The sequence below is a fragment of the Phyllobates terribilis genome, unplaced genomic scaffold (assembly GCF_046119375.1).
Source record: "Phyllobates terribilis strain yellow unplaced genomic scaffold, ASM4611937v1 Scaffold_76__1_contigs__length_6945272, whole genome shotgun sequence".
In the NCBI taxonomy this organism is placed as follows: Eukaryota; Metazoa; Chordata; class Amphibia; order Anura; family Dendrobatidae; genus Phyllobates; species Phyllobates terribilis.
In genome coordinates this window covers 3,022,605-3,310,962 of record NW_027362836.1, presented here as the reverse complement: position 1 = coordinate 3,310,962, position 288,358 = coordinate 3,022,605, and the positions used below count along the sequence as shown (strand labels likewise).

The 288,358-nt window shown below is 47.7% G+C and overlaps 1 long non-coding RNA gene and 2 pseudogenes across 1 annotated transcript; all 3 read right to left on the bottom strand.

Annotated features, from left to right (window-relative positions):
- Positions 1–51,101: 51,101 nt before the first annotated feature.
- Positions 51,102–198,257, bottom strand: LOC141196870 (uncharacterized). Its single transcript, XR_012269260.1, has 3 exons — positions 197,937–198,257; positions 194,658–194,744; positions 51,102–51,931 (listed from the first exon to the last, which is right to left on the bottom strand). It is a non-coding gene; the product is annotated as an uncharacterized lncRNA (long non-coding RNA).
- Positions 198,258–271,060: 72,803 nt separating this feature from the next.
- LOC141196934 (U2 spliceosomal RNA) lies at positions 271,061–271,178 on the bottom strand (annotated as a pseudogene).
- An 846-nt stretch (positions 271,179–272,024) lies between these two features.
- Positions 272,025–272,120, bottom strand: LOC141196937 (U2 spliceosomal RNA; annotated as a pseudogene).
- Between the last annotated feature and the right edge of the window lie 16,238 nt (positions 272,121–288,358).

The following is a 288,358-nucleotide window of genomic DNA, read 5'->3' as shown; positions in this document are numbered from 1 at the left end:
TGGAGGTCCCAGTAGCTTAACAAGACGGTTTTCATGCTCCTCAGAAAAGTGGTGGAGGTCCCAGTAGCTTAACAAGATGCTTTTAATGCCCATCGGAAAAGTGGTGGAGGTCCCAGTAGCTTAACAAGACGGTTTTAATGCCCCTTGGAAAACTGGTGGAGGTCGCAGTAGCTTAACAAGACGGTTTGAATGCCCCTTGGAAGAGACGTGGAGGTCCCAGTAGCTTAACAAGACAGTTTGAATGCCCCTCGGAAGAGACGTGGAGGTCCCAGTAGCTTAACAAGACGGTTTGAATGCCCCTTGGAAGAGACGAGGAGGTCCCAGTAGCTTAATAAGACGGTTTTAATGCTCCTCGGAAAAGTGGTGGAGGTCACAGTAGCTTAACAAGACGCTTTTAATGCCCCTCGGAAGAGACGTGGAGGTCCAAGTAGCTTAACAAGACGGTTTGAATGCCCCTTGGAAGAGACGTGGAGGTCCCAGTAGCTTAACAAGACGGTTTGAATGCCCCTCGGAAGAGACGTGGAGGTCCCAGTAGCTTAACAAGACGGTTTGAATGCCCCTCGGAAGAGACGTGGAGGTCCCAGTATCTTAGCAAGATGGTTTTAATGTTCCTCGGAAAAGTGGTGGAGGTCCCAGCAGCTTAACAAGACGGTTTGAATGCCCTTTGGAAGAGAAGTGGAGGTCCCAGTAGCTTAACAAGACGGTTTTCATGCTCCTCAGAAAAGTGGTGGAGGTCCCAGTAGCTTAACAAGATGCTTTTAATGCCCATCGGAAAAGTGGTGGAGGTCCCAGTAGCTTAACAAGACGGTTTTAATGCCCCTTGGAAAACTGTTGGAGGTCGCAGTAGCTTAACAAGACGGTTTGAATGCCCCTTGGAAGAGATGTGGAGGTCCCAGTAGCTTAACAAGACAGTTTGAATGCCCCTCGGAAGAGACGTGGAGGTCCCAGTAGCTTAACAAGATGGTTTTAATGCCCCTCGAAAAAGTGGTGGAGGTCACAGCCGCTTAAGAAGACGCTTCTAATGCCCCTCAGATAAGTGGTGGAGGTCCCAGTAGCTTAAAAAGACGGTTTGAATGCCCCTTGGAAGAGACATTGAGGTCCCAGTAGCTTAACAAGATGGTTTTAATGCCCCTCGGAAAAGTTGTGGAGGTCACAGTAGCTTAACAAGATGCTTTTAATGCCTCTCAGAAGAGACGTGGAGGTCCCAGTAGCTTAACAAGATGGTTTGAATGCCCCTTGGAAGAGACGTGGAGGTCCCAGCAGCTTAGCAAGACGGTTTGAATGCCCCTTGGAAGAGACATGGAGGTCCCAGTAGCTTAACAAGACGGTTTTAATGCTTCTCGGAAAAGTGGTGGAGGTCCCAGTAGCTTAATCAGACGCTTTTACTGCCCCTCGAAAAAGTGGTGGAGGTCGCAGTAGCTTAACAAGACGGTTTGAATGCCCCTTGGTAGAGACGTGGAGGTTGCTATAGATTAACAAGACGGTTTGAATGCCCCTTGGAAGAGACGTGGAGGTCCCAGTAGCTTAACAAGACGGTTTTATTGCCCCTCGAAAAAGTGGTGGAGGTCACAGCAGCTTAACAAGACGCTTTTAGTGCCCCTCAGATAAGTGGTGGAGGTCCCAGTAGCTTAACAAGACGGTTTGAATGCCCCTTGGAAGAGACGTGGAGGTCCCAGTAGCTTAACAAGATGGTTTTAATGCCCCTCGGAAAAGTTGTGGAGGTCACAGTATCTTAACAAGATGCTTTTAATGCCTATCAGAAGAGACGTGGAGGTCCCAGTAGCTTAACAAGATGGTTTGAATGCCCCTCCGAAGAGACGTGGAGGTCCCAGTAGCTTAACAAGACGGTTTGAATGCCCCTTGGAAGAGACGTGGAGGTCCCAGTAGCTTAACAAGACGGTTTTAATGCTTCTCGGAAAAGTGGTGGAGGTCCCAGTAGCTTAATAAGACGCTTTTAGTGCCCCTCGAAAAAGTGGTGGAGGTCGCAGCAGCTTAACAAGACGGTTTGAATGCACCTTGGTAGAGACGTGGAGGTCCCAGAAGCTTAACAAGACGGTTTGAATGCCCCTTGGAAGAGACGTGGAGGTCCCAGTAGCTTAACAATACGGTTTTAATGCCCCTCGGAAAAGTGGTGGAGGTCACAGTAGCTTAACAAGTCGCTTTTAATGCCCCTGAGAAGAGAAGTGGAGGTCCCAGTAGCTTAACAAGACGGTTTGAATGCCCCTTGGAAGAGACGTGGAGGTCCCAGTAGCTTAACAAGATGGTTTTAATGCTTCTCAGAAAAGTGGTGGAGGTCCCAGTAGCTTAATAAGACGCTTTTACTGCCCCTCGAAAAAGTGGTGGAGGTCGCAGTAGCTTAACAAGACGGTTTGAATGCCCCTTGGTAGAGACGTGGAGGTCGCAGTAGCTTAACAAGACGGTTTGAATGCCCCTTGGAAGAGATGTGGAGGTCCCAGTAGCTTAACAAGACAGTTTGAATGCCCCTCGGAAGAGACGTGGAGGTCCCAGTAGCTTAACAAGACAGTTTTATTGCCCCTCGAAAAAGTGGTGGAGGTCACAGCAGCTTAACAAGACACTTTTAATGCCCCTCAGATAAGTGGTGGAGGTCCCAGTAGCTTAACAAGACGGTTTGATTGCCCCTTGGAAGAGACGTGTAGGTCCCAGTAGCTTAACAAGATGGTTTTAATGCCCATCGGAAAAGTTGTGGAGGTCCCAGTAGCTTAACAAGATGCTTTTAATGCCCCTCAAAAGAGATGTGGAGGTCCCAGTAGCTTAACAAGACGGTTTTAATGACCCTCGGAAAAGTGGTGGAGGTCACAGTAGCTTAAGAAGACGATTTTAATGCCCCTCAGAAGAAACGTGGAGATCCTAGTAGCTTAACAAGATGGTTTTAATGCCCCTTGGAAAAGTGGTGGAGGTCGCAGTAGCTTAACAAGACGGTTTGAATGCCCCTTGGAAGAGACGTGGAGGTCCCAGTAGCTTAACAAGATGGTTTTAATGCTTCCCAGAAAAGTGGTGGAGGTCCCAGTAGCTTAATAAGACGCTTTTACTGCCCCTCGAAAAAGTGGTGGAGGTCGCAGAAGCTTAACAAGACGGTTTGAATGCCCCTTGGTAGAGACGTGGAGGTCCTAGTAGCTTAACAAGACGGTTTGAAAGCCCCTTGGAAGAGACGTGGAGGTCCCAGAAGCTTAACAAGACGGTTTTAATGCCCCTCGGAAAAGTAGTGGAGGTCACAGTAGCTTAACAAGTCGCTTTTAATGCCCCTGAGAAGAGAAGTGGAGGTCCCAGTAGCTTAACAAGACGGTTTGAATGCCCCTCGGAAGAGACGTGGAGGTCCCAGTAGCTTAACAAGACGGTTTTAATGCCCCTTGAAAAAGCGGTGGAGGTCACAGCAGCTTAACAAGATGCTTTTAATGCCCCTCAGATAAGTGGTGGAGGTCCCAGTAGCTTAACAAGACGGTTTGAATGCCCCTTGGAAGAGACGTGGAGGTCCCAGTAGCTTAACAATATGGTTTTAATGCCCCTCGGAAAAGTTGTGGAGGTCACAGTAGCTTAACAAGATGCTTTTAATGCCTCTCAGAAGAGACGTGGAGGTCCCAGTAGCTTAACAAGATGGGTTGAATGCCCCTTGGAAGAGACGTGGAGGTCACAGTAGCTTAACAATATGGTTTGAATGCCCCTTGGAAGAGACGTGGAGGTCTCAGTAGCTTAACAAGATGCTATTAACGCCCCTCAGAAGAGACATGGAGGTCCCAGCAGCTTAACAAGACGGTTTTAATGCTCCTCAGAAAAGTGGTGGAGGTCCCAGTAGCTTAACAAGATGATTTTAATGCCCCTCAGAAACGTGGTAGAGGCCCCAGTAGCTTAGCAAGACTGTTTGAATGCTCCTTGGAAGAGACGTGGAGGTCCCAGTAGCTTAACTGGCCGGTTTAAATGCCCCTCGGAAAAGTGGTGGAGGTCACAGTAGCTTAACAAGACGCTATAAATGCCCCTCAGAAGAGACGTGGAGGTCCCAGTAGCTTAACAAGACGGTTTGAATGCCCCTTGGAAGAGACGAGGAGGTCCCAGTAGCTTAACAAGACGGTTTTAATGCTCCGCGGAAAAGTGGTGGAGGTCACAGTAGCTTAACAAGACGCTTTTAATGCCCCTCGGAAGAGACGTGGAGGTCCAAGTAGCTTAACAAGACGGTTTGAATGCCCCTTGGAAGAGACATGGAGGTCCCAGTAGCTTAACAAGACGGTTTGAATGCCCCTCGGAGGAGACGTGGAGGTCCCAGTATCTTAACAAGATGGTTTTAATGTCCCTCGGAAAAGTGGTGGAGGTCCCAGTAGCTTAACAAGACGGTTTGAATGCTCCTTGGAAGAGAAGTGGAGGTCCCAGTAGCTTAACAAGACGGTTTTCATGCTCCTCAGAAAAGTGGTGGAGGTCCGAGTAGCTTAACAAGATGCTTTTAATGCCCATCGGAAAAGTGGTGGAGGTCCCAGTAGCTTAACAAGACGGTTTTAATGCCCCTTGGAAAACTGGTGGAGGTCGCAGTAGCTTAACAAGACGGTTTGAATGCCCCTTGGAAGAGACGTGGAGGTCCCAGTAGCTTAACAAGACAGTTTGAATGCCCCTCGGAAGAGACGTGGAGGTCCCAGTAGCTTAACAAGATGGTTTTAATGCCCCTCGAAAAAGTGGTGGAGGTCACAGCCGCTTAAGAAGACGCTTCTAATGCCCCTCAGATAAGTGGTGGAGGTCCCAGTAGCTTAACAAGACGGTTTGAATGCCCCTTGGAAGAGACGTGAAGGTCCCAGTAGCTTAACAAGATGGTTTTAATGCCCCTCGGAAAAGTTGTGGAGGTCACAGTAGCTTAACAAGATGCTTTTAATGCCTCTCAGAAGAGACGTGGAGGTCCCAGTAGCTTAACAAGATGGTTTGAATGCCCCTTGGAAGAGACGTGGAGGTCCCTGCAGCTTAGCAAGACGGTTTGAATGCCCCTTGGAAGAGACATGGAGGTCCCTGTAGCTTAACAAGACGGTTTTAATGCTTCTCGGAAAAGTGGTGGAGGTCCCAGTAGCTTAATAAGACGCTTTTACTGCCCCTCGAAAAAGTGGTCGTGGTCGCAGTAGCTTAACAAGACGGTTTGAATGCCCCTTGGTAGAGACGTGGAGGTCCCAGTAGCTTAACAAGACGGTTTGAATGCCCCTCGGAAGAGACGTGGAGGTCCCAGTAGCTTAACAAGACGGTTTTATTGCCCCTCGAAAAAGTGGTGGAGGTCACAGCAGCTTAACAAGACGCTTTTAGTGCCCCTCAGATAAGTGGTGGAGGTCCCAGTAGCTTAACAAGACAGTTTGAATGCCCCTTGGAAGAGACGTGGAGGTCCCAGTAGCTTAAAAAGATGGTTTTAATGCCCCTCGGAAAAGTTGTGGAGGTCACAGTAGCTTAACAAGATGCTTTTAATGCCTATCAGAAGAGAAGTGGAGGTCCCAGTAGCTTAACAAGATGGTTTGAATGCCCCTCGGAAGAGACGTGGAGGTCCCAGTAGCTTAACAAGACGGTTTGAATGCCCCTTGGAAAAGACGTGGAGGTCCCAGTAGCTTAACAAGACGGTTTTAATTCTTCTCGGAAAAGTGGTGGAGGTCCCAGTAGCTTAATAAGACGCTTTTACTGCCCCTCGAAAAAGTGGTGGAGGTCGCAGTAGCTTAACAAGACGGTTTGAATGCACCTTGGTAGAGACGTGGAGGTCCCAGTAGCTTAACAAGACGGTTTGAATGCCCCTTGGAAGAGACGTGGAGGTCCCAGTAGCTTAACAATACGGTTTTAATGCCCCTCGGAAAAGTGGTGGAGGTCACAGTAGCTTAACAAGTCGCTTTTAATGCCCCTGAGAAGAGAAGTGGAGGTCCCAGTAGCTTAACAAGACGGTTTGAATGCCCCTTGGAAGAGACGTGGAGGTCCCAGTAGCTTAACAAGACGGTTTTAATGCTTCTCAGAAAAGTGGTGGAGGTCCCAGTAGCTTAATAAGACGCTTTAACTGCCCCTCGAAAAAGTGGTGGAGGTCGCAGTAGCTTAACAAGACGGTTTGAATGCCCCTTGGTAGAGACGTGGAGGTCGCAGTAGCTTAACAAGACGGTTTGAATGCCCCTTGGAAGAGACGTGGAGGTCCCAGTAGCTTAACAAGACGGTTTGAATGCCCCTCGGAAGAGACGTGGAGGTCCCAGTAGCTTAACAAGACAGTTTTATTGCCCCTCGAAAAAGTGGTGGAGGTCACAGCAGCTTAACAAGAAACTTTTAATGCCCCTCAGATAAGTGGTGGAGGTCCCAGTAGCTTAACAAGACGGTTTGATTGCCCCTTGGAAGAGACGTGTAGGTCCCAGTAGCTTAACAAGACGGTTTTAATGCCCATCGGAAAAGTTGTGGAGGTCCCAGTAGCTTAACAAGATGCTTTTAATGCCCCTCAAAAGAGATGTGGAGGTCCCAGTAGCTTAACAAGATGGTTTTAATGCCCCTCGGAAAAGTGGTGGAGGTCACAGTAGCTTAAGAAGACGATTTTAATGCCCCTCAGAAGAAACGTGGAGATCCTAGTAGCTTAACAAGATGGTTTTAATGCCCCTTGGAAAAGTGGTGGAGGTCGCAGTAGCTTAACAAGACGGTTTGAATGCCCCTTGGAAGAGACGTGGAGGTCACAGTAGCTTAACAATATGGTTTGAATGCCCCTTGGAAGAGACGTGGAGGTCGCAGTAGCTTAACAAGACGCTATTAACGCCCCTCAGAAGAGACATGGAGGTCCCAGCAGCTTAACAAGACGGTTTTAATGCTCCTCAGAAAAGTGGTGGAGGTCCCAGTAGCTTAACAAGATGATTTTAATGCCCCTCAGAAACGTGGTAGAGGTCCCAGTAGCTTAGCAAGACTGTTTGAATGCTCCTTGGCAGAGACGTGGAGGTCCCAGTAGCTTAACTGGCCGGTTTAAATGCCCCTCGGAAAAGTGGTGGAGGTCACAGTAGCTTAACAAGACGCTATAAATGCCCCTCAGAAGAGACGTGGAGGTCCCAGTAGCTTAACAAGACGGTTTGAATGCCCCTTGGAAGAGACAAGGAGGTCCCAGTAGCTTAACAAGACGGTTTGAATGCCCCTTGGAAGAGACAAGGAGGTCCCAGTAGCTTAACAAGACGGTTTTAATGCTCCTCGGAAAAGTGGTGGAGGTCACAGTAGCTTAACAAGATGCTTTTAATGCCCCTCGGAAGAGACGTGGAGGTCCAAGTAGCTTAACAAGACGGTTTGAATGCCCCTTGGAAGAGACGTGGAGGTCCCAGTATCTTAGCAAGATGGTTTTAATGTCCCTCGGAAAAGTGGTGGAGGTCCCAGTAGCTTAACAAGACGGTTTGAATGCCCCTTGGAAGAGAAGTGGAGGTCCCAGTAGCTTAACAAGACGGTTTTCATGCTCCTCAGAAAAGTGGTGGAGGTCCCAGTAGCTTAACAAGATGCTTTTAATGCCCATCGGAAAAGTGGTGGAGGTCCCAGTAGCTTAACAAGATGGTTTTAATGCCCCTTGGGAAAAGTGGTGGAGGTCGCAGTAGCTTAACAAGACGGTTTGAATGCCCCTTGGAAGAGACGTGGAGGTCCCAGTAGCTTAACAAGACAGTTTGAATGCCCCTCGGAAGAGACGTGGAGGTCCCAGTAGCTTAACAAGATGGTTTTAATGCCCCTCGAAAAAGTGGTGGAGGTCACAGCCGCTTAAGAAGACGCTTCTAATGCCCCTCAGATAAGTGGTGGAGGTCCCAGTAGCTTAACAAGACGGTTTGAATGCCCCTTGGAAGAGACGTGGAGGTCCCAGTAGCTTAACAAGATGGTTTTAATGCCCCTCGGAAAAGTTGTGGAGGTCACAGTAGCTTAACAAGATGCTTTTAATGCTTCTCAGAAGAGACGTGGAGGTCCCAGTAGCTTTACAAGATGGTTTGAATGCCCCTTGGAAGAGACGTGGAGGTCCCAGCAGCTTAGCAAGACGGTTTGAATGCCCCTTGGAAGAGACGTGGAGGTCCCAGTAGCTTAACAAGACGGTTTTAATGCTTCTCGGAAAAGTGGTGGAGGTCCCAGTAGCTTAATAAGACGCTTTTACTGCCCCTCGAAAAAGTGGTGGAGGTCGCAGTAGCTTAACAAGACGGTTTGAATGCCCCTTGGTAGAGACGTGGAGGTTGCAGTAGATTAACAAGACGGTTTGAATGCCCCTTGGAAGAGACGTGGAGGTCCCAGTAGCTTAACAAGACGGTTTGAATGCCCCTCGGAAGAGACGTGGAGGTCCCAGTAGCTTAACAAGACGGTTTTATTGCCACTCGAAAAAGTGGTGGAGGTCACAGCAGCTTAACAAGACGCTTTTAGTGCCCCTCAGATAAGTGGTGGAGGTCCCAGTAGCTTAACAAGACGGTTTGAATGCCCCTTGGAAGAGACGTGGAGGTCCCAGTAGCTTAACAAGATGGTTTTAATGCCCCTCGGAAAAGTTGTGGAGGTCACAGTAGCTTAAAAAGATGCTTTTAATGCCTATAAGAAGAGACGTGGAGGTCCCAGTAGCTTAACAAGATGGTTTGAATGCATCTCGGAAGAGACGTGGAGGTCCCAGTAGCTTAACAAGACGGTTTGAATGCCCCTTGGAAGAGACGTGGAGGTCCCAGTAGCTTAACAAGACGGTTTTAATGCTTCTCGGAAAAGTGGTGGAGGTCCCAGTAGCTTAATAAGATGCTTTTACTGCCCCTCGAAAAAGTGGTGGAGGTCGCAGTAGCTTAACAAGACGGTTTGAATGCCCCTTGGTAGAGAGGTGGAGGTCCCAGTAGCTTAACAAGACGGTTTGAATGCCCCTTGGAAGAGACGTGGAGGTCCCAGTAGCTTAACAATACGGTTTTAATGCCCCTCGGAAAAGTGGTGGAGGTCACAGTAGCTTAACAAGTCGCTTTTAATGCCCCTGAGAAGAGAAGTGGAGGTCCCAGTAGCTTAACAAGACGGTTTGAATGCCCCTTGGAAGAGACGTGGAGGTCCCAGTAGCTTAACAAGACGGTTTTAATGCTTCTCAGAAAAGTGGTGGAGGTCCCAGTAGCTTAATAAGACGCTTTTACTGCCCCTCGAAAAAGTGGTGGAGGTCGCAGTAGCTTAACAAGACGGTTTGAATGCCCCTTGGTAGAGACGTGAAGGTCGCAGTAGCTTAACAAGACGGTTTGAATGCCCCTTGGAAGAGACGTGGAGGTGCCAGTAGCTTAACAAGACGGTTTGAATGCCCCTCGGAAGAGACGTGGAGGTCCCAGTAGCTTAACAAGACAGTTTTATTGCCCCTCGAAAAAGTGGTGGATGTCACAGCAGCTTAACAATACACTTTTAATGCCCCTCAGATAAGTGGTGGAGGTCCCAGTAGCTTAACAAGACGGTTTGATTGCCCCTTGGAAGAGACGTGTAGGTCCCAGTAGCTTAACAAGATGGTTTTAATGCCCATCGGAAAAGTTGTGGAGGTCCCAGTAGCTTAACAAGATGCTTTTAATGCCTATCAGAAGAGACGTGGAGTTCCCAGTAGCTTAACAAGATGTTTTGAATGCCCCTTGGAAGAGACTTGGAGGTCCCAGTAGCTTAACAAGACGGTTTGAATGCCCCTTGGAAGAGACGTGGAGGTCCCAGTAGCTTAACAAGATGGTTTTAATGCTTCCCAGAAAAGTGGTGGAGGTCCCAGTAGCTTAATAAGACGCTTTTACTGCCCCTCGAAAAAGTGGTGGAGGTCGCAGAAGCTTAACAAGACGGTTTGAATGCCCCTTGGTAGAGACGTGGAGGTCCTAGTAGCTTAACAAGACGGTTTGAAAGCCCCTCGGAAGAGACGTGGAGGTCCCAGAAGCTTAACAAGACGGTTTTAATGCCCCTCGGAAAAGTAGTGGAGGTCACAGTAGCTTAACAAGTCGCTTTTAATGCCCCTGAGAAGAGAAGTGGAGGTCCCAGTAGCTTAACAAGACGGTTTGAATGCCCCTCGGAAGAGACGTGGAGGTCCCAGTAGCTTAACAAGACGGTTTTAATGCCCCTTGAAAAAGTGGTGGAGGTCACAGCAGCTTAACAAGATGCTTTTAATGCCCCTCAGATAAGTGGTGGAGGTCCCAGTAGCTTAACAAGATGGTTTGAATGCCCCTTGGAAGAGACGTGGAGGTCCCAGTAGCTTAACAAGATGGTTTTAATGCCCCTCGGAAAAGTTGTGGAGGTCACAGTAGCTTAACAAGATGCTTTTAATGCCTCTCAGAAGAGACGTGGAGGGCCCAGTAGCTTAACAAGATGGGTTGAATGCCCCTTGGAAGAGACGTGGAGGTCCCAGTAGCTTAACAAGACGGTTTGAATGCCCCTTGGAAGAGACGTGGAGGTCCCAGTAGCTTAACAAGATGGTTTTAATGCCCCTCGGAAAAGTGGTGGAGGTCCCAGTAGCTTAATAAGACGCTTTTACTGCCCCTCGAAAAAGTGGTGGAGGTCGCAGTAGCTCAACAAGACGGTTTGAATGCCCCTTGGTAGAGACGTTGAGGGCGCAGTTGCTTAACAAGACGGTTTGAATGCCCCTTGGAAGAGACGTGGAGGTCCCAGTAGCTTAACAAGATGGCTTGAATGCCCCTCGGAAGAGACGTGGAGGTCCCAGTAGCTTAACAAGACGGTTTTAATGCCCCTCGAAAAAGTGGTGGAGGTCCCAGTAGCTTAACAAGACGCTTTAATGCCCCTCAGATAAGAGGTGGAGGTCCCAGTAGCTTAACAAGACGGTTTGAATGCCCCTTGGAAGAGACGTGGAGGTCCCAGTAGCTTAACAAGATGGTTTTAATGCCCCTCGGAAAAGTTGTGGAGGTCACAGTAGCTTAACAAGATGCTCTTAATGCCTCTCAGTAGAGACATGGAGGTCCCAGTAGCTTAACAAGTTGGTTTGAATGCCCCTTGGAAGAGACGTGGAGGTCCCAGTAGCTTAACAAGACGGTTTGAATGCCCCTTGGAAGAGACGTGGAGGTCCCAGTAGCTTAACAAAACGGTTTTAATGCTTCTCGGAAAAGTGGTGGAGGTCCCAGTAGCTTAATAAGATGCTTTTACTGCCCCTCGAAAAAGTGGTGGTCGCAGTAGCTTAACAAGACGGTTTGAATGCCCCTTGGTAGAGACGTGGAGGTCCCAGTAGCTTAACAAGACGGTTTGAATGCCCCTTGGAAGAGACGTGGAGGTCCTAGTAGCTTAACAAGATGGTTTGAATGCCCCTCGGAAGAGACGTGGAGGTCCCAGTATCTTAGCAAGATGGTTTTAATGTCCCTCGGAAAAGTGGTGGAGGTCCCAGTAGCTTAACAAGACGGTTTGAATGCCCCTTGGAAGAGAAGTGGAGGTCCCAGTAGCTTAACAAGACGGTTTTCATGCTCCTCAGAAAAGTGGTGGAGGTCCCAGTAGCTTAACAAGATGCTTTTAATGCCCATCGGAAAAGTGGTGGAGGTCCCAGTAGCTTAACAAGATGGTTTTAATGCCCCTTGGGAAAAGTGGTGGAGGTCGCAGTAGCTTAACAAGACGGTTTGAATGCCCCTTGGAAGAGACGTGGAGGTCCCAGTAGCTTAACAAGACAGTTTGAATGCCCCTCGGAAGAGACGTGGAGGTCCCAGTAGCTTAACAAGATGGTTTTAATGCCCCTCGAAAAAGTGGTGGAGGTCACAGCCGCTTAAGAAGACGCTTCTAATGCCCCTCAGATAAGTGGTGGAGGTCCCAGTAGCTTAACAAGACGGTTTGAATGCCCCTTGGAAGAGACGTGGAGGTCCCAGTAGCTTAACAAGATGGTTTTAATGCCCCTCGGAAAAGTTGTGGAGGTCACAGTAGCTTAACAAGATGCTTTTAATGCTTCTCAGAAGAGACGTGGAGGTCCCAGTAGCTTTACAAGATGGTTTGAATGCCCCTTGGAAGAGACGTGGAGGTCCCAGCAGCTTAGCAAGACGGTTTGAATGCCCCTTGGAAGAGACGTGGAGGTCCCAGTAGCTTAACAAGACGGTTTTAATGCTTCTCGGAAAAGTGGTGGAGGTCCCAGTAGCTTAATAAGACGCTTTTACTGCCCCTCGAAAAAGTGGTGGAGGTCGCAGTAGCTTAACAAGACGGTTTGAATGCCCCTTGGTAGAGACGTGGAGGTTGCAGTAGATTAACAAGACGGTTTGAATGCCCCTTGGAAGAGACGTGGAGGTCCCAGTAGCTTAACAAGACGGTTTGAATGCCCCTCGGAAGAGACGTGGAGGTCCCAGTAGCTTAACAAGACGGTTTTATTGCCCCTCGAAAAAGTGGTGGAGGTCACAGCAGCTTAACAAGACGCTTTTAGTGCCCCTCAGATAAGTGGTGGAGGTCCCAGTAGCTTAACAAGACGGTTTGAATGCCCCTTGGAAGAGACGTGGAGGTCCCAGTAGCTTAACAAGATGGTTTTAATGCCCCTCGGAAAAGTTGTGGAGGTCACAGTAGCTTAAAAAAATGCTTTTAATGCCTATAAGAAGAGACGTGGAGGTCCCAGTAGCTTAACAAGATGGTTTGAATGCATCTCGGAAGAGACGTGGAGGTCCCAGTAGCTTAACAAGACGGTTTGAATGCCCCTTGGAAGAGACGTGGAGGTCCCAGTAGCTTAACAAGACGGTTTTAATGCTTCTCGGAAAAGTGGTGGAGGTCCCAGTAGCTTAATAAGATGCTTTTACTGCCCCTCGAAAAAGTGGTGGAGGTCGCAGTAGCTTAACAAGACGGTTTGAATGCCCCTTGGTAGAGAGGTGGAGGTCCCAGTAGCTTAACAAGACGGTTTGAATGCCCCTTGGAAGAGACGTGGAGGTCCCAGTAGCTTAACAATACGGTTTTAATGCCCCTCGGAAAAGTGGTGGAGGTCACAGTAGCTTAACAAGTCGCTTTTAATGCCCCTGAGAAGAGAAGTGGAGGTCCCAGTAGCTTAACAAGACGGTTTGAATGCCCCTTGGAAGAGACGTGTAGGTCCCAGTAGCTTAACAAGACGGTTTTAATGCTTCTCAGAAAAGTGGTGGAGATCCCAGTAGCTTAATAAGACGCTTTTACTGCCCCTCGAAAAAGTGGTGGAGGTCGCAGTAGCTTAACAAGACGGTTTGAATGCCCCTTGGTAGAGACGTGAAGGTCGCAGTAGCTTAACAAGACGGTTTGAATGCCCCTTGGAAGAGACGTGGAGGTGCCAGTAGCTTAACAAGACGGTTTGAATGCCCCTCGGAAGAGACGTGGAGGTCCCAGTAGCTTAACAAGACAGTTTTATTGCCCCTCGAAAAAGTGGTGGATGTCACAGCAGCTTAACAATACACTTTTAATGCCCCTCAGATAAGTGGTGGAGGTCCCAGTAGCTTAACAAGACGGTTTGATTGCCCCTTGGAAGAGACGTGTAGGTCCCAGTAGCTTAACAAGATGGTTTTAATGCCCATCGGAAAAGTTGTGGAGGTCCCAGTAGCTTAACAAGATGCTTTTAATGCCTATCAGAAGAGACGTGGAGTTCCCAGTAGCTTAACAAGATGGTTTGAATGCCCCTTGGAAGAGACTTGGAGGTCCCAGTAGCTTAACAAGACGGTTTGAATGCCCCTTGGAAGAGACGTGGAGGTCCCAGTAGCTTAACAAGATGGTTTTAATGCTTCCCAGAAAAGTGGTGGAGGTCCCAGTAGCTTAATAAGACGCTTTTACTGCCCCTCGAAAAAGTGGTGGAGGTCGCAGAAGCTTAACAAGACGGTTTGAATGCCCCTTGGTAGAGACGTGGAGGTCCTAGTAGCTTAACAAGACGGTTTGAAAGCCCCTCGGAAGAGACGTGGAGGTCCCAGAAGCTTAACAAGACGGTTTTAATGCCCCTCGGAAAAGTAGTGGAGGTCACAGTAGCTTAACAAGTCGCTTTTAATGCCCCTGAGAAGAGAAGTGGAGGTCCCAGTAGCTTAACAAGACGGTTTGAATGCCCCTCGGAAGAGACGTGGAGGTCCCAGTAGCTTAACAAGACGGTTTTAATGCCCCTTGAAAAAGTGGTGGAGGTCACAGCAGCTTAACAAGATGCTTTTAATGCCCCTCAGATAAGTGGTGGAGGTCCCAGTAGCTTAACAAGATGGTTTGAATGCCCCTTGGAAGAGACGTGGAGGTCCCAGTAGCTTAACAAGATGGTTTTAATGCCCCTCGGAAAAGTTGTGGAGGTCACAGTAGCTTAACAAGATGCTTTTAATGCCTCTCAGAAGAGACGTGGAGGTCCCAGTAGCTTAACAAGATGGGTTGAATGCCCCTTGGAAGAGACGTGGAGGTCCCAGTAGCTTAACAAGACGGTTTGAATGCCCCTTGGAAGAGACGTGGAGGTCCCAGTAGCTTAACAAGATGGTTTTAATGCCCCTCGGAAAAGTGGTGGAGGTCCCAGTAGCTTAATAAGACGCTTTTACTGCCCCTCGAAAAAGTGGTGGAGGTCGCAGTAGCTCAACAAGACGGTTTGAATGCCCCTTGGTAGAGACGTTGAGGGCGCAGTTGCTTAACAAGACGGTTTGAATGCCCCTTGGAAGAGACGTGGAGGTCCCAGTAGCTTAACAAGATGGCTTGAATGCCCCTCGGAAGAGACGTGGAGGTCCCAGTAGCTTAACAAGACGGTTTTAATGCCCCTCGAAAAAGTGGTGGAGGTCCCAGTAGCTTAACAAGACGCTTTAATGCCCCTCAGATAAGAGGTGGAGGTCCCAGTAGCTTAACAAGACGGTTTGAATGCCCCTTGGAAGAGACGTGGAGGTCCCAGTAGCTTAACAAGATGGTTTTAATGCCCCTCGGAAAAGTTGTGGAGGTCACAGTAGCTTAACAAGATGCTCTTAATGCCTCTCAGTAGAGACATGGAGGTCCCAGTAGCTTAACAAGTTGGTTTGAATGCCCCTTGGAAGAGACGTGGAGGTCCCAGTAGCTTAACAAGACGGTTTGAATGCCCCTTGGAAGAGACGTGGAGGTCCCAGTAGCTTAACAAAACGGTTTTAATGCTTCTCGGAAAAGTGGTGGAGGTCCCAGTAGCTTAATAAGATGCTTTTACTGCCCCTCGAAAAAGTGGTGGTCGCAGTAGCTTAACAAGACGGTTTGAATGCCCCTTGGTAGAGACGTGGAGGTCCCAGTAGCTTAACAAGACGGTTTGAATGCCCCTTGGAAGAGACGTGGAGGTCCCAGTAGCTTAACAAGACGGTTTTAATGCTCCTGGGAAAATTTGTGGAGGTCCCAGTAGCTTAATAAGTCACTTTTAATGCCCCTGAGAAGAGAAGCGGAGGTACCAGTAGCTTAACAAGACGGTTTGAATGCCCCTTGGAAGAGACTTGGAGGTCCCAGTAGCTTAACAAGACTGTTTTAATGCCCCTCGGAAAAGTGGTGGAGGTCCCAGTAGCTTAACAAGTCGGTTTTAATGCCCCTTGCAAAAGTGGTGGAGGTCGCAGTAGCTTAACAAGACGGTTAGAATGCCCCTTGGAAGAGACGTGGAGGTCACAGTAGCTTAACAAGATGGTTTTAATGTTCCTCGGAAAAGTGGTGGAGGTCCCAGTAGCTTAACAAGATGCTTTTAATGCCCCTCGGAAAAGTGGTGGAGGTCCCAGTAGCTTAACAGGACGCTTTGAATGCCCCTTGGAAGAGACGTGGAGGTCCCAGTAGCTTAACTAGACTGTTTGAATGCCCCTTGGAAGAGACGTGGAGGTCCCAGTAGCTTAACAAGACGGTTTTAATGCTCCTCAGAAAAGTGGTGGAGGTCCCAATAGCTTAATAAGACGCTTTTAATGCCCCTCGAAAAAGTGGTGGAGGTCGCAGTAGCTTAACAAGACATTTTGAATGCCCCTTGGAAGAGACGTGGAGGTCCCAGTAGCTTAACAAGACGGTTTTAATGCCCCTCGAAGAAGTGGTGGAGGTCACAGCAGCTTAACAAGACGCTTTTAATGCCCCTCAAATAACTGGTGGAGGTCCCAGTAGCTTAACAAGATGGTTTGAATGCCCCTTGGAAGAGACGTGGAGGTCCCAGTAGCTTAACAAGATGGTTTTAATGCCCCTTGGAAAAGTGGTGGAGGTCGCAGTATCTTAACAAGACGGTTTGAATGCCCCTTGGAAGAGACGTGGAGGTCCCAGTAGCTTAAGAAGACGGTTTGAATGCCCCTTGGAAGAGACGTGGAGGTCCCAGTAGCTTAACAAGACGGTTTTAATGCTTCTCGGAAAAGTGGTGGAGGTCCCAGTAGCTTAATAAGACGCTTTTAATGCCCCTCGAAAAAGTGGTGGAGGTCGAAGTAGCTTAACAAGACAGTTTGAATGCCCCTTGGAAGAGACGTGGAGGTCCCACTAGCTTAACAAGACGTTTTTAATGCCCCTCGGAAAAGTGGTGGAGGTACCAGTAGCTTAATAAGACACTTTTAATGCCCCTCAGAAAAGTGGTGGAGGTCCCAGTAGCTTAACAAGACGGTTTGAATGCCCCTTGGAAGAGACGTGGAGGTCCCAGTAGCTTAACAAGACGGTTTTAATGCCCCTCGGAAAAGTGGTGGAGATCGCAGTAGCTTAACAAGACGGTCTGAATGCCCCTCGGAAAAGTGGTGGAGGTCGCAGTAGCTTAACAAGACACTTTTAATGCCCCTTACAAGAGCCATACAGTACAGCATTTTAAAAATATTATTCCCATTATTGGGGAGTGGGTCTCCCACAGTCTTTGCTTATGCCTTCCAAGCAAAAGCTGACAAAAATAAGGACGGAGGAACTTTCAATAATGGCAACACGGACCACGGTCACCCTGGTGGTATAGTGGTGGTGGAGGCTGAGGATAAGGAGAAGAACATAAAACAGCCGAAATGAGGAAGCGTATACCCATGTGTGCGGCCACCACACTGCTTCTTCCTGCCTGTGTGCTGCTGGCCTCGCTCTGCATGTCCTCCTGCCACGTTGGGTCAGTTACTAGATCATCCAGCACCTCCTCCTCTTCCACTTGCGCACCACAATCCTCCTCCTCACTTCCTGGCAACTGTGTCTCGTCATCGTCCACCTCTTGTGACAAATTGCCAGCATTGACTTCCTGTGGCCGTGGCTGTTCAAATATTTGGGCATCTCTACATGGGATCTCCTCTTCCACCACTTCAAGCGGAGCAGGCGAGGGGCACAAATCTGGAAATGGAGCAGTGAACAGCTCTTCAGAGAGTCCAAGTGTGGGATCAGTTGCTGTCTGACGACACTCGGCATGGTGGGAGGGAGGAGCATCAGGGTGAGGAGGAGTATGCGGTCGAGACTCACGGCTACTAAGAGTTGACCGTGTGGAAGACAGACCGGAAGTGGTGGTGCCCAGGTAACTGGAAGTATTATCTGCTATCCAATTAATAACCTGTTCACACTGATCAGTTCGCAATACTGGTGTTGTTCTGTGCTTCCCTAGTAATTCGGTCAAGAAGTGGGAGCGAGAAGATATGGCTGTTGGTTGTGGCACATTTTCACCTTGGCCACGGCCCCGTCCTCTGCATGCACCATCACCAGAACGTCCACTTCCATGTCCCTTGCCACGCGCCTTGCCCATTGTAAAGTAAGTAAAATAGCTTACACTCGCACTATCAATGGAAAAAGGGTAATAAAGTAGATTAGAACCGTGGAAGAGGAAAACCACAGTTCTATTTCTCTGGCCTACACCCGACTCTTTTAAACAATCTGAACAATCAGGGAGAAACTTTTACTGTTTTTCTTTACGGAAAAAATATCAAAAGGTGAATAATAGAGATTTTTTACCGTGGAATGGCAAAACCACAGTTATTGTTTACTGGGGTATACCAGAAAATTTTAAATAGATATATTTGCGGCTGAAAAATGAGCGACACACTCAAACTATTTATTTTTAGGTAAAAATGGCCCAAAAGTGGATAATACAAAGATTTGACCCGTGGAACTACAAAACCACACTTGTATTTCTTGGGCCCACACCAGACTATTTTCAACAGATATATTTGTGTCTGAAAAATCAGGGAGACACTATTAGTTTTTTTTTTTACGGCAAAAAATGCCAAGATCAGGATAATAGAGATTTTTACCGTGGAACAGCAAAACCACAGTTATAATTTACTGGTGTATACCAGACTATTTTCAACAGATATATTTGTGTCTGAACAATCAGGAGACACTACTACTGTTTTTCTTTGCGGCAAAAAATGCCAAAAGCAGGATAATAGAGATTTTTTACCGTGGAACAGCAAAACCACAGTTATAATTTACTGGTGTATACCAGACTATTTTCAACAGATATATTTGTGTCTGAACAATCAGGAGACACTATTAGTTTTTTTTTTTACGGTGACACATATTACTATAACTTGCACCCATAGTGCAAAAAAAAAAAAAACCCTAAAAAAACACAATGGGTACTCAAATTGTTAACTAGGAGCAATGATTAGTGTGAATAATATAATATTTTGATTGGAGATGATCCACCCTCTGGTTCCACCACTGATCCTGAGAATGAAGGAATGGGGAATCTATCAGTTTTTTTTTTCCTGCACAGCTGTGCTCCCAACCGCCCACAGTGCAAAAAAAAAAACCTAAAAAAACAATAGGTATAACCGTACTCAAATTGATAATTGGGAGCAAGGATTAGTGTGAAGGATATAATATTGTGATTGGCGATGTTCCATCCACTGATTCTGAGAATGAAGAAATGGGGAACCTATTAGCTTTTTTTCCTGCACAGTTGTGCTCCCACCCATTGCGCAAAAATACCCTAAAAAAAATACCCTAAAAAAATGCACGTACTCAAATTGTTAATTGGGAGCAATGATGAGTGTGAAGGGATATAATATCTTGATTGGCGATGGTCCGACCTGTGGTTCCGCCACCGATCCCAAGAATGAAGGAATTGAGAACCTGTAAGCTTTTTTTTTCCTGCACAGCTGTGCTCCCAACCACCCACCCATAGTGCAAAAAATAAAAAAAACAATAGATCCAACTGTACTCAAATTGTTAAATTGGGAGCGTGAAAAAAATAATGCATCCACTTCTTTCTAAATTAGGCTGTCAGACCCCCAAGAATGACATCCTAGTAATATGCCATGACTTATACCTCTTTAAATGTATGCAAAGGATAAACCTGGATATCCAGGTATACGTTCTATTGATTGAATTCTATAAGGGCCTATTTCCACACGTAAATGTGTATCTGCTACGGACATGAATGATCGGCTGCAGCCCTTCCACGTGGCCAGTCAATGGATCCGCAAATCACAACAAGTAATTCAAGGAAATGGAAAAGTAAAAAAAAAATTCTAGTAACATTGCATAGCGTACCGGTGATTGCGCTATTTAACTTGCCATCAGTGATTGATGGCATATAAATGGTTAAACAGCAGTGATTGACGCTTCGCTCTGGCCGCTGCTGTTACAGCAAGATGTCAGCTGTGTAGGATGGGGGCCTCTGCTCCTGAGCCCACCCGAAACAGCAATCCAATGGACGGTTTCACACACCACATTATCCAGTGGTGTTTAATTTGCTTTCCTATTTAGGAAACAAAACCGTTTTAATAACGTTTTCCTTCTCTGGTATCTAGGAGCCATTTCAGCTATTTAATGCCCCTGAGAAGAGAAGCGGAGGTACCAGTAGCTTAACAAGACGGTTTGAATGCCCCTTGGAAGAGACTTGGAGGTCCCAGTAGCTTAACAAGACTGTTTTAATGCCCCTCGGAAAAGTGGTGGAGGTCCCAGTAGCTTAACAAGTCGGTTTTAATGCCCCTTGCAAAAGTGGTGGAGGTCGCAGTAGCTTAACAAGACGGTTAGAATGCCCCTTGGAAGAGACGTGGAGGTCACAGTAGCTTAACAAGATGGTTTTAATGTTCCTCGGAAAAGTGGTGGAGGTCCCAGTAGCTTAACAGGACGCTTTGAATGCCCCTTGGAAGAGACGTGGAGGTCCCAGTAGCTTAACTAGACTGTTTGAATGCCCCTTGGAAGAGACGTGGAGGTCCCAGTAGCTTAACAAGACGGTTTTAATGCTCCTCAGAAAAGTGGTGGAGGTCCCAATAGCTTAATAAGACGCTTTTAATGCCCCTCGAAAAAGTGGTGGAGGTCGCAGTAGCTTAACAAGACATTTTGAATGCCCCTTGGAAGAGACGTGGAGGTCCCAGTAGCTTAACAAGACGGTTTTAATGCCCCTCGAAGAAGTGGTGGAGGTCACAGCAGCTTAACAAGACGCTTTTAATGCCCCTCAAATAACTGGTGGAGGTCCCAGTAGCTTAACAAGATGGTTTGAATGCCCCTTGGAAGAGACGTGGAGGTCCCAGTAGCTTAACAAGATGGTTTTAATGCCCCTTGGAAAAGTGGTGGAGGTCGCAGTATCTTATCAAGACGGTTTGAATGCCCCTTGGAAGAGACGTGGAGGTCCCAGTAGCTTAAGAAGACGGTTTGAATGCCCCTTGGAAGAGACGTGGAGGTCCCAGTAGCTTAACAAGACGGTTTTAATGCTTCTCGGAAAAGTGGTGGAGGTCCCAGTAGCTTAATAAGACGCTTTTAATGCCCCTCGAAAAAGTGGTGGAGGTCGAAGTAGCTTAACAAGACAGTTTGAATGCCCCTTGGAAGAGACGTGGAGGTCCCACTAGCTTAACAAGACGTTTTTAATGCCCCTCGGAAAAGTGGTGGAGGTACCAGTAGCTTAATAAGACACTTTTAATGCCCCTCAGAAAAGTGGTGGAGGTCCCAGTAGCTTAACAAGACGGTTTGAATGCCCCTTGGAAGAGACGTGGAGGTCCCAGTAGCTTAACAAGACGGTTTTAATGCCCCTCGGAAAAGTGGTGGAGATCGCAGTAGCTTAACAAGACGGTCTGAATGCCCCTCGGAAAAGTGGTGGAGGTCGCAGTAGCTTAACAAGACACTTTTAATGCCCCTTACAAGAGCCATACAGTACAGCATTTTAAAAATATTATTCCCATTATTGGGGAGTGGGTCTCCCACAGTCTTTGCTTATGCCTTCCAAGCAAAAGCTGACAAAAATAAGGACGGAGGAACTTTCAATAATGGCAACACGGACCACGGTCACCCTGGTGGTATAGTGGTGGTGGAGGCTGAGGATAAGGAGAAGAACATAAAACAGCCGAAATGAGGAAGCGTATACCCATGTGTGCGGCCACCACACTGCTTCTTCCTGCCTGTGTGCTGCTGGCCTCGCTCTGCATGTCCTCCTGCCACGTTGGGTCAGTTACTAGATCATCCAGCACCTCCTCCTCTTCCACTTGCGCACCACAATCCTCCTCCTCACTTCCTGGCAACTGTGTCTCGTCATCGTCCACCTCTTGTGACAAATTGCCAGCATTGACTTCCTGTGGCCGTGGCTGTTCAAATATTTGGGCATCTCTACATGGGATCTCCTCTTCCACCACTTCAAGCGGAGCAGGCGAGGGGCACAAATCTGGAAATGGAGCAGTGAACAGCTCTTCAGAGAGTCCAAGTGTGGGATCAGTTGCTGTCTGACGACACTCGGCATGGTGGGAGGGAGGAGCATCAGGGTGAGGAGGAGTATGCGGTCGAGACTCACGGCTACTAAGAGTTGACCGTGTGGAAGACAGACCGGAAGTGGTGGTGCCCAGGTAACTGGAAGTATTATCTGCTATCCAATTAATAACCTGTTCACACTGATCAGTTCGCAATACTGGTGTTGTTCTGTGCTTCCCTAGTAATTCGGTCAAGAAGTGGGAGCGAGAAGATATGGCTGTTGGTTGTGGCACATTTTCACCTTGGCCACGGCCCCGTCCTCTGCATGCACCATCACCAGAACGTCCACTTCCATGTCCCTTGCCACGCGCCTTGCCCATTGTAAAGTAAGTAAAATAGCTTACACTCGCACTATCAATGGAAAAAGGGTAATAAAGTAGATTAGAACCGTGGAAGAGGAAAACCACAGTTCTATTTCTCTGGCCTACACCCGACTCTTTTAAACAATCTGAACAATCAGGGAGAAACTTTTACTGTTTTTCTTTACGGAAAAAATATCAAAAGGTGAATAATAGAGATTTTTTACCGTGGAATGGCAAAACCACAGTTATTGTTTACTGGGGTATACCAGAAAATTTTAAATAGATATATTTGCGGCTGAAAAATGAGCGACACACTCAAACTATTTATTTTTAGGTAAAAATGGCCCAAAAGTGGATAATACAAAGATTTGACCCGTGGAACTACAAAACCACACTTGTATTTCTTGGGCCCACACCAGACTATTTTCAACAGATATATTTGTGTCTGAAAAATCAGGGAGACACTATTAGTTTTTTTTTTTACGGCAAAAAATGCCAAGATCAGGATAATAGAGATTTTTACCGTGGAACAGCAAAACCACAGTTATAATTTACTGGTGTATACCAGACTATTTTCAACAGATATATTTGTGTCTGAACAATCAGGAGACACTACTACTGTTTTTCTTTGCGGCAAAAAATGCCAAAAGCAGGATAATAGAGATTTTTTACCGTGGAACAGCAAAACCACAGTTATAATTTACTGGTGTATACCAGACTATTTTCAACAGATATATTTGTGTCTGAACAATCAGGAGACACTATTAGTTTTTTTTTTTACGGTGACACATATTACTATAACTTGCACCCATAGTGCAAAAAAAAAAAAAAACCCTAAAAAAACACAATGGGTACTCAAATTGTTAACTAGGAGCAATGATTAGTGTGAATAATATAATATTTTGATTGGAGATGATCCACCCTCTGGTTCCACCACTGATCCTGAGAATGAAGGAATGGGGAATCTATCAGTTTTTTTTTTCCTGCACAGCTGTGCTCCCAACCGCCCACAGTGCAAAAAAAAAAACCTAAAAAAACAATAGGTATAACCGTACTCAAATTGATAATTGGGAGCAAGGATTAGTGTGAAGGATATAATATTGTGATTGGCGATGTTCCATCCACTGATTCTGAGAATGAAGAAATGGGGAACCTATTAGCTTTTTTTCCTGCACAGTTGTGCTCCCACCCATTGCGCAAAAATACCCTAAAAAAAATACCCTAAAAAAATGCACGTACTCAAATTGTTAATTGGGAGCAATGATGAGTGTGAAGGGATATAATATCTTGATTGGCGATGGTCCGACCTGTGGTTCCGCCACCGATCCCAAGAATGAAGGAATTGAGAACCTGTAAGCTTTTTTTTTCCTGCACAGCTGTGCTCCCAACCACCCACCCATAGTGCAAAAAATAAAAAAAACAATAGATCCAACTGTACTCAAATTGTTAAATTGGGAGCGTGAAAAAAATAATGCATCCACTTCTTTCTAAATTAGGCTGTCAGACCCCCAAGAATGACATCCTAGTAATATGCCATGACTTATACCTCTTTAAATGTATGCAAAGGATAAACCTGGATATCCAGGTATACGTTCTATTGATTGATTTCTATAAGGGCCTATTTACACACGTAAATGTGTATCTGCTACGGACATGAATGATCGGCTGCAGCCCTTCCACGTGGCCAGTCAATGGATCCGCAAATCACAACAAGTAATTCAAGGAAATGGAAAAGTAAAAAAAAAATTCTAGTAACATTGCATAGCGTACCGGTGATTGCGCTATTTAACTTGCCATCAGTGATTGACGGCATATAAATGGTTAAACAGCAGTGATTGACACTCCGCTCTGGCCGCTGCTGTTACAGCAAGATGTCAGCTGTGTAGGATGGGGGCCTCTGCTCCTGAGCCCACCCGAAACAGCAATCCAATGGACGGTTTCACACACCACATTATCCAGTGGTGTTTAATTTGCTTTCCTATTTAGGAAACAAAACCGTTTTAATAACGTTTTCCTTCTCTGGTATCTAGGAGCCATTTCAGCTATTTGTAAAGGGAATCTGTCAGCAGGTTTTTCTTGGCTATTCTGAGAGCAGCATGATGGGGTGAGCGCCACACTAGGAGTAGGACCACCGAGCCCAGAGCTATTGCAAGACGTGCAGACAATATATACCAGGTATGAATGAATCCAATACAACATTATTGTTACTTGGGAATTAACCTACTTGGATATAATACATCCCTTGATATGTATATACCAAAAGGTCATTATCTTGGGAATGCCTATATTGGCTTTTATTATTTGGGATTATATCCTTTTACTATGTGACCTAGGATATACTATCAGTATGCATTAGCACAATTGGAGCTACTACTATTTAGCCCTGGTGTCTCTGCAATTCAAATATTTACATTATACCTCCTCACTATTATATGGTATTACTATATATATGTGTGTGTGCTCTTTTCTTTGCCGCCATGTACCCAAATTATTATAATAAAGGTCTTTTTTAACACATTGACCCCTTGTCGGATGTACTATATATTGGTTGTTGTTGAGAGCAGCATGATGTAGAGACAAAGACCCTGATTCTAGGGACGTCTCACTTACAGGGCTGCTGGTTGTAGTTTTGATAAAAATCACACTTTTATTAGCAGAAGATTATCACTAGAGGACTAGTAAACCTGCAGCCAGGTAGTCCAACCACGCCCCCCACCACTGATTGGCAGTTTATATACAGTGTACACAGAAAGCGGCCAATCAGTGGTGTGGGTGGGGTTATTATACAGAGCTCAGCATTCAGAGATCTGCATGAGAAAAAAAGCCTGCAATTTTATCAAAATAACACCAAGCAGCCCAGTAAGTGATACATCGTTGGAATCAGGGCCTCGGATTATGCTGCTCTCAAATGGGGTAGCAAAAACCTGCTGACATATTCCATTTAAAGGGGCAGCTGCTACTAAATCCAGACATGGTGCAAAATGTAAATTCTGCTGCAGATTTACTGCTGTAGATTTTTAATTCCTAAAAATCCCTGTAGATTCAGAGGATCTCAACCTTTTCAATGCAAATTATTTTCAAGACTTATTCACAGATATTATGAAATATTACAGTAGAAATAAAAAAGAAAAAAAAAAGCACAATACCTAAACCCCCTCCTTGGGAAAAATATATGGCAAGTATAAGAAAGACAAAAATTTATTCTGGAGTCATATTGAAGTGTAAATAGACTTGTAACCATACAATGTAAACAGCAGCGAATGTAAGTAGGATCCACTGGATCTATATAAGGAGATTTTTGTGTACTCACCGTAAAATCTCTTTCTCTTAGCCTCTAATTGGGGGACACAGGACCATGGGTGTTATGCTGCTGTCCACTAGGAGGCGACACTATGCTTAATCTGAAAAAGATTAATGGTGGCTCTTCCTTCGCAGTATACACCCCTGGACGGCGTCAGCCATCTTCAGTTTTGTGCAAAAGCAGTAGGAGGAACGTAACATGGATAACATAACCATGCCTATAAGAAGGCAACTATGAACGAGCTCAAGAAAAACACCAATATGAGAACTCAACGTAACAACGGCCAAAGACGGGCAACAGGGTGGGAGCTGTGTTCCCCAATTAGAGGCTAAGAGAAAGAGATTTTACGGTGAGTTCACAAAAATCTCCTTTACTCTGTCACCTCATTGGGGGACACAGGACCATGGGACGTCCCAAAGCAGTCCCTGGGTGGGAAGCAATGGACGAATTTTGTGTAGACAGGCCCGTATAATTGGGGCACTGCCGCCTGCAGGATAGGTCTACCCAGGCTCGCGTCTGCCGAGGATTGGGTGTGAACCCTGTAGTGCTTGGTAAACGTGTGTAGACTAGTCCAGGTGGCTGCCTTACACACTTGCTGCGCTGAAGCCTGGTGCCGAATGGCCCAGGAGGCCCCTACCGCACGAGTAGAGTGTGCCGTAATACCTGCTGGAAGAGGAGAATTTTTGAGGCGGTACGCCTCTTGTATGGTGGATTTGATCCACTTGGCAAGGGTAGCTTTGGAAGCTGGTAGACCCTTGCAGCCACCTTCCAGAAGAAGGAAAAGAGAATCAGAGCAGTCCTAGACACATAGATACGTAATGCCCTGACAAGGTCAAGTGTATGCAGAGCCTTTTCCACTCTATGAACCGGGGCCAGACAGAGGGATGGCAGTGAAATTTACTCATTGAGGTGGAAGTTGGACACAACCTTCGGAAGGAAGGATGGAACCGTATGGAGAACTACCTTGTCCTGGTAAAAAGCCAGGAAGGGTTGTCTGCAGGAGAGTGCTGTGAGTTCAGACACCCTACGTAGCGAGGTGATTGCCACTAGGAAAACCACTTTCTGGGATAGAAGGCGGAGTGAGACTTCCCTAAGGGGTTCAAAAGGTGTTTCCTGCAATGCTGTCAGCACCAGGTTGAGATCCAAAGTTTATAGTGGCCGTCTGTAGGGAGGAACCAATCGGGAAACCCCCTGAAGAAATGTATTTACTTGCGGCTTGTTAGCAATGCGCGTCTGAAAGAGCACAGAGAGAGCTGACACCTGGCTCTTAAGAGAGCCCAGAGACAGTTTGGCCTCCAGACCCGATTGGAGAAGCCCAAGTATCCTGGGGAGGGAATAAGGGAATGGGGTCTGGTCAAGAGAATCGCACCAGGTAAAGAAAGCTTTCCAGGTACGGTAATAAATCTTTGCAGAGTTTGGCTTTCGTGCTCTGATCATGGTTTTGATGACGTCAGGCGAGAACCCTGACTGGGTTAAAACCCAGGTCTCAATGGCCATGCCGTCAAATTGAGGGCCCCTGAGTTCTGGTGGTAGAACGGGCCTTGTGACAGAAGATCCGGGCAGTTGGGGAGACGCCAGGGGACGTCTGCTGTAAGCTGCACGATGTCAGCGCACCACGTACGTCTGGGCCAGTCTGGTGCGATGAGAATGGTTGGAACTCCTTCTTGCTTGATCTTCCTCACCATTCTGGATATCAGGTGAAGAGGTGGAAAGATGTACAGGAGCTGGAACTGAATCCAGTCCTGAACCAGGGCGTCAGCTCCCAGCGACCGCGGGTCGTGTGTTCTGGTCATGAAGTTGGAGACTTTGGCATTGAAGTGGGATGCCATTAGGTCCACGTCCGGAGTCCCCCAGCGATGGCAGATCTGGTGAAAAACTTCTGGATGGAGAGACCACTCTCCCGAGTCCATTCCTTGCCGGCTGAGGAAGTCTGCTTCCCAGTTGTCCACAACCGGAATGTGGACCGCAGAGAGAACAGAACCTGTGTCTTCCGCCCAGTGGAGAATGTGTACTGGGCACTGGGCCTGGGCACTGCGGGTCCCCCCTTGGTGATTTACATATGCCACAGCTATGGCATTGTCCGACAGTACTCTGATGTGAGAGCTGCCAATAAATGATAGAAGGCTCTCAACTCCAGGAGAATGGCACGAATTTCCAAGATGTTGATGGGCATGGTCGCTTCTGTTGGGGACCACTTGCCCTGTGCTCTGTGGTGTAGGTGTACCGTACCCCAACCCGTCAGGCTCGCGTCGGTGGTCAGAACTTTCCATTGACCCGTGAGAAAGGATTTTCCTTTTGTTAGTGAGGTTGGCTTGAGCCACCAGTGCAGGGATCTCCTGGTTGACGATGTCAACTGAAACTCCCTGTCGAGAGAAAAAGGATTCCTGTCCCATGACTTGAGGATGGCTAGTTGGAGAGGCCTGAGGTGAAGCTGGGCAAATGGGACCGCTTCTATTGCCGCCACCATCCTACAAAAAGGACTCTCATGGCAAACCGGAGAGACCAAGGGGGTTTGCGAAGTAGGGTGCGGACTCCTATACGGAGAGGCAGTGCTTTTTCCTTGGGTAGGAGTACCAGACCCTTGAGGGTGTTGAATAACATTCCCAAGAAGGTCAGAGACTGACTCGGGGTTGGTGATGACTTTTTTAAGTTGACTAACCAGCCCAAACGACTCAGAATGTCGATTGTGATTGAGACGCTGATTTCGCAGTCCTTGAAGGTGGGAGCCTTGATGAGGAGATCGTCCAGAGATGGAACGACTATTATGCCTCTGGAGTGCAGGATGTCCATGGTGACTGCCATGACCTTGGTAAACACTCTGGGAGCCGTGGCGAGTCCGAACTGGAGAGCCACGAACTGCTAGTGTTCCTGGTTGATTGCGAACCTCTGATGAGCGGGCGTAATTGGTATATGTAGGTATGCATCTTGAATGTCTATGGAGGCGAGAAATTCTCCCTTCTCCATGGACGCAATGATGGACCGAAGGGACTCCATGCGAAAATAACGTACCCGTACATATTTGTTGAGCTGTTTTAGGTCCAATATGGGCCGTACGCTGCCTCCTTTTTTGGGGATTACGAATAAATTTGAGTAGAACCCTTGGAAGTGTTTGGCCGTGGGGACCGATACTATGACACCTGCTTGAAGAAGCGAGGAAACCGCATGGTGGAAGGCACGAGCCTTGGCTGGGGGTTTTGGGGGAACAGACAGAAAGAATCTGTTTGGCGGGTTGGAAGTGAACTCTATTTTGTATCCTGAAGACACTAGTTCCTTGACCCACCTGTACTCTGTAATAGGCAGCCAGACTTGGTGAAAGAGCAAAAGACGGCCGCCTACAGGTGGGGTGTCTTCCGGAGTTCATGAGTCATGATGAGGAGGAGATAAGAGATTTTCCTCTTTTAAATTTTGACTGGCTTGCCCTTGATTGCCAGGTCTTGTCCGACTTTTGCGTCGACCTCGAGTTGTCCCTGCGTGGAGCACGGTTGTTATTCTGTGCTGGTCGCGAGACGGACCAGCCGGAAGAGTTCCGAAAGGATCGGTATCGTGCTTGATTGCGCTTTTTGTAAGTGTATGTTTGGGCTTTAGTTGGGGGAGAGAGGTACTCTTACCCCCGGTGGCGTTGGATATCATTGTGTTCAACTGTTCACCGAAAAGCCGACCACTGAGGTATGGGAGGTGTGTGAGGGACTTCTTTGAAGCTGCATCAGCTTTCCATTCCTGCAGCCAGAGGATACGCCGAATCGTGATGGCGTTTGATGCTATCCCGGCTGCACCCCTTGCAGAATCCAGAGCTGCATGGAGCATGCAATCTTCCACAACTGCTATTTGAGCCGCTTGGTCCGACAGTTCAGGGGAAGATGCTTGTAGGCCAGTTTGTACATTTTGGAGGCCCAGGCCAAGATTGCCTTGGCAGCCCAAACTGAGGCGAACGCGGGAGCCAGGGAGGCCCCTGCGGCCTCGAAAATTGAACGAGACATGCGTTCCACCTGCCGGTCGGCTGTGTCCCTGAGGGTTGAGCTATCTGGCAGTGAAAGGAGTGTCTGTGCTGCTAGTCTGGAGACTGGGGGATCCACTTCAGGTGGAGCTGTCCACTGTTTGGTGACCTCCTGTGGAAAGGGGTACCGCGCCTCCAGATATTTGCGATTAATAAACTTTTTCTCAGGTTGTGAGAACTGCTTTTTAAGGATCGCATTAAACTCTGGGTGGTCAAAGAAGACCTTAGGCGGTTTCAGGACTCCTTCAAAGGAAATCTTTTGTCCTGGTGTCTCCAGGGGTGGATCGGAGATGTCCAGCACCCGATGGATGGATGAGATTAAATCATCAACTAGCACTGTATTGCCAGGGGGAATAGGAATTAGGGACCCTTCGGTTTCCTTGTCTGAGTCGGAATCACAGATATCTTCCGAATCCTGAGTATCACTAAGGCGTCTCCTGCTGGGAGAACCGGAGCAGAGGCCTTCTCTGGTCAGGGATGGCTGTTTGGATCTACGTTGCCTGTCCCTGTCAGGGGACAGTCTAGATGAGCTGGGAGTACGGTGTCTCTCACTGGAAGGGGACGACCGTGTGGGTATGGGATGACGCAAATGAACGTAACCTGTGAGTTCGCTTGTGTCCTGATCTAGACGTGGATGTGACCGTGCCATCATTTCCCCGATTGGAACTCTCCCTTTGCTGAGTAATGTTCATAGCCGAGGCATGAGTCTGCAAAGCCTGAAGCAATGTGGATGTGAGGTTATCTATAGACTGCATCATAGATTGCGACATCTGAGTGACCCATTCCGGTGTGGTATTAGGCACCGAAGTATTGGCAAGTGCTTCATGGGGCTCTGGCGCAGCAGTCTGCCTGCAGTCCTGGCAATGTGGATACGTGCTGCCATTAGGGAGAGTATTACTGCAGGCTGTACAGAGTGCATAATAGCAATCCTGCCTGGTTCTCTTGGACTTTGAGCCCGGAATAGTATACAGGGGTGGCTATGCAGAGGGGGCCAGCAATGCAGAGAAGCTTATAGAATTCACAGCCGAGTGAGAGACTCCAGCTGTGATCTTAACCCACCAGTGTGCCTCTTGAAGTCCAGCGCCGCTTACATCCGCGATCCTGTGCCCCCCGGAGACTAGCTGCCGACCGGTAACTGAAGGGTTAACGCTCCTTCAGTAGATAATGGCCACCGGAGTGCGGAGAAGAAGGTGGGTGGAGCGCTGAAAGGGGCGGCAGTATGCTGGAAAGCACACCCTTTCAGTTCATCTCCGCCCCTTCTATGACACTGTGTAGTGTCATATTGGTCCTCCGGCCCGGGGGGCGGCAGCTTCGGCTAGGCCGGGGCCGCGGTCTAAATTTATAATCTATGCCCAAAAGGGCTCCAGGCCGGCGCAGTAGTCTGGGGGGGTGCCGGATCTGAACCGGACCCCCCCGGTTTTAATGGCAGTGAAGGCGGTGGGGGTATTAGCTTAAGGGGGGCCCTTAAAGGGTCCCCCTGAGGCACCAGAGTGCTGGTGCCAGCAGAGAGACAGAGCTAAGAGTAGCCTTTGTCTCTGATGCCTATCTGCCTGCACTGTCCCCCGGCCCCAGCAGGAGTCTGCAGCAGAGCTGTGATTCCTGGAAGTTGGTGCAGAGCATCAGCTACTGGGAGCTGTATATTGCTGCCTGCACAGACCCTACCAGAGGGGGATTAGGGAGGGTGCTGCCGTCACCGTCAGGGGGCTGTCGTCACCGTCAGGGGGCTGTAATTCTCGCCTCGACCTCAACCCAGAGACCAAAAGGAACTGGGGAAGGAGGGGGTTCTCGACTTCGAACCAACACCTGAGGGATTGGGAAGGAGCGACATGGTAGGGAGACGTCTCGACTTCAACTGTGCACCCCTAGAAGGGGGCAGAGGAAGGAGCCATGCCGGGAGTCTCTCCGGAGACCCACTTATCTCCATCTGTAATTCCGTTGAAAAAAGAAAAAAAATCGGAAAAAAATGGAGTAAAAATCTTTAGGTGTGCCTCCTTGCGACACTAAGCAAAAACTGAAGATGACTGATGCTGTCCAGGGGTGTATACTGCAGAGGAGGAGCCACCGTTAATCTTTTTCAGATTAAACCTAGTGTCGCCTCCTAGTGGACAGCAGCATAACACCCATGGTCCTGTGTCCCCCAATGAGGCGACAGAGTAAAGAGGAACATTTTCCAAAGCTGATCTTCTGAGCCCACCGCTATGCTGGCTGCACCGGCATTGTTATCGTCAGCACCTGGAATATACGTCACGTTTTACTGCAGCTCATAGAACCAAATGATAAGACGCAGAGCAGTGCGAGGCTTGTGACTCGCTATACACAAAATATACGACATGTTTGATGAATGGCATAAAGGAAAGCCGATGCATTCAGATGTCTCAGGGCAACTATATGTTGTGATAGGATGCTGCCCCTCACCCTGACAGGAACTTATCTATCGTTGGCCATTATGTCCATACGCAATTATTATCCCCTAATTGTGATGTACAGTACAAATTGATGTAAATACTTTTATGCCCAAAAATGGCAAAAGTATTCTTGGAGTGATACCTCTATTGGCTAACCAGAAAATATATATATATATGCAAACTTACAGAGCACACAGGCTCCTTCTTCAGGCAGGATTACAAATGTTATCAATTCATTTGTAATATTGCCTGAAGAAGGAGCCTCTGTGCTCTGAAAGCTTGCATATACAGTACAGACCAAAAGTTTGGACACAACTTCTCATTTAAAGATTTTTCTGTATTTTCAGGACTATGAAAATTGTACATTCACACTGAAGGCATCAAAACTATGAATTAACACATGTGGAATTATATACTTAACAAAAAAGTGTGAAACCACTGAAAATATGTCTTATATTCTAGGTTCTTCAAAGTAGCCAACTTTTGCTTTGATGACTGCTTGGTTGGAACCAACGATCTCAAATTTGGACTCATCAGACCAAAGCTCAGATTTCCACTGGTCTAATGTCCATTTCTTGTGTTCTTTAGCCCAAATAAGTCTCTTCTGCTTGTTGCCTGTCCTTAGCAGTGGTTTCCCAGCAGCTATTTTACCATGAAGGCCTGCTGCACAAAGTCTTCTCTTAACAGTTGTTGTAGAGATGTGTCAGCTGCTAGAACTCTGTGTGGCATTGACCTGGTCTCTAATCTGAGCTGCTGTTAACCTGCGATTTCTGAGGCTGGTGACTCGGATAAACTTATCCTCAGAAGCAGAGGTGACTCTTGGTCTTCCTTTCCTGGGGCGGTCCTCATGTGAGCCAGTTTCTTTTTAGCACTTGATGGTTTTTGCAACTGCACTTGGGGACACTTTCAAAGTTTGCCCAATTTTTCGGACTGACTGACCTTCATTTCTTAAAGTAATGATGGCCACTCGTTTTTCTTTACTTAGCTGCTTTTTTCTTGCCATAATACAAATTCTAACAGTCTATTCAGTAGGACTATCAGCTGTGTATCCGCCCGACTTCTGCACAACACAACTGATGGTCCCAACCCCATTTATAAGGCAAGAAATCCCACTTATTAAACCTGACAGGGCACACCTGTGAAGTGAAAACCATTTCCGGTGACTACCTCTTGAAGCTCATCAAGAGAATGCCAAGAGTGTGCAAAGCAGTCATCAAAGCAAAAGTTGGCTACATTGAAGAACCTAGAATATAAGACATATTTTCAGTTGTTTCACACTTTTTTGTTAAGTATATAATTCCACATGTGTTAATTCATAGTTTTGATGCCTTCAGTGAGAATGTACAAGTTTCATAGTCATGAAAATACAGAAAAATCATTAAATGAGAAGGTGTGTCCAAACTTTTGGTCTGTACTGTACATCTGACCAACATGCAGGTGGGGGCCTATCAGACTCTAGTTACTCCACTGGGTGGGACCAGATCATTTCCAGGACTCCTTGTTCTTTACATTGAAGATAATTCTTAATGACATTGGCTGTAAGTTTGGGGTTGTTGTTCTGCTGAAGAAAACATTTGGATCCAATCAGACACCTCCTTCATAATATTGCATGATGGATAAGTATCTGCCTCTATATCTCAGCATTGAGGGAACCAATAATTCTGACCCAATTTCCACCTCCATTTGCGGAAATGCAGCCCCTATCTTACAGGACCCTCCACCGTGCTTATGCATCACTATTGCCCACAGACACTCATTATTGTACTGCTCTCCAGCCCTTCAGTGAACAAAATCTCTTCTGTAATAACAACATTTTTCATATTTTGACTCAACCGTCCAGAGCACATCCTGCCAATTTTCTACACCCTGGTTCCTCTGTTTTAATGCATAAGTTGAGTCACTTGGCCTTGTTTTGATGTGGAAGATATGGCTTTTTCGCCACAATTCTGCTATGAAGACCACTTCTGGCCAGTCTTCTCTGAACAGTAGATGAGTGAAGCTGAGTCCCACAGGTTGCTGCCAGTTCTGAGCTGATGGCACTGCTGGACATCTTCTGCTTTTGAAGGAAAGTAACCATAATGTGTCATACATCTGCTGCACTAAGTTTCCTTGGCCGACCACTGCATCTACTAACCTCAACGTTGCACATTTTCTTGTGCTTCTTCATAAGTGCTTGAATGACACATCTTGAACCCTCAATCTGCTTTGAAATTTGTGCCTTAGAGACCTTGCTGATGTAGTATAACTTCCTTGTGTATTCTTGCTCAGTCTTACCATGGTGTATGACCAGACACCTGACTGTATTATTACAAAATCCCTGACTTTGCGCAGGTGCACCTAGAAGACTTGATGCTGTTTTAAAGTGAACAGTTGGTCACACCAAATATTGATTGGATCTAGATTTTTCGTTTGTTCATTCACTTGTATTTTGTTAATTGATTAAATAAATCATTAACATTTCTATTTTTGAAGCGTTCTTACTTTACAGCATTTTTTCTACAGCTTTCTAAAAATTATTTTTATGTTATTGTGTCTTTTATTTGCTCATTAATAATCTGATATATCTTTTGGTATTTTGTGTATAGTTGTTATTTTGCTGTTGGGGTAAATTGTAGGATATTGATTTCAGAGTGGTTTCCTGATCCTTTTATTGTAGGAATGAGTGGTATATATGTGCTAATAAATTAGGACAAAACATAGGAAATTTAGGAAAAAACTGAACATCTCAGCAGTAATAACATGCTGATTGTGATGTCATGAAGATGACTGGAATTTCCACCAATCAGAGATCAGCATGTTTCAGGTCACCCAGATAGAACAGTCCATGAAACATGAGTCACGGCCACTGTGAGGTCATAATGCTGATTAGAATTTCCACCAGTCAGAAAACAGAACCGCCCAGAAGAACCACCCAGGAGGTATGAGTCATCGCCACTGTGAGGTCATAATGCTGAACAATCACAGAGCAGCCACACCCAGATTTTCCACCAATCAGAGAGCAGCCACGCCCAGATTTTCCACCAATAAGAGATCAGCAGTGGGTATAAATAGCCGCTGCCGCCTGCCAGGCTTAGCCTTGCACTTGATGGGTCTCTCTTTTTTTCTCTCTCTTGGTATCTCTCCCTCCCCTCTCTCTTCTCTCTCTCTCTCTTTGACCCAACGGCCCTCTTAAGGGCTACCCCAAATGTGTAAAAGATAGAACCAATATTTGTGTTGTTTGTCCGTTTTATGAGCCTGTGATTAACCCCTTCCCACTCTTTGCCATATATATATATATTATATACATAGTATGTGCAGGTGGGCCTTAAAGGGAATTTCCAGGACAAACATATTGATGGCCTATCCCCTGGTTAGCTCATTAATATCTGATTTGTGGGGGTCCGGCATGTGGCACCTCCACTACTCAGTTGTTTGAAACTCTGGCAGAGGTCAGATGTAAATGTAGCGCCCCGAGGGTTCGGTTGCTACAGGGGTATTGCACCTCAACCAGAGGTGTGATATTCCACTCCCAGGTAAGGATGGAGTATGGACCAGGGCCCAGTATCTGCATACACACACTCACCCCATTTCCGGGGGACAGTTCGACGGTGCTCCCATATAATTGCAGGCACAACTGACCATGTCCCTGGCAGGAGTGGGGAGGGGGGAGAGAACCCAGTGATGTAGGAGCAGAAGGGGACGGTTTCTGGAGCATAGGAAGGAGCTCATTGGGTGCTGGTCACCTGAGCTCATACACAGAAGCAGATAAAAGGTGGGAGCCATGTTAGTTGAGGAGTCGGGTCAGTTCAGTACAGTGGAGAGGTGACAGGGAGCAGAGGCTCTGTAGGAGCTCTGCTCAGAAGGCAGGCCTGGGGTGAAGGCCGGAGCCAGAGAGGAGAAGAGAAGAAGGAGAAGGAAGGAAAGAGGAGAGACAGAGGAGTAGAAAGGCTCCAGAAACAAGGAGGCAGAAGGGACCCTTAGAGAGAGCAGAACGGACAGCAACCGTTGCAAACCCGCGTTATATTGGGTGAAGGGTCAGGTCGTGGAAGGGTACCGGATTCCCAAGTTGGTGGAGGTAAATTATCCCTCAGACAAAAACCGGGGGTCGTGATCATCTATTGGTGCGACCCCCCGCCAAACCTGCTAGGAAGGCACCATATAGGATAGCGGGAAACGGGGGCCAACGTTTGCCCGCAAAGATCCGCGGCAGCTGGACAAAAGTTTGGTCACTGGTGGGGCACGAGAGGCCAGAGAAAGGACAGAAGGGGGTCCTGTGCCATACTCCTGAATTGTCTGGGGGTTGACCGAGCCCCTCACCTGGTGGATACAGAACGGCTTGGGCAGTCACTGCTGACAGAAATGACATGGATAACAACTGCGAGTAAAACCCTGGACTGCATTATTGGACTTTGTGTTATTTATGCTGCGCCTGCACCATCACCCCCAGCATCCTCTTACACTGCCCTGAGGCTATACTCTTCCCGTGGGGAGTTGTCCTATCCCTCTGCTGCACACCAACACCAGCCTCAGTGGTCTGCCTTGCAGCGGCGGTTATCCCTGACCGCAATCCACGGGTGGCGTAGTCGGACATTCAAATCTATAAATAGACTGCCACAGCATTTGGTCTGACCACCCTGAGCCACGGCAACGGGTTGCCACTACTACCCCCATCATCGCACTAAAGCCCGGTTCCGGGTGCCCCACGGCCCAGGGGGCGAGTGAGCTTTTGGCGTAGTCAGCAGGATCGTGACCAACCCGCCACCAGCGGGTATTGCGTGCCTGAAAAGAGACTGTTTCACTGTATTAAAAATGGCGCCCGCCCCAGAAGAACTGACGCCATAATGTGCGCGCCAAAAGACAACAGGAAGTCACCTCCCATCGTGGGCCAGGTCCCAGAATAGCGCCAAAGAAGGAGCCCACCCCCAACAGCCATGAGTGCGGCTGTAGAGATGTCCATCAAAGTGGGGGGGCTGCCCCTGAGAGTGATTGTCAGCAGATTGCCCCAGGACCACCCCCAACAGGGGCAGAAAGAGAAGAAAACCGAGGGGCAGGGTGTGGTTTGGATCAGTCTCGCCAGACCACACCCGGAGATGGAGAGGAGCGTCAACTCCAGAACCCTGGCAAGCGGCCTGCTGCAGGCCGAGGCGTCCCCTTACAGCCTCATGGAGCTGATGGCTCAGCTCCCTGCAGAAGACCCTGAGTTCCTGCGGACTGCACTGGAGGAGCTGGACCGGAGGATGGTCCGAGCGCAGAGGGACGTCGTCGCTGGGTGGAGAGAGGAAGTGGCCTGGCGAGTAGCGGCCCGGCAGCATGAGGCACTGTCAGCACTCGGCAGCGCGCCTGCCCCCGAGGACGGAGAGAGGAGACCGGAGGCCGATGCTGCAGAGGAGGCAAGTAAAGCGGACGCCCCGGGTCCTGACACCGTAGCCTTACCTCTGGATCCCGCCGCGGAGCCAGAAGTCCCGGGAGCTGCTGCAGCTTCCACGCTCCCGCCGCAAACACCTGGACCGCAAGCCGCGAGGACCGCCGCTGAACCACGCCCCCCGTCGTGCCCTCTGACCCCGGACGTGGTAGGAAGCGGCCCGCTCCAGGCCCGGTCGTAAGGCCTGACCACCCTAGGCGCCTCCCAACCGCGTGCGCCCCCGGTCTCGAAACCACCACCCCTGGGCGCGGACCTGTATGCCCAACTGTCCGGTCCGGATGGAGAGCCAGTCCCTCCACCACCTGGGTGGATCCACCCTAGTCTTCGGGAAAGCCTGCCCGCGGAGGCCGGAGCTCCTCTGCTTTCACTCCTGCCTGACCCACGGCCTGTTGAAGTTCCCCAGCTCCCGGTCGAGGAGGTCCAATATGAGTGGGACCCGACAGGAGAAGACCTCATGGGGTTCTCGCAGGAGACGCGGGCGGCCGCAGCCCGCAGACGGGAGTTCTGTCGCCGCCAGGTGGCGCAGTTCGAGCAGGAGAGGCGTACACGACGACAGAGACAGGAACAGCTGCAGGCCCGAAGCGCGGAGCAGAAGATGCGCGTCCGGCAGGACCCCCAGGCTGCGTGAGGTCCCAGAATCATCGGGACCGTAGTAAAGTTCCAGCAGGAGCAGGGATGGGGTTTCATCCGAGACTCAACCACGGACACGGATGTGTTTCTTTACCCGGAGAGATGTGGAGAGCCACCTGCCAGAAGGCCACCTGGAACGGGATCTGTTTCCAGGAGACTTGGTGTCCTACACCTGACACCGAGGCCTAAAGGGATGGTATGCCCTTCATGTCCAGAGGGTAAGAGAGGAGCAGCACCCTGAACCAGAACCCGAATATCAAGAGGACCCGGATGGGTCTGAAGATCAGTACGAGGAAGAAGGAGGAGCATCAGGAGGATACCGTTACTGATGAGCAAATGTGTACAAGGAACTGTTTTTGTTTCCCCCGTTGGGACTGTAGCCCGTTCAAAATGAACCCTCAAGTCACCTGGCTGAGGACTGAGAGCAGCCATCCCTCTTCCCCACCTGGCTGAGGACTGAGAGCAGCCATTCCCCTTCCCCATCCGGCCGAGGACTGGGAGCGGCCAATCCCTGTAAATAGTTGCGCTTCTTAAAGCGCCCCCTATTGGTTTTATAAAAGTACGGCAACGTCTACCTCTGGACAAAGCGTCCCTCATGTTTGAAAGTTGCTGAAGTTTTGCACTTAATAGAAAAATGGACACCTGGTCGCAAGTTGCAAAGTGGCTAGTGAAGAAGAGAGTTTACTTATATGAAAAGTTTTATATGCTGCTAAAAGAGTCACATAGTATTGAAAATGTTTTATATGATATATGACAAAAGAGTTCGGGTAATATTAAAAATGCAGTAAAATGTCTGGTAAAAAGAAAGTGTTTCCCATGAAGGGAAGTTGAATAATGCCGGCCGTTTTCTAATGTAAAAAATTTTTAAAAAGTTTTGCATGTCTTGTAAATAAAATGTTTTTGCTCTTTTCCAGCCCGAGGACGTGCTGTGGTTTACCAGGGGGGAATGTAGCGCCCCGAGGGTTCGGTTGCTACAGGGGTATTGCACCTCAACCAGAGGTCTGATATTCCACTCCCAGGTAAGGATGGAGTGTGGACCAGGGCTCAGTAGCTGCATACAACTGACCATGTCCCTGGCTGGAGTGGGGAGGGGGGAGAGAACCCCGTGATGTAGGAGCAGAAGGGGATGGTTTCTGGAGCATAGGAAGGAGCTCATTGGGTGCTGGTCACCTGAGCTCGTACACAGAGGCAGATAAAAGGTGGGAGCCATCTTAGTTGAGGAGTCGGGTCAGTTCAGTACAGTGGAGAGGTGACAGGGAGCAGAGGCTCTGTAGGAGCTCTGCTCAGAAGGCAGGCCTGGGGTGAAGGCCAGAACCAGAGAGGAGAAGAGAAGAAGGAGAAGGAAGGAAAGAGGAGAGACAGAGGAGTAGAAAGGCTCCAGAAACAAGGAGGCAGAAGGGACCCTAAGAGAGAGCAGAACGGACAGCAACCATTGCAAACCCGCATTATATCGGGTGAAGGGTCAGGTCGTGGAAGGGTACCAGATTCCCAAGTTGGTGGAGGTAAATTATCCCTCAGACAGGGGTCGTGATCATCTATTGGTGCGACCCTCCACCAAACCTGCTAGGAAGGCGCCATATAGGATAGCGGGAAACGGGGGCCAACGTTTGCCCGCAAAGATCCGCGGCAGCTGGACAGAAGTTTGGTCACTGGTGGGGCACGAGAGGCCAGAGAAAAGACAGAAGGGGGTCCTGTGCCGTACTCCTGAATTGTCTGGGGGTTGACCGAGCCCCTCACCTGGTAGACGCAGCACGGCTTGGGCAGTCACTGCTGACAGAAATGGCATGGATAACAACTGTGAGTAAAACCCTGAACTGCATCATTGGACTCTGTGTTATTTATGCTGCGCCTGCACCATCACCCCCAGCATCCTCTTACACTGCCCTGAGGCTATACTCTTCCCGTGGGGAGTTGTCCTATCCCTCTGCTGCACACCAACACCAGCCTCAGCGGTCTGCCTTGCAGCGGCGGTTATCCCTGACCGCAATCCACGGGTGGCGTAGTCGGACATTCAAATCTATAAATAGACTGCCACAGCATTTGGTCTGACCACCCTGAGCCACGGGATCGGGTTGCCACTACTACCCCCATCATCGCACTAAAGCCCGGTTCCGGGTGCCACACGGCCCAGGGGGCGAGTCATAAACATTGTTGAGGAGCTGAACATCACAGCTCTGGTCACTGTGTAGTGGCTGCTACCTGGTGCTGCAGATCAGCTCCTATTACATGAATATTAGCTGACTTGCAGGACACACAGTACAGTGAATGGAGCAGTGATGTTCAGATCTTCAAACTATTTACATCTGAGCGTTGCAAACAACTGATGGGTAGAGCCAGTGCCGCGTGTCGGAGCCCACCGATCTGATATTTATAACCTATCCCCAGGATGGCAGCTCAGTAGATACCATACCAGGATGGGAGACATTATGCCAGAATGGGTACATTATACCAGAATGGGGACATTATATCAGAAGTAGGTCATTATGCCAGAATGTGAGACATGGTAACAGAATGGAGTGCATTGTACCAGGATGGGGGACATTAAACCAGGGCGAGGGACATTAAACCAGTATGATGGTTATTAAACCAGGATGGGGGGCATATACCAGGATGGGGACATTATACCAGAATGGGGACACTATACTAGTATGGGGACATTTTACCAAGATGAAGGACACTATATCAGAATGGGGACAATATATCAGAATGGGGACAATATACCAGAATGGGGACACTATACTAGTATGGGGACATTTTACCAAGATGAAGGACACTATATCAGAATGGGGACAATATATCAGAATGGGGACAATATACCAGGAAGGGGGACATTAAATCAGAATGGGGACATTATATCAGAATAGGGAAATTATACCAGAATTGGGGACATTATACCAGAATAAGGGACACTATACCAGAATGGGGTACACCATACCCGGGATGGGTGACACTATATCAGAATGGGGACATTATATCACAATGATGATGTTATACCAGGATGGGGGACATTATATCACAATGATGATATTATATCAGTATGGGGGATATTATAGCAGCATGGGGGACATTATGCCAGAACTGGAGATACTATACCAGGATGTGGGGCATTATACCAGCTTTGGGGACATTATAGCAGAATTGGGAGCATTACACCAGCATGGGGGATATTATACCAGGTTAGAGACATTATACCAAAATGGGGACATTATATCAGAATGGGGACACTATACCAGGATGGGGACATTAAACAAGAATGAAGGAAATGATGCCAGAATGGGGACATTACAAGACAGGGGCACAGGTGGGGGAAAATGTTATAACATAAGGCCCAGCATGTGGGAGATTATTACAAGAAGGAGCCAGGATGGGGGACATTACTACATAGGGAGAGAACACATATACTGTATCTTTATAGGATCCAGAACGCTACAAGGGCCCATACATCTGACCATCATGCAGGTGGGGGCCTATCAGACTCTAGTTACTCCACTGGGTGGGACCAGATCATTTCCAGGACTCATTGTTCTTTACATTGAAGATACATAGTTACATAGTTTATAAGGCCGAAAAAAGTCAAGCGTCCATCCAGTTCAGCCTATTTCTTGTGCACTGCAGCTATTCCGCAGCGTTAATCAAGGGGAAGGCAAAAAAAACCCATGCGGTATAGGCCAATTTACATCATTGAGGAAAAATTCACTTCCCGACTCCAATCTGGATTAGTTAACTATCACTAAGCATAAGATATAATTTTATTGTTCTCAAGAAAGGCGTCCAGGCCTCTCTTGAACTCATTAAGTGAGTTGGACATCACTACTTCCTCTCCCAGAGAGTTCCAGAGTCTCACGGCTCTGACCGTAAAGAATCCCCTTCTATGCTGGTGCAGGAACCTCCTTTCCTCCAGACGCATAGTGTGCCCCCTCGTCTTTGTCACCATCCTTGGTATAAACAGGTCATGGGAGAGATCTCTGTACTGCCTCCTGATGTATTTATACATGTTTATGAGGTCTCCCCTAAGCCTTCTCTTTTCCAACGTAAATAGGCCTAATTTTGACAACCTCTCTGGGTATTCTAGTCCCTCCATTCCCTTTATTACCTTAGTCGCCCTCCTTTGTACCCTCTCTAGCTCCAATATGTCTTTCCTGAGCACAGAACTGTGCACAATATTCTAAGTGCGGCCTTACCAGCGCTTTATACAGAGGAAGAACAATGTTCTCATCATATGCCCCTATTCCTCTTCTGATGCATGCCATGACTCTATTTGCCTTCGCAGCTGCTGCCTGACACTGGGCACTCCAATTTAATTTGCTGTTAACCAAGACGCCCAGGTCCTTCTCCATGTCAGATTTCCCCAACGGTTTCCCATTTAATATGTATGGGTGACTGCTGTTTTTCTTTCCCATGTGCATGACCTTACATTTATCGTCATTGAACCCCATTTGCCATTTTTTGGCCCAACTCCCCAATTTATCTAAATCCTCCTGTAGCTGTGCCCTATCCTCATCTGTATTAACTACTTTACAAAGTTTAGTATCATCTGCAAATATTGCTATTTTACTATGCAACCCTTCCACTAGATCATTAATAAATATATTAAATAATATAGGGCCCAAGACAGACCCTTGAGGCCCCCCGCTAGTAACCCTGACACACCCTGAGCTTACTCCATTGATAACCACCCTCTGCTTTCTATCACTCAGCCAGCTATTTACCCACTTGCACACATTATCCCCCAGACCAAGCATTCTCATTTTATATACCAACCTTTTGTGTGGCACGGTATCAAACGCTTTGGAGAAGTCAAGGTATACAACATCCACTGACTCTCCCCGGTCCAGCTGCGAGCTCACCTCCTCGTAGAAGGCGATCAGGTTTGTTTGGCAGGAGCGATCCCTCATGAATCCATGTTGATATGGAGTTAGACAGTTATTATCATTAAGATATTCTACAATCGCATCTCTAAGAAATCCTTCAAACAATTTACCCACAACAGACGTTAAGCTGACTGGTCTATAGTTCCCATGGTCACTTTCAGACCCCTTTTTGAATATTGGTGCCACATTTGCTTGGCGCCAGTCTAGTGGGACAGTCCCTGTCCATAAAGAGTGCTTGAATATAACATACAGCGGTCTGTCTATCACATTACTTAATTCTTTTAGTACCCGGGGGTGTATGTCATCTGGGCCTGGTGACTTGTCTATTTTGATATTATTTAGGCGTTTCTGAACTTCCTCCTGGGTTAGGTGGGTGATATTTAGCGGAGGGTTTACTTTATCACTCTGCATTTCCTCCGATAAATTGTTTTCTTTTGTGAAAACAGTGGAGAAGAAGCTATTGAGTAGGTTTGCTTTACCCTCATCGCCCTCTATGATTTTACCCAGGTTATTTTTCAATGGGCCAACTCCATCAGTTTTAATCCTTTTACTGTTTATATAGTTAAAGAACAGTTTGGGATTCGTTTTACTTTCCTTGGCAATTAGTCTCTCTGTCTCCTCTTTTGCTATTCTTATTTGTTTCTTACAGATTTTGTTTTTTTCCCTATAAGATATTAGCGCTTCCTCGCTGCCTTCTTGTTTAAGTTTACCGAAAGCCCTTTTTTTGTTTTTCATTGCCCTCTTGACTTCCTTATTTAGCCACATTGGCTTCCTCCTATTCCTAGCCCTTTTATTCCCATAAGGTATGTACCTTCTACAGTGACTATGTAGGACTGTTTTGAAAATTTCCCATTTTCTATCCGTGCTCCTATTGCTGAAGATACTATCCCAGTCTATAAGGTGAAGGGCATCTCTTAGCTGATCAAACTTTGCCCTCCTGAAGTTCAGTGTTTTTGTGAGTCCCTTGCTGGGCACCCTACTGAAGCACATGTGGAATTGTATAATGTTGTGGTCACTATTTCCCAGGTGCCCCCCGACCTGCACCTCAGTTATTCTGTCTGGCCTGTTAGTTAATATTAAGTCTAAAAGGGCCGTCCCTCTAGTTGGCTCCTGCACAAGTTGTGACAAATAATTGTCTTTGATAATTGACAGAAACCTGTTTCCTTTCTGAGATCTACAGCTTTCGGTTTCCCAGTCTATATCGGGGTAGCTGAAGTCCCCCATAATAATCACCTCATTATTTTTTGCTACTTCGTCTATTTGTCTCATTAATAGACTTTCCGTGGCTTCTGCTATATTTGGTGGTTTATAACAGACTCCTATGATAATTTTATTATTGTTTTTTGCCCCATGTATCTCCACCCATAAGGACTCGACCTCCTCATTTCCCTCCCATACATCCTCCCGTATTGTAGGCTTTAGACACGTCTTTACATATAGACAGACTCCACCCCCTTTCCGATTTCTTCGATCTCTTCTAAACAGACTGTAACCCTGTAAGTTAACTGCCCAGTCATAGCTTTCATCTAACCATGTCTCGGTTATTCCCACTATGTCATAGTTACCTGTAGATATTTCTGCTTCCAGTTCATCCATCTTGTTTGTCAGGCTTCTGGCATTTGCTAGCACGCAGTTGACACGATTTTGTTTTGTTCCAATCTTCTCCCTGTGGATTGTATTAGAAATTTTCTTACCTCCCTTCCAAGTATCTTGTCTTGGAACTTCTTTGTCGCACTTCATATCTTTCATTAGTATGTTCTCTGGCTTCATGTTCGTGTCCGGCGTTTTTCTTCCCATCCCCTCTTCTTCTAGTTTAACGCCCTCCTGATGAGTGTTGAGAGTCTCCTGGCGAATGTGTGTTTCCCGGGTTTGTTGAGGTGTAGTCCGTCTCTGGCAAGGAGTCCGTCATAGAGGTAATTCACACCGTGGTCCAGGAATCCAAATCCTTGTTGTCTGCACCATCGTCTCAGCCAGTTGTTCACATCAAGGATCCTGTTCCATCTCCTGACGCCATGCCCGTCTACTGGAAGGATAGAAGAAAAAACTACCTGCGCATCCAGGTCTTTTACTGGATGCGCAGGTAGTTGTTTTTGCTGCAGAATATGTTGGTGCTATAAAAATAAAAATTATCATTATTATTAAGTGCAGAGTAAGATTTACTTAAGCACAAATAACACTTAAGTATAAAGAGGTCGTAGTGTGGACCTACGGTAAGTAAATAGAGAAGATAAAGAGTAAGGCTGCGTGCCCACTATCCGTTTTTCAATCATTTTTGTCGCTGAATTTCTGCAGCAAAAACACTTAAAAAACACTTGGTTATACGTGCCCCATGGTCCCCAATGACAATCCGCATGTGCTGTGCACATGCGGCGGAAATTTCCGCTGTGGTTATTGACGCGCCCCTGGGCCTGCTGTGTCGTGCGGCATCGCGCGCACGGGGGCTTACCCGGAGCCGGATCAGATGGGGGTAGTAGTCTCGTGGCGGTGACCCGGTCCGTGCCCAGGGAGTCAAGCTGGGGGGCAGTGTTTTGGACAGTAGATGTTGTACGACTACGCCACCCGTTGAATGCAGCTATGGGGCTGCCGCTGCAGGACAGTCCGCTGAGGCCGGTGATATGATTGTGCAGCGTAGATGGTATAACCCCCAACGGGAGGGGTATGGCCTCAGGGCAGCAGACGTGAATGATGGAGGTAGTGATGGTGCAGCAAGGAGACTCAGAAACGTATGATGCAGTTTCAGGGTTTTTACTCACAGATGTTGCTTCAGTCACTTCGGCCGGGAGTGACCACCCGAGCCGTACTGCGTTCACCAGGTGCGGGACTCGGCTAACCCCCAGGCAGTTCCGGAGCGTGGTACTGAGCTCCCTTCTCTCTCTCTCTCTGCTGGCCGTCCCCACCAGGGATCCACCTTTGTCCGGCTCCCTCGGGCCTCTTGGTGGCAAAACCTTTTCTGGCTTTCCTGACCCTATTCGTGGTAAGCCTTCCTGGTGGATATGGTGAGGGTCGTGGCAAAACTTGACCACGACCTCCGGTTCCTGGCTAAGGATCATTAGCCTCTGCCAGTTTGGGTTCCGGTACCCGTTTCCGGAAGCTGGGCCCAGCTGGAGCCACAGCTCCCTGTCAGCCCTCCTGGCTGAGCTCCTCTGCTCTGCTCCTCCTCTGAACTCGACCCTGTCTCTAGATGGTGCCCACCATATATACTCCCTCTATGTGTGAGCCCAGGTGACTAGCACCCAATGGGCTCCTACCTCTATGCCCAGAGTCCCTCCCCTATCTGCCCTTACACTACTGGGATGTTCCTCCCCCCCTCCCACTGCAGCCAGGGACAGACGCTGTCGTACCTGCACATCTAACTGGTGGGAGTACCGTAGTTCTGTCCCCCGGAAATGGGATGAGTGTAGTGCATGCAGCTATCTGAGCTCAGTCCCACACTCCATCCTTACCCGGGAGTGGAATACCACACCTCTGGTTCGAGGTGCAATACCCCTGTAGCAGCCGAGTCCTCGGGGTGCTACATTATCATTGCGGAAAAATCTGCAGCATGTCCATTATTTTTGCGGAAACGTGGCGTTATTGCCGCCATTGACTTGCATTGAATCGCATAATATCCCCATGACTACATGAAGCGATTCAATGTGCAGATGGTACCCAGGTCTGGAGAAGAGGAGACTCTCATCCAGACCCGGGTACCATAGTACCTGTAAAAAAAAAAAGAATTTAAAATAATAAAAAAATTATACTCACCTTCTGATGGCCCGCGGTCTTCTCTCCGGTGCGTCCTGGTTCCCCGGTGGCTCGCGATGATGTAAAAGGACCTTCCATGGCGTCATTTAGTCATGTGACAGGTCACGCGACCGCTGACGTCGGCATGGAAGGTCCTTTTACACCATCGCTAGCCGCCAAGACACTGGACGCACCGGAGAAGGAGACTGGCGGCCATCAGAAGGTGAGTATAATGTTTTTTATTTTTACATTTTTATTCTTTTTTTAACTATTAACTTGGTCACACTGTATAAATCCATGCCAATTTATATATATATATATATATATATATATATATATATATATATAGCGTGACCAAGTTGTCAAGCACTTTTCCAAGTGATGCTAAATCGCTTGGAAAAGCGCTTGATAACCCGCATGCGAAAATGCATGTAAAAACGCTTGACAAACGCTTCTACATGGCAGGAAAAACGCATGTAAAATCCGCATGCGTTTTTGCTGCCAGGGAAATGCAGAAAAAATCAGCAGCATTTCTGCATCGTGGGCACTTAGCCTTACTGAAGCAACAGTGGCAAATGAATGTGAAGAGGCTATGGTATAAGTGGTATAAGTCCTCATTAAATAAATAGGGAAAATTACTAACACGGGTTCATGCTGTCGATGCTGCTGCCGCCGCCTCCCGCTCAGTCACTCAGCTTCCTCAGGGAGTGATCAACCCCTCATATACAGCCTGCACCCCATGTACCCCTCATACAGCCTGCACCCCCCATATACAGCCTGCACACCATGTACCCCCATATACAGCCTGCACCCCCCATATACAGCCTGCACCCCATGTACCCCTCATACAGCCTGCACGCCCCATATATAGCCTGCACACCATGTACCCCCATATACAGCCTGCACCCCCCATATACAGCCTGTACACCATGTACCCCCATATACAGCCTGCACCCCCATATACAGCCTGCACTCCATGTACCCCCCATATACAGCCTGCACCCCCCATATACAGCCTGCACTCCATGTACCCACATATACAGCCTGCACCCCCCCATATACAACCTGCACTCCATGTACCTCCCATATACAGCCTAAACTCCATGTACCCCTCATACAGCCTGCACCCCCCATATACAGCCTGCAACCCATGTACCCCTCATACAGCCTGCACGCCCCATATACAGCCTGCACACCATGTACCCCCATATACAGCCTGCACCCCCCATATACAGCCTGCACACCATGTACCTCCATATACAGCCTGCATCCCCCATATACAGCCTGCACTCCATGTACCCCCCATATACAGCCTGCACGCCATGTACCCACATATACAGCCTGCACCCCCCATATACAACCTGCACTCCATGTACCTCCTCCCATATACAGCCTAAACTCCATGTACCCTTCATACAGCCTGCACCCCCCATATACAGCCTGCACTCCATGTACCCCCCATATACAGCCTGCACGCCATGTACCCACATATACAGCCTGCACCCCCCCATATACAACCTGCACTCCATGTACCTCCCATATACAGCCTAAACTCCATGTACCCCTCATACAGACTGCACCCCCCATATACAGCCTGCACTCCATGTACCCCCCATATACAGCCTGCACGCCATGTACCCACATATACAGCCTGCACCCCCCATATACAACCTGCACTCCATGTACCTCCCATATACAGCCTAAACTCCATGTACCCCTCATACAGACTGCACCCCCCATATACAGCCTGCACTCCATGTACCCCCCATATACAGCCTGCACGCCATGTACCCACATATACAGCCTGCACCCCCCATATACAACCTGCACTCCATGTACCTCCCATATACAGCCTAAACTCCATGTACTCCTCATACAGCCTGCACCCCCCATATACAGCCTGCACTCCATATACCCCCCATATACAGCCTGCACGCCATGTACCCACATATACAGCCTGCACCCCCCATATACAACCTGCACTCCATGTACCTCCCATATACAGCCTAAACTCCATGTACTCCTCATACAGACTGCACCCCCCATATACAGCCTACACACCATGAACCCCCCACTTCACTTCCTGCAAACTTGCATGGGAGGATGGCTCCTCCTATATGAGTCACATGGGCATGACGTCCTCACAGGTCCTTTACCTGTCCTCTAGGATTCATTGTTTCCTGCGGTAGCAGAGAGATACTCAGTGCTCCTCCGCCCATGCAGCACACGGGCAACTCCTGAACCTCCACCATCTTTCCCCTCCCATCCTCTCCAAACAGAAACCATGATACTGATATTTGGTCCAGTGGTGAAGCAGGGGGAAATTAATATTAGTTTTTTAACTCCTTCATGGTGGCGCCGCCCCCTGCCGTCTTATGCACCCGCCCTCCAATGCCTAAATATTCAGCAGGCGCAGGTCAATTTGTCAGGAGGGGCAGGTCAATTTGTCAGGAGGGGCGGGTCAATTTGTCAGCAGGGGCAGGTCAATTTGTCAGGAGGGGCGGGTCAATTTGTCAGCAGGGGCGGGTCAATTTGTCAGCAGGGGCGGGTCAATTTGTCAGCAGGGGCAGGTCAATTTGTCAGGAGGGGCAGGTCAATTTGTCAGCAAGGGCGGGTGAATTTGTCAGCAGGGGCGGGTCATATTGTCTGCACGTTACTTTTGAGTTTTGTTTTTTTTTGTCTCCCTAAGGTAAAAAATTCTCCATTACAGGCCCATAAATAGAGCTGAAGTTCTCCTGTATAATTGTGTGTGGAGCAGAGATTGAGGTCGTCATCCAGGCATTTGCATGGAGAGCACGGGAGTGACGCAGGTATCTGTTTGGGGATTACCGTACTTAGTGATCCAGGTACTTGCCATGTGCACATACGATTACATGGTTTACAATGCAGCCCACCTTACCTGAGAGTTCTCATATGTGGTGATACATAACTGGAACTCGCCTGAGGCTCCGGGAGGTCTATGAATTTCCCCCATTATAATTGGCAATCCCATGTGTTATTTAAGTTACCGCTGCGGGCGCGCGGCAGCAGGCGGCTTGAATGATGCTGAGCCCGCCCTGCCGCATGAAGTCAGGCAGAGCGGACTCAGCATACACAGCGCGGGCGGCCGGGCGCGTCTGTTTTCCCACTCATGTCACGACCCAGCCGCCCGCATATTGTCACCATCGCGCGCAGATGCTGGGCCCGCCCTGCCTCATGACGTCAGGCAGAGCAGGAATGGCCCCGGGTACCATCTGGAGCACAGCGTCTGGGGTACGGGAGCAAGGTGAGTATGTGTTGTGTTTATTTTTTTAACTATATATATATCCATCTATGGGGGCTCATACTAAATATAACCAGCTATGGGCGGCTCATATTGTATATAACCAGCTATGGGGTGCTCATATTGTATATAAGCAGCTGTGGGGGGCTCATACTGTATATAACCAGCTATGGGGGCTCATACTGTATATTACCAGCTATGGGGGGCTCATACTGTATGTAAGAAGCTATAGGGGGGCTCATATTGTATATAACCAGCTATGGGGTGCTCATATTGTATATAAGCAGCTGTGGGGGGCTCATACTGTATATAACCAGCTATGGGGGCTCATACTGTATATAACCAGCTATGGCGGCTCATACTGTATATAACCAGCTGTGGGGGGCTCATACTGTATATAACCAGCTATGGAGGCTCATACTGCATATAACCAGCTATGGGGGCTCATACTGTATATAACCAGCTATGGGGGCTCATACTGTATATAACACGCTATAGGGGGGCTCATACTGTATATAACACGCTATGGGGGCTCATGCTGTATATAACAAGCTATGGGGGGCTCATACTGTATATAACCAGCTATGGGGGCTCATACTGTATATTACCAGCTATGGGGGTCTCATACTGTATGTAAGAAGCCATAGGGGGGCTCATACTGTATATAACCAGCTATGGGGGTCTCATACTGTAAGTAAGAAGCCATAGTGGGGCTCATACTGTATATAACACGGTATGGGGGCTCATACTGTATATAACAAGCTAGAGGGGGCTCATACTGTATATAACCAGCTATGGGGGCTCATACTGTATATAACCAGCTATGGGGGTCTCGTACTGTATGTAAGAAGCCATAGGGGGGCTCATACTGTATATAACCAGCTATGGGGGCTCATACTGTATATAACAAGCTATAGGGGGTTCATACTGTATATAAAAAGCTATAGGTGGGATGTGTCTCCGAGACCAACTGGCTCCCTGCACTACAATCCATTCCAAAGGCCAATCAGAGGCCGGCAGCTGACGTCGGCCAGCCCGTCATGGACGGTGCATGGCAGTGACGCACCGTAAGACAACGACAGTATATAGATAGGTAGGAATAGACAGTAACAGCTGCACCGTGAAATATTGGGTGCAAACCCCTGTACAGCGACCTGAGGTCCACTATATAAGTATAGAAGATGCAGGCCGTCCTCCAAATAAGGTGTACAAAATACAGGGGGTATGTCTACTGACCCACCTGAAATGTTGTGTGACCCATCAAACAACATTTTTTAGAAGCCAAAATATCCGCATCATTTTTGAAGCAGATGACACTTCAGGAAAACAAAGCGGCGTGTTTCCTGAAGCGACTTCTTTGCCGTCTTTCTTGTCATTTCTGTGGCGGCTTTGCTGTCAATGTCCTTTTTCTTTACTTTTATACCTAAGATAGTGGCTCCGTCTGAAGAATGGCCCGGTCACGTCTTTTAGCCTCTTCACTGCTGTTGAAATCTGAAGTGGTTAAAAGAAGTGACAAAAGACGGGACATATTCTCAGCAAGGCGTTTTGACTTTGCTGTGTATATATTCATTCTATTTGCCGTTTATCGAGTTATTTTTCAGGCGGGTTTCAGGCAGAATCTGCCTGTATATGACATTGTGTGCACATACCTTTACAGTCCAACAGAACCCAGCACCGTACCCAATATTCAGATGTGTAACCTAATTCTATGCAGTAAAGAGTAACAGCCGGACATAAAGATGACAAATGATATTTATTTGAATGAATATTTTGCCAGTGGATGTAATGTATGGCGACATCCGTGTCTGTACCATGTGCCATCGCCTTCAGTCCTTGTGCTCACCTTGGCTTAGTGAACCCACCTCACCAGGTAAGCCCTAACAGAACAATCAGGCAATGGAGTCCAGGGGAGCAGCACTGACAACACTGCTGCCATTAGATAGCAGCTGAATGGACTCATGGTCTCTTCCAGTATCACTGCCACAATCTTATCTCATTCCTTGAATCTTTAAGATGTTCTGAAGCTTCAAAGGAAGCAGTGACTACGGCATAGGGGGCAGCGAGGGTTGGAGTGGAGCCATGTAGAGATGCAACCGTGATGGTAGGAATGACTGCATGGCAGAACTACGACTTCCTCTCCAATCTCATAATCCATTATACAGATGGCACAAGATTCGGCCTCCTCCTGAGATTTTATATTCCATGTTGGAAAGTTCCTAGCTCGCAGAGCTTGCCTTCGCTGCAGAATATTAACCAGATTATACTGTGCAGGTGGGGATGGTGGCTGCATCTGTGGCCGAGATGTCACCATTCCCATTCCCTGCAGCTGAATGATAGGGTCAACCAGACGGTTGTCCTGGTGTAGCTGTACAGCAGATCGGCTTGGCGCTGGAAGCTCCCTAGGTCTGGAGGGTTCTGCAGGGACCGGTCTTAGTGGCGAGCGGCTTCTTTCCCTGCTCTCTTGTGCTGTCTGCTGCAGAGGAGCTCTGGCCCATCTCCCACTCGTGGTGACGGCAGTGGGGTCTGCCTGATGTCCATCATTGCTGATTAGCCTTCTCTCATCGCTTTGAGAAGATCTTAATCGATGGTGGAGGATTATGGCCTGACCTATAAAGAAAAAGATTACTATTATTATGCTAAATTTAAAAAAAAACACTTTTTGGCCAAAGGGATAGAACCAGCTGATGCTTCGAGATTCAGGGAGAGAAGCAAAAATTATTTCATCTTTGGACTACATAATCCTGCTCAGTTTCAGTATCCCTTCTCTTAAGACATCACAAAGCAGGGGTGCAAATATGTTAGCATTTGGGGCTCCAGTTTTAACTTTTTCCAATGGTCCCACTTTGTCCAAAACTGGCCCTGATCGGCCCCAAGGAATATGAATGGAGGGTGGAGGACATACTGTGTGTTATAAAACATCTTACCCCAGGGAAAACTCTCAGAAAAGCCCCTATAAAGCGGAATATTCTGTCACTTACCCTGATTTTCAGGTCGGCTCATCCATGTGTAGTTGTCAGCATTTAGCTGATGAAGCTCCCGGGAAGTCATGGCTTGGTTACCCGGGGCTGAGATGGTGAAATGTAATAGAACTAAGTTCTCTGATGGCGCAGATGTTATAGCGCCCAAATAACAGTAAGAAGCTGTGGAAGTAAATACTAGACGTACAGAACAATCTAGCTCGTGCTTCCAAGACCAAAGTGGAGTCTCCGCAAATACATCAACTCTGAAAATGGCGCTGATGTCACCGTGCGCAGAGATTGTATAACCTCACAGCATTCTATGTCACTGTGACATCACATGTGAGACCAACAACGCGCTGTCATAATGGCTGACTGTCCAATCTGTTATATGTCCTCTATATACACACATACAACAAAACAAATGACATGCATACATTGTAAGAATAATAGACACCTAGGAATAAGAATCATTTTATCATTTATATTAATGTGCGCATTATTCCCTATAGAAACCTCAGCCACTGCAGAACCGGTTTCTCACGGTGGTCCTGAAATAAAGCAAAACACAAACCCGCCTACAGACCCCAGCTGCTCCTCGGTACTGCTGCCAGTGTCCCCCGCCAATCTCCTGGCTTCCTCTTCTAGCAAAGGCCATTGGGTGACCACTGCAGCCGATCAGTTACTTTAATACAAATTTCCCATTCATTTGTTTAAAGAAAACAGATAAATATGATTTTCAGAAAATGGCATGTATGAAGATGGATACTTATGGTATGATATGCAGAGAGAAGAATACTGGGAGGACACAGATCTTGTTAGTCCACCTACTTAACCCACAGGAAAATAATCAGGTCATACAGGGGCGTACATAGAGACCCTCAGACCCAATAGCAAAGGTCCGAATTGGAATCTCTCATTGGCCCCCGTCAGCTATTAAGCAACCTGGTGGAGATGACAGAGGCCTCCTGTCTAACTGCTTAGTTGCTGGTCACTTTGGAGTCTAAGGGGTTAAACTGAGCTAGCTTGAATTGTAGCAGGTGTAGAACAGCCGGCACCCAGTGGATATAGAGCGGGCTCAGCTTGTGAGTCTGCTCCTTATAAATCATCTTATACTGTACATATACGGCATGAGCCGGGGATGGGGCCATTCGGCACCAGGCTCCCCCTGTACATAGGCCCCATAGGTGAATGAAAAATATATAAAATAATGTACGGTAGAAAATTAAGATTCATCTCAGAAAAAAAGTCCATTTCTCTTGTGCCCATTCACATTAAAGCTAATTTATCTGAAACTGCTGATTTTGGTTAGAGAGGCTGATTATCCTAAAGAAAGCACATGCACGCTCGGCCGAATCAGTCATACATGTGTATTGGGGGGGCGGTGAGGGAGAGAAGATTGAAGTGCTAACAATACTTTACATAGATATTTAGGATGGATTAGGAAAAATAGCTTGGAGTGCTTCTTTATATCCTGGTGTGCACCATGCATTTAGAAAAATGAATTTTGTAAAATACATGGTGTCTACAGTGAAACATGACGGTCTCAGTGTCTATATGTGGGGCTGCATGAGTGCTGCTGGTGTTGGGAAGCTACATCTCATTGATGGTGTCATGAATTCACAGATGTACTGCTCTATATTGAAAGAGAAGATACTACCATCACTCTGTGCCCTTGGTAGACGTGCACATTTCCAACATGACAATTATCCAAAACACACATCTGTTGTATTTCTGAAGAACAGGGTGAAAGTGATTTAGTGGCCAATTATGTCTTCTGATCTGAACCCAACCGAACACCTAAGAGGAATTCTGAAGAGACAAGTAGTCATCACTCTCCATCCATCATCCAGGCTCTAAAAAGTGAGTTTGTGAAGAATGGAAAAACATGGTGCAACATGTCATCAACTTGTTCATTCCAGGCCTAGAAGATTTGGTGCGATCCTTAAAAATCATGGGGGTCATACAAAATAGTAATAGTATTTAATGTAGGGTGTACTCATTTTTGCAACAACTAATTTGAGTAAAACTGAAGATCTGTAGATTGTGAGCCCTCGGGGGCAGGGTCCTCGCTCCTCCTGTATCAGGCGCTATAATAATAAATAATAATAATTTTGTAATTAAAGTTAAATTATTAACCTTATTTTCATGTTATGGGTCAAAAACATGTTCTAAGAAACTCAGTCTTGTCAACATTTGGAAATTGTTCTTGTATTCAGTGACATAATAATTAATATCTTTCTTTCACGGGGGGGGATACTCATTATTGCTGAGCACTGTAATATAACATATATATGTATACCGTATACAGGACAAGAGAAGTGGTACTGAGCAGTGTGTGTATGAAAAGTGTTTGCCCCCTTCCTGATTTCTTATTCTTTTGCATGTTTGTCACACTTAAATGTTTCAAATCACAAAACTATTTTGAAAGTAAATACAAAATGCAGTTTTTAAATTATGGTCTTTATTATTAAGAGAAAATGAAATCCAAACCTACAAGGCCCTGTGTGTAAAAGTGATTGCCCCCCCCACCCACTTAAAACATAAATTAACTGTGGTTTAACACATCTTTGGGAAGCTGAGTTCAATTTCCCTAGCCACACACAGGCCTGATTACTGCCACAACTGTTCTCAATCAAGAAGCTACTTAAATAGGACCTGCCTGACAAAGTGAAGTAGACCAAAAAATCCTCAAAAGCTAGACATCATGCTGCGATCCAAACAAATTCAGGAACAAATGAGAAACAAAGTAATTTACATGTATCAGTCTGGAAAAGGTTATAAAGTAATTTCTAAAGCTTTGGGACTCCAGCAAACAACAGTGAGAGCCATTATCCACAAATGGTGAAAACATGGAACAGCGGTGAACCTTCCCAGGAGTGGTCGGCCGACCAAAATTATCCCAAGAGCGCAGTGACGACTCATCTAAGAGGTCACAAAAGCCCCCCCAACAGCATCCAAAGAACTGCAGGCCTCACTTGCCTCAGTTAAGGTCAGTGTTCATGACTCCACCATAAGAAAGAGACTTGGCAAAAATGGCATGCATGGTAGAGTTCCAAGACAAAAACCACTGCTGAGCAAAAAGAACATAAAGGTTCGTCTCAGTTTTGGCAGAAAACATCTTGATGATCGCCAAGACTTTTGGGAGAATATTCTTTGGACTGACGAGACAAAAGTTGAACATTTTGGAAGATGTATGTCCCATTACATCTGGAGTAGAAGTAACGCAGCATTTCAGAATTTCTGCTGGTAGTGTGATGGTCTGGGGCTGTTTTGCTTCTTCAGGACCTGGGAGATATGCTGTGGTAAATAGAACCATGAATTCTGCTGTCTACCAAAAAATCCTGAAGGAGAATATCCGGCCATCTGTTCATGACCTCAAGCTGAAGCGCACTTGGGTTATGCAGTAGGACAATGATTCAAAACACACCCACAAGACCAGCTCTGAGTGGCTTAAGAAAAACAAAATTAAGACTTTGGAGTGGCCTAGTCAAAGTCCTGGCCTTAATCCGATTGAGATGCTGTGGCATGATCTTAAAAAGGTGATTCATGCTCAGAAACCCTCCAATGTGGCTGAATTACAACTATGTTGCGATGATGAATGGGCCAAAATTCCTCCAGAGCATTGTAAAAGACTTACTGCCAGTTATCGCAAACACTTTATTGCAGTTGTTGCTGCTAAGGCTGGCCCAACCAGTTATTAGGTTTAGGGGGCAATCACTTTTTTCCCCACAGGGCCCTGTAGGTTTCGATTTCTTTTTCCCTTAATAAAGATCTTCATTTAAAAAATGCATTTTGTGGTTACTTGTGTTATCTTTGTCTAATATTTCAATTAGTTTTTGTGATCTGAAACATTTAAGTTTGACAAACATGAAAAAGAATAAGAAATCAGGAAGGGGGCAAACACTTATTCCACACCACTGTCTACACAGGTGCATCTCACTAAATTAGAATATCATCAAAAAATTAATTTATTTTATTTCTTCAATACAAAAAGTGAAACTCATATATTATATAGAGTCATTACAGACAGAGTGATCTATGTCAAGTGTTTATTTCTGTTAATGTTGATGATTATGGCTTACAGCCAATGGAAACACAAAGTCATTATCTCAGTAAATTAGAATACTTTGTAACAACAGATTGAAAATGTTTTTGAAATCCGAAATGTTGTCCGACTGAAATGTATGTTCAGTAAATGCACTCAATACTTGGTCGGGGCTCCTTTTGCATCAATTACTGCATCAATGCGGCAATGTGGCATGGAGGCGATCAGCCTGTGGCACTGCTGAGGTGTTATGGAAGCCCGGGTTGCTTTGATAGCAGCCTTCAGCTCGTCTGCATTGTTGGGTCTGGTGTCTCTCATCTTCCTCTTGACAATACCCCATAGATTCTCTATAATAGATTCTCTATGGGGTTAAGGTCAGGAGAGTTTGCTGCCAATCAAGCACAGTGATACTGTTGTTTGTAAACCAGGTATTGGTGCTTCTGGCAGTGTGGACAGGGGCCAAGTCCTGCTGGAGAATAAATTTCCATCTCCAAAAAGCTTGTCGGCAGAGGGAAGCATGAAGTGCTCAACAATTTCCTGGTAGACGGCTGCGCTGACTTTGGTCTTGACAAAACACAGTGGACCTACACCAGCAGATGACATGGCTCCCCAAACCATCACCGATTGTGGAAACTTCACACTAGACCTCAAGCAGCTTGGATTGTGTACCTCTCCACTCTTCCTCCAGACTCTGAGACGTGGATTTCCAAATGAAAATTGGAAATCTGGGACCTTGTGGAGTGTGTCACTGACTGCCTTCTGGACATCTGTCAAGTCAGCAGTCTTCCCCATGATTGTGAAGCCTAGTGAAACAGACTAAGGGACTTTTTTAAACACGTAGGAAGCCTTTGCAGGTGTTTTTGTTAATTATTTTAATTTACTGAGATAATGACTTTTGTGTTTTCATTGGCTGTAAGCCATAATCAGCAACATTAACAGAAATAAACACGTGAAATAGATCACTGTTTGTAATAACTCTATATGAGTTTCACTTTTTTTTATTGAAGAACTGAAATAAATTAACTTTTTAATGATATTCTAACTTAGTGAGATGCACCTGTGCATAGACATATATTATACACTAGATGGTGGCCCGATTCTAAAGCATCGGGTATTCTAGCATATGTCTCCCGTTCCTCCTTCATAATGCCCCATGCAGGAAGTCACATCCCCCGTATATAATACCCCATGCAGGATGTCACATCCCCCCTATATGATGCCCCATGCAGGAAGTCACATCCCACTATAGTGCCCCATGCAGAATGTCACATCCCCCCTATATAATATCCCATGTAGGATGTCACTTCTCCCCCATATAATGCCCCATGAAGAATGCCTCTCCCCTATATAATGCCCCATGTAGGATGTCACCTCTCCCCCCATATAATGCCCCATGCAGGATGTCACCTCTCCCCCATATAATGCCCCATGTAGGATGTCACCTCTCTCCCCATGTAATGCCCCATGCAGGATGTCACCCCTCCCCCCATATAATGCCCCATGCAGGCTGTCACATCCCCCTATATAATACCCCATGCAGGATGTCACCTCTCCCCCCATATAATGCCCCATGTAGGATGTCACCTCTCCCCCATATAATGCCCCATGTAGGATGTCACCTCTCCCCCCATATAATGGCCCATGTAGGATGTCACCTCTCGCCCATATAATGCCAAATGTAGGATGTCACCTCTCCCCCCATATAATACCCCATGCAGGATGTCCCATACCCCCATAGTGCCCCATGCAGGTCCCCTATTGCCCCATACAAAAAAAAAAAATCCAATACTCACCTCCCTTCTCAGCTGCTTCTCTGGACTCCAGAGTAGCCGGCATCTTCACTCTGTCCGCTGTGATCGGTCAGGAGAGAGCGCGGTGTAAAGACGTCACTGCGCCCTCTGATCTGAGACATCACAGAGCTGCAGCGGAGGCACGGGGAGGGGTAAGTATGACGCCGGGGTCCTGATCGAGTGGGGGGGGGACGAGAGGAGAGGAGAGTGGAGGGGAGGGGTAAGTATGACGCCGCATCGAGAGGACAGGGGAGGGGAGAGGAGTGGAAAGGAGGGGAGAGGAGGGGAGGGGAGGGGCGTCACACTTGTCCTTGGGAGATAAGCGGCCGTAGCCGCTGATCTTCCGACGATAGCCGCATGTAGGTCAGCAGCGCCTGCGGTCGGGGGACTTATGCTGCGAGCATACGGCTGCATCTCCCGGCTGCATCGCCGCTGACCTCCGTGCCTCACATGAGCCGCTAACGGCCGCCATGTTTTTCTGAAATGCCGCGTCGCTGATTGGCCGCGGCCGGACCAATCAGCGACGCGGGATTTCCAGGACAGATAGACAGACAGAAAGACAGACAGACAGATGGGATAAGACAATTATATAGATAGATATACACTGTTCAACAACATAAAGGGAACACTCAAATAACACATCCTAGATTTGAATGAATGAATGAATGAAATATTCTCATTGAATACTTTGTTCTGTACAAAGTTGAATGTGCTGACAACAAAATCACACAAAAATCATCATTGGAAATCAAATTTATTAACCAATGGAGGCCTGGATTTGGAGTCACCCCCAAAATTATAGTGGAAAAACACACTACAGGCTGATCCAACTTTGATGTAATGTCCTTAAAACAAGTCAAAATGAGGCTCAGTGTTGTGTGCTGCCTCCACGTGCCTGTATGACCTCCCTACAACGCCTGGGCATGCTCCTGATGAGGTTGCGGATGGTCTCCTGTGGCATCTCCTCCCAGACCTGGACTAAAGCATCCGCCAACTCCTGGACAGTCTGTGGTGCAACTTGACGTTGGTGGATGGAGAGAGACATGATGTCCCAGATGTGCTCAATCGGATTCAGGTCTGGGGAATGGACGGGCCAGTCCATAGCTTCAATGCCTTCATCTTGCAGGAACTGCTGACACACTCCAGTCACATGAGGTCTGGCATTGTCCTGCATTAGGAGGAACCCAAGGCCAACCGCACCAGCATATGGTCTCACAAGGGGTCTGAGGATCTCATCTCGATACCTAATGGCAGTCAGGCTACCGCTGGCGACCACATGGAGGGCTGTGATCCAAAGAAATGCCACCCCACACCATTACTGACCCACTGCCCAACCGGTCATGCTGAAGGATGTTGCAGGCTGCAGATCGTTCTCCACGCCTTCTCCAGACTCTGTCACATGTGGTCAGTGTGAACCTGCTTTCATCTGTGAAGAGCACAGGGCGCCAGTGGCGACTTTGCCAATCCTGGTGTTCTGTGGCAAATGCCAAGCGTCCTGCACAGTTTTGAGCTGTGAGCACAAGCCCCATCTGTGGACGTCAGGCCCTCATACCACCCTCATGGAGTTGGTTTCTAACCGTTTGGGCAGACACATGTGACGCGCCCCCTGGGCCAGTGCTGTTTGGGATACCCGGAGCCGGATCTAGATGGGGGTAGTGGTCCTTGTGGCGGTGACCCGGTCCGTGTCCAGGGTGTCAAACTAAGTGGCAGTCTATGGCAGTAGATGTTAACTTGATTGTCGACTACGCCACCCGTTGAGTGCGGCTTTGAAGCCGCCGCTGCAGAGCAGTCCGCTGAGGCCGGTGGTATATGTGCAGCAGTGATGGTATGACCCCCAACGGGAGGGGTATGGCCTCAGGGCAGCAGGTGTAGATGATGAGGGTTGTGACGGTGCAGTATGAAGACTCAGAGTCGGGAGATGCAGTTCAGGGTTTTTACTTACTGGTGTTCTTTTAGTCACTCTGGCCTTGAGTGACCACCCGAGCCGTGCTGCGTCCACCAGGTCCTGGACTCGGCCAACCCCCAGGCAATTCTGGAGCGTGGTCCTGAGCTCCTTTCTGACTCTCCCTTTCTCTGGCCGTTCCCACCAGGGATCCACTTTTGGCCGGCTCCCTCGGGTCTCTTGGTGGTCAAACCTCCTCTGGGTTCCCTGACCCTATACTTGGTGTGCCTTTCTAGTGGATTTGGTGAGGGTCGTGGCAAATCTTGACCACGACCTCCAGTCTCTGGCTGAGGATTAGTGGCCTCCACCAGCTTGGGATCCGGTACCCTTGTCCGCCAACCCTTCACCCTTTTGTCCTTATTCTGGGATCTTGGGGTTCCCTTCTTGTTTCCTCTCTGGGTCCTTCTTACTCCTCTCTCTCTCTCTGCAGGCTCTGCTCTGGAGCTGGGCCCAGCCGGAGCCACAGCTCCCTGTCAGCCCTTCTGGCTGAGCTCTTCTGCTCTGCTCCTCTTGCCTGACTGAACCCTGTTCTAAGATGGTGCCCACCTTATATACTCCCTCTATGTGTGAGCTCAGGTGACCAGCACCCAATGAGCTCCTAGCTTTACCCAGACTACTCCCCCTATCTGCCCCTACACTACTGGGATGTTCCACCCCCCTCCCACTCCAGCCAGGGACAGACGCTGTCGTACCTGCACATATACTGGTGGGAGTACCGTCGTTCTGTCCCCCGGAAATGGGATGTATGTAGTGCATGCAGCCTACTAGCTCAGTTCCACACTCCATCCTTACCCGGGAGTGGAATACCACACCTCTGGCTTGAGGCGTAATACCCCTGTAGCAGCCGAGTCCTCAGGGTGCCACATTCCCCCCCGGTAAACCACAGCACGTCCTCGGGCTGTAAAGGAATAAAAACATCCACAAACATACAAATTTTTTCAAAAACATCATAAACATATAAAACACTATGTATATCATCAGCATAAAACTTTTCATATAAAACTTTTCATAGTAAACATTCTTGTTCCTCCGGCCACGGTGCAACTTGTGACCGGGTAAAGTGCAACAGTCTCTTCAAGAAAAACACAGCTTTCCTATAAAACCAGTAGAGGGCGCCTTAGAAAGCGCAACTATATACAAGGGGAGGTATGGCCGCTCTCAGTCCTCGACCAGTGGGATTAAGGAAAGAATGACCGCTCTCAGTCCTCGGTCAGTGGGAATAAGGGACATACGGGTAACAGTTTACACTTGTCCCAACGGGGAACATATTTAAATCAGCAGCAGTTCTTGTACCCCGACGGGTAACTTTATACAGTTCTCTTTACCGTGCTCTAGTAACGGCGTCCTCCTGATGCTTCCTCCCTGTACTCTTCAGACCCGTCCGGATCCTCTTGCTCCTCCTGACACCTCAGCTCTTCCTCTGTCAGCCGGTGCACATGAGGGGCATAGGGTCCTTTGGCACATTGGTGCCGGGTAAAGGTGACCTCATCACCCAGGTACAGGTCACGACCTCCGTGTCCCTCCGGTAGGTGGGACTCGACATCTCTTCTGGTCACGAAGACGTCGCCGGGGGTGTGATGATCTCTGATGGAGCCCCAACCGTGCTGCAACTGGAATTTAATTACAGTCCCGGTGGCACGGGGACCGTGGGCTGCACAGGGGTTCCTTCGGGTCCGGCTCTTTTGTTCTGCACTTTTTATTTGCAGCCGCTGCTCACGGACCCGCCTCTCTCTCCGTTCTCGGTCAAGGACTTCCAACTGCTGGTGGCAGCGCTCCGCACGCTCAGCTGCGGCCGCCCGGGTCTCCTGAGTGAACCCGATGAGGTCTCCTCCTGCGGGGTCCCACTCAAACTGCGCCTCCTCTAACGAGAGTAGGGTTATCTTGACGGGCGCCGGAGTCGGGATCAGGGGCTCGCACAGGGGTCTTTCTTTCCGGAGTCGGGGCTGGTGGTACTCCGGTGGCCACACAGGGGGCTGCCCATCCGGGCAAGTGTGCTGGGCAAATAGGTCTTCACCCAGGTGTGGCGCTGTGGACGTTGAGGGCGCGGTGGTGGTAGCGGCGCCCGGGCTCACCAGGCCTTGCGACCAGGCTTGGGGCACCCTGAATGTAAAGGGCACCGTGAAGACGGCGGCGCCCGGGGTTACTTGGCCCAGCGACCAGGCCGGTGGCTCAGTGAAGGTAGAGGGCGCTGTTGGCACTGCGGCGCCCGGGGGCACTCGGCCTTGCGACCAGGCCGGTGGCGTCTCCTGCTTGGCCGCGCTCAGGGTTGAGGCGCGTGACGTCACAGGGGGCGTGGCCGCGGCTTCTGTTTGAGGCCTAGTCGGGAGCGGTGACAGTGCAACGACGGGCACGGCAGGGGAAATTTCGGGCTCTGCGACGGGGAGCTGGGGCAGGCTCACGGCTTCTCGGCTCGGGGTAGTGACGTCCCCTTTACCTGCCTCCGTTTCTTTAGCTCCTTCCTCGGCGTCGTCTCCGGCCTTGATTCCTCCTGCACCATCCTCAGAGGTGGTCTGACTCCTCGTCTCGGGTGGCGTGCTCCGCTGGCGGGTTCCAGCCTGCAGGGCCATCTCTCTGCTCCACTCCGTCAGCGTTTCTCGCTGCACCTGGGCCATCCTCCGTGCGAGGCGCTCCAGCGCGGTCTGCGCACACTCCCGGTCTCGGGGAAGCTGTGCCAGGATCTCCACCAGGTCTTGTGGGGTTGTCGCTTGCAACAGGCTCCTGACCACAGGGTCGGTGCTGCCTGCCTCTCCCTCCATCTCCGGGTGCGACTTCTCCAGACTCCTCTCCAGACTCCTCTCCAGACTCCTCCAGGCTGCACCCATCTTCTCTCTTTTGTTCTGTATCCGCCCACATTGAGGGTGGTCCCGGGGCAACTTGGTGATTGTCAGTTCCAGGGGCAGCCCCCCCACGCTGATAGACATCTCTAGCATCACAGTCTCTGCTGGTGGGGGCGGTTTCCGCTTTTGGCGCCATTCCTTGACCTGGCCCACGATGGGAGGTGGCCTCTTGCCACCCTCTGGCACGCCCATAATGGCGTCCGCTCTGCCAGGGCGGGAAATCTTCTGAAATGGCGGGAATCGTCTCCCAGTGGCGGGAAACTCCGTGGATGGCGGGAAAAAGCTGCAGATGGCGGGCAACCGGCGGGAGACGACCCGTGATGGCGTCCGATGGCGGGGACCCTCCGGAACCGGCGGGAGACTTCTTTTTGAGGTAAATGTGAACTTTTCTTCAGGCACGCAGTGCCCGGTGGTTGCGGGCACGTAATCCTGCCGACTGCGCCAGAGTTGACGCGCCCCCTGGGCCAGTGCTGTTTGGGATACCCGGAGCCGGATCTAGATGGGGGTAGTGGTCCTTGTGGCGGTGACCCGGTCCGTGTCCAGGGTGTCAAACTAAGTGGCAGTCTATGGCAGTAGATGTTAACTTGATTGTCGACTACGCCACCCGTTGAGTGCGGCTTTGAAGCCGCCGCTGCAGAGCAGTCCGCTGAGGCCGGTGGTATATGTGCAGCAGTGATGGTATGACCCCCAACGGGAGGGGTATGGCCTCAGGGCAGCAGGTGTAGATGATGGGGGTTGTGACGGTGCAGTATGAAGACTCAGAGTCGGGAGATGCAGTTCAGGGTTTTTACTTACTGGTGTTCTTTTAGTCACTCTGGCCTTGAGTGACCACCCGAGCCGTGCTGCGTCCACCAGGTCCTGGACTCGGCCAACCCCCAGGCAATTCTGGAGCGTGGTCCTGAGCTCCTTTCTGACTCTCCCTTTCTCTGGCCGTTCCCACCAGGGATCCACTTTTGGCCGGCTCCCTCGGGTCTCTTGGTGGTCAAACCTCCTCTAGGTTCCCTGACCCTATACTTGGTGTGCCTTTCTAGTGGATTTGGTGAGGGTCGTGGCAAATCTTGACCACGACCTCCGGTCTCTGGCTGAGGATTAGTGGCCTCCACCAGCTTGGGATCCGGTACCCTTGTCCGCCAACCCTTCACCCTTTTGTCCTTATTCTGGGATCTTGGGGTTCCCTTCTTGTTTCCTCTCTGGGTCCTTCTTACTCCTCTCTCTCTCTCTGCAGGCTCTGCTCTGGAGCTGGGCCCAGCCGGAGCCACAGCTCCCTGTCAGCCCTTCTGGCTGAGCTCTTCTGCTCTGCTCCTCTTGCCTGACTGAACCCTGTTCTAAGATGGTGCCCACCTTATATACTCCCTCTATGTGTGAGCTCAGGTGACCAGCACCCAATGAGCTCCTAGCTTTACCCAGACTACTCCCCCTATCTGCCCCTACACTACTGGGATGTTCCACCCCCCTCCCACTCCAGCCAGGGACAGACGCTGTCGTACCTGCACATATACTGGTGGGAGTACCGTCGTTCTGTCCCCCGGAAATGGGATGTATGTAGTGCATGCAGCCTACTAGCTCAGTTCCACACTCCATCCTTACCCGGGAGTGGAATACCACACCTCTGGCTTGAGGCGTAATACCCCTGTAGCAGCCGAGTCCTCAGTGTGCCACACATGCACATTTATGGCCTGCTGGAGGTCATTTGGCAGCGTTCTGGCAGTGCTCCTCCTGTTCCTCCTTGCACAAAGGTGGAGGTAGCAGTCCTGCTGCTGGGTTGTTGCCCTCCTACAGCCCCCTCCACATCTCCTGGTGTACTGGCCTGTCTCCTGGTAGCGCCTCCAGCCTCTGGACACTACGCTGACAGACACAGCAAACCTTCTTTCCACAGCTCGCATTGATGTGCCATCCTGGATGAGCTGCACTACCTGAGCAACTTCTGTGGGTTGTAGAGTCCGTCTCATGCTACCACGAGTGTGAAAGCACAACCAACATTCAAAAGTGACCAAAACATCAGCCAGAAAGCATTGGTACTGAGATGCGGTCTGTGGTCCCCACCTGCAGAACCACTCCTTTATTGAGGGTGTCTTGATAATTGCCAATAATTTCCATCTATTCTCTATTCCATTTGCACAACAGCATGTGAAATTGATTATCAATCCGTGTTGGTTCCTAAGTGGACAGTTTGATTTCACAGAAGTTTCATTTACTTGGAGTTATATTCTGTTGTTTAAGTGTTTCCTTTATTTTTTTGAGCAGTGTATATATATAATACATATATTCCACGAAACAACTTTTACCATATGTGAGGCAGTGACTGGGATCTTATATGACGGCCGTTATATATCCCCCAGAATGTGTACAGAGACCTATGAAAGCCATTGATGTGCATTGCAGTCACAGACACACCTGCAATGCAGGAATGAAGGTGAGCATTGACCTGGTCAGGCTATCTGGCTAAGGCAGATTAAGTAAAACCCGGCAGGGCCTTCATTTCTTGGAGGAGGCTACAAGAAGGCAGTGGGGGTGGCCTCCTCCCTCCAACCCGGGTTTTCCAGTGGCTCTTGCCACAGGTCCTTTAAAACCCTGCATTAAGGTTAGTGGTGTTCAGTGTTGGGACCTGCTAGGCGCATAGCAGGAAAGCTTGGCGGGCCTGTGTGTAGCTGAACCCACGCCTGGGAAGGCTCTGCACCCGTCAGGCTCTGAGCGGCCCGGACCGGCCGTTGCCCACGGCGACCATTGTTTAAGGACTTATGTTAACCCGGCTGCGAACCGGAGGACTTTCTGTTTACCCGTGAGTTGCTGAATAAAAGCTGCTTATGTTGGACTTGCTTGGGTCACTGCCTCAGTTACTGCACGGTGTGAACACCGCCTCCTTACAGATATATATATATATATATATATATATACATATACTGTACATACAGTAGGGAAAATAAGTAGTTAATACACTGTCGATTTTGCAAGTTTTCCCACCTACAAAGAATGGAGAGGTCCGTAATTTTTTTCGTAGGTACACTTCACCTGTGAGAGACAGAATCTAAAAGTAAAATCCAGAAAATCTCATTGTATGATTTTTAGATAATTAATTTGCATTTTATTGCATTCAATAAGTATTTGATACATAAGAAAAGCAGAACTTAATATTTGGTACAGAAACCTTTGTTTGCAATTACAGAGGTCAGACGATTCCTGTAGTTCTTGACCAGGTTTGCACGCACTGCAGCAGGGATTTTGGCCCACTCCTCCATACAGATCTTCTCCAGATCTTTCAGGTTTCGGGGTTGTAGCTGGGCAACATTGAGTTTCAACTCCCTCCAAAGATTTTCTATTGGATTTAGTTCTGGAGACTGTATAGGCCACTCCAGGACACTGAAATGCTTCTTATGGAGCCACTCCTTAGTTGCCCTGGCTGTGTGCTTCGGGTCATTGTCATGCTGGAAGAACCAACCATGACCCATCTTCAATGCTCTTATTGAGGGAAGGAAGTTGTTAACCAAAATCTCGTGAAACATGACCCCATCCATCCTCCATTCAATGCGGTGCAGTGGAGTTGATACCAAGAGGTTCTATTTGGATCTCATCTGACCACATGACCTTCTCCCATGCCTCCTCTGGATCATGCAGATAATCATTGGCGAACATCAAATGGGCCTGGACATGTGCTGGCGTGAGCAGGGGAGCCGTGCGTGCCCTGCAGGATTTTAATTCATTACGGTGTAGTGGTACTAACGGTAATGCTTGAGACTGTGGTCCCAGCTCTCTTTACATTATTGACCAGGTCCTCCTTTGTAGTTTTGGGCTGATTCCTGACCTTTCTCAGAATCATCCTTACCCCACAAGGCAAGATCTTGCATGGAGCCCCAGACGAAGGAAGATTGACAGTCATCATGTGTTTCTTCCATTTTCTAATAATTGTGCCAACAGTTGTTGACTTCTCACTAAGCTGCTTGCCTATTCTCCTTTAGCACTGGGATGGCCTTGTGCAGGTCTACAATTTAGTCCCCGGTGTCCTTAGATAGCTCTTTGCTCTTGGCCATGGTGGAGAGGTTGGAGTGTGATTGATTGTGTGGACTGGTGTCTTTTATACAGGTAATGAGTTCAAACTGATGCAGTTAATACAGGTAATAAGTGCAGAGTAGGAGGGCTTCTTAAAGAAAAACTAACAGGTTTGGGAGAACCAGAATTCTTGCTGGTTTGTAGGTGATCAAATACTTATTTCATTCAATAAAATAAAATTTAATTATGTAAAAATCATACAATACCCTTTTGGAAGTGCATTGAGCTGTAGGGTGCATTTCTGGAAAAGGGGAAAAAAAAAAGACTCTTTAAATCTCTTAGTTTGCGAATGTGAACGAGCTGAGTGGGACTGGAGCGTAAGTGCGAACGAAAGTAAGTGTGTGACTTGTTTTTCAGTGAAGAGGTATTTGGGAATCCTGCAGAAAATACCTGTGTGAATTGCGGTGAGTTGCTGCATTGTGACCTGCTGAGTGCTTTTCTACCTGTTTAGTTTAATTGGGCTTTTTAAAACCTATTTTCTCACTACAGTTTTACAGCTTCTTAGTTTACTACCTGTGTATTTAAGGGTTAACTACATTGCACTAAAATCCTGAGGTGTAGCTATACTCACAAGCTGTTAATTAAGGGAGAGGGGTCATAATTAAGGGTTTATAAGGGGCAGCTAGTTGGGCATCCAGTCCTTTGGAAGTGCATTGAGCTGTAGGGTGCATTGCTGGAAAAGGGGAAAAAAAAAAAACTCTTTAAATCTCTTAGTTGGCGAGTGTGAACGAGCTGAGTGGGACCGGAGCGTAAGTGCGAACGAAAGTAAGTGTGTGACTTGTTTTTCAGTGACTTTGGATTCAGCGAGTTTGGAAGGGAGGACTTTGGACTGAATTGCTGTCTGTATTTTATTAACTTTTTACTTTTCTTTTTACTTAACATTCTGTCTATTGCAATCCCCATTAGGAAATGAGCTCCATTATTGACAATGCTATCCAGTGTACATCTTGCCACATGTATGCATTCCTTAAACAGCCGGTCGGGGTTGCTTATTGCTGTGTGAGATGTGTGCACGTTGTGCGTTTGGAAGCCCAGATACTGGATCTAAATGAGCAGCTGGCAACACTGAGATCCATTGACAATATGGAAAGGAGTCTGCTGCTCACTGAGCAGTAGCTCACTGGGGTAGATGTGGGGGAGGGTGGTAGTCGGGAGCTGCAGGACAGTGAGGCTGTTAGTTGGGTGACAGTTAGAAGGGGGGGTAGAGGGAAGAGTGCCAGGGAGGCTAGTCCTGATCTGGCACACCCCAATAAGTTTGCAAAGTTGGCAGATGAGGGGAGTGACGGTCCAGGGGTAGCACTGCTGCAGCAAGGCATGTCCCCTGAAAGTCAGAGGAGTGTCAGCTCCAGTAAAGAGGGAAATAGGAGAGCAGGGCAGGCCAGGCAGGTGCTGGTAGTGGCGGACTCAATTATTAGGGGAAAAGATAGGGCAATCTGTCACAAAGACAGGGATCATCGAACAGTGTGCTGCCTACCTGGCGCTCGAGTCCGGCACATCGCTGATCGGGATGACAGATTACTGGGAGGGGCTGGTGAGGACCCAGCAGCCATGGTGCACATTGGCACAAATGACAAAGTTAGAGGTAGGTGGAAGGTCCTTAAAGATGATTTCAGGGAATTAGGCTGCAAGCTGAAAGCAAGGACCTCCAAGGTGGTATTCTCTGAAATACTACCGGTACCACGTGCCACGCCAGAGAGGCAACGGGAGATTAGGGAGATAAATAAGTGGCTCAAGAACTGGTGTAGGAAGGAGGGATTTGGGTTCCTGGAGAACTGGGCCGACTTCTCAGTTGACTACAGACTCTACGCTAGGGACCGGCTGCACCTCAATGGGGAGGGTGCAGCTGTGCTGGAGGAGAAAATGGCTAGAAGGTTGGAGGAGTGTTTAAACTAGGGATTGGGGGGGAGGGTATTCATTTTATAGGTGGGGAAGATAGTGCAGATAGTGACCTGGGCACAAATAAAGAAATTGGGGGTGGGGTTAGAACAGTCAATAAAGTAAGAAGGAATAGAGGTACAGAGAGATACATAAAATGCATGTACACTAATGCCAGAAGCCTCACCAACAAAATGGAGGAATTAGAATTAATTTTGCTGGAAAATAATTATGGCATGGTAGGGATATCTGAGACGTGGCTTGACGAGAGCCATGACTGGGCAGTTAATTTACAGGGCTATAGTCTGTTCAGAAATGACATTACAAACAAGCGAGGGGGGGTGTGTGTTTATTAGAGATGAGCGTTGTTCTACTCGAACTGTTCGCCAATCTCAAATTCGAGCTGTTTTGGGCGGTGTTCGAGCCGTTCGGCGAACACGAACAATTTGAGAAAAATTCGGCTGTTCGAGGTTATGTTCGATAACTGTTCGTGCACCAAAATCATAACTGGATTTTTTCTCAGTAATGATGAAAATTAATGTTAATACGCAGTTTGAGTGTACAGCGGGGTGGGGGGAGGGGCAGGGGATGGATCTCTGCAGGAACAATGAAGATCTCCATTTTTTTTTCTCTTTCCCGCATTTACAGTGGGGAGGTGCAATCTGTCAGCCTATCAGCAGCGCACACACGGAGCGAAGTGCTTTTTTTCACACAAGCAAGGGCATGTGTCATTGGCAGTGTATGTCACATGTCCTTGCCCTATAAGACCAAGCCATTTTCCCCGTCGCCACCATTTTCTCACTGCTGCAGCTGCGTGTTAGAGGGCACCGCTGTTGCTGTGTGCGCTATACCTTGTTAATTTCAAGCCAATTTTCGCACAAATCTACAGATAGCTTGGGAGTAGGGAATAGTTGTGATTGCAGTCCTTTTAAGGACTAGGTTACAGCATTTCCTACGACTTTTATCAGGCAGGTCTGTGCTCTTAAATAGATAGGTTGTGGGAGTAAAGACTAATTGTAATTGGAGTCCTTTTCAGGACTAGGTTACATCAGTTCCTATCAGTTTTTGCCAGGCAGGTCTGTGCCAGTGCTGTGCAAGTTTTTTTCACAGCATTTGGCTGAATCTAGCAAAGCTAATCCTTTTTGGCCTATTGCAGAGTGTGTTAGTCAGTGGAGTAGCCTATCTGTGTTGCAAGATATACCACCTGTGTATAGAATACCAATTTTTTTACTGCACCTAGTGAAGTAAAATCTTTTGGGCATAGCATCATTCTATTAGTCCATCTATACTGACCTCCATCAGGTTGCAAACTGAATATATTTTTTTCTGCATCTACCTCTGAAAAAATATTGGGCTTCTAGCTGTGTGTGGGTCTTGTTCTATTAATCCATCTATACTGACCTCCATCAGGTTGCAAACTGAATATAATTTTTTTCTGCATCTAGCTCTGAAAAAATATTTGGCCTTCTAGTAGTGTGTCGGACTTTCTCTATTAGTCCATCTATACTGACCTCCATCAGGTTGCAAATTAAAAATAATTTTTATCTGCATCTACAGTACCTCTGAAAAAATATTTGGGCTTCTAGCTGTGTGTGGGACTTGTTGTATTAGTCCATCTATACTGACCTCCATCAGGTTGCAAACTGAATATATTTTTTTCTGCATCTACCTCTGAAAAAATATTGGGCTTCTAGCTGTGTGTGGGACTTGTTGTATTAGTCCATCTATACTGACTTCCATCAGGTTGCAAACTGAATATATTTTTTTCTGCATCTACCTCTGAAAAAATATTGGGCTTCTAGCTGTGTGTGGGTCTTGTTCTATTAATCCATCTATACAGACCTCCATCAGGTTGCAAACTGAATATAATTTTTTTCTGCATCTAGCTCTGAAAAAATATTTGGCCTTCTAGCAGTGTGTGGGACTTGTTCTATTAGTCCACCTATACTGACCTCCATCAGGTTGCAAATTCAAAATAATTTTTTGTATGCATCTAGCTCTGAAAAAATATTTGGCCTTCTAGCAGTGTGTGGGACTTTCTCTATTAGCCCATCTATACTGACCTCCATCAGGTTGCAAACTGAATCTAATTTTTTTCTGCATCTAGCTCTGAAAAAATATTTGGCCTTTTAGCAGTGTGTCGGACTTTCTCTATTAGTCCATCTATACTGACCTCCAACAGGTTGCAAATTAAAAATAATTTTTATCTGCATCTACAGTACCTCTGAAAAAATATTTGGGCTTCTAGCTGTGTGTGGGACTTGTTGTATTAGTCCATCTATACTGAACTCCATCAGGTTGCAAACTGAATATATTTTTTTCTGCATCTACCTCTGAAAAAATACTGGGCTTCTAGCTGTGTGTGGGTCTTGTTCTATTAATCCATCTATACAGACCTCCATCAGGTTGCAAACTGAATATAATTTTTTTCTGCATCTAGCTCTGAAAAAATATTTGGCCTTCTAGCAGTGTGTGGGACTTGTTCTATTAGTCCATCTATACTGACCTCCATCAGGTTGCAAATTCAAAATAATTTTTTGTATGCATCTAGCTCTGAAAAAATATTTGGCCTTCTAGCAGTGTGTGGGACTTTCTCTATTAGTCCATCTATACTGACCTCCATCAGGTTGCAAACTGAATCTAATTTTTTTCTGCATCTAGCTCTGAAAAAATATTTGGCCTTCTAGCAGTGTGTCGGACTTTCTCTATTAGTCTATCTATACTGACCTCCATCAGGTTGCAAATTCAAAATAATTTTTATCTGCATCTACAGTACCTCTGAAAAAATATTTGGGCTTCTAGCTGTGTGTGGGACTTGTTGTATTAGTCCATCTATACTGACCTCCATCAGGTTGCAAACTGAATATATTTTTTTCTGCATCTACCTCTGAAAAAATATTGGGCTTCTAGCTGTGTGTGGGTCTTGTTCTATTAATCCATCTATACAGACCTCCATCAGGTTGCAAACTGAATATAATTTTTTTCTGCATCTAGCTCTGAAAAAATATTTGGCCTTCTAGTAGTGTGTGGGACTTTCTCTGTTAGTCCATCTATACTGACCTCCATCAGGTTGCAAACTGAATATATTTTTTTCTGCATCTACCTCTGAAAAAATATTGGGCTTCTAGCTGTGTGTGGGTCTTGTTCTATTAATCCATCTATACAGACCTCCATCAGGTTGCAAACTGAATATAATTTTTTTCTGCATCTAGCTCTGAAAAAATATTTGGCCTTCTAGTAGTGTGTGGGACTTTCTCTGTTAGTCCATCTATACTGACCTCCATCAGGTTGCAAACTGAATATATTTTTTTCTGCATCTACCTCTGAAAAAATATTGGGCTTCTAGCTGTGTGTGGGTCTTGTTCTATTAATCCAACTATACAGACCTCCATCAGGTTGCAAACTGAATATAATTTTTTTCTGCATCTAGCTCTGAAAAAATATTTGGCCTTCTAGCAGTGTGTGGGACTTGTTCTATTAGTCCACCTATACTGACCTCCATCAGGTTGCAAATTCAAAATAATTTTTTGTATGCATCTAGCTCTGAAAAAATATTTGGCCTTCTAGCAGTGTGTGGGACTTTCTCTATTAGTCCATCTATACTGACCTCCATCAGGTTGCAAACTGAATCTAATTTTTTTCTGCATCTAGCTCTGAAAAAATATTTGGCCTTCTAGCAGTGTGTCGGACTTTCTCTATTATTCCATCTATACTGACCTCCATCAGGTTGCAAATTAAAAATAATTTTTATCTGCATCTACAGTACCTCGGAAAAAATATTTGGGCTTCTAGCTGTGTGTGGGACTTGTTGTATTAGTCCATCTATACTGACCTCCATCAGGTTGCAAACTGAATATATTTTTTTCTGCATCTACCTCTGAAAAAATATTGGACTTCTAGCTGTGTGTGGGACTTGTTGTATTAGTCCATCTATACTGACCTCCATCAGGTTGCAAATTGAATATAATTTTTTTCTGCATCTAACCCAGCCAATAGTTTTGGCCTAATACCACAGTTTGGCCACTCAGCTCTGCTCGGTTACCATCCATTGTTTTTTTGTGCAAACAACTCCAGAGTTGTGAATTAGTTAACCACCAAAATGAGTGGAAAAAGGCCTGCTGCTGGTGGAAAGGGGAATAGGCGTGTTGGGAAGGGGAAAAAAGGTTGTGTCCGTGGGGTAGGTGTTAAAGCAACAGTAACATCTGCAGAAGAAAGACCATCTTCCAGCCAAACTAAAATGTCTACTTCTTTTAGCGGACAATGTGATAAGATCCCTTTCTTACGGCCACGCCAATCGCTACAAATTCCAGATGAGGCACAAAAACAGCAGGTGCTTCAACGGATATCAAGTGCTCCTTTAAGTGGGCTCTCCTCCACATCAACTTCAACATCACAAATACTCCAGTCCTCAAAGGTGTCACCCAAATCGCACTTGCTTCCTCACAGCTCCCAAATCTCCAGCTGCCCGTCTGAGTATGAGGTAGAACAGATGGTTGAGTCTGCAGAGCTGTTTACTCATACTATAGCCTGGGAATCAGAGGTCGACTCCAGCGCTTCTGTGAATCCAGACGAGGAAATGATCTGCACTGATGCCCAGAATCTTTATGAGTCGGATCCAGGACCAGACGCAGAAGGTTCTGACCATAATGTAGACCCTCATTCCCAAACTGTAACTCCTGTTGGTGGAGACAATGAGGAAGACGATGATAAGACTCAAATACCTGATTGGAGCGACAACTTTAGTTTTTTGTCAGGGCAGGAACAGGTTGGCTCTGAGGACGACGGGTGTGATAACACACAGGGTGATGATGATGAGGTTGGAAATCCCACTTACTGTCAACCCACAGTCAGCCAAGAGATGAGGTCAGCAGAGGAGGTGGAGGAAGATGCTAGTGACGACGAGGTCAGGTTGCGCCTTCCTGGACAGAGACGTAGTACTGGAAGCACGTCAACAACTGCATCCTCAAACACAACTCTGCCTCTCACCACAAGTCGTGATGGCTCTTCAGGTCGCATGGGTGCTAAGCCTTGCATAGCCTGGGCATTTTTTCAGATCGATAAAGATGACCCAACTCGTGTTATCTGTAACATTTGTCAGCAAAAGCTAAGTAGAGGCCAAAAAATACATAGTTTGAGTACTTCATGCATGAACCGGCACATGGACATGAAGCATAAGTTGCAGTGGGAAGCTCAGTGTGCTACAATGCGGCCTAGCCGGCCGGGCCAACCACCGTCTGCCATATCTTGTGCATCCGCGGCCTCTTCATCCTCTGTGACTGGGGGGACAGCAGTCACACCTGTTTTGGGGCGCAGACCTGCCACCTCTTTACCCGCAACAGCCAGCGTGATTGGCAGGTCATCATTTTCTTTGGAGGTGGTAACACCAGCTGGTGTTGAGCGCTGTCCGACATCGATAGCACCACCTTTGGATCAAGGCAACCTAACATGTCCGCCTGCATCTTCCTCACAGACCGGCAGTTTGCCGGGGACACCCTTATCAACCCCGTCTAAGCACAATAGCCAGCCCTCGGTCCCTCAGATGTGGACAAGTAAAAGACCATTTCCTCCTAGCCATGAGAAAGCTAAGAGGTTGAATTTCACCATCTGCAAGCTCTTGGCTACAGAAATGCTGCCTTTCCGCCTGGTGGACACAGAGGATTTTCGAGACCTTATGTCCGTCGCAGTGCCCCAGTACCAGATGCCCAGTCGGCACTACTTCTCAAAGAAAGGTGTGCCTGCGCTCCACCAGCATGTCGCACACAACATCACCGCTTCTTTGAGAAACTCTGTGTGTGACAGGGTGCATTTCACCACAGACACTTGGACGAGTAGGCATGGACAGGGGCGTTACATGTCGCTGACTGGGCACTGGGTAACTATGGTGACAGCAGGACAAGGGGCTGCTGTCCAAGTCTTGCCGTCCCCACGAGTTGTGCGTCAATCCTCTTTATGTCAAAGTTCCTCCACTGCTTCTGCCTCCTCAACCTCCTCTCGGTCTTCCACCTGCACCCAAAGCCTGTCTGGTCATGCCACAAGCTTTCTAACTGCGCAGAAGGGATCCTGCACACCTCCTTACTATGCTGGCAGTAGGGCTCAACGTCATCAGGCGGTTTTTACATTGAAATGTCTGGGAAATGTGAGTCACACAGCTGAGGAGTTGTGGTCAGCTCTGGAGAACCAATTTCATGAATGGTTGTCTCCACTGGACCTGAAACCAGGGAAGGCCATGTGCGACAATGCTGCAAACCTGGGTGCGGCCCTTCGCCGGGGCAATGTCACACACGTGCCTTGTATGGCTCACGTGTTGAACCTGGTTGTCCAGCAATTTTTAGCCCACTATCCCAGACTAGATGGCCTTCTGCAGAGGGCACGGTCGCTGTGTGCTCACTTCCGCCGTTCGCATCCCGCAGCTCACCGACTTACATCTCTACAGAAGTCGTTGGGCCTGCCACTTCATCGGCTAAAATGCGATGTGCCTACCCGGTGGAATTCAACTCTGCACATGTTGCAGCGACTGTGGCAGCACCGACAAGCCCTGATGCAATATGTTCTGACGTATAGCCTGGGCCAACGAGATTCAGAGGTGGGGCAAATCACGCTGGAGGAGTGGTCTCAGATCAGGGACCTATGCACCCTTCTGCACAGTTTTGAAATGGCGACGAAGATGTTTAGTGCTGACGATGCCATTATCAGCATGACTATTCGGTGATTTACATGCTGGAGCACATGTTAAACAGAATTCGGAGTCAGGTGGTGGCACAAGAGGAGGTGGAGGAAGTAGAGGAGGAGGAGTTGTATGCGGAAGGGCTAACATCTGCAAGGTCCAGACGGTCGGCAGCACCAAGGCGGCAGGCATGTGAGGGTGGGGGAGATGGTTTTACCAGGGCGCATGGTAGCAGCCAAACTAGTGAGGAATGTGCAGGAGCCCAGGAAGAAGTGGAGGACGAACTGATGGAAGACTCATTAGATGAGGGAGACCTTGATCACATTTCTGTTGTGCTAGGTTGGGGGGAGAGGACAGAGGAAGGAAGCATGATTGTTACCTCGCCACCAACACAACAGGGACTTGGTGCTCCTGGATGCGCAACACACATGAGTGCCTTCTTGCTGCACTACCTGCAACATGACCCTCGAATTGTGAGAATTAGAAATAATCCTGACTACTGGGTTGCCACACTGTTAGATCCCCGGTACAAAAGTAAATTTGCAGAAATTATTCCTGCCATAGAAAGGGATGCATGCATGCAGGAATATCAGCAGAGACTGTTGCAGAATCTTACATGTGCTTTTCCACAAAATACCAGTGGTGCACGTACTGAATCTCACAGTTCCAACTTGCCAACCGTGGGACCGTCAAGTGTTCAGCACTCAAACCGTAACAGAACCACAGTATCTGCTGGTAACATCAATTTTGCGGAATCATTTCACCACTTTTTTAGCCCATCCTTTGCAAGGCCACAGGAGACAAGAAGTCTGACACATAGTCAACGCCTAGAGACGATGGTACAGGAGTATCTCCAAGTAAACATTGAAGCCACGACTGTGTCACTGGACCCTTGCTCTTTTTGGGCTTCCAATCTGGATAAATGGCCGGAGCTAGCCACTTACGCCTTGGAGATCTTGTCATGCCCCGCAGCCAGTGTTCTGTCTGAACGTGTGTTCAGCGCTGCTGGTGGTGTGCTGACAGATAAGCGCACGCGGCTCTCCACTGATAATGTAGACAGACTCACGTTCATAAAGATGAACAAATCATGGATCCGAAACGACTTTTCTACCCCTGTGTCATCCTGGGGAGAGTAAAAGCTTGATGATTGGTTAAAATCACCCTACCAACCGTTTTAAGCTTTCAAATTACTAATCATGTTTATCTGTATCTTGACTGGAAAATAATTTGGGCTTTGTAGCAGTGTGCAGCACTGATCCTATTAGGCCATCTATAATAAGCTCCACCAGATTTAAAATTAAAAATAATTTTTAGCTGCATCTAGCCCGGAAAATAATTTTGGGGCTCCGAGATGCGCAAGACACATAAGTGCCTTCTTGCTGCACTACCTGCAGCATGACCCTCATATTGTCAGAATTCGAAGTAATCATGACTACTGGGTTGCCACACTCTTAGATCCCCCAAACTTTTCGATCAACCTTTTCATTTTAATAAAGACCAAAAAAATGGTCATTTTTGAAATTATAAGCATTAGCAGGTTGTTAGAAACTGAAATCAAACAGTTTTCAACTCAAAACTTTATTGTAGGTGATGTTACATTTTCACATAGGACCCCTTGTTCGAAAGGAGCTTCTGAACTCTCTCGTCCATTGAATTTGTCAGGTTTTGGATGGTTTCTGCTTCAATTGTTTTGCATGAGGACAGAATACCCTCCCAGAGCTGTTGCTTAGATGTGAACTGCCTCCCGCCATCATAGACACTCCTTTTAATGATGCTCCAAAGGTTCTGAATGGGGTAGAGGTCAGTGGAGCATGGGGGTCACACCATAAGTTTGTCCCCTTTTATGCCCATATCAGCCAGAGATGCAGATGTTTTATGTGCAGCATGAGATGGTGCATTATCATGCAGAAAAATGATCTTGCTGTGAAATACACGGTTCTTCTTCTTGAACCATGGCAGGAAGTGCTGTTTGAGAAAATCCACATACATTATGGAGTTCATCTTTAGCACCTTCAGGGATCCTAAAGGGGCCGACAATCTCTCTCCCCATGATTCCAGCCCAAAACATTACTCCACCTCCTCCTTGTTGGCGCTGTAGCCGTGTTTGCGTGGGGTGTCCATCAACCAGCCATCCTCCACTCCATCCATCTGGACCATCGAGCGCTGCACGGCACTCATCCGTGAACAAAACAGTTTTGAAATCAGTCTTCATGTAATGTTTGGCCCACTGGAGCCGTTTCTGCTTGTGTGAAGTGGATAGAGGAGGTCGACAGGATGGCGTATGCACAGCTGCAAACCTCTGAAGGACCCTGCATCTTGTTGTTCGGGGGACGTTGGAGGCACCAGCAGCTTCAAAAACTTGTCTGCTGCTATGACAAGGCTTTCTTGCCGCTGCTCTTTTAACCTGACGTAATTGCCTGTAGGAAAGAGTCCTCAATTTGCCCTTATCAGCACGCACACGTGTGTACTGTGAATCAGCTACATACTTCTTGATTGCCAAGACACTTCATCCTGATCATCGCACAATGTTGATTGTAGTCATGCCTTGACCTAAACACTCCACAATTTGTTGCTTCTCAGCAGCCGACACATCCTTTTTCTTTCCCATTTTGGCAGAAAATGTAGGCTGCTTAATAATGTGAGACAGCCTTCTTAAGTAGTCTTGCCTTTCATTGGACACACCTGCCAAACTAATTAGCACAGGTGTCTGCAATTGCTTACAGTGATATAAAGAGCCCTGACACACATCACCATCAATGAGTTTAACTGACAAACAAACAAATTCTTCCCTTATCACTCCTAAACACTTTTTGCATAATAATTTGGAACGCAGTGTACATGTGCTTTTCCACAAAACACCAGTGGTTCACGTAGTGAATCTTACAGTTCTAACTTGCCAACCGTGGTCTGTATGGAATTGTTCAATAAAGGGCCCAAAATTAAGATAACATAGATGGGAGAGGTCTCTATGAATAGGAATTCCTAAGTATTTGATACCCTGTGAGGGCCAGGCAAAGGGAAAGTTGGACTGGATGGAATCCTATATGGATTTGGGGAGGGAGACATCGAGGGCCTCAGACTTCGCTGCATTGATTTTAAAATTTTACCATGTAACAAAGTGATCTATTTCAGCCATAACAGCATGGATGGATATATGTGATTGAGTGATATATACTAGGACATCATCAGCAAATAGAGAGCACTTGTACTCAGTGCCTCCCACCTCAATCCACCTAATATTGGGGTTATGGCGAATTGATGAGAGCAGGTGCTCCGTCACTAGGATGTATAAGAGAGGGGACAGAGGACATCCCTGCCTTGTCCCATTGGTGATTGTGAAAGGTGATGAAAATGTTCTGACGCACCCCCTGGGCCTTGGGACACCCGGAGCCGGACCCTTTTTGGTGGATGCTGGTGGTTGTAGTCTTCGTGGCGGCGACCCGGTTCCGTGGCTCAGGGCGGTCAAACCAGTGGCGGAACTATTTATGTGGTTTTGATGTTTAAATGTCCGACTACGCCACCCGCGGATTGCGGTCAGAGTGAACCGCCGCTACAGGGCAGACCGCTGAGGCTGGTGTTGTGGGTGCAGCAGAGCGTAGCATAACTCCCCACGGGAGGAGTATAGCCTCAGGGCAGTGTATGCGGAGGATGGGGGTGATGGTGCAGGGCAGCAGCAGTAACGACACGGAGTCAGTGATGCAGTCCAGGGCCTTTACTCACAGTTCTTATTATCCAGACCACGTCTGCAGGTAACGGCTGCCCACGTCGTACTGTGCTCACCAGGTGAGGGGCTCAGACAACTCCCAGATAACTTTGGAGCACTTCACAGGACCCCCTTTGTGTGTCCTTTGTCTGGCCTTTCTTACCAACACTTCTGTCCGGCTGCCTCGGGCCTCCTCTTGGTAAACTTGGCGCCAGTTTCCCTGACCCTATGTGGTGCCTTCCTAGCGGGTGTAGCGAGGGGCTGCGCCACATAAAATGTCAGAGCCTCCGGTTTCTAGCTGAGGGTCGTTTCCTGCCTCCACTAGTTCGGGGACCGGTCTCCCCCTTTGGCCTGACCCCTCCACGCAGGTGGATTCGGGCGTGCGGTGGCGACTCGCCCGTCCGCACCCCTGGGATCCCTTCATTCCTCGTTCCTGGAGCCTTCTCCGCTCCTCTTCCTTCCTTCTCCCTCTTCCAGGCCTGGGCCTCTGTTACTAGGCCCGCCTCCGGAGCAGAGCTCATGCAGAGCCCCTGCTCCCTGCCACTTCTGCTCAGACTTCTCTGCACTGAACTAAGATGGTGCCCACCTTTTATACTCCCTTCTCAATGCACCCAGGAACTGCTTCCTCCCTGCTCCTGCACTACAGGGTTCCCCTTCCTCAGTGTTCCCTCCCCCCACTCCAGCCAGGGACAGGGACTGTCGTGCCCATCTCAGGGGCATATTGGTCGCCCTGCCCCACGGCAATGTGGTGTAATGCATGCAGGTGTCGGGTCCTGATCCACACTCCATCCTTACGTGAGAGTGAGATATCACACCTCTGGGTGAGGTGCAATACGTCTGTAGCAACCGAGCCCTCAGGGTGCTACAGTTCCATTTATCTTCAGCCTAGGTGACGTATTGCGATACAGGGCCGTGATTTTGGCTATAAAAGGGTCCCCTAGACCCCTACCCCAAGCTTTTTAAGAGAATCATATATGGCGTGCCAGGAGACTCTATGGAATGCTTTCTCAGCATCCAACGAGAGTATCTAATTACAAATTTTTAACTGCATCTAGCCCAGGAAATACTTTGTGCCTAGTAGCAGTGTCTGCTAGTCAGCGGATTATCCCGGCTGTTAAGCAAGCTACACCACCTGTAGTTTAGACACTTAATTTTTTCAAAGGAAATGCTTCGGGACCATGGGATACTTAGTGAAGAGCATCAGGAGGCACCCCAAGGCATAGGGGCTGGGACTGGCAGTAGGATGCCTTGCGGTGGACAGCCGAGCTCGATCCTTATAAAAGCTTTTTAACTGCAGCAGCTTTAGTGGACGCTACTGGAGCTGGAATTACCGCGGCTGCTGGCATGAGACTTGCCCTCCAATAGATCCTTGTAAATGGATTTAAAGTGTATTCATTCAAATTAGAGAGACAATTTAAATTAAAAAGCTTAGAGCTGCCTCCACCACAGGGGGGCTCGCTCGACCCACCAGCGGACAGGCACCAGTATTGGGAGAGGGGGGCTGGCCGTCAGGGTTCACCGCGGCTCTGGCACAAACCCGGCGACACGGAGGTGGCACGGGCAGGAGCGGACTGGCCGTGTCGGCTTCTCACTTTTTGGATTTTAGAAGGGCATGACATGCCTATATCTGTGTCTCCCCCTCCTTTTACTCCTCCACCTCTTTTATTTTCGCATGACTATATGTACTTGTCACTTTTCCATGTGTTAGTTATGTCTTCTGAGCAGTTTGTCAGCTTTTGGACACCTTTGAAGGTGTTTTCTATGTGTTTCTATGTGTTTTTGTTTGCCTGCCATTGGTTTTAACGGTGTTCGAAGGTGTTCGACGAACAGTTCGACGAACAGTTCGGCGAACACACGGGTGTTCGACGAACCGAACCGAACTCGAACACTACGGGGGTGGCTCAACACTAGTGTTTATATGTAAAATCATCTTTAAAACCCATCTTGCGGGAGGATATAGGTGAATCTAATGAAAATGTAGAGTTCCTGTGGGTGTAGATAAGGGGAGGGGGAAAAAAAAATAAATTACTGATAGGGGTTTGTTATAAGTCTCCAAAAATAATGGAAGTAGCGGAGAATGTCCTCGTAAAGTAAATAGATGAAGCAACGACTCAAGGAGAAGTCATTATTATGGGAGACTTAAACTACCCTGAAATATATTGGGGGACAGAAACATGTAGTTCAAGCAAAGGTAATAGGTTTTTGACAACTATGAGAAACAATTACCTTTCACAACTGGTTCAGGACCCAACAAGAAGGGGGGCACTGCTAGACCTAATATAAACCAATAGGCCAGACCGCATATCAAATATATGAGTTGGGGGTCACTTGGGTAATAGTGATCACAAAATACTACGTTTTCATGTAACCTTTAATAAGATGTGTAGTAGAGGGGTTATAAGGACACTAAACTTCAGGAAGGCAAATTTCCAACGGTTGAGAGATGATCTTAGTGAAATAAACTGGGATGATATCCTGAGACATAAAGCTACACAAAGCAAATGGGAGACATTTATTAACATCCTGAATAGGACCTGTGCACAATATATACCCTTTGGGAATAAACATGCTAGAAATAGGAGGAAACCACTATGGCTAAATAGAGCTGTAAGGGGCGCAATAAGTGACAAAAAGAAAGCATTTAGGGAACTAAAGCAAGTAGGTAGTGATGAGGCATTAAATAAATATAGAAAATTAAATAAATGATGTAAAAAACAAATCAAGGCAGCAAAGATTGAGGCAGAGAGAATCATTGCCAGAGAAAGTAAAAATAACCCCAAAATATTCTTTAACTACATAAATAGTAAAAAACTAAAAAATGATAGTGTTGGCCCCCTTAAAAATAGTCTGGGTGAAATGGTAGATGAGGATGAGGAAAAATCCAATATGCTAAATGATTTTTTTTCAACCGTATTTACACAAGAAAATCGCATAACAGAAAACATGATTACTGATAACAAAAATTCTCCATTAAATGTCACTTGCTTAACCCAGCAGGAAGTACGGCGGCGTCTAAAAATCACTAAAGTTGACAAATCCCCGGGCCTGGATGGGATACACCCGCGAGTACTGCAGGAATTAAGTAAAGTCATAGATAGACCATTATTTTTAATCTTTAAAGATTCCATAATAACAGGGTCTGTACCACAGGACTGGCGTATAGCAAATGTGGTGCCAATATTCAAAAAGGGGACAAAAACTGAACTTGGAAATTGTAGGCCAGTAAGCTTAACCTCTACTGTGGGTAAAATCCTGGAGGGTTTCCTAAGAGATGCTATAATAGAGTATCTGAAGAAGAATAACCTCATGACCCAATATCAACATGGGTTTACGAGGGACCGTTCCTGTCAAACTAATCTGATCAGTTTTTATGAGGAGGCAAGTTCTGGACTGGACCAAGGAAATGCAGTGGATGTTGTGTATATGGACTTTTCAAAAGCTTTTGATACGGTTCCACATAAAAGGTTGATACATAAAATGAGAACAATGGAGATAGGGGAAAATATATGTATGTGGGTTAAGAACTGGCTCAATGATAGGAAACAAAGGGTGGTTATTAATGGAAAACACTCAGACTGGGTCTCAGTTAACAGTGGGGTACCACAGGGGTCAGTATTGGGCCCCCTTCTTTTTAACATATTTATTAATGACCTTGTAGGGGGCATACAGAGTAATATTTCAATATTTGCAGATGACACTAAACTCTGTAGGGTAATCAATACAGAGGAGGACAATTTTATATTAGAGGAGGATCTATGTAAACTAGAAGCTTGGGCTGATAAATGGCAAATGAGCTTTAATGGGGATAAATGTAAGGTAATGCACTTGGGCAGAGGAAATAAAATGTATAATTATATGCTTAATTGTAAAACACTGTGCAAAACTGTAACTGAAAAAGACCTGGGTGTATTGGTGGACGACAAGCTCACGTTTAGTGGCCAGTGTCAGGCTGCTGCTGCGAAGGGAAATAAAATTACGGGATGCATTAAAAGAGGCATAGATGCTCATGAGGAGAACATAATTTTACCTCTATACAAGTCATTAGTGCGACCACACTTAGAATACTGTGTACAGTTCTGGTCTCCGGTGTATAAGAAAGACATAGTTGAACTAGAGAGGGTGCAGAGAAGAGCGACCAAGGCTATTAGAGGACTGGGGGGTCTGCAATACCAAGACAGGCTATTAGAGGACTGGGGGGTCTGCAATACCAAGACAGGCTATTAGAGGACTGGGGGGTCTGCAATACCAAGACAGGTTATTACACTTGGGGTTATTTACTGTGGAAAAGAGAAGGCTTAGGGGTGATCGTATTACTATGTACAAGTATATGAGGGGACAGTACAAAGACCTTTCTACTGATCTTTTTACTCTGAGGCCTGAGACGGGGACAAGGGGGCATCTTCTACGTCTGGAGGAAAGAAGGTTTAATCATAATCACAGACGGGATTCTTTACTGTAAGAGCAGTGAGACTATGGAACTCTCTGCCGCATGATGTTGTAATGAGTGATTCACTGTTAAAATTTAAGAAGGGCGTGGATGCCTTTCTTGAAAAGTATAATATTACAGGTTATAAATACTAGATTCCTTGATAGGGCGTTGATCCAGGGAACTAGTCTGATTGTCGTATGGAGTCGGGAAGGAATTTTTTTCCCCAATGTGGAGCTTAGTGTTTGCCACATGGTTTTTTTTTGCCATCCTCTGGATCAACATGTTAGGCTATGGGTTGAACTAAATGGACTTAGTCTTCCTTCAACCTTAAAAACTATGTTACTATGTAATATACCAGGAAGGGGGACATTAAATCAGAATGGGGACATTATATCAGAATGGGGAAATTATACCAGAATTGGGGACATTATACCAGAATAAGGGACACTATACCAGAATGGGGTACACCATACCCGGATGGGTGACACTATATCAGAATGGGGACAATATATCACAATGATAATGTTATACCAGGATGGGGGACATTATATCACAATGATGAAATTATACCAGTATGGGGAATATTATAGCAGCATGGGGACATTATGCCAGAACTAGAGATACTATACCAGGATGTGGGGCATTATACCAGCTTTGGGGACATTATAGCAGAATTGAGAGCATTACACCAGCATGGGGGATATTATACCAGGTTAGAGACATTATACCAAAATGGGGACATAATGTCAGAATGGGGACACTATACCAGGATGGGGACATTAAATCAGAATGAAGGAAATTATGCCAGAATGGGGACATTACCAGACAGGGGCACAGGTGGGGTAAAATGTTATAGCATAAGGCCCAGCATGTGGGAGATTATTACAAGAAGGAGCCAGGATGGGGGACATTACTATATAGGGAGAGAACACATGTAGCATCGGCGTCCCTGCCCCCTGCTAGGCAGGGACGCCTTTCCCCTCACATCTCCGCTCCGTGCCCGGCGGCTTCCTCCCGCTCTGCTGGCAGCACGCGCTGCTTCCCGGGCTCTGTGCTTAGGGCGCGCGCGCGCGCTCCCCCTCTCTTTAAGGGGCCGCGCGAGCCGTCCTAAGGAGTCCCCGGCCAATGGCCGGAGGACCTCACCATATATAAAGCACCTCCTCCAAACTGGAGGTGCCCGAGCAATGTTGTTGCAAAGCCTTTCAACTCTGCTTCAGCCCTCAGGTCCTGTTACCAGTTACCTGCCAGTTACCTGCCAGTCACCTGCCAGATTCCTGCCTGATACTTATCTATCTGCGGTCCGACAGTCTGCCTACCAGCCCTGCCAGTCTGTCTATGGATCAGTCTGCCCGCTCACCTGGGAGCGCTCACCTACTACCTGTCTGCTAGCCTACCTGGAGGCTCCGCCGTCACGTGCTGTGACCACCTGCCTGTCCAGAGACTCTTGCCCACTCACCTGGGAGCGCTCATCTGCTACCTGCCTGTTAGCCTACCTGGAGGCTCCGCCGTCACGTGCTGCGACCACCTGCCTGTCCAGAGACTCTTGCCCGCTCACCTGGGAGCGCTCACCTGCTACCTGCCTGCTAGCCTACCTGGAGGCTCTGCCGTCACGTGCCGTGACCACCTGCCTGTCCAGAGACTCTTGCCTGTTCTCCTGGGAGCGCTCATCTGCTACCTGCCTGCTAGCCTACCTGGAGCCGTCACTTGCTGTGACCACCGGCCTGTCCAGAGACTCTTGCCCGCTCACCTGGGAGCGTCCACCTGCTACCTGCCTGCTAGCCTACCTGGAGGTTCTGCCGTCACTTGCCGTGACCACCCGCCCTTCTACCCAGAGACTGTCCCCGTCACTTGCCGTGACCTCCTGCCCTTCTACCCAGAGACTGTCCCCGTCACCTGCCGTCACCTCCTGCCCTTCTACCCAGAGACTGTCCCCGTCACTAGCCGTGACTACCTGCCCGCCGTCCCTGGGAGCCACCCGCTTCCTTACAAGGACTGCCCCCTTGTATAGTTGCTCAGAGGTTCCACCTCCTAGACCTGTTACAACACATATATATTTATAGGATCCAGAACGCTACAAGGGCCCATACATCTGACCAACATGCAGGTGGGGGCCTATCAGACTCTAGTTACTCCACTGGATGGGACCAGATCATTTCCAGGACTCCTTGTTCTTTACATTGAAGATAATTCTTAATGACATTGGCTGTACGTTTGGGATTGTTGTTCTGCTGAAGAAAACATTTGGATCCAATCAGACACCTCCCTGATGATATTGCATGGTGGATAAGTATCTGCCTCTATATCTCAGCACTGAGGGAACCAATAATTCTGACCCAATTTCCACCTCCATTTGCTGAAATGCAGCACCAAACTTACAGGACCCTCCACCGTGCTTATGGATCACTATTGCCCACAGACACTCATTATTGTACTGCTCTCCAGCCCTTCAGTGAACAAAATCTCTTCTGTAATAACAACATTTTTCATATTTTGACTCAACCGTCCAGAGCACATCCTGCCAATTTTCTACACCCTGGTTCCTCTGTTTTAATGCATAGTTGAGTCACTTGGCCTTGTTTTGATGTGGAAGATATGGCTTTTTCGCCACAATTCTGCTATGAAGACCATTTCTGGCCAGTCTTCTCTGAACAGTAGATGAGTGAAGCTGAGTCCCACTGGTTGCTCCCAGTTCTGAGCTGATGGCACTGCTGGACATCTTCCGCTTTTGAAGGAAAGTAACCATAATGTGTCATACATCTGCTGCACTAAGTTTCCTTGGCCGACCACTACATCTACTGACCTCAACGTTGCACATTTTCTTGTGCTTCTTCATAAGTGCTTGAATGACACATCTTGAACCCTCAATCTGCTTTGACATTTGTGCCTTAGAGACCTTGCTGATGTAGTATAACTTCCTTGTGTATTCTTGCTCAGTCTTGCCATGGTGTATGACCAGACACCTGACTGTATTATTACAAAATCCCTGACTTTGCGCAGGTGTACCTAGAAGAATTGATGCTGTTTTAAAGTGAAAAGTTGGGTCACACCAAATATTGATTGGATCTAGATTTTTCGTTTGTTCATTCACTTGTATTTTGTTAATTGATTAAATAAATCATTAACATTTCTATTTTTGAAGCGTTCTTACTTTACAGCATTTTTTCTGCACCTTTCTAAAAATTATTTTTATGTGATTGTGTCTTTTATTTGCTCATTAATAATCTGATATATCTTTTGGTATTTTGTGTATAGTTGTTTTTTTGCTGTTGGGGTAAATTGTAGGATATTGATTTCAGAGTGGTTTCCTGATCCTTTGATTGTAGGAATGAGTGGTATATATGTGCTAATAAATTAGGACAAAATGCAGGAAATTTAGGAAAAAGCTGAACATCTCAGCAGTAATAACATGCTGATTGTGATGTCATGAAGATGACTTGAATTTCCACCAATCAGAGATCAGTATGTTTCAGGTCACCAAGATAGAACAGTCCATGAAACATGAGTCACGGCCACTGTGAGGTCATAATGCTGATTAGAATTTCCACCAGTCAGAAAACAGAACCGCCCAGAAGAACCACCCAGGAGGTATGAGTATTCGCCACTGTGAGGTCATAATGCTGACCAATCACAGAGCAGCCACACCCAGATTTCCCACCAATCAGAGAGCAGCCACACCCAGATTTTCCACCAATCAGAGACCAGCAGTGGGTATAAATAGCCACTGCCATCTGCCCGGCTTAGCCTTGCACTGGTTGGGCCTCTCCTTTTTCTCTCTCTTGGTATCTCCCGGTATCTCTCCCTCCCCTCTCTCTTCTCTCTCTCTATCTCTTTGACCCAACGGCCCTCTTAAGGGCTACCCCAAATATGTAAAAGATAGAACCAATATTTGTGTTGTTTGTCCGTTTTATGTGCCTGTGATTAACCCCTTCCCACTCTTTGCCATATATATATATTATATACGTAGTATGTGCAGGTGGGCCTTAAAGGGAATTTCCAGGACAAACATATTGATGGCCTATCCCCTGGTTAGCTGATTAATATCAGATTTGTGGGGGTCCGGCATGTGGCACCTCAACTACTTAGTTGTTTGAAACTCTGGCAGAGGTCAGATGTAAACATTGTTGAGAAGCTGAACATCACAGCTCTGGTCACTGTGTAGTAGCTGCTACCTGGTGCTGCAGATCAGCTCCTATTACATGAATATTAGCTGACTTGCAGGACCCACAGTACAGTGAATGGAGCAGTGATGTTCAGATCTTCAAACTATTTACATCTGAGCGTTGCAAACAACTGATGGGTAGAGCTAGTGCTGCGTGTCGGAGCCCACCGATCTGATATTGAAAACCCATCCCCAGGATGGCAGCTCAGTAGATACCATACCAAGATGGGGGACATCAGTGGCGTACCGCCAATGGCGGCAGGCCATGTGACTGCTATGGGGCCCCTGGGCGCCCCATAGCAGTCCAGGGGCGGACATACCGCTGCCGGTGCAGCTGCGCCGGGGGGGCCGCCAGTGCAGCTGCTCCCTGCCAGCGGCGGGCAGGGAGCGATCCCTGCAGCTCCGCTGCTGACAGGAGGAGAATGGCAGCGGCGCTGAAGGGATTCCTCCTCTGCTTCCTCCCTGACCTAGGAGCGCGCAGCTTGATGATGTCATCATGCTGCGTGCGCCTGGGTTAGGTAGGAAGCTGCCGGCAACCAGGAGAATGCTGCAGGGGAGCGAGATGAGGTAAGTTGTTGTTTTTTTGGTTTTTTTTTACCGCTGGGGAGGGGAGGTGGGGAGAGCAATGATGGGATGGTGGGGCTGAGGAGAGAAATAATGGGTCTGGGGAGAGAAATTATGGGATGGTGGGGCTGGGGAGGGCAATAATGGGTCTGGGGAGAGAAATTATGGGATGGTGGGGCTGGGCAGAGCAATAATGGGGCTTATGGGGTTGGGGAGAGGAATGATGGGGCTGGGGAGAGGAATGATGGGGCTGCGAAGAGCAATAATGGGGCTCATGGGGCTGGGGAGAGCAATGATGGGGTTAAGGAGAGCAAGGATGGGGCTGGGGAGAGCAATGATGGGGCTTGGGAGAGCAATGATGGGGCTGGGGAGAGCAATGATAGGGATGGTGGGGCTGGGGATAGAAATGATGGGGCTGGAGAGAGCAATGATGGGATTGGTGGGGCTGGGGAGAGCAAATATGGTGATGGGGGCTGGGGAGAGCAATGGTGGGGATGGGGGGGCTGGGGAGAGCAATGATGGGGATGGTGGAGATGGGGAGAGCAGTGAACAATGATGGGGATAGTGGGGCTGGGGAAAGCAATGATGGGGATAGTGGGGCTGGGGCGAGCAATGATAGGGATGTGGGGAAGGAGAGAGCAATGACGGGTTGCTGGGAGAGAGCAATGATGGGAGTGCTGGGAGAGAGCAATGATGGGGGTGCTGTGACAGCAATGATGGTGCTGTGAGAGAGCAATGACGGGGTTTGCTGTGAGAGAGCAATGACGGGGTGCTCAGTAAGAGCAATGATGGGGTGCTGGGACAGAGCAATGACGGGGGTGCTAGGAGAGAGCAATGACGGGGGTGCTGGGACAGAGCAATGATGGGGGTGCTGGGAGAGAGTAATGATGGAGGTGCTGGGAGAGATCAATGACGGGGGTGCTGGGAGAGAGCAATGACGGGGGTGCTGGAAGAGAGCAATGATGGGGTGCTGGGAGAGAGCAATGATGGGGGTGCTGGGAGAGAGCAATGATTGGGGTGCTGGGACACAGCAATGATCGGGGTGCTGGGACAGAGCAATGATGGAGGTGCTGGGACAGAGCAATGATGAGGGTGCTGGGAGAGAGCAATGATGAGGGTGCTGGGAAAGAGCAATGATGAGGGTGCTGGGAGAGAGCAATGATGAGGGTGCTGGGAGAGAGCAATGACGGGAGTGCTGGGAGAGAGCAATGACGGGGGTGCTGGGAGAGAGCAATGATCGGGGTGCTGGGAGAGAGCAATGATCGGGGTGCTGGGAGAGAGCAATGATGAGGGTGCTGGGAGAGAGCAATGATGAGGGTGCTGGGAGAGAGCAATAATCGGGGTGCTGGGAGAGAGCAATGATCGGGGTGCTGGTAGCGAGCAATGATGAGGGTGCTGGGAGAGAGCAATGATGAGGGTGCTGGGAGAGAGCAATGATGGGGTGCTGGGAGAGAGCAATGATGGGGGTGCTGGGAGAGAGCAATGACAGGAGGGCTGGGACAGACCAATGATAGAGATGCTGGGACAGAGCAATGATGGAGGTGGTGGGAGAGAGCAATTATGGGGGTTTCACTTTGCTTGTACTGTGAAGCCTTGTATGTTTTCCGTGTGCATATAGCCTTACAGTTAATTGGGGAGAGTCACATAGACTGAATAATTTATATTATTGGCTGGTGGAGATTATAGTTAATGGGGGGCACAGTGCTGCTTATCACTTTATATTTTGAATACTAGGTGGTTAATAGTATATTAATGGGGGGGTTACATATCTGTATTCGAGGACGCAGAGCGGGGGAGACACATGTATACATACAATATGTGACCTTGTTATTTTCTAGGCTGGAGATCATCGTGACAAGACGAGTCGTGGCTGGGAGATGTCGACATGAAGGTCTGACCAGATGAAGAAGAAGAAGCAGAAACCGACTCTGATCAGATGAGACGTCTGCGGTAAGTGCCTGGATGTAAATAGTATTCTGTATCTGCACTGTGTGACTTGGAGTGATAATGTTATCTGTAAAATCCCTTAGGCTGTACTCTCACATTTTTGTGAAATGTCCGTGTGCTGCCAGATTTTTTTATCGGATGGTTCACGGACTCGTAGAGTTTTATAGATCCATTCACACATCCATGAAAATCACGGATCTGAGAATGAGATCTAAGAGGGTCAGAGAATGTCCTGTTCTGATCTGATTTTGAGGATTAGAATAGGACATGCTCAATGCAGGGCAGCACACCGACACTGCACACAGATGCAGGAATGTAGCCTTATTATGTATGGCACAGTCACTTAGTATATAGTGTACTCACTTATTATGTATAGCGCCATCCTTAGTTATATAGTTTCCTATTTTATTATGTATAACACCCTCCCTTATTATGTACCATTCTTTCTAGCTCTAGGAGGTCACAGTTGGGGGATCATACTATGTTGGGGTCAGCATACTTTGCCCTGGGAGTTGAGGTGGGGTACAGTAGGGTCATTATACTGCGCAAGTGGAGGAATTCACCATGGGGGTATCACACTGTGTTTGGGGGCACTTTTGTTGGCATCACACTTTATGGGGCAATGAAAGAGGGATCTAGGACTTCAGCAGGAGGAAAATTACTATGTAAAGGATGAAAAGTTGTGAGATCTGATCTTCTGTGACCCCGACAATTATTTACATTTTTTTGTGGGGGGTAGGGGGCCCATTTAGAGCTTCTGCTATGGGGCCCCATGATTCCTATGTACGCCCCTGGGGGACATTATACCAGAATGGGGACATTATATCAGAACTAGGTCATTATGCCAGAATGTGAGACACTGTAACAGAATGGAGTGCATTGCACCAGGATGGGGACATTAAACCAGGGCGACGGAGATTAAACCAGTATGATGGTCATTAAACCAGGATGGGGGGCATTATACCAGGATGGGGACATTATACCAGAATGCGGACACTATTCTAGTATGGGGAAATTTTACCAAGATGAAGGACACTATATCAGAATGGGGACAATACATCAGAATGGGGACAATATACCAGGAAGGGGGACATTAAATCAGAATGGGGACATTATATCAGAATGGGGAAATTATACCAGAATTGGGGACATTATACCAGAATAAGGGACACTATACCAGAATGGGGTACACCATACCCGGATGGGTGACACTATATCAGAATGGAGACATTATATCACAATGATGATGTTATACCAGGATGGGGGACATTATATCACAATGATAATATTATACCAGTATGGTGGATATCATAGCACCATGGGGGACATTATGCCAGAACTGGAGATACTATACCAGGATGTGGGGCATTATACCAGGTTTGGGGACATTATAGCAGAATTGGGAGCATTACACCAGCATGGGGGATATTATACCAGCTTAGAGACATTATACCAAAATGGGGACATCATATCACAATGGGGACACTATACCAGGATGGGGACATTAAACCAGAATGAAGGAAATGATGCCAGAATGGGGACATTACCAGACAGGGGCATAGGTGGGGGAAAATGTTATAGCATAAGGCCCAGCATGTGGGAGATTATTACAAGAAGGAGCCAGGATGGGGGACATTGCTACATAGGGAGAGAACACATATACTGTATCTTTATAGGATCCAGAACGCTACAAGGGCCCATACATCTGACCAACATGCAGGTGGGGGCCTATCAGACTCTAGTTACTCCACTGGGTGGCACCAGATCATTTCCAGGACTCCTTGTTCTTTACATTGAAGATAATTCTTAATGACATTGGCTGTACGTTTGGGGTTGTTGTTCTGCTAAAGAAACATTTGGATCCAATCAGACACCTCCCTGATGATATTGCATGATGGATAAGTATCTGCCTCTATATCTCAGCATTGAGGGAACCAATAATTCTAACCCAATTGCCACTTCCATTTGCTGAAATGCAGCCCCAAACTTACAGGACCCTCCACCGTGCTTATGGATCACTATTGCCCACAGACACTCATTATTGTACTGCTCTCCAGCCCTTCAGTGAACAAAATCTCTTCTGTAATAACAACATTTTTCATATTTGGACTCAACCGTCCAGAGCACATCCTGCCAATTTTCTACACCCTGGTTCCTCTGTTTTAATGCATAGTTGAGTCACTTGGCCTTGTTTTGATGTGGAAGATATGGCTTTTTCACCACAATTCTGCTATGAAGACCACTTCTGGCCAGTCTTCTCTGAACAGTAGATGAGTGAAGCTGAGTCCCACTGGTTGCTGCCAGTTCTGAGCTGATGGCACTGCTGGACATCTTCCGCTTTTGAAGGAAAGTAACCATAATGTGTCATACATCTGCTGCACTAAGTTTCCTTGGCCGACCACTGCATCTACTGACCTTAACGTTGCACATTTTCTTGTGCTTCTTCATAAGTGCTTGAATGACACATCTTGAACCCTCAATCTGCTTTGAAATTTGTGCCTTAGAGACCTTGCTGATGTAGTATAACTCCCTTGTGTATTCTTGCTCAGTCTTGCCATGGTGTATGACCAGACACCTGACTGTATTATTACAAAATCCCTGACTTTGCGCAGGTGTACCTGGAATAATTGATGCTGTTTTAAAGTGAAAAGTTGGTCACACCAAATATTAATTGGATCTAGATTTTTCGTTTGTTCATTCACTTTGTATTTTGTTAATTGATTAAATAAATCATTAACATTTCTATTTTTGAAGCGTTCTTACTTTACAGCATTTTTTCTACACCTTTCTAAAAATTATTTTTATGTGATAGTGTCTTTTATTTGCTCATTAATAATCTGATATATCTTTTGGTATTTTGCGTATAGTTGTTTTTTTGCTGTTGGGGTAAATTGTAGGATATTGATTTCAGAGTGGTTTCCTGATCCTTTGATTGTAGGAATGAGTGGTATATATGTGCTAATAAATTAGGACAAAACATAGGAAATTTAGGAAAAAACTGAACATCTCAGCAGTAATAACATGCTGATTGTGATGTCATGAAGATGACTTGAATTTCCACCAATCAGAGATCAGCATGTTTCAGGTCACCCAGATAGAACAGTCCATGAAACATGAGTCACGGCCACTGTGAGGTCATAATGCTGATTAGAATTTCCACCAGTCAGAAAACAGAACCGCCCAGAAGAACCACCCAGGAGGTATGAGTCATCGCCACTGTGAGGTCATAATGCTGACCAATCACAGAGCAGCCACACCCAGATTTTCCACCAATCAGAGAGCAGCCACACCCAGATTTTCCACCAATCAGAGATCAGCAGTGGGTATAAATAGCCGCTACCACCTGCCCGCTTAGCTTTGCACTGGTTGGGTCTCTCTTTTTTTCTCTCTCTTGGTATCTCCCGGTATCTCTCCCTCCCCTCTCTCTTCTCTCTCTCTCTCTTTGACCCAACGGCCCTCTTAAGGGCTACCCCAAATGTGTAAAAGATAGAACCAATATTTGTGTTGTTTGTCCGTTTTATGAGCTTGTGATTAACCCCTTCCCACTCTTTGCTATATATATATTATATACGTAGTATGTGCAGGTGGGCCTTAAATGGAATTTCCAGGACAAACATATTGATGGCCTATCCCCTGGTTAGCTCATTAATATCAGATTTGTGGGGGTCCGGCACGTGGTACCTCAACTACTCAGTTGTTCGAAACTCTGGCAGAGGTCAGATGTAAACATTGTTGTGGAGCTGAACATCACAGCTCTGGTCACTGTGTAGTGGCTGCTACCTGGTGCTGCAGATCAGCTCCTATTACATGAATATTAGCTGACTTGCAGGACCCACAGTACAGTGAATGGAGCAGTGATGTTCAGATCTTCAAACTATTTACATCTGAGCGTTGCAAACAAGTGATGGGTAGAGCCAGTGCCGCGTGTCGGAGCCCACCGATCTGATATTGATAACCCATCCCCAGGATGGCAGCTCAGTAGATACCATACCAGGATGGGGGACATTATGCCAGAATGGGTACATTATACCAGAATGGGGACATTGTATCAGAATTAGGTCATTATGCCAGAATGTGAGACACTGTAACAGAATGGAGTGCATTGTACAAGGATGGGGGACATTAAACCAGGGCGAGGGACATTAAACCAGTATGATGGTCATTAAACCAGGATGGGGGGCATTATACCAGGATGGGGACATTATACCAGAATGGGGACACTATTCTAGTATGGGGACATTTTACCAAGATGAAGGACACTATATCAGAATGGGGACAATGTATCGGAAGGGGGACAACATACCAGGAAGGGGGACATTAAATCAGAATGGGGACATTATGTCAGAATGGGGAAATTATACCAGAATTGGGGACATTATACCAGAATAAGGGACACTATACCAGAATGGGGTACACCATACCCGGATGGGTGACACTATATCAGAATGGGGACATTATATCACAATGATGATGTTATACCAGGATGGGGGACATTATATCACAACGATGATATTATACCAGTGTGGGGTATATTATAGCAACATGGGGGACATAATGCCAGAACTGGAGATACTATACCAGGATGTGGGGCATTATACCAGCTTTGGGGACATTATAGCAGAATTGGGAGCATTACACCAGTATGGGGATATTATACCAGGTTAGAGACATTATACCAAAATGGGGACATTATATCAGAATGGGGACACTATACCAGGATGGGGACATTAAACCAGAATGAAGGAAATGATGCCAGAATGGGGACATTACCAGACAGGGGCACAGGTGGGGGAAAATGTTATAGCATAAGGCCCAGCATGTGGGAGATTATTACAAGATAGAGCCAGGATGGGGGACATTGCTACATAGGGAGAGAACACATATACTGTATCTTTATAGGATCCAGAACGCTACAAGGGCCCATACAACTGACCAATATGCAGGTGGGGGCCTATCAGACTCTAGTTACTCCAATGGGTGGGACCATATCATTTCCAGGACTCCTTGTTCTTTTCATTGAAGATAATTCTTAATGACATTGGCTGTACGTTTGGGGTTGTTGTTCTGCTGAAGAAAACATTTGGATCCAATCAGACACCTCCCTGATGATATTGCATGATGGATAAGTATCTGCCTCTATATCTCAGCATTGAGGGAACCAATAATTCTAACCCAATTCCCACTTCCATTGGCTGAAATGCAGCCCCAAACTTACAGGACCCTCCACCGTGCTTATGGATCACTATTGCCTACAGACACTCATTATTGTACTGCTCTCCAGCCCTTTAGTGAACAAAATCTCTTCTGTAATAACAACATTTTTCATATTTGGACTCAACCGTCCAGAGCACATCCTGCCAATGTTCTACACCCTGGTTCCTCTGTTTTAATGCATAGTTGAATCACTTGGCCTTGTTTTGATGTGGAAGATTTGGCTTTTTCACCACAATTCTGCTATGAAGAGAACTTCTGGCCAGTCTTCTCTGAACAGTAGATGAGTGAAGCTGAGTCCCACTGGTTGCTGCCAGTTCTGAGCTGATGGCACTGCTGGACATCTTCCGCTTTTGAAGGAAAGTAACCATAATGTGTCATACATCTGCTGCACTAAGTTTCCTTGGCAGACCACTGCATCTACTGAACTGAACGTTGCACAATTTCTTGTGCTTCTTCATAAGTGCTTGAATGATACATCTTGAACCCTCAATCCGCTTTGAAATTTGTGCCTTAGTGACCTTGCTGATGTAGTATAACTTCCTTGTGTATTCTTGCTCAGTCTTGCCATAGTGTATGACCAGACACCTGACTGTATTATTACAAAATCCCTGACTTTGCGCAGGTGTACCTAGAAGAATTGATGCTGTTTTAAAGTGAAAAGTTGGTCACACCAAATATTAATTGGATCTAGATTTTTCGTTTGTTCATTCACTTGTATTTTGTTAATTGATTAAATAAATCATTAACATTTCTATTTTTGAAGCGTTCTTACTTTACAGCATTTTTTCTACACCTTTCTAAAAATTATTTTTATGTGATAGTGTCTTTTATTTGCTCATTAATAATCTGATATATCTTTTGGTATTTTGCGTATAGTTGTTTTTTTGCTGTTGGGGTAAATTGTAGGATATTGATTCCAGAGTGGGTTCCTGATCCTTTGATTGTAGGAATGAGTGGTATATATGTGGTAATAAATTAGGACAAAACGTAGGAAATTTAGGAAAAAACTGAACATCTCAGCAGTAATAACATGCTGATTGTGATGTCATGAAGATGACTTGAATTTCCACCAATCAGAGATCAGCATGTTTCAGGTCACCCAGATAGAACAGTCCATGAAACATGAGTCACGGCCACTGTGAGGTCATAATGCTGATTAGAATTTCCACCAGTCAGAAAACAGAACCGCCCAGAAGAACCACCCAGGAGGTATGAGTCATCGCCACTGTGAGGTCATAATGCTGACCAATCACAGAGCAGCCACACCCAGATTTTCCACCAATCAGAGAGCAGCCACACCCAGATTTTCCACCAATCAGAGATCAGCAGTGGGTATAAATAGCCGCTACCACCTGCCCGGCTTAGCCTTGCACTGGTTGGGTCTCTCTTTTTTTCTCTCTCTTGGTATCTCCCGGTATCTCTCCCTCCCCTCTCTCTTCTCTCTCTGTCTCTCTTTGACCCAACGGCCCTCTTAAGGGCTACCCCAAATGTGTAAAAGATAGAACCAATATTTGTGTTGTTTGTCCGTTTTATGGGCCTGTGATTAACCCCTTCCCACTCTTTGCCATATATATATATTATATACGTAGTATGTGCAGGTGGGCCTTAAACGGAATTTCCAGGACAAACATATTGTTGGCCTATCCCCTGGTTAGCTCATTAATATCAGATTTGTGGGGGTCCGGCACGTGGCACCTCAACTACTCAGTTGTTTGAAACTCTGGCAGAGGTCAGATGTAAACATTGTTGTGGAGCTGAACATCACAGCTCTGGTCACTGTGTAGTGGCTGCTACCTGGTGCTGCAGATCAGCTCCTATTACATGAATATTAGCTGACTTGCAGGACCCACAGTACAGTGAATGGAGCAGTGATGTTCAGATCTTCAAACTATTTACATCTGAGCGTTGCAAACAAGTGATGGGTAGAGCCAGGGCCGCGTGTCGGAGCCCACCGATCTGATATTGATAACCCATCCCCAGGATGGCAGCTCAGTAGATACCATACCAGGATGGGGGACATTATGCCAGAATGGGTACATTATACCAGAATGGGGACATTGTATCAGAATTAGGTCATTATGCCAGAATGTGAGACACTGTAACAGAATGGAGTGCATTGTACCAGGATGGGGGACATTAAACCAGGGCGAGGGACATTAAACCAGTATGATGGTCATTAAACCAGGATGGGGGGGCATTATACCAGGATGGGGACATTATACCAGAATGGGGACACTATTCTAGTATGGGGACATTTTACCAAGATGAAGGACACTATATCAGAATAGGGACAATATATCGGAAGGGGGACAACATACCAGGAAGGGGGACATTAAATCAGAATGGGGACATTATATCAGAATGGGGAAATTATACCAGAATTGGGGACATTATACCAGAATAAGGGACACTATACCAGAATGGGGTACACCATACCCGGATGGGTGACACTATATCAGAATGGGGACATTATATCACAATGATGATGTTATACCAGGATGGGGGACATTATATCACAACGATGATATTATACCAGTATGGGGTATATTATAGCAACATAGGGGACATAATGCCAGAACTGGAGATACTATACCAGGATGTGGGGCATTATACCAGTTTTGGGGACATTATAGCAGAATTGGGAGCATTACACCAGCATGGGGATATTATACCAGGTTAGAGACATTATACCAAAATGGGGACATTATATCAGAATGGGGACACTATACCAGGATGGGGACATTAAACCAGAATGAAGGAAATGATGCCAGAATGGGGACATTACCAGACAGGGGCACAGGTGGGGGAAAATGTTATAGCATAAGGCCCAGCATGTGGGAGATTATTACAAGAAGGAGCCAGGATGGGGGACATTGCTACATAGGGAAAGAACACATATACTGTATCTTTAGAGGATCCAGAACGCTACAAGGGCCCATACATCTGACCAACATGCAGGTGGGGCCCTATCAGACTCTCGTTACTCCACTGGGTGGGACCATATCATTTCCAGGACTCCTTGTTCTTTACATTGAAGATAATTCTTAATGACATTGGCTGTACGTTTGGGGTTGTTGTTCTGCTGAAGAAAACATTTGGATCCAATCAGACACCTCCCTGATGATATTGCATGATGGATAAGTATCTGCCTCTATATCTCAGCATTGAGGGAACCAATAATTCTAACCCAATTCCCACTTCCATTTGCTGAAATGCAGCCCCAAACTTACAGGACCCTCCACCGTGCTTATGGATCACTATTGCCCACAGACACTCATTATTGTACTGCTCTCCAGCCCTTTAGTGAACAAAATCTCTTCTGTAATAACAACATTTTTCATATTTGGACTCAACCGTCCAGAGCACATCCTGCCAATGTTCTACACCCTGGTTCCTCTGTTTTAATGCATAGTTGAATCACTTGGCCTTGTTTTGATGTGGAAGATTTGGCTTTTTCACCACAATTCTGCTATGAAGAGAACTTCTGGCCAGTCTTCTCTGAACAGTAGATGAGTGAAGCTGAGTCCCACTGGTTGCTGCCAGTTCTGAGCTGATGGCACTGCTGGACATCTTCCGCTTTTGAAGGAAAGTAACCATAATGTGTCATACATCTGCTGCACTAAGTTTCCTTGGCAGACCACTGCATCTACTGACCTCAACGTTGCACAATTTCTTGTGCTTCTTCATAAGTGCTTGAATGACACATCTTGAACCCTCAATCCGCTTTGAAATTTGTGCCTTAGTGACCTTGCTGATGTAGTATAACTTCCTTGTGTATTCTTGCTCAGTCTTGCCATAGTGTATGACCAGACACCTGACTGTATTATTACAAAATCCCTGACTTTGCGCAGGTGTACCTGGAATAATTGATGCTGTTTTAAAGTGAAAAGTTAGTCACACCAAATATTGATTGGATCTAGATTTTTCGTTTGTTCATTCACTTGTATTTTGTTAATTGATTAAATAAATCATTAACATTTCTATTTTTGAAGCGTTCTTACTTTACAGCATTTTTTCTACACCTTTCTAAAAATTATTTTTATGTGATAGTGTCTTTTATTTGCTCATTAATAATCTGATATATCTTTTGGTATTTTGTGTATAGTTGTTTTTTGCTGTTGGGGTAAATTGTAGGATATTGATTTCAGAGTGGTTTCCTGATCCTTTGATTGTAGGAATGAGTGGTATATATGTGGTAATAAATTAGGACAAAACGTAAGAAATTTAGGAAAAAACTGAACATCTCAGCAGTAATAACATGCTGATTGTGATGTCATGAAGATGACTTGAATTTCCACCAATCAGAGATCAGCATGTTTCAGGTCACCCAGATAGAACAGTCCATGAAACATGAGTCACGGCCACTGTGAGGTCATAATGCTGATTAGAATTTCCACCAGTCAGAAAACAGAACCGCCCAGAAGAACCACCCAGGAGGTATGAGTCATCGCCACTGTGAGGTCATAATGCTGACCAATCACAGAGCAGCCACACCCAGATTTTCCACCAATCAGAGAGCAGCCACACCCAGATTTTCCACCAATCAGAGATCAGCAGTGGGTATAAATAGCCGCTACCACCTGCCCGGCTTAGCCTTGCACTGGTTGGGTCTCTCTTTTTTTCTCTCTCTTGGTATCTCCCGGTATCTCTCCCTCCCCTCTCTCTGTCTCTCTTTGACCCAACGGCCCTCTTAAGGGCTACCCCAAATGTGTAAAAGATAGAACCAATATTTGTGTTGTTTGTCCGTTTTATGGGCCTGTGATTAACCCCTTCCCACTCTTTGCCATATATATATATTATATACGTAGTATGTGCAGGTGGGCCTTAAACGCAATTTCCAGGACAAACATATTGTTGGCCTATCCCCTGGTTAGCTCATTAATATCAGATTTGTGGGGGTCCGGCACGTGGCACCTCAACTACTCAGTTGTTTGAAACTCTGGCAGAGGTCAGATGTAAACATTGTTGTGGAGCTGAACATCACAGCTCTGGTCACTGTGTAGTGGCTGCTACCTGGTGCTGCAGATCAGCTCCTATTACATGAATATTAGCTGACTTGCAGGACCCACAGTACAGTGAATGGAGCAGTGATGTTCAGATCTTCAAACTATTTACATCTGAGCGTTGCAAACAAGTGATGGGTAGAGCCAGGGCCGCGTGTCGGAGCCCACCGATCTGATATTGATAACCCATCCCCAGGATGGCAGCTCAGTAGATACCATACCAGGATGGGGGACATTATGCCAGAATGGGTACATTATACCAGAATGGGGACATTGTATCAGAATTAGGTCATTATGCCAGAATGTGAGACACTGTAACAGAATGGAGTGCATTGTACAAGGATGGGGGACATTAAACCAGGGCGAGGGACATTAAACCAGTATGATGGTCATTAAACCAGGATGGGGGGGCATTACACCAGGATGGGGACATTATACGAGAATGGGGACACTATTCTAGTATGGGGACATTTTACCAAGATGAAGGACACTATATCAGAATAGGGACAATATATCGGAAGGGGGACAACATACCAGGAAGGGGGACATTAAATCAGAATGGGGACATTATATCAGAATGGGGAAATTATACCAGAATTGGGGACATTATACCAGAATAAGGGACACTATACCAGAATGGGGTACACCATACCCGGATGGGTGACACTATATCAGAATGGGGACATTATATCACAATGATGATGTTATACCAGGATGGGGGACATTATATCACAACGATGATATTATACCAGTATGGGGTATATTATAGCAACATAGGGGACATAATGCCAGAACTGGAGATACTATACCAGGATGTGGGGCATTATACCAGTTTTGGGGACATTATAGCAGAATTGGGAGCATTACACCAGCATGGGGATATTATACCAGGTTAGAGACATTATACCAAAATGGGGACATTATATCAGAATGGGGACACTATACCAGGATGGGGACATTAAACCAGAATGAAGGAAATGATGCCAGAATGGGGACATTACCAGACAGGGGCACAGGTGGGGGAAAATGTTATAGCATAAGGCCCAGCATGTGGGAGATTATTACAAGAAGGAGCCAGGATGGGGGACATTGCTACATAGGGAAAGAACACATATACTGTATCTTTATAGGATCCAGAACGCTACAAGGGCCCATACATCTGACCAACATGCAGGTGGGGCCCTATCAGACTCTAGTTACTCCACTGGGTGGGACCATATCATTTCCAGGACTCCTTGTTCTTTACATTGAAGATAATTCTTAATGACATTGGCTGTACGTTTGGGGTTGTTGTTCTGCTGAAGAAAACATTTGGATCCAATCAGACACCTCCCTGATGATATTGCATGATGGATAAGTATCTGCCTCTATATCTCAGCATTGAGGGAACCAATAATTCTAACCCAATTCCAACTTCCATTTTCTGAAATGCAGCCCCAAACTTACAGGACCCTCCACCGTGCTTATGTATCACTATTGCCCACAGACACTCATTATTGTACTGCTCTCCAGCCCTTTAGGGAACAAAATCTCTTCTGTAATAACAACATTTTTCATGTTTGGACTCAACCTTCCAGAGCACATCCTGCCAATTTTCTACACCCTGGTTCCTCTGTTTTAATGCATAGTTGAGTCACTTGGCCTTGTTTTGATGTGGAAGATATGGCTTTTTCGCCACAATTCTGCTATAAAGACCACTTCTGGCCAGTCTTCTCTGAACAGTAGATGAGTGAAGCTGAGTCCCACTGGTTGCTGCCAGTTCTGAGCTGATGGCACTGCTGGACATCTTCCGCTTTTGAAGGAAAGTAACCATAATGTGCCATACATCTGCTGCACTAAGTTTCCTTGGCCGACCACTGCATCTACCGACCTCAACGTTGCACAATTTCTTGTGCTTCTTCATAAGTGCTTGAATGACACATCTTGAACCCTCAACCTTCTTTGAAATTTGTGCCTTAGAGACCTTCCTGATATAGTATAACTTCCTTCTGTATTCTTGCTCAGTCTTGCCATGGTGTATGACCAGACACCTGACTGTATTATTACAAAATCCCTGACTTTGCGCAGGTGTACCTGGAATAATTGATGCTGTTTTAAAGTGAAAAGTTGGTCACACCAAATATTAATTGGATCTAGATTTTTCGTTTGTTCATTCACTTTGTATTTTGTTAATTGATTAAATAAATCATTAACATTTCTATTTTTGAAGCGTTCTTACTTTACAGCATTTTTTCTACACCTTTCTAAAAACTATTTTTATGTGATTGTGTCTTTTATTTGCTCATTAATAATCTGATATATCTTTTGGTATTTTGTGTATAGTTGTTTTTTTGCTGTTGGGGTAAATTGTAGGATATTGATTTCAGAGTGGTTTCCTGATCCTTTGATTGTAGGAATGAGTGGTATATATGTGCTAATAAATTAGTACAAAACGTAGGAAATTTAGGAAAAAACTGAACATCTCAGCAGTAGTGTTGAGCGAACATGCTCGACACTGCTCGGTACTCGCCCGAGCATCACGCTACTCGGGATGTTCGGCGAGCACCGAGCATTTCCGGGTTACTCGGGCGGGAGCTCGGGTCTCCGCCCTGCATGTTTGGCGCTCTTTACAGAGCCAATGAACATGCAGGGATTGCCAGCCAGTCACTGTAATGCTGCAGCCATGTTGGTTGTGGGCATTACAGTGATTGGCTGGCCGCACAGCGTCACCTCGAGTATTTAAAACCGGGCGCCGCCATCTGAGACACAGTCGCTCCAGATTAGACAGTGTAGGGACAGCGCTGCTGATTTAGGGAGAGATATAAACTGCGAAATAGTTAGTGTAGGGTCTGTAAAGGCTGCCAGAACAAACAAACAGTCCTTTTCAGGACTAATATCCATCCCAGATACCAGGCAGGCAGGCTGTATAGGAGACACAGTGGTTATACCAGCAAACGCTGCATTACAGTCCTGTGTGCTCCTGTTGCCGAAATTGCTGGACTTAGCACCAGGTGTCGGGGGCCAGGAAAAATCCTTTTTTCATCTAAATCCTCCTTTTTTTTTCCTCCTTCACACTGTACAAATACCCGTCTTATTAACCTTTTGGTGTGTCGTCCCCCCCAAAAAAAAAGCGTGTCTCTGATTTTTCAGACACAAATATAACTGTTGAAAATAGTCTGGTGTAGGCTAGAGAAACAGAAGTGTTGTTTTGCACTTCCACGGTTCAAACCTCTGTATTATCCATTTTGGGCCATTTGTATCTAAAAAAAAAAACAGTTTGAGTGTGTCGCTCACTGTTCAGCTGCAAATCTATATATTTAAAAAAGTCTGGTATAACCCAGTAAACAATAACTGTGGTTTTGCCATCCCACGGTAAAAAATCTCTATTCTTCAGGTTTTGGTATATTTTCCGTAAAGAAAAACAGTAGTGTCTCCTGACTGTTGTGACACAAAAATATATCTGTTGAAAATAGTCTTGTGTAGGCCCGACATCCCAGTGTGGTTTCGCAGTTCCACGGGTCAAATCGCTGTACTATCCAGTTTTGGGCCTTTGGTATCTAAAAAAAAAGCAGTTTGAGTGTGTCGCTCACTGTTCAGCCGCAAATATATCTATTTAAAAAAGTGTGGTATACCCCAGTAAACAATAACTGTGGTTTTGCAATCCCACAGTAAAAAATCTCTATTATTCAGCTTTTGGTAGTTTTTTCCGTAAAGAAAAACAGTAGTGTCTCCTGACTGTTGTGACACAAAAATATATCTGTTGAAAATAGTCTTGTGTAGGCCCGACATCCCAGTGTGGTTTCGCAGTTCCACGGGTCAAATCGCTGTACCATCCAGTTTTGGGCCTTTGGTATCTAAAAAAAAGCAGTTTGAGTGTGTTGCTCACTGTTCAGCCGCAAATATCTCTATTTAAAAAGTGTGGTATACCCCAGTAAACAATAACTGTGGTTTTGCCATCCCACAGTAAAAAATCTCTATTATTCAGCTTTTGGTAGTTTTTTCCGTAAAGAAAAACAGTAGTGTCTCCTGACTGTTGTGACACAAAAATATATCTGTTGAAAATAGTCTTGTGTAGGCCCGACATCCCAGTGTGGTTTCGCAGTTCCACGGGTCAAATCGCTGTACTATCCAGTTTTGGGCCTTTGGTATCTAAAAAAAAAGCAGTTTGAGTGTGTCACTCACTGTTCAGCCGCAAATATCTCTATTTAAAAAAGTGTGGTATACCCCAGTAAACAATAACTGTGGTTTTCCTCTTCCATGGTTCTAATCTACTCTTTATTACCCTTTTTCCATTGATAGTGCAAGTGTAAGCTATTTTACTTCATTTACAATGGGCAAGGCGCGTGGCAAGGGACGTGGAAGTGGACGTTCTGGTGATGGTTCGTGCAGAGGACGGGGACGTGGCCAAGGTGAAAATGTGCCACAACCAACAGCCACATCTTCTCGCTCCCACTTCTTGACCGAATTACTAGGGAAGCACAGAACAACACCAGTATTGAGAACTGATCAGTGTGAACAGGTTATTAATTGGATAGCAGATAATACTTACAGTTACCTGGGCACCACCACCTCCGGTCTGTCTTCCACACGGTCAACTCTTAGTAGCCGTGAGTCTTGACTGCATACTCCTCCTCACCCTGATGCTCCTTCCTCCCACCATGCCGAGTGTCGTCAGACAGCAAGTGATCCCACACTTGGACACTCTGAAGAGCTGTTCACTGGTCCATTTCCATATTTGGGCCCCTCGCTTGATACGCTTGAAGTGGTGGAAGAGGAGATCCCATGTTGCGATGCCCAAATATTTGAAAAGCCACGGCCACAGGTAGTCGACGTTGGCAATCTGTCACAAGAGGTGGACGATGACGAGACACAATTGACAGGAAGTGAGGAGGAGGATCGTGGTGCGCAAGTGGAAGAGGAGGAGGTGGTGGATGATCTAGTAACTGACCCAACGTGGAAGGAGGACATGCAGAGTGAGGCCAGCAGCACACAGGGGGAGGGAGGCAGAGTACCCCAACAGGCAGGAAGAAGCAGTGTGGTGGCCGCAGACAGAAGGCAGGCAACCATTCCCCATAACACCAACACGAGGGACGTTGCCAGTACAAGGGGTAGGTCTTCCAGAGTCTGGAATTTTTTTAAAGACTCTGCTGATAACCCCAAAAAGGCCATATGTTCCACCTGCCATGCCAGCATAAGCAGGGGTGACAAAACTACCAGCCTGACCACCACCAGCATGATCAGGCACATGGCAGCAAAGCGCCTGACTTTGTGGAGCGAAACCCAGGGTCCACGACCAGTGTCAGCGGGTGTCACCACTGCTTCTTCCACTGTTGTGCGTGCAATAGAACCCCCTGTTGTGTGTGCAAGGCAATCCCCTGTCCATACTGCATGTAAAGATGCCCCCTCCTCTCAGTCTTCACTTGTTATGGCAGTTTCTCAAGAAACAGCATCAACGTCCACGTCCACGTCCCACCGCAGTGTTCAATTGTCCATATCCCAGACCTTTGAACGAAAGCGGAAATTCGCAGCTAACGCCCCACAGGCCACAGTCCTAAATTCGCACATTTCACGACTGCTTGCGTTGGAAATGCTGCCTTTTAGGCTGGTGGAGACGGAATCCTTCCGCAATCTTATGGCGGTGGCCGTCCCTCGGTACTCGGTCCCCAGCCGACGCTATTTTGCCCGGTGTGCCATCCCCGCACTACACAAGCACGTGTCCCAAAGCATCTGCCGTGCCCTCAACAACGCAGTTACTGGGAGAGTCCACCTGACAACGGACACGTGGACAAGTGCTTGTGGCCAGGGACGGTACATCTCTCTGACGGCACACTGGGTAAACATAGTGGAAGCCGGGACCCAGTCGGACCTTGGGACGGAACACATCCTCCCCACACCGAGGATTGCGGGCCCTGTGTCAGTCAGAGTTGCCCCCACAGTGTACAGCTCCTGCGCATCCTCCTCCTCCTCATGTTCAGCCTCCCTCTCAGATATCACCACATCAGTTACAAGCTGGAAGCATTGCAGTACTGCCTCCGCCAAGCGGCAACAGGCTGTGCTGAAACTCATAAGCTTAGGTGATAAACCTCACACTGCTTGTGAGTTGTGGACAGCTGTGAAAGAGCAGGCAGATCTGTGGCTGAGACCGCTGAACCTACATCCCGGCATGGTCGTGTGTGACAATGGCTGTAACCTGGTGGCGGCTCTGAGGCGAGGTGAGATCACACACGTACCATGCCTGTCTCATGTGCTTAACCTCGTGGCTCAGCGGTTTCTTAAATCGTACCCCGAGTTGCCAGATCTGCTCGTGAAAGTACGCCGCCTGTCAGCTCATTTTCGCAAGTCGGCTACAGCTTCCGCCGCCCTTGCTGTGTTGCAGCAGCGTTTGCAGCTTCCGGCACACCGACTGGTGTGTGATGTCCCCACACGTTGGAACTCTACCCTCCACATGTTGCAAAGGATTTGTGAGCAGAAGAGAGCAGTTGTGGAGTACAAGCTGCAACAAGGCCGTCGATATTCAGGTCAGACTCCACACATAAGACCTCAGGAGTGGACCTGGATGTTTGACATATGTACCATCCTGACAAACTTTGAGGAGGCCACCAAGATGGTGAGTGGCGACAACGCCATCATTAGTGTCAGCATCCCACTTGTCTGTCTTTTGCAACGCTCTCTGCAGAGAATTAAAGAGGAGGCATTGCAGCCAGAGTATGATGAGATGGATCAAGAAGCCGTAGCGGGCGATTACACACAGCCCAGCCTCATCTCATCCCAACGTGCATTGGGGGACAATGAGGGAGAGTAGGAGGAGGAGGGGGAAGAACAGGAGCTGCTATCATGCGTTGTAGACGGTAGTACCTGTACAAGTGTCATACCGTCGGTTCAGCGTGGGTGGCCTGAGGACAGGGGGGAGGAGGAAGAGGAGGAGGAGGAGGAGAGCATGGTCAGTCGTCATCTTGGTGAGGACACGGAAATCTTGCCCGTTACCAGTCTGGCATTCATGGCTGACTTTATGTTACGCTGCCTTAACCGTGACCCTCGCGTTGTCAAAATGTTGGGTGACAGTCATTACTCGTTGGTGACACTTGTGGACCCCCGCTACAAGGAGAACTTTCAGTCTCTTATTCCTGTGGTGGAGAGGTCTACAAAAATGGGGCAGTACCAGAAGGCCCTTGCTGCAGAACTCTTAAAAAAATTCCCATCTGAACACGCTAGCGGCAGAGGTCACAGTTCGTAGCCCAACCAAGGCGTACAGGCGAGAGAGATGCAACTCCAATCCAGCAGAGGCAGGGGAACACTGTCAATGTTCTGGGACAGTTTTCTGACACCCGCCCAGCTTACAGGCCCTGAGGCGCGGGGTACTCTCACAAGGAGTGGAAAGTTTCAAAAGATGGTGAGGGAGTACCTTGCCGACCGTACCAGCGTCCTCCGTGATTCCTCTGTGCCTTTTAATTATTGGGTTTACAAGCTGGACACTTGGAATGAACTCGCTCTGTACGCCTTGAGGTCCTGGCCTGCCCTGCCGCTAGCGTGTTATCGGAGCGTGTTTTTAGTGCCGCTGGGGGAATTATAACTGATAAGCGCACTCGCCTGTCAATTGACAATGCTGACAAGCTGACCCTTATCAAAATGAAGAAGGGCTGGATTGGGCCAGACTTCTCATCACCACCAAATGACAGCAGAGTAACATAAAGTCAAATCCACTGTGTTATTTCGGGAGGTGTATTCACATGCACCGCTTCACACCCACACATGGGTATACGCTTCCTCGTTTCGGCTGTTTTATCTTCTTCTCCTTATCCTCAGCCTCCACCACCACTATACCACCAGGGTGCCAGCATTGCAAGTTCCTCCGTCCTTATTTTTGGCAGCTTTTGCTTGCAAGGCATAAGCAAATACTATGGGACACCCACTCCCCAATAATGGGACTTATGTTTGTAATATGCTGTACTGCATGGCTCTTGTAAGGGGCATTGCAAGTTGCTCCGTCCTAATTTTTGGCAGCTTTTACTTGGAAAGCATAAGCAAATACTATGGGAGACCCACTCCCCAATAATGAGACTTATGTTTGCAATATGCTGTACTGCATGTGACGCGCCCCCTGGGCCGTGTGTACACGTGTGTGGGATACCCAGTGCCGGGTCTCTGGGGTCTGTAGTCTCCGTGGTGGTGACCCGGTCCCGTGGCTCAGGCTGCTCAAACCAGTGGCAGTCTTTCTTAGGTTTTGAGGTTAATTGTCCGACTGCGCCACCCGTGGATTGCGGTCAGGGAGTACCACCGCTGCGAGGCAGACCGCTGAGGCTGGTGTTGTGTGCGCAGCAGAGAATGGGATAACTCCCCACGGGAGGAGTATAGCCTCAGGGCAGTGAGTGTGGATGATGGGGGTGATGGTGCACGACCGCAGCAGGAATGACTCAGAGTCTTTGCAGTGCAGTTCAGGGTCTTTACTGATGATTATAAGGTAGACCCTCCCGGGAGTACTGGCTAGCATAAGAGGCCTGGTCAGTCTGTGAGCAAGCAGGAGTTCCCCTGGCCAGGTGGAGTTGTAGGCCTCCCCGTCTGTCTGCACTCTTCCTGGCTACCTTGCTGTAAGCGGGTAGAAGTACCCCACGTCCCTGTGTGCACCGTGTAGTGCTCACCCGTATGGCTGGTGACTTGGGGCCTTCTGTTAGCCTCCGCTCCACGACGGCGGTGCTGGTCCCTTGCTTGTGACTGAGCCTCCGGGCTTCTATGGCCAGAGGACCTAAAATCCCCTGCCGGTTGGTTCCTGCTGCTGGATATATAAGTCCTCACAGCCTCGGACTCCTGTGTCCGGTTCCTATTGTCTTCTGCCAGGGCGAGCTCTGCTCAGCTTCCAGCCCCTTGTCTTTAGCTCCTAGCTCCTACAGAACTCCTTGCTGTTACTTTCCCTTGCTCTCACTCTGACTCTGACTGTGCTCTGACTCACTCAACCCCGCCCCAGATCCAGTTTATAAGGGCAGAATTCTCCCCTCCCAGGACTGGGGCAGGAGGATGTTGCATGTTTAAGGGATCCTGACCAGGAAACCTCCCACTTGCTCTCCGACGTAATGTCTCTATTACTGTGGTGACCAGACCCCTGGGGTGCCACACATGGCTCTTGTAAGGGGCATTGCAGCTCCTCATAATTTTTGGAAAGCCTTCCATTCACTGCTTAGGCCAACAGTGCACAGGAGACCCAGTTGCTATAAATGGAAAAAAAGGTTTAGTTAACGCCCTCTGACCTCCATGTCATTTCCAAGGGGCATTGGAGTGCCTCGAAATTTTTGGTAGGTATTGCACACACTGTATGCCCTATAACTGTGTAGCCGAACCGCTCCTTTTGTTACAGAAACATATCCTACAAGACATATCTGGTTGACTGGCCTGATATTGATGTGAATGGTCCCTGTTCCTCCTGCTCTTTCTCCTTTGCCACTACCTCATCCATCATTTATCACCTGAAGCTTTGTTTTAATGGGAGTCATAGAACTTGGAAAGTAGCAGGAAAACATCCAGCAATCTTCGGAGGAGGTAGGATATGCGCCAAAAAGCTGACCACCTCAGGTCTAGCCGCTGCTACATACATGCGCTTGCATTACAACAAAACAAAGCAGATGCTAACTTCTATCATCCTCATCATGCTCCTCACCTTGGCACTCTCAACTCCCCTGATGGAGAAGCCAGGGCCCACCGGAGGAGTCTGATAGTCCGGTGGGCTCGGCCAATGCTGCCCTAAAGCAGGCCAGGCTAAGAAAAGTGTGGGAAAGGTTACCGGGACAAATAGGGGTGGCTGGGGACCGAGTATGGACACCCGGCCACCCCCTGGAGGCTGGGGAGCAAGCAGGGACACCCGGCCACCAGGCGGCTGGGGACTGAGTATGGATACCAGGCCGCCGACACAGCCATGGCGTGGTGGCCAGATTCCGCCTCCACATGCCTAAAAGGCCCAATTTAAAGTGCAAGCAAGCAAGCAGTATGGTATTGCAGCCTGGGGGTGGGTGGGTGGCAGGCTGCATACTTGCGCTTGCATTGCAAGGAATGGGAGAGGTACAATTGAACACTGCCCTGGGACAAGGACTTGAATGGGGATAGTTGCAAGTCTGCAACGACAGGTGCAAGGTGGGAGGCATCTTCGCATGTACCATGAACAGGGGTTTGGCATGCACACACTACAGCAGAATAGGCTCTCCTTCCCACTAAATGCACTGGGGAGGGCACGGGTAATGTTTTGGTATACGCGCTTAATCTTATGTATAAGGCACACCAGGACAAATAGGGGCGGCTGGGGACTGAGTATGGATACCTCGCTGCCGAAGCAGCCATGAGATAGTGGCCAGCTTCGGCCTCCTCCAAACTAAAAGGCCCCATTTTAAGTGCAAGCTAGCAGTATGGAATTGCAGTCTGGGGGTGGTTGGGTGGCAGGCTGCACACTTACACTTGCATTAAAAGAAAACATAGCAGATGCTAACTTCTGTCATCATCATTATGCTCCTCACCTTGGCACTCTCAACTCCACCGATGGAGAAGTCAGGGCCCACCGGAGGAGTCTGGTTCTCTGGTGGGCTCGTCCAATGCTGCCTAAAGCAGGCCGGGCTAAGAAAAGTGTGTGGGGGGATGTTCCAAGGAGAAATAGGGGCGGCTGGGGACCGTTTATGGACACCCGTCTGCCCCCAGGCGGCTGGGGACCGTGTGTGGACACCCGGCCGCGGGGCGGCTGGGGACCGAGTATGGACACCCGGCCGCCGGGCGGCTGGGGACTGAGTATGGATTCCAGGCCGCCAACACAGCCATGACGTGGTGGCCAGATTCCGCCTCCACATGCCTAAAAGGCCCAATTTCAAGTTCAAGCAAGCAAGCAGTATGGTATTGCAGCCTGGGGGTGGGTGGGTGGCAGGCTGCATACTTGCGCTTGCATTGCAAGGAATGGGAGAGGTACAATTGAACACTGCCCTGGGACAAGGACTTGAATGGGGATAGTTGCAAGTCTGCAACGACAGGTGCAAGGTGGGAGGCATCTTCGCATGTACCATGAACAGGGGTTTGGCATGCACACACTACAGCGGAATAGGCTCTCCTTCCCACTAAATGCACTGGGGAGGGCACGGGTAATGTTTTGGTATACGCGCTTAATCTTATGTATAAGGCACACCAGGACAAATAGGGGCGGCTGGGGACTGAGTATGGATACCTCGCTGCCGAAGCAGCCATGAGGTAGTGGCCAGCTTCGGCCTCCTCCAAACTAAAAGGCCCCATTTTAAGTGCAAGCTAGCAGTATGGAATTGCAGTCTGGGGGTGGGTGGGTGGCAGGCTGCACACTTACACTTGCATTAAAAGAAAACATAGCAGATGCTAACTTCTGTCATCATCATCATGCTCCTCACCTTGGCACTCTCAACTCCACCGATGGAGAAGTCAGGGCCCACCGGAGGAGTCTGGTTCTCTGGTGGGCTCGTCCAATGCTGCCTAAAGCAGGCCGTGCTAAGAAAAGTGTGTGGGGGGATGTTCCAAGGAGAAATAGGGGTGGCTGGGGACCGTTTATGGACACCCGGCTGCCCCCAGGCGGCTGGGGACCGTGTGTGGACACCCGGCCGCGGGGCGGCTGGGGACCGAGTATGGACACCCGGCCGCCGGGCGGCTGGGGACTGAGTATGGATTCCAGGCCGCCAACACAGCCATGACGTGGTGGCCAGATTCCGCCTCCACATGCCTAAAAGGCCCAATTTCAAGTTCAAGCAAGCAAGCAGTATGGTATTGCAGCCTGGGGGTGGGTGGGTGGCAGGCTGCATACTTGCGCTTGTATTGCAAGGAATGGGGGAGGTACAATTGAACACTGCCCTGGGACTAGAACTTGCATGGGGATAGTTGCAAGTCTGCATCTTCTGATGCGGCAAGGATCACTTATGATGGGCACACTTCTAGACAGTGACCTGGGAGTCAGAGATGCTTCCAGGGGTCTTCCCCATGCTGTTACCATGTCTTTTCAGCACTTTATGCATGTGTCACACAGCACATGGCCAGATAAGGTTGTAAAATGTTAAAATGACATTTCTCGGTGAATGCATTTGTCATAGTTGAAAGCAATACAAAAGTGCAAAAACGCATAAAAAATGCTACTTGTGAACATAGCCGAAGGTGTGGAGGAGTATTTTTGTTTTTGGTCATTTATTTTAACTTATACACAAGTCTTTTCCCTGGAAAGGATGTTCCTTAACGTTTCACTTTCGTTTTTGAACGTTTTATTGTGAGCCCGTAAAAGTGGCTTAATACCTCTGACCACGTTGTTGACAGCAGTGACCTGGGGGACAGAAATACTTCCTGGGGCGATCCCCATGCTGTTCCCATGTCATTTGAGCACTGTCACTATCGTTTTGGGCACTTGTTAGGCTTTTAAAAGACTGCCGGGGGTGCCACCGCAAAAATGCTCGAGTCTCCCATAGACTAACATTGGGCTCGTTGCTCGGGTCGAGCACCCGAGTATCACGGCGAGCTCGGCCCGAGCTTCGAGCACCCGAGCATTTTAGTGCTCGCTCAACACTACTCAGCAGTAATAACACGCTGATTGTGATGTCATGAAGATGACTTGAATTTCCACCAATCAGAGATCAGCATGTTTCAGGTCACCCAGATAGAACAGTCCATGAAACATGAATCACGGCCACTGTGAGGTCATAATGCTGATTAGAATTTCCACCAGTCAAAAAACAGAACCGCCCAGAAGAACCACCCAGGAGGTATGAGTCATCGCCACTGTGAGGTCATAATGCTGACCAATCACAGAGCAGCCACACCCAGATTTTCCACCAATCAGAGAGCAGCCACACCCAGATTTTCCACCAATCAGAGATCAGCAGTGGGTATAAATAGCCGCTGCCGCCTGCCCGGCTTAGCCTTGCACTGGTTGGGTCTCTCTTTTTTTCTCTCTCTCTTGGTATCTCCCGGTATCTCTCCCTCCCCTCTCTCTTCTCTCTCTCTCTTTGACCCAACGGCCCTCTTAAGGGCTACCCCAAATGTGTAAAAGATAGAACCAATATTTGTGTTGTTTGTCCGTTTTATGAGCCTGTGATTAACCCCTTCCCACTCTTTGCCATATATATATATATATATATATATATATATATATATATATATATATATATATATTATATACATAGTATGTGTAGGTGGGCCTTAAAGGGAATTTCCAGGACAAATGACGCGCCCCCTGGGCCAGTGCTGTTTGGGGATACCCGGAGCCGGATCAGATGGGGGTTGTAGTCTCCGAGTGGCGGCGACCCGGTCCGTGCCCAGGGTGTCAAACTCAGTGTGTGGCAGTCTTTGCAGATGTTGTTAGATGTTCTTAGTGTCGACTACGCCACCCGTTGATTTGCGGTCAAAAGGCCGCCGCTGCAGAAGGGTCCGCTGAGGCTGGTGGTATGTGTGCAGCTGTGGTAGTATAACCCCCAACGGGAGGGGTATAGGCTCAGGGGGTCAGATGTAGAGGATGGTGGTTGTGAAGGTGCAGGAGAGCTAAGCAAGAAGACTCAGAGTCGGGCTGTGCAGTTCAGGGGTTTTTACTTACTGATGTTCTTGTGGTCACTCTGGCCTTGAGTGACCACCCGAGCCGTGCTGCGTCCACCAGGTCCTGGACTCGGCCAACCCCCAAGCAATTCTGGAGCGTGGTCCTGAGCTCCTTTCTGACTTTCCTTTCTACTGGCCGTTCCCACCAGGGATCCACTTATGTCCGGCTCCCTCGGGTCTCTTGTTGGTTGGACCCCTTCTGGGTCCCCTGACCCTATGCTCGGTGTGCCTTCCTAGTGGATTTGGTGAGGGTCGTGGCAGATCCTGCCCACGACCTCCGGTTCCTGGCTAAGGTGTGCTTTGGCCTCTGCCAGCTTGGGATCCGGTACCCTTGCGTGCCAACCCTTCACCCTTCTGTCTGTATTCTGGGATCTTGGGGTTCCTTCTTCTGTCCTCTCTCTGGGTCCTTCCTTTCTCCTCTCTCTCTTCAGGCTCTCCTGGACTTCTCTCTAGACTGACTGACCCTGTTCTAAGATGGTGCCCACCTTATATACTCCCTCTATGTGTGAGCTCAGGTGACCAGCACCCAATGAGCTCCTAGCCTTACCCAGACTACTCCCCCTATCTGCCCCTACACTACTGGGATTTTCCACCCCCCTCCCACTCCAGCCAGGGACAGACACTGTCGTACCTGCACATATACTGGTGGGAGTACCGTCGATCTGTCCCCCGGAAATGGGATGTATGTAGTGCATGCAGCCTACTGAGCTCAGTTCCACACTCCATCCTTACCCGGGAGTGGAATACCACACCTCTGGCTTGAGGTGTAATACCCCTGTAGCAGCCGAGTCCTCAGGGTGCTACATTCCCCCCTGGTAAATCACAGCACGTCCTCGGGCTGTAAAAGAGCAAAAACATACAAAAACATACAAATTTTTTTCATAACAACATAAACATAGAAAACATCATATATATATATATCAGCATAAAAACTTTTTCATAATAAACATTCTTGTAAACTTTCTTGTTCCTCCGGCCACGGTGCAACTTGTGACCGGGTAAAGTGCGACAGTCTCTTGTAGTTTCCTATAAAACCAGTAGGGGGCGCCTTAGAAAGCGCAACTATATACAAGGGGAAATGGCCGCTCTCAGTCCTCGGCCAGGTATCAGGAAAGGATGACCGCTCTCAGTCCTCGGTCAGTGGGAATAGGGACACACGGGTTTCAGTTCACTCTTGTCCCAACGGGGAACATATTTAAATCAGCATGGCATATACCCTTACGGGTAACTATATACAGTTTCACGATACCGTACTTTAATGACGGCGTCCTCCTGCTCCTTCCCTGTATTCTTCAGACCCGTCCGGGTCCTCTTGCTCCTCCTCACACCGCAGCTCCTCCTCCGTCAGCCGGTGTACATGAAGGGCGTAGGGTCCTTTGGCACACTTGTGCCGGGTGAATGTGACCTCATCCCCTACGTATAGGTCACGACCTCTGTGTCCCTCCGGCAGATGGCTTTCTACGTCTCTGCGGGTGACAAAGACGTCGCCGGGGGCGTGATGATCCCTGATGAAACCCCAACCGTGCTGCAGGTGGAATTTAATCACAGTCCCGGTGGCACGGGGACCATGAGCTGCACGGGGGTTCCTCCGGGTCCGGCTCTTCTGCTCTGCGCTCTGTATCTGCAGCCGCTGCTCTCGGACCCGCCTCTCTCTCCGCTCCCGGTCGAAGACCTCTAACTGCTGCCGGCAGCACTCCGCAAGTTCAGCTGCGGCCGCCCGAGTTTCTTGGGTGAACCCCATGAGGTCTCCTCCGGTGGGGTCCCACTCGAACTGCGCCTCCTCCAGCGAGAGCGGGGTCCTCCTGACGGGCTTCGGAACCGGAATCAGGGGCTCGCACAGGGGCCTTTCCTTTTGGAGCTGTAGTTCGTAATACTCCGGTGGCCATATAAAGGGCTGCCCATCCGGGCAAGTGTGCTGGGCGAACAAATCTTCACCCAGGTGCGGCACTCTAGATGTTGAGGGCGCGATGGTGACAGCGGCGCCCGGGTTGACCAGGCCTTGCGACCAGACTTGGGGCACCCTAAAGGAAAAGGGCACCGTAAGGACGGCGGCGCCCGGGGTTACTCGGCCCTGCGACCAGGCCGGTGGCTCCGTGGAGGTAGGGGGCGCTGTTGGACTTGCGGCGCCCGGGGGTACTAGACCTTGCGACCAGGCCGGTGGTGTTTCCTGCTTTGTCGCGCTCAGGGTTGGGGCGCGTGACGTCACAGGGGTCGCGGCCGCGGCTTCTACTTGAGGCCTTGTCTGGAGCGGTGACGGTGCAGCGACGGGCACGGCAGGGGGAATTTCGGGCTCTGCGACGGGGAGCTGGGGCAGGCTCACGGTTTCTCGGCTCGGGGTAGTGACGTCCCCTTTACCTGCCTCCGTCTGTTCAGCTCCCTCCTCAGCGCCGTCTCCGGCCTTCACTCCTCCTGCACCATCCTCAGAGGCGGTCTGTCTCCTCGTCTCGGGTGGCGTGCTTCGCTGGCGGGTTCCAGCCTGCTGGGCCATCTCCCTGCTCCACTCCGTCAGCGTCTCTCGCTGCACCCGGGCCATACTCCGTGCGAGGCCCTCCAGCGCTGTCTGTGCACACTCCCGGTCTCGGGGGAGCTGTGCCAGAATCTCCACCAGGCCTAGTGGGGTGGTTGCTTGCAGCAGGCTCCTGACCACAGGGTCGGTGCTGCCTGACTCTCCCTCCATCTCCGGGTGCGACTTCTCTGGACTCCTCTCCAGACTTCTCATCTCCGGGTGCGCTCTCTCCAGACTCCTCCAGGCTGCACCCATCTTCTTACTTTTGTTCTGTCTCCGCCCCCTTTGGGGATGGTCCCGGGGCAACTTGGTGATTGTCAGTTTCAGGGGCAGTTCCCTCACGCTGATGGACACTTCTATCATCACAATCTCTGTTAGTGGGGGCGGTTTCCGCTTTTGGCGCCATTCTTGGACCTGGCCCACGATGGGAGGTGGCCTCTTGCCACCCTCTGGCACGCCCATAATGGCGTCCACTCTTCCAAGGCGGGAAATCTTCTCAAAATGGCGGGAATCGTCTCCCAGTGGCGGGAAACTCCGTGGATGGCGGGAAAAAGCTGCAGATGGCGGGCAACCGGCGGGAAACGATCCGTGATGGCGTCCGATGGCGGGGACCCTCTGGAATCGGCGGGAGACTTCTTTTTGAGGTAAATGTGAACTTTTCTTCAGGCACGCAGTAACCGGTTGTTGCGGGCATGAAATCCTGCCGACTACGCCAAAGTTGACGCGCCCCCTGGGCCAGTGCTGTTTGGGGATACCCGGAGCCGGATCAGATGGGGGTTGTAGTCTCCGAGTGGCGGCGACCCGGTCCGTGCCCAGGGTGTCAAACTCAGTGTGTGGCAGTCTTTGCAGATGTTGTTAGATGTTCTTAGTGTCGACTACGCCACCCGTTGATTTGCGGTCAAAAGGCCGCCGCTGCAGAAGGGTCCGCTGAGGCTGGTGGTATGTGTGCAGCTGTGGTAATATAACCCCCAACGGGAGGGGTATAGCCTCAGGGGGTCAGATGTAGAGGATGGTGGTTGTGAAGGTGCAGGAGAGCTAAGCAAGAAGACTCAGAGTCGGGCTGTGCAGTTCAGGGGTTTTTACTTACTGATGTTCTTGTGGTCACTCTGGCCTTGAGTGACCACCCGAGCCGTGCTGCGTCCACTAGGTCCTGGACTCGGCCAACCCCCAAGCAATTCTGGAGCGTGGTCCTGAGCTCCTTTCTGACTTTCCTTTCTACTGGCCGTTCCCACCAGGGATCCACTTATGTCCGGCTCCCTCGGGTCTCTTGTTGGTTGGACCCCTTCTGGGTCCCCTGACCCTATGCTCGGTGTGCCTTCCTAGTGGATTTGGTGAGGGTCGTGGCAGATCCTGCCCACGACCTCCGGTTCCTGGCTAAGGTGTGCTTTGGCCTCTGCCAGCTTGGGATCCGGTACCCTTGCGTGCCAACCCTTCACCCTTCTGTCTGTATTCTGGGATCTTGGGGTTCCTTCTTCTGTCCTCTCTCTGGGTCCTTCCTTTCTCCTCTCTCTCTTCTCTCTGCAGGCTCTCCTGGACTTCTCTCTAGACTGACTGACCCTGTTCTAAGATGGTGCCCACCTTATATACTCCCTCTATGTGTGAGCTCAGGTGACCAGCACCCAATGAGCTCCTAGCCTTACCCAGACTACTCCCCCTATCTGCCCCTACACTACTGGGATTTTCCACCCCCCTCCCACTCCAGCCAGGGACAGACACTGTCGTACCTGCACATATACTGGTGGGAGTACCGTCGATCTGTCCCCCGGAAATGGGATGTATGTAGTGCATGCAGCCTACTGAGCTCAGTTCCACACTCCATCCTTACCCGGGAGTGGAATACCACACCTCTGGCTTGAGGTGTAATACCCCTGTAGCAGCCGAGTCCTCAGGGTGCTACACAAACATATTGATGGCCTATCCCCTGATTAGCTCATTAATATCAGATTTGTGGGGGTCCGGCACGTGGGACCTCCACTACTCAGTTGTTTGAAACTCTGGCAGAGGTCAGATGTAAACATTGTTGAGGAGCTGAACATCACAGATCTGGTCACTGTGTAGTGGCTGATACCTGGTGCTGCAGATCAGCTCCTATTACATGAATATTAGCTGACTTGCAGGACCCACAGTACAGTGAATGGAGCAGTGATGTTCAGATCTTCAAACTATTTACATCTGAGCTTTGCAAACAACTGATGGGCAGATCCACTGCCGTGTGTCGGAGCCCACCGATCTGATATTGATAACCCATCCCCAGGATGGCAGCTCAGTAGATACCATATCAGGATGGGGGACATTATGCCAGAATGGGTACATTATACCAGAATGGGGACATTATATCAGAATTAGGTCATTATGTCAGAATGTGAGACACTGTAACAGAATGGAGTGTATTGTACCAGGATTGGGGACTTTAAACCAGGACGAGGGACATTAAACCAGTATGATGGTCTTTAAACCAGGATGGGGGGCATTATACCAGAATGGGGACACTATTCTAGTATGGGGACATTTTACCAAGATGAAGGACACTATATCAGAATGGGGACAATATATCAGAATGGGGACAATATACCAGGAAGGGGGACATTAAATCAGAATGGGGACATTATATCAGAATGGGGAAATTATACCAGAATTGGGGACATTATACCAGAATAAGGGACACTATACCAGAATGGGGTACACCATACCCGGATGGGTAACACTATATCAGAATGGGGACATAATATCACAATGATAATGTTATACCAGGATGGGGGACACTATATCACAATGATGATATTATATCAGTATGAGGGATATTATAGCAGCATGGGGGACATTATGCCACAACTGGACATACTATACCAGGATGTGGGGCATTATACAAGCTTTGGGGACATTATAGCAGAATTGGGAGCATTACACCAGCATGGGGGATATTATACCAGGTTAGAGACATTATACCAAAATGGGGACATTATATCAGAATGCGGACACTATACCAGGATGGGGACATTAAACCAGAATGAAGGAAATGATGCCAGAATGGGGACATTACCAGACAGGGGCACAGGTGGGGGAAAATGTTATAGCATAAGGCCCAGCATGTGGGAGATTATTACAAGAAGGAGCCAGGATGGGGGACATTGCTACATAGGGAGAGAACACATATATCTTTATAGGATCCAGAACGCTACAAGGGCCCATACATCTGACCAACATGCAGGTGGGGGCCTATCAGACTCCAATTACTCCACTGGGTGGGACCAGATCATTTCCAGGACTCCTTGTTCTTTACATTGAAGATAATTCTTAATGACATTGGCTGTACGTTTGGGGTTGTTGTTCTGCTGAAGAAAACATTTGGATCCAATCAGACACCTCCATGATGAATTTGCATGATGGATAAGTATCTGCCTCTATATCTCAGCATTGAGGGAACCAATAATTCTAACCCAATTCCCACTTCCATTTGCTGAAATGCAGCCCCAAACTTACAGGACCCTCCACCGTGCTTATGCATCACTATTGCCCACAGACACTCATTATTGTACTGCTCTCCAGCCCTTTAGTGAACAAAATCTCTTCTGTATTAACAACATTTTCATATTTTGACTCAACCGTCCAGAGCACATCCTGCCAATTTTCTACACCCTGGTTCCTCTGTTTTAATGCATAGTTGAGTCACTTGGCCTTGTTTTGATGTGGAAGATATGGCTTTTTCGCCACAATTCTGCTATGAAGACCACTTCTGGCCAGTCTTCTCTGAACAGTAGATGAGTGAAGGTGAGTCCCACTGGTTGCTGCCAGTTCTGAGCTGATGGCACTGCTGGACATCTTCCGCTTTTGAAGGAAAGTAACCATAATGTGTCATACATCTGCTGCACTAAGTTTCCTTGGCCGACCACTGCATCTACTGACCCCAACGTTGCACATTTTCTTGCTTCTTCATAAGTGCTTGAATGACACATCTTGAACCCTCAATCTGCTTTGAAATTTGTGCCTTAGAGACTTGCTGATGTAGTATAACTTCCTTGTGTATTCGTGCTCAGTCTTGCCATGGTGTATGACCAGACACCTGACTGTATTATTACAAAATCCCTGACTTTGCGCAGGTGTACCTGGAATAATTGATGCTGTTTTAAAGTGAAAAGTTGGTCACACTAAATATTAATTGGATCTAGATTTTTCGTTTGTTCATTCACTTTGTATTTTGTTAATTGATTAAAAAAAATCATTAACATTTCTATTTTTGAAGCGTTCTTACTTTACAGCATTTTTTCTACACCTTTCTAAAAACTATTTTTATGTGATTGTGTCTTTTATTTCCTCATTAATAGTGTTGAGCGATACCTTCCGATATCAAGAAATATCGTATCGGATTGGATCGGACCGATACCCAAAAAGTATCGGATATCGCTGATTCCGATACCGGAAACCAATGCAAGTCAATGGGACACAAATATCGGAATGAAAATAAACCCTTTCTTTCCTTGCAGGTTAATTCTACATGAAGTAAAACAACTAAGAATAATGTTGAATGTATTACGCGAAAAGCCGGCAATTCAGCAGCGGCATACACCGGTACCCGACAATTTACAACAGAAAGAATAGAGCTTCACACATAGATTAGATAGATAGAAACATGTCAGTCAAATATATATGAAGTACTGTGACAGTGTTGCTTACTGTACTTGTCATTTAGTGTAAAGGATTTATTAAAAAAAATAATAGTGTTTTCATGCACTATCTCTTTAAAAAAGCCGGCCGGCAATTCAGCAGCGGTACCGAACAATTTAGAATAGAAGGAATAGAGAATCACACATAGATTAGATAAATAGAAACATGTCAGTCACATATATATGAAGTACAGTGACAGTGTTGATTACTGTAATTGTCATTTAGTGTTAAAATAAAGGATTTATTTAAAAAAAAATTGGCGTGGGGTTCCCCGTAATTTTAGGCTCTAGCGGAGGTTAAGCAGACGGCTGAGGCAGATGTTTAAAGCCTGGGAAGGGGGTAATACCCACGGAGCTTCCCAGGCTACTAATATCAGCCCCCAGCTGAATACCTAGCCTTTACTAGCTATTAAAATGGGGGACCCCCCAAAAAAATGACGTGGGGTCCCCCCTAATTTAATAGCTAGCAAAGGCTAGGCAGACAGCTGGGGGCTGATATTAATAGCCCAGGAAGGGTGCCATGAATATTGGCCCCCTCCCAGGCTAGAAACACCAGCCGTCAGCCACCCCAGAAATGGCGCATCCATAGGATGCGCCATTTCTGGCATTTAGCCTCGCTCTTCCCACTGCCCTGTAGCGGTAGCAGTGGGGTAATAGGGTTGGGGTTGATGTCAGCTTATAATGCCAGCTGACATCAAACCCAGGTTAGTAATGGAGAGGCGTCTATAAGACACCCCCATTACTAACCCCATAGTCAAAGTTAAAAAAAAACACAAACACCCAGAATAAAGTCCTTTAATTGAAATAAACACACAATTCTTTATTGTTCTAAATTAAACTCTACTTACCATCACGTCCATTCCAGCTGAAGCCAACGATCTCCTGCAATAAAAGAAAAATAATAAAGCAACATCATCCTTACCTTTCCATGGTTCCCACGACAGCTTCAGCTCTGCTACATCGAGATGACAGGCTGGACCGCAGCAGAACGCTGCCATCCAGCCTGTCATCCCGCGGACACTGAGAAGTGCAGGCTTGCTTGCGCTCCTCAGTGTCTCACTGTGACGGCATAAAGATGAGCCGAGGTCATGTCCAATGAACTCGGCTCACCTCATGCACGTCACTGACAGCGTGGGAAAATTCTCCTGCACTCAGCACTTAGAATACTCCCACGCTGTCAGTGACGTGTGTGGCACCCCAGGGGTCTGGTCTCCACAATAATAGCAATATTATGTCTGAGAGCAGGTGGGAGGTCTCTTGGTCAGGGATCTTATGCATGCCACACCTCCTGCCCAGTCCTGGGAGGGGAAGAACTTCCCCTATATAAACCTGGGGCTGAGGCAGGGTTAAGACAGAACAAGAGTAGAGAAGAGAAGCAGCATAGGAAGAAACAACAGGAGCTCTGTGGGACCAGTGCTACAAGGAGTCAGGGGCTGGCAGCTGCAGAGCTCGCCCTGATTGAGTAGTATCACCGGACCCGGAGTCCGAGGCTGTGGGGACTAATCTTTACCCAGCAGCAGAAACCGACCGGCAGGGGATTGCAGGTCCTCTGGCCCAGAAACCCGAAGGCACGGTCACACGCGTGGGACCAGCACCGCCATCGTGGAGCGGAAGCCATTAGAAGGCCCCGAGTCACCGGCCATACGGGTGAGCACCACACGGTACACTCAGGGACGTGGGCTACTTTTACCCGCCTCTAGCAAGGTAGCCAGAAGAGTACAGTTAGTTGGGAAGGCCTACAACTCCGCCTGGCCAGGGGAGATCCCATCTGCTCAAGGACTGACCAGGCCCCGATCGCTAGCAAGTACTCCGGGAGGGTCTATCTTTGTCACCAGTAAAGACCCTGAACTACACCGCATCGTCTCTGAGTGGTTCCTGCTTCCCCCATCATCCACGTCGGCTGCCCTGAGGCCATACCCCTCCCGTTGGGGGTTATACCATCCACGCTGCACCATCCTTCCACCGGCCTCAGCGGTCTGCCCTGCAGCGGCAGCTCCATAGCTGCATTCAACGGGTGGCGTAGTCATCCAACATCTACTGCTAATAGACTGCCACTTAGTCTGACTCCCTGGGCACGGACCGGATCACCGCCACGAGACTACTACCCCTATCAGATCCGGCTCCGGGTAGGCTCCCGCGTGCGCAACGCTGCGCGACTCAGGCCCAGGGGCGCGTCAACTTTTGGCGTAGTCGGCAGGATCTCGTGCCCGCAACCACCGGGTACTGCGTGCCTGAAAAAGACTGTTCAAACTTACCAGTGGTGAAGATTCCCGCCATCCGGCGCCATCTTCTACCTTCTTCCCGCCATCCGCGAAGTTTTCCCGCCATCCGGCGCCATCTTCTGCCTTCTTCCCGCCATCCGTGGAGTTTTCCCGCCGTTGGACACCATCTTGAGGACGCCGCGCTGGAAGAAGAGGGGCGTGGACTCCGAAAAGCCCGCGAGAACTGAAGCCCCGCCTCACGTCCGGACGTTGCGTAAGGTCCTGGAAGGAGCCCAGCAGACGCCGACGTCACAGGAGCGCGACGGAAGGTCCTCAACCCTGACGATCCACTGCGGAGCCGCGGCCTACGGAAGAGGATCATCGCAAGGTAGGCCACGGTCCACTAGGGGGGAGGAAGATGTCGGATACGGAGGAGAGCTTCACTGCCTCGACCCCCGCCAGCGCCACCGCTGCTGCAGTCATGCCTTTCACCATGCCCTATATCCCGGGAGCAGCCTGGCTACCCCAATACTCAGGGGAGTCACATACCCTGAATGACTTTAGAGAAAAGCTGGATAGCCTCTTCCAGGTGTACCCCCTCACAGAAGAGCAAAAAGTGAGCATCCTGGTGGCCCAACTAACCGGGGCAGCCCAAAGGGAGGTAAAGTCCTGGCCACCTGGGAGGAGGACTGTCACAGGGATACTAACCCGGCTGAGGGACACCTTTGATACCCGCACCTCAGCCGAGATTAAGCTTAGATTCTATGGGTGCAAGCAGCGAGCACATGAGAGTATAAGGGACTATGCACTAAACCTACAAGAGGCCCTGAGAGCCATTAAGCAAACCGACCCTGACAGCGTGGGAAACGAGGACAGGCTGTTGACCGAACAATTTATAGAGGGACTATATTGCAATGTCCACCGAACCCAGTTGCGGGCCATAGCCTTACAGGATCCTCATCTGGACTTTGCACAGTTCAAGGACAGAGCCATCCGGGTGCTCCGAGAACCGGCACCGGGTGGCGTTGTGACCCACAGGCGCCCAGCTATCACTTACCACCAGGAGGCGGCGCCCTTGTCGGCAGGGCCTGTGGGGGCTGATGCGCAGGCTTTGAACAATGACCCGGCTCCAGACCTGCACCATCAGGTCCAAGAGCTAGCTAAAAGCGTTGCTGCGCTAACCCGAACTGTGCAGTCTTTACAGGTTTCTACTCCAGGGAAGATCCAGCTGGCATCCGGACCGGAGGACATCCCGTGGCGCCGACCAAGGAGGACCCCACCGGCCAGAGGAAGACCCAGCGACCGATACAACGAGGACGGACAACCCATCTGCCGCCGCTGCAATCAACCCGGACATATGGCAAGGTACTGTCCTTTAAACTGGCACAACCTGGGGTAGAGGGCCAACCCCCAGGAAAAAGATCACCAGGCCCATCGAACTGGCGCGACAAATATGTGGGAGGACGTCCAGTCTTGCCTGTGGTACTGGATGGCATTCCTATGAGTGCCCTACTGGACACCGGGTCACAGGTCACCAACATCCCGTACGTGCTCTTCAAGCAGTACTGGAATGACTCGGATATAACCCGCTAGCCTGATGACGACTTGAGTATCATCGCCAGCAATGGTCAACCCGTGCCGCAGATCGGATTTAAAGAGATGACCATTAAAATCGGTAGAGTCGAACTGGCAGCACAGGGACTGATCATTGTAGACATTGACAAGCGCGAGAGTCACCCAAAGATAACTCTAGGAACTAATGTGATTGAAAATTGTCTTGCAGAGGTGATTTTCATTTTACAGCAGGTTGCCAAGAACGCCATCTCCGGCCAGCAGCGAGTGCTCCAGAAAGAGATCCGGGCACTGATGCGACGGCAACAGGTGGAACTCTCCGGCGGTGATATTGGTAGCGTAAGAATGTGTGACCCTTTCCCTATTGCCATGCCCCCGAAAAGTGAAATGATGATTTGGTGCCGGGCAGCTATTGGTCTGAGAGGTAGAGATTACCAGGCAATGGTAGAACCAGTCTATTCAGACAGTAGGCCCACCATTTTGACAGCCCGGGGGGTGGTTGATGTACGCCATGGGAGGGTGCCCGTTCGCATAATAAATATCGGGAAGAGGGAAGTGTACCTACCCCGGTATGCCACGCTAGCCAAATTATATACCATCAACCAAAACTCTATACAGTCTGTGGAACCCTTGCCTCCATCTCACCCGGAGGAAGGTAACGGCTCTAAGAAAATAATGGAGGATTGGTGTCAGCAACTACATTTGGGTACTGACTCCACTCCCTCCCATCAGAAACAGGGAGTCTATCGGGTGGTTCAAGAGTACGAGAGAGTGTTCAGTAAACACCCGTTAGACTTCAGGCGAGTCAAGGGGGTAGAACACCACATCCCCACGGGAGATCATCCTCCCATAAAAGAGAGGTATCGACCCGTACCCCCTGCACACTACCAACACGCCAAGGGGATGCTTAGAGACATGAAGGAGGCTGGGGTAATCAAGGATAGCTGTAGCCCCTGGGCAGCCCCACTAGTCTTAGTCAAAAAGAAAGACAACACCATGAGAATGTGTGTAGATTACCGGAAAATCAACCGTATCACACACAAGGATGCGTACCCCTTACCAAGGATAGAGGAGTCTTTGGCTGCTTTAAAATCTGCTAACTTCTTCTCTACCTTGGATCTCACTAGCGGGTACTGGCAGGTTCCTGTAGCAGAGGCGGACCGGGAGAAGACCGCATTCACCACCCCGATGGGACTTAGCGAGTTTACCTGTATGCCGTTCGGACTCTGCAATGCACCAGGAACCTTCCAACGATTAATGGAGTGCTGTCTGGGACACAGAAACTTCGAGACGGTCCTGTTGTACCTGGACGATGTCATCGTATATTCCAAGACTTATGAGGACCACCTGAAACACCTGGCGGAAGTGTTCGAAGCCCTGGCAAGTTATGGCCTGAAGGTGAAACCCTCTAAGTGTCACCTCCTGAAGCCAAAGGTGCAGTACCTGGGACACGTGGTGAGTGCTGACGGAGTGGCTCCCGACCCTGATAAGATCACCGCAATTAAGGAATGGCCAAGCCCCTCCAGCGTAAAGGAAGTGAGGCAGTTCCTCGGGTTGGTAGGCTACTACCGAAGGTTTATTCCCGGTTTCACCAAAAAGGCAGCTCCTATGCAGGACCTCCTGATAGGCCACTCCAGGAAGGCCAAGAACCAGAAGCCACCCTTCAGATGGGAGAAGCTAGAAGAAGAGTCCTTCCGCCAGCTGAAAATGGCCCTCACGGGGGATGAAATCCTGGCATACCCTGATTATAGCCAGCCCTTTATCCTCTACACCGACGCCAGTAACATCGGGCTAGGAGCCGTACTGTCCCAGATTCAGCAGGGGAAAGAACGGGTAATTGCTTACGCCAGCCGAAAACTGCGACCCACCGAAAGAAACCCTGAAAATTACAGCTCATTTAAGCTAGAGTTCCTGGAAGTGGTGTGGGCAGTCACCGAACGCTTTAAGCACTACCTCGCTTCTTCCCGGTTCACCGTGTACACGGATAACAACCCGTTGACACACCTGGACACAGCAAGACTCGGTGCCCTAGAGCAGAGATGGATGGCCCGCTTGTCCAACTATGAGTTTACAATCAAATACCGGGCAGGACGCTCCAATACCAACGCGGACGCCCTGTCCAGGATGCCAAATCTACCGGACGTAGGGTAGGTTCCATTGGGTAGGCATGAGAGGAACCATCGAGAGGTGGTGCAGAGACTGTGGCCCGTGCAACCTAAGAAGGAAGGACCGTGCCAGCCAGAAGACTCCCCTGCAGTCCATCGTCACCCGGCAGCCGTTGGAACTGGTAGCCTTGGATCATGTAAAACTGACCCCAAGCAGAAGTGGCTACGTCTACGCACTAACCATCGTGGATCACTACTCCCGGTTCTTGGTTGTCGTCCCCGTCAAGGACTTAACAGCTCGAACAGCAGCTAGAGCCTTCCAGCAGCATTTCTGCCGTCCACACGGGTACCCGGACCAAGTGTTGACGGACCAGGGACCTGCCTTTGAAGCGGAGGTCTTCCAAGAATTCTGCACTCTTTATGGCTGCCGGAAGATAAGGACGACACCCTATCACCCGCAAACTAATGGACTTTGTGAGAAAATGAACCAGGTGGTGATAGATCTTCTGAAAACATTGCCCCTGGAAGAACGCAGTCTGTGGCCCGAGAGGCTGCCCGACCTAGTGGACCTATACAACCACATCCCGGTAGGTTCCACCAACTGTACCCCGGCTTACCTGATGAGGGCAAGACCTGGTAAGCTACCTGTTGACCTGGAGATGGGAGTCCTGACACCCGAGGACACTTCACCAGAAGCAGACTGGGATACAGAGAGGCAGCAGCAGTACCGGAAAGTACAGGAGAGCGTGGAGCGTAGTCTCTGTCAAGCTAGGGAAAGACAAGAGAAAACTTACAACCAGTATGCTCCCGCTGTTTCCCTGGTGCCCGGAGAGCAGGTCTTGAAGAGGAAAAGACGGCTCCACAAGTTGGACGACCAGTGGGAGAAGGACCCGTACACCGTACTGCCCTCAAGCCACGACAACCCGAAGGTCTGTACCATCAGCAAAGACGGAGGGGAAACCACAACCATTGTATCCCGGGATCACCTGAAGAAGTGTCCCGAACAGCTACGGAACCCTGAAGAGGAACAAGAAGACCCTCGACCCGTAGAGGAAAGGGAAGATATGGTTAGTACTGTGCTCGGAGACTTCCCTCGGTCCTGGACTCAAGTCAATGGTGCAGTTGTGGTACCCGTCCTCACGTTCCTCCAACCAGCATCCCAAGTACTTACGGAGCAACCGGTAGAACTGGAAGAACAGCCGGTCCAGGAGGCAGAAGACTCCATACAAGCAGATCAGGAGGATCAACCCTCTGCTTATAGTGAGCCTGCCATACCCCTAGTGAGCCAAAGGGTCCGTAGACGGCTGCCCAGTTTACCCTTGACAGCTCCTACACCCTGTAGTTCAGGGCCAGACAGCCAGCTCCGTAGGTCCACTAGGGTCACTAGAGGCCAGTTGCCCGTACGGTGGAGGATCTAAGTGTTTAAGCTGTTTCATTAATGTTTACCTGTTATTGTTGCTTGTGTATAATTTTGTGTTTCTAGTCATTTACAGGAGTCTTTGGTGGATTTACCGGGAATCCTTTGTGTATAGTTGGAGCGTAACCCAGGACGGACTAAAGACTGTTAAGGACTCGGGGCAGGACAGACCCCTACCTGGTTACGTCTCCCTGTTTTGGTGAAATGGACACCTTTGTTTTCTTCAAAGACTGCACCCGGTTGCGGACACACCGTGACCATCTTTATGTGTTTCCTTATTGTATTTTATTGTTGTTGTTATACCCTGTTATGTTTTTGTAAAATATGTTTAGTCCCGGAGTACTAAATTTCACTAGGGGGGAATGTGGCACCCCAGGGGTCTGGTCTCCACAATAATAGCAATATTATGTCTGAGAGCAGGTGGGAGGTCTCTTGGTCAGGGATCTTATGCATGCCACACCTCCTGCCCAGTCCTGGGAGGGGAAGAACTTCCCCTATATAAACCTGGGGCTGAGGCAGGGTTAAGACAGAACAAGAGTAGAGAAGAGAAGCAGCATAGGAAGAAACAACAGGAGCTCTGTGGGAGCAGTGCTACAAGGAGTCAGGGGCTGGCAGCTGCAGAGCTCGCCCTGACTGAGAAGTATCACCGGACCCGGAGTCCGAGGCTGTGGGGACTAATCTTTACCCAGCAGCAGAAACCGACTGGCAGGGGATTGCAGGTCCTCTGGCCCAGAAACCCGAAGGCACGGTCACACGCGTGGGACCAGCACCGCCATCGTGGAGCGGAAGCCATTAGAAGGCCCCGAGTCACCGGCCATACGGGTGAGCACCACACGGTACACTCAGGGACGTGGGCTACTTTTACCCGCCTCTAGCAAGGTAGCCAGAAGAGTACAGTTAGTTGGGAAGGCCTACAACTCCGCCTGGCCAGGGGAGATCCCATCTGCTCAAGGACTGACCAGGCCCCGATCGCTAGCAAGTACTCCGGGAGGGTCTATCTTTGTCACCAGTAAAGACCCTGAACTACACCGCATCGTCTCTGAGTGGTTCCTGCTTCCCCCATCATCCACGTCGGCTGCCCTGAGGCCATACCCCTCCCGTTGGGGGTTATACCATCCACGCTGCACCATCCTTCCACCGGCCTCAGCGGTCTGCCCTGCAGCGGCAGCTCCATAGCTGCATTCAACGGGTGGCGTAGTCATCCAACATCTACTGCTAATAGACTGCCACTTAGTCTGACTCCCTGGGCACGGACCGGATCACCGCCACGAGACTACTACCCCTATCAGATCCGGCTCCGGGTAGGCTCCCGTGTGCGCAACGCTGCGTGACTCAGGCCCAGGGGCGCGTCACGTGCATGAGGTGAGCCGAGTTCATTGGACATGACCTCGGCTCATCTTTATGCCGTCACAGCGAGACACTGAGGAGCGCAAGCAAGCCTGCACTTCTCAGTGTCCGCGGGATGACAGGCTGGATGGCAGCGTTCTGCTGCGGTCCAGCCTGTCATCTCGATGTAGCAGAGCTGAAGCTGTCGTGGGAACCATGGAAAGGTAAGGATGAGGTTGCTTTATTATTTTTCTTTTATTGCAGGAGATCGTTGGCTTCAGCTGGAATGGGCGTAATGGTAAGTATGGTTTAATTTAGAACAATAAAGAATTGTGTGTTTATTTCAATTAAAGGACTTTTTTCTGGGTGTTGTGTTTCTTTTAAATACTTTACTAGAAATTCATGGTGGTCATGTCTAATATTGGCGTGACCCCATGAATTTCGGGCTTAGGGCCAGCTGATAATGCCAAGCTGGCCCTAACCCCTTTATTACCCAGTGAGCCACCGCACCAGGGCCCTGGATGAGTTGGGTACAGCGCCAGAAGATGGCACTTCTATGAACGCGCCATTTTCCGGGGTGGCTGCGGACTGCAATTTGCAGCGGGGGTGGCCCAGAAAGCTTGGGCCTCCCAGCGCTGCGGATTCCAGCCCCCAGCTGCCTAGTTGTACCTGGCTGGATACAAAAACAGGGCGAAGCCCCACGTCAATTTTTTTTAAATTATTTCATGAAATAATTAAAAAAAAAAGGGCTTCCCTATATTGTTGTGTCCGGCCAGGTACAAATAGGCAGCTGGTGGTTGGGGGCAGCCCGTTCCTGCCTGCTGTACCTGGCTGGACACAAATATAGGGCGAAGCCCCACATCAATTTTTTTTTAATTATTTCATGAAATAATTAAAAAAAAAAGGGCTTCCCTATATTGTTGTGTTCGGCCAGGTACAAATAGGCAGCTGGGAGTTGGGGGCAGCCCGTCCCTGGATGCTGTACCTGGCTGGCATACAAAAATATGGCAAAGCCCACGTCAGAATTTTTGGGAAAAACTAATTAAAAAATAAATATTAATTTAGGGACTGCATCTTTATTAACCCCTCAAGTGTCATTTAGTGTTAAAATAAAGGATTTATTAAAAATAAAATTGGCGTGGGATCCCCCATAATTTTAGTCTCTAGCGGAGGTTAAGCAGACGGCTGGGGCAGATGTTTGAAGCCTGGGAAGGGGGTAATACCCACGGAGCTTCCCAGGCTACTAATATCAGCCCCCAGCTGAATACCTAGCCTTTACTAGCTATTAAAATGGGAGACCCCCCAAAAAAGTGATGTAGGGTCCCCCCTATTTTAATAGCTAGCAAAGGCTAGGCAGACAGCTGGGGGCTGATATTAATAACCCAGGAAGGGTGCCATGAATATTGGCCCCCTCCCAGGCTAGAAACACCAGCCGTCAGCCGCCCCAGAAATGGCACATCCATAGGATGCACCAATTCTGGCACTTGGCCTCGCTCTTCCACGCTGCCCTGGTGCGGTGGCAGGGGGTAATAGTGGTGGGGTTCATGTCAGCGCCAGCTGCCATGAAGCCCAGGTTAGTAATGATGGGCGTCTATAAGACACCCCCATTACTAACCTACAAAGTGTTAAAAATCAAACACACACTACACCCAGAAAAAAAATAATTTATTTGAAATAAAACACACCATTTTATTTAATTCTTAGTTTACTAAAAAAAAAAATAGTTACCTGTCCACGTTCCTGCGCTGATCTCCCATGCACAGCTGTCACATCTGGAGATGGTGACAGCTGTGCATGGCTGCTGTAAGCTCACACTGCCGGGAACACGTCCGCTCCCGGCAGCGGGAACCACTGACTGAGGTCACCGGAGTGCATTCAGTCAGCGCAGCTCCGGTGACCTCCTTTACGGCACTGCTGTACCGTGGGAATTTCTCACGGTACAGCGGGGCCGTAAAGCAGCTAACCGGAGCAGCGCTGCCTGAACTTCGGCGAACCCGCTTATGCAATGACGGGGCTGCTTTACGGCCCCGTCATTCTAGCGGCAGCGGCGGTTCAGAGCGGTCACATTCTATGTGGCTGCTCTAAACTGGAGATCTTCGTGGGACACTCGTGGACTACTACGGAGGGGTAAGGATAAGGTTGTGGTTTATTATTTTAAATTTTATTACAGGAGATCGATGGCTTCGGGGAATTAGGTGTCTAGGTGAGTATAGGTGTAGTTTTTTATTTTTTACTTTATTTTAGGTGACGATCGGCGGGGACAGGTAATGTATAAACTAATTTATTTTAGGTAACCACTGGCCACCAATGAAATGTATTTAAAATTTATTGGGGACTAAAAACAAAAAAAAAATAAAACATGTATAGGGCCAAAATAACATATGGGGTAGTTTAAATAGCAGGATCAGGCTGATGGGAAGTACTGCTCCCATCAAGCAGATCCTGCTGGCACAAGTGGACGGGGGACAGACATAGGCCGATGGGAGTAGTAGTGTCACATCGGCCTATGTTTGCCTGCACGCACACACCCGCACACATCGCACAGACACCGCGCACACCCGCACATATCGCACAGACACCCCGCACACACCCGGAGACATCGCACACACACCGCACACACACCACGCACACCCGCACACATCGCACAGACACCCCGCACACACCCGCAGACATCGCACAGACACCCACACACACCAATCATGACCGGTCTGGGAGGTGAGGCTGACCTGTGCGACCGTGGGAAAGTTCATGTGAGTTCATGCAATGCAGTGAAGCATGAACTCACATGAACCCTCTGAGGGCACCGCGGCTACTTCAAATGAACAGCTGATCAGCATCACCTGATACCTCAGCTGTTCATTTGAAATAACTGGCGGGAAAGCGCAGCACAGAACGGGAAAGCCGGCGGTGAAGTCTTTTCACTGCCGGCTTCCCCGCCCGGGTCCTTCGCTCCCCGCTCCTTGGTGCTGCGCTCCCCGCCCGGTCCTAACTTACGATCGGGATGGGAGGTGGCGAGGGGAGCGGAGGATCGGGGTGGGAGGCTGCGGGGAAGCGAGTGTGGGGCTGTGTGATTGTTTAAAAGCCGGCGGCTTTTTACCGCCCGCCGGCTTTTAAACAATCAGGAGAATTCTCTCACGTTAGGATGGCATTCTGATGACAGGCTGGATCGCAGCTGAGCGCTGCCATCCAGCTTGTCATCCTTCAGAGACACTGCAGAGCGCAGGCATTATGGGAACTTCCGATTCCGGTATTCGATATTCTAAAAGTATCGGAATTAAGTATCAGAATTCCGATACCGCGAATATCGGCCGATACCCGATATTTCAGTATCGGAATGCTCAACACTAGTCATTAATAATCTGATATATATTTTGGTATTTTGTTTATAGTTGTTATTTTGCTGTTGGGGTAAATTGTAGGATATCGATTTCAGAGTGGTTTCCTGATCCTTTGATTGTAGGAATGAGTGGTATATATGTGCTAATAAATTAGGACAAAACGTAGGAAATTTAGGAAAAAACTGAACATCTCAGCAGTAATAACATGCTGATTGTGATGTCATGAAGATGACTTGAATTTCCCCCAATCAGAGATCAGCATGTTTCAGGTCACCCAGATAGAACAGTCCATGAAACATGAGTCACGACCACTGTGAGGTCATAATGCTGATTAGAATTTCCACCAGTCAGAAAACAGAACCGCCCAGAAGAACCACCCAGGAGGTATGAGTCATCGCCACTGTGAGGTCATAATGCTGACCAATCACAGAGCAGCCACACCCAGATTTTCCACCAATCAGAGATCAGCAGTGGGTATAAATAGCCGCTGCCGCCTGCCCGGCTTAGCCTTGCACTGGTTGGGTCTCTCTTTTTTTTCTCTCTCTTGGTATCTCCCGGTATCTCTCCCTCCCCTCTCTCTTCTCTCTCTCTCTTTGACCCAACGGCCCTCTTAAGGGCTACCCCAAATGTGTAAAGATAGAACCAATATTCGTGTTGTTTGTCCGTTTTATGAGCCTGTGATTAACCCCTTCCCACTCTTTGCCATATATACATTATATACGCAGTATGTGCAGGTGGGCCTTAAAGGGAATTTCCAGGACAAACATATTGATGGCCTATCCCCTGGTTAGCTCATTAATATCAGATTTGTGGGTGTCCGGAACGTGGCACCTCAACTACTCAGTTGTTTGAAACTCCGGCAGAGGTCAGATGTAAACATTGTTGAGGAGCTGAACATCACAGCTCTGGTCACTGTGTAGTGGCTGCTCCCTGGTGCTGCAGATCAGCTCCTATTACATGAATATTAGCTGACTTGCAGGACCCACAGTACAGTGAATGGAGCAGTGATGTTCAGATCTTCAAACTATTTACATCTGAGCGTTGCAAACAACTGATGGGTAGAGCCAGTGCCGCGTGTCGGAGCCCCCCAATCTGATATTGATAACCCACCCCCAGGATAAATCATCATTATTATACTACTGGAAACTCCATTAATGGATTGTCTGGGATTAATAACTCGAGACCCTTCTTTAAGAAAAAACAGTCCCTAACTGGTCACAGGATGAATGTGGGATTTCAGGTCACCCATTTACTGCAATGTAGCTGGCAATGCCACCCAGCGGATCTAAGCAAGTCCCGGGGCCACAACAATATACAGCCAGTGCCCGAGTATAGGATGGAAGATTAAAAAAAAATCTTCAAAAATGTATTTAGTGTGAGGCATACATCAAAAATACAGGCAATGCTTTTCCTGACAACTCTGAGTTTTATAATGTGAAAAAAACATTTAAAAAAACACTGTGTGAACATAACCCTAACTGCATTGTGACTGTATATACATATATAAGCTGCCCCTCCCCCACCATGTGAGCATTCTCAGCGTGTACTGACCAATTCTGTCCACCAGGTGGCAACAGCAGGAAATTACAGCAATGAGACAAGCACTGCATGACATGATATATGTATACTGTATATGTGTGTATATGTATACTGTATATGTGTGTATATGTATGTATATATATGTATACTGTATATGCATGTATATATATATGTATACTGTATATGTGTATACTGTATATGGGTGTATATATGTATACTGTATATGTGTGTATGTGTATACTGTATATGTGTGTATATATGTATACTGTATATGTGTGTATATGTATACTGTATATGTGTGTATATACAGTACAGACCAAAAGTTTGGACACACCTTCTCATTTAAAGATTTTTCTGTATTTTCATGACTTTGAAAATTGTACATTCACACTGAAGGCATCAAAACTATGAATTAACACATGTGGAATTATATACTTAACAAAAAAGTGTGAAACAACTGAAAATATGTCTTATATTCTAGGGTCTTCACAGTAGCCACCTTTTGCTTTGATGACTGCTTTGCACACTCCTGGCATTCTCTTGATGAGCTTCAAGAAGTAGTCACCAGAAATGGTCTTCCAACAATCTTGAAGGAGTTCCCAGAGTTGCTTAGCGCTTGTTGGCCCTTTTGCCTTCACTCTGCGGTCCAGCTCACCCCAAACCATCTCGATTGGGTTCAGGTCTGGTGACTGTGGAGGCCAGGTCATCTGACGTAGCACCCCATCACTCTCCTTCTTGGTCAAATAGCCCTTACACAGCCTGGAGGTGTGTTTGGGGTCATTGTCCTGTTGAAAAATAAATGATGGTCCAACTAAACGCAAACCGGATGGAATAGCATGCCGCTGCAAGATGCTGTGGTAGCCATGCTGGTTCAGTATGCCTTCCATTTTGAATAAATCCCCAACAGTGTCACCAGCAAAGCACCCCCACACCATCACACCTCCTCCTCCATGCTTCACGGTGGGAACCAGGCATGTAGAGTCCATCCGTTCACCTTTTCTGCGTCGCACAAAGACACGATGGTTGGAACCAAAGATCTCAAATTTGGACTCATCAGACCAAAGCACAGATTTCCACTGGTCTAATGTCCAATCCTTGTGTTCTTTAGCCCAAACAAGTCTCTTCTGCTTGTTGCCTGTCCTTAGCAGTGGTTTCCTAGCAGCTATTTTACCATGAAGGCCTGCTGCACAAAGTCTCCTCTTAACAGTTGTTGAAGAGATGTGTCTGCTGCTAGAACTCTGTGTGGCATTGACCTGGTCTCTAATCTGAGCTGCTGTTAACCTGCGATTTCTGAGGCTGGTGACTCGGATAAACTTATCCTCAGAAGCAGAGGTGACTCTTGGTCTTCCTTTCCTGGGGCAGTCCTTACATGAGCCAGTTTCTTTGTAGCGCTTGATGGTTTTTGCAACTGCACTTGGGGACACTTTCAAAGTTTGCCCAATTTTTCGGACTGACTGACCTTCATTTCTTAAAGTAATGATGGCCACTCATTTTTCTTTACTTAGCTGCTTTTTTCTTGCCATAATACAAATTCTAACAGTCTATTCAGTAGGACTATCAGCTGTGTATCCAACTGACTTCTGCACAACACAACTGATGGTCCCAACCCCATCGATAAGGCAAAAAATTCCACTTATTAAACCTGACAGGGCACACCTGTGAAGTGAAAACCATTTCCGGTGACTACCTCTTGAAGCTCATCAAGAGAATGCCAAGAGTGTGCAAAGCAGTCATCAAAGCAAAAGGTGGCTACTTTGAAGAACCTAGAATATAAGACATATTTTCAGTTGTTTCACACTTTTTTGTTAAGTATATAATTCCACATGTGTTAATTCATAGTTTTGATGCCTTCAGTGTGAATGTACAATTTTCAAAGTCATGAAAATACAGAAAAATCTTTAAATGAGAAGGTGTGTCCAAACTTTTGGTCTGTACTGTATGTATACTGTATATGTGTGTGTATATGTATACTGTACAGTCATGGCCAAAAGTTTTGAGAATGACACCAAAATTATATTTTCACATGATCTGCTGGCCTCTGGTTTTTATTAGTGTTTGTCTGATGTTTATGTCACATACAGAAATATAATTGCAATCATATTATGAGTACCAATAGGTTATATTGACAGTTAGAATGAGTTAATGCAGCAAGTCAATATTTGCAGTGTTGCCCCTTCTTCTTCAAGACCTCTGTAATTCTCCCTGGCATGCTCTCAATCAACTTTTGGACCAAATCCTGACTGATAGCAGTCCATTCTTGCATAATCAATGCTTGCATTTTGCCAGAATTTGTTGGTTTTTGTTTGTCCACCCGTCTCTTGATGATTGACCACAAGTTCTCAATGGGATTAAGATCTGGGGAGTTTCCAGGCCATGGACCCAAAATCTCTATGTTTTGTTCTATGAGCCATTTAGTTATCACCTTTGCTTTATGGCAAGGTGCTCCATCATGCTGGAAAAGGCATTGTTGGGCGCCAAACTGCTCTTGGACGGTTGGAAGAAGTTGCTCTTGGAGGACATTCTGGTACCATTCTTTATTCATGGCTGTGTTTTTAGGCAAGACTGTGAGTGAGCCGATTCCCTTGGCTGAGAAGCAACCCCACACATGAATGGTTTCAGGATGCTTTACAGTTGGCATGAGACAAGACTAGTGGTAGCGCTCACCTCTTCTTCTCCGAATAAGCTGTTTTCCAGATGTCCCAAACAATCGAAAAGGGGATTCATCAGAGAAAATGACTTTGCCCCAGTCCTCAGCAGTCCACTCCCTGTACGTTTTGCAGAATATCAGTCGGTCCCTGATGTTTTTTCTGGAGAGAAGTGGCTTCTTTGCTGCCCTCCTTGAAACCAGCCCTTGCTCAAAGAGTCTCCGCCTCACAGTGCGTGCAGAAGCACTCACACCAGCCTGCTGCCATTCCTGAGCAAGCTCGGCACTGCTGGTAGTCCGATCCCGCAGCTGAAACAGTTTTAAGATACGGTCCTGGCGCTTGCTGGTCTTTCTTGGGCGCCCTGGAGCCTTTTTGACAACAATGGAAGCTCTCTCCTTGAAGTTCTTGATGATGCGATAGATTGTTGACTGAGGTGCAATCTTTGTAGCTGCGATACTCTTCCCTGTTAGGCCATTTTTGTGCAGTGCAATGATGGCTGCACGTGTTTCTTTAGAGATAACCATGGTTAACTGAAGAGAAACAATGATACCAAGAACCAGCCTCCTTTTAAAGTGTCCAGTGATGTCATTCTTACTTAATCATGACTGATTGATCGCCAGCCCTGTCCTCATCAACACCCACACCTGTGTTAATGGATCAATCACTAAAACGATGTTAGCTGCTCCTTTTAAGGCAGGACTGCAATGATGCTGAAATGTGTTTTGGGGGTTAAAGTTCATTTTCTGGGCAAATATTGACTTTGCAAGTACAGTAATTGCTGTTAATCTGATCACTCTTTGACATTCAGGAGTATATGCAAATTGCCATTACAAAAAATGAAGCAGTAAACTTTGGAAAAATTACTATTTGTCTCAGACTGTATATGGGTGTATATATGTACTGTATATATACTGTGTGTATATGTATGTATATATATATGTATACTGTATATGTGTGTGTATATATGTATACTGTATATGTGTGTGTATATGTATACTGTATATGTGTGTATATGTGTATACTGTATATGTGTGTATATGTATACTGTATGTGTGTATATATATATATGTATACTGTATATGTGTGTGTGTATATGTATACTGTATATGGGTGTATATATATGTATACTGTATATGTGTGTGTGTATATGTATACTGTATATGGGTGTATATATGTGTATACTGTATATGTGTGTGTATATGTATACTGTATATGTGTGTGTATATGTATACTGTATATGGGTGTATATATGTATACTGTATATGTGTGTGTATATACATGTATACTGTATGTGTGTGTATATATGTATACTGTATATGGGTGTATATATGTATACTGTATATGTGTGTATATGTGTATACTGTATATGTGTGTGTATATGTATACTGTATATGTGTGAGTATATGTGTATATATGTATACTGTATATGTGTATACTGTATATGGGTGTATATATGTATACTGTATATGTGTGTGTGTATATATATGTATACTGTATATGTGTGTATATATGTATACTGTATATGGGTGTATATATGTATACTGTATATGGATGTATATATATGTATACTGTATATGGGTGTATATATGTATACTGTATATGGGTGTGTGTATATGTATACTGTATATGGGTGTATATATGTATACTGTATATGGGTGTGTATATATGTATACTGTATATGGGTGTGTATATATGTATACTGTATATGTGTGTGTATATATATGTATACTGTATGTGTGTATATATGTATATTGTATATGTGTGTATATATATGTATACTGTATATCTGTGCACGTATATACAGTGCCTACAAGTAGTATTCAACCCCCTGCAGGTTTAGCTGGTTTGATAAGATGCAAATAAGTTAGAGCCTTCAAACTGCAAACGAGATTAGGTTTTATGAACAGAAGCATAAATCTTACAAACCAAAAAGTTATGTTGCTCAGTTGAATTTTATTAAATTTTAAACATAAAAGTGTGGGTCAATTATTATTCAACCCCTATGTTTAATATTTTGTGGAATAACCCTTGTTTGCAATTACAGCTAATAATCGTCTTTTATAAGACCTGATCAGGCCGGCACAGGTCTGTGGAGTTATCTTGGCCCACTGCTCCATGCAGATCTTCTCCAAGTTATCTAGGTTCTTTGGGTGTCTCATGTGGACTTTATTCTTGAGCTCCTTCCACAAGTTTTCAATTGGGTTAAGGTCAGGAGACTGACTAGGCCACTCCAACACCTTGACTTTTTCCCTATTGAACCAGGCCTTGGTTTTCTTGGCTGTGTGCTTTGGGTCGTTGTCTTGTTGGAAGATGAAATTACGACCCATCTTAAGATCCTTGATGGGGGAGCGGAGGTTCTTGGCCAAAATCTCCAGGTAGGCCGTGCTATCCATCTTCCCATGGATGCGGACCAGATGGCCAGGCCCCTTGGCAGAGAAACAGCCCCACAGCATGATGCTGCCACCACCATGCTTGACTGTAGGGATGGTATTCTTGGGTTCGCATGCAGTGCCATCCAGTCTCCAAACGTCACGTGTGTGGTTGGCACCAAAGATCTCGATCTTGGTCTCATCAGACCATAGAACCTTGAACCAGTCTGTCTCAGAGTCCTCCAAGTGATCATGAGCAAACTGTAGACGAGCCTTGACATGACGCTTTGAAAGTAAAGGTACCTTACGGGCTCGTCTGGAACGGAGACCATTGCGGTGGAGTACGTTACTTATGGTATTGACTGAAACCAATGTCCCCACTGCCATGAGATCTTCCCGGAGCTCCTTCCTTGTTGTCCTTGGGTTAGCCTTGACTCTTCGGACAAGCCTGGCCTCGGCACGGGAGGACACTTTCAAAGGCTGTCTTGGCCGTGGAAGGCTAACAGTAGTTCCATAAGCCTTCCACTTACGGATGATGCTCCCAACAGTGGAGACAGGTAGGCCCAACTCCTTGGAAAGGGTTTTGTACCCCTTGCCAGCCTTGTGACCCTCCACGATCTTGTCTCTGATGGCCTTGGAATGCTCCTTTGTCTTTCCCATGTTGACCATGTCTGAGTGCTGTTCACAAGTTTGGGGAGGGTCTTAAATAGTCAGAAAAGGCTGGCAAAAGAGATCTTTAATCCACACATGTGAAGCTCATTATTCTTGGTGCCTGAACTACTTCTTAATACTTTAGGGGGACCAAACAGAATTCTTGTGGTGTATACATATGTGTATGTATAATGTATATGCGTGTATATATATGTATACTGTATATGTATACTGTATATGTGTATACTGTATATGTGTGTGTATATATGTATACTGTATATGTGTGTGTATATGTATACTGTATATGGGTGTATATATATGTATACTGTATGTGTGTATATATGTATACTGTATATGTGTGTGTACATGTATACTGTATATGGGTGTATATATATATGTATACTGTATGTGTGTATATATGTATACTGTATATGTGTGTATATATATGTATACTGTATATGTGTGTGTATATGTATACTGTATATGGGTGTATATATATATGTATACTGTATGTGTGTATATATGTATACTGTATATGTGTGTATATATATGTATACTGTATATGGGTGTATATATATGTATACTGTATGTGTGTATATATGTATACTGTATATGTGTGTGTATATGTATACTGTATATGGGTGTATATATATATGTATACTGTATGTGTGTATATATGTATACTGTATATGTGTGTGTACATGTATACTGTATATGGGTGTATATATATATGTATACTGTATGTGTGTATATATGTATACTGTATATGTGTGTATATATATGTATACTGTATATGTGTGTGTATATGTATACTGTATATGGGTGTATATATATACTGTATATGTGTGTATATATATGTATACTGTATATGTGTGTATATGTATACTGTATATGTGTGTATATATGTATACTGTATGTGTGTATATATGTATACTGTATATGTGTGTATATATATGTATACTGTATATGGGTGTGTATATATATGTATACTGTATATGTGTGTATATATGTATACTGTATATATGTGTATATATGTATACTGTATGTGTGTGTATATGTATACTGTATATGGGTGTATATATATATATGTATACTGTATGTGTGTATATATGTATACTGTATATGTGTGTATATATATGTATACTGTATATGGGTGTGTATATATATGTATACTGTATATGTGTGTATATATATGTATACTGTATATATGTGTATATATGTATACTGTATGTGTGTGTATATGTATACTGTATATGGGTGTATATATATGTATACTGTATGTGTGTATATATGTATACTGTATATGTGTGTATATATATGTATACTGTATATGGGTGTGTATATATATATATGTATACTGTATGTGTGTATATATATGTATACTGTATATGTGTGTGTATATATATGTATACTGTATTTGTGTATATATGTATACTGTATATGTGTGTGTATATGTATACTGTATATGGGTGTATATATATATGTATACTGTATGTGTGTGTATATATGTATACTGTATATGTGTGTGTATATGTATACTGTATATGGGTGTATATATGTATACTGTATATGTGTGTATATATATGTATACTGTATATGTGTGTATATATGTATACTGTATATGTGTGTATATATGTATACTGTATATGTGTGTGTATATATGTATACTGTATATGTGTGTGTACATGTATACTGTATATGGGTGTATATATATATGTATACTGTATGTGTGTATATATGTATACTGTATATGTGTGTGTACATGTATACTGTATATGGGTGTATATATATATGTATACTGTATGTGTGTATATATGTATACTGTATATGTGTGTGTATATATATGTATACTGTATATGTGTGTGTATATATATGTATACTGTATGTGTGTATATATATGTATACTGTATATGTGTGTGTATATATATGTATACTGTATGTGTGTATATATATGTATACTGTATATGTGTGTGTATATATATGTATACTGTATGTGTGTATATATATGTATACTGTATATGTGTGTGTATATATATGTATACTGTATTTGTGTACATATATGTATACTGTATATGTGTGTGTATATGTATACTGTATATGTGTGTGTATATGTACACTGTATATGTGTGTGTATATGTATACTGTATATGTGTGTATATATATGTATACTGTTTATGGGTGTATATATGTATACTGTATATATGTGTATATATATGTATACTGTATGTGTGTATATATATGTATACTGTATATGTGTGTGTATATGTATACTGTATATGTGTGTGTATATGTACACTGTATATGTGTGTGTATATGTATACTGTATATGTGTGTATATATATGTATACTGTTTATGGGTGTATATATGTATACTGTATATATGTGTATATATATGTATACTGTATGTGTGTATATATATATGTATACTGTATATGTGTGTGTATATGTATACTGTATATGTGTGTGTATATGTACACTGTATATGTGTGTATATATGTATACTGTATATGTGTGTATATATATGTATACTGTTTATGGGTGTATATATGTATACTGTATATATGTGTATATATATGTATACTGTATTTGTGTATATATATGTATACTGTATATGTGTGTGTATATGTATACTGTATATGTGTGTGTATATGTATACTGTATATGTGTGTGTATATGTATACTGTTTATGTGTGTATATGTATACTGTTTATGTGTGTGTATATATGTATACTGTATGTGTGTATATATATGTATACTGTATATGGGTGTGTATGTGTATACTGTATATGTGTGTATATATGTATACTGTATATATGTGTATATGTGTATACTGTATATGTGTGTATATATATGTATACTGTATATGTGTGTATATGTATACTGTATATATGTGTGTATATGTATACTGTTTATGTGTGTATATGTATACTGTATATATGTGTGTATATGTATACTGTTTATGTGTGTATATGTATACTGTTTATGTGTGTATATATGTATACTGTATATGTCTGTATATATGTATACTGTATATGTGTGTATATATGTATACTGTATATGTGTGTGTATATGTATACTGTATATGTGTGTGTATATGTGTATACTGTATATGTGTGTATATATGTATACTGGTATATGTCTGTATATATGTATACTGTATATGTGTGTATATATGTATACTGTATATGTGTGTGTATATGTATACTGTTTATGTGTGTATATATGTATACTGTATATGTGTGTATATATGTATACTGTATATGTGGGTGTATATATGTATACTATATGTGTGTGTATATATATGTATACTGTATATGGGTGTGTATATATGTATACTGTATATGTGTGTGTATATGTATACTGTATATGTGTGTGTATATGTATACTGTATATGTGTGTATATGTATACTGTTTATGTGTGTATATATGTATACTGTATATGTGTGTATATATATGTATACTGTTTACAGGTGTATATATGTATACTGTATATGTCTGTATATATGTATACTGTATATGTGTGTATATATGTATACTGTATATGTGTGTATATATATGTATACTGTTTACAGGTGTATATATGTATACTGTATATGTCTGTATATATGTATACTGTATATGTGTGTATATATGTATACTGTATATGTGTGTGTATATGTATACTGTATATGTGTGTGTATATGTATACTGTATATGTGTGTATATGTATACTGTATATGTGTATATATGTATACTGTATGTGTGTATATATATGTATACTGTATATGTGTGTGTATATGTATACTGTATATGTGTGTATATATGTATACTGTATATGTGTATATATGTATACTGTATGTGTGTATATATATGTATACTGTATATGTGTGTGTATATGTATACTGTATATGTGTATATATGTATACTGTATGTGTGTGTATATATGTATACTGTATATGTGTGTATATATGTATACTGTATATGTGTGTGTATATGTATACTGTATATGTGTGTATATGTATACTGTTTATGTGTGTATATATGTATACTGTATATGTGTATATATATATGTATAGTGTATATGTGTGTGTATATGTATACTGTATATGTGTGTGTATATATATGTATACTGTATATGTGTGTGTATATATGTATACTGTATATGTGTGTATATATGTATACTGTATATGTGTGTATATATGTATACTGTATATGTGTGTATATATGTATACTGTATATGTGTGTGTATATGTATACTGTATATGTGTGTATATGTATACTGTTTATGTGTGTATATATGTATACTGTATATGTGTATATATATATGTATAGTGTATATGTGTGTGTATATGTATACTGTATATGTGTGTGTATATATATGTATACTGTATATGTGTGTGTATATATGTATACTGTATATGTGTGTATATATGTATACTGTATATGTGTGTATATATGTATACTGTATATGTGTGTATATATATGTATACTGTTTACAGGTGTATATATGTATACTGTATATGTCTGTATATATGTATACTGTATATGTGTGTATATATGTATACTGTATATGTGTGTATATATATGTATACTGTTTACGGGTGTATATATATATACTGTATATGGGTGTGTGTATATATGTATACTGTATATGTGTGTATATATGTATACTGTATGTGTGTATATATGTATACTGTATATGTGTGTGTATATATGTATACTGTATGTGTATATATATGTATACTGTATATGGGTGTATATATGTATACTGTATATGTGTATATGTATACTGTATATGTGTGTATATATGTATACTGTATATGTGTGTATATATATGTATACTGTATATGGGTGTGTATATATATATATGTATACTGTATGTGTGTATATAGGTATACTGTATATGTGTATATATGTATACTGTATATGTGTGTGTATATATATGTATACTGTATATGTGTATATATGTATACTGTATATGTGTGTGTATATGTATACTGTATGTGTGTATATATGTATACTGTATATGTGTGTGTATATATGTATACTGTATGTGTGTATATATATGTATACTGTATATGTGTGTGTATATATGTATACTGTATGTGTGTATATATGTATACTGTACATGTGTGTATATGTATACTGTATGTGTGTGTATATATATGTATACTGTATATGTGTATATATGTATACTGTATATGTGTGTGTGTATATATATGTATACTGTATATGTGTGTATATATGTATACTGTATATGTGTGTGTATATATGTATACTGTATGTGTGTATATATGTATACTGTATATGTGTGTGTATATGTATACTGTATGTGTGTGTATATATATGTATACTGTATATGTGTATATATGTATACTGTATATGTGTGTGTATATATATGTATACTGTATATGTGTATATATGTATACTGTATATGTGTGTATATATGTATACTGTATGTGTGTATATATGTATACTGTATATGTGTGTGTATATATGTATACTGTATGTGTGTATATATATGTATACTGTATATGTGTGTGTATATATATGTATACTGTATATGTGTGTATATATGTATACTGTATATGTGTGTATATGTGTGTATATATATGTATACTGTATATGTATATATGTATACTGTATATGTGTATATATGTATACTGTATATGTGTATATATGTATACTGTATATGTGTGTGTATATATATGTATACTGTGTATGTGTGTATATATGTATACTGTATGTGTGTATATATATGTATACTGTATATGTGTGTATATATGTATACTGGTATATGTGTGTATATATGTATACTGTATATGTGTGTGTATATGTATACTGTATATGTGTGTATATGTATACTGTATATGTGTGTATATATATGTATACTGTTTATGGGTGTATATATGTATACTGTATATATGTGTATATATATGTATACTGTATGTGTGTATATATGTATACTGTATATGTGTGTGTATATGTATACTGTATATGTGTGTGTATATGTATACTGTATATGTGTATATATATGTATACTGTATATGTGTGTATATATATGTATACTGTTTATGGGTGTATATATGTATACTGTATATATGTGTATATATATGTATACTGTATGTGTGTATATATGTATACTGTATATGTGTGTGTATATGTATACTGTATATGGGTGTGTATATGTATACTGTTTATGTGTGTATATGTATACTGTTTGTGTGTATATATGTATACTGTATATGTCTGTATATATGTATACTGTATATGTGTGTATATATGTATACTGTATATATGTGTGTATATGTATACTGTTTATGTGTGTATATATGTATACTGTATGTGTGTGTATGTATACTGTATGTGTGTGTGTATATATATGTATACTGTATATGTGTGTGTATATGTATACTGTATGTGTGTATATATATGTATACTGTATATGTGTGTGTATATGTATACTGTATATGTGTGTATATGTATACTGTTTATGTGTGTATATATGTATACTGTATATGTCTGTATATATGTATACTGTATATGTGTGTATATATGTATACTGTATGTGTGTGTATGTATACTGTATATGTGTGTGTATATGTATACTGTATGTGTGTATATATATGTATACTGTATATGTGTGTGTATATGTATACTGTATATGTGTGTATATGTATACTGTTTATGTGTGTATATATGTATACTGTATATGTCTGTATATATGTATACTGTATATGTGTGTATATATGTATACTGTATGTGTGTGTATATGTGTACTGTATATGTGTGTGTATATGTGTATACTGTATATGGGTGTATATGTATACTGTTTATGTGTGTATATATGTATACTGTATATGTCTGTATATATGTATACTGTATATGTGTGTGTATATGTATACTGTATATGTGTGTATATGTGTATACTGTATATGGGTGTATATATATGTATACTGTATATGTGTGTATATATGTATACTGTATATGTGTATATATATGTATACTGTATATGGGTGTATATATGTATACTGTATATGTGTGTGTATATGTATACTGTATATGTGTGTGTATATGTATACTGTATGTGTGTATATATATGTATACTGTATATGTGTGTGTATATGTGTATACTGTATATGTGTGTATATATATGTATACTGTATATGTGTGTGTATATGTGTATACTGTATGTGTGTATATATATGTATACTGTATATGGGTGTGTATATGTATACTGTATGTGTGTATATATATGTATACTGTATATGTGTGTATATGTATACTGTTTGTGTGTATATATGTATACTGTATATGTCTGTATATATGTATACTGTATATGTGTGTATATATGTATACTGTATATGTGTGTATATATATGTATACTGTTTACGGGTGTATATATGTATACTGTATATGTGTATATATGTATACTGTATATGTGTGTATATATGTATACTGTATATGTGTGTGTGTATATGTATACTGTATGTGTGTGTATATGTATACTGTATATGTGTGTATATATGTATACTGTATATGTGTGTATATATATGTATAAAGTATATGGGTGTGTATATATATATGTATACTGTATGTGTGTATATATGTATACTGTATATGTGTATATATGTATACTGTATATGTGTGTGTATATATATGTATACTGTATATGTGTGTGTATATATATGTATACTGTATGTGTGTATATATATGTATACTGTATATGTGTGTGTATATATGTATACTGTATGTGTGTATATATGTATACTGTATATGTGTGTGTATATATGTATACTGTATGTGTGTATATATATGTATACTGTATATGTGTGTGTATATATATGTATACTGTATATGTGTGTATATGTATACTGTATATGTGTGTATATGTATACTGTATATGTGTGTGTATATATGTATACTGTATATGTGTATATATGTATACTGTATATGGGTGTGTGTATATGTATACTGTATATGTGTGTATATATATGTATACTGTATATGTGTGTATATATGTATACTGTATATATGTGTGTATATGTATACTGTATATGTGTATATATGTATACTGTATATGTGTATATATGTATACTGTATATGTGTGTGTATATATATATGTATACTGTATGTGTGTATATATATGTATACTGTATATGTGTGTATATATGTATACTGTATATGTGTATATATGTATACTGTATATGTGTGTGTATATGTATACTGTATATGTGTGTATATATATGTATACTGTATATGTGTGTGTATATATGTATACTGTATATGTGTATATATGTATACTGTATATGTGTATATATGTATACTGTATATGTGTGTGTATGTATACTGTATACTGTATGTGTGTATATATATGTATACTGTATATGTGTGTGTATGTATACTGTATACTGTATGTGTGTATATATATGTATACTGTATATGTGTGTATATATGTATACTGTATATGTGTGTATATATATGTATACTGTATATGTGTGTGTATATATGTATACTGTATATGTGTATATATGTATACTGTATATGTGTGTGTATATGTATACTGTATATGTGTGTATATATATGTATACTGTATATGTGTGTGTATATATGTATACTGTATATGTGTATATATGTATACTGTATATGTGTATATATGTATACTGTATATGTGTGTATATATATGTATACTGTATATGGGTGAGTATATATATATGTATACTGTATGTGTCTATATATGTATACTGTATATGTGTGTGTATATGTATACTGTATATGTGTGTGTATATGTATACTGTATATGGGTGTGTATATGTATACTGTAGATGGGTGTATATATATGTATACTGTATATGGGTGTGTATATGTATACTGTATATGGGTGTATATATATGTATACTGTATATGTGTGTATATATATGTATACTGTATATGGGTGTGTATATGTATACTGTATATGGGTGTATATATATGTATACTGTATGTGTGTGTGTATATGTATACTGTATATGGGTGTGTATATGTATACTGTATATGGGTGTATATATATGTATACTGTATGTGTGTGTATATATGTATACTGTATATGTGTGTGTATATATATGTATACTGTATGTGTGTGTATATATGTATACTGTATATATGTGTATATATGTATACTGTATGTGTGTATATATATGTATACTGTATATGTGTGTGTATATGTATACTGTATATGGGTGTGTATATGTATACTGTATATGGGTGTGTATATATATGTATACTGTATATGTGTGTGTATATATATGTATACTGTATATGTGTGTGTATATGTATACTGTATGTGTGTGTATATATGTATACTGTATATGTGTGTGTATATATGTATACTGTATATGTGTATATATGTATACTGTATATGTGTGTGTATATGTATACTGTATATGTGTGTGTATATGTATACTGTATATGGGTGTATATATGTATACTGTATATTTGTGTATATATGTATACTGTATATGTGTGTGTATATATGTATACTGTATATGTGTGTATATGTATACTGTATATGTGTGTATATGTATACTGTATATGGGTGTATATATGTATACTGTATATGTGTGTATATATATGTATACTGTATGTGTGTATATATATGTATACTGTATATGTGTGTGTATATATGTGTATACTGTATATGTGTGTATATATATGTATACTGTATATGTGTGTATATGTATACTGTATATGTGTGTATATATATGTATACTGTTTATGGGTGTATATATGTATACTGTATATGTGTATATATGTATACTGTATATGTGTGTATATATGTATACTGTATGTGTGTATATATATGTATACTGTATATGTGTGTGTATATATATGTATACATGTATACTGTATATGTGTGTGTATATGTATACTGTATATATGTGTGTATATGTATACTGTATATGTGTGAGTATATATATGTATACTGTATATGTGTGTGTATATGTATACTGTATATGTGTGTGTATATGTATACTGTATATGTGTGTATATATATGTATACTGTATATGTGTGTATATATGTATACTGTATGTGTGTATATATGTATACTGTATATGTATAATGTATACTGTATGTGTGTATATATATATGTATACTGTAGATGTGTGCATATATCTATATACTGTATATGTGTGTATATAGGTATACTGTATATGCGTGTATATATGTATACTGTATATGTGTGTCTATATATGTATACTGTATATGGGTGTATATATGTATACTGTATATGTGTGTGTATATGTATACTGTATTTGTGTATATATGTATACTGTATGTGTGTATATATATGTATACTGTATATGTGTGTGTATATATACAGTATATATATGTGTGTGTATATACAGTACAGACCAAAAGTTTGGACACACCTTCTCATTTAAAGGTTTTTCTGTATTTTTTTGACTATGAAAATTGTACATTCACACTGAAGGCATCAAAACTATGAATTAACACATGTGGAATTATATACTTAACAAAAAAGTGTGAAACAACTGAAAATATGTCTTATATTCTAGGGTCTTCACAGTAGCCACCTTTTGCTTTGATGACTGCTTTGCATACTCTTGGCATTCTCTTGATGAGCTTCAAGAGGTAGTCACCGGAAATGGTCTTCCAACAATCTTGAAGGAGTTCCCAGAGATGCTTAGCACTTGTTGGCCCTTTTGCCTTCACTCTGCGGTCCAGCTCACCCCAAACCATCTCAATTGGGTTCAGGTCTGGTGACTGTGGAGGCCAGGTCAACTGGCGTAGCACCCCATCACTCTCCTTCTTGGTCAAATAGCCCTTACACAGCCTGGAGGTGTCTTTGGGGTAAATATCCTGTTGAAAAATAAATTATGGTCCAAATAAACGCAAACTGGATGGAATAGCATGCCGCTGCAAGATGCTGTGGTAGCCATGCTGGTTCAGTATGCCTTCAATTTTGAATAAATCCCCAACAGTGTCACCAGCAAAGCACCCCCACACCATCACACCTCCTCCTCCATGCTTCACGGTGGGAACCAGGCATGTAGAGTCCATCCGTTCACCTTTTCTGCGTCGCACAAAGACACGGATGTTGGAACCAAAGATCTCAAATTTGGACTCATCAGACCAAAACACAGATTTCCACTGGTCTAATGACCATTCCTTGTGTTCTTTAGCCCAAACAAGTCTCTTCTGCTTGTTGCCTGTCCTTAGCAGTGGTTTCCTAGCAGCTATTATACCATGAAGGCCTGCTGCACAAAGTCTCCTCTTAACAGTGGTTGAAGAGATGTGTCTGCTGCTAGAACTCTGTGTGTCATTGACCTGGTCTCTAATATGAGCTGCTGTTAACCTGAGATTTCTGAGGCTGGTGACTCTGATAAACTTATCCTCAGAAGCAGAGGTGACTCTTGGTCTTCCTTTCCTTGGGCGGTCCTCATGTGAGCCAGTTTCTTTTTAGTGCTTGATGGTTTTTGCAACTGCTCTTGGGGACACTTTCAAAGTTTTCCCAATTTTTCGGACTGACTGACCTTCATTTCTTAAAGTAATGATGGCCACTCGTTTTTCTTTACTTAGCTGCTTTTTTCTTGCCATAATACAAATCCTAACAGTCTATTCAGTAGGACTATCAGCTGTGTATCCAACTGACTTCTGCAGAACACAACTGATGGTCCCAACCCCATTTATAAGGCAAGAAATCCCACTTATTAAACCTGACAGGGCACACCTGTGAAGTGAAAACCATTTCCGGTGACTACCTCTTGAAGCTCATCAAGAGAATGCCAAGAGTGTGCAAAGCAGTCATCAAAGCAAAAGGTGGCTACTTTGAAGAACCTAGAATATAAGACATATTTTCAGTTGTTTCACACTTTTTAGTTAAGTATATAATTCCACATGTGTTAATTCATAGTTTTGATGCCTTCAGTGTGAATGTACAATTTTCAAAGCCATGAAAATACAGAAAAATCTTTAAATGAGAAGGTGTGTCCAAACTTTTGGTCTGTACTGTATATGTATACTGTTTATGGGTGTATATATGTATACTGTATATGTGTATATATGTACACTGTATATGCGTATATGTATACTGTATATGTGTGTATATATGTATACTGTATATGTGTGTGTATATGTATACTGTATATGTATGTATATATGTATACTGTATATGTGTGTATATGTATACTGTATATGGGTGTGTATATATATGTATACTGTATATGGGTGTGTATATATATGTATACTGTATGTGTGTATATATATATGTATACTGTATATGGGTGTATATACAGTACAGACCAAAAGTTTGGACGCACTTTCTCTTTTAAAGATTTTTCTGTATCTTCATGACTTTGAAAATTGTACATTCACACTGAAGGCATCAAAACTATGAATTAACACATGTGGAATTATATACTTAACAAAAAAGTGTGAAACAGCTGAAAATATGTCTTATATTCTAGGTTCTTCAAAGTAGCCACCTTTTGCTTTGATGACTACTTTGCACACTCTTGGCATTCTCTTGATGAGCTTCAAGAGGTAGTCACCAGAAATGGTTTTCACTTCACAGGTGTGCCCTGTCAGGTTTAATAAGTGGGATTTCTTGCCTTATAAATGGGGTTTGGACCATCAGTTGTGTTGTGCAGAAGTCTGGTGGATACACAGCTGATAGTCCTACTGAATAGACTGTTAGAATTTGTATTATGGCAAGAAAAAAGCAGCTAAGTAAAGAAAAACGAGTGGCCATCATTACTTTAAGAAATGAAGGTCAGTCAGTCAGAAAAATTGGGCGAACTTTGAAAGTGTCCCCAAGTGCAGTTGCAAAAACCATCAAGTGCTACAAAGAAACTGGCTCACATGAGGACCGCCCCAGGAAAGGAAGTCCAAGAGTCACCTCTGCTTCTGAGAATAAGTTTATCTGAGTCACCAGCCTCAGAAATCTCCGGTTAACAGCAGCTCAGATTAGAGACCAGGTCAATGCCACACAGAGTTCTAGCAGCAGACACATCTCTACAACAACTGTTAAGAGGAGATTTTTTTCAACAGGCCTTCATGGTAAAATAGCTGCTAGGAAACCACTGCTAAGGACAGGCAACAAGCAGAAGAGACTTGTTTGGGCTAAAGAACACAAGGAATGGACATTAGACCATTGGAAATCTGTGCTTTGGTCTGATGGGTCCAAATTTGAGAACTTTGGTTCCAACCACTGTGTCTTTGTGCGACGCAGAAAAGGTGAACGGATGGACTCTACATGCCTGGTTCCCACCGTGAAGCATGGAGGTGTGATGGTCGGGGGGTGCTTTGCTGGTGACACTGTTGGGGATTTATTCAAAATTGAAGGCATACTGAACCAGCATGGCTACCACAGCATCTTGCAGCGGCATGCTATTCCACCCGGTTTGCGTTTAGTTGGACCATCATTTATTTTTCAACAGGACAATGGTTCCAAACACATCTCCAGGCTGTGTAAGGGCTATTTGACCAAGAAGGAGAGTGATGGGGTGCTACGCCAGATGACCTGGCCTCCACAGTCACCCGACCTGAACCCAATCGAGATGGTTTGGGGTGAGCTGGACCGCAGAGTGAAGGCAAAAGGGCCAACAAGTGCTAAGCATCTCTGGGAACTCCTTCAAGATTGTTGGAAGACCATTTCCGGTGACTACCTCTTTAAGCTCATCAAGAGAATGCCAAGAGTGTGCAAAGCAGTCATCAAAGCAAAAGGTGGCTACTTTGAAGAACCTAGAATATAAGACATATTTTCAGTTGTTTCACACTTTTTTGTTAACTATATAATTCCACATGTGTTAATTCATAGTTTTGATGCCTTCAGTGTGAATGTACAATTTTCATAGTCATGAAAATGCAGAAAAATCTTTAAATGAGGTGTGTCCAAACTTTTGGTCTGTACTGTATATATATGTATACTGTATATGTGTGTGTATATATATGTATACTGTATATGTGTGTGTATATGTATACTGTATGTGTGTATATGTATACTGTATATGTGTATATATGTATACTGTATATGTGTGTGTATATATATATGTATACTGTATATGTGTGTGTATATGTATACTGTATATGTGTATATATGTATACTGTATATGTGTGTGTATATATATATGTATACTGTATATGTGTGTATATGTATACTGTATATGTGTGTATATATGTATACTGTATATGTGTGTGTATATATATGACGCACCCCCTGGGCCAGTGCTGTTTGGGATACCCGGAGCCGGATCTAGATGGGGGTAGTAGTCCTTGTGGCGGTGACCCGGTCCGTGCCCAGGGTGTCAAACTAAGTGGCAGTCTATGGCAGTAGATGTTAACTTGATTGTCGACTACGCCACCCGTTGAGTGCGGCTTTGAAGCCGCCGCTGCAGAGCAGTCCGCTGAGGCCGGTGGTATATGTGCAGCAGTGATGGTATAACCCCCAACGGGAGGGGTATGGCCTCAGGGCAGCAGGTGTAGATGATGGGGGGTTGTGACGGTGCAGTAAGAAAACTCAGAGTCGGGAGATGCAGTTCAGGGTTTTTACTTACTGGTGTCCTTTTAGTCACTCTGGCCTTGAGTGACCACCCGAGCCGTGCTGCGTCCACCAGGTCCTGGACTCGGCCAACCCCCAGGCAATTCTGGAGCGTGGTCCTGAGCTCCTTTCTGACTCTCCCTTCCTCTGGCCGTTCCCACCAGGGATCCACTTTTGGCCGGCTCCCTCGGGTCTCTTGGTGGTCAAACCTCCTCTGGGTTCCCTGACCCTATACTTGGTGTGCCTTTCTAGTGGATTTGGTGAGGGTCGTGGCAAATCTTGACCACGACCTCCGGTCTCTGGCTGAGGATTAGTGGCCTCCACCAGCTTGGGATCCGGTACCCTTGTCCGCCAACCCTTCACCCTTTTGTCCTTATTCTGGGATCTTGGGGTTCCCTTCTTGTTTCCTCTCTGGGTCCTTCTTACTCCTCTCTCTCTCTCTGCAGGCTCTGCTCTGGAGCTGGGCCCAGCCGGAGCCACAGCTCCCTGTCAGCCCTTCTGGCTGAGCTCTTCTGCTCTGCTCCTCTTGCCTGACTGAACTGACCCTGATCTAAGATGGTGCCCACCTTATATACTCCCTCTATGTGTGAGCCCAGGTGACCAGCACCCAATGAGCTCCTAGCTTTACCCAGACTACTCCCCCTATCTGCCCCTACACTACTGGGATGTTCCACCCCCCTCCCACTCCAGCCAGGGACAGACGCTGTCGTACCTGCACATATACTGGTGGGAGTACCGTCGTTCTGTCCCCCGGAAATGGGATGTATGTAGTGCATGCAGCCTACTAGCTCAGTTCCACACTCCATCCTTACCCGGGAGTGGAATACCACACCTCTGGCTTGAGGCGTAATACCCCTGTAGCAGCCGAGTCCTCAGGGTGCTACATATATGTATACTGTATATGTGTGTATATATGTATACTGTATATGTGTATATATATGTATACTGTATATGGGTGTGTATATGTATACTGTATATGGGTGTATATATATGTATACTGTATATGTGTGTATATATATGTATACTGTATGTGTATATATATGTATACTGTATATGTGTATATATATGTATACTGTATATGGGTGTGTATATGTATACTGTATATGGGTGTATATATGTATACTGTATATGTGTGTATATATATGTATACTGTATGTGTGTATATATGTATACTGTATATGTGTGTATATGTATACTGTTTATGTGTGTATATATATGTATACTGTATATGGGTGTATATATGTACACTGTATATGGGTATATATATGTATACTGTATGTGTATATATGTATACTGTATATGTGTATATATATGTATACTGTATATGGGTGTGTATATGTATACTGTATATGGGTGTATATATGTATACTGTATATGTGTGTATATATATGTATACTGTATATGTGTATATATATGTATACTGTATATGGGTGTGTATATGTATACTGTATATGGGTGTATATATGTATACTGTATATGTGTGTATATATATGTATACTGTATATGTGTATATATATGTATACTGTATATGGGTGTGTATATGTATACTGTATATGGGTGTATATATGTATACTGTATATGTGTGTATATATATGTATACTGTATATGTGTGTATATGTATACTGTTTATGTGTGTATATATATGTATACTGTATGTGTATGTATATGTATACTGTATATGTGTGTGTATATATATGTATACTGTATATGTGTATATATGTATACTGTATATGTGTGTATATATATGTATACTGTTTATGGGTGTATATATGTATACTGTATATGTGTGTATATATGTATACTGTATATGTGTGTATATATGTATACTGTATATGGGTGTGTATATATGTATACTGTATATGGCTGTATATATGTATACTGTATATGTGTGTATATATGTATACTGTATGTGTGTATATATATATGTATACTGTATATGTGTGTGTATATATGTATACTGTATATGTGTATATATGTATACTGTATATGGGTGTATATATATGTATACTGTATATGTGTGTATATGTATACTGTATATGGGTGTATATATGTATACTGTATGTGTGTATATATATGTATACTGTATATGTGTGTGTATATGTATACTGTATATGTGTATATATATATGTATACTGTATATGTGTATATTTGTATACTGTATGTGTGTATATATGTATACTGTATGTGTGTATATATATATGTATACTGTATATGTGTGTGTATATATATGTATACTGTATATGTGTGTATATATATGTATACTGTTTATGGGTGTATATATGTATACTGTATATGTGTATATATATATATGTATACTGTATATGTGTATATTTGTATACTGTATGTGTGTATATATGTATACTGTATGTGTGTATATATATATATGTATACTGTATATGTGTGTATATGTATACTGTATATGTGTGTATATGTATACTGTATATGTGTATATATGTATACTGTATATGTGTGTATATATATGTATACTGTATATGGGTGTATATATGTATACTGTATATGTGTGTGTATGTGTATACTGTATATGTGTGTGTATATATATGTATACTGTATATGTGTATATATGTATACTGTATGTGTGTATATATATGTATACTGTATATGTGTGTGTATATATGTATACTGTATATGGGTGTATATATATGTATACTGTATATGTGTGTATATATATGTATACTGTATATGGGTGTATATATGTGTATACTGTCTATGTGTGTATATGTATACTGTATATGTGTGTGTATGTGTATACTGTATGTGTGTATATATATGTATACTGTATATGTGTGTATATGTATACTGTATGTGTGTATATATATATGTATACTGTATATGTGTATATATGTATACTGTATATGTGTGTGTATATATGTACACTGTATATGTGTGTGTATATATGTATACTGTATATGGGTGGATATATGTATACTGTATATGTGTGTGTATATATATATGTATACTGTATATGTGTGTGTATATATGTACACTGTATATGTGTGTGTATATATGTATACTGTATATGGGTGGATATATGTATACTGTATATGTGTGTGTATATATATATGTATACTGTATATGGGTGTATATATGTATACTGTATATGTGTGTGTATATATGTATACTGTATATGTGTGTGTATATATATATGTATACTGTATATGTGTGTGTATATATATGTATACTGTTTATGAGTCATAGTCATAGTCATAGTTTGTAAAGCTGAATAAAGACTTGCGTCCATCAAGTTCGACCTGTTAGTTCTGTAATTGCTAAAGTTGATCCAGAGGAGGGCAAAAACCCCAAATGATTTGGCCAATCTTCACCTGAGGAAAAATTCCCTCCCGACTCTGAAACCAGCAGTCAGAATAAATCCCTGTATCAACTTACTATTTTATTTTTAAGTATATGCTGAAATCTGCCTGGTATCTAGAAATGCATCCAGTCCCCGCTTGAACTGGTGTAGTGAATCCGACATTACCGTCTCCTCACTCAGTGAATTCCATATTCTCACTGCTCTTACCGTAAAGAACCCTTTCCTATGCTGGTGCTGAAACCTTTTCTCTTCCAGTCTTAGTGAATGCCCTCTAGTTACCGTAATATCCCTCCTTTTGAACAAATCCCGGGCAAGGTCTCTATACTGTCCCCTAACATATTTGTACACATTTATTATGTCCCCCCTCAACCTTCTCTTTTCCAGGCTGAATAGTCCTAGTTTTGCCAACCTCTCTGGGTATTGCAGTCCCTCCATTCCCTTTATTAGTTTTGTTGCCCTCCTTTGTACCTTTTCAAGCTCATTTATATCCTTTCTATATATTGGGGCCCATAACTGAGCACAGTATTCCAAGTGTGGTCTGACCAGTGCTTTGTACAGTGGAAAAACAATGTTCTCATCCTTTGCAGCTATACCTCTTCTGATACATCCCATTACCCTGTTTGCCCTTACAGCAGCGGCCTGACTTTGGGCACTCCAATTTAGTTTGCCATCAATCAAGATGCCCAAGTCCTTCTCCATCTCTGAATTCCCCAATGATTTCCCATTCAGTGAGTACTGGTGACTTCCATTTTTCCTTCCCATATGTATGACCTTACATTTCTCCTCGTTAAACCTCATTTGCCATTTAATGCTCCACCTACCCAGCTTATCCAAATCCCTCTGTAGGTCTGCACTGTCCTCTTTTGTATTAATTGTTTTACATAACTTTGTGTCATCTGCAAATATTGATATTTTACTATTTATCCCATTGACTATGTCGTTAATAAAGATATTAAATAACATTGGGCCTAGTACAGACCCCTGTGGTACCCCACTAGTGACGCTTACCCAATCTGAGTATATTCCATTTATAACCACCCTCTGTCTTCTATCCTTTAGCCAGTTAGCTACCCACTTGCAGACATTTTCCCCCAGCCCCATCATTCTCATTTTGTATACCAACCTATTATGTGGCACGCTATCGAACGCTTTTGAGAAGTCGAGATACACGACATCTACTGGTTCCCCCTGATCTACTCGAGAGCTCACCTCCTCGTAGAAGTCAATCAGGTTTGTTTGGCAGGAGCGATTCCTCATGAATCCATGTTGGTTCGGGGTTAAAAGATTATTAGCATCAAGATGCTCCGTAATTGCCTCTTTAATGAAGCTTTCAAAAATTTTGCCCACAACGGACGTCAGACTCACCGGCCGATAGTTTCCGGTGTCACTTTTCGCTCCCTTTTTGAATATTGGCACTACATTCGCCTGTCGCCAATCAAGTGGTACAGACCCAGTCTCAACAGAGTCCTTAAATATAAGATATAACGGTCTGTCTATCACATTACTTAGTTCCCTTAGTACCCGTGGGTGTATGCCATCAGGTCCTGGTGATTTGTTTATTTTAATGTTACTGAGGCGTTTCTGTACCCCAGCTTGGGTTAGATTTGTCATACTTAGTGGAGGATTAAGCTTGTCACTTCTCATTTCTCCTGTTAGTTCTATTTCCTTTGTGAAAGTTGTCGAAAAAAAATTATTTAATAGATTAGCTTTATCCTCATCTTTCTCTATGATTTTGCCTTCCTCACTTTTTATTGGTCCAATATTATCCGATTTAATCCTTTTACTATTTATATACGTAAAGAACAGTTTGGGATTTGATCTACTTTCCCTAGCAATACGTCTCTCTGTTTCCTCCTTCGCTATTTTTATTTGTTTTTTACAGGTTCTCGTTTTTTCCTTGTAACACATTAGTGCCTCCTTACTATTTTCCTGTTTTAATCTCTTGAATGCCTCTTTTTTGCTATTTAACGCCCCTTTTACGTTCTTGTTCAACCATATTGGTTTCCTCTTATTTCTGGCCCTTTTATTCCCATACGGTATATATCTCTCGCACTGAGTATTCAGAATTCTTTTGAAGGTTTCCCATTTACTATTCGTATTCCTTTGATTAAGAACTTTGTCCCAGTCAATAAGTTGAAGGTTTTCTATCAGCTGATCAAACTTCGCCCTCCTAAAGTTTAATGTTTTTGTTGTTCCCTTATTGATAACCCTACTGAAGGGCATTTTGAAATCGATAATATTATGATCGCTATTACCTAGGTGCCCCCCTATCTGTACCTCAGTTATTCTATCAGGCCTATTAGTCAATATTAAGTCCAACACGGCCTTCCCTCTCGTTGGTTCCTGCACTAGTTGGGAGAGATAATTATCCTTAATATTTGTCAAGAACCTTTTTCCTTTCTGAGATCTACAGGTTTCTGTTTCCCAGTCAATATCCGGGTAGTTGAAATCCCCCATTACAATCACTTCATTATGTTTTGCTACTTTGTCTATTTGTCCTAATAGCAGATTCTCATTCTCCTCTGTTATATTTGGTGGCTTATAGCAGACCCCCAGTAATATTTTATTATTATTTTTAGTTCCCTCTATCTCTACCCACATGGACTCGACCCCCTCTTCTCCCTCTCCTATATCTTCCCTTAGTCTGGGCTTTAGACGTGACTTTACATATAAGCAGACTCCTCCGCCTTTCCCCTGTTTCCGGTCCCTTCTAAATAAACTATAATCTAATAAATTTACCGCCCAGTCGTAGCTATCGTCTAGCCAAGTCTTCATAGAATCATAGAATGGTAGAGTTGGAGGGGATCTCCTGGGTCATCTGGTCCAACCCCCTGCTCAAAGCAGGATTCACTAAATCATCTCAGACAGATGTCTGTCCAGCCTCTGTTTGAAGACGTCCATTGAAGGGGAACTCACCACCTCTCGTGGCAGCCTGTTCCACTCATTAATCACCCTAACTGTCAAAAAGTTTTTTCTAATATCTAATCTGTGTCTCCTCCCATTTAGTTTCATCCCATTGCTTCTAGTCTTGTTGCAGTGAGCGGGCCCCCGACCTGTGCTGAGCTCAGTGAGCGATGCCCTGTCACTCAGTGAGCTCAGCGTAGGGGCCCGGTCGCTGCAGGGAGTCATTCTCCTCAGCATGTGTGGTCGTCTCAAGCCAGGTGAATATGTTTTTATTTTCTTATATTTACTGGTTTTGGCGACATCGGGAGGTGAGCCTACTACTCTCAACATTGTCCCTTGCTAGTGCTGATGGCAGCGCCGGCAAGGGACAAGGATGAGTGATTGCTTAAGCACCTGGGAACAGCATGAACTGTACCGCTGATTCACAGGCGCCGGTATGTGTCACACGGATAACACACGCATGTCATCTGTGTGTCATCAGTGTGCACGTGTGTGGGACGTTTTTCGGCCAGTGCAGTGTATAAAAAAACTGACATGTCAGCGTGTTTTGCCCACGGACACACGGTCCGTGGAAACACTGACATGTGCACAGACGCATTCATTTGAATGTGTCTACGTGTGTATGTGTCTCTGGTACGTGTGGAAACTGTCACCACATGAACTAGAAACACAGATGTGCTAAAGACCCTTTATAGACTATATATGTCTTATAAGAGGCTGAGAGTGTGATCTATATTTCATATAGGAGGCAGAGAGTGCGATATATAGATCATATAGGCGGTGACCCCATATATGACTTATACTGCACTCTCTGCCTCCTATAGCCTATATTTTACTTTATATAGGAGTCCGAGTGTGTTGTACATCATGTAGGCCTGCACTTTAGGCCTCATATAAAATGTATACCGCACTCTTGGCCTCCTATATGACATATAGACTGTATATGTTATAAAGAGGCCAAGAGTATGATCTACATTTCATATAGGAGGCCGAGAGTGCAAGGCATAATGTATAAAATAAATTACAGTATATTATTGTTGGACAATGCTAGGAACACTCTCCCATAAAATCTTTATTGAATATCTGGCACAGTGCTCTTGACTTGAAAGTGAAGCAGTGAGAGCTGTAGGCCTGCAGCCTTGTTTCCAATTCCAGGCCAGGCCAGGTTGGAGAGTTGAACTGTAGAGTGCTGCAGGTCACCGTCCACATATCCAGCCCCGGAGCAGGTATGAAAAAGCCCAGAGTCAGAGCAGGAGAGAAGAGGGAGGTGCGCCGGTGCCGGTGCCACCACCCGGTCCGGAGTGGAGCCGGAGTTACTACAAGGGGCCAGGGCAGATAAGGAGCCGGGATGGTACCATATAAGAAGCCCGGGAGCAGGGAGAGCAGAGCGAGACGTTGGCTTCGGTGGCGCCGGCGTATCAGAGGCCGGCCCTGGAGCAGAGAGAGAGCACTGCAGAGCGCTGCCGCGGCGTATCAGAGGCCAGAAGAGAGCGGCGTCAGTGTCACCTGACACCACACCACAGTCTGCCAGCCAGCGGGAAAGCAGAGCGCGGTGCGTGTCACCGCCCTGAAAGAACTTCCATCCTCTTAGTGTCACGGACTCACGTGGTAAGTATGCTGCATGCACGTCATTGCAGTCCCGCTGTCACCAATGAATGTGCCATGCGCGCGACGCTACATTTGCTTCAGCCACGCTATTAAAGAGTCCGCACTTTTAAAGGGCCCCCGCCACCAATTTTCTCACTCTCATATCGGGGCCCACCGGAAAATTTCCCAATTTCCCGCCAGGCCAGGCCGACCCTGGTGCAAAGGTCAGAAGGGAAGGAGCACTATATTATAGTGCAGATTTTACTGTTATGGTTTGAGGGTGCCATCACCCACTGGGAGAGCCCCTGAGGTGCCATAACAGCACAATTCCTCGTAAGTGACCCCATTTTACAAACTACACCTCTCAATGAATTCATCTAGGGGTGCAGTGATCATATTGACACCACAGGTGTGTCACAGAATTTTATACCATTGGGCAGTGAAGAAAAAATAATTACATTTTTACCGCAAAAATTTTGTTTTAGCCCCAGATTTCTCATTTTCAAATGGGGATAATGGATAAAACTGGCACCAAAATTTGTCCCACAATTTCTGCTGAATGTGGCAATACCTCATATGTGGCTGTACAGTACTGCTTAGCCACACGGCGACACTCAGGAAGGACGGAGCGCTATTTGCCTCCTGGAGGGCAGATTTTCCTAGAATACTTTGTGGACTCCTTATACAGAGCCCCTAAGTGCTAGAAGAGCAGAATTCCCCCTCAAATGACCCCATTTTGGAAATTATACCCCTGCCAAACATGTGGATGCTATATGTGGTTTAGGCACACTGTGGGGCTCAGAAGGGCGGGGGGGTATTAGAATTTCGGATGCCTTTGTTTTACCAGTAACGTGGAAGCCCCCTATATTTTCATTGACAGATGACGGACCTGAGTGAGGTTTTTTTTGTGGATTGATTTGAAGCTTTTATTGGGAACATTTTACACAGCATTTGGGATCACATTTATCCGGCGCTGTACGCTGAGCAATTGCTTTGGGGTTTCCATCTAAATCTCTGAGTGACGTGATTCAGGTGACATCTCCCAGGGGATCCATTCACTATAATGAGGCAGCAGAGTTACTCTGGGCTCCATCTGTACAAAACTGTGACGACCTAAAAAGACGGACACAGCCGGATCACAGGTCAGACAGCGTCCACAATGCCTCCATCTGCCTCATTATAGGGAATCTTCCTCCAGGACAGTCGTGTAAGGGCTGTTTTTTTGCGGGACGGGCTGACGTTTTTATTTGTACCATTTTCGGGCACATGACATTTTTTGATCGCTTTCTATTCCAATTTTCGGGGAGGGAGAATGAACAAAAACCGGCAATTCAGGAATAGTTTTTTTTTTATGCTGTTCTGCGTGTGGTAAAATTGATAAGGCAGCGTTATGCTTCAGGTCGGTGCGATTACAGTGGTACCACATAGCGTTTTTTTATGCTTTGGCGCTTTTACACAGTAAAAACTTTTATAGAAAAAATATATCTTTTTGCATCGCTTTATTCTGAGAGCTATAACTTTTTTATTTGTCCGCTGATGGGGCTGTATGGCGACTTGTTTTTTGCGGGACAAGATGACGTTTTCACGGTGCCAATTTTATTTATATTTGTTTTTTTTATCACGTTTTATTCCACTTTTTTCCAGAGGTGATAGCTTTTTTCCAGTGATGATAAAGCATTGTTTGCCTCGTTTTTTTGGGGGGGTTACGGCATTCACTGAAGGGGTTAACTAGTGTGGCACTTTTATAGGTTGGGTTGTTCCGGATACGGAAATACCAAATATGTGTACTTTTTTATTTATTTTTTTTACATAAAAATGTGTATTTCTTAGTGAATATTTTTATTATTATTATTTTGTAATATTTTTTTTTACAATTTTTTTAAACTTTTTTACTTAGTCCCTTTATGGGACTTTCACTTTTTTTCTCTTTGATCACAGGCAGGGGTGGATTAAGAGTAGCAAGGGCCCTGGGCAGTTTAGAAGGTGTGGCACCCCCACACACACACACACACACACACACCTGATGTATCATGTGACATGTCACATGATCCCCTGTGATAGATCATGTGATAGTTCACGTGAAATTAATTTGGCACAATATTAATATATTAATTATAATATTTTTTTTACATTAATTGTATGACTTAATATTGAGCACATTTAAGTATGCTGACATCCCCTATGTACAGTATGAGACCCTATACACAATATGAGCTGCCACAATCCTCCTATACACATCAGGAGGCCACACGGTGCCATCTATACACAGCAGGAGGCCGGACTGTGCCATCTATACACAGCGGGAGGCCGCATGGTGTCATCTATACACAGCGGGAGGCCGCACGGTGCCATCTATACACAGCGAGAGGCCGCACGGTGCCATCTATACAGAGCGGGAGGCCACACGGCACCATCTATACACAGCAGGAGGCCGCACTAAGCCATCTATACACAGCGGGAGGCCGCAGGTAGCCATCTATACACAGCGGGAGGCCGCAGGTAGCCATCTATACACAGCAGGAGGCCGCACGTAGCCATCTATACACAGCAGGGGGCCACACGTAGCCATCTATACACAGCGGAAGGCCGCACGGTGCCATCTATACACAGCAGAAGGCCGCACGTAGCCATCTATATACAGCGGGAGGCCGCACATAGCCATCTATACACAGCGGGAGGCCGCACGGTGCCAGCTATACACAGCTGGAGGCCACATGGCGCCATCTATACACAGTGGGAGGCCGCACGGCACCATCTATACACAGCGGGAGGCCGCACGGCGCCCCCCCCAGAGACAGCGGGAGGCCACACGCAGTCACACAAACATATACAGACATACACATACACGCATAAACACATATCTGCACACTCACACACACACACTCACCATCCCCCGGCTCCTGTCGTCCAGCTCCTCTCCGGTGGTAAGTAGCAGTGCAGGGCGCGCACTGCGTGACGTCACACTAGCAGACACGGCCGCACACAGGGCCGTGTCTCCTATCTGTGACGCGGCCGGGAAAACACGGGGAAGTTAACAGGTGCAGTGCTGGCCCGGCCGAAGAAGAAGCAGTGGCCATGCGCCGCTGCTGGGGGAGCGATCCGGGGGCCCCCCGCCTATGACTGCTGGTATGTGCCGCGACACCGCACATATTATAATGAGGGCAATCTGGCCATAGACCCCCCGGGGTCCCGGGCACCCCAGAGCCCCGGGAGGTAGCCCAAATTGCCCTCATTATAATCCGCCTATGATCACAGGTATAATGCATTGCAGTACATTATACCTGTAGTGAAAGCTCCTGAGACCATGCTGTGAACATGGTTTCAGCAGCTTTCTGTAGCTTGGTGACCTGGGTCACCATGGCAACGATTGAGCCCCGCGATTACATCGCAGGGGCGCCGATCTGAAGGCAGAGGGAGCTGCCGTCCCTCTGCCTGCCTCCTGAACACTGCGATCATGCTCAATCGCAGCATTCAGGGGGTTAACAGTCAGGGGCGGTGCTGACACTGCTCCTGGCTGTTTAGTGGCGGAGCTCAGCCACCAGCAGCGCTGAGCTTTGGCACTGAACATGCAGGAGGTGCTGATATTACAGCCTCTCCTGGGCGATCATGCCGAGATCAGTCAGTCAGATTGACTGACCGATCTCAGCGATCTGGGTGCGGGGACCAACAGCATGGATCCCTGCACCCCTTCTCGTGCCACTCAGCTGTCATAGACAGCTGTCGGTACTTAACTACTTAACTGTCACTGCGTGTCTACACACAGTGAGTTTAAAGCCATGACGGACACTGAACGGCAAGGAGCGTTAACATACACCCGCTCATGCCGTGCAGTGTCTGTCATTGGGCGTTAAGGGGTTAATATGGGGATTGGGGAATCTGGCGACAAGCCTCACTCACCTGCCCCTTGTCCTGTGTCCAGTCCAACTATGCAGGGCCACTGGCTTGTCTGATGGCATCACAGGCCCTAGACCATCAGAGGAACCCACTCGCCGTCGGGGCCTGGACTGCTCCCCAAGCATCTCCACAGGGAGAACCTCCGGCGGTGTTTGATTGCCGGCACTTCATCAGGACCCCCCTCTTGCCCCCCCCCCCGCTCTGCCAGCGCTGCTTAATTACCGGCGCTTTATCAGGGCCCCCCTCAGGGCCTCCCTCCATTGGGGCACCCCTCGGGGCCTCCCTTCATCGGGCCCCCCTCGGGGCTTCCCTTCATCAGGGCCCCCCTTCATCAGGGCCCCCCTCGAGGCCTCCCTTCATCGGGGCCCCCCTCGGGGCCTCCCTTCATCGGGGCCCCCCTCGGGGCTTCCCTTCATCAGGTTCCCCTTCCTGCACCCCCGCTCCGCTGCTTGAATGCCGCAGTCGCCCACCAGCTCTGTCTTCAGGCATGGCCGCATGCAGTGCGGCTGGTCTGCTAGTAATGACAGCAGGGGCGACACAAGCACAATTAAAGGTGTAGCGTCGCCTCTGCCGTGTCATTACTACAAGACACAGCCACACAGCGCACAGCTCACAGTCATGCCTGAAGACAGTGCTGGCGGGCGACGGAGGCAATCAAGCAGCGGAGTGGGGGGTGCAGGAGGGGGGCGACTGCTATGGGGCACCCCCGGCTCACGGGCCCCATAGCAGTCACGTGGCCTGCCGCTAAATGTTGGTCAGATGCCCCCACTCGGCCCAGTCCCACGCAGATTGTGTTCTCAATTAGAGCTGAGGATCGCAACAGAAACATTTGTATCACAATGATATCGTAATATGGTCTACTATTTAAAAACATTATGATAGGGAAGCTCACATGCAAAATTACATATATACAGTACAGACCAAAAGTTTGGACACACCTTCTCATTTAAAGATTTTTCTGTATTTTCATAACTATGAAAATTGTACACTCACACTGAAGGTGTCAAACATATGAATTACCACATGTGGAATTATATACTTAACAAAAAAGTGTGAAACAACTGAAAATATGTCTTATATTCTAGGTTCTTCAAAGTGACCACCTTTTGCTTTGATAACTGCTTTGCACACTCTTGGCATTCTCTTGATGAGCTTTAAAAGGTAGTCACCGGAAATGGTCTTCCAACAATCTTGAAGGAGTTCCCAGAGATGCTTAGCACTTGTTGGCCCTTTTACCTTCACTCTGCGGTCCAGCTCACCCCAAACCATCTCGATTGGGTTCAGGTCTGGTGACTGTGGAGGCCAGGTCACCTGGCGTAGCACCCCATCACTCTCCTTCTTGGTCAAATAGCCCTTACACAGCCTGGAGGTGTGTTTGGGGTCATTGTTCTGTTGAAAAATAAATGATGGTCCAACTAAACGCAAACCGGATGGAATAGCATGCCGCTGCAAGATGCTGTGGTAGCCATGCTGGTTCAGTATGCCTTCAACTTTGAATAAATCCCCAACAGTGTCACCAGCAAAGCACCCCCACACCATCACACCTCCGCCTTCATGCTTCACGGTGGGAACTAGGCATGTAGAGTCCATCCGTTCACCTTTTCTGCGTCGCACAAAGACACGGTGGTTGGAACCAAAGATCTCAAATTTGGACTCATCGGACCAAAGCACAGATTTCCACTGGTCTAATGTCCATTCCTTGTGTTCTTTAGCCCAAACAAGTCTCTTCTGCTTGTTGCCTGTCCTCAGCAGTGGTTTCTTAGCAGCTATTTTACCATGAAGGCCTGCTGCACAAAGTCTCCTCTTAACAGTTGTTGAAGAGATGTGTCTGCTGCTAGAACTCTGTGTGGCATTGACCTGGTCTCTAATCTGAGCTGCTGTTAACCTGCGATTTCTGAGGCTGGTGACTCGGATAAACTTATCCTCAGCAGCAGAGGTGACTCTTGGTCTTCCTTTCCTGGGGCGGTCCTCATGTGAGCCAGTTTCTTTGTAGCGCTTGATGGTTTTTGCAGCTGCACTTGGGGACACTTTCAAAGTTTTCCCAATTTTTCGGACTGACTGACCTTCATTTCTTAAAGTAATGATGGCCACTCGTTTTTCTTTACTTAGCTGCTTTTTTCTTGCGATAATACAAATTCTAACAGTCTATTCAGTAGGACTATCAGGTGTGTATCCACCTGACTTCTGCACAACACAACTGATGGTCCCAAACCCATTTATAAGGCAAGAAATCCCACTTATTAAACCTGACAGGGCACACCTGTGAAGTGAAAACCATTTCCGGTGACTACCTCTTGAAGCTCATCAAGAGAATGCCAAGAGTGTGCAAAGCAGTCATCAAAGCAAAAGGTGGCTACTTTGAAGAACCTAGAATATAAGACATATTTTCAGTTGTTTCACACTTTTTTGTTAAGTATATAATTCCACATGTGTTAATTCATAGTTTTGATGCCTTCAGTGTGAATGTACAATTTTCATAGTCAATAAAATACAGAAAAATCTTTAAACGAGAAGGTGTGTCCAAACTTTTGGTCTGTACTGTATATATATATATATATTACATATATACATATATCTATAATATAAGGCGGGATGCGTGTCTCTGTCTGAAGCCTCGATAGACTGCGCATGCGTGACGCGCAGTCTGGCTCCAGAGAGAAGCACGCATCCAGCCGTTACAGGTAAGAGGAGGTGTATGGCGCCGGAGTTCGCGGCATGCGTAGACACTGAACGTATACCGCGATCTCCGGCGCCATACTTAGATACTTACCTGACCGGGAGGAGCGCTGCCGCGGCGCCTCTCTCCGCTGGAGACCAGGGGCGGAGTGAAGGCGTCGGACCGGCGCGTGCGCATTGCGCTATCCGGCGCCATTTTACTGAAGACACATTTACAGCGTGTCTTCAGCAAAATGGCACCGGACGGCGTGGTGCTCCGGCGCCGCACTCCTCCCCCGGCCTCCGGCAGAAGAGGACGCAGCAGCGCTGGAGTACAGAGAAGAAAGGTGAGTATAACTTTTTTTTTTTTGTATGTGTGTACAGTGTGAAAGGGATGAGGGGGCCACACATAACAGGATTGTGGGGTGAGGGGACCATGCATATATCAGGATTGGGGGGTGAGGGGTACCACACATACCAGGATTGGGGATGAGGGGTGCCACGCATGCCGGGATTGGGGATGAGGTGTGCCACGCATACCGGGATTGGGGATGAGGGATGGAATGCCATGCATACCGGGATGAGGGATGGGGTACCATGCATACCAGGATGAGGGATACCATACACACCAGGATAGTGATGAGGGGTGCCATACATACCAGGATAGGGATGAGGGGTGCCACGCATACCGGGATGAGGGGTGCAAAGCATAACGGGATTGGGGGTGAGGGGTGCCACGCATACCGGGATTGGGGGTAAGGGGTGCCACGCATACCGGGATTGGGGATGAGGGGTGCCACGCATACCGGGATTGGGGGTGAGGGGTGCCACGCATACCAGGATTGGGGGAGAGGGGTACCACACATACCAGGATTGGGGGTGAAGGGTACCACGCATACCAGGATTGGGGGGTGAGGGGTACCACGCATACCAGGATTGGGCGGTGAGGGGTGCCACACATACCAGGATTGGGGGGTGAGGGGTGCCACACATACCAGGATTGGGGGGTGAGGGGTGCCATACATACCAGGATTAGGGGGTGAGGGGTACCACGCATAACAGGATTGGGGGGTGAGGGCTACCAAGCATACCAGGATTGGGGTGTGAGGGGTACCACACATACCAGGATTGGAGGGGGTGAGGGGTACCACGCATACCAGGATTGGGGGGTGAGGGGTAACACGCATACCAGGATTGGGGGGTGAGGGGACCATGCATACCAGGATTGAGGGTGAGGGGTGCCATGCATACCGGGATTGGGGGTGAGGGGTGCCACGCATACCGGGATTGGGGGTGAGGGGTGCCACGCATACCGGGATTGGGGATGATGGGTGCCACATATACAAGGATTGGGGATGAAGGGTGCCACGCATGCCGGGATTGGGGATGAGGGGTGCCACGCATGACGGGATTGGGGATGAGGGGTGCCACGCATGCCGGGATTGGGGATGATGGGTGCCACGCATACCGGGATTGGGGATGAGGGGTGCCACGCATGCCGGGATTAGGGATGGAGTGCCATTCATACCGGGATGAGGGATGGGGTACCATGCATACCAGGATGAGGGATACCATACACACCAGGATAGTGATGAGGGGTGCCATAGATACCAGGATAGGGATAAGGGGTGCCACGCATACCGTGATGAGGGGTGCCAAGCATAACGGGATTGGGGATGAGGAGTGCCACGCATACCGGGATTGGGGGTGAGGAGTGCCACGCATACCGGGATTGGGGGTGAGGGGTGCCACGCATACCGGGATGAGGGGTGCAAAGCATAACGGGATTGGGGGTGAGGGGTGCCACGCATACCGGGATTGGGGGTAAGGGGTGCCACGCATACCGGGATTGGGGATGAGGGGTGCCACGCATACCGGGATTGGGGGTGAGGAGTGCCATGCATACCGGGATTGGGGGTGAGGGGTGCCACGCATACCAGGATTGGGGGAGAGGGGTACCACACATACCAGGATTGGGGGTGAAGGGTACCACGCATACCAGGATTGGGGGGTGAGGGGTACCACGCATACCAGGATTGGGCGGTGAGGGGTGCCACACATACCAGGATTGGGGGGTGAGGGGTGCCACACATACCAGGATTGGGGGGTGAGGGGTGCCATACATACCAGGATTAGGGGGTGAGGGGTACCACGCATAACAGGATTGGGGGGTGAGGGCTACCACGCATACCAGGATTGGGGTGTGAGGGGTACCACACATACCAGGATTGGAGGGGGTGAGGGGTACCACGCATACCAGGATTGGGGGGTGAGGGGTAACACGCATACCAGGATTGGGGGGTGAGGGGACCATGCATACCAGGATTGAGGGTGAGGGGTGCCATGCATACCGGGATTGGGGGTGAGGGGTGCCACGCATACCGGGATTGGGGATGAGGGGTGCCACGCATACCGGGATTGGGGATGATGGGTGCCACACATACAAGGATTGGGGATGAAGGGTGCCACGCATGCCGGGATTGGGGATGAGGGGTGCCACGCATGACGGGATTGGGGATGAGGGGTGCCACGCATGCCGGGATTGGGGATGATGGGTGCCACGCATACCGGGATTGGGGATGAGGGGTGCCACGCATGCCGGGATTAGGGATGGAGTGCCATTCATACCGGGATGAGGGATGGGGTACCATGCATACCAGGATGAGGGATACCATACACACCAGGATAGTGATGAGGGGTGCCATAGATACCAGGATAGGGATAAGGGGTGCCACGCATACCGTGATGAGGGGTGCCAAGCATAACGGGATTGGGGATGAGGGGTGCCACGCATACCGGGATTGGGGGTGAGGAGTGCCACGCATACCGGGATTGGGGGTGAGGGGTGCCACGCATACCGGGATGAGGGGTGCAAAGCATAACGGGATTGGGGGTGAGGGGTGCCACGCATACCGGGATTGGGGGTAAGGGGTGCCACGCATACCGGGATTGGGGATGAGGGGTGCCACGCATACCGGGATTGGGGGTGAGGAGTGCCATGCATACCGGGATTGGGGGTGAGGGGTGCCACGCATACCAGGATTGGGGGAGAGGGGTACCACACATACCAGGATTGGGGGTGAAGGGTACCACGCATACCAGGATTGGGGGGTGAGGGGTACCACGCATACCAGGATTGGGCGGTGAGGGGTGCCACACATACCAGGATTGGGGGGTGAGGGGTGCCACACATACCAGGATTGGGGGGTGAGGGGTGCCATACATACCAGGATTAGGGGGTGAGGGGTACCACGCATAACAGGATTGGGGGGTGAGGGCTACCACGCATACCAGGATTGGGGTGTGAGGGGTACCACACATACCAGGATTGGAGGGGGTGAGGGGTACCACGCATACCAGGATTGGGGGGTGAGGGGTAACACGCATACCAGGATTGGGGGGTGAGGGGACCATGCATACCAGGATTGAGGGTGAGGGGTGCCATGCATACCGGGATTGGGGGTGAGGGGTGCCACGCATACCGGGATTGGGGGTGAGGGGTGCCACGCATACCGGGATTGGGGATGAGGGGTGCCACGCATACCGGGATTGGGGATGATGGGTGCCACACATACAAGGATTGGGGATGAAGGGTGCCACGCATGCCGGGATTGGGGATGAGGGGTGCCACGCATGACGGGATTGGGGATGAGGGGTGCCACGCATGCCGGGATTGGGGATGATGGGTGCCACGCATACCGGGATTGGGGATGAGGGGTGCCACGCATGCCGGGATTAGGGATGGAGTGCCATTCATACCGGGATGAGGGATGGGGTACCATGCATACCAGGATGAGGGATACCATACACACCAGGATAGTGATGAGGGGTGCCATAGATACCAGGATAGGGATAAGGGGTGCCACGCATACCGTGATGAGGGGTGCCAAGCATAACGAGATTGGGGATGAGGGGTGCCACGCATACCGGGATTGGGGGTGAGGAGTGCCACGCATACCGGGATTGGGGGTGAGGGGTGCCACGCATACCGGGATTGGGGGTGAGGGGTGCCAGGCATACCGGGATTGGGGATGAGGGGTGCCAGGCATACTGGGATTGGGGATGAGGGGTGCCACGCATACCGGGATTGGGAATGAGGGATGGGGTGCCATGCATACCAGGATGAGGGATACCATACACACCAGGATAGGGATGAGGGATGGGGTGCCATGCATACCAGGATGAGGGATACCATACATACCAGGATAAGGATGAGGGGTGCCACACATACCGGGATTGGGGGTGAGGGTTGCCACGCATACCGGGATTGGGGGTGAGGGGTGCCACGCATGCCGGGATGAGTGGTGCCACGCATACCGGGATTGGGAGTGAGGGATAGGGTGCCATGCATACCAGGATGAGGGATACCATACACACCAGGATAGGGATGAGGGGTGCCACGCATACCAGGATTGGGGGTGAGGGGTGCCACGCATACCAGGATTGGGGGTGAGGGGTGCCATGCATACCAGGATTGGGGGTGAGGGGTGCCACGCATACCAGGATTGGGGATGAGGGGTACCACGCATACCAGGATTGGATGGTGGGTACAGTATGGGGGCAGCACAAATACAAGGAGGGGGGCAGCACATACCAGCATGGGAGACGATATACCAATAAAAATGCTCGCCAATAGCGAGTATATACTGTATATATATATATATATATATATATATATATATATATATATATATATATATATACACACACACACAGAGTTGAAACCAGAAGTTTCCATACACTATATAAATACACACATATGCAGGTTTTTCTCAATATCTGACATGAAATCAGAATAAATCTTTCCCGTTTTAGGTCAATTAGGATTACCATAATTTTTAATATTTGCTAAATGCCAGAATAATGAGAGAGAGAGAATGTTTTAAGGCATCATTTTTATTAGTTACTGCAAAGTCTGTAACATCTGTCCCTGCTGAAAAGACACTATGATTATCATCTTTATATATAAGTACAAAGTCAGTAGGCTATAACATAATTGTGTGACAGGAGGCGTGCAGTAATCATCAGTAACTGTAATAGGAGTTTCTAACCCCCTCGGTGGAGAACTTCAGTGGCCCCATATGGTGACCCACAGCGTAATGGCCCTATATGGTGAGCCACAGCGTAATGGCCCCATATGGTGAGCCACAGCGTAATGGCCACATATGGTGAGCCACAGCGTAATGGCCACATATGGTGAGCCACAGCGTCATGTCCCCATAGAGTGCTCTACAGCGTAATGGTCCCATATATGCCCCACAGTATATGCCCTCCCCATACTTGTATATGACCACATCTTCGTATATGGTATATGGTCCCCATCCTGGTTAGGTGTATATGCCCCTCCATCCATCCATTCTGGGTAGGTATATATGCCCTTCCATCCATCCATCCTAGGTAGGTGTATATGCCCCTCCATCCATCCATCCATGCTGGGTAGGTTTATATGCCCACCCATCCATCCATCCTGGGTAGATGTATATGACCCTCCATCGATCCATCCATTCTGGGTAGGCGTAGATGCCCCTCCATCCATCCATCCTGGGTAGGTGTAAATGCCCCTCCATCCATCCATCCTGGGTAGGTGTAAATGCCCCTCCATCCATCCATGCTGGGAAGGTTTATATGCCCCCCCCATCCATCCATCCTGGGTAGATGTATATGCCCCTCCATCGATCCATCCATCCTGGGTGGGTGTAAATGCCCCTCCATCCATCCATGCTGGGCAGGTGTAGATGCCCCTCCATCAATCCTGGGTAGGTGTATATGCCCCTCCATCCATCCATCCATCCATCCTGGGTAAATGTATATGCCCCTTCATCCATCCATCCTGGGTAGGTGTAAATGCCCCTCCATCCATCCATCCCTCCTGGGTAGGTGTAAATGCCCCTACATCCATCCTGGGTAGGTGTAAATGCCCCCCCCATCCATCCATCCCTCCTGGGTAGGTGTAAATGTCCCTCCATCCATCCATCCATCCTGGGTAGGTGTAAATACCCCTCCATCCATCCATCCTGGGTGGGTGTACATGCCTCTAAATCCATTTATCCATCCATGGTAGGTGTAAATGCCAGTCCATCCAGGGAAGGTGCAAATGCTCCTCCATCCATCCATCCTGGGCAGGTGTAAATGCCCCTCCATCCATCCATCCTGGGTAGGTGTGAATGCCCCTCCATCCATCCATCCTGGGTAGGTGTAAATGCCCCTCCATCCATCCATCCCTCCTGGGTAGGTGTAAATGCCCCTCCATCCATCCCTCCTGGGTAGGTGTACATGCCCCTCCATCCATCCATCTATCCTGGGTAGGTGTACATGCCCCTCCATCCATCCTGGGTAGGTGTAAATGCCCCTCCATCCATACATCCTGGGTAGGTTTAAATGCCCATCCATCCATCCATCCTAGGTAGGTGTACATGCCCCTCCATCCATCCATCCATCCTGGGTAGGTGTATATGCCTCTCCATCCATCCATTCTGAGTAGGTGTATATGTCCCTCCAGCCATCCATCCTGGGTAGGTGTATATGCCCCTCCATCCATCCATCCTGGGTAGGTGTATATGCCCCTCCATCCATCCTGGGTAGGAGTATCTGCCCCTCCATCTTTCCTGGGTAGGTGTATATGCCCCTCCATCCATCCATCCATCCATCCTGGGTAAATGTATATGCCCCTTCATCCATCCATCCTGGCTAGGTGTAAATGCCCATCCATCCATCCTGGGTAGGTGTAAATGCCCCTTCATCCATCCATCCCTCCTGGGTAGGTGTAAATGCCCCTACATCCATCCTGGGTAGGTGTAAATGCGCCTCCATCCATTCATCCATCCATCCATCCTGGGTAGGTGTAAATGCCCCTCCATCCATCCATCCATCCTGGGTAGGTGTAAATGTCCCTCCATCCATCCATCCATCCTGGGTAGGTGTAAATGCCCCTCCATCCATCCATCCTGGGTAGGTGTAAATGCCCCTCCATCCATCCATCCGTCCTGGGTAGGTGTACATGCCTCTAAATCCATCCATCCATCCATGGTAGGAGTAAATGCCCCTCCATCCAGGGAAGGTGTAAATGCTCCTCCATGTATCCATCCTGGGTAGGTGTAAATGCCCCTCCATCCATCCATCCTGGGTAGGTGTGAATGCCCCTCCATCCATCCATCCCTCCTGGGTAGGTGTACATGCCCCTCCATCCATCCATCTATCCTGGGTAGGTGTACATGCTCCTCCATCCATCCTGTGTAGGTGTAAATGCCCCTCCATCCATCCATCCTGGGTAGGTGTAAATGCCCCTCCATCCATCCATCCATCCTGGGTAGGTGTACATGCCCTTCCATCCATCCATTTATCCTGGGTAGGTGTACATGCCCCTCCATGCATCCATCCATCCATGGTAGGTGTAAATGCCCCTCCATCCATCCATCCATCCTGGGAAGGTGTAAATGCCCCTCCATCCATCCATCCTGGGTAGGTGTAAATGCCCCTCCATCCATCCATCCTGGGTAGGTGTAAATGCCCCTCCATCCATCCATCCTGGGTAGGTGTATATGGCCCTCCATCCGTCCTGGGTAGGTGTACATGCCCCTCCATCCATCCATCCATTCTGGGTAGGTGTATATGCCTCTCCATCCATCCATTCTGAGTAGGTGTATATGCCCCTCCATCCATCCTGGGTAGGTGTATATGCCCCTCCATTCATCCTGGGTAGGAGTATCTGCCCTTCCATCTTTCCTGGGTAGGTGTATATGCCCCTCCATCCATCCTGGGTAGGTGTAAATGCCCATCCATCCATCCTGGGTAGGTGTAAATGCCTCTCCATCCATCCTGGGTAGGTGTAAATGCCCCTCCATCCATCCATCCATCCTGAGTAGGTGTATATGCCCCTCCATCCATCCATCCTGGCTATGTGTATATGCCCCTCAATCCATCCTGGTTAGATGTATATGCCTCTCCATCCATCCTTTCTGGGTAGGTGTATATGCCCCTCCATCCATCCATACTGGGTAAGTGTATATGTACCTCCATCCATCCTGGTTAGGTGTATATGCCTCTCCATCCATCCCAGTCAGTACATGCCCCCCTCCATCCATCCATCCTGGTGGGTATATCCCCCCTCCATCCTGGTGGGTATATGCCCTCCTCCATCCATCCTGGTGGGTATGTGCCCCCCCTACATCCATCATGGTGGGTATATGACCCCCCTCCATCCATTCTGGTGGGTATATGTCCCCCCTCCTTCCTGGTGGGTATATGCCCCCTCCATCCTGGTGGGTATATGCCTCCTCCTCCATCCTGGTGGGTTTATGCCTTCTCCATCCTGGTGGGTTTATGCCTCCTCCTCCATCCTGGTGGGTTTATGCCTCCTCCTCCATCCTGGTGGGTTTATGCCCCCATATATTCAATGCAAAGGAAAAAAAACAAAAACAATAAACGCTTCTACTCACCTTCCACGTTCCCACGCAGCGCTGTGTCTGTGTTGCCTGAAGATGTCGGCGGTGATAACAGCAGAGAAGCTGAGATCACCGCACGGCGCCGCCGCAGATACTCACTCGGGACGTCCACTCCTAGGCATTTCCTCCCCGGCAGTTCCTGTCATGGCACGCTCTGACTGAGCAGTGCGTGCGACAACAGGGGGAATGTACAGCTTACACTGCAGGCTCCACAAAGATGGCTGCAATCTCCTCCCACGGCTGCGACCTGGACAGCCAAGGGGGCGTGCCCAGGTCACAGCTAGAGGCAGGAGGAGCGGCCTCTAATGTTAGAGATAGGGTCGGTGACAGACTACTGTCTCTTATGGCCAGGGCTGCCGTAAATGAGGTGTGTAAGAGCGCTTCTTACACACCCCACAAATAAAAATGGCAGCCCCTAGTGGCCAATGTAAAAATAAATACATAAAAAACTAATAAAGTGGTACACTTAATTTTGTATTAAAAATAATTGATTACATAATTATTAATACAAAACATAAAATGGTGGCCCCTTCCCTGTAAGAATAGCACATGGCTCTTTTCACGTCTGGTTATTTCTCTAACAGGTAGAATATGCTCCGTTATAGACCGGGGACAGGTTTACATCTCTATTTTTTGTGGACGATTGATCTGTAAATCAGAACTGAGACCGGTCCGATTTTCATCTGATTTGTAGATAAAGATCATCTATTGAAGTCAATGAGTCTGTCAGAAAAAATGGCCAGAACCAACCATGTTGCCTGTACTGCCTGTTTTCCAGTGTCTATAGGCCGGGCAAGCAAGGCTAGGAAACCTTTAGCTTTTTACTTTACATATAAAAAAATATGCCCCACTGAGGAGAAAAACTGCCACACTGACTGAAATCAGATAAAAATTAGAAAAAAACACTGATTAAAACCTGACATGTGAACGGGGCCTTAGGCCTTAATCAGATGTCAGTGACTTATCGTATATGCAAAAAATGTCTGAAAGTGGTCAGTTTTTATCTTCAGCATTTCATCAGCTTTTCTTGTATGCAAAATAAAGCCATAAATTGAGAAGCTTCTCCTTCCCTTTGGAAGTGCATTGAGGTGAAGGGTACATTGCTGGAAAAGGAAGAAAAAAAAAAAAAAAAAAAACTCTTTAAATCTCTTAGTTTGCGAGTGTGAACGAGCTGCGTGTGTCCGGAGCGTAAGTGCGAACGAAAGTAAGTGTGTGACTTGTTTTTCAGTGACTTTGGATTCAGGGAGTTTGGAAGGGAGGACTTAGGACTGAATTGCTGACTGTATTTCATTCTTTCTTTACTTTACTTTTTACTTAATTAATCCACCTGACCTACTTATCTGATTCCCCCGTCCATACTTGATACTTAATTGATCCCCCGTCCATACTTAACTGATCCCCCGCTGATATCTAATTGATACACTTGCACATCCCTAATTGATCCCCATCCATACACCTATATATAAATAATTGTGTTTTGTGCTTGTATATATATACTGACTGTATCCCCATATTTAGAATGACGTCCATTTTGGCCGCAGCCGTGCAGTGTACATCTTGCGCAATGTATGCATTCCGTGAGCAACCGCTCGAGGATCCATACTGCTGCGAGAGATGTGAGCATATCGTGCACTTGGAAGCCCAAATTCTGGATCTAAGTGCTCAGATAGCGGTACTGAGGAGCATCGACAACATGGAACGGAGTTTGCTGCTCACCGAGCAGACACTCAATGGGTCAATACTGGGGGTGGAGCATAGAGGGGAAGTGCAGGCTGAACAGGCAGGGAGCTGGATAACAGTTAGGAGGGATAGAGGGAAGAAGTATAGGAAGGCTGGTTCAGAACCGGCATTATTGGAGCACGACAGATCCTCTGACCGCCGGGGGAGTGTATGCTCCAGTAATGAGGGGGAGGGGGGAAGTGTAGGGCAGGCAAGACAGGTTCTGGTAGTGGGTGACTCTATTATTAGGGGGACAGACAGGGCAATCTGTCACAAAGACTGGGATCGCCGAACGGTGTGCTGCCTCCCTGGCGCTCGAGTCCGGCACATCGCGGATCGGGTTGACAGGTTACTGGGTGGGGCTGGCGAAGACCCAGCGGTCATGGTCCACATCGGCACCAATGACAAAGTGAGTGGTAGATGGAGGGTCCTTAAAAATGATTTCAGGGACCTAGGTAGGAAGCTTAGGGCAAGGACCTCCAAGGTAGTTTTCTCAGAAATACTACCAATCCCGCAAGCCACACAGGAGCGCCAACGGGAAGTTAGGGAGGTGAATAAGTGGCTAAAGAGTTGGTGCAAGGCAGAAGGGTTTGGGTTCATGGAGAACTGGGCCGACTTCGCGGTCGGCTACAGGCTCTACCGTAGGGACGGGCTGCACCTCAATGGGGAGGGTGCAGCGGTGCTGGGGAAGAAGATGGCTAATAGGTTGGAGGAGTTTTTAAACTAGAGACGGGGGGGGGGAAACCAAGGAAATAGGTGGGATGTGAGGCAAGCAAGGGGGAAGGGGAGAAGTGAATATAATGAGGGTGGAGAGGGGGGTGGGGATAGTACAGTTAGATCGTTAGAGAAGAATAGGATGCTAAATAACCCCAAAGTTTTATCTTGCATGCTGACCAACGCAAGAAGCCTGACCAATAAGGCGGATGAGCTGCAGGCGCTTATATCGGAGGAGAGGTATGACATCGTAGGTATAACAGAGACTTGGCTAGACGATAGCTACGACTGGGTGGTAAATTTATTAGCTTATAGTTTATTTAGAAGGGACCGGAAACAGGGGAAAGGCGGAGGAGTCTGCTTATATGTAAAGTCATGTCTAAAACCCAGACTAAGGGAAGATATAGGAGAGGGAGAAGAGGGGGTCGAGTCCATGTGGGTAGAGATAGAGGGAACTAAAAATAATAATAAAATATTACTGGGGGTCTGCTATAAGCCACCAAATATAACAGAGGAGAATGAGAATCTGCTATTAGGACAAATAGACAAAGTAGCAAAACATAATGAAGTGATTGTAATGGGGGAATTCAACTACCCGGATATTGACTGGGAAACAGAAACCTGTAGATCTCAGAAAGGAAAAAGGTTCTTGACAAATATTAAGGATAATTATCTCTCCCAACTAGTGCAGGAACCAACGAGATGGAAGGCCGTGTTGGACTTAATATTGACTAATAGGCCTGATAGAATAACTGAGGTACAGATAGGGGGGCACCTAGGTAATAGCGACCATAATATTATCGACTTCAAAATGCCCTTCAGTAGGGTTATCAATAAGGGAACAACAAAAACATTAAACTTTAGGAGGGCGAATAGTAAATGGGAAACCTTCAAAAGAATTCTGAATACTCAGTGCGAGAGGTATATACCGTATGGGAACAAAAGGGCCAGAAAATAAGAGGAAACCAATATGGTTGAATAAGAACGTAAAAGGGGCGTTAAATAGCAAAAAAGAGGCATTCAAGAGATTAAAACAGGAAAACAGTAAGGAGGCACTAATGTGTTACAAGGAAAAAACGAGAACCTGCAAAAAACAAATAAAAATAGCAAAGGAGGAAACAGAGAGACGTATTGCTAGGTAAAGTAGATCAAATCCCAAACTGTTCTTTACGTATATAAATAGTAAAAGGATTAAATCGGATAATATTGGACCGATAAAAAGTGAGGAAGGCAAAATCATAGAGAAAGATGAGGATAAAGCTAATCTATTAAATAATTTTTTTTAGACAACTTTCACAAAGGAAATCGAACTAACAGGAGAAATGAGAAGTGACAAGCTTAATCCTCCACTAAGTATGACAAATCTAACCCAAGCTGGGGTACAGAAACGCCTCAGTAACATTAAAATAAACAAATCACCAGAACCTGATGGCATACACCCACGGGTACTAAGGGAACTAAGTAATGTGATAGACAGACCGTTATATCTTATATTTAAGGACTCTGTTGAGACTGGGTCTGTGCCACTTGATTGGCGACAGGCGAATGTAGTGCCAATATTCAAAAAGGGAGCGAAAAGTGACGCCGGAAACTATCGGCCGGTGAGTCTGACGTCCGTTGTGGGCAAAATTTTTGAAAGCTTCATTAAAGAGGCAATTACGGAGCATCTTGATGCTAATAATCTATTAACCCCGAACCAACATGGATTCATGAGGAATCGCTCCTGCCAAACAAACCTGATTGACTTCTACGAGGAGGTTAGCTCTCGAGTAGATCAGGGGGAACCAGTGGATGTCGTGTATCTTGACTTCTCAAAAGCGTTCGATAGCGTGCCACATAATAGGTTAGTATACAAAATGAGAATGATGGGGCTGGGGGAAAATGTCTGCAAGTGGGTAGCTAACTGGCTAAAGGATAGAAGGCAGAGGGTGGTTATAAATGGAATATACTCAGATTGGGTAAGCGTCACTAGTGGGGTACCACAGGGGTCTGTACTAGGCCCAATGTTATTTAATATCTTTATTAACGACATAGTCAACGGGATAAATAGTAAAATATCAATATTTGCAGATGACACAAAGTTATGTAAAACAATTAATACAAAAGAGGACAGTGCAGACCTACAGAGGGATTTGGATAAGCTGGGTAGGTGGAGCATTAAATGGCAAATGAGGTTTAACGAGGAGAAATGTAAGGTCATACATATGGGAAGGAAAAATGGAAGTCACCAGTATTCACTGAATGGGAAATCATTGGGGAATTCAGAGATGGAGAAGGACTTGGGCATCTTGATTGATAGCAAACTAAATTGGAGTGCCCAAAGTCAGGCCGCTGCTGTAAGGGCAAACAGGGTAATGGGATGTATCAGAAGAGGTATAGCTGCAAAGGATGAGAACATTGTTTTTCCACTGTACAAAGCACTGGTCAGACCACACTTGGAATACTGTGCTCAGTTATGGGCCCCAATATATAGAAAGGATATAAAGGAGCTTGAAAAGGTACAAAGGAGGGCAACAAAATTAATAAAGGGAATGGAGGGACTGCAATACCCAGAGAGGTTGGCAAAACTAGGACTATTCAGCCTGGAAAAGAGAAGGTTGAGGGGGGACATAATAAATGTGTACAAATATGTTAGGGGACAGTATAGAGATCTTGCCCGGGAGTTGTTCAAAAGGAGGGATATTACGGTAACAAGAGGGCACTCACTAAGACTGGAAGAGAAAAGGTTTCAGCACCAGCATAGGAAGGGGTTCTTTACGGTAAGAGCAGTGAGAATATGGAATTCACTGAGTGAGGAGACGGTAATGTCGGATTCACTACACCAGTTCAAGCGGGGACTGGATGCATTTCTAGATACCAGGCAGATTTCAGCATATACTTAAAAATAAAATAAAATAGTAGGTTGATACAGGGATTTATTCTGACTGCTGGTTTCAGAGTCGGGAGGGAATTTTTCCTCAGGTGAAGATTGGCTAAATCATTTGGGGTTTTTGCCCTCCTCTGGATCAACTTTAGCAATTACAGAACTAACAGGTCGAACTTGATGGACGCAAGTCTTTATTCGGCTTTACTAACTATGTTACTATGTTACTATGGTAACAGTGTTATCACAGACAGCACATGGATGGCAATGCCAGCTGTCAGCGATGTCATGGACCCATAGATCTGACTGGAGAATTTTCATCAACCACTAGGATAAAAAACGGACACTACGCGGTTTTCAACAAAAAAAAATGACATGTGGACGACTCCACAGATTATATTGTGTATGTGATCTATCCGTAACAAATATGGAGAGGACACAAACATGAAAAACAGACGTCTGAATGAGGCCAAAGATATATGTTTCCACACTGATAAGGGAGCGAGAAATATCTATTTCAGATTTGCCAATGAGTCCGTGGCAGAAAATTCCAGTTAACCCCTTTATCACCTCAGGTTTTTCCGTTTTTGCGCTTTCATTTTTTGCTCCCCTTCTTCCCAGAGCCATAACTTTTTTATTTTTCCGTCAATATGGCCATGTGAGGGCTTGTTTTATTGTGGGATGAGTTATTCTTTTGAACACCACCATTGATTTTACCATATTGTGTACTGGAAAATGGGAAAAATATCCAAGTGCAGTGAAATGGCAAAAAAAGTGCAATTCCACAAAAGGTTTTTTTTTACCATGTTCAGTAAATGCTAACACTGACCGGCCATTATGATTCTCCAGGTCATTACGAGTTCGTAGTTACCAAATATGTGGAGCTTCTACTTTATTTAAGTGGTGAAATCAAAATTCAAAGCTTGTAAAAAAAATAAATAATTTTTCCGAGACCCGTAGCGTCTCCATTTTTGGTGATCTAGAGCCGGGTCAGGGGTTATTTTTTGCGCACTGAGCTGACATTTTTATTGATACCGTTTTGGTGTAGATATGATGCTATCATCGCCTGTTATTACATTTTAATGCAATGCTGCAGCGACCAAAACAACTTAATTCTGGAGTTTTGTTTTTTTCTCGTTATACGGTTTACTGATGGAAGTCATTCTTTTTATATATTGATAGATCGGGCGATTCTAAATGCGGCGATACCAAACGTGTATTTTTGATTGTTTTATTTTGAATGGGGTAAAAGGGGGGTGATTTAAACTTTTAAATATTTTTTTTTTCCTTTTTACATGCTTCAATAGTCTCCTTAGCAGACTAGAAGCTGTGATCTTCCGATCGCTTGTGTTACACAAATGGCCGCCTGAGGCAGCAGATGCGCAATTGAGACCTCAGGAGCCAAGATCTCAGGAGACATTTACTTGGTTTGGCTTTCTACTTCTTTATCTAACTGTATTGCCCTCTATATCATCCATTCTGTATGGACTGCTCTGTACTCATATTGGACATTTATGCATTTAGTAGGGCTTAAGGGGATTATTGTGCTTGTTACCCATCAAATCTGTAGATGCGCTCACTAATTAGACTTTGTTTAGGGCAATTTTAACGTATAATATTGATAACGGTCCTGCATAGTGACAAGATTATGTTACAGGATTCTGGACAAATGTACAGTGCCAGTCATTCAAGGGTTAATTCTTTGGAACACTGAGAGAGACTTTCTAGCCAGTGAAGCACCAGTAATAAACACCTGTGGTAACTACGGCAACTGTGCTGATGTCATAAACACATACATCTATGATATAAAAGATGATTCCGGAACCACAGGTCATTCAGCCGTATGAAGCGCCGTACTTGATGTGTCTGGAGACCTGGAGCTTCATCACTCCACAACCTGTAAGGGAGGAAGGGGATACGGCCTAGCCAGCCAGATCAGCCATACCGCCTAGCCAGCCAGATCAGCCATACCGCCTAGCCAGCCAGATCAGCCATACTGCCTAGCCAGCCAGATCAGCCATATCGCCTAGCCAGCCAGATCAGCCATATCGCCTAGCCAGCCAGATCAAACTAACCCTAGCGATCAATGGGGTGACAGATGTTGCAGCCAGATCTCCCTCACGTCCGGTACTAGTTGCCTTCACCTTTATGTGTACGGCCTGGAGATGTCGCATTAGACTTCTCCATATGGTGCTCGCACAGGGCACCTACTTTGACCTTCTCCATTACTGTCTGTTTTCTGATGATGTAATGTGTAACTTGTGTGACTATGTGATGTCACTGCTATCATATCTATAGTGGATGTATATCATGTCTCACTGTAAATATGATACAATGTACAAATTCTAGTACAATTTGCTGTTACTTGTTGGCACTATCCTTCTAAGCCCGAGGGATGGGCAAGTCCTCCAGCCATGGTTCCCTAGAGGTTTCCTCCACAGGGGGTTTTCCTCTCCTGAGTGCTGACGGATGATTCTTCGTGAGTCGGAGGTTTGCCATTTTCAGTGTCTTTTTCATAGCAATTGGCTGATTCTAAATTTCAGACACTGAATGAAATAATATGATTTGTAATAAAATTTGGTCTATTTAACATTCACTAAAAGTGTTTTGTGCATTTCTTTCACAATCTTGGGTTGGTGGGATTTTCTTGGGAATCAGGATCCAGCATCTATGATCAAGCCATGAAGCCGGATATGAAGTCAGAGCATTGTTAACCCTGTGCTTGAAAACAGAATGGAGCAGAAATGACAAAGTGTTACTGCACAAGTTCACAATCTTCCTTGCATTCAGATAATGGAGGTGGCTGCTGCAGAAAAACATACCCACAGCATGATACTGCAACCACCATGTTTCACTGTGGGGATGGTGTTCTTGGAGTGATGAGCTGTTGGTTTGGTGCCAGACATAGCGTTTACCTTGGTGGCCAAAAAGTTCAATTTTGGTCTCATCTGACAACAGCACATTCCTCCATATATTTTGGGAGTCTCCCACATGTTTTTTGGCAAACTCAAATCGAGACTTACAATTTTTAAGTAAAAGCTTTTTTCTGCCCACTGAACAAGACAACTGTAGACTGGACAAGGGGATCAGAGGATGCCCACAAGCTCGTGACACTGAGTTTTCAGCTCCTGCAGTGTCAGTGTGTGCAGGGATGAGGATTCAATATAGGTTGTGCTGTCAATCATCGTAAGGGGCAGAGGATGGTAATTAAGCGTGGGGTGTAAATGCTGTTTTTGCATAAAAATATCATCTGTACCTAAAGTATATTTTTTTTTATAGGGGCCAAGATTCCTATACAAATCCATAAATGATTTGAGTATTGGGGTGACAGACTCCCTTTAAGAAACTGAGACCACCCCATTAACTGGTTGTACAAAAAAACATGAAAAATGTGAATTAACCAGACAGGTAAATTACAAAAATGAGATAAACACCAATGGAAATTCTTTGAAAATGTTATCAGTTTATTTCTATTAAGCATAAAACACGTTTTCCTGGAATATCCCTGTGTTTCCAAATAAATACCAGTAGCGCAGTGAAGGATGGACATGGTGGAACAGGTTTCTATTAAAGTGCTTGAGCATATATTATGGATGCACCAAAATTCTGTAGTATAATAAAGCCTGCATCTTGGAGGGTTTCGTCCATATCTGGAGTAATATTAATAAAAATGTGGAGTTGGTGCATCCCTAGTATACTGCTATATCACTAGTAACACAATGGGACACACACAAAGCACTGTGTGCTGCCACCTAGACAGGGTAGCTGCTCAGCAGTGAGGGGTGAGGATTCGGCACAGATTGTCTATGATGACAGATATGTTGAGCTGTCCTCCACATTTATCTGATCGAAACTAGAGGGCTCCACAGCAAACAGTCTTAGCATATCCAGTTCTAGGGGATGAATGCAGCCGCTGATCACCAGGGAATGAAGAGGACCTCCAAAGTCAACAGTGCTGAGTTGCTGCAGAGTGCCCGCCGCTATATGTTGGCCAGATGCCCCCCACTCGGCCCAGTCCCACGCAGATTGTGTTCTCAGGTAGAGCTGAGGATCGCAACAGAAACATTTGTATCTCAATGATATCGCAATACGGTCTTCTATTTAAAACCATTATAAGAAAACTCACATGCAAAAATACTTATTTTATATATATATATAAACCTTTAGGCACAATGGATATTGATGCAAATCAAGGTATTTATTCAGACAATAAATTGTTCATGATACAGATGTTTGACCAACATTTCGGCCTCAGCCTTTATCAAGGTTTATCTAAAACAATACAAAAATGGGAAGAACTGTATAAAAAACGAAAATCCATCGTCTCATGATAAATCAAATTACAATCATATCTGAGAAAAAGAGGGGGGGTAACAAATAAGCCGACACTCAGCACATGAAAATATCTCATATAAATGAATACAAAGCGGTGCTTCATTCCAGAGTTAACCACTAAAGAGGAAGAATAAAAAAATATACACGATTTAGTTATGGATTGTAACACATATATGCTTCAAGTGTAAAACAACCTCCTTCAAAAGAGTAAAAAGGGGGGACATACTATGAGGTCAGACGTATCACAGGTATCAAAAGAGCCTAAGCGTAATGACACCATATACGCCCTACAGTATATGCCCCTCATCCTTCTATATGCCCCATCCTGGTATATGGAATATGGTCCCCATCCTGGGTAGGTGTATATGCCCCTCCATCCATCCATCCTGAGTAAGTGTATATGCCCCTCCATCCATCCATCCTGGGTAGGTGTATATGCCCCTCCATCCATCCATCCTGGGTAGGTGAATATGCCTCTCCATCCATCCATCCTGGGTAGGTGAATATGCCTCTCCATCCATCAATCCCTGGGTAGGTGTATATGCCCCTCCATCCATCAATCCTGGGTAGGTGTATATGCCCCTCCATCCATCCATCCTGGGTAGGTGAATATGCCTCTCCATCCATCAATCCTGGGTAGGCGTATATGCCTCTCCATCCATCAATTCTGGGTAGTTGTAGATGCCCCTCCATCCATCAATCCATCCTGGGTAGGTGTTTCGGCCCCTCCATCCATCCTGGGTAGGTGTATTTGCCCGTCCATCCATCCTGGGTAGGTGTATATGCCTCTCCATCCATCCATCCTGGGTAGCAGTATATGTCCCTTCCTCCATCCATCCTGGGTAGGTGTATATGCCCCTCCATCCATCCTGGGTAGGTGTATATGCCTCTCCATTCATCCAACCTGGGTAGGTGTATATGCTTCTCACTCCATCCAACCTGGGTAGGTGTATATGCCTCTCCATCCATCCATCCTGGGTAGGTGTATATGCCTCTCCATCCATCCATCCTGGGTAGGTGTATATGCCTCTCCATCCATCAATTCTGGGTAGTTGTAGATGCCCCTCCATCCATCAATCCATCCTGGGTAGGTGTTTCGGCCCATCCATCCATCATGGGTAGGTGTAGATGACCCTCCATCCATCCATCCATCCATTCATTCTGGGTAGGCGTAGATGACCCTCCATCCATCCATCCTGGGTAGTCTATTCTAGTATGTGTTTATGCCCCTCCATCCATCCATCCATACTGGGTAGGCGTAGATGGCCCTCCATCCATCCATTCTGGGTAGGCGTAGATGACCCTCCATCCATCCATTCTGGGTAGGCGTAGATGACCCTCCATCCATCCATTCTGGGTAGGCGTAGATGACCCTCCATCCATCCATTCTGGGTAGGCGTAGATGACCCTCCATCCATCCATGCTGAGTAGTCTATTCTAGTATGTGTGTATGCCCCTCCATCCATCCTGGGTAGCAGTATATGTCCCTTCCTCCATCCATGCTGGGTAGGAGTATATGCCCCTCCATCCATCCTTGGTAGGAGAATATGCCCCTCCATCCATCCATTCTGGGTAGGTGTATATGCCCCTCCATCCATCCATCCTGGGTAGGTGTATATGCCCCTCCATCCATCCATTCTGGGTAGGTGTATATGCGCCTCCATCCATCCATCCTGGGTAGGTGTATATGCCCCTCCATCCATCCATCCTGGGTAGGTGTATATGCGTCTCCATCCATCCATCCTGGGTAGGTGTATACGCCCCCCCCATCCATACTGGATAGGTGTATATGCCCCTCCATCCATCCTGGGTAGGTGTATATGCCCCTCCATCCATCCATCCTGGGTAGGTGAATATGCCTCTCCATCCATCAATCCTGGGTAGGTGTATATGCCTATCCATCCATCCATCCTGGGTAGGTGAATATGCATCTCCATCCATCAATCCTGGGTAGGTGTATATGCCCCTCCATCCATCCATCCTGGGTAGGTGTATATGCCCCTCCATCCATCCATCCTGGGTAGGTGAATATGCCTCTCCATCCATCAATCCTGGGTAGGTGTATATGCCCCTCCATCCATCCATCCTGGGTAGGTGTATATACCCTTCCATCCTTCCTCAGTAGGTGTAAATGCCCCTCCATCCATCCATCCTGGGTAGCAGTATATGTCCCTCCCTCCATCTATCCATCCTGGGTAGGTGTATATGCCCCTCCATCCATCCATCAATCCTGGGTAGGTGTATATGCCTCTCCATCCATCAATTCTGGGTAGTTGTAGATGCCCCTCCATCCATCAATTCATCCTGGGTAGGTGTTTCGGCCCCTCCATCCATCCTGGGTAGGTGTATTTGCCCGTCCATCCATCCTGGGTAGGTGTATATGGCCCTCCATCCATCCATCCTGGGTAGCAGTATATGTCCCTTCCTCCATCCATCCTGGGTAGGTGTATATGCCCCTCCATCCATCCTGGGTAGGTGTATATGCCTCTCCATCCATCCATCCTGGGTAGGTGTATATGCCTCTCCATCCATCCATCCTGGGTAGGTGTATATGCCTCTCCATCCATCAATTCTGGGTAGTTGTAGATGCCCCTCCATCCATCAATCCATCCTGGGTAGGTGTATCGGCCCATCCATCCATCATGGGTAGGTGTATATGCCCCTCCATCCATCCATTCTGGGTAGGCGTAGATGACCTTCCATCCATCCATTCTGGGTAGGCGTAGATGACCCTCCATCCATCCATCCTGGGTAGTCTATTCTAGTATGTGTTTATGCCCCTCCATCCATCCTGGTTAGGTGTAGATGACCCTCCATCCATCCATGCTGGGTAGGAGCATATGCCCCTCCATGCATCCTTGGTAGGAGAATATGCCCCTCCATCCATCCATCCTGGGTAGGTGTATATACCCCTCCATCTATCCATCCTGGGTAGGTGTATGTGCGCCTCCATCCATCCATCTTGGGTAGGTGTATATGCCCCTCCATCCATCCATCCTGGGTAGGTGTATATACCCTTCCATCCATCCATCCTGGGTAGGTGTATATCCCCCTCCATCCATCCATCCTGGGTAGGTGTATATGCCCCTCCATCCATCCATCCTGGGTAGGTGTATATGCCCCTCCATCCATCCATCCTGGGTAGGTGTATATGCCCCTCCATCCATCCATCCTGGGTAGGTGTATATGCCCCTCCATCCATCCATCCTGGGTAGGTGTATATGCCCCTCCATCCATCCATCCTGGGTAGGTGTATTTGCCCCTCCATCCATCCATCCTGGGTAGCTGTATATGCCCCTTCATCCATCCATCCTGGGTAGCTGTATATGCCCCTCCATCTATCCATCCATCATGGGTAGGTGTATATGCCCCTTCATCCATCCATCCTGGGTAGTCTATTCTGGTAGCTGTATATGCCCCTCCATCCATCTATCCACCCTGGGTAGGTGTAGATGCCCCTCCATCCATCCATCCTGGGTCTGTGTATATTCCCCTCCATCCATCCATCCTGCGTAGGTGTATATTCCCCTCCAACCATCCATCCTGGGTAGGTGTATATGCCCCTCCATCCATCCATCCTGGGTAGGTGTATATGTATCTCCATCCATCCATCCTGGGTAGGTGTATATGCCCCTCCATCCATCCATCCTGGGTAGGTGTAGATGCCCCTCCATCCATAAATCCATCCTGGGTAGATGTATCGGCCCCTCCATCTATCCTGGGTAGGTGTATATGCCCCTCCATCCATCCTGGGTAGGTGTATATGCCCCTCCATCCATCCTAGGTAGGTGTATATGCCCCTCCATCCATCCTGGGTAGGTGTATATGCCCCTCCATCCATCCTGGGTAGGTGTATATGCCCCTCCATCCATCCTGGGTAGGTGTATATGCCCCTCCCTCCATCCTGGGTAAGTATATATGCTCCATCATCTATCCATCCTCGTTAGGTGTAGATGCCCCTTTATCAATCCATCCATCCTGGGTAGGAGTATATGCCCCTCCTTCCATCCTTGGCAGGTGAATATGCCTCTCCATCCATCAATCCTGGGTAGGTGTATATGCCCCTCCATCCATCCATCCTGGGTAGGTGTATATGCCCCCTCCCTCTATTCTGGTGAGTATATGCCTCTCCATCCTGGTGGGTATATGCCACCTCTCCATCCTGGTGGGTATATGCCCCCCTCCATCCTGGTGGGTATATGCCCCCCCTCCATCCATCCTGGTGGGTATATGCCTCCCTCCATCCATCCTGGTGGGTATATGCCCCCCCTACATCCATCCTGGTGGGTATATGCCCCCCCTACATCCATCCTGGTGGGTATATGCCCCCCCTCCATCCATCCTGGTGGGTATATGCCCCCCCTCCATCCATCCTGGTGGGTATATGCCCCCCCTCCATCCATCCTGGTGGGTATATGCCCCCTCCATCCATCCTGATGGGTATATGCCCCCCTCCATCCATCCTGATGGGTATATGCCCCCCTCCATCCATCCTGATGGGTATATGCCCCCCTCCATCCATCCTGATGGGTATATGCCCCCCTCCATCCTTGTCGGCATAAGCCCCACCTTCATCCTTGTGGATATATGCCCCCCCTCCATCCATCCTGGTGGATATATGCCCCCTTCATCCATCCTGGTGGGTAAATGCCCCCCTTCATTGGTGGGTATATGCACACTCCCTACATCCTGGTGGGTATATGCCCCTTCCATCCATCCTGGTGGGTATATGCCCCCCCCTCCACCCTGGTGGGTATATGCCTCCAACTACACCCTTGTGTGTATATGCCCCCATATATTCAATGCAAAGGAAAAAAAACAAACAAAACAATAAACGCTTCTACTCACCTTCCACGTTCCCACGCAGCGCTGTGTCTGTGTTGCCTGAGGATGTCGGCAGTGATAACAGCAGAGAAGCTGAGATCACCGCACGGCGACGCCGCAGATACTCACTCGGGGCCTCCACTCCCAGGCATTTCCTCCCCGGCAGCTCCTGTCATGGCACGCTCTGACTGAGCAGTGCGTGCGACGACAGGGGGAATGTACAGCTTACACTGCAGGCTCCACAAAGATGGCTGCAATCTTCTCCCACGGCTGCGACCTGAACAGCCAAGGGGGCGTGCCCAGGTCACAGCTAGAGGCAGGAGGAGCGGCCTGTAATGTTAGAGATAGAGTCGGTGACAGACTACTGTCTCTTATGGCCAGGGCTGCCGTAAATGAGGTGTGTAAGAGCGCTTCTTACACCCTCCCCCCCCCAAATAAAAATGGCAGCCCCCAGTGGCCAATGTAAAAATAAATACATAAAAAACTAATAAAGTGGGATATTTAATTTTGTATTAAAAATAATTGATTACATAATTATTAATACAAAACATAAAATGGTGGCCCCTTCCCTGTAAGAATAGCACATGGCTCTTTTCACGTCTGGTTATTTCTCTAACAGGTAGAATATGCTCCGTTATAGACCGGGGACAGGTTTACAGCTCTATTTTTTGTGGACGATTGATCTGTAAATCAGAACTGAGACCGGTCCGATTTTCATCCGATTTGTAGATAAAGATCATCTATTGAAGTCAATGAGTCTGTCAGAAAAATGGCCAGAACCAACCATGTTGCCTGTACTGCCTGTTCTCCAGTGTCTATAGGCCGGGCAAGCGAGGCTAGGAAACCTTTAGCTTTTTACTTTACATATAAAAAAAATATGCCCCACTGAGGAGAAAAACTGACACCCTGACCAAAATCAGATGAAAATGAGAAAAAAACACTGATTAAAACCTGACATGTGAACGGGGCCTTAGGCCTTAATCAGATGTCAGCAGGGTCGGACTGGGGTGTCTGGGGCCACAGGGGACATTGACTCTAGGGGCCACCTACAGCAATATGCAGATCTCTTTTCTCTGCTCTCCCTGTTATAGTGGAGCAGTGACCGGCGGCTCCTCACATCTACTGTGCACAGACTAGAACAGGGATGGACAATTTCTGGAGTTTGCATGAAAGAGCTACTTTGGTTAAAACAAGTGATCACAGATTCATGGGCTGCACAGGATAGGTGATCACTTATTGATTGGAAGAATGGGGAAGTTTTATCCCTGACAGGACACTTATCACCATTTTAAAATGCAGCGACAGGTGGGACGTCTGACCACAGCCTCATTCGTTCTCTTGGGGGCTTCCAAAAAAGAGCAGCGCTCGCAGCCTCTGAGGGAATGAATGGATCAGTGGTCGAGTCGCACATGAGCTCCAGTCTAATGGGGAGAAAAGCTCCACATTCTGCCGATCGGTGCAGGTCCCAGTAGTCAGACCCCCACCAATCAATAAGTTATCACTGATCCTGTGGAGAGGTGATGACTTGTTCTCACCGGAGAACCCCTGTAAGTGCATCTCAGACGCTCTGCTCCAAGTATTCCATCTCTAAGGCCACAGCCCCACTATCAGTATTCAGTCAGGATTATTCTCAGGAGTGGGAGCCAAAACCAGGTGAGGAACAATCAGAGAAAAGGTAGAATAGAAACAAGTCACCAATTCTGGATTTATCACCCACTCCTGCTTTTGCCTCTCACTACTGAGAAAAAATACTGACCAAATGCTGATAGTGAAGCCGTGGCCTCATGGAAAAAAATCTTTTCCTAGTTAATCTCAGCGAGAACAAATGACCGCCATACACAACATAATCCACTATAACAACACCAATAATACCACATACAAAAGGGACAAATATCGCCACACCATGACCAGACCACATATTACCACCACATAGTGACCAAATAATACAATACTGATCAGGAATACAAACCACAATACTAACAACACTGTCACTATACATATGAGCTCTGTATATAGTGTCAGTGTACAGGTAATACAGTGATCCCCAGTGACATTATAAACAGGATCTCTGTATATCGTGTCAGTGTACAGGTAATACAGTGATCCCCAGTGACATTATAAACAGGATCTCTGTATATAGTGTCAGTGTACAGGTAATACAGTGATCACCGGTGACATTATACACAGGAGCTCTGCATATAGTGTACAGGTAATACAGTTATCACGAGTGACATTATACACAGGAGCTCTGCATATAGTGTACAGGTAATACAGTTATCACGAGTGACATTATACACAGGAGCTCTGCATATAGTGTACAGGTAATACAGTTATCACGAGTGACATTATACACAGGAGCTCTGCATATAGTGTACAGGTAATACAGTTATCACGAGTGACATTATACACAGGAGCTCTGTATATAGGTAATACACTGGTCAGCAGTGACATACACAGGAGCTCTGAATATACTATATAGTGTAAGTGTACAGTAATACACTGACTTACCAGTGATGTCTCTAGGTGAAGTTCTTCATCTTCGCTTTTCTTCATCTGGCACAGTCCGCCATCACTTCTTCCAGCCAGGAATCATCTCTGCAGAAAATAACACACAGTTATCAATAACTGATCTCTTTTAGAGCACATTCCCACTTTTCCCCAGGCTTCTACACTACACCAGTTGAAGAAATAAAGCGACATAGTGGCGCCCTGCACAGTAACAGGACCCCCCTTTTGTCCCCTCTTATGGAAAACAGTTTCCTAAAAAGTAAGCTATATTACAGAAGTAATAATGTCCCTAATTGGACTCTAAAGTAATAATGTTCCCCACTCGCCATCATAAACTAATAAAGTTCCTCAATCTGGCCCCTAAACAGTAATAAAGTCCCTTGTCCAGCGTGGCCCCCCCATCTATCCATCCTGACCCCCCCCATATATCCATTCTGGTCTCCATGTGTCCAGCCTGCCCCTCCCATATATCCATCCGGGCCTCCATGTGACCAGCCCGCCCCCCTTCAGATATCCATCCTGTCCACCTCATATATGCATCCCACCCCACCCCATATATCTATCCAGGTCCCCATGTGTCCAGCTTGCCGCCCTTCACCTTCATGTGTCCATCCAAGTCCCCATGTGTCCAGCTTGCCGCCCTTCACCTCCATGTGTCCATCCAGGTCCCCATGTGTCCAGCTTGCCGCCCTTTACCTCCATGTGTCCATGAAGGTCCCCATGTGTCCAGCTTGCCGCCCTTCACCTCCATGTGTCCATCCAGGTCCCCATGTGTCCAGCTTGCCCCCCTTCACCTCCATGTGTCCATCCAGGTCCCCAACTTGGCCCCCTTCACCTCCATGGGTCCCCCCCATGCGTCCAGCCAGCCCCCCCCTTCAGCCCCGTGCCTCCATCCATATGTCTCCCCATGCGTCCAGCCAGCCCCCCCTTCAGCCCCGTGCCTCCATCCATATGTCTCCCCATGCGTCCATCCAGTCCCCCCCTTCAGCCCCGTGCCTCCATCCATATGTCTCCCCATGCGTCCAGCCAGCCCCCCCCTTCAGCCCCATGTCCCCATCCATGTCCCCATGGGTCCAGCCAGCCCCCCCTTCAGCCCCATGTCCCCCTCCATGTCCCCATGGGTCCGTCCAGCCCCCCCTTCAGCCCCATGTCCCCCTCCATGTCCCCATGGGTCCGTCCAGCCCCCCCTTCAGCCCCATGTCCCCCTCCATGTCCCCATGGGTCCGTCCAGCCCCCCCTTCAGCCCCATGTCCCCCTCCATGTCCCCATGGGTCCGTCCAGCCCCCCCTTCAGCCCCATGTCCCCCTCCATGTCCCCATGGGTCCGTCCAGCCCCCCCTTCAGCCCCATGTCCCCCTCCATGTCCCCATGGGTCCGTCCAGCCCCCCCTTCAGCCCCATGTCCCCCTCCATGTCCCCATGGGTCCGTCCAGCCCCCCCTTCAGCCCCATGTCCCCCTCCATGTCCCCATGGGTCCGTCCAGCCCCCCCTTCAGCCCCATGTCCCCCTCCATGTCCCCATGGGTCCGTCCAGCCCCCCCTTCAGCCCCATGTCCCCCTCCATGTCCCCATGGGTCCGTCCAGCCCCCCCTTCAGCCCCATGTCCCCCTCCATGTCCCCATGGGTCCGTCCAGCCCCCCCTTCAGCCCCATGTCCCCCTCCATGTCCCCATGGGTCCATCCAGCCCCCCCTTCAGCCCCATGTCCCCCTCCATGTCCCCATGGGTCCATCCAGCCCCCCCTTCAGCCCCATGTCCCCCTCCATGTCCCCATGGGTCCATCCAGCCCCCCCTTCAGCCCCATGTCCCCCTCGGTCCATCCAGCCCCCCCTTCAGCCCCATGTCCCCCTCCATGTCCCCATGGGTCCATCCAGCCCCCCCTTCAGCCCCATGTCCCCCTCCATGTCCCCATGGGTCCATCCAGCCCCCCCTTCAGCCCCATGTCCCCCTCCATGTCCCCATGGGTCCATCCAGCCCCCCCTTCAGCCCCATGTCCCCCTCCATGTCCCCATGGGTCCAGCCAGCCCCCCCTTCAGCCCCATGTCCCCTTCCATGTCCCCATGGGTCCAGCCAGCCCCCCCTTCAGCCCCATGTCCCCCTCCATGTCCCCATGGGTCCAGCCAGCCCCCCCTTCAGCCCCATGTCCCCCTCCATGTCCCCATGGGTCCAGCCAGCCCCCCCTTCAGCCCCATGTCCCCCTCCATGTCCCCATGGGTCCATCCAGCCCCCCCTTCAGCCCCATGTCCCCCTCCATGTCCCCATGGGTCCAGCCAGCCCCCCCTTCAGCCCCATGTCCTCCTCCATGTCCCCATGGATCCAGCCAGCCCCCCCTTCAGCCCCATGTCCCCATCCATGTCCCCATGGGTCCATCCAGCCCCCCCTTCAGCCCCATGTCCCCATCCATGTCCCCATGTGTCCATCCAGCCCCCCCTTCAGCCCCATGTCCCCATCCATGTCCCCATGGGTCCATCCAGCCCCCCCTTCAGCCCCATATCCCCCTCCATGTGCCCATGGGTCCATCCAGCCCCCCCTTCAGCCCCATATCCCCCTCCATGTGCCCATGGGTCCATCCAGCCCCCCCTTCAGCCCCATATCCCCATCCATGTGCCCATGGGTCCATCCAGCCCCCCCTTCAGCCCCATATCCCCCTCCATGTCCCCATGGGTCCATCCAGCCCCCCCTTCAGCCCCATGTCCCCATCCATGTCCCCATGGGTCCAGCCAGCCCCCCCTTCAGCCCCATGTCCCCATCCATGTCCCCATGGGTCCAGCCAGCCCCCCCTTCAGCCCCATGTCCCCATGGGTCCAGCCAGCCCCCCCTTCAGCCCCATGTCCCCATCCATGTCCCCATGGGTCCAGCCAGCCCCCCCTTCAGCCCCATGTCCCCCTCCATGTCCCCATGGGTCCAGCCAGCCCCCCCTTCAGCCCCATGTCCCCATCCATGTCCCCATGGGTCCAGCCAGCCCCCCCTTCAGCCCCATGTCCCCATGGGTCCAGACAGCCCCCCCTTCAGCCCCATATCCCCCTCCATGTCCCCATGGGTCCATCCAGCCCCCCCTTCAGCCCCATGTCTCCATCCATGTCCCCATGGGTCCAGCCAGCCCCCCCCTTCAGCACCATGTCTCCATCCATGTCACCATGGGTCCAGCCAGGCCCCCCTTCAGCCCCATGTCCCCATCCATGTTCCCATGGGTCCAGCCAGTCCCCCCTTCAGCCCCATGTCCCCATGTGACCAGCCTGCGACCCCTCCATATATGGATGATGACCAATGCTGGGAACACTCACCCAGAAAAACGTGGATATTGCACTTGACTTGAAGTTGAAGCAGGGAGAGCTGTAGCCAGGCCTGCAGCCTTGTTTCCAGAGTGATGGTGAGAGAGCAGAGTGCAGGTCACCGCATACTCAGCCCAGGAGCCGGCTTAAAAGGCCAAGAGAGCAGGAGAGAAGAGGGCGGTGCGCGGTGCTGGTGCGGTGTTACATACCCGGACGGGAGCCGGTGTTACAAGGCCAATTCCAAGGGAGCAGGAGCCGGGACTGGAGAGCAGAGCGCGGCGTCGGCGTATCAAAAGCCGGCAGGGGAGCAGGGAGAGGAGAGCGTGACGTCAGCGTGTCACCTGACACCACACAACTGCCAGCCACCAGCGGGAAAGCAAAGCGCGGTGCGTGTCACCGCCCACCAAGATCACGTCCTCCTGTCATGTGACTAAGCGCGTCACCCGCTGTCACCGCTGAATAGTAGGAGCGCCGCGCGCGACGCTACATTTCCTTCGGCTGCGCTTTTAAAGGGCCCGCACTTTTTAAGAGCCTCCGCTACCAATTCTCTCACTCTCTCATCGGGGCCCACCGGGAATTTATCACACCAGGCCAGTCCGACCCTACATGGGCCCATCAGGTAAAGTGATGGAATGAAGTTTTCTCTCCTCATGTTGAAAAATGACATTTTCTGCCACCTATTGATGAGAGAAAAAAAGTGAAGATTTACAAACTTCTAACATTAGTCAGTGAAAAACACACAGAACAAGGATGCAAATGGATCTTTTTTTGGCAATCCAATCATTTGAATGGGCCAGTTTTATCTGCAAATCAGATTACAATCAAACATGTCTCAAATTTCTTTTGTGAACCATCAGCATCAGAAAAGGTCCATAGACTATAATTATTATGTTTTTATAAGCAAAGAAAAGGAACACAATGCAAACTCTAAAATCAGACATTTAAATGGATCAGTTTGGTGGGCAAACAGGGTCTGACTGGAGCACCGGGACACTGGACGATTATCCGGTGGCCCAGGGTCCTTGGCAGGACCCTGAGCAGGACGTAGAGGGGGCCCACTGGTTTCAACTGAATGTGCGTCCGAGGACATTTCATTAATGATCAGTATTGTAATATTCGGTCACTATGTTGTAATATCTGGTCCGGTCATGGTGTGGTATTTATCCCTGTATGTGTTATTATTTGGTCACTATGTGGTGTGGACATGGTGTGGTGGTATTTCTCCCTTGTATGTGCAATTATTTGGTCGCTATATGTTGGTAATATCTGGTCTGGTCATGGTGTGGCGATATTTCTCCCTTTTACAGTCTGAGGTATTGTTCGGTCACTATGTGGTGGTAATATGTGGTCTGGTCACGGTGTGGCTGTATTTCTCTCTTCTACGTGGGATTATTCGGTCGCTTTATGTTGGTAATATCTGGTCTGGTCATGGTGTGGCGATATTTCTCCCTTTTACAGTATAAGGTATTGTTCGGTCACTATGTGGTGGTCATATGTGGTCTGCTCACGGTGTGACGGTAGTTCTCCCTTCTATGTGGAATAATTTGGTCGCTATATGCTGCTAAAATCTGGTCTGGTCATGGTGTGGCGATATTTGTCCCTTTTACAGTATGAGGTATTGTTCGGTCACTATGTGGTGGTCATATGTGGTCTGCTCACGGTGTGACGGTAGTTCTCCCTTCTATGTGGAATAATTTGGTCGCTATATGCTGCTAAAATCTGGTCTGATCATGGTGTGGCGATATTTGTCCCTTATACAATATGTGGTATTATTCGGTCACTATGTGGTGGTAATATGTGGTCTGGTCACGGTGTGGCTGTATTTCTCCCTTCTACGTGGGATTATTCGGTCGCTTTATGCTGGTAATATGTGGTCTGGTCACAGTGTCACGTTAGTTCTCCCTTGAATGTGGTATTATTGGTCTTGAAAAAGTGGATTGTGTTGTGTACAGCAGTCAATTGTTCTCTCTGATATTAATTAGGAGAATAATCTTTATTTAGATTTGTGATTAAATACTTGGAACAAGATGCACTTACAGGAATTCTACTGTGAAAACAAGTAATCACCTTTCCAAAGGATAAGTGATAAGGTATTGATTGGTGGGGGTCTGACTGCTGGGACCCGCACCGATTGGTAGAATGTGGAGCTTTTATCCCCACTAGACTGGAGCAGCATGTGCGACTTCACCACTGATCCATTCATTCCCTCAGAGGCTGCGAGCGCTGCTCTTGTTTTTTTCTGGAAGCCCCAAAGAGAATGAATGGATCTGCGGTCAGACATCCCACCTGCCGCTGCATTTTAAAATGGGGATAAAAGTGTCCTGTCAGGGATAAAACTTCCCAATTCTGATCAGTGCGGTTTCCAATGGTCGGACCCAAACGATCATTAAGTTATCACCAATCCTGAGGAGCCCATGGATCGGTGATAACTTGTTTTCACCAAAGAAGCCCTTTAACACTAGAACTACTGATGGAGTCATTTTGACTCCTTTCGTTTTTTATTTCTCTTCTGTGACTACATTTTTCAGAATTCCGGCTTGAAACTCTGTGACTTTTCCTCAAATATGATGTGAAAAAAGATTTTGTGATAATAAATAATTTTGGTGAAAAATTTGCGCGTTTTTTTCAAAATTTACCAAGAACTACTGAAGGGAGTCATTTTGACTCCCTACTATATTTTGAGGTCCTTTTGTCACTAAATGTTGCTATAAAGTTTTGTGCATAATTTTTTCACTCTGTCTTGTTTACCCTGATGTTCATATAGATGTAGTTCAATTTACATGTCAACTTTTCACATTTTCCTTGTGTTTTACCTGCTTGTATTACTGTGTAATGCGGAACAAACTCTATCTGATGAGGAGCTAGATGCATTCATTGCGATATTCTATGCTCGTGGAATATCTGGCACGAACCGTCACTCGATTAGCAGTATTTGGTGTAATGACTGGGGAATACCGTTTTGCAAAGCGACAATGTCTAGGGACCGCTTTGTTGAAATTATGAGGTTTCTCAGATTTGATGAGAAATCTACTCGATCGGAGAGACTGCAAACGGACAAGTTTGCTCTATTTTCTACTGTGTGGGACAGGTTTATTGAAAATTGTATTGCGTGTTACAAACCTGGCCCATACATAACGGTGGATGAGCAACTTTTCCCAAGCAAAACTAGGTGTCCATTCACGCAGTACATGCCTTCCAAACCAGATAAATATGGCCACAAATATTGGCTAGCTGTTGATAAGAGGAGCAAATATCTGGCAAATGGCTTCCCTTATCTAGGCAAAGATGACACACGCCGTGCTGAGGACCGTTTAGCTGACCATGTGGTAATGAAGTTATTGGACCCGTTTTTGAAAAAAGGTCGCAATGTTACAACCGATAATTATTTTACTTCAGTAAAATTAGCTAAACAGCTAAAAAGCAAAGGAACAACCATCGTGGGAACACTGAACAAGATAAGGCGAGAAGTGCCTAAAGAAATAAAATCCATGAAAGAGGAATTGTACAACACTAAAGTGTTTAGAAATGAAGACAATTTTACACTTACAGTATATCAAGGAAAGCCCAACAAAAATGTTGTCATTTTGAGTTCCGTCCATCCAGATGTTGTTGTTGCGTCTGATTCCGCTAAAAAAACTCCAGAAACGGTAAAGTTTTACAATGAAACAAAATATGGAGTAGATGTAGTGGATCAGATGGCACGAAAATATACCACACGAACATGCACAAGGAGATGGCCTGTTCATGCATTTGAAAATGCCTTAGACTTTGCGGGTATAAATGCATGGATAATATTCAAGGAGATTACCCACCAAAAAATGTCACGCAAGGCATTTTTGCAAACGCTTGTGAGAGAGTTGAGTGGTCCTTATGTCACAGATAGGGAAAAGGGTTCCACGTCCCAAGTTTCTACATGCTCAGAAGTGATGGTTCAAACAAAATTTTGCCAGATCAAAGAAAGGTGCAAGAAAAATAGATCTGTCGGAAATTGTAAGAATTGTGGTAAGTCTTTGTGTGGGCAATGTACTGCCATAAATCAAAGGCAATGCCTAAAATGCGAAACACCAAATGTTTAGAAGGTGAATTCTGTGCCATATTTTCATTTTTATGCTCCTCCACCTACATTTTCTCTGCTTTTTGTTCTTCAGTTGTTGTTTATATGTGTGCACTTGAATAAAAAAAAATGTTTGAAAAACGTCTATTATAATTATTGTTATTTTCTGTAGAAAAATAAGAAAAGCAGAAAAAAAACAATCAAAAGCATTACTGTTGGATCTCACAATAATAATACATTACAAAAAATATAATTATTAATAAATAACCACAAATGAAACTCTAAAAATAAACGAAAACAAGCAAGGAGTCAAAATGACTCCTTTCAGTAGTTCTAGGCGGGGTCACGAGTCCAGTAGTCCTAGTGTTAATGCAAACTACCGTAATTGTCCATCCCAGTTGTGCTGTGCGCACAGTAGATGTGCAGGAGCCGCCTGTGTTTTACAGTCGAGGTCCCACTATAACGGGGATAACGGCTATCAGGTATCTGCATCTAGCTGTAGGGTGGGCCCCAGTCTCCCCAGTCCGACGCTGTGGGCAAATATAACCTGTCTGTGCAATTGTAGCCAATTTTGCTGCAAAAAAAGAAAAGTCTTTTTACCTTTTTAACCATAACTTTCAATGTCTTGGATAAATGTGTAACCCTTTATTAAATTCTGCCTTTATTATGGGGATCTCATGGTAGTAGAGCATACCAGAGGTTGACTATATTTTAGTTTTTATTTATTTTTTACAGAAAGATCCACGTAAAGAAAAAAAAAAAAAAGTAAAACAAAATGGAAACCAAAAGAAAATAAACAGACCACACCTTTTTGGTAAATTTTTATACTTTGAGCAGCCCCATGATATAAGCTGGTGCAGGTCACTAATCAGACAAATCCACATGAATGAGTGTAAGAAGTGAATGCAGCACTCACCGCTATAATAAAACATTGTATTCCATCATTAATAACCATCAGCTTCTCACAGAGGGAGGTCAGCGAGTGGTAGATACAGGGCATTGTGAAAGGATTTGGCCCCCTTGAACTTTTCTACCTTTTGCCACATTTCTGGCTTCAAACATAAAGATATAAAATTGAATTTTTTTTGGGAAGAATCAACAACAAGTGGGAATGAAATTTATTGGATATTTTAAACTTTTAAATAAAAATAAAAACTGAAAAGTGCAATATTATTCGGCCCCTTTACTTTCAGTGCAGCAAACTCACTCCAGAAGTTCAGTGAGGATCTCTGAATGATCCAATGTTGTCCTAAATGACTGGTAATGATAAATAGAATCCACTGATCCAATGTTGTCCTAAATGACTGGTAATGATAACTAGAATCCACTGATCCAATGTTGTCCTAAATGACTGGTAACGATAACTAGAATCCACCTGTGTGTAATCAAGTCTCTGTATAAATGCACCTGCTGTGTGATAGTCTCAGGGTTCTGTTTCAAGTGCAGAGAGCATCATGAAGACCAAGGAACACACCAGGCAGGTCCGAGATACTGTTGTGGCGAAGTTCAAAGCCGGATTTGGATACAAAAAGATTTCCCAAGTTTTAAACATCTCAAGGAGCACTGTGCAAGCGATCATATTGAAATGGAAGGAGTATCAGACTAATGCAAATCTACCAAGACCCGGCCGTACCTCTAAACCAGTGTTTCCCAAACTCCAGTCATCACGGACCCCCACAGGTCGTGTTTTCAGGATTTCCTTAGTATTGCATAGGTGATGGAAGTATCATCAAGGCATCAGGAATTCTCTCACCTGTGCAATACTATGGAAATCCTGAAAACACGACCTGTGGGGTCTGTGAGGACTGGAGTATGGGAAACACTGCTCTAAACTTTCATCTCGAACAAGGAGAAGACTGATCAGAGATGCAGCCAAAAGGCCCATGATCACTCTGGATGAACTGCAGAGATCTAGAGCTGAGGTGGGTTAGGCTGTCCATAGGACAACAATCAGTTGTACACTGCACAAATCTGGGCTTTATGGAAGAATGGCAAGAAGAAAGCCATTTCTCAAAGATATCCATAAAAAGTCTCGTTTGAAGTTTGCCACAAGCCATCTGGGAGACACACCAAACATGTGGAATAAGGTGCTCTGGTCAGATGAAACCAAAATCAAACTTTTTGGCCACAATGCAAAACGATATGTTTGGCGTAAAAGCAACACAGCTCATCACCCTCAAAACACCATCCCCACTGTCGAACATGGTGGTGGCAGCATCTTGGTTTGGGCCTGCTTTTCTTCAGCAGGGACAAAGAAAATGGTTAAAATTGATGGGAAGATGGATGGAGCCAAATACAGGACCATTCTGGAAGAAAACCTGTTGGAGTCTGCAAAAGACCTGAGACTGGGACGGAGATTTATCTTCCAACAAGACAATGATCCCAAACATAAAGCAAAATCTACAATGGAATGGTTCAAAAATAAACATATGCAGGTGTTAGAATGGCCAAGTCAAAGTCCAGACCTGAACCCAATCGAGAATCTGTGGAAAGAGCTGAAAACTGCTGTTCACAAACGCCCTCCATCCAACCTCACTGAGCTCCAGCTGTTTTGCAAGGAAGAATGGGCAAGAATTTCAGCCACTCGATGTGCAAAACTGATAGAGACATACCCCAAGCGACTTGCAGCTGTAATCGCAGCAAAAGGTGGCGCTACAAAGTATTAACTCAAGGGGGCCGAATAATATTGCACGCCCCACTTTTCAGTTTTTAATTTGTTAAAAAAGTTTAAAATAGCAAATAAATTTCCTTCCACGTCACGATTGTGTCCCACTTGTTGTTGATTCTTCCCCCAAAAAATAGAATTTTATATCTTTATGTTTGAAGCCAGAAATGTGGCGAAAGGTAGAAAAGTTCAAGGGGGCCAAATCCTTTCACAATGCAGTGTATAGGTGATGGCAGTGCTGTGTATCTGCAGGATTCCAGGCCAGTATCTGCCACCCGCTGGATTTCCCATGGGAGAAGCTCTGGGATTTTATTACAGGGAAACTGTCATCAGGTTTTTGCTATGTAATCTAAAAGCAACAAGTCGGGGCAGAGGACCTTATCCCAGCGATGTGTCACTTGCTGGTCTGCATGATGGCATTTTGATATAATCCCTCTTTTATCTGCTGCAGATCTAGCAGTTCCCTGAATTCACAGATCATGTAGAGACCAATGCGGGAAAGTTACCCCAAATGTTCTAGAAGTCAGCACTGGATTTTCTGCTTTCAGATCACCTCACAGACCAATGTAAGTTAAGGGACAAGTTCAGATGACGGTTTATCCCACTGTTTTTTGAAAGAAATTCGCCATTAAAACTCATGCATCCAGTACAAAAAGAAATAGATGCCACAACCAGGGCCGGCTCCAGGATTTCATGGGCCCCGGGCAAAAGTCTCAGTGGGCCCCTTTCACACCGACCACGATTCATGATGCACAGAAATATAGGTTTAGTACAATGCTAAAGATTTCACTGACTTCTCACATTACATGAGTGATATCTATTGTAAAGTCTACAACAGCTCAGAAACCGGCGAATCCTCCCAGCGCACAGTTCAGACCAGACAATATAGTCCTCTATACAGTATTATGGGCCCCACGTAGTCCTCCATATACAGTATTATGGGCCCCACGTGGTCCTCCATATACAGTATTATGGGCCCCACGTAGTCCTCCATATACAGTATTATGGGCCCCACGTGGTCCTCCATATACAGTATTATGGGCCCCACGTGGTCCTCCATATACAGTATTATGGGCCCCACGTGGTCCTCCATACAGTATTATGGGCACCATGTGGTCCTCCATATACAGTATTATGGGCACCATGTGGTCCTCCACATAAAGTATTATGGGCACCACGTGGTCCTCCATATACAGTATTATGGGCACCACATGGTCCTCCATATACAGTATTATGGGCACCACGTGGTCCTCCATATACAGTATTATGGGCACCACGTGGTCCTCCATATACAGTATTATGGGCCCCACGTGGTCCTCCATATACAGTATTATGGGCCCCACGTGGTCCTCCATACAGTATTATGGGCACCATGTGGTCCTCCATATACAGTATTATGGGCACCATGTGGTCCTCCACATAAAGTATTATGGGCACCACGTGGTCCTCCATATACAGTATTATGGGCACCACGTGGTCCTCCATATACAGTATTATGGGCACCACGTGGTCCTCCATATACAGTATTATGGGCACCACGTGGTCCTCCATATACAGTATTATGGGCACCACGTGGTCCTCCATATACAGTATTATGGGCACCACGTGGTCCTCCATATACAGTATTATGGGCACCACATGGTCCTCCATACAGTATTATGGACACCACATGGTCCTCCATACAGTATTATGGACACCACATGGTCCTCCATACAGTATTATGGACACCACATGGTCCTTCATACAGTATTATGGGCAGCACATGGTCCTGCGTCCAGTACTATGGGCACCATATATTGCTCCATACAGAATAATGGACCGCATATAATGCTCCATACAGTATGATCCCCATATATTGCTCCATTCAGTATAATGGACCCCATATATTGCTCCATAAAGTAAAATGAGCCCCATATATTGCTCCATACATAATGGGTACCATATAATGCTCCATACAGAATAATGGAGCCCAAATATTGCTCCATACAGTATGGGCCCCATATATTGCTCCATACAGTATGGGCCCTATATATTGCTCCCTAAATAGTGGGCCCAATATATTGCTCCATAAAGAATAGGCCCCATATAATGCTCCATAGATAATGAGCCCCATATAATACTCCATACATAATGAGCCCCATATATTGTTCAATAGATAATGAGCCCCATATAATACTCCATACATAATGAGCCCCATATAATACTCATAACATAAAAAAAAAAAATCAAATACTCACCGCTCCTTGCTGGAAGCAGGCCTGTCTCATCAGCGTCTTCCGACTCTCTGCACTGGGACTGCTCAGCAGAGGGCGCTCTGTAGTGACGTCATTGCGCCCTCTACCCTGAGATGTCACAGAGTAAGAAGACGCAGAAGACAGAGGAGCAGCAGAGGAACAGGGAGAGGTAAGTATTGCAAACAGTTTAAAGCACTGGGGAAGGCCCAATGCAAGTGCCCATTCGCTGGCATCAGGCCCCGCTGACTCATGGGCCCCATAGCGCGCTGGTGTCCCAGAGGGTGAGTGGGCCCCCTGCTCGCTCAGGGCCCAGGCACTTGCCCGGGTGGTGATGCCGGCCCTGGGAACAACACATACGGCACCCGTTTTTAACTGATCCGCTGCAATGATTATGTAGGAAACTGTATTCATTTACAATCATCCACAGCGTGAGAGCAAACAGCTACAACATTACTGAATAAGCAGAAACCCTGCAAGTATAAGAAAATGATTTTATTAAAAATATTTTGCATATCAATCCAGTTTGAAAAAAAAGAACTTATTAAGCATTTTTTGCAACGTAGCAGTCCACATCTGACAGACTCCTGTAACTCTGGACACAGTATAATAGTGTGGCCGCTGTTCTCTAGCAGGACCCTCTAATGATAGAAGCAGGATGGCATACTGGATCTCGCACAACGCTACCTGCATGCCATCTGATTGGCTACTGTAAGTGCTCCAGCCGTATAAAGATCACTATGTATACAATATACTCATAAAAGATGTCAGTGATTACTGTGAAGTCAAAATATTGTGGCCCCCATTGAGCGGGAATGATTAGAGATGGACAAGCTCCAGTTGGCAGACAGTCAGTGATGGCGGAGAGCTGATCATCTTTACTCGCTGCTCATTAGGAAAGTGGTCGCTTTCTGAAACCATTTGACTCTGAACTCGGCGTCAGACGGCATTATGTAAGAGGCCAATGTCTGAGTGGTTTTTGTGTCCATTTGTCCTTCCTCTGTTCTTTCTGCCAAAAGATCCTCACCCATAACCTAAGGATTAAAATAAAGTTGAATTGTTACTAATATTTTTGTAAATTTAGCACATGAATTGAATTTCATAAATTAAAAGAAAACTTTCCCTCCGATGTCCACAAAACTGAGCGCCACTACATAAGCCACAAATAGTCTCCCCTCTCTCTCCCAGTCTGTGCAGCGGACGGGAACCATTTAAATGGGTGCAGGGCCGATTTTAGTTAAAGTGGGGCCCTGGGGAAAAGTTTAAAGTGGGGTCCCAAATGCTGACATACAGCACCACACAAACATTTAGCTTGTATGTACATGCGCTGAGATCAGGCCGCTAAACGAGCGAAATCCACAATACTGAAGCCGTTCGACGCTTGTTTCCCGACCTCTTTACACCAGCTGAGGAAGAATGATGGATACAGAACAATCACTAATAGATCAATCTGTCCCCATACAGCATCATGTTATCAGCAGCACATCTGCAGGTTACACCGGGCAATGTGCTGCTGAGAACAAGGATTTTTGTTCTGGCATAAACAATCCAATTACTCGATGAATAGGCAGCATTTTGCTTGTTTAGTATAATACATGCCATAGTCCTCCATATTTTATAATGTGCCCCACAGCCCCCCCATATTGTATAATGAGGCCCACAGTCCTCCATATAGTATAATACACTCTCGATAGCCCTCCATATAGTATAATGCACTCCCCATAACCCTCTATATAGTATAATATACTCCCCATAGTCCTCCATATTGTATAATGTGCCCCACAACCCTCCATATTGTATAATGCACTCCCCATAGCCCTCCATATTGTATAATGCACTCCCCATAGTCCTCCATATAGTATAATACACTCCCGATAGCCCTCCATATAGTATAATGCACTCCCCATAACCCTCTATATAGTATAATATACTCCCCATAGTCCTCCATATTGTATAATGCACTCCCCATAACCCTCTATATAGTATAATATACTCCCCATAGTCCTCCATATTGTATAATGTGCCCCACAGCCCTCCATATTGTATAATGCACTCCCCATAGTCCTCCATATTGCATAATGCACTCCCCATAGCCCTCCATATTGTATAATGTGGCCCATATTCCTCCAAATAGTATAATACACTCCCCATAGCTCTCTATATAGTTTAATGCACCTCATAGTTCTCCATATAGTATAATGCACCTCATAGCCCTCCATATAGTATAATGCACCTCATAGCCCTCCATATAGTATAATATACTCCCCATAGTCCTTCATATAGCATAATGCACTCCCCATAGTCTTTCATATTGTATAATGTGCCCCACAGCCCTCCATATTGTATAATGTGGCCCATATTCCTCAATATAGTGCATACATTCCCCATAGCCCTCCATATAGTATAATGCACCTCATAGTCCTCCATATAGTATAGTACGCACCTCATAGTCCTCCATATAGTATAGTACACTCCCCATAGCCCTCCATATAGTATAATGCACTCCCCATAGCCCTCCATATAGTATAATGCACCTCATAGTCCTCCATATAGTATAATACACTCCCCATAGCCCTCCATATAGTATAATGCACCTCATAGTCCTCCATATAGTATAATACACTCCCCATAGCCCTCCATATAGTATAATGCACTCCCCATAGCCCTCCATATAGTATAATGCACCTCATAGTCCTCCATATAGTATAATACACTCCCCATAGCCCTCCATATAGTATAATGCACCTCATAGTCCTCCATATAGTATAATACACTCCCCATAGCCCTCCATATAGTATAATATACTCCCCATAGTCCTCCATATAATGGAATGCACCTCATAGTCCTCCATATAGTATAATGCACTCCCTATAGCCCTCCCTATAGTATAATGCACTCCCCATAGCCCTCCCTATAGTATAATGCACTCTCCATAGTCCTTCATAGTGTATAATGCACTCCCCATAGTCCTTCATATAGTATAATGCATTCTCCTCAGTCCTTAATAGAGTATAATGCAGCCTTCCTATAGTATAATGCAGCCAAACATATAGTACATATAATATAACCCAACCCATAGTCCTCGTAAAGTATAATTCGGCCCCAACCATAGAGTATAATTCAGCCACTCCATACAGTATAATGCAGCCCCCCAGTTCTGCAGTATTATGGTCACCACATATAAAAAACAAATACATACAATACTCACCTCTCCTCGTTCTCCAGCTGCTCCATGCTCTGCAGAGCGTCTCAGCAGCTCCACTCTGCAGGCACAGTCATTCCCCCGCTACCTATACAGTTCAATGCGCGATGTGGGGGGACGAACTCACGGACCCTATAGAGGCACGCCACGGGCTGGAGGCCCCAGGCAGATGCCTAGTCTGCTTGCCATTACGCCGGCCCTGAATGGGTGTCTCATGCTGGGGACATGTTTTTCTGCTTTTTTTCTTGCCATAATCCTACTGAATAGAATTTGTACTATCAGCTGTGTATCCACCAGACTTCTGCACAACACAACTGATGGTCCCAACCCCATTTATAAGGCAAGAAATACCACATTTTAAACCTGACAGGGCACACCTGTGAAGTGAAAACCATTTCCGGTGACTACCTCTTGAAGCTCATCAAGAGAATGTCAAGAGTGTGCAAAGCAGTCATCAAAGCAAAAGGTGGCTACTTTGAAGAACATAGAATATAAGACATTTTTTCAGTTGTTTCACACTTTTTTGTTAAGTATATAATTCCCCATGTGTTAATTCATAGTTTTGATGCCTTCAGTGTGAATGTACAATTTTCATAGTCATTGAAAATACAGAAAAATCTTTAAATGAGAAGGTGTGTCCAAACTTTTGGTCTGTTACTGTATATATCCAGGATGTGTGATCACGGGGTGCCATACATACCAGAATGGGAGATCAAGGGGTGTCATGCATACCAGGATGGGTGATCAAGGGATGCCATGTATACCAGGATGGGGGATCAAGGGGTGCCATGAAAACTAGGATGGGGATCAGGGGGTGCCATGCATACCAGGATGGTAGATCAAAGGGGTGCCATGAATACCGGGGGCTCAAGGGGTACCATGCATTCCAGGATGGGGATGAGGGTCACGTATACCAAGATGTGATGGGGGCCACATATACCAGGAAGGAGGGACCATACATACCAGGATGGAGGATAGTAACAGAATTGGGGGACATTACCCCAATACCAATGTCAGCAGCAGACTCCTGTTAGACAAAGATAGCACAAGTATACACAAAATGCAGTTTTTAAAAGGAAGGTTTTTATGATTAAGGGAAAAGGAAATCCAAACCTAAAGGGCCCTGTGTGAAAAAGTGATGCCCCTCCCTCCTTAAAACATAAATTAACTGTGATTTGTCACATCTTTGGGAAGCTGAGTTCAATTTCCGTAGCCCCACACAGCCCTGTTTACTGCCACACGTGTTCTCAATCAAGAAATCACTTAAATAGGACATGCCTGACAAAGTGAAGTAGAACAAAAGATCCTCTAAAGCTAGACATCATGCTGCGATCCAAAGAAATTCAGGACCAAATGAGAAATAAAGTAATTGAGATCTATCAGTCTGGAAAAAGTTCTAAACCCATTTCTAAAGATTTGGGACTCCAGTGAATCACAGTGGAAGTCATTATCCACAATAGGCAAAAATATGGAACAATGGTGAACTTTCCTAGGCATGGCCGGCTGATCAAAATTACCCCAAGAGCGCAACAACGACTCATCCAAGAGGTCACAAAAGACCCCACAACAACATCCAGAGAACTGCAGGTCTCACTTGCCTCAGTTAAGGACAGTGTTCATGACTACACCATAAGAAAGAGACTGGGCAAAAATGACACGCATAGCAGAGTTCCAAGACGAAAACCATTGCTGAGCAATAAAAACAAAGGCTCATCTCAGTTTTGGCAGAAAACATCTTGATGATCGCTAAGACTTTTGGGAGAATACTCTGTGGACTGACAAGACAAAAGTTGAACTTTTTGAAAGGTGTATGTCCCATTACATCTGGTGTAGAAGTAACACTGCATTTTAAAAAAGGAACATCATACCAACAGTAAAATATGGTGGCGGTAGTGTGATGGTCTGGGACTGTTATACTGCTTCAGGACCTGGATGACTTGCTGTGGAAATGGAACCAAGAATTCTGCTGGTTAACCAAAAAATCCTGAAAGAGAAAGTCTGGCCTTCTGTTCATGACCTCAAGTTGAAGTGCACTTGGGTTATGCAGCAGGACAATGATCCAAAACACACCATTAAGTCCACCTCTGAATGGCTTAAGGAAAACAAAATTAAGACTTTGCAGTGGCTTAGTCAAAGTCCTGACCTTAAGAAAGCGGTTCATGCTCGGAAACCCTCCAATGTGGCTAAATTACAACAATTTTGCAAAGATGAGTGGGCAAAAATTCCTCCAGAGTGTTGTAAAAGACTCATTGCCAATTATCCCAAACACTTGATTGTAGTTGTTGTTGCTGAGGGTGCTTCAACCAGTTATTAGGTTTAGAGGGCAATCACTTTTTCACACAGGGCCCTGTAGGTTTGGATTTCTTTTTCCCTTAATAATTAGGATCTTCATTTAAAAACTGTATTTTGTGGTTACTTGTGTTATCTTTGTCTAATATTAAAATTTGTTTTGACATCTGAAATATTTAAGTATGACAAACATGCAAAAGAATGAGAAATCAGGAAGGGGCAAACAACTTTTCACACATACACATATACATATATATATATTCATCCCACAATGTCACATTCATGGTAGAAGAGAGGGATTGGTAAGATGGGACAACCATTACAAACCAGCCACCTGATCAGACGTTATTGAACACCTTTCCAGAAGCTTTAATCAATCTTATCTACTGGTATTTTCTGAAGAGAGGAAACAAATGTCCTAAAAATAAAAAAATATAAAAATGAAAGTTAAGAAAAATAAATAAATAAATAATAATAGTCTCACCTCCACTATGAGCATTTTTTGCTCTTCTAATAATCCAAGCTTTCCTAATTGTTCTTCTATTTGCTCCTGCGTCTTCATATTCCTCTCCAGCACAAATGATGCATGCTGGGGCTGTAAGAGCTGTAATAGAAGCCTAGAAGAACCATCAGAGGTCAGGCCCATCTGGTTACAGAAAGAACACAGATACACGCTGTATAAGACAATGGGATGGAAACAAGATTTTAAAAGGAGTTATCTAACACTTTTATACTCCACTGGATAGGTCATTAATATAAGATAGGTGGGGGTCCAACCATCGGCCCCCCGATGATCAGCTGTCATCACCTCTGGCAAGATGCAGGCAATGTTCAAAGTGGAACAAAACCGCTCCGTACACTGTGGCCGCTGCCGGGTGCAGACCAGCTATTGAGGAGTACCGGAGGTGATCTGCAGCACCAGGCAGTGGCCACTGGGGTGCGCTCTGTTCACAAGTTACATCCGGCCGTTGCCAGAGCTATAAACAACTTATTGGTGGGGAGCCAAGAGTCGGACCTACAACGATCTGATATAGACCACCTATTTTATGCATAAATCATCTGCATTAAAGCATTAGAGAACGTCTTTAAGAGCCCTGCATGTTCAGAGCCAAACTTCAGTGAACATCTAATAACCAATTACAATGTCTTTCTTAGGACTCGTTCACACGAATGTATTTTCAGTAGGAAAGTTGTCTGTGGAACAAATGGACGGCACTCAGACCAATGGGATTCAATGGGAAAGTGCAGAGGAGTCATTTTTCTTTTTTGTCACTGATCGAATCTGTGTGTGAGCAAAAAATAAAGAAAGAAAATGGCAGCATGTCCTCGTTTCATCCGTCAGACAAGATTCACCCATTCAAGTCTATGGGTACAGAAAAAAATCTGCTTTCTACAGATACATTGCAATCCTGTAGCCCTGGAAACTGTAAATGGTTAAAAAGCCAGATTAGATCTGGACTGCACATGGATGACAAGTGAGGAAAGAATTCTCCCACTTTTCTGGATGAAACTCTGAATGATATTTTATCTGCTTGTGTGAACAGGCCCTTAGAGGTCTCGACAAGACGGAGGAGCTGATCCAGAGTGTCCAGGTAAAGCTAGCAGTCCAGGTAATGGCGGATACGGGGGCAACCATCCACATCGTGCTCCATGCCCTTCTAATCTGACGTCCGTGACAGTGATGCTCAGTGTAAAGCCTGAGCTCAGGAGATGTGGGCTCGGACCCTGTTCAGACACACTGGAACTGATCAATCTCCATTCAACATTATGAAGGTAAAACTGGAGCACTGGCCCCACTCAAATATATTGTATTATGGTCAAATCATTCCCTTTAGGAGCTGAGTGCTGTGTAATAGAGGAGGATAAGGCCCCCGTATACAGCAATCTATTCTCTGATAGGCGAGAGGGAAGAGACGTCATCTCCTCCTTTCTGATAATGTCCCCTGTATCCTGCTGACAGTGATTGTGCCATCCCAGCAGGTGACACTAGAGCCGCTCCCCGCTCTTAGGCTATGTGCCCATGTAAAACCGTCTGCCATGCCAAGCAATGTGAATTGGGATGTGCTGTGCACATGATGCGCTAATTAGCGCGCCGAATCCGCATTGCGTTGCAGAACGCAGCATGACCATTTCTACCGCGATTACGCGGCCATTGAAAAGCAGCAAACCCGCAGGTATATGTGGATTTACTGCATTTCAATTAAATTCAATGGCCGAGAATTTGCAGCGTAATTGGGGTGCGTGTGGCACCCAGGATGAAGAAGAGACTACAACTCCTCTTCATCCCGGCTACCAAGCGGTGAAAAAAAGAAATAAATAAGTTAAAAATAAAAAAAACCTGTATACTCCCCTCTCCGGTCTGCTCCCGGCGGCGATCCTCTCTCCTCCGCGTCCAGCGGTGTACTGGCAGGACCTGCGGTGACGTCATCTAGTCAGCTGATGGTCACGCGACCGCTGATGTCAGAGGTCAGGTGATGGTCGCGTGACCATCAGCTGACTAGATGACGTCACCGCAGGTCCTGCCAGTATACCACGGGACACTTAAGAGAGAGAACGCTGCCGGGAGGAGACTGGAGAGGTGAGTATACAGGGTTTATTTTATTTTTAACTTTTTAATTCTTTTTTTTACTATAGATGCAGCATTTAAAGCATCTAAGTTGGTCACACAATATAAATCCATGCCGGTTGCATGGATTTATATTGTGTGACCAACTTGTCAAGCACTTTCCAGGTGATGCTCAAAATCACTTGGAAAAGTGCTTGAAAAAACGCTGAAAAAATGCTGAAAAAACACTTCTCTCTGGCAGAAAAAATGCATGTAAATCTGCTACGTGGGCACATAGCCTTAGCGTGTATGTGCTGTACTTATCATTCAGGACTGTGCAAAGACCTGCCTGTGACCAAAAGAACAACAAGGCTGTGTGCACACGCTGCAGATTTGGTGCGTTTTTCAATGGAACAGGCTGCCACGAGAGGTGGTGAATTCTCCTTCAATGGAAGTCTTCAAACAGAGGCTGGACAGACATTTGTCTGAGATGGTTTAGTGAATCCTGCATTGAGCAGGGGTTGGACACTAGGACCCTGGAGGTTCCTCCAATTCTAATGTTCTAGGATTCTATGTATAAACACCAGCTGCAATCTTCCATGGAGAAGTAACTGTGGTTTCAGGAGAACTTGCAGCAGAAGGTCTGTGCCTTCCGCTAGCTCCTCCCCTTCCTTCTGTAAAGAGTATTAATAGCACTAACTGTCATCTATCTCACTAATAGGAAAGTTTGTCTTCACTGAATACAGATTTTACAGATGTTACCGCGAATTGAGACTGAAAGATCAATCCAGCAGGAAAAAGAAGACTTCTCTGATAAGATTATAAAATTACTTATTTTCATGTGTAATATTAATTTACAAAACAAAAATTAAAACAACGGTTATTCTTTAACTAATAAAGCACTTAGGACAGGGATTCATTAAGACTGGCCATATTCAAGCTGCTCTTGATGAGGGAGCGTGCTGGAGTCAGACGGTCCAGATTCATTAAGTGGCGCATGAATTATGCACTTCTGACAAGTGGTGTGTGCACCTTGCCACAAATCTTACTCCAGTCACGGACTGGAGTAAGATTTCTGGTGTAAGGGAAGCCACAGTTCGCTATGAATTAGACAAGCTGTGGTGCCACACTTCCATCCTGCCCCAACTCTGCCCATTTTGGTGAAGCTGGGCAAAACTGACATGAAAACACCAAACGTCACAACATTTTTGATCAACTCAATAATGTACGAGGTGTATGAAGCGGAGCCGCGCGTGTACGAGGTGTGTGGAGTGGAGCTGCGCGTGTACGAGGTGTGTGGAGCGGAGCTGCGCGTGTACGAGGTGTGCGGAGCGGAGCCGCGCGTGTACTAGGTGTACGGAGCGGAGCCGCGCGTGTACGAGGTGTATGGAGCGGAGCCGCTCGTGTACTAGATGTGCGGAGCGGAGCCGCGGGTGTACGAGGTGTACAGAGCAGAGCCGCGCATGTATGAGGTATGCGGAGCGGAGTCGAGCGTGTACGAGGTGTGCGGAACCACGCGTATATGAGGTGTGCGGAGCAGAGCCACACGTGTACGAGGTGTGCGGAGCGGAGCCGCGCGTGTACGAGGTGTGCAGAGCAGAGCAGCGCATGTACGACGTGTAAGGAGCGGAGACGCGCGTTTACGAGGTGTGCAAAGCAGCGCATGTACGACGTGTAAGGAGCGGAGACACGCGTGTACGAGGTGTGCAGAGCAGAGCCGTGAATGTACGAGGTGTACGGAGCGAAGCCGCACGTGTCCGAGGTGTGCGGAGCGGAGTGGAGCTGCACGTGTACAATGTGTACGGAGCGAGGCCGCGCAAGTACGAGGTGTACGGAGCGAAACTGCGCAAGTACGAGGTGTACGGCGCGGAGCCGCGTGTGTACGACGTGTGCGGAGCAGAGCCGCGCGTGCACGAGGTGTGCGGAGTGGAGCCGCACGTGTACAATGTGTACGGAGCGAGGCCGCGCAAGTACGAGGTGTACGGAGCGAAACTGCGCAAGTACGAGGTGTACGGAGCGGAGCCGCGTGTGTACGACGTGTACGGAGCAGAGCCGCGCGTGCACGAGGTGTGTGGAGAGGGGCCGCACGTGTACGAGTTTTACGGAATGGAGACGCGCATGTACGAGTTGTACGGAGCGGAGCCGAGCGTGTATGATGTGTGCGAAACGGAGCCGCGCGTGTACGAGGTGTATGGAGCAGAGCGGCGCATTTACGAGTGTGCGGAGCGGATCCGCGCTTGTACAAGGTATACTGAGCGGAGCTGTGCGTGTACGAGGTGTGCAGAGCGGAGGCGCGCGTGTATGAGGTGTATAGAGCGGAACTGTGCGTGTACGAGTTGTGCGGAGCGGAGCCGCGCGTGTACAAAGTGTACAGAGAAAAGCCGCGCGTGTACGAGCTGTACAGAGCGGGCCGAACGTGTACGAGGTGTACGGAGCAGAGCAGCGCGTGTACAAGTGTGCGGAGCGGAGCCGCGCGTGTAAGAGTGTGCGGAGCCGAGCATGTATGAGGTGTGCAGAGCGGAGCCGCGCGTGTACTAGGTGTGTGGAGCGGAGACACGCGTGTACAAGGTGTGCAGAGTGGAGCTGCGCGTGTACGAGGTGTGCGGAGCGGAGCCGCGCGTGTACGAGGTGTATGGAGCGGAGACACGCGTGTACAAGGTGTGCAGAGCAGAGCCGTACGTGTACGAGGTGTGTGGAGCAGAGCCGCGCGTGTACGAGGTGTGTGGAGCAGAGCCGCGCGTGTAAGAGGTGTGCGGAGCGGAGCCGTGCGTGTACAAGGTGTGCGGAGCAGAGCCGCACATGTACGAGTGTGCGGAGGGGAGCCAATGGTGTACAAAGTGTGCGGAGTGGAGCGGATCCACACGTGTACAAAGTGTACGGAGCGGAGCCGCGCGTGTATGAGCTGTACAGAGCGGAGCCGTGCATGTACGAGGTGTGCAGAGCGGAGCTGCACGTGTACAAAGTGTATGGAGCGGAACCATGCGTGTACAAGGTGTACGGAGCAGAGCCAATCGTGTATGAGTTGTACGGAGCGGAGCCGCATGTGTACGAGGTGTGTGGAGCGGATCCGCGCGTGTACAAAGTGTACAGAGAAAAGCCGCGCGTGTACGAGCTGTACGGAGCGGGCCGCACGTGTACGAGGTGTACGGAGCAGAGCAGCGCATGTACGAGTGTGCGGAGCGGATCCACGCGTGTACAGGGTGTACGGAGCGGAGCTTAACGTGTACGAGGTGTGCAGAGCGGAGCCGTGCGTGTACGGGGTATGTGGAGCAGAGCCGCGCAAGTACAAGGTGTGGAGAGGAGACACGCGTGTACGAGGTGTGTGGAGTACAGCCGCGCGCGTACGAAGTGTGCGGAGCGGAGTCGCGCGTGTACGAGGTGTGCAGAGCAGAGCCGCACATGTACGAGTGTGCGGAGCGGAGCCAATCGTGTACGAGGTGTGCGGAGCGGATCCGCGCGTGTACAAAGTGTATGGAGGGAGCCGCGCGTGTATGAGCTGTACGGAGCGGAGCCGTGCATGTACGAGTTGTGCAGAGCAGAGCTGCGCGTGTACAAAGTGTATGGAGCGGAGCCGCGCGTGTACGAGGTGTGCGGAGCGGATCCGCGAGTGTACAAAGTGTACGGAGCGGAGCCGCGCGTGGACGAGCTGTACGGAGCGGAGCCGCACGTGTACGAGCTGTACAGAGCGGAGCCGTGCATGTACAAGGTGTGCAGAGCGCAGACATGCGTGTACGAGGTGTGCGGAGCGGACCCACGCGTGTACGAGGTTTGCGGAGCAGAGCCGCAAGTGTACGAGTGTGCGGAGCTTAGCCGCTCGTGTACAAGGTGTACGGAGCAGAGCCGCGCGTGTATGTGGTGTGTGGAGCGGATCCGTGTGTGTACAAGGTGTACGGAGTGGAGCCGCGCGTGTAGGAGCTGTACGGAGCGGAGCCGCGCGTGTTGAGCTGTACGGAGCGGAGCCGCGCGTGTTGAGCTGTACGGAGCGGAGCCGCGCGTGTACGAGCTGTACGGAGCGGAGCCGTGCATGTACGATGTGCAGAACGGAGCTGCGCGTGTACAAAGTGTATGGAGCGGAACCGTGCGTGTACGAGATGTGCGGAGCAGAGCTGCACATGTACGAGTGTGCGGAGTCACGCGTGTACGAGGTGTGCAAAGCGGAGTTGCGCGTGTACAAGGTGTGCGGAGCGGAGCCGCGCATGTACAAGGTGTGCGGAGCGGAGCCGCGAATGTACGAGGTGTGTGGAGCGGAGCCGTGTGTGTATGAGGTGTACACAGCAGAGCAGCGCGTGTACGAGTGTGTGGAGCGGATCCGCGAATGTACGAGCGGAGCTGCGCGTGTACGAAATGTGCAGAGCGGAGCCGCGCATGTACGAGGTGTGTGGAGCGGAGACACGCATGTACGAGGTGTGTGGAGCTGAGCCGCACGTGTACGAGGTGTGCGGAGCGGAGCCGCGCGTGTACGAGTTGTGGAGCGGAGCCGCGCGTGTACGAGTTGTGGAGCACAGCCGTGCGTGTACGAGGTGTGCAGAGTGGAGACAAGCGTGTATGAGGTGTGTGGAGCAGATCCGCACGTGTACAAGGTGTACGGAGCGGAGCCGCGCATGTACGAGCTGTACGGAGCGAGCCACGCGTGTTGAGCTGTACGGAGCGGAGCCGCGCGTGTACGAGCTGTACGGAGCGGAGCCGTGCATGTACGATGTGCAGAACGGAGCTGCGCGTGTACAAAGTGTACGGAGCGGAGCCACGCGTGTACGAGCTGTACGGAGCGGAACCTTGCATGTACGAGGTGTGCGGAGCAGAGCTGCGCTTGTACGAGGTGTGCGGAGCGGAGCCACGCGTGTACGAGGTGTACAGAGCAGAGCAGCGCGTGTACGAGTGTGCGGAGCGGAGTCGCGCGTGTATGAGGTGTACGGAGCAGAGCCACGCGTGTACGCGGTGTACGGAGGGGTATTGCGCGTCTATGAGGTGTACGGAGCAGAGCCGCGCGTGTACGAGGTGTATAGAGCGGAGCCGCGCTTCTACGAGTTGTACGGAGTTGAGCCGCACATGTACAAGGCGTACAGAGCAGCGTCGCGTGTGTACGATGTGTGCGGAGCAGAGCCACCCATGTACGAGGTGTACAGAGCAGAGCAGCATGTGTACGAGTGTGCAGAGCTGGAGAGGAGCCGCGCGTGTACGGAGCGAAGCAACGTGTGTACGAGGTGTACGAAGCGGAGCCACATGTGTACTAGGTGTACGGAGCAGAGACGCGCATGTACAAGGTGTGCGGAGCGGAGCCGCATGTGTACGAGGTGTACAGAGCAGAGCAGTGAGTGTACGAGTGTGCGGAGCAGATCCGCGCTTGTACTAGGTGTACGGCGCGGAGCCGCACGTGTACTAGCTGTACGGAGCATAGCTGTGCATGTACGAGGTGTACGGAGCAGAGCCGCACGTGTACGAGTGTGCAGAGCGGAGCCGCGCGTGTACGAGGTGTACAGAGCAGAGCAGCGTGTGTACGAGTTTGCGGAGCGGATCCGCACGTGTACAAGGTGTACGGAGCGGAGCCGCGCATGTACAAGCTGTACGGAGCGGAGCCGCACGTGTACGAGCTGTACGGATCAGAGCAGTGCGTGTACGAGGTGTACGGATCAGAGCTGCGCGTGTACGAGTGTGCGGAGCGGAGCCGCACGTGTATCAGGTGTACGGAGCGGAGCCGCGAGTTTACGAGGTGTACAGAGCGGAGCCACGCATTTACGAGGTTTACAGAGCGGAGCTGCGTGTGTACGAGGTGTGCGGAGCCGCACGTGTACGACATTTAAGGAGTGGAGCCATGCGTGTACGAGCTGTAGGGAGAGGAGCCGTGCGTGTACGAGGTGTGCAGAGCGGAGCTCAGCGTGTATGAGGTTGTGGAGCAGAAACACACGTGTACGAGGTGTGCGGAGCGGAGCCGCGCGTGGACGAGGTGTGCGGAGCGGAGCCGTGCGTGTGCGAGGTGTACGGAGCGGAGCCACGAGTGTATGAGGTGTACGTAGCGGAGCCGCACGTGTACTACGTGTAAGGAGCATAGTCGCGCGTGTACGAAGTGTGCAGAGCGGAGCCGCGCATGTACGAGGTGTACAGAGCAGATCCGCGCGTGTACGAGCTGCACGGAGCGGAGCCGAGCGTGTACGAGTTGTACGGAGCGGAGTCGCACATGTACGAGTGTTTGAAGCGAAGCTGCGTGTGTAAGAGGTGTACACAGTGGAGCCGAGTGTGTACGAGGTGTACGGAGCTGAGTCGCGCTTGTACGAGTGTGCGGAGCAGAGTCGCGCGTGTACGAAGTGTATGGAGCAGAGTCGCGCGTGTACGAGTGTGCGAAACGGAGCTGCGTGTGTACGAGGTGTACAGAGTGGAGCCGAGTGTGTACGAGGTGTACGGAGCTGAGTCGCGCTTGTATGATGTGTGCAGAGCATAGCCGCGCGTGTGCGAGGTGTACAGAGCAGCGCGTGTACGAGTGTGCAGAGCTGGAGCGGAGCCGCACGTGTACGAGATGTACGGAGCGAAGCCACGCGTTTACGAGGTGTACGGAGAGGAGCCACGCGTGTACGAGGTGTACGGAGAGGAGCCGCGCGTGTATGACCTGCACGGAGCGGAGCCGAGCGTGTACGGAGCTGAGTTGCGCGTGTACGAGTGTACAGAGTGGAGCCGAGTGTGTACAAGGTGTACGGAGCGGAGTCGTGCTTGTATGATGTGTGCGGAGCGGAGCCACGCGTGTACGAGGTGTATGGAGCAGAGCTGTGCAATTACGAGTCTGCGGAGCGGAGCCGCGCGTGTACGAGGTGTGCGGAGCAGAGTCGGACATGTACGAGGTGTACGGAGCGGAGCCACGCGTGTAGGAGGTGTACGGAGCGGAGCCGCGTGTGTACTAGGTGTACAGAGTGGTGCCGCGCATGTACGATTTGTACGAAGCTGAGCCGCGTGTGTACAAGACGTACGGAGCAGCGTCGTGTGTGTACGATGTGTGCGGAGCAGAGACGCGCGTGTACGAGTATGCGGAGCGGAGCCGCCCATGTACGAGAGGTGCAGAGCGGAGCCGCGCGTGTACGAGATGTGCAGAGCGGAGCCGCGCGTGTACGAAGTGTACAGAGCAGAGCAGCGCGTGTACGAGTGTGTGGAGCTGGAGCGGAACCTCGCGTGTACGAGATGTATGGAGCGGAGACACGCGTGTATGAGGTGTGCGGAGTGGATCCACGAGTGTACAAGGAGTATGGAGCGGAGCAGCGAGTGTATGAGCTGTACGAAGCAGAGCCGTGCGTGTACGAGGTGTGCAGAGCGGAGGCGCGCGTGTATGAGGTGTATGGAGCGGAGCTGTGCGTGTACGAGGTGTGCGGAGCCGCACATGTACGAGTGTGTGGAGGCCAGCGTGTATGAGGTGTGCAGAGCGGAGCCGCGCGTGTACGAGTGTGCGGAGTGGAGCTGCGCGTCTACGAGGTGTACGGAGCGGAGCCGCGCGTGTACTAGGTGTGCGGAGCAGAGCCCCGCGTGTATGAGGTGTATGGAGCGGAGCCGCTCGTGTACTAGGTGTGCGGAGCGGAGCCGCGGGTGTACGAGGTGTACAGAGCAGAGCCGCGCATGTATGAGGTATGCGGAGCGGAGTCGAGCGTGTACGAGGTGTGCGGAACCACGCATATACGAGGTGTGCGGAGCAGAGCCACACGTGTACGAGGTGTGCGGAACGGAGGCGCGCGTGTACGAGGTGTGCAGAGCAGAGCAGCGCATGTACGACGTGTAAGGAGCGGAGACGCGCGTGTACGAGGTGTGCGGAGCAGAGTCGTGCGTTTACGAGGTGTACGGAGCGGAGCCGCACGTGTCCGAGGTGTGCGGAGCGGAGTGGAGCCGCACGTGTACAATGTGTACGGAGCGAGGCCGCGCAAGTACGAGGTGTACGGAGCGAAACTGCGCAAGTACGAGGTGTACGGCGCGGAGCCGCGTGTGTACGACGTGTACGGAGCAGAGCCGCGCGTGCACGAGGTGTGCGGAGAGGGGCCGCGCGTGTACGAGTTTTACAGAATGGAGACGCGCATGTACGATTTGTACGGAGCGGAGCCGAGCGTGTATGATGTGTGCGAAACGGAGCCGCGCGTGTACGAGGTGTATGGAGCAGAGCTGCGCATTTACGAGTGTGCGGATCCGCGCTTGTACAAGGTATACTGAGCGGAGCTGTGCGTGTACGAGGTGTGCAGAGCGGAGGCGCGCGTGTATGAGGTGTATAGAGCGGAACTGTGCGTGTACGAGTTGTGCGGAGCAGAGCCGCGCGTGTACAAAGTGTACAGAGAAAAGCCGGGGGTGTACGAGCTGTACGGAGCGGGCCGAACGTGTACGAGGTGTACGGAGCAGAGCAGCGCGTGTACAAGTGTGCGGAGCAGAGCCGCGCGTGTAAGAGTGTGCGGAGCCGAGCATGTATGAGGTGTGCAGAGCGGAGCCGCGCGTGTACTAGGTGTGTGGAGTGGAGACACGCGTGTACAAGGTGTGCAGAGTGGAGCTGCGCGTGTACGAGGTGTGCGGAGCGGAGCCGCGCGTGTACGAGGTGTATGGAGCGGAGACACGCGTGTACAAGGTGTGTGGAGCAGAGCCGCGCGTGTACGAGGTGTGTGGAGCAGAGCCGCGCGTGTAAGAGGTGTGCGGAGCGGAGCCGCGCGTGTACAAGGTGTGCGGAGCAGAGCCGCACATGTACGAGTGTGCGGAGGGGAGCCAATGGTGTACAAAGTGTGCGAAGTGGAGCGGATCCACACGTGTACAAAGTGTACGGAGCGGAGCCGCGCGTGTATGAGCTGTACAGAGCGGAGCCGTGCATGTACGAGGTGTGCAGAGCGGAGCTGCACGTGTACAAAGTGTATGGAGCGGAACCATGCGTGTACAAAGTGTACGGAGCAGAGCCAATCGTGTATGAGTTGTATGGAGCGGAGCCGCATGTGTACGAGGTGTGCGGAGCGGATCCGCGCGTGTACAAAGTGTACAGAGAAAAGCCGCGCGTGTACGAGCTGTACAGAGCGGGCCGCACGTGTACGAGGTGTACGGAGCAGAGCAGCGCATGTACGAGTGTGCGGAGCGGATCCATGCGTGTACAGGGTGTACGGAGCGGAGCTTAGCGTGTACGAGGTGTGCAGAGCGGAGCCGTGCGTGTACGGGGTATGTGGAGCAGAGCCGCGCAAGTACAAGGTGGGGAGAGGAGACACGCGTGTACGAGGTGTGTGGAGTACAGCCGCGCGTGTACGAAGTGTGCGGAGCGGAGTCGCGCGTGTACGAGGTGTGCAGAGCAGAGCCGCACATGTACGAGTGTGCGGAGCGGAGCCAATCGTGTACGAGGTGTGCGGAGCGGATCCGCGCGTGTACAAAGTGTATGGAGCGGAACCGCGCGTGTATAAGCTGTACGGAGCGGAGCCGTGCATGTACGAGGTGTGCAGAGCAGAGCTGCGCGTGTACAAAGTGTATGGAGCGGAGCCGCGCGTGTACGAGGTGTGCGGAGCGGATCCGCGCGTGTACAAAGTGTATGGAGCGGAACCGCGCGTGTATGAGCTGTACGGAGCCGAGCCGTGCATGTACGAGGTGTGCAGAGCAGAGCTGCGCGTGTACAAAGTGTATGGAGCGGAGCCGCGCGTGTACGAGGTGTGCGGAGCGGATCCGCGAGTGTACAAAGTGTACGGAGCGGAGCCGCGCGTGTGCGAGCTGTACGGAGCGGAGCCGCGCGTGGACGAGCTGTACGGAGCGGAGCCGCATGTGTACGAGCTGTACAGAGCGGAGCCGTGCATGTACAAGGTGTGCAGAGCGCAGACATGCGTGTACGAGGTGTGCGGAGCGGAAACACGCGTGTACGAGGTTTGCGGAGCAGAGCCGCAAGTGTACGAGTGTGCGGAGCTTAGCCGCTCGTGTACAAGGTGTACGGAGTGGAGCCGCGCGTGTAGGAGCTGTACGGAGCGGAGCCGCGCGTGTTGAGCTGTACGGAGCGGAGCCGCGCGTGTACGAGCTGTACGGAGCGGAGCCGTGCATGTATGATGTGCAGAACGGAGCTGCGCGTGTACAAAGTGTATGGAGCGGAACCGTGCGTGTACGAGATGTGCGGAGCAGAGCTGCGCATGTACGAGTGTGCGGAGTCACGCGTGTACGAGGTGTGCAAAGCGGAGTTGCGCGTGTACAAGGTGTGCGGAGCGGAGCCGCGCATGTACAAGGTGTGCGGAGCGGAGCCGCGAATGTACGAGGTGTGTGGAGCGGAGCCGTGTGTGTATGAGGTGTACATAGCAGAGCAGCGCGTGTACGAGTGTGTGGAGCGGATCCGCGCATGTACGAGTGTGCGCAGCGGAGCTGCGCGTGTACGAAATGTGCAGAGCGGAGCCGCGCATGTACGAGGTGTGTGGAGCGGAGACACGCATGTACGAGGTGTGTGGAGCTGAGCCGCACGTGTACGAGGTGTGCGGAGCGGAGCCGCGCGTGTACGAGTTGTGGAGCGGAGCCGCGCGTGTACGAGTTGTGGAGCACAGCCGTGCGTGTACGAGGTGTGCAGAGTGGAGACAAGCGTGTATGAGGTGTGTGGAGCAGATCCGCACGTGTACAAGGTGTACGGAGCGGAGCCGCGCATGTACGAGCTGTACGGAGCGAGCCACGCGTGTTGAGCTGTACGGAGCGGAGCCGCGCGTGTACGAGCTGTACGGAGCGGAGCCGTGCATGTACGATGTGCAGAACGGAGCTGCGCGTGTACAAAGTGTACGGAGCGGAGCCACGCGTGTACGAGCTGTACGGAGCGGAACCTTGCATGTACGAGGTGTGCGGAGCAGAGCTGCGCTTGTACGAGGTGTGCGGAGCGGAGCCACGCGTGTACGAGGTGTACAGAGCAGAGCCACGCGTGTACGCGGTGTACGGAGGGGTATTGCGCGTCTATGAGGTGTACGGAGCAGAGCCGCGCGTGTACGAGGTGTATAGAGCGGAACCGCGCTTCTACGAGTTGTACGGAGTTGAGCCGCACATGTACAAGGCGTACAGAGCAGCGTCGCGTGTGTACGATGTGTGCGGAGCAGAGCCACCCATGTACGAGGTGTACAGAGCAGAGCAGCATGTGTACGAGTGTGCAGAGCTGGAGAGGAGCCGCGTGTGTACGAGATGTACGGAGCGAAGCAACGCGTGTACGAGGTGTACGGAGCGGAGCCACATGTGTACTAGGTGTACGGAGCAGAGCCGCGCATGTACAAGGTGTGCGGAGCGGAGCCGCATGTGTACGAGGTGTACAGAGCAGAGCAGTGAGTGTACGAGTGTGCGGAGCAGATCCGCGCTTGTACTAGGTGTACGGCGCGGAGCCGCACGTGTACTAGATGTACGGAGCATAGCTGTGCATGTACGAGGTGTACGGAGCAGAGCCGCACGTGTACGAGTGTGCAGAGCGGAGCCGCGCGTGTACGAGGTGTACAGAACAGAGCAGCGTGTGTACGAGTTTGCGGAGCGGATCTGCACGTGTACAAGGTGCACGGAGCGGAGCCGCGCATGTGCAAGCTGTACGGAGCGGAGCCGCACGTGTACGAGCTGTACGGAGCGGAGCCCCGCGTGTATGAGGTGTACGGAGCGGAGCCGCGCATGTGCAAGCTGTACGGAGCGGAGCCGCACGTGTACGAGCTGTACGGAGCGGAGCCCCGCGTGTATGAGGTGTACGGATCAGAGCAGTGCGTGTACGAGGTGTACGGATCAGAGCTGCGCGTGTACGAGTGTGCGGAGCGGAGCCGCACGTGTATGAGGTGTACGGAGCGGAGCCGCGAGTTTACGAGGTGTATGGAGCGGAGCCACGCATTTACGAGGTTTACAGAGCGGAGCTGCGTGTGTACGAGGTGTGCGGAGCCGCACGTGTACGACATTTAAGGAGTGGAGCCGTGCGTGTACGAGCTGTAGGGAGAGGAGCCGTGCGTGTACGAGGTGTGCAGAGCGGAGCTCAGCGTGTATGAGGTTGTGGAGCAGAAACACACGTGTACGAGGTGTGCGGAGCGGAGCCGCGCGTGGACGAGGTGTGCGGAGCGGAGCCGTGCGTGTGCGAGGTGTACGGAGCGGAGCCACGAGTGTATGAGGTGTACGTAGCGGAGCCGCACGTGTACTACGTGTAAGGAGCATAGTCGCGCGTGTGCAGAGCGGAGCCGCGCATGTACGAGGTGTACAGAGCAGATCCGCGCGTGTACGAGCTGCACGGAGCGGAGCCGAGCGTGTACGAGTTGTACGGAGCGGAGTCGCACATGTACGAGTGTTTGAAGCGGAGCTGCGTGTGTAAGAGGTGTACACAGTGCAGCCGAGTGTGTACGAGGTGTACGGAGCTGAGTCGCGCTTGTACGAGTGTGCGGAGCAGAGTCGCACGTGTACGAAGTGTATGGAGCAGAGTCGCGCGTGTACGAGTGTGCGAAACGGAGCTGCGTGTGTACGAGGTGTACAGAGTGGAGCCGAGTGTGTACGAGGTGTACGGAGCTGAGTCGCGCTTGTATGATGTGTGCAGAGCATAGCCGCGCGTGTGCGAGGTGTACAGAGCAGCACGTGTACGAGTGTGCAGAGCTGGAGCGGAGCCGCACGTGTACGAGATGTACGGAGCGAAGCCACGCGTTTACGAGGTGTACGGAGAGGAGCCACGCGTGTACGAGGTGTACAGAGCGGAGCCGCGCGTGTATGACCTGCACGGAGCGGAGCCGAGCGTGTACGGAGCTGAGTTGCGCGTGTACGAGTGTACAGAGTGGAGCCGAGTGTGTACAAGGTGTACGGAGCGGAGTCGTGCTTGTATGATGTGTGCGGAGCGGAGCCACGCGTGTACGAGGTGTATGGAGCAGAGCTGCGCAATTACGAGTCTGCGGAGCGGAGCCGCGATTGTACGAGGTGTGCGGAGTGGAGCCACGCGTGTACGAGGTGTACAGAGCAGAGCAGCGCGTGTCCGAGTGTGCGGAGCAGAGTCGGACGTGTACGAGGTGTACGGAGCGGAGCCACGCGTGTAGGAGGTGTATGGAGCGGAGCCGCGTGTGTACTAGGTGTACAGAGTGGTGCCGCGCATGTACGATTTGTACGAAGCTGAGCCGCACGTGTACAAGACGTACGGAGCAGCGTCGTGTGTGTACGATGTGTGCGGAGCAGAGACGCGCGTGTACGAGGTGTATGGAGCAGAGCTGCGCAATTACGAGTCTGCGGAGCGGAGCCGCGCGTGTACGAGGTGTGCGGAGCGGAGCCACGAGTGTACGAGGTATACAGAGCAGAGCAGCGCGTGTCCGAGTGTGCAGAGCAGAGTTGGACGTGTACGAGGTGTACGGAGCGGAGCCACGTGTGTAGGAGGTGTACGGAGCGGAGCCGCGTGTGTACTAGGTGTACAGAGTGGTGCCGCGCATGTACGATTTGTACGAAGCTGAGCCGCGTGTGTACAAGACGTACGGAGCAGCGTCGTGTGTGTACGATGTGTGCGGAGCAGAGACGCGCGTGTACGAGTATGCGGAGCGGAGCCGCCCATGTACGAGATGTGCAGAGCGGAGCCGCGCGTGTACGAGATGTGCAGAGCGGAGCCGCGCGTGTACGAAGTGTACAGAGCAGAGCAGCGCGTGTACGAGTGTGCGGAGCTGGAGCGGAACCTCGCGTGTACGAGATGTATGGAGCGGAGACACGCGTGTATGAGGTGTGCGGAGTGGATCCACGCGTGTATAAGGAGTATGGAGCGGAGCAGCGAGTGTATGAGCTGTACGGAGCAGAGCCGTGCGTGTACGAGGTGTGCAGAGCGGAGGCGCGCGTGTATGAGGTGTATGGAGCGGAGCTGTGCGTGTACAAGGTGTGCGGAGCCGCACATGTACGAGTGTGTGGAGGCCAGCGTGTATGAGGTGTGCAGAGCGGAGCCGCGCGTGTACGAGTGTGCGGAGTGGAGCTGCGCGTCTACGAGGTGTGCGGAGTGGAGCCGCACGTGTACGAGGTGTGTGGAGCGGAGACACGCTTGTACGAGGTGTGTGGAGCGGAGACACGCGTGTACGAGGTCTGTGGAGCAGAGCCAATCGTGTACGAGGTGTACGGAGCGGAGCCGCGCGTGTACGAGGTGTGCAGAGTGGAGCGGATCCGCGCGTCTACAAAGTGTACGGAGCGGAGCTGCGCGTGTACGAGCTGTACGGAGCGGAGCCGCGCGTGTACGAGCTGTACGGACCAGAGCCGCACGTGTACAAGCTGTACAGAGCGTAGCCGTGCATGTACGAGGTGTGCAGAGCGGAGCCGCGCGTGTACGAGGTGTGCTGAGCAGAGCCACGCGTGTACGAGGTGTGCGGAGCAGAGCCGCACGTGTACGAGTGTGTGGAGCTTAGCCGCTCGTGTACGAGGTGTACGGAGCGGAGCCGCGCATGTACGAGGTGTATGGAGCGGAGACACGCGTGTATGAGGTGTGCGGAGCGGATCCATGCGTGTACAAGGTGTACGGAGTGGAGCCGCGCGTGTAGGAGCTGTAAGGAGCGGAGCCGCGCGTGTACGAACTGTACGGAGCGGAGCCGTGCGTATACGACGTGTGCAGAGCGGAGCTGCGCGTGTACAAAGTGTATGGAGCGGAACCGTGCGTGTACGAGGTGTGCGGAGCAGAGCTGCGCGTGTACGAGTGTGCGATGCCGCAAGTGTACAAGGTGTGCAAAGCAGAGCCGCACGTGTATGAGGTGTGTGGAGCGGAGCCGTGCATGTACAAGGTGTGCGGAGCGGAGCCGCGCGTGTACGAGGTGTGTGGAGCGGAGCCGTGCGTGTTCGAGGTGTACAGAGCAGAGCACTGCGTGTACGAGTGTGCGCAGCGGAGCCGCACGTGTACGAAATGTGCAGAGCAGAGCAGCGCTTGTACGAGGTGTGTGGAGCGGAGACACGAGTGTACGAGGTGTGTGGAGCTGAGCCGCGCGTGTACGAGTTGTGTGGAGCACAGCCGCGCATGTATGAGGTGCGCGGAGCGGAGCGGATCCGCACGTGTACAAGGTGTACGGAGCAGAGCCGCGCGTGTACGAGCTGTACGGAGCGGAACCGTGCGTGTACGAGGTGTGCAGAGCGGAGCCGCACGTGTACGAGGTGTGTGGAGCAGAGACATGCATGTACGAGGTGTACAGAGCAGATCCGCGCGTGTACGAGCTGCACGGAGCGGAGCCGAGCGTGTACGAGTTGTACGGAGCGGAGTCGCGCATGTACGAGTGTTTGAAGCGGAGCTGCGTGTGTAAGAGGTGTACACAGTGGAGCCGAGTGTGTACGAGGTGTACGGAGCTGAGTTGCGCTTGTACGAGTGTGCGGAGCAGAGTCGCGCGTGTACGAAGTGTATGGAGCAGAGTCGCGCGTGTACGAGTGTGCGAAACGGAGCTGCGTGTGTACGAGGTGTACAGAGTGGAGCCGAGTGTGTACGAGGTGTACGGAGCTGAGTCGCGCTTGTATGATTTGTGCAGAGCATAGCCGCGCGTGTGCGAGGTGTACAGAGCAGCGCGTGTACGAGTGTGCAGAGCTGGAGCGGAGCCGCACGTGTACGAGATGTACGGAGCCAAGCCACGCGTTTACGAGGTGTACGGAGAGGAGCCACGCGTGTACGAGGTGTACAGAGCGGAGCCGCGCGTGTACGACCTGCACGGAGCGGAGCCGAGCGTGTACGGAGCTGAGTTGCGCGTGTACGAGTGTACAGAGTGGAGCCGAGTGTGTACAAGGTGTACGGAGCGGAGTCGTGCTTGTATGATGTGTGCGGAGCGGAGCCACGCGTGTACGAGGTGTATGGAGCAGAGCTGCGCAATTACGAGTCTGCTGAGCGGAGCCGCGCGTGTACGAGGTGTGCGGAGCGGAGCCACGCGTGTACGAGGTATACAGAGCAGAGCAGCGCGTGTCCGAGTGTGCAGAGCAGAGTCGGACGTGTACGAGGTGTACGGAGCGGAGCCACGCGTGTAGGAGGTGTACGGAGCGGAGCCGCGTGTGTACTAGGTGTACAGAGTGGTGCCGCGCATGTACGATTTGTACGAAGCTGAGCCGCGCGTGTACAAGACGTACGGAGCAGCGTCGTGTGTGTACGATGTGTGCGGAGCAGAGACGCGCGTGTACGAGTATGCGGAGCGGAGCCGCCCGTGTACGAGATGTGCAGAGCGGAGCCGCGCGTGTACGAGATGTGCAGAGCGGAGCCGCGCGTGTACGAAGTGTACAGAGCAGAGCAGCGCGTGTACGAGTGTGCGGAGCTGGAGCGGAACCTCGTGTGTACGAGATGTTTGGAGCGGAGACACGCGTGTATGAGGTGTGTGGAGTGGATCCACGCGTGTACAAGGAGTATGGAGCGGAGCAGCGAGTGTATGAGCTGTACGGAGCAGAGCCGTGCGTGTACGAGGTGTGCATAGCGGAGGCGCGCGTGTATGAAGTGTATGGAGCGGAGCTGTGCGTGTACGAGGTGTGCGGAGCCGCACATGTACGAGTGTGTGGAGGCCAGCGTGTATGAGGTGTGCAGAGCGGAGCCGCGCGTGTACGAGTGTGCGGAGTGGAGCTGCGCGTGTACGAGGTGTGCGGAGTGGAGCCGCGCGTGTACGAGGTGTGTGGAGTGGAGACACGCTTGTACGAGGTGTGTGGAGCGGAGACACGCGTGTATGAGGTCTGTGGAGCAGAGCCAATCGTGTATGAGGTGTACGCAGAGGAGACAATCGTGTACGAGGTGTACGGAGCGGAGCCGCGCGTGTACGAGGTGTGCAGAGTGGAGCGGATCCGCGCGTCTACAAAGTGTACGGAGCGGAGCTGCGCGTGTACGAGCTGTACGGAGCGGAGCCGCGCGTGTACGAGCTGTACGGACCAGAGCCGCACGTGTACAAGCTGTACAGAGCGGAGCCGTGCATGTACGAGGTGTGCAGAGCGGAGCCGCGCGTGTACGAGGTGTGCTGAGCGGAGCCACGCGTGTACGAGGTGTGCGGAGCAGAGCCGCACGTGTACAAGTGTGTGGAGCTTAGCCGCTCGTGTACGAGGTGTACGGAGCGGAGCCGCGCATGTACGAGGTGTATGGAGCGGAGACACGCGTGTATGAGGTGTGCGGAGCGGATCCATGCGTGTACAAGGTGTACGAAGTGGAGCCGCGCGTGTAGGAGCTGTAAGGAGCGGAGCCGCGCGTGTACGAACTGTACGGAGCGGAGCCGTGCGTATACGACGTGTGCAGAGCGGAGCTGCGCGTGTACAAAGTGTATGGAGCGGAACCGTGCGTGTACGAGGTGTGCGGAGCAGAGCTGCGCGTGTACGAGTGTGCGGTGCCGCACGTGTACAAGGTGTGCAAAGCAGAGCCGCACGTGTATGAGGTGTGTGGAGCGGAGCCGCGAGTGTACGTGGTGTGTGGAGCGAAGACACGCGTGTACGAGGTGTGTGGAGCGGAGCCGTGCGTGTACAAGGTGTGCGGAGTGGAGCCGCGCGTGTACGAGGTGTGTGGAGCGGAGCCGTGCGTGTTCGAGGTGTACAGAGCAGAGCACTGCGTGTACGAGTGTGCGGAATGGATCCGCGCGTGTACGAGTGTGCGCAGCGGAGCCGCACGTGTACGAAATGTGCAGAGCAGAACAGCGCGTGTACGAGGTGTGTGGAGCTGAGCCGCGCGTGTACGAGGTGTGTGGAGCACAGCCGCGCATGTATGAGGTGCGCGGAGCGGAGCGGATCCGCACGTGTACAAGGTGTACGGAGCGGAGCCGCGCGTGTACAAGGTGTATGGAGCGGAGCCGCGCGTGTACGAGCTGTACGGAGAGGAGCCGCGCGTGTACAAGCTGTACGGAGCGGAACCGTGCGTGTACGAGGTGTGCAGAGTGGAGCCGCACGTGTACGAGGTGTGTGGAGCAGAGCTGCACGTGTACGAGGTGTGTGGAGCGGAGTCAAGCGTGTACGATGTGTGTGGAGCGGAGACACGCGTGTATGAGGTGTGTGGAGCTGAGCCGCGCGTGTACGAGGTGTACGGAGCGGAGCCGAGCGTGTATGAGGTGTACGGAGCAGAGCCGCACGTGTACAAGGCTTGCAGAGCCGCGCGTGTACAAGGTGTGCGGAGCAGAGCCGCGCGTGTACGAGGTGTGTGGAGCGGAGCCGTGCGTGTTCGAGGTGCACAGAGCAGAGCACTGCGTGTACGAGTGTGCGGAGCAGATCCGCGCGTGTCCGAGTGTGCGCAGAGCAGCCGCGTGTGTACGAAATGTGCAGAGCAAAGCAGCGCATGCACGAGGTGTGTGGAGCTGAAGACACGCGTGTATGAGGTGCGCGGAGCGGATTCGCACGTGTACAAGGTGTACGGAGCGGAGCCGCGCGTGTGCAAGGTGTAAGGAGCAGAGCCATACGTGTACGAGCTGTACGGAGCGGAGCCGTGTGTGTACGAGGTGTACGGAGCGGAACCGTGCGTGTACGAGGTGTACGGAGCGGAGCCACGCTTGTACGAGGTTTACGGAGCGGAGCCGCGCGTGTTCGAGGTGTACAAAGCGGAGCCACGCGTGTAGGAGGTGTATGGAGCAGAGTCTCCAGTGTACGAGTGTGCGGAGCGGAGCCGCGTGTGTATGAGATGTAAGGAGCAGAGCCGCGCATGTACGAGTGTGCGGAGCGGAGCCGCGAGTGTACGAGGTGTACAGAGCAGAGTCGCACGTGTATGAGGGGTACGGAGCAGAGCTGCGCATGTACGAGGTGTACGGAGCAGAGCCGCGCATGTACGAGTGTGCGGAGCGGAGCCACGCGTGTACGAGTGTGCGGAGCGGAGCCGCGAGTGTACGAGGTGTACGGAGCAGAGACGCGCGTGTACGAGGTGTACGGAGCAGAGCCGCGCGTATACGAGTGTGCGGAGCGGAGCCGCGCGTGTACGAGTGTGCGGAGCCGCGCGTGTACGAGTGTGCGGAGCGGAGCCGCGTGTGTACGAGATGTAAGGTGCAGAGCTGCGCGTGTATGAGTGTGCGGAGCGGAGCCGCGAGTGTACGAGGTGTTCGGAGCAGTCACGCGTGTATGAGGTGTACGGTGCAGAGCCGCGCGTGTACGAGGTGTACGGAGCAGAGCCGCGCGTGTACGAGTGTGCGAAGCGGAGCCGCCCATGTACGAGTGTGCGGAGCGGAGCCACGCGTGTACGAGGTGTACAGAGCAGAGCTGCACGTGTACGAGGTGTACAGAGCAGAGCAGCGAGTGTACGACGTGTAAGGAGCGGACCCACGCGTGTACGAGGTGTATGGAGCGGAGCCGCCCGTGTATGAGGTGTGCAGAGCGGAGCCGCGCATGTACGAGGTGTGCAGAGCAGAGCCGCACGTGTACGCGGTGTACAGAGCAGAGCAGCGAGTGTACGACGTGTAAGGAGCGGAGCCACGCGTGTACGAGGTGTATGGAGCGGAGCCGCACGTGTATGAGGTGTGCAGAGCGGAGCCGCGCATGTACGAGGTGTGCAGAGCAGAGCCATACGTGTACGAGGTGTACAGAGCAGAGCAGCGCATGTACGACGTGTAAGGAGCGGAGCCACGCGTGTACGAGATGGAGCGAAACCGTGCGTGTATGAGGTGTGCGGAGCAGAGTCGCGCATTTACAAGGTGAGCAGAGCAGCGCGTGTACGAGGTGTACGGAGCGGAACCGCACGTCTACGATGTGTGCGGAGCGGAGTGGAGCCGCACGTGTACAAGGTGTACGGAGAGACGCCGCCAAGTACGAGGTGTACGGAGTAAAACTGCGCAAGTACGAGGTGTACGGAGCGTAGACGTGCGTGTACAAGGTGTGCAGAGCAGAGCAGCGCATGTACGAGTGTTCAGAGTGGAGTGGAGCCGCGCATGTACGAGGTGTACGGAGCAGAGCCGCGCGTGTTCGAGGTGTACAGAGCGGAGCCGCGCGTGTACGAGTGTGCGGAGCGGAGTCGCGTGTGTACGAGATGTAAGAGCAGAGCCGCGCGTGTACGAGTTTGCGGAGCGGAGCCGCGAGTGTACGAGGTGTACGGAGCAGAGTCACGCGTGTACAAAGCAGAGCTGCACGTGTACGAGGTGTACGAAGCAGAGCCGCGCGTGTATGAGTGTGTGGAGCGGAGACGCCTGTGTACGAGGTGTACCGAGCGGAGCCGCACGTTTACGAGGTGTCTCTGCATACAGCTGAATTTTACCACCACAAAAGGACTAGGTGGACTCTGGCTAGCAACAGAAAAAAAATTATATTTTTTTTACTGTGCATACAAATCAATTTCACCCCCAAAAAATGATAAGGTGGGCTACTATAGCTTGCGCTATCACACTGGCAAATTATAAAAATATATTTTTGTGTTCTGCACTCAGCTCTGTATAACAGCTGAATTTCAATCCCACAAAATGAAAAGGTGTGCTAGTCTTTATTAAAGCCATAAAAATTAAATAAAAAGTTGAATAAAATGTAACACTAAAGCCAAGTTCACACAACATGAAGACTGCATTTTTTTATGTCCGCACCATACAACAAAATAACAATCTTATTATTGTGTGTTTGCTGAGTTTCTTTTGAGTTTTCCCCCTTAAAATGTGTTTTGGTGAAGCTGTGAATCTACATTTTTAATACTACAGAAAAACTTAGATTTTTGAGCTTAAAAATGTTTTTTTTTTTTACAGGCTCCACAGAGGCTTATATATATATATATAATAAAATGCATGAAATCCGCACAGTTCAGCAGCGTCTTTAGACTCACTGCAGGCGTAGATTTCATTAAATCACATCCACTGCACTTGCACATTTAGGCCGTGTTCAGATGTAGCATAAGTGCTGTGTTTTTTCAGCTGCTTTTTTGGAACAGTCATTTTGCAGCATTTAAATGGCCAAGAAAAGTGGATGTGATTTCATGAAAACGGCTCTGTGGTCTAAAGACGCTGCTGATCTGTACGGTTATGGTTTATTTTACGTCTAGAGGCTTCTATGTGGAGCCTAAAAAGAGAGAAAACGCAGGTAAAAAGACTGCAGGTACCTTAAGTGCAGAATCAAAGCCATTCTGTATTATAACAAAAAATGAACAATGCGGCTTCACATCTGCACCAAAAAACATCAAATAAGGTGGAAAAGGCATAAAAAAATGCAGCAAGTACGTAATAATCAGAGAAGATTGTTATTGTGTAGTTTGGTGTGGACATCTGCAGAAAACAAAAAAAAATACAGTATTTATTCAACATGTGAACACGGCCTTGCAGACACAAAAAAGCCAATGTCAAATAGTGAAGCTACATAAAGATGAGAAAGTGGAATGGACAGAAAATAAATCCATAGATCCTAAGTGAAAGAAGCACGACGCACAGATGACACCATGCCAGCTTCATCAAAAGTCACGCCGGATGAGGTAAGGTTAGTAGTGACGCATGAGCGTGTTCTCTTAACCCTCTCACAGAGCATGCTCAGGTGCTGCCTGAGTATTTTTGGCATCTATGCTCGAGCCGCCGCGGCTGCATGTGTCGCGGCTGTTAGACAGCTGTGACACATGCAGGGATTGCATGTTTGTTAGGCAATCCCTGCATGTGTCACAGCTGTCTAACAGCCCCAGCGGCCCGGGCATAGATACCGAGCACGCCGAAAATACTCGGGCAGCAACCGAGCGTGCACGGTGAAAGGGTAAACCGAGCATGCTCGTGCAACACTATAGGTAAGAGATTCGTGGCCTCCTATCCAGCGTCCCAAGAATTGATCCTCTCAGCTCTAGTTCCAACTGTCCCGGATATGGTGAACAGCCCCGTATAAATAAACTAGCTACTGTGAGCGAAATACGCTCTCTTCTATGCCTTCCGAACTCCAAATTAATAAGATTTGTTTTACGAGCGCTCGGGAAATCAATACAGCACAGCCTTGTATGGTGTACTAGAAAAGACTTCTGCTTTATTAGCACATGTGGCACTTTAAATAGGGTCAGAGACAAAGGAATGTTTCCCTCTGACCTATGAACCAATAGTAACCTTAAGGGAGTGAATAGTAATGTGAAACCTCACTACCCATCAGTGTTACCTGATGACCATTACATAAGAGTGAAAACAAAATGGATACCACAGACAAACAAGATTGATTCTTTTCTCTCACACTACTGAATCCGTTCTACACCCGGGTGGCGAGCATCTTTATTGGTATATGGTCTCCCATGCTGGTATGTGCTGCCCCCCTCCTGGTATTTGTGCTGCCCCCATCATCCTATACTGGGATGCATGGCACCTCTCACCCCCCAATCCTGGTATGCGTGGCCCCCCTCATCCCCCAATGCTGGTATGTGTGGCCCCCTCATCCCCCAATCCTGGTATGCATGGTACCCCTCATCCCCCAATCCTGGTATGCGTGGCCCCCCTCATTGCCCAATGCTGGTATGCGTGGCACCCCTCATCCCCAATCCTGGTATGCATGGCACCCCTCATCCCCCAATCCTGGTATGCATGGCACCCCTCATCCCCCAATCCTGGTATGTATGGCATCCCTTATCCTCTAATCCTGGTATGCATAGGGCCCCTCATCCCCCAATCCTGGTATGGATGGGGCCCCTCACCCCCCAATCCTGGTATGTATGGGCCCCTTACCCCCCAATCCTGGTATGTATGGCATCCCTCATCCCCCAATCCTGGTATGCATGGCGTCCCTCATCCCCCAATCCTGGTATGCATGGCGTCCCTCATCCCCCAATCCTGGTATGCATGGCGTCCCTCATCCCCCAATCCTGGTATGCATGGCGTCCCTCACCCCCCAATCCTGGTATGCATGGCGTCCCTCACCCCCCAATCCTGGTATGTGTGGCCCCCTCATCTCTTTCACGCTGCACACACATACAAAAAAATAAACACTTATACTCACCTTTCTTCCCTGTGCTCCAGCGCTGCTGTGTCCTGCTCTGCCGGGGGAGGAGTGCGGCGCCGGAGTACGTGCGTGCCCATACCGCGCTGTCCGGCACCACTTTGCTGAAGAGACACTGCAAATGTGTCTTCAGTAAAATGGCGCTGGATAGCGCTATGCGCATGCGCCGATCCGACGCCTCACTCCTGCCCCGGTCTCCGGCGAAGAGAGAGGCGCCGCGACAACGCTCCTCCCGGTCAGGTAAATATATAAGTATGCATTCAGTGTCTAAGCATACCGCGATCTCCGGCGCCATACACTGCTCTTACCTGTAACGGCTCCATGCGTTCTTCTGTCTAGAGCCAGACTGCGCGTCGCACATGCGCAGTCTATCGAGGCTTCAGACAGAGGGACGCTTAGCCGATTATATTATAGATATAATTATAACACTGTTTATCAATGTACTATATTTTGTTGCTGTGGTGCTCTTTCAGTCATATTTTGATTTATTTTTTTATCTGCAGCATGTGGTCTGAAGAGCGGCAGGCACTATCTAATACCGTCCTCCCGTGTGGTCTGAAGAGCGGCAGGCACTATCTAGTACCGTCCTCCCGTGTGCTCTGAGGCACGGCAGGCACTATCTAGTACCGTCCTCCCGTGTGGTCTGAAGAGCGGCAGGCACTATCTAGTACCGTCCTCCCGTGTGGTCTGAAGAGCGGCAGGCACTATCTAGTACCGTCCTCCCGTGTGGTCTGAGGCACGGCAGGCACAATCTAGTACCGTCCTCCCGTGTGGTCTGAGGCACGGCAGGCACAATCTAGTACCGTCCTCCCGTGCGGTCTGAAGCACGGCAGGCACAATCTAGTAGTCCTCCCGTGTGGTCTGAAGCACGGCAGGCACAATCTAGTAGTCCTCCCGTGTGGTCTGAAGCACGGCAGGCACAATCTAGTACAGTCCTCTCATGTGGTCTGAGGCACGGCAGGCACAATCTAGTACCGTCCTCCCGTGTGGTCTGAGGCACGGCAGGCACAATCTAGTACAGTCCTCCTGTGTGGTCTGAAGAGCGGCAGGCACTATCTAGTACCGTCCTCCCGTGCGGTCTGAAGAGCGGCAGGCACTATCTAGTACCGTCCTCCCGTGTGCTCTGAGGCACGGCAGGCACAATCTAGTACCGTCCTCCCGTGCGGTCTGAAGCACGGCAGGCACAATCTAGTAGTCCTCCCGTGTGGTCTGAAGCACGGCAGGCACAATCTAGTACAGTCCTCCAGTGCGGTCTGAAGAGCGGCAGGCACTATCTAGTACCGTCCTCCCGTGCGGTCTGAGGCACGGCAGGCACTATCTAGTACCGTCCTCTCATGTGGTCTGAGGCACGGCAGGCACAATCTAGTAGTCCTCCCGTGTGGTCTGAAGCACGGCAGGCACAATCTAGTACAGTCTGTTATGCACACGCCCGGGCTGAGCGGCGTGTGCGTGTGATTGTAGTGATTCCACTGGACCATGAACCGGAGAGTGCCTGGAGGGGCGTGACTAAGTATCTGGCCGATCCGACCAAGATGGCACGACGGCATACGACGCCAGTGCACCAGGGAGAAACCGGGCAGAGGGACCAGGTGCTACTCCAGGTCAAACTCCGGACACGGGGGTTGACCCACACAGGGATTACTGGATCAGGCTGGTTAGGCTGGCGCACAGACTGGAGGGTATAGGCAGGCACGACTGGTATGCAGGCAGGCGGGTAAAGGCAAGCGCAGCTAGAGTGCAGACAGGGAGGCACTAGCAGGTAGGAACACAGGCGGGATAGGACCCAGTACACACTGGGACTCAGGAACAGGCAGGTTAGGCTGGCACAGACTGGTGGATATAAGCAAACACAGCAGGTATGCAGATGGGTGGATACAGGCGAGTATGCAGGCAGGGAGGTACTGGCCGAAAGGACGGGCTGGAGCACAGAAAGGTTAAGACCCAGTACAGACTGGGTCACAGAACCGCAGATGCGGTAGACAACCACAGCAGAGAGGGAACGCCCGAAGCGGTGGGCAAGAACAGAGCAGGACAGGGCTGCAGGAGCAGCGAGCACAAGCAGGGCAGGACAGGACTGCCGGAGCAGCGGGCAGAAGCAGGGCAGGACAGGACTGCCGGAGCAGCGGGCAGAAGCAGGGCAGGACAGGACTGCCGGAGCAGCGGGCAGAAGCAGGGCAGGACAGGACAGGACTGCCGGAGCAGCGGGCAGAAGCAGGGCAGGACAGGACTGCCAGAGCAGCGGGCAGAAGCAGGGCAGGACAGGACTGCCAGAGCAGCAGGCAGAAGCAGGGCAGGACAGGACTGCCAGAGCAGCAGGCAGAAGCAGGGCAGGACAGGACTGCCGGAGCAGCAGGCAGAAGCAGGGCAGGACAGGACTGCCGGAGCAGCGGGCAGAAGCAGGGCAGGACAGGACTGCCGGAGCAGCGGGCAGAAGCAGGGCAGGACAGGACTGCCGGAGCAGTGAGCAAGGAGTCAGAGCAGGCTAGAACCGCCGGAGCGGTAAGCAAAGGAGTCAGAGCAGACTAGACTGAGTAGGGGGGACAGGGCTCTGTTCACACAGAACAGACAGGAAGGGAAAGGCAGAGCCAGACACCCACAGGGTACTTGCAGTGAAGTAGCGAGTGGACCACAAACTCACAAACGGGAGTACAGAGACAACAAGCAGGAGTTAGGTACGAGTTCAGACTCTGCAGAAAAAGGAAGGGAACGGACATAGAGGCAAAACAGGTAAAGGATAGGAGAGAGTTCAGACTGGAACTGAGTGTACGGAGGAGACCGACACTGCAGCGGGATACAGGAGCGGGTCTGGGAGTACGGCCCCCAGAGAGGCAGGACGAACAGGCAAGGAGCGTGTTCAGACAGGACAGACAAGATACAGAAGCGGGTCTAGGAAATCAGCCCCTAGAAGGCGAGAGGAACAGGCTAGGAGCGTGTTCAGACAGGTCAGACAAGATACAGGAACAGGTCTAGGTAATCGGCCCCTAGAAGGCAGGAGGAACAGGCTAGGAGCGTGTTCAGACAGGCCTGGAAATACAGCCTCCAGGATAGGCAGACAAGAGAACACAGAACGGGACCTGGCACCTTCAGAGTGCAAGCACACACTGAAAGAAACACTATGCTCAGGCAGGGATAGATGGCGCAGCTGAGCTATATACCAGGTGACAGACAGCAATAGGCTGAGGACGCACAAGAGGTGTGACCCACAGCAGGTACAAAAAGCAGGAAGTGATCGGGCGCCGCCCTTAAGCAGCAGAAACAGACACAAACAGACAGCATGGAGGGAAGCCAGAGAGACATTCTGGACAGGAGATCAAGTGCGCGCTCTTGCACAGTGGGAGATGGACCACTATGCAAGGACGCCGCCAGGTATGTTACAGTACCCCCCCCCTTACGCCCCCTCTTCTTCAGGCCTGCCAGAATCTTCCGCAGGGAATTTGAGGGCCAATTCTTCACTTCGAAGAGATCACTTCCACTGTCCACCGGAAAAACTGGTCTCCTCTGGGTAGCTAGGATGCTACCTCCCATCCAGCCACCCTTAGCAACAGACGAAACGGGTGGAGTACCAGGAACAGCACACAAGGAAGTCTCTCTCCACATATTTTCAGGTGGCACCCCAGAGGGTACAGGAGACAACTGGAAGTCCTCCACCGGGTTGGAGGGGGACAGAGACTTGGGGGTAATCTCTGCTTCGAGGTACATCTTGTCAAGCTCACAGGAAGAAATAGACGGGTTATCAGGTACATAATGAGGAAAAGTCACTGTCTCTTTGTTTTCTGGTGGTACCCCGGAGGATTCAGGAAACAACTGGAGGTCCTCCGCCGGGTCAGAAGAGTGCAGAGGCTCAGAGAAAACATCTGCTTCAGAGTACACTAGGTCGGACTCACTGGACGAAGCAGGCGAGGTATCGGGTACCGAGTATAGGAAAGTCTCTGTCCATTCTCCACCAGGTGGCACCCCGAAGGGTTCTGGAGACAACTGGCGGTCCTCCGCCTGGTCAGAGGGGTGTAGAGACTCACGGGTAACCTCTGCTTCAGAGTACACTAGGTCGGACTCACTGGACGAAGCAAGCGAGGTATCAGATCCAGGATATAGGAAAGTCTCTGTCCATTTACCACCAGGTGGCACCCCGAAGGGTTCTGGAGACAACTGGAGGTCCTCCGCCTGGTCAGAGGAGTGTAGAGACTCGGGAGTAACCACTGCTTCAGAGTACACTAGGTTGGACTCACTGGACGAAGCGAGCGAGGTATCAGGTACAGAGTATAGGAGAGTCTCTGTCCTTTCGCTACCAGGTAGCACCCCGAAGGGTTCAGGAGACAACTGGAGGTCCTCCGCCTGGTCGGAGGGGTGTAGAGACTCGGGAGTAACCTCTGCTTCGGAGTACACTAGGTTGGACTCACTGGACGAAGCGAGCGAGGTATCAGGTACAGAGTTTAGGAGAGTCTCTGTCCTTTCGCTACCAGGTAGCACCCCGAAGGGTTCAGGAGACAACTGGAGGTCCTCCGCCTGGTCGGAGGGGTGTAGAGACTCGGGGGTAACTACCACTTTGGGGTACCCATTGTCAGGCTCACAGGACGAAGCGGACAAAGTATCGAGTACCGGGTGTAGAGAATTCTCTCTCCATTTGTCATCGAGTGGTATCCCGGAGGATTCAGGAGGCAACAGGGGGTCCTCCGCCAGGTAGTAGAGGTGCACAGACTCTGAGGTAACCACAGCTTTGGAGCATCCTTGGACATGCACACCGGTTAAAGTGGGTGAAGCATCTGATGCCGGGTGCAGGAAGTTCTCCTGTGTGGAGTCTGGATGGGCAGAAGTCTCTTCGGGCAGGAGAACTGGTGCACTACCCACGCACATTACCCGTTGGGGCTTCTCCGGGATACAGGGAGATGAAGCTTCAGTAGGGACTTCAAGGTTGGGGTCAGGAGGTCTCAGGGAGGACAGACCCTGGCGTGACGGCTTGCCTCTACGTCTAGCACGTCTGGACTGCCTCTTGAGGTTGGGAGAAGTATTCCGGAAAGCGTAGTCACCCTGTGAGGATTCTGGGTGGGCAGTAGTCTCATTGGGCTGGAGGACTATTGCGCTACCCACACACATTACCCATTGGGGCTGCTCCGGGATATTGGGAAGTGAAGCTTCAGCAGGAGCCTCCGGGTTAGGATCATCGAAGACCATTAGAAAGGCCACCAGGAAGTCCATTAGGTCCAGGAGGATCGGATCCTGTGTTTCATATAGGGGGTTGATCCATTCCAAGGCATCACCCGCCAGGTAAGACATAATGAATGCCACCTTAACCCGATCGGTGGGAAAACATAGAGGGTAGAACTTGAAGTGTAGCATGCATTGCTCCACAAATGCACGACTTTGTCTAGGATCCCCATAATAACGTAGCGGATCCGCGGGAACGAGAGCAGATAGATCCATCTGGACGGGTGCGTAATTCGCCTGGAACTCAGCTAAAGGGGAAAAAAAAAATATTTATTTATTTATTTTAATACATGTATTCGCTGGAAAACTTCTCAGAGAGCGAAGGCCGTGGGGCTCAACGGGAACCATGGCCTGAGCATGCTGTTATGCACACGCCCGGGCTGAGCGGCGTGTGCGTGTGATTGTAGTGATTCCACTGGACCATGAACCGGAGAGTGCCTGGAGGGGCGTGACTAAGTATCTGGCCGATCCGACCAAGATGGCACGACGGCATACGACGCCAGTGCACCAGGGAGAAACCGGGCAGAGGGACCAGGTGCTACTCCAGGTCAAACTCCGGACACGGGGGTTGACCCACACAGGGATTACTGGATCAGGCTGGTTAGGCTGGCGCACAGACTGGAGGGTATAGGCAGGCACGACTGGTATGCAGGCAGGCGGGTAAAGGCAAGCGCAGCTAGAGTGCAGACAGGGAGGCACTAGCAGGTAGGAACACAGGCGGGATAGGACCCAGTACACACTGGGACTCAGGAACAGGCAGGTTAGGCTGGCACAGACTGGTGGATATAAGCAAACACAGCAGGTATGCAGATGGGTGGATACAGGCGAGTATGCAGGCAGGGAGGTACTGGCCGAAAGGACGGGCTGGAGCACAGAAAGGTTAAGACCCAGTACAGACTGGGTCACAGAACCGCAGATGCGGTAGACAACCACAGCAGAGAGGGAACGCCCGAAGCGGTGGGCAAGAACAGAGCAGGACAGGGCTGCAGGAGCAGCGAGCACAAGCAGGGCAGGACAGGACTGCCGGAGCAGCGGGCAGAAGCAGGGCAGGACAGGACTGCCGGAGCAGCGGGCAGAAGCAGGGCAGGACAGGACAGGACTGCCGGAGCAGCGGGCAGAAGCAGGGCAGGACAGGACTGCCAGAGCAGCGGGCAGAAGCAGGGCAGGACAGGACTGCCAGAGCAGCAGGCAGAAGCAGGGCAGGACAGGACTGCCAGAGCAGCAGGCAGAAGCAGGGCAGGACAGGACTGCCGGAGCAGCGGGCAGAAGCAGGGCAGGACAGGACAGGACTGCCGGAGCAGCGGGCAGAAGCAGGGCAGGACAGGACTGCCGGAGCAGCGGGCAGAAGCAGGGCAGGACAGGACTGCCGGAGCAGTGAGCAAGGAGTCAGAGCAGGCTAGAACCGCCGGAGCGGTAAGCAAAGGAGTCAGAGCAGACTAGACTGAGTAGGGGGGACAGGGCTCTGTTCACACAGAACAGACAGGAAGGGAAAGGCAGAGCCAGACACCCACAGGGTACTTGCAGTGAAGTAGCGAGTGGACCACAAACTCACAAACGGGAGTACAGAGACAACAAGCAGGAGTTAGGTACGAGTTCAGACTCTGCAGAAAAAGGAAGGGAACGGACATAGAGGCAAAACAGGTAAAGGATAGGAGAGAGTTCAGACTGGAACTGAGTGTACGGAGGAGACCGACACTGCAGCGGGATACAGGAGCGGGTCTGGGAGTACGGCCCCCAGAGAGGCAGGACGAACAGGCAAGGAGCGTGTTCAGACAGGACAGACAAGATACAGAAGCGGGTCTAGGAAATCAGCCCCTAGAAGGCGAGAGGAACAGGCTAGGAGCGTGTTCAGACAGGTCAGACAAGATACAGGAACAGGTCTAGGTAATCGGCCCCTAGAAGGCAGGAGGAACAGGCTAGGAGCGTGTTCAGACAGGCCTGGAAATACAGCCTCCAGGATAGGCAGACAAGAGAACACAGAACGGGACCTGGCACCTTCAGAGTGCAAGCACACACTGAAAGAAACACTATGCTCAGGCAGGGATAGATGGCGCAGCTGAGCTATATACCAGGTGACAGACAGCAATAGGCTGAGGACGCACAAGAGGTGTGACCCACAGCAGGTACAAAAAGCAGGAAGTGATCGGGCGCCGCCCTTAAGCAGCAGAAACAGACACAAACAGACAGCATGGAGGGAAGCCAGAGAGACATTCTGGACAGGAGATCAAGTGCGCGCTCTTGCACAGTGGGAGATGGACCACTATGCAAGGACGCCGCCAGGTATGTTACACAGTCCTCTCATGTGGTCTGAGGCACGGCAGGCACAATCTAGTACCGTCCTCCCGTGTGGTCTGAGGCACGGCAGGCACAATCTAGTACAGTCCTCCTGTGTGGTCTGAAGAGCGGCAGGCACTATCTAGTACCGTCCTCCCGTGCGGTCTGAAGAGCGGCAGGCACTATCTAGTACCGTCCTCCCGTGTGCTCTGAGGCACGGCAGGCACAATCTAGTACCGTCCTCCCGTGCGGTCTGAAGCACGGCAGGCACAATCTAGTAGTCCTCCCGTGTGGTCTGAAGCACGGCAGGCACAATCTAGTACAGTCCTCCAGTGCGGTCTGAAGAGCGGCAGGCACTATCTAGTACCGTCCTCCCGTGCGGTCTGAGGCACGGCAGGCACTATCTAGTACCGTCCTCTCATGTGGTCTGAGGCACGGCAGGCACAATCTAGTACCGTCCTCCCGTGTGGTCTGAGGCACGGCAGGCACAATCTAGTACCATCCTCCCGTGTGGTCTGAGGCACGGCAGGCACTATCTAGTACCGTCCTCTCGTGTGGTCTGAGGCACGGCAGGCACTATCTAGTACCGTCCTCCCGTGCGGTCTGAGGCACGGCAGGCACAATCTAGTACCGTCCTACCGTGCGGTCTGAAGAACGGCAGGCACAATCTAGTACCGTCCTCTCGTGTGGTCTGGGGCACGGCAGGCACAATCTAGTACAGTCCTCCCGTGTGGTCTGAAGAACGGCAGGCACAATCTAGTACCGTCCTCCCGTGTGGTCTGAAGAACGGCAGGCACTATCTAGTACCGTCCTCTCGTGTGGTCTGAAGAACGGCAGGCACAATCTAGTACCGTCCGACTTCTTTACAGCACTCTAGGGCATACAGGTGGTGGTCGTACTTTATATGGGGAAAAACAGGTGACAGGTTCCCTTAAGGCTGTGTGCCCACGATGCATTTTTTAAGCAAAAACGCTGCAGAAACGCTTAAAAAACGCATGGTAGAAGGCCAGCCATGTTCCCCAATGATAATCCACATGTGCTGTGCACATGCTGCGGAAATTTCCTCTGCGGATCATCATTGCGGAAAAAAACACAGCACTACCAATTATTTTGCGGAAGTGCTGCATTTTCGCCGCCATTGACTTGCATTAGATCGCATGGATTACGCATCACTGTATATGTAGATGCGCATTCCATGCGTTCTAGTGTGCGGATGGTACCCAGGTATAGAGGAGAGAAGACTCCTCCGGACCAGGGTACCATAGAAAACTGCAAAGAAAAAAAAAAGAATAAAATAAAAAATAAATATATACTTACCTTCTGGCGGCCCCCCGCTGCACTCCTCCTCTCATGCCGGCAGTTCGCGATGTACTGAAGGACCTGTGCTGACATTATAGTCATGTGACAGCTCACGCGACGCTGACGTCGGCAGGTCCTTCAGTGTATCGCTGCTGGCAAGGGAGAACGGAGGGAAAGCAGGACACCGGGGGCCATCAGAGGGTAAGTATATATTTATTTTTTTAACATTCTTTCGGTCACACTATATAAATCCTTGCCGGTTGCATGGATTTATATAGTGTGACCAAGTTGTCAAACACTTTCCAAGTGATGCTAAAATCGCTTGGAAAGCGCTTGACAACCCGCATGCGGAAATGCAAGTGAAGAACGCTTCACTTCCGCTTGTCCCTGGCAGCAAAACGCATGTACAATCCGCATGCATAATCCGCATGTACAATCCGCATGCACAATCCGCATTGTGATGCAGCAGGCATCCCTTTAATGGTTCAGTGTGTGTTTTGACGGACCACGTACCTCCCTCAGCTGACTGGTCACATGACTGTGACATCACACAGGTCCTTTTGCACAACAGAAGGTCTGGACATGTGACTGTGAGATAAGCGCAGGTCCTGTGGCTGTTTCTATAGGATATAAAAACCCTGGTAATTTGAGACAGAAGTATGCAGGGGTGCAAGGGGTGTGATAGGCGTGAGGCTTGAGGCCTGTTACCTGTGTGTGTGGCACCGTGTGAGGCCTGATGAAGCTTGGTGGACTCCTGGAGGGTGAAGCCTGGATCCTTGTGTGTGTAAGTGATGCCAGTAAGCCTTGGAGAGCCAGAGGTTTTGGAGGATAAGTGTCCTGGAGGGCAGAGCCTGGATCTGTGTGTGTGAGAGATGCCAGTGGCCTTGGACGGGATAAGGGCTGGAGACCACGTGTGGTAAACTCTAGAGCCACAGCGGTGACGGAACCAAATGGACTGAAGCAGCTAAAACCTGACAAAGGTAATACACTTTGTTATATGGACATTGCTATAGTATTACCTTGCTGAAGGCTGTATCTGAAGCCAAGTGGGCCTGTCTGCCACTTGAGCTCGTGGACATTATATGTGTGAACTGCGGTTTATGAAGTATAATAAACTGCTGAAGTGTGAAAACCGGAAAGACATTGCTGGTGTGCATTAATTGACGCGCTGCAGCAAGTATTCCCCAGGATGATGACTAGCGCTGCCTTACAGCATGCACAATCCGCATGCACAATCCGCATGGACAATCCGCATGCGTTTTTTCTGCCAGGGAGATGCAGAAACTCACAGGATAAAATCCTGAGCATTTCTGCATCGTGGGCACACAGCCTAAAGCAGGTTTTCATCTATGCAGCTTGTACAAGTGAACTTCATTGTTTGAAAAGTGGGTTACCTGTCTAAGCCATGTTATTATAGTACCTTTTATATGGTTTACACAGGTGCATCATGGGCTTTTCCTGCCCTATGAGTAAAATGAAAGGCTAAAATACAATGTGGAAGCTTAATCAGAGAAATGTTTTATTTACATTCAGAACAGGTTTAAAAGAAACAAAATAACCATTACCACAGAAATCTCATGTAGAAATATTATAGAAATAACATTTTACCATTATGTATAGAAATAATTCTAATTTAATAAAAGTGCATTTATGGGAAGATTGTGGGTAAGGTCTTTGGCTTTGCCCCGACCCCTCGGCCTGCCTCCGGTGTCTGATGTCTCAGCGTCCTGGAACTGAGATCATGATGCTGCTTTGGATAGCAAATCAATAGCCTTGAAAAACCCAGGAATAAGGGAAGGGGGTCTTTAGGGAAATTGGTCTCGAAAACAAGACAGCGTGGAAAAATCTATTTTGTGGCTGTAGTCAACAACATCTCAGACCCAAGCGTTGTTGACTACCGAGAGCCACTCATCCCGGAACCAAAGGAGACGGCCGCCCACCCCGAGAAACATCCCAGGTGGGAATCTTCTAGATCCGGGCCTGGCAGACCAGCGCTGGTGGGTTCGTTGATGCCAGGAGGGGGCTAGCCTAAAGGAAGGTCTCTTCTTTTCCTGGTGGGCCGGAGTGTTGTCCTTTTGGTTGCTTTTCTACACTGAAAATTTCCGAAAGGACCATAACTGGACTGTGCGTCTCTTGGGAGGAGGGCATTTGGCCCTCTGTTGCAGAAACAAAATACTCTTACCCCCCATGGCATTAGAGATCATCTTATCTAGCTATTCGAAAAGGCAGGAGCCCTGGAAGGTGAGGCTGGTGGACTTTTTGGAAGCTGAATACAAGTTCCATGATTTCAGCTATGAGGCCATGGGGATGGTGATGTTGCCGGCTGCCAGGGCTGAATAGGGGGCTGCAGGGGGGCGGGCACACTCTCCTTATGGGGTCTCTGGGGGGATATAATGTTTGCAGGGGGCCATTTGCTGGGACGCCCCCCCCCCCCACAAGCGTGCATCATCCCCCCCCCCCCCCCACAAGCGTGCATCATCCGTCCCCCCCCCACAAGCGTGCATCATCCGTCCCCCCCCCACAAGCGTGCATCGTCCGCCCCCCCCCACAAGCGTGCATCGTCCGCCCCCCCCCACAAGCGTGCATCGTCCGCCCCCCCCCACAAGCGTGCATCGTCCGCCCCCCCCCACAAGCGTGCATCGTCCGCCCCCCCCCACAAGCGTGCATCGTCCGCCCCCCCCCCCACAAGCGTGCATCGTCCGCCCCCCCCCACAAGCGTGCATCGTCCGCCCCCCCCACAAGCGTGCATCGTCCGCCCCCCCACAAGCGTGCATCGTCCGCCCCCCCACAAGCGTGCATCGTCCGCCCCCCCACAAGCGTGCATCGTCCGCCCCCGCACAAGCGTGCATCGTCCGCCCCCGCACAAGCGTGCATCGTCCGCCCCCCCACAAGCGTGCATCGTCCGCCCCCCCACAAGCGTGCATCGTCCGCCCCCCCACAAGCGTGCATCGTCTGCCCCCCCCACAAGCGTGCATCGTCTGCCCCCCCCACAAGCGTGCATCGTCTGCCCCCCCCACAAGCGTGCATCGTCTGCCCCCCCCACAAGCGTGCATCGTCTGCCCCCCCCACAAGCGTGCATCGTCTGCCCCCCCCACAAGCGTGCATCGTCTGCCCCCCCCACAAGCGTGCATCGTCTGCCCCCCCCACAAGCGTGCATCGTCTGCCCCCCCCACAAGCGTGCATCGTCTGCCTCCCCACAAGCGTGCATCGTCTGCCTCCCCACAAGCGTGCATCGTCTGCCTCCCCACAAGCGTGCATCATCTGCCTCCCCACAAGCGTGCATCATCTGCCTCCCCACAAGCGTGCATCATCTGCCTCCCCACAAGCGTGCATCATTTGCCTCCCCACAAGCGTGCATCATTTGCCTCCCCACAAGCGTGCATCATCCGCCCCCCCACAAGCGTGCATCATCAAGCCCGCAGCATCCCCCCCAGAATACCTCCAGAGCCCGCAGCATGCCCTCAGTATCCCCACAGAGCACCCAGAGCCCGCAGCATGCACCCAGAGCCCCCACAAGCCAGCAGCATCCCTCCAGAGCAACCACCAGCCCGCAGCATGCCCCCACCAGAGCCATAGACATGCCACCACAGCCTGCAGCATCCCCACAGAGCCCCCACATGCGTGCATCATCAGCCCCCCCCAGCGTCCCCACAAACCCGCAGCATTCCTCCAGAGCCACCACCAGCCCACACAGCCCCCAACAGAGCAATAGACATGCCACCACAGCCCGCAGCATGCCCCCAGCATCCCCACCAGCCCGCAGCATCCCTCCAGAGCCACCACCAGCCCGTAGCATGCCCATAGAGCCCCCACCATGCCCTCAGCATCCCCACCAGCCCGCAGCATCCCCCCAGAGCCACCACCAGCCCGCAGCATCCCTCCAGAGCCACCACGAGCCCGCAGCATCCCTCCAGAGCCCCCACCAGCCCGCAGCATGCCTAGACAGCCCCCACTAGAGCAATAGACATGCCACCACAGCCCGCAGCATGCCCCCAGCATCCCCACCAGCCCGCAGCATCCCCCCCAGAGCCACCACCAGCCCGCAGCATCCCCCCAGAGCCCCCACCAGCCCGCAGCATGCCCCCACAAGCCCGCAGCATTCCTCCAGAGCCACCACCAGCCCGTAGCATGCCCACGGAGCTCCCAGAGCCCCCACACGCGTGCATCATCCCCCCCCCCCAGAGCCCCCACAAGCATGCATCATCCGCCCCCCCCAAGCGTGCATCATCCGCCCCGCCCCCAAGCGTGCATCATCCGCCCCGCCCCCAAGCGTGCATCATCCGCCCCCCCCACAAGCGTGCATCATCCGCCCCCCCCACAAGCGTGCATCATCCGCCCCCCCCCACAAGCGTGCATCATCCGCCCCCCCCCACAAGCGTGCATCATCCGCCCCCCCCCACAAGCGTGCATCATCCGCCCCCCCCACAAGCGTGCATCATCCGCCCCCCCACAAGCGTGCATCATCCGCCCCCCCCACAAGCGTGCATCACCAAGCCCGCAGCATCCCCCCCAGAATACCTCCAGAGCCCGCAGCATGCCCTCAGCATCCCCACAGAGCACTCAGAGCCCGCAGCATGCACCCAGAGCCCCCACAAGCCTGCAGCTTCCCTCCAGAGCAACCACCAGCCCGCAGCATGCCCCCACCAGAGCCATAGACATGCCACCACAGCCCGCAGCATCCCCCCAGAGCCCCCACACGCGTGCATCATCCCCCCCAGAGCCCCCACAAGCGTGCATCATCCGCCCCCCCCCACAAGCGTGCATCATCCGCCCCCCCCCACAAGCGTGCATCATCCGCCCCCCCCACAAGCGTGCATCACCAAGCCCGCAGCATCCCCCCCCCAGAATACCTCCAGAGCCCGCAGCATCCCCACAGAGCCCGCAGCATGCACCCAGGGCCCCCACAAGCCTGCAGCATCCCTCCAGAGCAACCACCAGCCCGCAGCATGCCCCCACCAGAGCCATAGACATGCCACCACAGCCCGCAGCATCCCCACAGAGCCCCCACACGCGTGCATCATCCGACCCCCCCCCCCCCAGAGCCCCCACACGGGTGCATCATCCCCCCCCCCGCAGATTACCTCCAGAGCCCGCAACATGCTCCCACAGAACCCGCACCAGCCCCATAGAGCACCCACGAGCCCGCAGCATGCTCCCAGAGCCACAAGCCCACAGCATGCCCCCACCATCCCCCACAGACCCGCAGCATCCCCCCAGAGCCACCATGAGCCCGCAGCATCCCTCCAGAGCCCCCACCAGCCAGCAGCATGCCCCCAGCATCCCTCCAAAGCCCCCACAAGCCCGCAGCATCCCTCCAGAGCCACCACCAGCCCGCAGCATGCCCACAGAGCCCCCACCAGAGCCATAGACATGCCACCACAGCCCGTAGCATCCCCACAGAGCTCCCAGAGCCCCCACACGCGTGCATCATCAGCCCCCACCAGCCCACAGCATGCCCCCACCATCCCCCACAGACCCGCAGCATCCCCCCCAGAGGCACCACCAGCCCGCAGCATCCCTCCAGAGCCCCCACCAGCCAGCATGCCTCCAGCATCCCTCCAGAGCCCCCACAAGCCCGCAGCATCCCTCCAGAGCCACCACCAGCCCGCAGCATGCCCACACAGCCCCCACCAGAGCAATAGACATGCCACCACAGCCCGCTGCATCCCTCCAGAGCCACCATGAGCCCGCAGCATCCCTCCAGAGCCACCATGAGCCCGCAGCATCCCTCCAGAGCCCCCACCAGCCAGCAGCATGCCCCCAGCATCCCCACAGAGCCCCCACAAGCAAGCAGCATCCCTCCAGAGCCACCACCAGCTCGTAGCATGCCCACAGAGTCCCCACCAGAGCCGGCAGCATCCCCACAGAGCTCCCAGAGCCCCCACACGCGTGCATCATCATCAATCATCATCATCCCAGACCACCCAAAGCCCACAGCACCCCCCCAGAGCCCAGCACTGACCTCCTCCTGAAGCTTCACCGTATCACTTTCTGCATGAAACTATGGCGTCTGGTGCTAAACTAGAACACGCCCATAATGCAGTCAGGACACGCCCACGGAAACGACGTCATACCTGGAAGGAGCCCATACATTCTAGCGTTTACCAGGGAGGAGGCTGCAGAGCGAGTGGTGGGTGGTGAGGCTGCTGAGTATTGGGGAGACATGGCGGATGACTGCGCACCCCACACTGAGCTCCTGGGGGGCAGTCTCAGTCCGGGGGGGGGCACCCTGGCTTCCTGTGGATGTGGTTAGTCCCCTGCACTATAGAGAGCGGCACATAGACTGCTGTAGAGCAGCAATGGTCGGTGACGGGTCAGAGCCGGTGATTACAGGGAGCCGCAGCCTCTCACCTGTCAGCAGTTGGACTATGAACCAGGTTTCCAGTCACTGACAGTATGGCTGGAGCTGCGCCCATTATGCACTGTTAGAACTTGGCGATGTCTGCCATGTTTGGAGGTTCCTGGATTCTGTATTTTTCTGCACAGGGTTTGTCCATGAGAAAAAGGAACACAGAGCGCCAGTCCTGGCCACAGGTTGTGTCTGGTACTACAGCTCCGGTCTAGTGACGTGACAGGTGCTGAGCTGTAATGCCACACACAGCCTGTGCCCAGGGGTGGCGCTGTAATCCAACAGCTCTGGCTTTCTACTCTGGGACAACTTCTGTAAGGCTGAATTCACACATCTGTGCTCCACGGAGCGAGCTCAGACCTGACAACCGCTGGGTCACCAGTGCTGATCTGTGATTACCTCCTAGGAATGGATGAGGCACTGATCAGGTCCGGAGAGCCGGGCCGGGTCCTCGGATCCCACCACGGAGGTGTGAATTCCTCCTTAAGTTAATATCTTAGTGTTAGAGTTCTCCTTTAGAATTTGTGTTCACATGAGAGTAATTTATTATAGTTTATTGTGTAACTTTCGAAAAACGTATCGATTACTAATCCTGAGTTACAGCCAGTGATAGTCTAGAGCTGCGTTCAGAGATCTGCAGGCTTCTGAGCTGAAATCTCCCAGCAGTCCTTGCTGAGATCACTATTGTTAGCGTTGCAATGTTAAGGCAGGTCCAGATAGCAGTGTTTTCGGTCGGAGTGCGATCTGACAAAACATTGAATCGCACTGTGACTAGTGTTTGTCCAAGAAGAAAAATCGGACATGTGCACGGCCCGATAGACAGTCTGTCCGAGGACAAAAATCACTATGCTTGAGTTTCATCTAATATTCGGATCACGCTCGGCCATACAAGTTAATGAGTTCTTGGAAAAGATCGCACTGCACTCAGATGACATCTGAGTGCAGTCCCATTTTTCACAGATTGACGTAACGAAGAAGATGGAGAATTTTTTTTGACCTATGTCTTGTATCTTGTTTTGTGTCACTTTATGTACAGTTCTGGCCAAAAGTCTTGTGACTGATAGAAATTTTGGTGTTCACTTCAGTGTTTTTAGATCTTTTAGTCAGATGTTTCTGTGGTTACTGTAGTACAATTATCAGCATTTTATAAGTTTTACACTTTTATTGACAAATACATCAAGTTTATGGAAAGATTCAATATTCAGTGTTGACCCTTATTTTTCAAGACTCGTTCCCTTCGCCTTGGCTGCTGGATATCGGCTGCTGGGCCAAATCCTGACTGACGACGGACAATTTTTGTCTAATCAGTGCTAGGAGCTCACTACATACATTTCTGTTTGTCCACCCGCTTTTTGAGGAGTGACCACAATCGAATTGAGATCTGGAGAGTTTACTGGCCATGAACCCAAAATGTCAGTTACCCAGACACTTGGTTGTCACTTTTGCCTTGTGACATATTCTCCGTCATGCTGGTATATGCATTGTTAATCACCAAAATGCTCCTTCTGTGTTCTTAGGTATAATTGTGAGTGAGCCCACTCCCTTTTGATGATGGATAACTCCACACATGACTCGTCTCGGGGTGCTTTACTGTTGGCATAACACAGGACTCAAAGTAGCGCTCAGCTTTTCTTCTCCGGACATTCATTCTTCCATATGTCCCTAACAGTTTGAAGGGGGCCTTCATCAGGGAAATAACTTTACCCCAGTCCTCTGTAATCCAATCACTGTAGTTTACTGCATTTTATAATCCTGTTCTTAATCTTTTTCATGGAGAAAAGTGGTTTCTTTGCTGCCCTACTTGACACCAGCACAGCCTCCAAAATCCTTCTCCTCACGGTGTGTACAGATGCACTGACTCCTGCCTGCTGCCATTCTTGAGCAAGCTCTGCACAGATGTTGAACCAATTCCATAGCTGAATCCTATGTAGGAGGTGATACAGGGACTTGCTGGACTTTCTTCGGAGTCCTGAATTCTTCACAGCAAATTAACCTCCCCCTATTAAGTTATTATTTATTATAGTGCCATTTATTACATGGAGCTTTACATGTGAAAAGGGATATACATAGCAAAAAACAAGTACAATAATCTTGAACAAAAACGAATCACCGACTGGTACAGGAGGAGCGAGGACCCTGCCCGCGAGGGCTTACAGTCTACAATGAATGGGTGAGGATACAGTAGGTGAGGGTAGAGCTGGTCGTGCAGTGGTATGATGGAGCGGTGGTTACTGCAGATTGTAGGCTTGTCAGAAGAGGTGGATCTTCAGCTTCCTTTTGAAGGTTTCCACGGTTGGCAACAGTCTGATATATTGGGGTAGCGAGTTCTAGAGTAGGGGGATGCATGGGAGAAATCTTGCGTGCGATTGTGGGAAGAGGAGATAAGAGAGGAGTAGAGAAGGAGATCTTGTGATGATTGGAGGTTGAGTGCAGGTATGTAGCGGGACACTAAGTCACAGTTATATGGAGGAGACAGGTTGTGGATGGCTTGGTATGTCATGGTTAGGGTTTTCAACTGGAGTCTCTGGATAATGGGGAGCCAGCGAAGGGATTGACAGAGGGGAGAGGCCAGGGAATAGCGGGGGGGGACAGGTGGATTAGTCGGGCAGCAGAGTACAGTTATCTGACAGGAGAAAACAAACTCCTTTGCCATGCTTGCTGATGGGGTGTGGGAAAGGTGGAATCCAACGTATGAAAGTGCAGCTGGAGACGCCATGTCAGAGGGGGTGAGTCAGGTACCATTGATGCCAAGGAAGGAAAGTTTGTTAGTAATGAAAAGGTCATGGATGTAGGAAAGTTTGTTGCAGATGGAGAGAGCGTTCCATAGAGCTCCTGTTAGTGGGATTGGGGAAGCGGGGGATGGGCAATGGGTATAGGGTTAGAAAGGTTGTGGAAATTTGATAGATTGTGGATGAGAGGTAGAAGTGACTGTGGGGATGTGGTGAGGAGGGCCATGATTTGGAGAGATATCGCCAGCAGTGAGGAGCAGCAGGAGAGAGCGTGAGGTGGCTGTCTGTGTTTGGAGACAGAGGATTGTATGTTGAGGAACAGATCTGAGGAGGAGGTGAGATGGAGGGAGAGATGACCAGTTCATTACTAGGTGTAGGGATGAGAAGGGTTAGTAGAACGTGTAGGACTATAGGGGTGAGAGTGAAAACAAAGAGAAACATTTTTTACTCTGGCTGTGCAGTTACCTTCAGTTATCTTCTGGTTCAATTCTGGTCTAACTCAGTGCAACACAATGTAAGGTGGCTGCCAGACAGGTCGTGGACGGGAGGTATGTGTCCCCGAAGTACCAAACTTCGGTGATGTAGGACATGGAGAAGCAGGCTCCAGAACACATAGTGCTGGGAGGGAGTTAATGGGCCCGGATTAAAGGGCCGGGTTTCAAGAGCAGCTGAAAGAGTTGGGGGGAAACAGCTGCTCACTTACCTCCAGTCCAGGTCTTGGAAGGCCTGATTTAAGACAGCTGCGCCTGTCTCAGTGGTGCTGTGTGTTGTGCAAGGTGAGCAAACCTTGCATGTGCTGCTCAGTCTGCTGGAGGCAGAGAAAAGCACTACATTTAAACGGCTGATGCCGTGCTTTATGGACTGGTTATTTTTAGTTTTGTTCTGTTATAGCAGTGTTTCCCAAACCTCATCCTTACGGACCCCCATAGGTCATGTTTTCAGAATCTCTTTAGTATTACACAGGTGAGAGAATTCCTGATGCCTTGATGACACTTCAATCACCTGTGTAATACTAAGGAGATCCTGAAAATATGACCTGTGGGGTCTGTGAGGATGGGGTTTGGGAAACACTGCGTTATACCTTTTGTGTATCTATTGTATGGTGGCAGAAGGTGCCAAGCCCCCCCTGCTTTGGGCAGAGGGGGGGGGGTGTAAGGTTGCTGCCGGACAGGTCGTGGACGGGAGGTATGTGTCCCCGAAGTGCCAAGCTTTGGTGATGTAGGACCCGGAGAAGCAGGCTCCAGCACACATAGTGTAGGGAGTTAGTGGGCCCGGATTGAAGGGCCGAGTTTTACGAGCAGCTGAAAGAGCTGTTATGTTTTGTTTTCCTGGTTGGTTTATGGACATTTAATAAACCACCAGTTTGTTTTGAAACCTGCGGACTGCATTCCTGTGTGAACCTGCGCCTACCCAAGAGCTGATCCGTCACAGCACGTATATGATGCACCGCAGACTAAATTCTTAATGACCCGATAAATGGTTGATCTAGGGGCAATCTTACAAGCAGCAATGTCCTTGCCTGCAAAGCAATGATGACTGCACATGTTTCCTTGAAGGTAATCAGAAGACCATGATTTGAAGCACCAGCCTGCTCTTGTAATTCAGTAAGCATGACTGTGGAAATGGGGGTTTTGTGGTTAAGTAATTTCCTTGGGAAAAAATTAATATGCATTTTTTTTTTTTTTTTTTAACAATTCATCTGATCATTCTTCATAACAATCTACAGTTAATGCAAATTGACACTATAAAAACTGAAGCAGCAAACTTTATGAAAGCCAGAATGTGTTTCAGTCTCCAAACTTGACGACTGTGTATTATTGTGTTACCTCTTTTGTATATTATTGTCACCTCTTATCTTGTGTGTCGCTTCTCTTTTCAGTTTGTTAGCCACATGCTGCCAGGCGAGAGCTTGTGGGCACAATCATGCGGCTGGTGATTCTTGATGACTATGCCCTGGCCAGCGAATGGGCAGCAAAATACATAAGTAATCGCATCGCCCAGTTCAATCCTGGACCTGACAATTACTTCACACTTGGGCTACCCACAGGTAATGTGCCTTTTATCTATCTTTATCCAGTTTTCCACGAGTTGGTTCAAGCATTTTAGTTGTGGATTGAACTATTTTTGCACATGTGAATTACAAGAAATCCTCACGAGTAAGTCAGATGTGTACGGCAAAGCTTCATAGAGGAGGGAGACTCCAAGTTCACTGCTGAACATCTGCTCTCTCCATGTTTCGTTGCGATCTACCAGTGTCTCCGTAAGATTTGGCCATTCTCTACTGTTATATGCAAGAGTGTGCCAATTTTCCAAAGGAACAAGGAGATTGAGTAGCTCAACAGCCTCTTGCCACTGATCGGCAAACAAATTTGGAGAAAATAATTGGACAAAGCCTGAAGGACGCGGTAATGCAGGGCTGTGTTCTGGGGGATCGATGAAGACCTAAGAAGTATGATCTGTGCTGAACAGTATGGATGGTAATCCAAAGCCTCCATAACCAAGCTTGGCGTGGAAGACACTCGGGAAATAGGAGTGTGAGTTGGGGATCTCCCAGTGGTAATACAGTTGGAATCACTGCCTTATTAATACAACGGGGAACTGTTTTGATTTCAATTAACATTAAAGGGGTTGTCCGTACCCTACACTGATTTAATCCTAAATCTCTATTTAATTTAATAATCTACCGTATTTTTCGGACTATAAGACGCACTTTTTTTCCTCCAAAATTTTGGAGGAAAATGGGGGGTGCGTTTTTTAGTGTGTGTGTGTGTATATGTATGTATCCCCCTCCTGGTATTTGTGCTGCCCCCGCCATCCTATCCCGGTATGCGTGGCTCCCCTCATCCCCAATCCCGGTATGCGTGGCTCCCCTCATCCCCAATCCCGGTATGCGTGGCTCCCCTCATCCCCAATCCCGGTATGCGTGGCTCCCCTCATCCCCAATCCCGGAATGCGTGGCTTCCCTAATCCCCCCCCACTATACACACATCCCCAAAAAAATAAACAGTTATACTCACCTTTCTTCTCTGTACTCCAGCTCTGCAGCGTACTGTTCTGCCGGAGGCCGGGGGAGGAGTGCGGCGACAGAGCACAGCGCCGACCGGCGCCAATTTGCTGAAGACACACTGTAAATGTGTCTTCATAAAAATGGCGCCGGATAGCGCTATGCGCACGCGCCGATCCAACGTCTCACTCTGCCCCCGGTCTCCGCTGAAGAGAGGCGCCACGGCAACGCTCTTCCCGGTCAGGTAAGTATGGCGCCGGAGATCGCAGTGTGCGTTCAGTGCCTACACACAACCGCGATCTCTGACGCCATACACCTCTTACCTGTAACGGCTGGATGCGGTCTTCTGTCTGGAGCCAGACTGCGCGTCATGCATGCGCAGTCTATCGAGGCTTTGGACAGAGACCCGCATCCCCGGTTATATTATAGATTGTGGGGTGTGAGGGGAGTGGTAGCTGTGGAGGAGCGGGGCACAGGAGGCAGCGGTGCAGCCTACACTGTCCCTGCTGCTAAAGAAAATGAATATTCACTGCTCCTTAATAGCAGCACACAGTGTAGCCGCGCTGCGGCTCCTGCTGCTGCCGGAATCGCCTGTGCCCGCTGTTAAAGGGCATGAATATTCAACCTCTCTCCACGCTCATGGGCGTGGGGAGGGGGTGAATATTCATGCCTTTTAATAAGCGGGCACACGCTATAGCCCGGCAGGAGCCGCAGCGCGGCCAAGCTGTGTGCCGGCTATGAAGGAGAGAAGTCACTGCTCCCCGCGCACACAGACCCGGCGTGGGGAGCAGTGACTTCCGGCAGCTGATCTCTCCATGTGAGCCGCGCATGGCAGTGACGTGCGGCTCACATGGAGAGAGAAGAAAGGTGAGTATAAGTGTTTATTTTTTTTTTTTTATGTGCAGCCTGATGGGGATTAGGGGGACCATGCATATTAGGGTATGGATGAGGGGGCCATACAAAACAGGATAAAGATGAGGGGGCCATACATACCAGGATGGGGATGAGGGGTGCCGTGCGTACCTGGACGGGGATGATGGCCGCCGTGCGTACCTGGACGGGGATGATGGCCACGTATAAAAGGAAGGGGGTTGGGCATATATACCAGGATAGGGGATATTGTCAGAATTGGGTATTACCCCTATACCAGAAGACCCCCTCCCCCTTAAAAGTGCATCATGAACAATTTTTTGCTTAATTTTTTTTTTTTTTTTCCCTCCTCTAAAACCTAGGTGCGTCTTATGGTCCGGTGCGTCTTATAGTCCGAAAAATACGGTAATTGCTTTTCTAATATACTTTAATTAAAAGTTAATCTAAATTTATCTAACTGGGGTGTGTTTGTATGTGTGTATTCATTTGTTTTTTTTTACCAACTTCCTGTTTGATAACATTTAGTTTGAAAATCCCCAGTGCATCCTGGGATATGAAGACGGACGTGATCAGGGAGCAGAGGCTGCGGTCCCTGCTGCTGCCTCTTTCCCCACCCTGAATGAAGCGTCATCAGTGATGCCTGTTTCAGGGGCTGGGCTAGTCCCTGCTACTCTGCGCATGTGTCAATTCTAACTCAGTTGCTCAGCAGGATCTTGTCACTGTGCAATATTCTTTTTAATGCGCAGCGTCAGGGATTCCTCAGAGACGACACCGGGGAGATCACGCAATATCTCACCCTGCCATCACTGTCATGGATTTCGTCTGGAATCGCGAGCACACGATCCAGATTACTCGACAGTTCAGCAGTTTTTGGGGATTGCGAATCTCAAGAGTGCTACCTCCCGGAAGCTAAAATACAATAAATGAGGGGCCAGGTGAAGAAAGCCATAGCAAATTCGGTCATGTCCCTTGGAGGTGCAATGTACCTGTTGGGTACCCTGATATCGTGGGTTCTGTGAGCACAATACCATTCCAGGGTTTTACAGTGGGATCTGATACATAATGAAGTTTCTCTTAAGGGCACTTGGAAGGGACGATGTCCTTATCACCCCGGTCAGTAAAATCTTTATAGAGGTTGGGCTCATCCTGCCACCAATCTCGAGGGGTTCCCTGGGTACTTGGGGTCGCTAGCACAATTACCACAGATGCGAGTCCCAGAGGGTGGGGAGCCCAGGGGACCTGGTCAGATATCGAAAAGGGTCTCTCCTCCAATGCAAAAGAACTTGTCGGTCCGAGCTCTACTGTGCCTGTTAGGGGTGAAGTTCGGGTCCTAGGAGGCATCGTCTATGCAGCCTGCACAGCAGATCACAGCCCGGGCACCACGTCTCCGGGTAAATCTCCACCTTTTGAGTTACTTCTTGTGCAGCAGCCCCATGCAAGTTGCTCCGCTCTCCTCGGCCAGCTCCTGCTGAAGACTGAGCTCCTCTGCCCAATCTAGGAGCTCAATAGCCCTGATCACGTCAGTGGTAGCCCAGCACTGCTGGATCAGATTTACAAATGGCAAACTAATCAGCCCTAGGCATTTCTAATATGTGCAGAGCAGGCGACATAAGTCTGACCGGTGTCCTCATAGACCTTTCCTCAGCCGGGGTCTAATAGGAGCAGTAAGATGGCCGTCATGGGGTCCATTGTTAGATCTCGGCTGCCATAGAAACTCATCAGCACCATGATCGCGCCTCCCTCTCCTGTCTAAAGTGCCTAAATGCTGTGGAAGCCCCCTACTGTGTCATACAGTGGATTAAGCTGCCAGGATCCGGGTTGGCTCCACTGTCGGTGGCTGGAGCAGGACTGTGTTATACAGCCACACTTCTGCCGCCGATCTTGTAAGAACCCTGACAGGACCTGCCTGATGATAATGTGTCCTATAGAGCGGGTCTTGGTACCAGACTGCCCTGTACATATTCACCACTAGCTGGGAACCAGTTACTTACAAGGTCTAGTTTCGGATGTGTTTCCAGGATCTGTAGTTATCAGCATTTTATCCTTTAGGCCGAGTTATAATATCACTGTAACACTCTCGCCCTGTACCTGTATCCCTGCACTGTGTGCTGCACAAAATTATATAACAAAGTGTGTGTGTGTACACAGATATCTATCTCCTGAATGGAATTACTGCTAGATCTCCTATACATAGAAATATGAGGTTCTTAGCGCACATTTTGAGCAAATTGTGCGAGCCCATCTGCCAACGTCAAGGCGACCTCTTCAGATGGGTCCCTACACTAACACTACACTAACTTAGTAACTGGGACTAGTTTTTTGTATTATTATTACCACCATTTTTACTACTTATTATTATTTCAATAATGCAATTAATTGTAACTGTTATAACACTAATTAAAAAAATTTAATTAAATTTTTTTTATTATACTTGTGATTCTAATAATGGTATTACTAAAATCCCTTTGCCTAAAGCTGTTGATCCAGAAGTAGGCAAAAACCCCAGGACACCTAACGCCAATATGTTTCCTAGGGGAAAAAAATCCTTCTTGACCTATGGAAAAGGCGATCAGTCCTAGGACCCTGGATCAAACCTAATAATATTATTACAAGTTATATAATATTACGCTAATTATTGTACTACTGGAGTTATTTTAATTTGTTTTTATAAATCTAAATATTTGAGATGGTTATTATTAACATTGTGCTATGTTATTACAGTATTATTCTTCTTTCCTATCACTACTAATACTGCCCTATACCTACAGTGTTGATCCAGAAGAAGGCAAAAAACCCAGGACACCTTCAGCCAATTTGTGTTACAGGGGAAAAAGTCCTTCTTGACCCCGAGAAAAGACGATCAGTCCTAGAACCCTGGATCAAACCTAATTATGTTACTAGTTATGTAATTACTATTGCTGTACTAAATGTACTTCTACAGTTTTTAATATAATTTTTTTTATATATTTTGTCTTATGTCCTGCTTTCTTATTAAAGTACTACTCTAATTTTTCTATAACTATTTAATATTACAGTATTGATTGAACTACGTCTATAATTATTTTTATTTACTCTTTGTTCTTTCTATAGATATAACTAGTTTATATTTATTATTAATAATAATAACCTGCTATCTTATTACGGTATTATTCTTCTTTCCTATTACTACTAATACTACCCTATACCTACAGTGTTGATCCAAAAGAAGGCAAAAACCTCAGGACACCTTCAGTCAATTTGTGTCACAGCGGAAAAATTCCTTCTTGACCCCGAGAAAAGGCGATCAGTCCTAGAACCCTGGATCACACTGTTATTCTACCTACTACTATTACTACTGTTATTTTATTACTTTCTTACTATTATCACTAGTATTATTACTCAAATTACACTAATACTGATATACTACCTCTAGATTACTACTATCCTGCTATTATTACTTTGGTGGATTTCTACTTACCAGCCGGTATTGCCGTATGATGATATCGGCAGAGAGGTCCCAGCAGGATGGTCCACATGGTGTTCCTCTTTCCTCTCAAATACCTTTTGATGTAATGGCAGATGTTGTTCTGCTTCTTCCTTTATGTTGTAGGATCGATTGTTGTGTCCTCTTCTGTCCTCTTCTGTCCTCTTCTGTCCTCTTCTGTCCTCTTCTGTCCTCTTCTGTCCTCTTCTGTCCTCAGGAAACGCAACCCTCAACTGACAGAGCGCCATTACTGACCTCATCCCGCTAAGTAAAAGTGTTTTTCCTGTTTTACACAGAATGCAGACTACCGTGCAGCAACCTATACTCCCGAGGGGCCGCAGCAAACTGGAGTGAATAATGTCCCCCTCTTCCTTTGGATTACGCTTATGCCGTGTTCTCACTGGTGCTATTGGCTTCCATTGGAGATTTAAGCTTTTTGGTATTTTTGATGCTGTATAGTTAGTCACAGTTACCTGAGATGTAATAAATAGCATTAAAGCTGCAGTAATTTTTTTATGTACACTGCTCAAAAAATAAAGGGAACACTTAAACAACAGAATATAACTCCAGGTAAAACAAACTTCTGTGAAATCAAACTGTCCACTTAGGAAACAACACTGATTGACAATCAATTTCACATGCTGTTGTCCAAATGGAATAGACAATAGATGGAAATTATTGGCAATTATCAAGACACCCTCAATAAAGGAGTGGTTCTGCAGGTGGGGACCACAGGCCACATCTCAGTACCAATGCTTTCTGGCTGATGTTTTGGTCACTTTTGAATGTTGGTTGTGCTTTCACACTCGTGGTAGCATGAGACGGACTCTACAATCCACAGAAGATGCTCAGGTAGTGCAGCTCATCCAAGATGGCTCATCAGTGAGAGCTGTGGCAACGAGGTTTGCTGTGTCTCAGCGTAGTGTTCAGAGGCTGGAGACGCTACCAGGAGACATGGAGGGGGGCCGTAGGAGGGCAACAACCCAGCAGCAGGACCGCTACCTCCGCCTTTGTGCAAGGAGGAACAGGAGGAGCACTGCCAGAGCCCTGCAAAATGACCTCCAGCAGGCCACAAATGATCCTCCTTAAGACTGTCAGAAGGAGCTCACTGATAGATTCTCAGTTAGCTAATTTTGCAGCCAGGAATAGACAGTGCAGCACAGATGCTACAGAAGGCAACATTTTTAATGAAACTCAATTACAGAAATCAATTTTAGCCCCAAATACTTGCATTAAAGTAAAAAAAACAAATGACCCCAAATCTGGACAACCGCTTTAACTCCTTACCAACATCTGCCGTACGTGTATGGTATAAGTCAGTAGCGGGTGTATGGAGCAGAGTCAGCTCGCCCCGTACATGGCAGATAATGGCTGTAACAAACAACCAGGACCTGCCTCTAAGAGCTGCGAGTGGAGCGAAGATCTGCCCACCACTGTTAACCTGTTCAGTGCTGCTGTCAATCACTAACAGCAGCATTAACAGTGCACCGGCATTGGGTCGCATCGTTCCATGCGCCCACCGGCGCTCCTGTGACGCGATCACAGGGCGCAGATGGACTGCTATGACATCCGGGGGTCTGCTGAAGCCTCCGTGCCTGTCATCATAAAGCTTCATTTGGGCTGTAAAGAAGACCGTGATTTTGCTATATGGAGCATTACTGTGGTATCGCTGTATATAGCACAAGCAATCAGATAATGTATACAAATGCAGTGAAAATTAAAAAAAATAAAAAAAGTTTAAAATATTAAAACCCCACACGTTCAGCTCACCTCCCACTAAAAATAAAGATAATAAAAATATACACATTTGTGGTATGGTCTCTTTCAGAGAAATACAATCTATCCAAATATAAAAAACAAACGATCAGTGAACACAGAAAAAAATTCAAAAAGACAAAATTACATTTTTTTCGTTCGCCACAATACTACAGAAAATCCTGTAAGAAGCGATGACCATGTCATATGTGTCCCAAAATGTTATCAATAAAGTCCTCTTGCCCTTCAAAAAATAAGCCCCACACAGCTCCATCAACCCGAAAAACGAAAATGTTACGGGTCTCAGAAAAAATGGTGACACCATCAAAAATAAGTTTTTTTCTTTTGCCAAAACTATTGGAGAAGTTTGGTCATGCTGTAATCACACTGAGGAGTAGGATCCTATTACCAGGTCATTTTCACCACACTATGTGCGCCGTTAAAACCGTTCCCAGAAAAACAGGGTCAGGCTTTTTTTTTCCTCGCACTTTTACTGCACTTGGACTTTTTCCCCGTTTTCTAGTACTATGTGGTAAATGAATGGTGGGATTTATAAGTACCGCTCATCCTACAAAATAACAAGACCTCACACTATGTGGACAGACATGAAAAAGTTATAGCCCTTGGAAAAAGCGAAGGAAAAAACAGAAAAAACATCAATTGGTTCTGTTGGGAAGAGGTAAAGCTGAAGAAACGCATGTAACAGCAGAATATGGAGGAAGGTGAGATATCACCGGCTGGTGGATACTACCTGCTCCATCGCTGGCAGAGTAACCCATCCCCATGGAGGCCGCTGATATCTTCTCTTGTAGAAACGTATCCAAAATCTATAAAACATGGGGAACAGTCAGCAGAGGGTTTGGTGATTGGCTCATATTGGCGATATACCCAGGGGCATTACTGGGCACAAGGAAGATTGGGAATGAATAGGATTGGCTGTTAGATATGTGATCTCTTCAATTAAAGGAGATGTCTAGTTGGAACAAGTTCTCACTGATCTCTGGATAGGTGATGACTCTTAGATCGGTGGGTTTGGCCGCTATGACCCAATCAGCAGAACAGCACTTATAGATAGAAGTGAGCGAAGTGCAAATGTTCAACCGCCGGTCCGTTCATTCTCTATGGGGGGCGCTGTACTCCGCTTTCTCCTGCATAGAGAATGAATGGAGCGGTGGTCCGGGGAGGTACTAGCAGGGATTAGTTGGGTTCCCAGCAGATCTAGAAGTTGTCACTTATCATGTGTTGGGGAATAATGACTTCTCCTCTGATAAATGTGCTGATTCTTGTCAGTTGTGGTCGCTGAGTGCGTGTGATGGGATGTGGCTCCGTCCGTTATATTATATCACGTCTTATACCTATAATCTCGCTGATCGCAGGTGTCTGTCTTCACACTCAGATGAGATGGAACAAACTGACCATATAGAACTTTTTTTTTTTTTCTTCAAATTCAAACCGAGCAATCCTATTGGCCGAGTATGAATGCAGTTACCATGGTGACAGAAGTAGCTGCAGATTTAAAGGGACAAGATACTAATATTGTACTAAAGTGTATTTTATTATATACTTCACATAACTGACTGGGTACACCTTGGTGCTGGTGGGATGCCTTTTTTTTAATCAAACAACATGTTTACTAAGTACCCTATATTATATATATTTCCTATTGCTTTTTACTTACTTATAGCAGGGTATATGTTCATATTGTTTCTATCCTAAGTTTGTCTATTTTCTAATAGACGGTGGCAAACTTCTTCCTGGCCTTTGAAGCACAGCTTTCAATTATTCCTGTCGTAAACAAGGTAAAAAGCTTCGAGCTGAGCACGATCAGACTCCTTCAGTCCCGCAGCAGGTAAATCTGTGAACATCGCCGGCACTCCTGCTGTTCCTAGTACCGATCCCTCTGAGCGGTTGTGCAGTAATGAAGGCTGGATTCACCCCAAACTTGCTCTTCTTTTTTTTCGATTTCCAGTTCTGGTAATTAGTGATACACATGTGTATATCCAGTGGTCAACTCAAAACCTATGTATGGAAAATCAATTGTTTGCTGTATGCATCTCATTTGTAGGATGCACACTATTCATTTCAATATGGAGCGGAGTAGGAGGAGACTTTCATTGCTGTCGCCCTTTACTTCCTCCCTGCTGATAGGAAATGCCATGCTGTTTGCTTGTGTCCTGTGATTACAGCAGCCTGCAACAGTTTTCAGCGTGCACTCCCCGGCTCAGGCATCAAGCAGTAAATGATAACATTAAAACGCTGCTACCCCTTTGTTAGTCACTTTTTTATCTTCTTCCCCTTCTACGAATGCTATAGTCCGTTATTCTAGAACTGCTCTGAAAATGGTTCTCTCTGGAGTGTTGGGATTTGGGTTTAGGGTGGGTTATGGGAATTGAAGTTCAGATACTTTGTTCATATTTTTACTATGGAATTACTATGTCATGTATGTTATTTGAAACATGGAATATTTGTAGTTTGAGTTTTTCAATAAAAATTATTTGATTAAAAAATTATGAAATTAAAATTCCTCTGTTCTTGAGAAAGCATAGGATTTTACTAAGAGGTAAATTGCACGTTCCTTGTTTTCCAGGCGCTTTACATTTTTGCTAGTTTTGTACGATTACACAATCCCTTTTATAGGCCAGTGCCAGCTGTACATCTCTCCCTAAACTCTTGTTCACACTATATTTTAAGCCAGTTTTCTTATATGGTTTCTAGATGTTGTCCAGCTTTGATAAATAATTAGTATTTATACTTTTGCTTTTAGATAGACTTGAAGAATGCAGATCCGGAAAGGGTGGAGAAACAAATTGAGAAGATGTTTGACGTTCCCGCTAGTGACTGTATCCGGGTACGATGCGCTCCAGATCAAAATCATTCCTGTAGGCAAATTTAACTCCGCTGTCTGTACCTTGTCTTTTTATTTTTTTCTACAAAATGTGGCTGGAAAAGGGGCAATGTAGCGAGGAATTGACATCAATTTTTGGTGTTAAAAAAAAGCAAAAAACTTTTGTGACGCATAATTTTTGCGCAAAAATGTGCAGCTTCCTATTTTACAGCACTCTTGCCACTTTTAGAAATTGGGCTTGGTAAGCCACACAGGTCTAAGAACGACGGGTGACGTTAAAAGTGGATAAAGATACACAGTGGCTCAGTGGTTAGCATTGTTGTTTTGCAGCACTGGGATCCTGGGTTCAAATCCCACCAAGGACGACATCTGCAAGAAGTTTGTATGTTCTCCCTGTGTTTGCGTGGGTTTCCTCCGGGTTCTCCGGTTTTCTCCCACACTCCAAAGACATACTGATAGGGAATGTAGATTGTGAGCCCCGATGGGGGCAGTGATGATAATGTCTGTAAAGTGCTGTGAAATTAATGGCGCTTTATAAGTGAGTAAAATAAATAAAGATAGATGGAAGTGCTACATAAACATTTATCAAACATTGTGCAACACTTTGATACATTTGGCACAAATAATGGTAACACAACCACAAGCAAAACTGACCTGAGAAAGTCCCTTTATGATACATTTTTCAGAAAGAATTTGAAAGATTTAAAGCGTTAGAAATGAACAAGATTATCCAATATCACAGAAAAAGGAAAAGTCTCCAGATGTCTCTATGCCGGATGCCGGTCTGTGTCCATACCTAAAGAAGAGCTGCCAAAAGAATGGGAAAGGAATCCTTTAGTAAACATAAATATCCATTGGGGTTTTAGGTGTTAAAAAAATGATCATATGAAAGATTTTGTGATCTGCGGTTACATGATTGTAATAACAACATTAAAGCCCCATTCAGATGTACAGGTTTTATCCATGAGAAACTGAGCAGAACGATATATAGGTTTGTGGGAGAAGATTCAGTATAAATTGTAATTTATTCATTAGATTTGAGAGTCCTCAGTGGTTGATACCTTTAATGGCTAACTGAAAAGATGGTAACAAATTGCAAGCTTTCCAGACGACTCAGGCTTCTTCATCAGGCTGACCTGAGACCTGAGTAGTCTGGAAAGCCTGCAATTTGTTACCTTTTAATGGTTAACGGAAAAGATGGTATCAACCACTGAGGACTCTCAAATCTAAATACTCTTCTATCTACTGGCTAATACGGTACAAAGATAGATGTTTTTCCTGTATCAATTTATTCAGTGGAATCCTGCTGTTTGTACAGATGAGTCCAGTGGGCGGTCCTACTAGTGATTGACAGCTATCTTTGCCTGCATGGTCATACAGGGAACTGTCAATCACTTAGTAGGACCGCCCACTGGACTAGTGTACATACGGCAGGACTTTTCACTGCATAAAATGCCAGTTTTGCTGACTCTCTTCCCACAGATATGTCTATCAGTCTGATCAACTTCTCTGCTCTACAACATCCCCTACAGATCTTATACCATTTCAACATGACAGGTTCCTTTAATCACCTGCAGATCACATAAGTAGCCATGTTCTGTGTGGCTTACGGAGGGGCTTGATTGCTTGTCAGCTTCAAACAGGTTTCATTTCTTCTGATTCGTTGTAGCCGAGTTCTAAACTGTATTAAGAAATTCATTTCTCTGTTTATTTCTATTAGATGTCGGGGAAGCTTGGAACAAATGTGGAAAGTGTTCTTCAAGAAGTTGTCAGGAGGCTTCCACCGTGAGTACGGACTAATGCGGCTCTATCCATCTTCTCTTTATTAAAGGGAACCTGTCACCTTGGAAAATGCTATGTACCTGCAGGTATAGGGTTAATCTGCAGATAAATATTGTTACAATGCTGCCCGGCCGCCTTATTGATAGTGTAGGTACCGGGAGAAAATTAACTTCTTTCCTCCCTGCAGCCGCCGGCCTTCACTCATCGTTGTGCACGGAGCGGCTACAGTCTTGGATCACAGCACCTCTCGCTATATCAGGGGTGACGGCTGTAAACCCGGCCCGGATTTTGATTGACAGCTTGCTCTGCACAGATGCGCTGCAGAACCACTTAGAATCTGAGTGAAGGAGTAGTATGTTCACAGATAGAGAATATGGCTCATCCACGTGCAGATCTGCTCCACGTCCGATTACATATTTGTGGGAGAAACCCTAGTGGCAGCCTCATATTTCTGACATGGATCCTCTAGCACTATTTGTGAAACTGCGGCTCCCAGCATAACTTGATGAGAGACCGTCAGTCTGCTGGGATCTGTAGTTTCACTACAGCAGGAGTGTCACAAGCTGCGGACCTCTGCTCACTCCAGCACTGGTCGGCATTTTCAGCACGTGAACGTACGCTATGCTTTCTGGAGACACAAGGGTGTAGATAATTTTATCAAACCCTTGACTGTAAGTTTGAACCCTAAGTGGATTATATTGTTCCCACAGTTTCAGTTTTGGACCATTTAAGGGGAATTTAAAGGGTTCTGGCCACTGATTTTCCTTAAAGGGGATCAGTATCCCTCTATGTCTTTGTATATACTTGATAAAGACCTATAACAGGTCGAAACGTTATGTGATGGCGGAATAAACTTTGTCTTTTGGAATTCATCACTCTGGACTGAACGCGGTTTACTTACCTTTATCCCCTTTAACAGGATGTCTTATTTTTGTGTTTTAGTCCCAAGATTGAAAAGGGCAGCCCTCTTAAAGCCCTGCTGTTTGACTCAACGTTTGATCACTACAGAGGCGTCGTAGCAGCATCGCCCTGTGTGGAGGTGACGTGTGTAAAGGCAATAAATCGTGTCTGCCCACTCTGGCAAGTGCTATGAAGTCAATGAGGTTGGCATACTGACCCCAGAGGAAGTGGCAGCCGAAAAACTAAGTTTTTTTTTAATAATTTTATTAGCCTTTCCCTCTGTCTTCACCAATCAGCCCTCTGTATTGATGATCAGATCAAAGATGTAGACAGGGATTGTCTCACGCTGCATCTCCTTCCTGATTGTATCACTGAGAAGACAGAAGCTGCCCCAACCCATTCTCCAAGAAATGCAGAACCCAATGCATCTGCTGTCCGTGATCCGCTTATTGTCAGAGGACATCATTAGGGACTGCATTTTCTCATTGCTTAAGAAATTGTTGGGGGATCCTGCTAATTGCTGAATAATAAAACTGCAGCACCGCTCCATTTAAAGCAGTGTTTCCCAAACTCCAGTCCTCATGGCCCCCAACAGGTCAGGTTTTCAGGATTTCCTCAGTATTACACATGTGATGAAAGTATCATCAAGGAATCAGGAATTCTCTCACCTGTGCAATACTATGGAAATCCTGAAGACATGACCTGTGGGGGGCCGTGAGGACTGAAGTTTGGGAAACACTGATTTTAAAGGGACTGTCAGCACAGAATGACTGTTGAAACCAAGTACAAGCGCTCCGTGGATCACGGCGTGGGCCAATCCTTTATATACACCTTCCCACCTGCTTGTTTTACCTCTGTCTCCTTCTTTCTCTGGTTCTATGAAGCCAGAGCTGTCAATCAAAGAAGAGGAGGGTGTGGATAGAGGGAAAACAAGCAGCCGGGAAGATAGATAGATAGATAGATAGATCGATAGATAGATAGTTAGATAGATAACATTGCAATGCAATATATTGGTAAAAGCTAAGCACATATACTAAATGAGAACAGATACTACACTTGATGTTAGCCAAAAGGCCGAGAAGCGATAACCTGAATTCGTTTTGGCCTATGACTGCACCCTGGCTTCAAGAAGGCACCCATTGTAGGGATAGGGACAAAGACTCCCCTTAGGAGGACATGTTGTTCATCAATAGTCACCTTAAAACCCACAACTTTACTGCTTGTTGCAGCTGCAGCCCACACATGCATTTTTAATCTGCATGAGTCTGCCTATTTTCAAACATTCTCCCCTCCCCCCAATGTCCCATGCACCTGCAGACAAGGGGATGGGGAGAGGATAACTAATTAGTGAACAAACAAGCAGCGGTCCACCTCCTTCCTAGTCTGCAGGCTCCCTGCAGACTGTAGCTGACTGCAGCAGCACAGCCAGATAAAGGCCAGGAGCCCATTATGACACGTGCAATGATGTTCCATTCTTCCATTCTTGCATTATTCCATTGTTCCATTGTCCCATTCTCTTGCATTATTCCATTGTTCCATTCACTCATTACATCTATTGCAAGCAATCTATCTGCCTGGGTGAAAACCAATAGGATGCTCTGATTGACAGACATAGGTAGCACTTTAAAACAACATCTCAGACCAAACTTTTTTTTATCTTTTTTTCATCCACAGATAGAAAATTAAAAAAGTCAGTGCTCCACCAGAGGGAGCCAGCATTTCACTAAAGAAATCGTAACGGCCCACACATTTTTTTTAAATGCGTGGGACTCAGCAACACCCAACTGATGGGACAGTTGAATTAAAAGAGTAGCAGCTGATAACAAGGCCACTGACTAGGTATATGGTGTATGTGCAACGGGGTAGCAAAGGACAAATGCATTATTGCAGCTTATCTCAGGAAGGAAGGGGTAGATAGATAGATAGATAACATTACATTACAATACAATATATTGGTAAAAGCAAAGCACATATACTAAATGAGAACAGATACTACACTTGATGTTAGCCAAAAGGCCAAGAAGAGATAACCTGAATTGGTTTTGGCCTATGACTGCACCCTGGCTTCAAGAATGCACCCATTGTAGGGATAGGGACAAAGACTCCCCTTAGGAGGACATGTTGTTCATCAATAGACATCTTAAAACCGACAACTTTACTGCTTGTTGCAGCTGCAGCCCACGCATGCATTTTTAATCTGCATGAGTCTGCCTATTTTCAAACATTCTCCCCTCCCCCCCAATGTCCCATGCACCTGCAGACAAGGGGATGGGGAGAGGATAACTAATTAGTGAACAAACAAGCAGCGGTCGACCTTCTTCCTAGTCTGCAGGCTCCCTGCAGACTGTAGCTGACTGCCGAAGCACAGCCAGATAAAGGCTAGGAGCCCATTATGACATGTGCAATGATGTTCCATTCTTCCATTCTAGCATTATTCCATTGTTCCATTGTCCCATTCTCTTGCATTATTCCATTGTTCCATTCACTCATTACATCTATTGCAAGCAATCTATCTGCTTGGGTGAAAACCAATAGGATGCTCTGATTGACAGACATAGGTAGCACTTTAAAACAACATCTCAGACCAAACTTTTTTTTATCTTTTTTTCATCCATAGATAGAAAATTAAAGAAGTCAGTGCTCCACCAGAGGGAGCCAGCATTTCACTAAAGAAATCGCAACGGCCCCACATTTTTTTTAAATGCGTGGTACTCAGCAACACCCACCTGATGGGACAGTTGAATTAAAAGAGTAGCAGCTGATAACAAGGCCACTGACTAGGTATATGGTGTATGTGCAAAGGTGTAGCAAAGGACAAATGCATTATTGCAGCTTATCTCAGAAAGGAAGGGATAGAAAGATAGATAGATTGGATGGATGGATGGATGGATGGATGGAGGGGCATATACACCTACCCAGGATGGATGGATGAATGGAAAAGCATATACACCTACCCAGGATGGATGGATGAATGGAAAAGCATATACATCTACCCAGGATGGATGGCTGGAGGGGCATTTACACCTACCCAGGATGGATGGATGCAGGGGCATAAACACCTACCCAGGATGCATGGATGGACGCATGGGGCTGAAGGGGGGTCAGGATGGACACATGGGGACATGGATGGACGCATGGGGCTGAAGGGGGGTCAGGATGGACACGTGGGGACATGGATGGACACATGGAGCTGAAGGGGGGGCAGGCTGGACATGTGGGGACATGGATGGACGCATGGGACTGAAGGGGGGGCAGGCTGGACATGTGGGGACCTGGATGGATGCATGGGGCTGAAGGGGGGGCAGGCTGGACACGTGGGTACCTGGATGGATGCATGGGGCTGAAGGGGGGGCAGGCTGGACATGTGGGGACCTGGATGGATGCATGGGGCTGAAGGGGGGGCAGGCTGAACACGTGGGTACCTGGATGGATGCATGGGGCTGAAGGGGGGGCAGGCTGGACACGTGGCGACCTGGATGGACGCATGAGGCTGAAGGGGGGGCAGGCTGGACACGTGGGGACCTGGATGGACGCATGGGGCTGAAGCGGGGCAGGCTGGACACGTGGGGACCTGGATGGACGCATGGGGCTGAAGGGGGGGCAGACTGGACACGTGGGACCTGGATGGACGCATGGGGCTGAAGGGGGGGCAGGCTGGACACGTGGGGACCTGGATGGACGCATGGAGGTGAAGGGGGGCAAGCTGGACACGTGGGGACCTGGATGGACGCATGGAGGTGAAGGGGGGCAAGCTGGACACGTGGGGACCTGGATAGATATATGGGGTGGGGTGGGATGCATATATGGGGGGCTAGGATGGATATATATAAATCAAAACTGTTATATATATATGATATAGATATAGATATATATAGATATATGGGACAGAATGGATATATGAAGGGGGGCAGGCTGGACACATGGAGGCCAGGATGGATATATAGGAGGGGCATGGGTTGCAAAGGATGCTCACCAGAGGGATATATTCCTGAAAAGGAGTCAATCATAATCAGTGTCCCGGGATTACGGCTACAAAAATGAATTAAAGGGTTATTCCCATCTTCATAGATATTGTAAAAACCTGCACTTTTGCAATTTACTGCTTCTTGACATTTGCAGCCGTTCTTGAGATATTAAGACTTTTCTTTTGTTTACAGATCGTTGCCTAGGAGACCGACCACCGCTGCTGTCTCGATAGTAACCACTGTGCTAAAGTTGGCTGGGATTGGGAGGTAACAGCGCGCTCCAGCAAACCTGGCCCAGATTACTGATATATCCATTATATGATGCATCAACCTTAAAAGCCTTGATTTGCTCGGTGATGGCAGAACACATGAGAACTATGCGGCTTTCCTTCTTTTCCTCGTCCACCGAATCCTTATCTTCAGACAGTGTCCGGTGTTGAGCCGCCTTTTTCTTCTCCTCTTCTAACGTCTTCTGCTTCTGCTGAAACAGTTTCATCATCTTGTAGACCTCTCGGAAGAATTCATCCACTTCGGCTTCCATGCTTTCTCCGTTCAGGTCAAGGAAAGCGCCGTCGATCCACCTGGAAGCGTGAGATTTTTCAAGACATATTTTGATAAATTTCATGTTTTTAGCTCATCTATTACTGTTTATTCTGCTTTTTTTCTCTTCTACATCTATGGCTATGGTTGTCCCATAAATAATGTTTAATCACCTATCCACAAGGTTGTTGATAAATGTCTGATCACTGGGAGTCCGACTGCTGCAGCCTCCAGCAGTTTTGAAAGCGGTGGTCCTAGATACAGCTTTGTGAATGAAGCATGTGTGCATCTATGGGAGTGATGGCTATGCATGCGCATGACTGCTCCCATAGACATGAATGGAGCACTGGCTATGCATGCGCACGATCACTCCATTCACACAGCAGACTTTGGAACCTCTGTCCTCAGGATTACTGGAGGACCCCTACCGATCATACATTTATCTCCTATTTTGCAGAAGGGATTGTCCGGCCTTGGGGTACAAGTCTACAGTCTATGTAACTGCAGACTTTTAAATTCTTCACTGCGAGGATTTTCCGGTGCCGGGAACGGGCTGTTATGTGACCACAAGTATGTGATTTGCATACTTCAGACCACATTCCGACTAGACGTGTCTGGCTCCACTCAATGTGCCTGCATTGAGCAAGGCCGGATATGTCTAGTTGGGATGTGACCGTATATATGCAAATCACATACTTGCTGTCACACGCCTGTGCTCCCGATGCTGGAGAATCCTTATAACGCGCACAGTACACATGCTGTGAGGATTCACATGACTGCAGTCACATGGAGTGACTGCAGACTTGTGCCCCAAGGCCGGACAGCCCTTTAATAACACATAATCCCCTTGTAATATATGCAAGACTTTTGGCGCTTGGTTATTTCCAGGACCGAAGAACAGTGATGGGGACAGAACGATTGGTTATTAGATATACTTTGTCCCTATAACGTTACAAGGGGCGAAGTGCTGTAGATAAAGATGATTTTTGCTGCCATAAATGATTCGTTCCCAACGAATTAGTGTTTTGCTTGTTCATCGGGTGATTACTGGCACATTTACACGGGCTGATAATTGGGAATGATCATCAGCTTGTTTAAATGCGCCATTTACTCTCCACTTCAGATCACGTCTGGTGTTAATAAATAACGGCATGCCAAGAGTTAACTCAGAATTCCCCAATGGGGTGCACATACTTTTTTTTCAGTTTTTTGCCATTTGTAAATCAGTGCAAAAAGTTTCTGGTAAGGTTCGATGTTGACTTTTGAAGAATCCAGCTGAGGGTATGTTGTAAGGTCCCATTTATACAGTGCTTCTTCTTTGTTAATATAAGCCACCGCCTCCTCTGCGTCTGCTATTCGCTTCTGTACAGTCCTCACATCTGTCACTTACTGAAACCAGGCACAATAAACACAGATAAGTAAAGGGTTAACCGGACTGCCTCCATTAAAGAAAATGAGTTAGACATTCACAAGTTACAGTATGAGACTGACTTCTCACCGGTGAACTTTACTTCTCATTTGCAGAATACAGACTCCTATATGCTCCACTTTATAGACAGCTGATGTCAGAGTTGTAACTTTCAGGCCTTTCAGGTCTATTGGACACAAATCGTTTCAGGCCTATTGGACGCAACGCGTTTCAGGCCTACTGGACGCAATGCGTTTCAGGCCTATTGGACGCAACGCATTTCAGGCCTATTGGACGCAATGCATTTCAGGCCTATTGGACGCAATGCATTTCAGGACTATTGGACGCAATGCATTTCAGGCCTATTGGACGCAATGTATTTCAGGCCTATTGGACGCAACGATTTTCAGGCCTATTGGACGCAACGATTTTTAGGCCTATTGGACGCAACGCGTTTCAGGCCTATTGGAACAACTCGTTTCAGGCCTATTGGACGCAATGCGTTTCAGGCCTATTGGACGCAACGTGTTTCAGGCCTATTGGACGCAATGCGTTTCAGGCCTATTGGATGCAACGCGTTTCAGGCCTAGTGGACGCTTTCATACGCCAGTGCTCAGGTGTGACGACTGCCTCTGACCTGCCTTTGTTTGACTGCACTTCAGGTTAAGCACTAGGGACTGCCTCTATAAAGACTGTTCTGGCTGATAATGGTGGTCAGTCGGGTTTATGTTTTTTTCATAGTTTTTTTTTGCATAGCAAAAATAATGCTGCAGTCAAGGGCGTAACTACAGTGCGTGCAGGGGTTGCAGTTGCATCTGGAGCTAAGGGGGGCTCAAAAGGTCTCTTTGACTCATATGAGAAGATCACTACTATTAAAGACCTGCAATAGTTGGGGGCCCTAATGGAGATTTTGCATTGAAGCTTCAGGTTACACTATTGGCTGTAGTCTCAATATTCTTGATTCTTGCCTTTAAAAAGGGATAGAAACCCCCCCAAAAGAAACAACATAAAAAAAGCCTAATGCAACTCCAAACCGGAGTTAGGGAGCATTTTATAACTACTTCCCAGGAACGCTCGTTTAAGGATAATTGTGCAGTATAAATAGGCTGCCAATCACCGACGAATGGCCAAACACTTGATCGTCGGGTGAAATGATCTTTTGTGTTGCACAAAAAAATTATCGTTCACGACAACCATGATGCGTTTTGGGTAAAAAGGATCTGTACAAATATGAAAAGAGTCTTAAAGTAATGAAAATAAGAAGAGGGAAAACTATAACACAGCCTGTGACTATCATACCTGCTGCATCATATCCAGCTCAGAGTACTCTGCAAATTCTTCCATCCGACGCAAAAGTTTCTCCAGTTCCAGCATAAGTTTCTCTCTTTTCCCCAGCAGCTCGCCCTCTCCTTTACACTTGGCGTTTTCAATCAGCTTTTAGAAAGGAACAGTTATCAAAAAACGCTCCCAGAGCGCCCCGTTTAATTACCTGGACACTGCAGGGGGCTGCTGCTTCATTGGGGCTGGCACCCGAGACCCCATTTTCAGAAATGAGCCCACATACCTGGCCATTTTCATCAAACACTGGGTTGATATTTTTTGGCCACAGTAACACTGTTGAGTTCAGGATGATATCTTCAGGTACAAATAAATGAACATCTAGAAGATAACTCATCCTCCGCTGACACTCCTAAAATTAAAAAAATGAAACTCACTATGTATTAATGTATCTAGCATCTACAATCACAGGGGTTGCACCAATTATATTTTTTCCAAAAACTTAGGTTATAAAATTATACTGATGCTCCACAACTCCAGTTCCCTCCATCAGTTTGTGTTCTTCCTGCTCTATGTGGACATGTGATTTCTGTAGCCAATCACTGGCTGTAGCAGGTTACCACCGTAGTCACTGATAGGCTGCAGCAATCACATGATCATGTTGGGGATCTGATCACTGAAACCTGGAGGGGGACTGGTAAGTATAGCTAGTATGACATGACCTATATATGGAAAAATACATATAAACCAGGACACAAGAAATATCGGAATAATCCTATATATTATGTTTTACACTAATTATACCCAGGGACGTAAGTACAGCAATTCGGGACTTTAGCTCTACCAGGCTTTTATTCTTCGCCTGCTCCACAAGCGCAATCTCCTCTATTACATCTTCATTAGTTTCAGGAGCCTTTAACGCTTGTTCCTTGATTTTCTCAAATTCCATGCAGATCCTAAGCGAAGCAAAGATTATTACACACAGGGGCATCTCACTAAATTAGAATATCATCAAAAAGTTACTTTATTTCAGTTTTCAGTACAAAAATTGAAACTCCTATATTATATAGAGTCATTACACACAGAGGGATCTATTTCAAGTGTTTATTTCTGTTAATGTTGATGATTATGGCTTACAGCCAATGAAAACACAAAAGTTATTATCTCAGTAAATTAGAATACTTTTATAACAGCTTGAAAAATTATTTTAAAACCCGAAATGTTGTCCTACTGAAATGTATGTTCAGTAAATGCACTCAATACTTGGTCGGGGCTCCTTTTGCATCAATTACTGCATCAATGCGGCAATGTGGCATGGAGGTGATCAGCCTGTGACACTGCTGAGGTGTTATGGAAGCCCAGGTTGCTTTGATAGCAGCCTTCAGCTCGTCTGCATTGTTGGGTCTGGTGTCTCTCATCTTCCTCTTGACAATACCCCATAGATTCTCTATAATAGATTCTCTATGGGGTTAAGGTCAGGCGAGTTTACTGGCCAATCAAGCACAGTGATACTGTTGTGTGTAAACCAGGTATTGGTACTTTTGGCAGTGTGGACAGGGGCCAAGTCCTGCTGGAGAATGACATTTCCATCTCCAAAAAGCAGAGGGAAGCATGAAGTGCTCTAAAATTTCCTGGTAGACGGCTGCGCTGACTTTGGTCTTGATAAAACACAGTGGACCTACACCAGCAGATGACATGGCTCCCCAAACCATCACTGATGGTGGAAACTTCACACTAGACCTCCAGCAGCTTGGATTGTGGCCTCTCCACTCTTCCTCCAGACTCTGAGACCTTGTGGAGTGTGTCAATGACTGCCTTCTGGACATCTGTCAAGTCACCAGTCTTCCCAATAATTGTGGAGCCTACTGAAACAGACTAAGGGACCTTTTTAAAAGCTTAGGAAGCCTTTGCAGGTGTATTTGTTAATTATTCTAATTTACTGAGATAATGACTTTTGTGTTTTCATTGGCTGTAAGCCATAATCATCAACATTAACAGAAATAAACACGTGAAATAGATCACTCTGTTTGTAATGACTCTATATAATATATGAATTTAAATTTTTGTATTGAAGAACTGAAATAAATTTACTTTTTGATGATATTCTAATTTAGTGAGATGCACCTGTATATTATATACTGGAATGTGATGATATTTTATGGTATCATAAGTAAAGTAATGTGAGATTCTTAACTTTTACTGTAGCATCAGCATCTATAACTCACTGTATGAAATCATAGCAGAAGTAGCACTTGACCTCGACCCCAAGGACCCCTGAATGGCACATGGCAGGTAGAGGCCCATTACAGATTATTTTTTTCTATTGTGAAACCTCCTTGAATCCAGGATTTTACTCACTCTTCATTCTCCAATCTGTGATTTGTCACCAGTCTATCTAGTAATATATTTGCAAAACTTTTTGCTTTGTCAGCCAGGCCTTGCTTTAAGTCATCGCAGTCGAGGTGTACCATGGTGAAGTAAGCACGGGTGGGCAGTCCCATGATATCTCTGGCCAGGGTGTGAAATTCTTCTATAAACTGGAATACAAATATAAATCAGTCTCGTTTACCCTTGAGATTTCTGATTTGACCCTCAATTATTATCGGACACGTTGCACCCCTCGCTCTGTAGGACTTAGGACAGTATTGATTCTAATGGGAATGGTAAGAAAATGATTCCTGCAACTTAGTCCTCGTTGCTCTGTCCACCCGACTACAGCTGTGATCAGCCTATTGTCAAGGGACCCTTCAAACGAACCAAAGGGGGTCCCCGTAAAGTGAACCTGTCAGGTCCTTCAGGCATGCCAAATTCCTGCATTGACATCCACGGTATATATCTGGCAAAAATGTTTCTACCTTAAAAGACTAAACTTTTTATGTGCCGGCCGTCATATGCAAATTGGGCATGTGAAATTAAGTATTATACACCTGTCTTGGGTATCCGAGCTCTGCTTCCTTCACTTCGGTCTCCTGCCCCGTGTTGTGCTCCACGTCAGGTTTTACAGGTTGTCCTGTGTAGCTCAGTGACATAATCTCCTAAATCCTATTTATGGACCATTAGGACACACACCTGGGTTTTAGGATTGAGTTTTTAGACTTTTGTTTGGTGTGCTCCACCTTCTGCGTTAACTTTCTTCCATTCCTACTGGGTTACGCTACATCCATCTTGCAGCTCCCAAGATTCCTGAGTGCCAATTCCTTGCTGCTCATGTGCCTTCCTGCTTGCCACACCAACACCCGGGGTCCGTGTGCCCACCCAGACCCGAGGCTTAGAAGATCCACCTCGCCAGGTGAGACTAAGATGCCATGATTTGAGTGTGATCACAGCATCTGAGGTCAGATTTGTTTGTGGGAAGTGACGTCCCGCTGGACTAGTCCTAGATAACTTGCATATGATGAACGGCGCATAAGCAGTCGATTTTTACTAGAAACATCAAAGCCAGTGTTGCTGTGCAGGGATGAGTCAATTTAATGACGGTTCGAGATAATATGCAAGAAGGTCCAATATGTAAAAAAAAAAAAACACATTATGATCACACATACAGTACAGACCAAAAGTTTGGACACACCTTCTCATTTAAAGATTTTTCTGTATTTTCATGACTATGAAAATTGTACATTCACATTGAAGGCATCAAAACTATGAATTAACACATGTGGAATTATATACTTAAAAAAAAGTGTGAAACAACTGAAAATATGTCTTATATTCTAGGTTCTTCAAAGTAGCCACCTTTTGCTTTGATGACTGCTTTGCACACAGTTTCTACTTTCTCCGCGGCTGAACCATCCACCAGCCAGCTGAAGCTTTCAACTATCAAATAATATAACACAGAATTTATAGTTGTATCTAGACTCATCTTAATATCGGGCGGAGAAAACTTTCAAAGAGGATTATACAGCTGATCGGACATGGATTTTTGAAAGCGAGTTCTCTGGCTTCATCAGGTCTAAGAAATCAATTTGATAATCTACATTTATATGGTGAAATCTAGAGACAGATCCTCTTTGCAGTGCTTGTTAGACCAATGATATATAGTATTTCTGCATGATAATGTCTGATAGATGAGGATCACACCTCTGGGAACCCCTAACACTGAGTTCAATGGCTTTTGGAAAGGTATCAGGATCAAAGCGTCCACAGGAATATCACGCTGCAAGCGCCGGCAGGAGATTTCTGATTGTGATTGTTCCATCCATTTAATACTAGATTCACGTCCAGCTTCCCATATGTTCCATCGCTTTAATACTTACGATTCACGTCCAGCTTACTGTATGTACCATTCTTTTAATTATTCGCGGCCAGTTTACCATATGTACCATCCCTTTAATGACTCACGTCCAGCTTACCCTATGTACCATCCCTGTAATGACTCATGTCCAGCTTACCGTATGTACCATGCCTTTAATGATTCGCAGCCAGCTTACCGTATGTACCATCCCTTTAAAGACTCACGTCCTGCTTACTGTATGTATCATCCCTATAATGATTCACGTCCAGCTTACCGTATGTACCATCCCTTTAATGACTCACATCCAGCTTACTGTATGTACCATCCCTATAATGATTCACGTCCAGCTTACAGTATGTACCATCCCTTTAATGACTCACGTCCAGCTTACCGTATGTACCATCCCTTTAATGACTCACGTCCAGCTTACCATATGTACCATCCCTTTAATGATTCACGTCCAGCTTACCGTATGTATCATCCTTTTAATGATTCACGTCCAGCTTACCATATGTACCATCCCTTTAATGACTCATGTCCAGCTTTCCGTATGTATCATTCTTTTAATGATTCACGTCCCGCTTACCGTAGGCTTGGAAATGCCTGAATGGCTGGTGTAGATTGTGGCTGACGGCCTCCTTCAGCTTCAGCGCGGCAGAATCAAAGATGTAATCAGGGAGTTTGGCCTCGATGATCTGAACCGTGTTACTACCAGAAAGCCACGGCTGCACCGTCTGAATGTTCTGGACAAAGAAGAACGTTCTATAAAGTGACATGAATACTGCAGAAGTCTCTAATATAAACCCCCTGAACATCCACCTATTTTGATATAAATAAATCAAAAACTCCATACAATGCTCCACATCCTCAGCATAGACATGAAATAAAAGCTGCCATGCTGTGTATCCTCAGTGGCCACTAAAGGGAGCTTAAAGGGCATCTGTCACCCCAAAAATTCAGATTTAACCACTTATACATTTAAAGCGCACCTGTCAGCAGGATTGAGCTCAGTAAAACACATACATTGTTAGGTGGGTGCCACTACACTGATTAAAATGATAACTTAGTTGATTAAATCCGTCCTGTGGTTCTTGTGTAACCTTTACTTTCAGTTTGGAGATAATGATACGCTCGTGCTCCGGGGCGGCCTGTGGGGGGCGCTCTATCTGGTGCTCTGCTTACATATTCATCTGTATGCTCTTATGACAGCTCACTGTGCCTTCACTGACCTGCCTCCTCTTTTACATAATGCATCTAGTAGTGCGGGGCTAGGTAAAATAGGAGGCAGGTCAGTGGACGATCAGTGAGCTGTCATAAGAGCATACACATGAATATGTAAGCAGAGCACCAGATAGAGTGCCCCCACACGCCGCCCCGGAGCATAAGCGTATCATTATTTCCAAACTGAAAGTAAAGATTACACAAGAACCACAGGACGAATTTCATCAACTAAGGTATCATTTTACTCTGTGTAATGTCGCCCTCCTGACAGTGTATGTGGTTTACTGAGCACACTCCTGCTGACAGGTGCACTTTAATAGGGGACTGGAGTGGAGAGCCATCCCTTCATGGGGGCCCACCGGAGGATTCTCCATTTCTCCTGTTGGCCAGTCCGAGCCTGTAAAAGTGTTTATGCTACCCAACTCTTCTACTTATAATTCTCATATATTTTTGCAATGTGTATTACAAAGTCAATATACTCGTTGTCCTATCCCTGCATGGGGGCCCACCGGAGGATACTGCTGCGGACGCTCATATACTAGGTGACAGCCAATAGCAATTGTAAATCAGCCAGTACTATATTTTTTTTTTGCTGTGATATTCCAAAATGGTGGCAGCAAATTTCCAATTTTTTTTACTGCAGTTTTTACCTGTGAGCCACACATGTACCTACTATAAAAAGTAAGTTGTCAGCATTGAAAAAAAAATCCTGATACCTGAAGGGTCTTGGAGATCCGAGTTAATATAAATAGTACAACTTCTTCTACGTCCTGGAAGCTTGGATAGAAATCCATTTTCTCGTCATCAAATGTAAGTTGCATTTTGAAGATTGGTAAAAATTGCACGTCTATCAGGTCAAATAAACGGACAAAAGTTTCTACAGTTTTCTGCAGAAGGTCTCTCACCTGTGGGGGGAGAAATCAGCAAGTATATATTAGTGTTTATAAGGAGAAAAAATACATGACTACGAGAGTGGTGCAGAAAACAGGGAGACGGACTGGGCCATAAGAGAAGAAAGCTGAGTGACAACATTTACTGTGGGTGGGAAATCCTTAATCCCTTCAGGACCGGATCATTTTTTGTTTTGCATTTTTTCCTTTCCGTCTTCAAAAAGCCATACATTTTTCATTTTTCCATTGATATAGCTGCAAGAGGCTATGTAATGTGTTGTAGCTTAAACCCTTCCCAACATATGACATATTGTTATGCCATGTTCCTGTAGATGTGCAAAATTTGGACCTGGGCCCCCACCAGCATGTTGGTCAGATTTATGGGCCCTTATAGCATTCTAGATCCGATAATGATGCGCGTGTTCGCCCTTGCCTTGGATGTTTCCTGTAATAATCTCCCCCATCGTAGCTCTAGCCCCATCCTATAATAATGTCTCTCATTCTAGGCCCCTTCCTGGTATAATGTTCCCCTTCCTGTGCCCCTTCCTGTTATAATATCCCCTATCCTGGGCCTCTTCCTGTTATAATATCCACCTTCTGTGTATAATACCGCCCATCCTGAGCCCCTTTCAGCAATAACGTCCCAATCCTGGGCTCCTTCCTGGTATAATGTCCTTGGTCCAGGGCCTCTTACTGTAATAATGTCCCCCATCCTGGCCCCTTCCTGTAACAATGTCCCCTATCCTAGTATAATATCCCACATCCTATAACAATGTCTTCCATCCTGGTATCCTGTCCCCCATCCTAGGCCCCATTCTGGTATAATGACCTCCATCATTGTGCCCTTCCTGGTGTAATGTCCTTCATCCTGGCCCATGTCATGGTATAATGATCCCCATTCTGGTATAATGCTCCCTATCCTGGGCTGCTTCCTTGTACAATGCCCCCCATCCTGAACCCCTGCCTTGTATAATGCTCCCCATCCTTGGCCCCTTCCTTGTAAAATGCTCCCCATCATGCGCCCCTTCCTTGTATAATGCTCCCCATCATGCGCCCCTTCCTTGTATAGTGCTCCCCATCCTGCGCCCCTTCCTTGTGTAATGCTCCCCATCTTGCGCCCCTTCCTTGTATAATGCTCCCCATCTTGCGCCCCTTCCTTGTGTAATGCTCCCCATCCTGCGCGCCTTCCTTGTGTAATGCATCTCATCCTAGGCTACTTCCTTGTATAATGCTCCCCATCTGGCACCCCTGCCTTGTGTAATGCTCCCCATCCTGCGCCCCTTTCTTGTATAATGCTCCCCATCATGCGCCCCTTCCTTGTATAATGCTCCCCATCCTGCGCCCCTTCCTTGTGTAATGCTCCCCATCCTGCGCCCCTTCCTTGTATAATGCTCTCCATCTTGCTCCCCTTCCTTGTGTAATGCTCCCTATCCTGCGCCCCTTCCTTGTATAATGCTCCTCATCCTAGGCTACTTCCTTGTATAATGCTCCCCATCTTGGGACCCTTCCTTGTCTAATTCTCCCCATCCTGGGACCCTTCCTTGTATAATGCTTCTCATCCTAGGCTACTTCCTTGTATAATGCTCCCCATCCTGGGACCCTTCCTTGTCTAATTCCCCCTATCCTGGGCACCTTCCTTGTATAATGCCTATGGGCCCTTGTAGCATTCTAGATCCGATAATGATGCGCGTGTTCGCCCTTGCCTTGGATGTTTCCTGTAATAATCTCCCCCATCGTAGCCCTAGCCCCATCCTATAATAATGTCTCTCATTCTAGGCCCCTTCCTGGTATAATGTTCCCCATCCTGCACCCCTTCCTGTTATAATATCCCCTATCCTGGGCCTCTTCCTGTTATAATATCCACCTTCTGTGTATAATACCGCCCATCCTGAGCCCCCTTTCAGCAATAACGTCCCAATCCTGGGCTCCTTCCTGGTATAATGTCCTTGGTCCAGGGCCTCTTACTGTAATAATGTCCCCCATCCTGGCCCCTTCCTGTAACAATGTCCCCTATCCTAGTATAATATCCCACATCCTATAACAATGTCTTCCATCCTGGTATCCTGTCCCCCATCCTAGGCCCCATTCTGGTATAATGACCTCCATCATTGTGCCCTTCCTGGTGTAATGTCCTTCATCCTGGCCCATGTCATGGTATAATGATCCCCATTCTGGTATAATGCTCCCTATCCTGGGCTGCTTCCTTGTACAATGCCCCCCATCCTGAACCCCTGCCTTGTATAATGCTCCCCATCCTTGGCCCCTTCCTTGTAAAATGCTCCCCATCATGCGCCCCTTCCTTGTATAATGCTCCCCATCATGCGCCCCTTCCTTGTATAGTGCTCCCCATCCTGCGCCCCTTCCTTGTGTAATGCTCCCCATCTTGCGCCCCTTCCTTGTATAATGCTCCCCATCTTGCGCCCCTTCCTTGTGTAATGCTCCCCATCCTGCGCGCCTTCCTTGTGTAATGCATCTCATCCTAGGCTACTTCCTTGTATAATGCTCCCCATCTGGCACCCCTGCCTTGTGTAATGCTCCCCATCCTGCGCCCCTTTCTTGTATAATGCTCCCCATCATGCGCCCCTTCCTTGTATAATGCTCCCCATCCTGCGCCCCTTCCTTGTGTAATGCTCCCCATCCTGCGCCCCTTCCTTGTATAATGCTCTCCATCTTGCTCCCCTTCCTTGTGTAATGCTCCCTATCCTGCGCCCCTTCCTTGTATAATGCTCCTCATCCTAGGCTACTTCCTTGTATAATGCTCCCCATCTTGGGACCCTTCCTTGTCTAATTCTCCCCATCCTGGGACCCTTCCTTGTATAATGCTTCTCATCCTAGGCTACTTCCTTGTATAATGCTCCCCATCCTGGGACCCTTCCTTGTCTAATTCCCCCTATCCTGGGCACCTTCCTTGTATAATGCCTATGGGCCCTTGTAGCATTCTAGATCCGATAATGATGCGCGTGTTCGCCCTTGCTTTGGATGTTTCCTGTAATAATCTCCCCCATCGTAGCCCTAGCCCCATCCTATAATAATGTCTCTCATTCTAGGCCCCTTCCTGGTATAATGTTCCCCATCCTGCACCCCTTCCTGTTATAATATCCCCTATCCTGGGCCTCTTCCTGTTATAATATCCACCTTCTGTGTATAATACCGCCCATCCTGAGCCCCCTTTCAGCAATAACGTCCCAATCCTGGGCTCCTTCCTGGTATAATGTCCTTGGTCCAGGGCCTCTTACTGTAATAATGTCCCCCATCCTGGCCCCTTCCTGTAACAATGTCCCCTATCCTAGTATAATATCCCACATCCTATAACAATGTCTTCCATCCTGGTATCCTGTCCCCCATCCTAGGCCCCATTCTGGTATAATGACCTCCATCATTGTGCCCTTCCTGGTGTAATGTCCTTCATCCTGGCCCATGTCATGGTATAATGATCCCCATTCTGGTATAATGCTCCCTATCCTGGGCTGCTTCCTTGTACAATGCCCCCCATCCTGAACCCCTGCCTTGTATAATGCTCCCCATCCTTGGCCCCTTCCTTGTAAAATGCTCCCCATCATGCGCCCCTTCCTTGTATAATGCTCCCCATCCTGCGCCCCTTCCTTGTGTAATGCTCCCCATCTTGCGCCCCTTCCTTGTATAATGCTCCCCATCTTGCGCCCCTTCCTTGTATAATGCTCCCCATCTTGCGCCCCTTCCTTGTGTAATGCTCTCCATCCTGCGTTCCTTCCTTGTGTAATGCACCTCATCCTAGGCTACTTCCTTGTATAATGCTCCCCATCTTGCACCCCTTCCTTGTGTAATGCTCCCCATCCTGCGCCCCTTCCTTGTATAATGCTCCCCATCATGCTCCCCTTCCTTGTGTAATGCTCCCCATCCTGCGACCTTTCCTTGTGTAATGCTCCCCATCCTGCGCCCCTTCCTTGTATAATGCTCCTCATCCTAGGCTACTTCCTTGTATAATGCTCCCCATCTTGGGACCCTTCCTTGTCTAATTCTCCCCATCCTGGGACCCTTCCTTGTATAATGCTTCTCATCCTAAGCTACTTCCTTGTATAATGCTCCCCATCCTGGGACCCTTCCTTGTCTAATTCCCCCCATCCTGGGCACCTTCCTTGTATAATGCTCCCCATCCTGGAACCCTTCCTTGTCTAATTCCCCCCATCCTGGGCCCTTTCCTTGTATAATGCTCCCCATCCTGGGCCCCTTCATTATATAATGCTCCCCATCCTGGGCCCCTTCCTTGTCTAATTCTCCCCACCCTGAGCCCCTTCCTTGTATAATGCTCCCCATCCTTGGCCCTTTCCTGGTTTAATGTTCTGTCGTTCTTTTCCAATACATTAAATAAACAAAAATAAATGATTCTTCTTACCTTCCTCCGCTCCCACGACATGCGGCGCCTTCTTCTGTAGCTGATTTCAGTGTGCCGGTAGAGGCAGCGCATGACGTCACTTCCATGCGTCACTCGTGACTGGCACGCCGACATCAGCTACCAGCCTTTGGCTGGCGGCATGCATTGCAGCTCAGGGACCCGGCATGTTCCTGCGCAGCAATATACTTCAGCCGGATGTGCGTCCTCAGACTGTGGAAGTGCCATACATATATGAGATGGGAATACCACTCTGACTCTATGTTTGATCCAGAGATACAATAATGAACATGAATCCTTATATATCACGGATCTTGCTGCCGACTTTACCTGGTTGGACATAAGTGTCGAGACGCAGTTATAA